The following is a 288,358-nucleotide window of genomic DNA, read 5'->3' as shown; positions in this document are numbered from 1 at the left end:
GCTGTGACAGGAAGCACAAATGTAATGTAAAAATAAATTAAAGGTAAAATCAATTTAAATAGGTGAATAATATATTTTGCAATGATTTCTATTAAGTATAAGCAACTGCTTTGTGTTTTTTTTTTATTACAACAAGGAAACAGACTGTTTAAACGCCCTTTAAATATAACATACCTATATATTCTTCTGATTCCATAAAGTGAGTTTTTTTTGTTTGTTTTTGCAGGGGCTCTCCCTCCACAAGTTATTTTATATTGCCATTTAATTATTTATTTATTTTTTTATGATTGAGAAGCATTTTCTTCATTGTTCCAGGCTTTTCATTTAATTGTATTTACTTCTTTTTGTTGAGGTAAGACCACAGATCTGGGGCGCGATCCGATATACGGCGCAGGTTTCGGCGCAAGCGTGGAAACCTGCGCTGCCCGTAGTTTCACCTCGCACATTGAGCTATCACATATACGGCGCAGACAGTTGCTAAAGTGCCGTAAGTCGGACAAACTAGCGATGTCCAGAAATAAGCGTAAAAACAAATTTTTTGGTCGCCAGTGACTTACGGCACTTAAGAAACTGCTGCCGCCTAAAAAAACTAACTAAAGTCTTAAATCTCCCGTAACTGTCTAACACGCCTCCCAAAAATAGCCCGACACGTATACCCCTCTATCCGCAATCCCCCCTCTCACTCCTAACAATAAATGTATTGACCCCTAAACCGCCACTCCTGGACCCCGCCGCCACCTATATTATATGTATTACCCCCTAATCTGACTCCCCTACACCGCTGCAACCTATCTTATATGTATTACCCCCTAATCTGATCCCCCTACACCGTCACCACCTATCTTAAATTTATTAACCCCGAAACTGACCCCCTACACCGCCGCCACCTATTTTATATGTATTACCCCCTAATCTGATCCCCCTACACTGCCGTCACCTATCTTACATTTATTAACCCCTAATCTGATCCCCCTACACCGCCGCCACCTATCTTACATTTATTAACCCCTATTATGATCCCCCTACACCGCCGCCACCTATTCTATATGTATTAACCCCTAATCTGATCCCCCTACACCGCTGCCACCTATCTTAAATTTTTTAATCCCTAATCTGACGCCCCTACACCGCTGCCACCTATTTTATATGTATCACCCCCTAATCTGATCCCCCTACACCGCCGCCACCTATCTTACATTTATTAACCCCTAATCTGAGCCCCCTACACCGCCGCCACCTATATTAAATATATTACCCCCTAAACCTAAGTCTAACCCTAACACCGCCAATTTAATTATTTAAATAAATCTAAATAATATTAATATTATTAACTAAATTATTCCTATTTAAAACTAAATACTTACCTATAAAATAAACCCTAAGATAGCTACAATATAATCAATAATTACATTGTAGCTATTTTAGGATTTATATTTATTTTACAGGTAACTTTGTATTTATTTTAACCAGGTACAATAGCTATTAAATAGTTAAGAACTATTTAATAGCTAAAATAGTTAAAATAATTACAAAATTACCTGTAAAATAAATCCTAACCTAAGTTACCATTACACCTAACACTACACTATTAATAAATTAATTAATTAATTAAATAAACTACAATTATATAAACTAAAATATAATTCAATAAACTAAACTATATTACAAAAAAACAAACACTAAATTACAAAAAATAAAAAAAGATTACAAGAATTTTAAGATAATTAATCCTAATCTAAGGCCCCTAATAAAATAAAAAAAATAAAAAAATAATAAAATTTCCAAAACCTAAACTAAATTACAAAAGTAATCAGCTCTATTACCAGCCTTTAAAGGGCCTTTTGCGGGGCATTGCCCCAAAGTAATCAGCTCTTTTACCTGTAAAAAAAAAGAACAACTCCCCCATTACAACCCACCACCCACACACCCCTACTCTAAAACCCACCCGATCCCCCCTTAAAAAACCCAAGTCTAACCCCCAAGTGGTCCTTACCTGTCCTGAAGACTGGCGGAGAAGGTACTGTTCCAAGCGGTGAAGTCTTCTTCCAAGCGGCGACCTCTTCTTCCAGGAACCAGCCGGCACAGAGCAGAGGAGTTGAAGACCGATGACCGTGGAGCTGAAGACCGTCCACTCTGGAACTGAAGACCAGCGTTGCTGGAACTGAAGATCAGCGACGCTGGAACTGAAGACCGCGGAGCCATGGAGCGTGGAGGATCCTCTTCATACGATCTCCACCATACACTGAATAGGAATTCAAGGTACGCAATTAAAAATGGCGTCCCTTGAATTCCTATTGGCTGATTTGAGCCTTCAAATTCAAATCAGCCAATCGGATGAGAGCGACTGTAATTCTATTGGCTGATTTGAATAGCCAATAGAATAAGAGCTACTGGCATTCTATTGGCTATTGAAATCAGTAGCTCTCATCCGATTGGCTGATTTGAATTTGAAGGCTCTTCAGCTCCACGGTCATCGGTTTTAAACTCCTCTGCTCCGTGCCGGCTGGTTCCTGGAAGAAGAAGAGGTCGCCGCTTGGAAGAAGACTTCACCGCTTGGAACAGGACCTTCTCCACCGGTCTTCAGGACATGTAAGGACCACTTGGGGGTTAGACTTAGGTTTTTTTAAGGGAGGATTGGGTGGGTTTTAGAGTAGGGGTGTGTGGGTGGTGGTTTGTAATGGGGGGGTTGTTCTTTTTTTTACAGAGCTGATTACTTTGGGGCAATGCCTCGCAAAAGGCCCTTTTAAGGGTTGGTAATAGAGCTGATTACTTTTGTAACTTTGTTTAGGGTAGGGAAATTTTATTATTTTGGGTGGCTTTTTTATTTTATTAGGGGGCTTAGATTCGGAGTAATTAGCTTAAAATTCTTGTAATCTTTTTTTATTTTTTGTAATTTAGTGGGGGTTTTTTAAATATAGTTTAGTTTATTTAATTGTATTTTAGTTTAGATAATTGTAGTTTATTTAATTAATTTATTGATAGTGTAGTGTTAGGTATAATGGTAACTTAGGTAAGGATTTATTTTACAGGTAATTTTGTAATTATTTTATCTAGGTAGCTATTAAAAAGTTATTAACTATTTAATAGCTAAAGTACCTAGTTAAAAAAAATTAAAAGTTACCTTTAAATATAAACCCTAAAATAGCTACAATGTAATTATTAATTATATTGTAGCTATCTTAGGGTTTATTTTATAGGTAAGTATTTAGTTTTAAATAGGAATAATTTAGTTAATAATATTAATATTATTTAGATTTATTTAAATAATTAACGGCTAGATTTGGAGTTTTGTCGGTAACGAGCCGAAAAACTAACGCCCGCGTTTTACTGGCCGCACCATAAAAATAACTCTGGTATCGAGAGTCCACATAAAGGCTGCGTTAGGCTCCAAAAAAGGAGCGTAGAGCATTTTTAACGCAGCTTCAACTCTCGATACCAGAGTTGCTTACGGACGCGGCCAGCCTCAAAAACGTGCTCGTGCACGATTCCCCCATAGGAAACAATGGGGCTGTTTGAGCTGAAAAAAAACCTAACACCTGCAAAAAAGCCGCGTTCAGCTCCTAACGCAGCCCCATTGTTTGCTATGCGGTAACCCTTCCTACGTCTGCACTTAACACTCTAACATGTACCCCGAGTCTAAACACCCCTAACCTTACACTTATTAACCCCTAATCTGTCGCCCCCCGCTATCGCTGACCCCTGCATATTATTATTAACCCCTAATCTGCCGCTCCGTAAACCGCCGCTACTTACATTATCCCTATGTACCCCTAATCTGCTGCCCTAACATCGCCGACCCCTATATTATATTTATTAACCCCTAATCTGCCCCCAACAACGTCGCCTCCACCTGCCTACACTTATTAACCCCTAATCTGCCGAGCGGACCTGAGCGCTACTATAATAAGTTTATTAACCCCTAATCCGCCTCCCTAACCCTATCATAAATAGTATTAACCCCTAATCTGCCCTCCCTAACATCGCCGACACCTAACTTCAATTATTAACCCCTAATCTGCCGACCGGAGCTCACCGCTATTCTAATAAATGGATTAACCCCTAAAGCTAAGTCTAACCCTAATACTAACACCCCCCTAAGTTAAATATAATTTAAATCTAACGAAATAAATAAACTCTTATTAAATAAATTATTCCTATTTAAAGATAAATACTTACCTGTAAAATAAATCCTAATATAGCTACAATATAAATTATATTTATTTTATAAAAATATTTATTTTACAGGTAACTTTGTATTTATTTTAACCAGGTACAATAGCTATTAAATAGTTAATAACTATTTAATAGCTACCTAGTTAAAATAATTACAAAATTACCTGTAAAATAAATCCTAACCTAAGTTACAAATAAACCTAACACTAGACTATCAATAAATTAATTAAATAAACTACCTACAATTAACCTAACACTACACTATCAATAAATTAATTAAATACAATTGCTACAAATAAATACAATTAAATAAACTAGCTAAAGTACAAAAAAAAAAATAACTAAGTTACAAAAAATAAAAAAATATTTACAAACATAAGAAAAATATTACAACAATTTTAAACTAATTACACCTACTCTAAGCCCCCTAATAAAATAACAAAGACCCCCAAAAATAAAAAAAATGCCCTACCCTATTCTAAATTACTACAGTTCAAAGCTCTTTTACCTTACCAGCCCTGAACAGGGCCCTTTGCGGGGCATGCCCCAAAGAATTCAGCTCTTTTGCCTGTAAAAAAAAACATACAATACCCCCCCCCAACATTACAACCCACCACCCACATACCCCTAATCTAACCCAAACCCCCCTTAAATAAACCTAACACTAAGCCCCTGAAGATCTTCCTACCTTATCTTCACCCTGCCAGGTTCACCGATCCGTCCTGAAGAGCTCCTCCGATGTCCTGATCCAAGCCCAAGCGGGGGGCTGAAGAGGTCCATGATCCGGCTGAAGTCTTCATCCAAGCGGGAGCTGAAGAGGTCCATGATCCGGATGAAGTCTTCATCCAAGCGGGAGCTGAAGAGGTCCATGATCCGGATGAAGTCTTCTATCAACGGCATCTTCAATCTTCTTTCTTCCAGATCCATCTTGCAGACCTCCGACGCGGAACATCCTCTTCTCCCGACGCCTACTAGCCGAATGACGGTTCCTTTAAGGGACGTCATCCAAGATGGCGTCCCTCGAATTCCGATTGGCTGATAGGATTCTATCAGCCAATCGGAATTAAGGTAGGAATATTCTGATTGGCTGATGGAATCAGCCAATCAGAATCAAGTTCAATGCGATTGGCTGATCCAATCAGCCAATCAGATTGAGCTCGCATTCTATTGGCTGTTCCGATCAGCCAATAGAATGCAAGCTCAATCTGATTGGCTGATTGGATCAGCCAATCGGATTGAACTTGATTCTGATTGGCTGATTCCATCAGCCAATCAGAATATTCCTACCTTAATTCCGATTGGCTGATAGAATCCTATCAGCCAATCGGAATTCGAGGGACGCCATCTTGGATGACGTCCCTTAAAGGAACCGTCATTCTGCAGTTGGACGTCACAGGAAGAAGATGGGTCCGCGGTGGAGGTCTTCAGGATGGAGCCCGTCGTCATCGGATGAAGATAGAAGATGCCGCTTGGATCAAGATGGTTGCCGGTCCGGATCGCCTCTTCTTCCCGGATAGGATGAAGACTTTGGAGCCTCTTCTGGACCTCTTCAGGCACCGGATGATGGATCGCCAACCCCCGCTTGGGTTGGATGAAGATTTTGGAGCCAGGACGGATCGGTGATACCTGGTGAGGTGAAGACAAGGTAGGATGATCTTCAGGGGCTTAGTGTTAGGTTTATTTAAGGGGGGTTTGGGTTAGATTAGGGGTATGTGGGTGGTGGGTTGTAATGTTGGGGGGGGGGGTATTGTATGTTTTTTTTTTTACAGGCAAAAGAGCTGAACTTCTTGGGGCATGCCCCGCAAAGGGCCCTGTTCAGGGCTGGTAAGGTAAAAGAGCTTTTAACTTTAGTAATTTAGAATAGGGTAGGGCATTTTTTATTTTGGGGGGCTTTGTTGTTTTATTAGGGGGCTTAGAGTAGGTGTAATTAGTTTAAAATTGTTGTAATATTTTTCTTATGTTTGTAGATATTTTTTTATTTTTTGTAACTTAGTTCTTTTTTATTTTTTGTACTTTAGCAAGTTTATTTAATTGTAGTTATTTGTAGGAATTGTATTTAATTAATTTATTGATAGTGTAGTGTTAGGTTAATTGTAGGTAATTGTAGGTAGTTTATTTAATTAATTTATTGATAGTATAGTGTTAGTTTTAATTGTAACTTAGGTTAGGATTTCTTTTACAGGTAAATTTGTAATTATTTTAACTATTTTAGCTATTAAATAGTTCTTAACTATTTAATAGCTATTGTACCTGGTTAAAATAAATACAAAGTTACCTGTAAAATAAATATAAATCCTAAAATAGCTATAATATAAATATAATTTATATTGTAGCTATATTAGGATTTATTTTACAGGTAAGTATTTATCTTTAAATAGGAATAATTTATTTAATAAGAGTTAATTTATTTCGTTAGATTTAAATTATATTTAATTTAGGGGGGTGTTAGTATTAGGGTTAGACTTAGTTTTAGGGGTTAATCCATTTATTAGAATAGCGGTGAGCTCCGGTCGGCAGATTAGGGGTTAATAATTGAAGTTAGGTGTCGGCGATGTTAGGGAGGGCAGATTAGGTCTTAATACTATTTATTATAGGGTTAGTGAGGCGGATTAGGGGTTAATAACTTTATTATAGTAGCGCTCAGGTCCGCTCGGCAGATTAGGGGTTAATAAGTGTAGGCAGGTGGAGGCGACGTTGTGGGGGGCAGATTAGGGGTTAATAAATATAATATAGGGGTCGGCGGTGTTAGGGGCAGCAGATTAGGGGTACATAGCTATAATGTAGCTGGCGGCGGCGTGCGGACGGCAGATTAGGGGTTAATAAGTGTAGGTAGCTGGCGGAGACGTTGTGGGGGGCAGATTAGGGGTTAATAAATATAATACAGGGGTCGGCGGTGTTAGGGGCAGCAGATTAGGGGTACATAAGGATAACGTAGGTGGCGGTCGGCAGATTAGGGGTTAAAAAAATTTAATCGAGTGGCGGCGATGTGGGGGGACCTCGGTTTAGGGGTACATAGGTAGTTTATGGGTGTTAGTGTACTTTAGAGTACAGTAGTTAAGAACTTTAGAAACCGGCGTTAGCCCAGAAAGCTCTTAACTACTGACTTTTTTCCTGCAGCTGGAGTTTTGTCGTTAGATGTCTAACGCTCACTTCAGAAACGACTCTAAATACCGGAGTTAGGAAGATCCCATTGAAAAGATAGGATACGCAATTGACGTAAGGGGATCTGCGGTATGGAAAAGTCGCGGCTGAAAAGTGAGCGTTAGACCCTATTTTGAGTGACTCTAAATACCGGCGGTAGCCTAAAACCAGCGTTAGGAGCCTCTAACGCTGGTTTTCACGGCTACCGCCAAACTCCAAATCTAGGTCTAAGTTAGGGGGTGTTAGGGTTAGACTTAGGTTTAGGGGGTAATATATTTAATATAGGTGACGGCGGTGTAGTGGGCTCAGATTGGGGGTTAATAAATGTAAGATAGGTGGCGGCGGTGTAGGGGGATCAGATTAGGGGTTAAGAAATGTAAGATAGGTGGCGCCGGTGTAGGGGGATCAGATTAGGGGTTAAGAAATGTAAGATAGGTGGCGGCGGTGTAGGGGGATCAGATTAGGGGTTAAGAAATGTAAAATAGGTGGCGGCAGTGTAGGGGGATCAGATTAGGGGTTAAGAAATGTAAAATAGGTGGCGACGGTGTAGGGGGATCAGATTAGGGGTTAATAAATGTAAGATAAGTGGCGGCGGTGTAGGGGGATCAGATTAGGGGTTAATAAATGTAAAATAGGTAGCGGCGGTGTAGGGGGATCAGATTAGGGGTTAATAAATGTAAAATAGGTGGTGGCGGTGTAGGGGGATCAGATTAGGGGGTAATACATATAATATAGGTGGTGGCGGGGTCCGGGAGCGGCGGTTTAGGGGTTAAACACTTTTAGGTATTGCAGTGGGGTATTGCGGTTGACAGGTAGATAAACATTGCACATGCTTTAGGTGTTAGGTTTTATTTTGCAGGCAGTTTAGGGAGTTACGGGGCTCCAATACTCAGCGTAAGGCTTACTATGCCTGCATTTTGTGGTGAGGTGAAAATGGAGTAAGATTTCTCCATTTTCGCCATGTAAGTCCTTACGCTGTATATTGGATACCAAACAGCGCGGGTTTGGTATATCAGTCTATTGGGCAAAAAACTACGGGCGAAGGGTGAAATATACGAGTGTAACTTCTAGGTTACGCCGTATATGTGATACCAAACCTGCGCAAAATTTGACGTCGCCGGCTTCTGCGGGCGACGCTGCATATTGGATCGGGCCCCAAGATGCTGGCAAATACCAAGCCAACATAGTTATGATCCAAACGTATATGTTCTGTTTTCTTGGGTGATAGTGCTGATATCAATGATAAGAAATTAGTTTCATTTCAAGAGATAAAAGTAATCATTATGACTGAACAATGTTTCGGGGTAGAATAGGGTTTTCAAACTCTATATTTCTCCAATGAAAACACATGTCATCATCCAATAAAGTGGATAATAGAGAAACCCTCTTTATGTTGTAGAAGGTTCAAGGGCTATTGCCTTCAAACCTATTACTCATTTAGACTAGCAACTTCTTCTATCAAAAAATCCAGTTGTATAAAAGCACCTTTACTTATTTGCATTGGGTCCATAGACAAAAAAGTAGTAATGTTATATTACTGGAGTACACTATACGCTTGTACTCTTTTCTAAAAAAGTAGTAATGTTTCAAACTCTAATTTAGACCTTAATCATAGTTTGTATGAAATTCTCGGCAAGGCTTTCTCTGTCAGCGTATGGTGAAGTTTAGTGCTTTATACAGCTTTGTACTTTTGAATGTCCCTTATCTTCTATAAGGGTAATAAAAGAGAAAGCATATACCAAATAGGTGAATTTCTAAAGGAGAACGACCCACTACACTTGACCCTTCAAGAATAAGGACCATGCATTTTTGTTCTTAGGTCATTGCAATTTTCAACAGTATAGATGTTTAATGCTTCAATAATATAAATGGTGCGGCTATGTTCAGGAAATACTATAAAATGAATGTAGCAATAAAATATTTCCTACTTTTTGTTCATCCCACTGTTGTGGAAGAAAATAGTGAAAAATATGCAGAAGAAACAAAAAAGGAAAGAGAAGAATGGCGGAGAGAGATTACATAGAAAGTTTACAATATGACCCTCACATAAATATTATTTTAGATTCTATTACTGAATAGCATCATTGCATTTGTTTGAGTTTTAGTTTGCTTTTTTCAATGCAAATAGGTAAATGAATAAGCTGAAAAATAATGTACATTAGACATATACTTATCCTTTTTTTTCTTATTTGTGATATCTTGCTGCTCTTTTTTTCTGTTCATCTAACCCAGCCCACTGTACCAGAATATAATGACAACATTGGCAGACATGTGAATAATGAAGATGTGTTCCGAATCTGAAAAGATTAGCCCTTAAAACTCCATACTGTCAGACGAATCTATTGATCTGGTAGATAAATATGTTTTTTCTAGAATAAGGAGGATGGTCTATAAATATTCATTCCCACTTGAGCAATAATTTTGGTACTATTGATTTATTTATCAAGCTATGAACCCATCATCCAATGCAGTTATTTAGAGGGCAAGTCATATATTTATCCTGCAATTTTATCTTGATAACAGTGGGTCTGCAGTTGTTTTGTTCTCTTAATTTAGACAAAGCTAGGTACACTATACCTTACAAATAAAATTCCTTTTGTTTTACTATTGACTGTGCATACAGAAAGGTTACGTTATATACTGGTGACAGACTGCTTTATGTTGTACATTTTGAAAATAATAAGGGCCAGATTATGAGTGGAGCGCAAATTAACGCTCTTGCTTAAGCGTTAATTGCGCTAGAAGTAATATTTTTGTGCTCGTCAGGTTGTGCTCGTATTATGAGTTGAAAGTAAACTGTTTTCGCTCGAGCGGTAACCCGTCAAGAGCAATATCCGAAGTTAGTATATCACATGCACATTCACGTATTCCCCTATAGAAGTCAATAGTGAAAAAAAAGTGGAAAAAAATCCCACTCTCGCTTAAACAAGATCGCATATTCTAATTCTAACCCAACATGAAAATATGAATATTTCACATTCCATATATTAATAAATATATATATATATATATATATATATATATATATATATATATATATATATACATGATTATATATGAGTATAGATATATACACTTTTATGTTTTGTGAAACAGTTAACCCGAGCTCTGAAGTCGTAGAATTATTCTAGCGTAAATCACGATTACATTCACACAATCACGTTTACTTTCAACTCCTAATACGAGCGGTAAGCCCGATGCAAATGGTTAGGCTCCACTCGTAATCTAGCCCTAAATGTTTAAATACGTTTCAGTCTTGCTAACTTTGAAATATAATTTATAGTGTACATTCATTTTCATATCTAATGATGTAAAAAACAAAAATCAGCAAAGAAAGAAATCTATACAAAATTATAAACACACAGTTCCCGAAGGCGGCAATGTATAAGGACTTTTCAGTGCCATTTTTTTCTTTCTCACACCCCACACCCCATCAACTTTTAGCCCTCATAATTGCTTCTTGCAGTTATTTTATTATAAAATAAAAATGCTATTTTTTTTAATAAACTACACACCACTGTATTTTGGCGTCAATTGGGGGGAATTTATAAAATTAACCAAAAATCTGATCTCTTGTTAGTTTTATGAGTGCGAGCTCGCTGTAGCAATAACCGGCCACTTGTAATGCCTGTTTACTTATCGCTCCCACCGTAAACGGGCAAATTTGCCCATTTACAGGTGCGCAATAAATTAGTGCTCCACTTGTAATCTGACCTTGTATGTGTTCTTAGATGTTACAAAGACAATATTTATTTATTATAATTTACTTTTTGTATGTTAAAATTGTATCATTTTAGAAAATGTAGCAACTCTGATTTTTGATGGATTGGAACACAGCTGTCAAATGTGAGGTATGAGAAAGGGACATGATACTTGAATTTTTTATGTATGTAAAAGAATAACAGTTGAACATGCTTAAAATATTTCTGCACGAATAAAGGTTGTTTAATAGCTGTTTCAATTTGTTATGAAACTAAAAGGAAGCAAATGACTCACACACAAGTTGTTTCTATTCAGCAAAGGAACATCTATATTTCAGTAAACAAATTACTGTAATACATTTTGAAACTTTCTGTTTTAAATGGTTCAGAGAAAATGTTGGTGTGGTGTATTATGTTACTTTAACACAGGGCAAAGCAAGTTGATATCTGTCTATACACTGTGTTCCCAATTTAATTAGAATGACCCTTCATTTAAAAACCCATAAACAGTCATGTGAAACACTTTGTATCGGCCTTTTAATGCATAAGAATAGGTACTTTTGGTTGGTAATCTCCCATGAATTATAATTCTACTAGTCCTAAAGCCCGTTCACACGGGCCATTTTTTGCATTACAGTGGTCCCACCCCTGGCGTTCTCTCCCTCCCACTCTCTTTTTCTTTCTCTCTCTCCCCCTCTCTTTTGCGCTCTCTCCCCCTCTCTCTCTCCATCTCCCCCTCTCTCTCTCTCCCCTCTCTCTCTCGCTCCCCTCTCTCTCTCCCCCCCTCTCTCTCTTTCTCTCTCTCCCCCCTTTCTCTCTTTCTCTCTCTCCCCCCTTTCTCTCTCTCTCCCCTCTCTCTCTCTCCCCTCTCTCTCTCCCCCCCCTCTCTCTCCCCTCTCTCTCTCTCTCCCCTCTATCTCTCTCTCTCTCGCGCCTCCTCTCTCTCTCTTTCTCTCTGTCTCTCTCCCCTCTATCTCTCTCCCCTCTATCTCTCTCTCTCCCCCCCCCCTCTCTCTCTCTCCTCTCTCCCCTCTCTCCCCCCCTCTCTCCCTCCCCTCCTCTTTCCCTCCCCCTCTCTCCCTCCCTCTCTCCCCCCCCTCTCTCCCCTCTCTCTCTCCCCCCCCTCCTCTCTCTCTCCCTCTCTCTCTCTCCCCCTCTCTCTCCCCTCTCTCTCTCTCCCCCCCCTCTCTCTCTCCCCTCTCTCTCTTTCTCCCCCCTCTCTCTCTCTCTCTCTCTCTCTCTCTCTCCTCTCTCTCTCCCCCCTCTGTCTCTCCTCTCTCTCTCTCTTGCCCCTCTATCTCTCCCCCCTCTCTCTCCCCCCCTCTCTCTCTCTCCCCTCTCTCTGTGTCTCTCCTCTCTCTCTCTCTCTCTCCCCCCCTCTCTCTCCCTCTCCCCCCCCCTCTCTCTCTCCCCCTCTCTCTCTCTCCCTCTCTCTCTCTCATTCTCTCTCTCCTCTCTTTCTCTCTCCCTCTCCCCCCTCTCTCTCTGTCTCTCTCTCCCCCTCTCTCTTTCCCCTCTCTCTCTCCCCCCTCTCTCTCTCCCCACATCTCCCCCCTCTCTCCACATCTCCCCCCTCTCCCCCACATCTCTCCCCATCTCCCCCCCTCTCCACATCTCCCCCCTCTCTCCACATCTCCCCCACATTGCTCCCCTCTCTCCACATCTCCCCCCTCACTCCACATCTCCCCCCTCTCTCCACATCTCCCCCCTCTCTCCACATCTCCCCCCTCTCTCCACATCTCCCCCCTCACTCCACAATCTCCCCCCTCTCCCCACATCTCTCCCCTCTCTCCACATCTCCCCCCTCTCTCCACATCTCCCCCCTATCTCCACATCTCCCCCCTCTCACCACATCTCCCCCCTCACTCCACATCTCCCCCCTCTCCCCACATCTCTCCCCTCTCTCCACATCTCCCCCCTCTCTCCACATCTCCCCCCTCTCTCCACATCTCCCCCACATCTCTCCCCTCTCTCCACATCTCCCCCCTCTCTCCACATCTCCCCACATCTCCCCCCTCACTCCACATCTCCCCCCTCACTGCACATCTCCCCCCCTCTCCCCACATCTCCCCACATCCCTCCACCCTCTCTTGAGCTGTTTGAGCTCTCTCCACGGCCCTTCACGCTAGGCTCCGCCCCTTTCACGGGCTTTCACGTTAGGCCCCGCCCCTTCACGATCGGCCACGCCCACTTCTGCTCGGCGCAGTCAGCAGAACAGGTAGGGACTTAGGCCAGTGTGTTTGTCCGCGTGCTGTCTCTACTGCGCATGACAGCTTCGGACAAACACACTTGGCCTTTTATAGTATAGGATGACTCTGATAACTGTTAGTACAATGTTGAACATTCAGACATATTAGCTGGCAAATCTATGCTATATGACATGTGGCATAAGGATTAGTACTATGCAATGTTTGTCTATACCATATGAAACAGAAATCTCTGAGTACACTGTGACTCAGAGTTAATTATTTTACTTCATTGTACATATCAGCACCCCATCTTTTAATTAATTACTGTGTGACAGAATGCTATGACACTGGTAAGTATTATATAACATACTTTATACTTTAGATAATGTTCTATAATGTGTGAGTTAGTCCTCTTTAGTCCAGTGTTCAGGTCAGGGCTGGCTCTGTAATAGGCGCTGGTGGGACCCAGACAGAATTTGACAGGGGCAGCACATGGGGAAGTAGAATTGCCTTAATTAATAAAATTAAGTCAAATCAATATTTATGTCTATATTATGCCTTTAATATTATCCAGTACAGTGCTATGGTTGGGTTTAGATTGTTCTCAGACCCAGGCAGCACACTATTAACTCAATGGGGCCGATTTACCATTGTGCGGGCGCATATGATCCGCTGTAGCGCAGCCACCACCTGTAATACATAACATTTACTTTGTTCATCTGATCAAACTGACTGCGCTCATTCTCCCACAGGGACTTAGAGGACAGAATAAAGGCACCACCCTCTTTGCCTGTGCACCAGTCTAACAGACGGTCCCATTCTCAAAAGCTCTCGGGGCTTGTGAGATTTTATAAGAGATCTTTCCAGTACTATAAAGCCCCTGTTCTAATTCTAGAAAGGCGTTTAACTTTGAGAAGAGTGCATCTCACAAAGGGGTTTTCCCTGCTTTTAAGTATGTGAAGGAGGTGCATGCATTATAACAGGACTCACAAAAAAAACACAAATTAAAAATTGTATTTAACGAATAAATGAATTATTAAACTAAAATTACACAGTAAAAATATATATTCTTTAATCGCATTAAAAATCATCATTAATTTGTTTCACGAAGTTTTTTTATTTTACGCTAAAAACATTGTTAAATTTGTACTTATATAATACAAAATTCAAAGCGTATTATTTTCCTTTATGCAAAATTAGTTTCCCCACCTCTGCTAGTTGTGTATTCTGTAAACAGTTTTTCCCTTGTAGATCTCTCTGTTTTTCTTTCAAGCTAAAAGGTGGCTAGATTGTGTCAAAATGCTCAAAACACTTGGGCTAGATTACAAGTGGCGCGGTTACTGTTATGCGTGAGCAATATAGACATATATAAATATATATATACTTGTTTGTGTGCATATGTATTTATGTATTTTACTGTATATTTACTGTACATATTTCACATTCCAATGTTCTTCACATACAGGAAAATGTTATTTTTATTGTAAATATATATATATATATATATATATATATATATATAAAAACATATATATGTTTATATACCTATACCTGTATATCTATTCCTATAAATATATAGGTATAGATATCTATTTTAAATTAACTTTATCAGATATATACATAAAAAATATATTTAATGATAAATATGCTTTGTGTTTCACGCTTTAGGTCTAACGCGGTGCCGGTTTACTAATCGGGTTACAAAGAAATACTAATCTTAAAGTGTGTTCTTGAAATATTCAATATAAAATATTAAAAATGATTAAAAAAGACACAAGAAAAGAGTTGCACACTAATAAGTTAATTCACTAGAGAAACAGGTGCTTCCTAGAAAAATACATATGAAACAACATAGAAAAGGAAGTGGGGATTTCACAATAAGAAATTCCCAAAAGTCTAGGTAAATCCAGCACAACTGTAAAATTAAATAAATACACAACAAAAGCTGTATGTCAAAAACGATATCAATATTTATTAACTAAATGCACAATACACACATTCACATTCATACAGTGGATCCCACACAAAACAGTGTTATAAGGTACTGGCCAAAAAGTTATTATCTGGTGCACCAGGGGAAATAAACCAAAAACAGTCCGTTTAAGACTTGCAGATATTTGTAATCCAATAGGTGCAGCGTAAATGCAAAAAGTGGATGCAGTTATACAGTCCCCGGTGTATAGAGACCAGTTACTTCAGACTTGAACCCCAATTGTTACTGAGTCAAATAGTGCTTTAAAGGCATAGCATAGGAGGAGCAATAGAAACACGCGTCATTATTCACAGGTGCTGTTTTCTTTTAAGACAGTAGCATTCGGTGTACAGATGCATATAACATATTCTACCTGTATTTGTTCACGCGGTCGCCCCTCCTAGCTGCCTCGTTCTTAGAGCGTCCAAACATCAGGGGTAAGTCAGGATGAGCAGGGGATCTGCTGTAAGGGCTGCCAAGCACGACGAGTCCAAACGCTCGTTTCGCTCCTTCAGTCAATGCAGCATGGAGCTTCTTCCAGGTGCTAACGACACATTGATTACCAGCCTTTTTATTGGATGCCGGTTTCCAGAATCTTTTTCATTTGATGAAGTTCATGTCAATCACAATTAGCCGCTGTTACAATGTCTTTGCAATTGTTACTTTTAAGTACAGCTAAATGCAGGGCTTCTCAAGTGACCAAGGTGAAGTATTCCATAGCAGAAATTGATTAGATACACTTCAATGTTTCAGATACTCACTGAAACATTGAAGTGTATCTAATCAATTTCTGCTATGGAACACTTCACAGGGGTTTGGTTAAGCACACCTGAAAAAACCCCACAAAAAAAACATTTGTATATTGGCACTCATACTGTGAGAGTGCTGCCAAAATGACCAAAATACATATAAGACAAACAAAAGGTTTTGGCACACATCCAAGCACTTAAGTCCACATATATTCTTATTACATATTAATTGCATATTTAATTTTGCTACTAAATATTCTTTGGGATCTTAGTCACACAATATGGCCATATTCTGCTCAGCAGGTCACCACTTACAAGGTGTCCCAAGATTGACTGGTCCTAACACTAAGCTTTGCTGGGCTGAATCATTTGATTCTAATATTAAATACAGAATTCCAACACTGCAGTTCTATGCCTCAAATCATGGCTGCACACAATGAAACTCCCTAGCTTTATATATATATATACCATATACAGATTAGCCTACTGGGCTGAAACATTCGATTCTAATATACCAATAAAGAATTCCCACATTGCAGTACTATGCCTCAAATCATGTCTGCACAGATAGATATATAGATAAAGTATAGGTATATACAGATATATATATATATATATATATATATATATATATATATATATAAAATATATATTTAAAATAAAATAAATTCTGTATGTGAAGAACATTGGAATGTGAAATATTAATAACTCCAGTCGGGTTAGCGCACAAGCGATAAGTGTTAAAATGTTTCTTCTGTGCTCTCAATTAAAGTCTTTGGGGAAAATAAGTTAACTCAATCTCAATATTTGGAGACCTTTTTACTTTTAACGTAATACTCGTTCAACCTGATGTTTGCAAAAAGCTTACTTCTAGTGGTTTACACTCAAATGAAAGAGCTAAATAGCACGCTACTTGTAATCTCCCCCTTTTACCCTAATACAAGAACACCTGCCTACAAAAAAGAGGCAATTGTAAGGTACTGTATGCTGCAAGTAACCTGAATTGTATTGGCTGCAGGATTTAATTTAAGAGTGTTGCCTGCACCTTGCTACCTTTACTTTTCCAGGGAAGTCTCCCTTTCTAGGGAGCACCATTACTTTCTATAGAAGACATCTCACTGCTCGCAGGGACAGCCCCCTTTTATAGAAAGTCATGAGGGCTGCCCTGTCTATATGAAAAAACACATCTGACCCAGCAAAGTTTAAGAATCAGGCCCAGAGAGAGGTAGGATTGTGTTGTGAAAAGACTATTAAATGGCAAACAAGATCATATAACAAATAATAATGTCAGATGCGCCTATATAGATAACAATAAAACTATAGTGATGTCAATAAAAATACCTACTGTGTTAGAAGGTACAGATACAATGTGCAAATAACATGTGATACCACACAAACAAGGTAAAATGTGATTAGCCCACAGGGCTGGTTGACAAACAAATATATTAATCAAACCAAATGTCCAGGTGTGGATACTCAAAAGTTCAAGGTTGAAATGATTTTCATATGGCTGCAAAAAACTTCTTCCAAAAGTTGAAGGCAATTCAAAAGAAACAGATCTGTATAGAATACATAAAAAAAGAAGGCGCCAACATAGTGTGAATCAGTATTGATAGATGTTCACTCCCCACGCATTAATCGTACTTACAAGGAGTAGGGCACTTGAGAAGTGCTACAACGGCTTTCTGGAACATTAACAGCTGTCCAGGTAGCTGCTCACTCGTAATAGAGGTGATTCCCTTAATGAAGTTAGAGATGTGCAAAGTCCCTGCACGTTTTTCTCTTGCAGTGCTACTCTCTCTCGTGATGTCTGCTCTCAGGAGAAATGCCCAACCAGGTGGGCTGACTGCGGGGCTCCGTAAGCTTCACAGTAATCTATATATATCGGGCATAAAATATCACTCCAGCCGTGACAAAGATATAGTTAAAAACAAATGTTTATTAATAAACATATAAAATCACAACGCGTTTCCCGGTCTATATCGACTGCTTCCTCAGGTGAATGATCTATATCTAAAATACACGGCTTATATTCGCCTTGCTCGGCGTCTATAACCGAACAAGGCGCATGCGTGGAGGAGTATACACCATCCAATCAAAAAGTGGGTATGTATCTGCGTTCTTGTAATTGGTTCTCATCAATAAAACATAGACCAATTTGACGGATTTCAAAACACAAACATCGGCTCCGTGTATAGAAAAAAACGAATGCTCTAAAATGTACACAGAAAAAGCCGACAAACTACTCAGTGGGCTATAATGCAAGGTTTCCATAAAGGATAACAAGTACCAATACGTATTAAGTGTTGCCAAACGATAGTAACAATAGAGCTATAAATAACAATGTTACTATATAAAAGATCCGCCAACATTTTGAGAAAGAACGTATATACAACCCCAGATTGGGATGCTTCTCCTACAGGCATTTACACAATGATAGCATGTTATAACATATAACAATCAAACTCATATTGTTGATTCATCTGTTAACAATGTTACTATATAAAAGATCCGCGAACAATTAAAGAAAGAACGTATAAACAACCCCAGATTGGGATGCTTCTCCTACAGGCATTTACACAATGATAGCACGTTATAACATATAACAATCAAACTCATATTGTTGATTCATCTGTAAACCAATAAAATAGATATATATACCCCAAAAAATAACTAAAACAATCTTTATATATTAAAAAATGTTAAAAATGATATATATATGTATATGGTTAATACATACACATAAGGCTAGTCGAACCTTAATAGATTCTCCAAAACAGATCTACACAAATATCCCCCTCATACTCCAAATTCACCAAATATGATGGCTCATAGAATATGTCTCTATTAAATATATAGAGATAGAATAAAATGAGGAGGCAATATGTCCCCCCCCCCAAAAAAAAAAAAAAAATATTTATAGTAATAATACAAACCTAACAGTGATAGATGATGAAACATAGATGAACTAAACTAACTCCAATACAAGTGAGATAACTCCCTACAGTAACTTCTCCTATAAAGTACTCAAATCTAATTAAATGCCGCCATGTCTAAATTCTCATTCAGGCCATATGGATTCAAGGTTTTCATTTTCCAAATCCAGTATGTCTCCCTTTGTCTTAGGTCAATTAATCTATTTCTTCCCCATTTAGGAGTAATTTGCTCAATGGGAAAAATGCTGTATATATCTGTCTGTCCATCATGACAGCATACTCCATGTCTAGAGACACTGTGCTTAATACAGGAATTTCTCACATTTCTCATGTGTTCCCCCCATCTTTTTTTCAGGGGTCTTGAAGTTCTCCCTATATATTGTAGGCCACATTTGCACTCCAGTAGATATATTATGAAAGAGGAATCACATGAAAATCGAGTATTTATCTCAAACTCCTCCTTTGTTGAAAAAGACACAAATTTTGATTTCTCCCCCTTAGTGAACTCACACAAACCGCAATTTGCTCTATTACATTTATAAAAACCTTTCTTTCCAGACAGCCAATTTTTCGTCATTGAGCAAATTACTCCTAAATGGGGAAGAAATAGATTAATTGACCTAAGACAAAGGGAGACATACTGGATTTGGAAAATGAAAACCTTGAATCCATATGGCCTGAATGAGAATTTAGACATGGCGGCATTTAATTAGATTTGATTACTTTATAGGAGAAGTTACTGTAGGGAGTTATCTCACTTGTATTGGAGTTAGTTTAGTTCATCTATGTTTCGTCATCTATCACTGTTAGGTTTGTATTATTACTATAAATATTTTTTTTTTTTTTGGGGGGGGACATATTGCCTCCTCATTTTATTCTATCTCTATATATTTAATAGAGACATATTCTATGAGCCATCATATTTGGTGAATTTGGAGTATGAGGGGGATATTTGTGTAGATCTGTTTTGGAGAATCTATTAAGGTTCGACTAGCCTTATGTGTATGTATTAACCATATATATATATATCATTTTTAACATTTTTTAATATATAAAGATTGTTTTAGTTATTTTTTGGGGTATATATATCTATTTTATTGGTTTACAGATGAATCAACAATATGAGTTTGATTGTTATATGTTATAACGTGCTATCATTGTGTAAATGCCTGTAGGAGAAGCATCCCAATCTGGGGTTGTTTATACGTTCTTTCTTTAATTGTTGGCGGATCTTTTATATAGTAAAATTGTTAACAGATGAATCAACAATATGAGTTTGATTGTTACAGTAGGGAAAAAAAGTATTTAGTCAGCCACCAATTGTGCAAGTTCTCCCACTTAAGAAGAGGAGAGAGGCCTGTAATTTTCATCATAGGTATACCTCAACTATGAGAGACAAAATGTGGAAACAAATCCAGACAATCACATTGTCTGATTTGGAAAGAATTTATTTGCAAATTATGGTGGAAAATAAGTATTTGGTCAATATCAAAAGTTAATCTCAATACTTTGTTATATATCCTTTGTTGGCAATGACAGAGGTCAAACGTTTTCTGTAAGTCTTCACAAGGTTGTCACACACTGTTGCTGGTATGTTGGCCCATTCCTGCATGCAGATCTCCTCTAAAGCAGTGATGTTTTGGGGCTGTCGCTGGGCAACACGGACTTTCAACTCCCTCCAAAGGTTTTCTATGGGGTTGAGATCTGGAGACTTGCTAGGCCACTCCAGGACCTTGAAATGCTTCTTACGAAGCCACTCCTTCATTGCCCAGGCGGTGTGTTTGGGATCATTGTCATGCTGAAAGACCCAGCCATGTTTCATCTTCAATGCCCTTGCTGATGGAAGGAGGTTTGCACTCAAAATCTCACGATACATGGCCCCATTCATTCTTTCATGTACACGGATCAGTCATCCTGTTCCCTATGCAGAGAAACAGCCCCAAAGCATGATGCTTCACAGTAGGTATGGTGTTCTTTGGTTGCAACTCAGCATTCTCTCTCCTCCAAACACGACAAGTTGTGTTTCTACCAAACAGTTCTACTTTGGTTTCATCTGACCATATGACATTCTCCCAATCCGCTTCTGGATCATCCAAATGCTCTCTAGCATACTTCAGACGGGCCCGGACATGTACTGGCTTAAGCAGGGGAACACGTCTGGCACTGCAGGATCTGAGTCCCTGGCGGCATAGTGTGTTACTAATGGTAGCCTTTGTTATGTTGGTCCCAGCTCTCTGTAGGTCATTTACTAGGTCCCCCCGTGTGGTTCTGGGATGTTTGCTCACCATTCTTGTGATCATTTTGACCCCACAGGGTGAGATCTTGAGTGGAGCCCCAGATCGAGAGAGATTATCAGTGGTCTTGTATGTCTTCCATTTTCTAATTATTGCTCCCACAGTTGATTTCTTCACACCAAGCTGCTTGGCTATTGCAGATTCAGTCTTCCCAGCCTGGTGCAGGTCTACAATTTTTTTTCTGGTGTCCTTCGACAGCTCTTTGGTCTTCACCATTGTGGAGTTTGGAGTGTGACTGTTTGAGGTTGTGGACAGGTGTCTTTTATACTGATAACAAGTTCAAACAGGTGCAATTAATACAGGTAATGAGTGGAGGACAGATGAGCCTCTTAAAAAAGAATATACAGGTCTGTGAGAGCCAGAAATCTTGCTTGTTTGTAGGTGACCAAATACTTATTTTCCACCATAATTTGCAAATAAATTCTTTCCAAATCAGACAATGTGATTGTCTGGATTTGTTTCCACATTTTGTCTCTCATAGTTGAGGTATACCTATGATGAAAATTACAGGCCTCTCTCATCTTCTTAAGTGGGAGAACTTGCACAATTGGTGGCTGACTAAATACTTTTTTTCCCCACTGTATATGTTATAACGTGCTATCATTGTGTAAATGCCTGTAGGAGAAGCATCCCAATCTGGGGTTGTATATACGTTCTTCATCAAAATGTTGGCGGATCTTTTATATAGTAACATTGTTATTTATAGCTCTATTGTTACTATCGTTTGGCAACACTTAATACGTATTGGTACTTGTTATCCTTTATAGAAACCTTGCATTATAGCCCACTGAGTAGTTTGTCGGCTTTTTCTGTGTACATTTTAGAGCATTCATTTTTTTCTATACACGGAGCCGATGTTTGTGTTTTGAAATCCGTCAAATTGGTCTATGTTTTATTGATGAGGACCAATTACAAGAACGCAGATACATACCCACTTTTTGATTGGATGGTGCATACTCCTCCACGCATGCGCCTTGTTCGGTTATAGACGCCGAGCAAGGCGAATATAAGCCGTGTATTTTAGATATAGATCATTCACCTGAGGAAGCGGTCGATATAGACCGGGAAACGCGTTGTGATTTTATATGTTTATTAATAAACATTTGTTTTTAACTATATCTTATTATCACGGCTGGAGTGATATTTTATGCCAGATATATATAGATTACTGTGAAGCTTACGGAGCCCCGCAGTCAGCCCACCTGGTTGGGCATTTCTCCTGAGAGCAGACATCATGAGAGAGAGTAGCACTGCAAGAGAAAAACGTGCAGGGACTTTGCACATCTCTAACTGCATTAAGGGAATCACCTCTATTACGAGTGAGCAGCTACCTGGACAGCTGTTAATGTTCCAGAAAGCCGTTGTAGCACTTCTCAAGTGCCCTACTCCTTGTAAGTACTATTAATGCGTGGGGAGTGAACATCTATCATTACTGATTCACACTATGTTGGCGTCTTCTTCTTTTTTTATGTATTCTATAAAGATCATATAATGAGGCTGTTCTGCCCCACCCACATTACTGACTCCAGTCATGACTGCTTGTTCATGTGCCTTAGTCCTCTCTCATTTCTAATTTGAACAAAGAAATTATCTCATACTCACATAAACCACACACCATTGTTTTCCAAATCCTGTTTAAGGGGACTTTAAATTCAAAATATAACCCCCCATAATTCTTAAATAACAAGCAGAATGGAGCTATAATAATGCTTGTGTAAAATCCATATCACTTTTACTATTTGCTGTAAGTAATTGGTAACATTTTTGAGTATGCTAATAAGGTAGTTTAATTATTAACAAAACTAAAAGAAAGAAAGAAATATATCCCTAACTATTATCCACTATTAACCCCCTAACCGTAAAAAACCCAAACACAAAAAAACACTAAACTTTATTCCCTTCAACTCTATTAACTGCTGAAATCCCAATGCATAAAACCCTAAACGCTATTAACCCCAAACCGCTAAACCTCCCAACGCAAAAAATACTTCCTGTTTCCAGTATAGACCCCAACCTATACTGTCCCATGTGTGAACCAGCCCAAGTTTAGAAGGAATAAATGCCAAAATAGAGGCAATTGTAAGATACTAAAAACAAATTAACTTGATTTGCATTGTCTGCCGTATATCATTTTTGTACTGCCTGGTCATTTAGTTTAAACCTTTGTGTCATGTGGATTATTGCTCCAAGACTTATCAATGAATACCGTTGTACTCAGGGATTATTACTCTTTTACAAATTAATGAGTGCTCTGTGTGACACATGAACACTTTCTCCCAATCAGATCAGCACTCCTTGATCAGCACAGTTGTTCTCCTTTAGTTTAGTATAAATGGGTCTGTGTTGTGGACTCTGCAGGAATTCTCTGCCTGATCTGCGAAGTTGATGAGTTTTTACTTATTGCAGTTAATGCACCATCACAAGCAGCCAGTCCAACCTCATTAGCACTGCATCAGCGTTCTCCTGAGCAGTTTATTGAACGGAAGGCTTGATGAAAGCTAGATGGATATAATTATATCAGACTGAAGCTTTAGCACACTCTCATATTGCTGTAACTTGGCAGGTCATTTTCTGCCATATTCACTTCCCCTGTCTCTGCGTTGAGAAATGTTAATTGGCATCCAAAGCAGTTGTGGCTCATAAGCATTCATGTATTGTGTCCAAAGGGAAAAAAAAGCTCAAAAAAGAAACAACAAAAAAAAGATCTTTTATATCAGCTAATAGCAATCAGCTTGGGCAATATCCAAAAATAAGAGTTTATCTGTGCATTTTCTGTGGCTAATGTTTATTAGTAAGAAAATCTGACTCAGTACTATACATGGGATTTTTTAACCTGACGTTAAAGTTCTGAACTTCTTTTGAAGCATCAAAAAGGTAATTTTAAGGGGTATTGACAACTCACTGCACAACAGGAGGATAATAAAGGTAAAAATGTATCTGTATTCAGCACATCCTCAAAAGGAAACAAAAAGACATATAGAGCCAGACTGCAAGTGGCGCTCTAAATAACGTTTTCTCTCGTGCTAACTGCGCTCAAAGTAAAAATGTACTGCAGCTGGGTTAGCATGTGTATTACAAGTTGAAAGTAAAAAGTTAGCACGAGAGCGAAAGACCAATGTGTACTAGCTTCAGGACTTCGGATACCGCAACCGCACTAACGTCTTCTCCCCATAGACTTATATGTATATTAGTTAATAATACTTTAAAATCCTATGTTCTTCACATACTGTAGAAGTAAATGTTCTTTTCATTTTTAAAAATTATATATATCATTATATAGAATATATATTTTCATATGTATATAAACAATTTTTTTGTAATACATATATACAGTATATCCTGAATATTTGAATAAGAATTTTGTTCCACACAAATATGTGTTACATTGCGTTAAAACCTATTGGTAGCATTCAAACATTGCTTTTATCCACACAATTACACTTCTAGGAAATGCAAACAATTCATTGCTAACTGGGACACACAAAAAAAATACTTTTAAGCAAATATTCTATAGTTGTGGGTTCTGGGTTTGGTGTAGTCTTGCAATATCGGTGTATTGCTGAAGAAACTTGCAGGTATTTTGGTACCAGCGTAACAACTCCGGGATCAGCATCTTACAAAGAGAATTCAAACAATACATTTAAATTAAAATCACCTCTGCAACTACCTCTCCGTACAATATGTTGTTGTTTTTTTTTATTCAAATTTCATTTTTTTTTCAAATCCCTCATGCTACTTACATTCCTCACTTTCTTACACACCTGCTCCATAACAAGTTTGTGGTTTCACTCGTTAGCTTGGAGACTCAATTCAAAGAAGGGCAGGAACAGGAGAGTCGGCAGCAGCAGAGTTACTTAACTAGTTAGGACTGACAGGAAGTAAACCTCAAAAATACATCTCTAAAGAAGGAGGACAAGGTCGTGCTTAAAAACCCTTGGACACAGCGGGTAACAGTTTACTATGATTTTTTACTTTAAATGATGATGACCACCACAGAGCAGAAAGGGCAGGAGCTGGAGTGGCAGAAGCAGCAGCAGGCAGCAGAGTTACTGAACTAGGTAGACTTGACAGTACATGAAAATAAAAAAATGCACCTCCAGGGAAAGAAGAGGGCAAAGTTGTGCCTAGAACCCTTTGAACATAGGGGCCAGCAGTTCCCTGAGGATTTGGCATTGACAGATAATGACCATCACAAATCAGAAAGGGCAGAAGCATGAGTATAAAACATTTAATACAAATAAATGGTGTCAAAGCTAAGGGCAGGGTAACCTAATTTTGGAATGTTAAATTTGAGAAATGCCTTTTGCTCTATGAGCTGTGAAGACATTTCAGAGCACTGAGGGTATATATATATATATATATATATATATATATATATATATATATATATATATATATATATATATACTAAATAACTAAAGAAAACAAACAAAAAAAAATGCTCCAACAGCAAAATCATAAACTAAAAAAGCAGTTTTAAATGAACTGTAGGAAAATAGAAATGTTTCTGCACACAAAGCATTAAACTTTAATTAAAAATAGTTTTAGGCCCCCCCAAAAAGCCATCAGGCCTCTACTATCAGTCACATGCTATGCCCCCACAGCAATATAATTTGTATATAAACTAAACATGCAAGAAAATAGAGATGTTTCTGCATACAAAGGGTTAAACTTTAATGACATTTCTTTAACCCCCCCAAAAAGGCAGCAGACCTACCTATCAAGCATGGATATGCCCCCACAGAAAAATTAATAAACAGAAACATAATTTATGTAAGAACTTACCTGATAAATCCATTTCTTTCATATTGGCAAGAGTCCATGAGCTAGTGATGTATGGGCTATACAATCCTACCAGGAGGGGCAAAGTTTCCCAAACCTCAAAATGCCTATAAATACACCCCTCACCACACCCACAATTCAGTTTAACGAATAGCCAAGTAGTGGCCTGAAAAAAGAAAGGAGTAAAAAGCATCAACAAAGGAATTTGGAAATAATTGTGCTTTATACAAAAAAATCATAACCATCATAAAAAGGGTGGGTCTCATGGACTCTTGCCAATATGAAAGAAATGTATTTATCAGATAAGTTCTTACATAAATTATGTTTTATTTCATGTAATTGGCAAGTCCATGAGCTAGTGACGTATGAGAATAGAAATACCCAAGATGTGGAACTCCACACAAGAGTCACTTGAGAGGAAGGGATAAAATAATAACAGCCATTTTCCGCTGAGAAAATTAAATCCACAACCAAAATTTTTTCTCATAAATGAAAAGAAAAAACTTAAAACATAAGCAGAGGAATCAAACTGAAACAGCTATCTGAAGAACTTTTCTACCAAAAACAGCTTCCAAAGAAGCAAATACATCAAAACGGTAGAATTTTGTAAATGTATGCAAAGAAGACCAAGTTGCTGCTTTGCAAATCTGATCAACTGAAGCTTCATTCTTAAAAGCCCACGACGTGGAGACTGATCTAGTAGAATGAGCTGTAATTCTCTGAGGCGATGCCTGACCTGACTTCAAATAAGCCTGACGAATAAAAAGCTTTAACCAAGATGCCAAGGAAATGGCAGAAGCATTCTGACCTTTCCTAGAACCAGAAAAGATAACAAATAGACTAGAAGTCTTCCTGAAATTTTTTAGTAGCTTCAACATAATATTTAAAAGCTCTTACCACATCCAAAGAATGTAAGGATTTCTCCAAATAATTCTTAGGATTAGGACACAAAGAAGGGACAACAATTTCTCTATTAATGTTGTTAGAATTCACAACTTTAGGTAAGAATTTAAATGAAGTCCACAAAACTGCCTTATCCTGATATAAAATCAGAAAAGGAGATTTACAAGAAAGAGCAGATAATTCAGAAACTCTTCTAGCAGAAGAGATGGCCAAAAGGAACAACACTTTCCAAGAAAGTAGTTTAATGCATAGGCTCAAAAGGAGGAGCCTGTAAGGCCTTCAAAATCAAATTAAGACTCCATGGAGAAGAGATTGATTTAATAATGACAGGCTTGATATGGACCAAAGCCTGTACAAAACAGTGAATATCAGGAAGCTTATCAATCTTTCTGTGAAATAAAACAGAAAGAGCAGAGAGCAGAGGTTTGTCCCTTTAAGGAACTTGCAAACAAACCTTTATCCAAACCATCCTGAAGAAACTGTAAAATTCTAGGAATTCTAAAAGAATGCAAGGAGAATTTATGAGAAGAACACCATGAAATATACGTCTTCCAAACTCGATCATAAATCTTTCTAGAAACAGATTTACGAGAAACCTCTATGACTATTTCCATACCTGTAAATTTAATGATTTGAGATCCTGATGGAAAAACGGACATTGAGACAGAAAGTCTGGTCTTAAAGTGTAATAATCAAACCTGCTTAGTTTGATTACTAGTATAGGTATGTAGCACAATATCAATTGAGAGTACTATTACTTAGTAAACCCATATGGATATATGTGCAGTTAATATAGATTAATGTTTCCCTACAAAAAGTACACACTAAAGTATTATCTGTATTATAGGAATCAAAATCAAATGCAATCTTAGAAATAAGCAGGCTTGTAATAATACAAAAGGATATAGGAATAGGTGAAACTTTCTTAAGAATAAGTAAGGAATAATTATAATATATTGGGTAACATGAGATATTGAACACACAGCAAGTAAGTCTTATCCAATGTAGTATAGATAGATTGTTATAATGGAGAACTTCTGCAGATATGATTATAGTTGCAAACGTAGTAATGTACCTTGAAAACTGTGAGTGCGGTAAGTAAGGACAAACACTTCCGGGTTCTGTGGGCTGCGGCTGCAGCAGCAGCAGGGACACGCTGAAGCCAGCTAACAGTCAGCGTGTGACGTCACGATTCTCCGGTGCAACAGAAATCAACATAAGGGTAATATAACAGAACAAATAAGATTAACAGATGAGAGCTTCAATAACCGGTTATTCTTTATGGCAGCCAAAGACTTGGTTGATAAATAATATGAGCTGATAAGTTGAAACAGGTAACGTAACTTCCAAAAAATAAAGACAGTCTTGAATAAATGAAAAGTACTTGCCAAAGTAGATTTCCAAAAGATGTTGCAACAGGCTGGAAATAAATATTAAATCCGTAGTAGGTAGATCTTGAATGAGGTAACTTGAGTTGCAGATAAGTTTAGATACAATATTAACCTTCCAGAGGTATCAGAGGCTCAGTGTTACTCTGAGGAAAATAACAAAATACTAAGCAAGGTGTGTTCAGTGAACAGGTGTTTTATGAGAGTAAGTAAGATATGATTGGTTGAATTCTAATTAAGGAAACAGTACTCCCAAAAGCCTGACATGACTCCCCCCTCAAACAAGCTGATCCTCAGCTTGAAGTCTGGGGCGATCTGGATATCTCCTGTGGAATTGGGAAACCAGTCGAGGAGCATTAAGATTAGATGCGGGTTCCCAAGAGTCATCTTCCTCCGAGTACCCCTTCCACCTAATTAAATATTCCAGAATACCCTTGGAAAACCTTGAGTCAAGTACTTCTTTAACTTCATAGATTTCTGAGTCTTGGATGGAAGTGGTTGGTAGTAATTGGGGTGTGTTATTTCTAGTAGGAACGTATGGTTTGAGGAGGGAAACATGGAAAGTCGGATGTATTCTCATAGATGAAGGTAAATCCAGAGTGACTGCATTCTGATTTATTACCCTAGTGATAGGGAATGGTCCACATAATTTTTGTGTCATTTTCCTACTAGGAAGATGTAGCTTTAGGTTTTTAGTTGACAACCATACCTGGTCTCCAATTTGATATGAAGGTGGTTGTCTGTGTCTCAAATCATAATAGTGCTTTTGGGAAGTCTGAGCTTTTGAAATGTTTTCCTTGATAACCCGAAAATTGTCTAGAAGTGCATTATTCCATTCATCTACAAGAGGAGAATTGGAAGGAGAAGTACTAACTGAAGTGATGGTTGGATGGTACCCATAATTTGCGAAGAATGGAGATAATTTTGTGGATGAATTGGTTCGATTATTGTAGGAAAATTCAGCGAAAGGTAAGTATGTTATCCAATTGTCTTGCTGGTAGGAACAAAAACATCGTAGGTACTCGTCTAACCATTGATTGATTCTCTCAACCTGTCCGTTTGCTTGTGGATGAAATGCAGTGGTGTATTGATGGGTTATGTTAAGAGATTGACAGAGACTTTTCCAGAATTTAGATGTGAACTGGGAACCCCTGTCAGATATCAAAACTGTTGGTACCCCATGAAGCCGAATCACATGTTGTATAAATAAGTTAGCTGTTTCTGCTGAAGTGGGAAGCTTATGAAATGGAATAAAATGCGACATTTTTGTGAAACTATCAACAACTACCATGATGGTGGTATAATTCTTTGATGGAGGTAAATCCACAATGAAGTCAACTCCTACTTGTTTCCAAGGTCTGTCAGATGTTGGAATTGATATTAAAAGTCCATAAGGTAATTTCCGCTCAGTTTTGCATACTTGACAAGTAACACAAGTCTTAATATAATCTGAAACAGTTTCCTTCAAATGAGGCCACCAATATGTCCTTGTTATAAGTTCGATGGTGCGTGATTCCCCTGGATGTCCCGCTAAGGGTGAATCATGGTGATGTTGTAAAATTTGTTGTCTCAATTTTAGGAATATAAATCATATTCTTGTAGAAGTATAATCCGTCCTTCAATTCCAAAGGAACCTTAGTGTCAGTAGGTGAATTTTTTGAAGAGTTCTTTATATCAGTTAGAAAGTCTGAAGTTAATCCGATGAAGCTTTCAGGAGGAATTATAGCAGTAGGATTTTCGTTAGGAATAGGTTCAGATAGTTGTCGAGAGAGTGCATCCGCTTTTCCATTTTTGTTTGCTGGGCGGTATTGGATTTGAAAGTCGAATCTTGCAAAGTAGAGACTCCACCGTACCTGTCTAGCTGATAGAGTCTTGTTATTTTGCAGGTATTGGAGGTTTTTGTGGTCAGTGTAAATTATGAAGGGCATTTTTGCACCTTCTAGTAGGTGTCTCCAAAATTCTAAAGATTTACGGATGGCGAGTAATTCTTTGTCTCCTATTGCGTAATTCCTCTCTGCTGATGTCATACTTTTTGAAAAGTAGGAGATTGGATGTAGAGGATCTTTAGGTGTTTTCTGTTGTGAAAGTACTGCCCCAATCGCATAGTCTGAGGAATCAACTTCCAATACGTATTGTAAATCAACATTAGGAAATTTGAGTATGGGTGCTTCTGTGAAAGTTTGTTTCAAGAAGTCAAATACTTTGGAATGACTTTGATTCCAATGAAATTGTTGGGTTGAACCAGTAAGTTGTGTGAGTGGTCTCACTATTGATGAAAAATTCTTTATAAATTTTCTGTAATAATTGGCAAACCCCAAAAACCTTTGGAGAGACTTCTTATCTTTAGGAGTTGGCCAATTTTTTACTGAATCAACCTTCTCGGTTTGCATTTGGATACCAGCAGGAGATATAGTGTAACCTAAGAATGAGATAGTGGTATTGTGGAATGAACACTTTTCTAATTTGGCATATAGTTTATGTGTTTGTAACCGAGCTAATACCCAACGTACATGTTTTATATGTTCTGGCAAATTGTTGGAGTAAATTAGGATGTCGTCTAAGTATACTACTAGACATATGTCTAATAAATCCCGGAAGATATCATTAATAAAGTGTTGGAACGTTGCGGGGGCATTACAGAGACCGAATGGCATCACTAGGTACTCGTAGAGTCCATAGCGAGTTCTGAATGCTGTGAGCCATTCGTCTCCTTCTCTTATACGTATGAGATTGTATGCCCCACGCAAGTCCAACTTAGTAAAGATGGTAGCATTACTTAATCTTTCAATTAATTCTGGTATGAGAGGTAACGGATATCGGTTTTTTACCGTCCGTTTATTAAGCTCTCGGTAATCTATTATCGGCCTGAGGGAAGTGTCTTTGTTGGTTACAAAGAACATTCCAGCTGCTGTGGGTGAAGAAGAGGGTCTGATGAAACCCTTTCTAAGATTATCTTGTAAGTATTGTTTAAGATGTAATAACTCAGGGTGACTTAATGGATACTAATGACCAACCGGTAATGTTGCACCTGGAATTAATTCAATTGGGCAATCATAAACCCGATGAGGTGGAAGAGTTTCTGCCTCAACTTTACTAAAGACCTCTATGAAGTCCTGGTATGGTTCCGGTATTTGAATCTGTTCTAATTCTGTGTGTAGTATTTTATGATGTGGGAAGCATGTATTTTCACAGAATTTTGATTGGAAGGCAACAGTTAAAGTAGACCAATCAATATAGGGATTGTGTGTCTGAAGCCAGTATAACCCTAATACAATAGGGAAATGAGGTGATGGAATTACATCGAATGTTATATATTCGGTGTGGCCATCTTCTGTAATAACTAATATAGGTACTGTGTTGTGAGTTATAGGACTATTTGCAATTACAGAGCCATCAATAACTTTGATTGAAACTGGTGTTTTCTTTAATACAATAGGTATTTTATTTTTCAATACAGTAGATTTGTCTATAAAGTTTCCAAAGGCTCCAGAGTCAACGATGGCAGAAGTAGCCAATCTATTAAGGTCCCACTGCAAAAGGAGAGATAGTTTGCAATAAGAAATTTGTTTATCTAGACTTTGAGTATTGTTAATATGAACAAACTTACTCTTTTTATTTTTTTGTAATGTTGGACAATTCATAACTGTATGACTGGGATTTGCACAATACATACAGAGGTGATTAGTTCTTCTTCTTATCCTTTCTTCAGGGGTTAATGGTCCACGAATAACTCCTATTTCCATGGGGGTGACATGCTCCATTGAAGGTGATTTTATGTGTGCAGAGGTGGACATAGTGGCTTTAAATGTTGGATCTGAATAACCACGTTCAGCTTTGCGTTCCCTGAGCCTCCGGTCAATTTGGGTTGAGACTTTTATTAATGCATCCAGGGTACTTGGAAGCTCTATACGTGCTAGCTCATCCTTGACAGGATCAGACAGTCCCAATCTAAATTGGTTTCTGAGCGAAACCAAACTCCATGCTGAGTCTGATGCGTACAGCTTAAATTCAGTGGTATATTCCTCCACTGTCTTTTTTCCTTGTTTTAAGCTCCTCATCTTTTGTTCAGCCGTTAGTTGAATATCAGTATCTCTATATAGCTCATCCATGGCTTGGAAAAAATTTGTTAGTGAATCTAGTAGAGGGTCATTTGTTTCACACAAATGATCTGCCCAAATTCTGGGTTCAGATCTTAGAAAAGATATTGTAGACAAAACCCTTACCCTGTCAGTGGGGTAAGTTTTTGGTTTTAAATTGAAGAGCAGGTAGCAGGCATTTTTAAACTGCCTATAGGTTTTCCTATTACCATTATTTAATTCTGGCAAGCTTATCTGTGGTTCAGAACTGGGGGTTTGTTGTTCTTTTACCTCCTTTATAAGCTCTCTGAGAACCTGATTTTCTAGTTGTAAGTCCAAGATAGCCTGTCCCATTTTGTCTACCTTTTGACTCAGGTTATAGACTACTTGGGGAATTTCAGCAGGTTGCATTTTCTTTTAGGGCTTAGTATTATGTAATAATCAAACCTGCTTAGTTTGATTACTAGTATAGGTATGTAGCACAATATCAATTGAGAGTACTATTACTTAGTAAACCCATATGGATATATGTGCAGTTAATATAGATTAATGTTTCCCTACAAAAAGTACACACTAAAGTATTATCTGTATTATAGGAATCAAAATCAAATGCAATCTTAGAAATAAGCAGGCTTGTAATAATACAAAAGGATATAGGAATAGGTGAAACTTTCTTAAGAATAAGTAAGGAATAATTATAATATATTGGGTAACATGAGATATTGAACACACAGCAAGTAAGTCTTATCCAATGTAGTATAGATAGATTGTTATAATGGAGAACTTCTGCAGATATGATTATAGTTGCAAACGTAGTAATGTACCTTGAAAACTGTGAGTGCGGTAAGTAAGGACAAACACTTCCGGGTTCTGTGGGCTGCGGCTGCAGCAGCAGCAGGGACACGCTGAAGCCAGCTAACAGTCAGCGTGTGACGTCACGATTCTCCGGTGCAACAGAAATCAACATAAGGGTAATATAACAGAACAAATAAGATTAACAGATGAGAGCTTCAATAACCGGTTATTCTTTATGGCAGCCAAAGACTTGGTTGATAAATAATATGAGCTGATAAGTTGAAACAGGTAACGTAACTTCCAAAAAATAAAGACAGTCTTGAATAAATGAAAAGTACTTGCCAAAGTAGATTTCCAAAAGATGTTGCAACAGGCTGGAAATAAATATTAAATCCGTAGTAGGTAGATCTTGAATGAGGTAACTTGAGTTGCAGATAAGTTTAGATACAATATTAACCTTCCAGAGGTATCAGAGGCTCAGTGTTACTCTGAGGAAAATAACAAAATACTAAGCAAGGTGTGTTCAGTGAACAGGTGTTTTATGAGAGTAAGTAAGATATGATTGGTTGAATTCTAATTAAGGAAACAGTACTCCCAAAAGCCTGACATAAAGGAAGTGGCCAAGGTTGGCAACTGGACATCCGGACAAGATCCGCATACCAAAACCTGTGAGGCCATGCTGGAGCTACCAGAAACACAAATGATTGTTCCATGATGATCTTGGAGATCACTCTTGGAAGAAGAACTAGAGGCAGGAAGATATAAACAGGTTGGTAACACCAAGGAACTGCTAACGCATCCACTGCTTCCACCTGAGGATCCCTGGACCTGGAAAGGTACCTGGGAAGTTTCTTGTTTAGATGGGAAGCAATAAAATCTATTTCTGGAAGACCCCACATCTGAACAATCTGAGAAAACACATCTGGATGGAGCGACCACTCCCCCGGATGTAAAGTCTGACGGCTGAGATAATCCGCTTCCCGATTGTCTATACCTGGCATATGAACTGCAAAAATTAGACAGGAGCTGGATTCCACCCAAGCAAGTATCCGAGATACTTCTTTCATAACTTGGGGACTGCGAGTCCCACCCTGATGATTGACATATGCCACAGTTGTGATATTGTCTGTCTGAAAACAAATGAACGGCTCTCTCTTCAACAAAGGCCACACCTGAAGGGCCCTGAAGATAGCATGGAGTTCTAAAATATTGATTGGTAACCTTGCCTCTTGAGGTTTCCAAACCCCTTGTGCTGTCAGAGATCCCCAGATGGCTCCCCAACCTGAAAGACTTGCATCTGTTGTGATCACAGTCCAAGTTGGACACACAAAAGAAGCCCCTTGAATTATACAATGGTGATCTAACCACCAAGTCAGAGAAAGTCGAACGTTGGGATTTAAGGATATTAATTGTGATATCGTTGTTTAATCCCTGCACCATTGGTTCAGCATACAAAACTGGAGAGGTCTCATATGAAAACGAGCAAAGGAGATTGCGTCCGATGCTGCAGTCATGAGACCTAAAACTTCCATGCACATAGCCACTGAAGGGAATGACTGAGACTGAAGGTTCCGACAAGCTGAAACCAATTTTAAACGTCTCTTGTAAATTGATCCTCCAACCATGTCTCTGAAGAAACAACACTAGTTGATTCGTGTGAGATTCTGCAGAATGTAAAGACTGAGCTAGTACCAAGATATCGTCCAAATAAGGAAATACCACAATACCCAGATACCCAGATATCTTCTAAAAGATTATTGGAGTTGTCGCTAGGCCAAATGGAAGAGCAACAAATTGGTAATGCTTGTCTAGAAAAGAGAATCTCAGAAATTGATAATGGTCTGGATGAATCGGAAAATGAAGATAAGCATCCTGTAAGTCTATTCTGGACATATTATGCCTTTGCAGGACAAAAGAATAGTCCTTATAGTCACCATTTTGAAAGTTGGCACTCTTACATAACGATTCAAAATAATCAGATCCAGAACTGGCCTGAAAGAATTTTCTTTCTTTAAGGACAATGAATATATTTGAATAAAACTCCAGACCCTGTTCCTGAAAAGGAACTGGTATGATTACCCCTGAAAGCTCCAGGTCTGAAACACACTTCAGAAAAGCTTGAGCCTTTACTGGATTTACTGGGATGCGTGAGAGGAAATACCTTCTCACAGGAGGTGTTACTCTGAATCCTATTCGGTAACCTTGAGAGACAATACTCTGAATCCAATGATTTTGGACAGAATCTGCCCAAATGTTTTGGAAGAATCTCAATCTGCCCCCTACCAGATGAGCTGGAATGAGGGACGCACCTTCATGCAGACTTGGGGGCTGGCTTTGATTTCTTAAATGGTTTGGATTTATTCCAACTTGAAGAAGGTTTCCAATTGGAACCCGATTCTTTGGGGGAAGGATTAGGTTTCTGTTCCTTATTTTGTCGAAAGGAACAAAAGCGGTTGGAAGCTTTAAATTTACCCTTAGATTTTTTTATCCTGAGGCAAAAAAACTCCTTTCCCCCCAGTGACAGTTGAAATAATCTAATCCAACTGAGAACCAAATAACTTATTACCTTGGAAAGAAAGAGATAGTAATCTAAACTTAGTTACCATGTCAGCATTCCAATATTTAAGCCACAAAGCTCTTCTAGCTAAAATAGCTAAAGACATAGATTTAACATCAATTTTGATGATATCAAAAATGGCATCACAAATAAAATAATTAGCATGCTGAAGCAAGCAAACAATGCTAGACAAATCAGTATCCGTTTCCTGTTGCGCTAAACTTTCCAACCAAAAAGTTGATGCAACTGCAACATCAGCCACAGAAATGGCAGGCCTGAGGAGATGACCAGAATATAAAAAGCTTTCCTTAGATAATATTCAAGGTTCCTATCTAAACGGTCTTTAAAAGAAGAACTATCTTTCATAGGAATAGTAGTACGTTTAGCAAGAGTAGAAATAGCCCCGTCAACTTTGGGGATCTTTTCCCAAAACTCCAATCTAACTGCTGGCAAAGGATACGATTTTTTAAACCTTGAAGAAGGAATAAAAGAAGTACCAGGCCTATTCCATTCCTTAAAAATCATATCAGAAATAGCATAAGGAACTGGAAAAACCTCTGGAGTAACCACAGGTGGTTTATAAACAGAATTTAAACGTTTACTAGTTTTAATATCAAGAGGACTAGTTTCCTTAATATCCAATGTAATCAACACTTCTTTTAACAAGGAACGAATATACTCCATTTTAAATAAATAAGTAGATTTGTCAGTGTCAATATCTGAGGAAGGATCTTCTGAATCAGATAGATCCTCATCAGAGGAGGATAATTCAGTATGTTGTCGGTCATTTGAAATTTCATCAATTTTATGAGAAGTTTAAAAAGACCTTTTACATTTATTAGAAGGCGGGATGGCAGACAAAGCCTTCTGAATCGCATCAGCAATAAAATCTTTTAAATTTACAGGTATATCTTGTACATTAGATGTTGAAGGAACAACAGGCATAGTACTATTACTGATGGACACATTCTCTGCATGTAAAAGCTTATCATGACAACTATTACATACCACAGCTGGAGATATAATCCCCACAAATTTACAACAAATGCACTTAGCTTTGGTAGAACTGTTATCAGGCAGCAGGATTCCAACAGTGGTTTCTGAGACAGGATCAGATTGAGACATCTTGTAAATGTAAGAGAAACAACAACATATAAAGCAAAATTATCAATTTCCTAATATGGCAGTTTCAGGAATGGGAAAAAAATGCAAACAGCATAGCCCTTTAACATAGAAAAAGGCAAGAGGCACATAGGAATGGGGTTTAAAATAATGAAATTATTTGGCGCTAAGTATGACGCACAACGTAACTGAAAATTTGTTGGCGCTAACAACATCCGGAAATGACACACTCACTTCATTGACGACGCAACCTTGAGCAAGGAAGTCAACGTCAACTAAGATGCCGGAAATGACGAATCTGCATCATCGGACGTAACTTTGCGCCAAAAATATTTTGCATTTTGCACCCTCACAAGCCTAATTTTGCCCGCAAAATTTAATGAGAAAGCAGTCAAATAGAAAAAAGAATATACCCCAGGTAAGAAAAAATATTTTCCTAAATATGCTTTTCCCAAATATGAAACTGACAGTCTGCAAAAGTAAATATACACAAAACCTGACTCATGGCAAATATAAGTACAATACATATATTTAGAACTGTATAATGATACATAAAGTGCCAAACCATAGCTGAGAGTGTCTTAAGTAATGAAGACATGCTTACCAAAAGATACCCATCCACATATAGCAGATAGCCAAACCAGTACTGAAACAGTTATCAGTAGAGGTAATGGAATATGAGAGTATATCGTCGATCTGAATAAGGGAGGTAGGAGATGAATCTCTACGACCAATAACAGAGAACCTATGAAATAGATCTCCCGTGAGGAAAACCATTGCATTCAATAGGTGATACTCCCTTCACAACCCTCTGACATTTGCTGTACTCTGATAGGAATCAGGCTTCAAAATGCTTAGAAGCGCATATCAACGTAGAATCTAAGCACAAACTTACTTCACCACCTCCATAGGAGGCAAAGTTTGTAAAACTGAATTGTGAGTGTGGTGAGGGGTGTATTTATAGGCATTTTGAGGTTTGGGAAACTTTGCCCCTCCTGGTAGGATTGTATATCCCATACGTCTTGCCAATTACATGAATGAAACAAATCTTTTTAAACCCCCCCCAAAAAAATGCCCAACAGCAATATAATTAATTACTAATAAACTAAACGTGCAAAAATAATAGAAATGTTTCTGCACAAAAAGGTTTAAACTTAAATGAAAACTCCCCCCCAAATAAAGTCAGCAGGCCAACCTATCAGTCACAGGCTATAACCCCAAGGCAATATATTAAACTAACATCTAGATTACGAGTTGTGCGTTACGGTTTTAATGCTGAAAAAATGGCAATATCAGCCTAAAAACAGTAACGCAGCCATTATGAGTCATATCGGTATAGCTATACCGCAAGCATTTGAGCCTGTAATGCAACGTCAATACCGCACTCATAAAAATTACGTTTTTGTGTGTGATTTCCATAGCACCGGTATTAGAGGTTGTGCGGTGAGGCTAAAATGCTTGTGTTACAGCTTATACCAACACGATCCATACCGCCATCTGAGAGCTGTAGTTATGGATTTTGTGTAACAAAAATGTTTCACAAAATTCATAACTAAACTGTTACAAAGTACACTAACACCCAGAAAGTACCTATTAACCCCTAAACCCTCCCGTATCGCAAACACTATATTAAACTTATCAACCCCTAATCTGCTGCCCACCCACATCCCCAGGATTTAAATAAAGTTATTAACCCATATTCCGCCACTCCCCGACAACCCCCACCACTAACTTAACCTATTAACCCCTAAACTGCCAGCCCCCCACATCACCACTAATACATTAAACTATTAACCCCTAAACCTATCACTCCCTAACTTTAAATTAAAATTACAATATCCCTATCTTAAAATAAATAAAAACTTACCTGTAAAATAAAAAAAACAACTAAGTTTAAACTAACGATTAACCTAACATAACTATTATACTAAACTATTATACTAAAATAAAAATAACTACCAATTAAAAAAACTAAATTACACATTTAAAAACTTTCAAAAAATAAAAAATACTACATTACGAAAAATAACAAAAACTAAATTACGAAAAATAACAAACAAAATTATCAAAAATAAAAATAATTACACCTAATCTATAAAAATACCCCCCCCAAAAAAAAATGCTTAGCATACAATAAACTACCAATAGCCTTTAAAAGGGCCTTTTGGAAAAAAATACAAAGACCCCCCAACAGTAAAACCCACCACCCAACCAACCCCCAAAATAAAAAACCTAACTCTAACAAAAAACTCTTTTACATTGCCCTGAAAAGGACATTCAGCTCTTTTACCTAAAGCCCAAAACCCTAATCTAAAAAAAAACCAAAACACATTTTTTTAAATAAACCTAACACTAACCCCCGAGGATCCACTCACAGTTTCTGAAGTCCGGACATCTATCCTCATCCAGGAGGCGAGAAGTCTTCATCCAGGCAGCGAGAAGTCTTCATCCAGGCGGTGTCTTCTATCTTCATCCTGGCGGCGCGGAGAGGATCCATCCTTGAAGACATCCGGCGCGGAGCATCACCGCCGAACACTGGATCTTCAATGCAAGGGAGCCTTTTCAAAATGGTGTCCCTTGCATTCCTATTGGCTGATTTGATTCTTGAAATTTAAATCAGCCAATAGGATGAGTGCTACTAAAATCCTTTTGGCTTCTCAAAACAGCCAATAGGAGGAGAGCTAATGAAATTCTATTGGCTATTCCGATCAGCCAATATAATTTCAGTAGCTCTCATCCTATTGGCTGATTTGAACAGCCAATAGGATTTCAGAAGCTCTCATCCTATTGGCTGACACAGAAACTGTGAGTGGATCTTCGGGGGTTAGTGTTAGTTTTTTTAAATTTATTTGGGTGGTTTTTTTTTAGATTAGGGTTTTTGGCTTTAGGTAAAATAGCTGAATGCCCTTTTCAGGGCAATGTAAAAGATCTGAATGCCATTTTAAGGGCAATGCCCATACAAATGCCCTTTTCAGGGCAATGGGTAGCTTAGGTTTTTGTTAGAGTTAGGTTTTTTATTTTGGGGGGTTGGTTGGGCTATTGGTAGTTTATTGTAGGCAAGGGTTTTTTTTTATTTTAGGGGGCTTTTTTATTTTTATAGGGCTATTAGATTAGGTGTAATTGTTTTTATTTTTGATAATTTCGTGGTTTTTTTCTCTCGAAATTTAGTGTTTGTTATGTTTCATAATTTAGTTTTTTTAATTGGTAGTTATTTTTATTTTAGTATAATAGTTTAGTATAATAGTTTTGTTAGGTTAATTGTTAGTTTAAACTTAGGTTTTTTTTAATTTCACAGGTAAGTTTTTATTTATTTTAAGATAGGGATATTGTAATTCTAATTTAAATTTAGCGGGTTGTTAGGTTTAGGGGTTAATAGTTTAATTTTGTTTTTTGTGATGTGGGGGGCTGGCAGTTTAGGGGTTATTAGGTTTATTTAGTGGTGGTGATGTGGAAGGCCCGAGGTTTAGGGGTTAATAAATTTATTATAGTGGCGGCGTTGTCGGGGAGCTGCGGAGTAGGGGTTAATAGCTTTTATTAGTAGCGGTAATGTGGGAAGCAAGAGGTTTAGAGGTTAATAACTTTTATTAGTGGCAGCGATGTCGGGGAGTGGCGGAATAGGGGTTAATAACTTTATTTAGGTGTCAGCTATGTCGGGAGCAGCAGATTAGGGGTTAATAACTTTATTATGGTGTCAGCGATGTCGGGGTAGCAGATTAGGGGTGTTTAGATTGGGGTTTATGTTAGGGTGTTAGGTTTAAACAACTTTTTTTCCCCATAGACATCAATGGGGCTGCGTTACGGCGATCAACATTCCACACTTCAGGTGTTATTTTTTTTCTAACACTCTCTCCCCATTGATGTCTATGGAGGAAAGAGTGCATGAGCACGTCAAAGCAGTCCTTGGCTTTTGTGCAGTATGGAGCTTAATGCCACCATATCGCACGCACAAGGAGGCTTTTCAAAAATTCGTAATTGCAGCGCTATGGAGGGTAAAATAACACAACTTTTGTTGTGTTCGTTTTGCACCCTCTATAGCGCAAAACTCGTAATCTAGGTGTAAATGAGCAGTGAATTGCAAGAAAATTTAATGTTTCTGCACACAAAGAGTTAAACTTAAAATACATTATTTTTACTCCAAATAAAGTCAGCAGGCCTACATAACTATCATCACAGATATGCCCACATTGCAATATTATTATTAAGCTACAACTCTTTAACACTAAAATAAAGAATAAAATATTCCCTGATCCCCAAACTAAAAAATAATAATCCAGTATGTCTGCAGTTTACACTGCCTGGCAAAGGCACACAGCACTGCACTTGTCAAGAGCTGTAGTAAAATTGACTATGTTCACCTAGACTACCACCTCCCTATTCTAGGTGGATTGGACAAGTGTGTTTGGAAGTTAATGCCTGAATTACTGGTCCTCACATCAATCATCTAGTGATGCTTTGTCAGGATTGGACGGGGGAAGTTGCACACATGAATAGTCAAACCCCTGTACATCACTGCAAATAAGGGAGCTGATTTGACCGTTCCTGTGTTCTCTGCCCCTTTTTTTGGCACCAAAATTTCCTAATGAAATAAAAAAAAATGTTATGTTCCTAATTAGGCCCCATTTACATTTGTCCACTGGGTATGCTACCGAATGGATGAATGTGATATTATTCAGATAAATACATATTTGTCCAAAAACAAATCTCTCTCTCTCTCTCTCTCTCTATATATATATATATATATATATATATATATATACATCAGGGACGTGCACTCAGAAGAGGCAGGGGAGGCAGTGCCTACCCTGCCATATGTGGCCAAAGCTTAATTAAATTTTAATTAAAACAAAAAAAAAAAAAGTAAAATAAAAAATATTTTCCCCCATGTAATGCTATGGAAAAGCTGTGCTGCAGCGCCACCTGTGTTCTGCCAATATATTAGCAGCAAAAATTAGGACCAATAGGAGGCACCCCTCTTGATGCCTCCTAGCAAGTGAAGGATATATAGATTAATCAGGAGGATGCAATGAGCAGGGTCATGTGACACAACTGGAAGCTGAGGTAACCTAAGAACAGATGACACCAAGCAGAAGAGTAAAGTAGTATTCTACATCTCTTGTGATTCACAAATTGTGTTCAGATACAGCTCATTAACAGGGGGGGGGGGGGGGGGGCAGTAAGTGAGCATAACCCAATACAGACAGGAAGTCAAAGGGTCAATTCAAATTTAAATCCATAATTTAAAACCCAGAGTTTGAAGTTAAGTGTGCAGTGTCCACATTATTTAAATTGAAGTTTTTGACATTGAATATTGCTAAGCCTCCCTTTTTCATGGTTATTTGATTTAATTAGATACAAACTCCATATATGTTATGTCTGTTCAGTCAGAGGATGCAGTATCTATTTTTATTTTTCTCTGTGTCTCCATTTATTTAATGACTGCTGTTAACTTGTAATTCACAAATTAATTGAAAGCTGTTGCATTGTGTTTTTAATATGTGCTGCTTTTATACAAGTATTAATAAAAGGATATAATGAGTCATTTAAAAAAATATATTGCAGTTAAATGTTTTTAGAAATAATGCCACTGTAAAGTAACTGGTTAAACACATAGTCAAAGGGAGACATTTAAAATTAAACTTTCATGATTGAGGTAGAGCATGCTATTTTAATAGACTTTTCTAGTTATTTATATTTTGAGAATTAGCATCAACTGTTACTGTCCCCATGTCGGCAAATCAAATTAGTTTCTGTAAGGAACATGAAAGTCATAATTACATTTCCATCATTCAGATAGAAATTGCACACAAAAAATAAATAAATAAACATTCTATTTTACTTTTATTATTATGTACTTCATTCTTTTGGTATCCTTTGGTGTCCTTTGTTGAAGAGCATACCTAAGTGGGATGTGCACATGCGTTTCTTGAACACCATATTGCAACAGCAGCTGTGTTGGTAGTATTGATAACTTGTCCTTTGTGTAAAACTTGTAAATTATTTCTATTTTTACACTAAAGTAGTGAGTAGAGAAGAGATTGTGTATCATTCTAATTGCTTAGTAACTGGCACTGTGCCACAGAATTGTGTGAGTGTGTATGTGAGCAGAATGTGTCTGGGTGTCAGTGAGCAGAGTATGTGTGCTTTATTCTCCAGGTAATCAATACATTTCCGATGAGCTGGTGCTTTAGTGCAGTGTTTCTCAACAATGATACTCAAATACCCCCAACAGGCCAGGTTTTCATTATAGCTGAATCAGTGCACAGGTGAAGTAATCAGCTGATCAGTAACTCAGTGGTTACTAACTTGCTCTCACCCATCACCTGATTATGTCACCTGTGCACTGGTTCAGCTATCATTTAAACCTGCCCTGTTGGGGGTACTTGCGGCCCTCTGTATATGTGTTTCTCTGTCGTATCATATCTAGTGCCTCACCAGCCTCTGACCTCACTGCACGTCACTGATATACATACTTAAACATCTATCTATCTTTAATACATATAAAACTGGCTAGTATATATCAACAACCCTACATATTTAGTAGAGCACCCAACTATCCAAATTACGATCATCAAAGTTTGAAAAGTCAGCATGCTGTCCATCCAGCATTGTTCCATTTGCTATTAAAAGGACATTAAAGGGTCTATAAAGTCTGAATTAAACATTTGGGGCTCTATATATCAAGCAGCGTAAGCTGCTCCGGAGCCCTTGCGGTTCACATATGGAAGCCTGCTTCCGGCAATGTATGTGGGACAGTGCTATTGTACCCTCCCACCACCCTTCTGATAACCAGAAATAGCTATTAGTAATGCAATCCCCAATAATTCCCCATTAAAAGATCAGTGACGTGCAGGGTACGTTGCTGGTCCTTAAGGGGTTAACAGTGCACAATCTGGTATTACTAATGAAATGTAAAAAAGATTTACCAGAGTATTTTAATGCAGATGACATTTTATTAAAGGGATAGGAAAATCAAAATTAATTTTGCATGATTCAGATAGAGCATGTCATTTTAAGACACTTTTAAATTAAGTTCTATTTTTAAAATGTGCTTCGTTCTCTTTGTACTGCTTGTTGAAAAAGAATACACACATATCCTACATTAGTGAAGATAGCTGCTAATTGGTGCCTGCACACATGTGTCTCTTGTGATTGGCTAACTACATGTTTTTAGCTGGCTGCCAGTAGTGCAATTAAAAATATATAAGCATTAAAGTGCGCTTCACAGCATGTATCACAGAATGGAACTGATGAAATGTTATCATGTAACAACTTAACTAAATACAACACACCTATAAACATATAAAATGTATAAAAAACCACCTGTGGTAATGGTAACTGTTAATTTATTGTGCAAAGATTGTTCAAGTTACTGAGTTATTCATTTATTTCAGGTAGTTTCTCCACTTTACGAACTCTTTAGTTTTTGTCTTTTTTCTTACATTAGAATTACTCGGTACACCTCCCAACTTGACACGGTCTATACTTAGTGCATCTCCTGCACCTAAAACCATCAGTACCGGTCTTTTCAGCATTCCAATCTGAGAGCAATAGTTTTGGTGTCTACCTCTAGATCTATGCACAAACAATTTCAGTCAAGTGAGGAGCTTAATTAAATAGACATTATCAATTGGATGTCTTTTTACAAATATACATATATATTATTGTGTTTATGTAAGAAGATAATGAACAGGCTGTGATTAACATCTCAAATGACCACTGGTTGTTTTACATACATTTTGTAGGTTTATATGTGTGTTTTATTTTGTAAAGTTGTTACATAATAACTTTTCATCGTGCTGTAAAGCGCACTTTAATGCTTATATATTTTTAATTTTATAGTAGATTGGTCAAACCTTTATTATCGTGCTAGTATCACTACTTTGAATATTTTAAGGAGTTTTTTTCTTGTAATGTTTGCCAGTAGTGCATTACTGTTCCTTCAGCACAGGATAACAAGATCATGAAGCAAATTTGATAATAGAAGTAAACTGGAATGTTGTTTAAAATTGTATGTTCTACCTAAATCATTAAATACAATGTTGGTGTTTTCTGTCCCTTTAAGCAGCCTATACTTTCAATGGATAGTACTGGGTGTGCTATTACATTACAAGTGATAAGTGTTGCGCACAAACGCAACCCATAATAGTGCTGGAAGAGTTAGCGCTCTTACAGCTAGATTTAGAGTTTGGCGGGCCAAAGGGGTGCGTTAGCTACGCGTGCTTTTTTTCTCCCGCACCTTTTAAATACCGCTGGTATTTAGAGTTCACAGAATGGCTGGGTTTTCAGTGCGTTAGGCTCCAAAAAGGGAGCGTAGAGCATAATTTAACGCCACTGCAACTCTAGATACCAGCGGTGCTTACGGACGCGGCCAGCTTAAAAAACGTGCTCGTGCACGATATACCCATAGAAAACAATGGGGCTGTTTGAGCTGAAAAAAAAACCTAACACCTGCAAAAAAGCAGCGTTCAGCTCTTAACGCAGCCCCATTGTTTCCTTTGGGGAAACACTTCCTACGTCTGCACCTAACACTCTAACATGTACCCCGAGTCTAAACACCCCTAACCTTACACTTATTAACCCCTAATCTGCCGCCCCCGCTATCGCTGACACCTGCATATTATTATTAACCCCTAATCTGCCGCTCCCTACACCGCCGCAACATACATTATAGTTATGTACCCCTAATCTGCTGCCCCTAACACCGCCGACCCCTATATTATATTTATTAACCCCTAATCTGCCCCCCACAACGTCGCCGCCAGCTACCTACAATAATTAACCCCTAATCTGCCAATCGGAGCTCACCGCTACTATAATAAATGTATTAACCCCTAAAGCTAAGTCTAACCCTAACACTAACACCCCCCTAAGTTAAATATAATTTTTATCTAACGAAATAAATTAACTCTTATTAAATAAATTATTCCTATTTAAATCTAAATACTTACCTGTAAAATAAACCCTAATATAGCTACAATATAAATTATAATTATATTGTAGCTATTTTAGGATTAACATTTATTTTACAGGCAACTTTGTATTTATTTTAACCAGGTACAATAGCTATTAAATAGTTAATAACTATTTAATAGCTACCTAGTTAAAATAATTACAAAATTACCTGTAAAATAAATCCTAACCTAAGTTACAATTAAACCTAAAACTACACTATCAATAAATTAGTTAAATAAACTACCTACAATTATCTACAATTAAACCTAACACTACACTATCAATAAATAAATTAAATACAATTCCTACAAATAAATACAATTAAATAAACTAACTAAAGTACAAAAAATAAAAAAGAACTAAGTTACAAAAAATAAAAAAATATTTACAAACATTAGAAAAAAATGACAATTTTAAACTAATTACACCTACTCTAAGCCCCCTAATAAAATAACAAAGACCCCCAAAATAAAAAAATGCCCTACCCTATTCTAAATTACAAAAGTTCAAAGCTCTTTTACCTTACCAGCCCTTAAAAGGGCCCTTTGCGGGGCATGCCCCAAAGAATTCAGCTCTTTTGCCTGTAAAAAAAACATACAATACCCCCCCCAACATTAAAACCCACCACCCACATACCCCTCCCCTAATCTAACCCAAACCCCCTTAAATAAACCTAACACTAAGCCCCTGAAGATCTTCCTACCTTGTCTTCACCATGCCAGGTATCACCGATCGTTCCAGGCTCCGAAATTTTCATCCAAACCCAAGCGGGGGCTAGACATCCATCATCCAGCTGAAGTCTTCTATCAAGCGACGGCTGAAGAAGTCCAGAAGAGGCTCCAAAGTCTTCATCCTATCCGGGAAGAAGAGTAGATCCAGACCGGCAACCATCTTCTTCCAAGCGGCATCTTCTATCTTCATCCAATGACGACCGGCTCCATCTCGAAGACCTCCACCACGGACCCATCTTCTTCTTCCGACGACTTCCCGACGAATGACGGTTTCTTTAAGGGACATCATCCAAGATGGCGTCCCTCGAATTCCGATTGGCTGATAGGATTCTAAAGTTAGGATTCTTAAGGTAAGGTAGGAAAATTCTGATTGGCTGATTCCATCAGCCAATCAGAATCAAGTTCAATCCGATTGGCTGATCCGATCAGCCAATCAGATTGAGCTTGCATTCTATTGGCTGATCGGAACAGCCAATAGAATGCAAGCTCAATCTGATTGGCTGATTGAATCAGCCAATCGGATTGAACTTGATTCTGATTGGCTGATTCCATCAGCCAATCAGAATTTTCCTACCTTAATTCCGATTGGCTGATAGAATCCTATCAGCCAATCGGAATTCGAGGGACGCCATCTTGGATGACGTCCCTTAAAGGAACCGTCATTCGTCGGGAAGTCGTCGGAAGAAGAAGATGGGTCCGCGGTGGAGGTCTTCAAGATGGAGCCGGTCGTCATTGGATGAAGATAGAAGATGCCGCTTGGAAGAAGATGGTTGCCGGTCCGGATATACTCTTCTTCCCGGATAGGATGAAGACTTTGGAGCCTCTTCTGGACTTCTTCAGCCGTCGCTTGATAGAAGACTTCAGCCGGATGATGGATGTCTAGCCCCCGCTTGGGCTTGGATGAAGATTTTGGAGCCTGGAACGATCGGTGATACCTGGCATGGTGAAGACAAGGTAGGAAGATCTTCAGGGGCTTAGTGTTAGGTTTATTTAAGGGGGGTTTTGGTTAGATTAGGGGTATGTGGGTGGTGGGTTGTAATGTTGGGGGGGGGGTATTGTATGTTTTTTTTTACAGGCAAAAGAGCTGAATTCTTTGGGGCATGCCCCGCAAAGGGCCCTTTTAAGGGCTGGTAAGGTAAAAGAGCTTTGAACTTTTGTAATTTAGAATAGGGTAGGGCATTTTTTTATTTTGGGGGTCTTTGTTATTTTATTAGGGGGCTTAGAGTAGGTGTAATTAGTTTAAAATTGTTTTCTAATGTTTGTAAATATTTTTTTATTTTTTGTAACTTAGTTCTTTTTTATTTTTTGTACTTTAGTTAGTTTATTTAATTGTATTTATTTGTAGGAATTGTATTTAATTTATTTATTGATAGTGTAGTGTTAGGTTTAATTGTAGATAATTGTAGGTAGTTTATTTAATTAATTTATTGATAGTGTAGTGTTAGGTTTAATTGTAACTTAGGTTAGGATTTATTTTACAGGTAATTTTATAATTATTTTAACTAGGTAGCTATTAAATAGTTATTAACTATTTAATAGCTATTGTACCTGGTTAAAAAAATTACAAAGTTGCCTGTAAAATAAATATTAATCCTAAAATAGCTAATATATAATTATAATTTATATTGTAGCTATATTAGGATTTATTTTACAGGTAAGTATTTAGATTTAAATAGGAATAATTTATTTAATAAAACAATTTATTTTGTTAGATAAAAATTATATTTAACTTAGGGGGGTGTTAGTGTTAGGGTTAGAATTAGCTTAAGGGGTTAAACAATTTATTAGAGTAGCTGTGAGTTCCGATCGGCAGATTAGGGGTTAATACTTGAAGTTAGCTGTCTGCGATGTTAGGGAGGGCAGATTAGGGGTTAATACATTTATTATACTAGCGGTGAGCTCCGGTCAGCAGATTAGGGGTTAATTATTGTAGGTAGCTGGCGGCGACGTTGTGGGGGGCAGATTAGGGGTTAATAAATATAAAATAGATGTCGGCGGTGTTAGGGGCAGCAGATTAGGGGTACATAGGGATAACGTAGTTGGCGGCGGTGTACGGAGCGGCAGATTAGGGGTTAAAAAATTTAAATATAGTGGCAGCGATGTGGGGGGACCTCGGTTTAGGGGTACATAGGTAGTTTATGGGTGTTAGTGTACTTTAGAGCACAGTAGTTAAGAGCTTTATAAACCGGCGTTAGCCCAGAAAGCTCTTATCTACTGACTTTTTTCTGCGGCTGGAGTTTTGTCGTTAGATTTCTAACGCTCACTTCAGCCACGACTCTAAATACCAGCGTTAGAAAGATCCCATTGAAAAGATAGGATACGCAATTGACGTAAGGGGATCTGCAGTATGGAAAAGTCGCGGCTGGAAAGTGAGCGTTAGACCCTTTAATGACTGGCTCCAAATACCAGAGGGCGGTAAAAACCAGCATTAGGAGCCTCTAACGCTGGTTTTGACGGCTACCGCCCAACTCTAAATCTAGGCCTTAGAGACTTGAAGTTAAGTGTTTTTAAGGCTTGAATATATTTACATAACAGAACACGTATAATATATTAAAATGAAATATTTCATACACATACACATATATACAGTATATATATATATATATATATATATATATATATTAAATGTAAAATATTCTTTTAATTAAAATATAATTTAAATAAATATATTAACACTTATTTAAACCCTTAAAGGGACAGTATACAATAAAATAGTTTTTTCCTTAATGTGTTTCCAATTACTTTTTTTACTAGCTCCAGAGAATAAAATGTATGAGATTTGCTTTTTTAAGGCTTATTTGTGCATATGAATTAGCTGATTTTGTGTTTTAAAGCCACAACCTAATAAAATGGGTTGAGTTTGTAGGTATAATCAGATCTCATTAGTTTATCACATTGTGTACATACACCTGCTTCTTTATCTTATATCTGTCCATAAACCAATCACCAATACTTGGAGAGAACAATGGAAAATTAACATTTTATTTCCTTATTTCTTCTATAGCCCACTGGGAGTGTTTTTTCTTCTACTAGCTGTGTTGAGGCCAAAAACTTTCAGGATGGGTGGGGATACCACAGGCTAAATCAACTATTTCAAATGCCATTATAAGGGAAATGGAAATACTTGTAAACAATTTAATACACTCCAGCAGGAAAAGTGGATTATTGGGAACAAATAAAAGGGGAGAACATTTTTGAGTAAACTGTCCCTTTTATGACACAGAAAAACACTGTAAGTCGCTTGACCTTAAAGGGACATGAAACCCCAAATTTTTCTTTGATGATTCAGAAAGAGCATACAGTTTTAAACAACTTTCCAATTAACTTCTATTATCATTTTTGCTTCATTTTTGGTATCTTTTGTTGAAGGAGCAACAATTCACTGCTGGGAGCAAGCTGAACACATCGGGTGAGCCAATGACAAGATGCATATATGTGCAGAAATCTATCAGCAACTTGCTCCCAGTAGTGAATTACTGCTCCTGAGTCTGTCTAGGTGTGCTTTTCAACAAACTATAACAAGAGAACTAAGCAAATGAGATAATTGAAGTAAATTAGAAAGTTATTTAAAATGGCATTCTGTATCTGAATCATAAAAGAGAAAAAGTAAAGGTTTCATATCCCTTTAACTCCTTAACTGCTGAGCCATTTCCACCCTTGTGCTGAGCTGCTTTGGAGTCTTTAGATGCATCTCATATTTAAGCCCCACTTTAGGCCAATTTTCAGTGAGAAACCCATACATATTATATATTGTTGTTTTCAGCAGACTCAGGAGATTCAAATGTTACCATTATTTTATGTATATATCATGACGTACAAACTCAACAACAAAGTGTTTTGATTTTTTTTTATATTTTCAGTAAAATTGTAATACATGTTGTAAACAATTGTGTATGTGTTTTTCTTTTATCTAAACAGTCTAGTTAAATGAAGAAGGTACAATAAAAACAGTGTCTCCTTTTGGTCTTAATGAAAGGTTAGATTTTACGCCTTTTCTTTGCTATATAAACAAACCCCTGTTTAATATGTTTCTTGTATTTATGATAGAGCGTTGAGTGAAGACCTCAATATTTAATATTTTATATCAAGAGTTCAATTGTGGTGTGTGTTTAACTTTAAACATTTTTAAACCTGCAACCGAGTAAAGAGGAAGGGACTCTCCTATAAAAAGAAACACAAAAAATTGATTGACATACCTAATGAGGCCTTGGAGTCGCTAAGCATTATGGGGCAAAAAACTACTTCAGCTGGTTTGGCTGGAATGCTGTCTCTATGTGAGAGTATGCCACACTGTCTTTTTATAGAAACTGAGTTTGGATCGTAATGCCCATAATATCCCAGACTACTTGGCGGTTGGAGACCTTGAGTGCAACTAATTGCTGTGGTCGAAATTGCTACAATTGTGATATGGAAACTAGGCTTTGTGACCTAAGGTAAAGGCACATACAGGGTCAGGCAGATGTAACACCCCTTTTTCATGAGCTTATAGAAGTAACACCCTTTTTTTCATTGTTCCAGTTTCCCTGAAATAAAATTGCCCATTGACTAATAACGGAACAACGAGTAAGGGCAGTGAAACTGTATTATGAAAACCATTGCAACGGAGCAGTAACTACTTGTTTGTTAAGCAAAGAATTTGGCATACAACAGGTGCTGAGTAGCAACATCACAGATCAGAAAGTTTGAGTAAACACGGGAGTGTGTATGATGACTAAAAGATCTGGAAGAAGAGTTTCAGCAATGACAGAAGAAAATGTTGCGTAAATTATTTGCATCGATTTGAACATGAAGTTGGAGTTTACTTTCAACAGGACAGGGCACCACCATATTATGCGTTGTGTGTCAGAGAATGGTTGGACATGCTTTTCGAAGGGAGATGGATAGGACCACGTGGGCCACTGGAGTGGCAGGCTTGATCTCCGGACCTAATGCCACCCAATTTTTTTTTGTGGGGTGTCCATAAAGATCTTGTGCACAAGAACAAACCAAGAACCATTCATGAATTGAAAAACACAATTCAGGACAAATTTGCCGACATAACTGTAGAATTATGCTGTAAGACTTGCTTGAGTGTGGTTGGTAAAGTACGTGAATGTTTTGCATGAGATGGACAGCATTTTGAACATTACACATAAAATGTTGTAAGAGTGTGATTGTGTTATGTTACATAATTATATGCTTATTTATTTTATGTAAGAACTCTGTAAGATTAAAGATTTGATATGGATTACAAGCTCACGAAAAAGGGATGTTACTTCTGCCTGACCCGATATATGGTGACAATTGTATGTAAATTAACCTTGAGTGCAGCGAAAGCTGGAGTATTTCACTTTGCATTTAAACTAAGACTGTATATGCTTGACGGAATTTTTGCCTAGTACGCAAAGACTGACTGTGATCTATTGCCTGAACGATTGCATAACTTTTAGGCTCTAAACACTCTTGAACTGGCGAGAGAAATAAAATGATCTTTAAAGGAGGTAACAAAGGAGTTTGGATATATGCAATTAAGTATATAACTTATGAATGAAAATCGTTCTCACTATGTTTGCATAGATAACTTTGTCTTGCCTATTTTATAGCATTGATAGTTCATGCTCTACTGCTACAAAGTGTAAGTGGAGATTTGCTATTTTGATACCAATAATGGGATGGCTTGTATTTGAAACAATGTTGAAACAGCACAATGGCGTAACCCAATTTTTACCTTCAATCGTTACTTTTAATAGAATCTGTTATCAAATTGTGTTGTGGATTTAAATTTACAAATATTTTTTTATTGTCTTAAAAAGAGCGCTAAATTCCCATAATTTATAAGAATTATAATGGTGTATCCTGATTTCTTTCTTTTTTTGCCTAGTTTAATATACACATACTGTATAAACACATACACACACATATATATTTATATATATTTTCGTTTTGGATATTCAAGGAAATTTGTTTCCTCCGAATATTCGTTGTCTGTACTACTCGATTTTTGTTTAGTTTAAAAAATCGTTAAACGAATGTAAATGTTTCAAAGCTAAAAGGGAAAAGTTCACCTCTATCTACAAATACTTATCTTAAAAGAGACATTATATACTAGATTTTTCTTTGCATAAATGTTTTATAGATGATCCATTTATATAGCCCATACTTTTTTTTTTTTTTTTAAATGGATAGTTTTGCTTATTTTTTAAATAACTTTATGGTGATTTTCAGACTCCTAGTCAAGCCCAAAAGTTTTAGGAGAATATCAACCTACACCAGCTTGCTCCTGTTTGTGTAAAGCATTTATATCAGTATCTGTGCATATTCTTATTATAGTAGTGTCTGTTACATGAAGTTAAATGAAAATTGGTGTATACTGTCCCTTTAAAGCTCTCTGGAGAGCGAGCTAACCCAATCCTCTTCTTGCCAGAGCCCAGGCCCTACTTCCACCTGGCTTAGCGCTCTTGGTTCCCAGGACCTGCACTAACTTTAGTACAGGTCCTGGTAGCCGAGCCGAGGATCAGGTTAGTGTGCTCTACAGCAATATCATTATTTAAAATTTTCAATATGTTTTAAAGTGTTTTGAATAGAAATACTTTAAATTCCTTTCTTTTTCATGTAGAAGAAAATTTTCTTTTAATTTTTAAATGAATATATATTAATATTAATATATATTAATAGATTTATATATATACACACACTCACCGGTCACATTATTAGGTACACCTGTTCAATTGCTTGGTAACACAAATTGCTAATCAGCCAATCACATGGCAGCAACTCAATGCATTTAGACATCTAGATGTGGTGAAGACGACTTGCTGCAGTTCAAACTGAGCGTCAAATTGGGGAAGAAATGGGATTTAAGTGACTTTTTTTTTTTAAATAATTTTTTATTGAGGTTGTATAAGATGTTACAGATAAAGACACCCACAGACAAAAATACCAGTAAGACATACATTCTTAACATACAGGTATAGTAGAAAGGTGAGTCTATTATAATTCTAGGCAGACATTCTGAAAAACTTTGAAACAGTGTGGACATTGTGCCTATAGAGCTTATGACATAGTCATCTATTCTACCAGTCTGTGATAGGATATACTAGTCTACCATAAAGAACTAGTAGGTGGGATTAATAGTTTAAAATAAATTGAACAGGTTTGTCCAGAAGACTTTTATATAGGGTGGAATAGAACCTCTATTTTATATTATAAGAAGAGTAAGAATGGTCCCTGCTTTGCAGTGGGAAATATAAACTAGTTTATCTAATCAAAAAAAATTGAGACAAAAGGGGGAGTTAGCAGTATGGATTTTTGGGGGATGGAATTTCAGCGGGCATGAGCCGCTCTAAATGAGACAAGAGGGAAGGGGGGAGGCGGAGCTAGTTAAGATGTTAGACTGGAAAACAATTAAAGGGTACCGATGTTATGAGTAGTACCATGCTCAACCCTTGAGATAGTATAGAAATAAATATCCAGAGATAGACACTATATAATATACCAATGCCCTCACGATTATGGTACACAGAGGGTGAAAATAATCTGACATACATAAACATAAATTAGCCCTATAAATATAAAGTACTCTCCTGGGTTCTTCATTAGGCAGGTGAGGGGTAAGATAACAGGGAAAACAGGTATGTAGCAAAATTCCCCTCTTTAAACGTAGAATTACAAAGAATATATACAACCATCTATTATGAATCCCAATATGCAATAGATAAAACATTCTGTATTATTGCCCAGTGTATACGAGGCCAGTTGACATTATGTACCAGAATATGTAAGAAGTCACGTAATAAATAAATAGACTCAACATATTTGTGCAACAATGAAACACTGTGATATGTAGTATAGAAGGGGTTACATATTTATATAAGACATAGAAGTCCAGCAAACCCTAAAGCTGCATACAAGGAGAGGGTGAACTATGCTATATCTAGAGCAAGATAATAAATTCAGACATATGAAAAATCTCATATAACTTGTGTCCCAATACTTGCAGCATAAATAAATAGTTGTTATACTGAGATATTAAACTAGGGCATCTCTAATAAAGCGATGGCTGCATTTCTCTTTTTAGGGAAGGGCATAATAACCTATTGTTATAATAGTATAGGCCCAGAAAGACCTTAGCTTTAATCAAAAATAGGCTATAATAGTATAGTTTTGAACATAACATCCTGTACTAAAACATCATGCTTATTCCACTAGAGAGCTATATATTGTAAATTGTTAACATTTCTGAGAAGTCTCCGTCTTCTAGGTTATAACTGCTACCGGAGAGGTAAGAACCTGCCCTATCCAGAAAAGAACCATCAGTGACATTTTATTTAGCCAATACCACTTCTGTGTAGCTGATCTAGTCCGGAGGTATCTTATACATTAACATAATGGGGAGTCCTAATATATGGGCAGCTAAAATGCAATAAGCCTGTAAAGAGCAATATGAAAAACTACTGGCATTAAAAACCAGCTAGCACCTCTCCCTGTCATATGTTATACAGAGTTGAATACTATTAGTAAATGATTGTAGTAAATAAGCTTAGGCATTTAGGATGGATTGGAGGGGAGAGAGGTGGGAGAGAGGGAGGCCAGTTAGTAAGTTGTTACAGTAGTCAAGTTGGGAAATTACCAGGGAGTGGATGAGCTGTTTGGTAGTTTCAGCACTCAGAAACGGACACATTTTGGAGATATTGCGTAGGTGGTTGCGGCAGGATGAAGAGAGCAGTTGGATGTCGGGAATGAAGGACAGATTTGAGTCAAGCGTGACTCTGAGGCAGCGGACTTAGGGTGATGGGGAGATAGTGGTGCCGCCAACAGTGATAGAAAAATTAGAGACTGGAATGGAGCTAGAGGGGGGAATTAGAAGTAGTTCGGTCTTGGACATATTTATTTTTAGGTGGTGAGAGGCCATCCAGGAGGAAATGCCAGATAAGCAGTCGCTGATGTGAGAGTTGACAGAAGGAGAGAGTGCAGGGGTGGAAAGGTAGATCTGGGTATCATCAGCATAGAGGTGATAGCTGAAGCCATAGCTGTTGATATGTTTACCCAGTAAAGAAGTGTAAATAGAGAAGAGTAGAGGACCCAGGACAGAGCCTTGAGGTACTCCAACAGACAGGGGCAATAGAGAGGAGGAGTCACCAGCAAAAGAGACGGAGAAGGATCTGTTAGAGAGATAAGAGTGAATCCAGGAGAGGGCAGTGTCACAGAGACCAAGAGAACTGAGAGACCATAGGAGAAGGGAATGGTCAACAGTGTCAAAGGCAGCAGATAGGTCAAGTAAGATGAGTATAGAGTAGTAGCCTTTGTTTTTAGCAGAAAGGAGATTGTTAGTAACCTTGGTGAGGGCAGTCTCAGTAGAGTGTTGGGGATGGAAGCCAGATTGCAGAGGGTTGAGCAATGAGTTGGAGGACAGGAAGTGGGTTAGGCGATTGAAAACTAGTTTTTCAAGGAGTTTTGAAGCTAGTGGGAGCAGTGATATGGGGCGGTAGTTTGCAGGGGAGTTAGGGTCGAGGGAGGGTTTTTGAGGATGGGGGTGACCTTCGCATGTTTGAAGGAGGCAGGGAATGAGCCGGTAGAAAGGTATAGGTTACATTTCTGAGTAAGAGCTGGTGTGAGGGTGGTAGACAGAGGAGGAATTAGATGTGAAGGAATAGGGTCAAGTGGGCAGGTAGTGAGGTGTGAGGAAAACAAAAGGGAAGCCACTTCACTCTCAGTGGTTGGGAGGAGGGTGCAGAGCATGGCAGAGGGGTGACTGGGAGCGGAGTTGGGAGATTGCGGGTTTGTGTTGGGATTTTTCTTCAGATTGCAAGTGTTTTATTGAGAAAATAGTCAGCAAGGTTTTGAGCACTGAATGCAGATGAGGGTGGTGGTGCAGGTGGGTGGAGGAGAGAGTTGAAAATGGAAAATAGTCTTTTAGGGTTTGAGGAGTGAGTGGATATAAGAGAAGAGAAGTAGGTTTGCTTAGCTAAGCGAAGGGCAGAGGTGTAAGAGTAGAGAATGAACTTATAGTGCATGAAATCAGGTTCAGAGCAGGATTTCCTCCAGACACGTTCAGCAGTGCGGGAGCATTTTTGTAGGTGACACGTTTGTTGGAAGTGCCAGGGTTGGAGCTGGTGACGTGGGGCTTTGCGAGGTTGGGGTGGAGTGAGAGTGTCAAGTGCACCAGAGAGAGTATTGTTATAGTGGGTTATAGCAAGGTCAGGGTAGGATATCGTGGAAGTGTGGGGGAGGCATAGTTGAATAAGATTGGAGAGTTGGGGAGCATCCACAGTGTGCAGATTTCTACTGGTGCGGGGGCGAGAGGTTTAGTATCTATATTAGGATTAAAGGTGAGCAGATGGTGGCCTGAGATGGGAAATGGGCGACATGCAACATTAGAGAGAGAGCAGAGATAGGAGAATACCAGATCAATCGAGTGTCCATTGTGCTGGGTAGGGAATAGGGTGGATTGTGAGAGGCCGAAGGAGTTAGTGAGTGAGAGAAGTTTAGAGGTAGCAGGGGCAGATGGGTTGTCAATGGGGATGTTGAAGTCCCCTAGGATTAGAGCAGGTGTATTTGTGGAGAGAAAGTAAGGAAGCCAGGCAGCAAAGTTGTCAAGGAATTGGGAAGTTGGTCCAGGGGGGCGATAGATAACTGCCACTCTGAGAGAGAGAGGGGAGAACAGGCAAATGCAGTGGAAGAAAAGGAGAGAGATGGAAATGGGGATAGGTACTGATAGGAGCAGGAGGGGGAGAGTAAGATGCCAACACCGCCACCGTGTATCTCACCTGGCCTAGGTGTGTGGTTAAAGTGAAGACCACGTGTGTGAGAGCAGCAATGGAAGCAGTGTCAGAGGAAGATAGCCAAGTTTCAGTAATAGCTAAAAGGTTGAAAGCATTGGAAACAAACAGGTCGTGAACAGTTGTAAGCTTGTTACATACGGAGTGAGCATTCCAGAGGGCAAAAGAAAAGAGAGGGGTTAGGCACTGTGTGTTAATGGAGATGAGATTGTTGGTATTGCGTGACCTAGAATTTTTGCAGTGGGAGATGGAGCGAGAGTGTAAAAGTGTGGTGATTGCTGCAGGGCCAGGGTTAGGAGAGACATCACCAGCAAGCAGCAAGCAGTAGTAGCAGTGAGAGTGACAGAAGGTGAGAGTGAGATTTGTAGGAGTGGGAATGGTTAGACACAGGAGAGTTAGAGGGGGAAGTGTTTTTAAGGAAACAAAGTAGTTCATGAGAGGACAGCATAGGGGATGAGAGAAGGGAGGGGGAGATATGGATAGTGTGGGGATTGTTGTTATAGGGACATGCAATGATTTTTAGGAGAAGGGAAGACAGAGAGAGCAGAAAAGTCATAGAGAGCATTGTGTAGAAGTATAGTTATTAAGTTTACCTGTTAGTTGGTCTGCAGTTTCAACCTCCAGTTTCTAACTCCGGTGTGTAACTCGGCTACTTGTAACAGAGAGCTACTTAGAATCAGAGAGCAACGGCTCAAAAATGAGCATTAAGCCTTCTCTATATGTAGTAGTGAGAAGTAATGAAGTGATTCTAGGCAGCTGTTACAGGAAGTCTTAGCTAGCAGGAGTTACACACTTGCAAATTAGAGGGGGGGGGGGGGCGGGGTGGCAGGATGAGTAAGTTTTAGACAATGTCTGATAAAATGATTACAGGTAGACAAAATGGAGACAGAGGAAATGGTTACCAGGGGAGTCTAGCTCAAATTAAAGTGGTGTTTAAAAGCAATCAGTTAGGCAGAAGCAGGAAGACATATCAGGGGAGTCTAGCACAAATTAAAGGGGCATTTAAAAGCAATCAGTTAGGCATGCACTGAATATAAACATCAGTTAGACATGCAAGATGAACAAATGCATCAATTGTTGGATTGCAAACTGGTACGGTATAAAAAGGTAATGAAATATTTAATAACTGAATAATAACACTGAATGTTGATATTTGTATTTATCCTTTGAATATGTATACAGATAGTAATATGCAGCATTATTGTGTAGTGTTGCCGAGTATTCTCATTATGAGTCATTGAGAAAGTTATGTGATCCCTAACGAAACGCGTTTGACTCTACATTTTTCACCTTTGTACCTTGTTTATGGATTATAAATAAAGTAGTGGTTTTACTTTTTTACCCTTTTGCCTCAAGTTGTCATCTGGAGTGCAAGGAACTCTGTGGACTGTTGCTGTATTGATTTAGGGAGCGGTGGTGAGGCTTCCAATTCCTGAGCACCGGATGATAGGAGCTTTTTTTTCCCCAGAGGAACAGTGTTATGGAGTAGATATGTGTGGCATGAAGAACTCTGAACTCAGGTTAGGACTAATGTATACTTGGAGCGCATACCATTCAAACGCTATGGATTTATTTTCTACCTCCCTCTAGTCATGTTGAAATCTAGATCATACTACATTCCAATGTTGATTTGTTTGCACATGTGCAGCAACTTTCCTTCAAATATTCAGGAAATGCTGGGTGGTATGTAATCAAGCACAAACACATTTAACCATAACCAGAATCATTAAAGGGACACTGAACCCAATTTTTTTCTTTAGTGATTCAGATAGAGCATGACACTTTAAGCAAATTTCTAATTTACTCCTATTATCAAATTTTCTTCATTCTCTTGGTATCTTTATTTGAAATGCAAGAATGTAAGTTTAGATGCCGGCCCATTTTTGGTGAACAACCTGAGTTGTTCTTGCTGATTGGTGGATAAATTCATCCACCAATAAAAAAGTGCTGTTCTGAGTTTTGAACCAAAAAAAAGCTTAGATGCCTTATTTTTAAAATAAAGATAGCAAGAGAACGAAGAAAAATTAATAATAGGAGTAAATTAGAAAGTTTCTTAAAATTGCATGCTCTATCTGAATCACAAAATAAAGAAATTGGGTTCAGTGTCCCTTTAATACAAATACTGTAAGCTGCTAAGATAGCCTTCACTAGCACACTATCTCAATCATACAATAACATTTAATAGAGCTGCAGCATGATTATAGTCTATTGTCCTACAATTTGTGTCTATGCAGGTCAAGCCATCATATCTGCATTTTTATGCTTTTTCAAAAACATATGTTACAAAATCCATGATCCGTAATTTACACAAAATTGCCATATCTCCTGATTGTCCTGGATCTTGTGGAATTGTAACCAGTGGGTTGGTCGGATCCCTGTCCCTTTCACAGCTTCTGCTGACATGGCATACATTCCGGTTTCCACGGACTGCTCAAACTCTTCCCATGACATCCCACCCACGGTATGCCCAACTTCACTCACAACACTTTCACTCCCTCATGCTGCTGTGACTCTGCACCACTAAACACAGGTGGGCTACCACCTAAAAGACCCCCTCATCCCCCTGTCTCATAAAGTCTCCAGGAAATGTTGATGGGTAGGTAGTGCACTGTTATAGAAAAATAGCGCTGCATGTGAAAGGCAAACACAACCTTGAGCATGTGCTTGAAAACCATACACATGCTTGTATCTTTGTATTGAAACCACATGGAATTTAGCTATTTGTAATCTTTTTATAATCTGGTTAAAAATATGTGAATTTGCTTTAATGCCTTAGTTCCACATAATTGTTGCAGGGTGCTCAGATGAAGAATCAGTACTTTTAAACACATGTAAATACCAGTGGAGGCTTTTTGATAAGTGCAACATCGGATCTACCCCTTAAAAACAAAACAAAAAAACTAATTGATAAACAAGATGATATTTGTGACTGTGTGTTATTAGATATACTATTTAATGCCTATAATAAGCCTTTAGCTGGCCATCCGATTGGATGTTTACTGCAGACTGAAAAGTGCACCACTCATAGGGAGAGACTAGTGCCCTTGTTTGTCGGAATGGCAATGTGTTTTTCCTACAATAATCTATGTATCAGCATACACCTGCTGTGCTGTATAATTTCTACTAGCGGGTGACCATATTACATATAGGTTTCAAGCACATTTTCCTTTACACTTGAGTTTTAATAAGTCCATGTTTACATAATAATAAAGCTTACCCCACCTATCTGATGTTATAACTCTATAAATCTGAGACTCACAAAGTAAAAGGGATGAATGGGAACCCTAGCATAGGGTCCCCTAGAAATGAATGGTTCTTGTAATTTTTATACTTTAAGGAATTAATGCATCTGTTTCTAAACCTCTTTGTAGCTGCAACCAACAGAAATAAAATCAATTTAAAAAAAAATTTGGACTCTAAAGTAAGAAAAATGTAACCAATTTTTATTTTTTATTTTTTTTTAAATGACTTTTATTTGTTTATATTTAAAATGCTTACAAATAGCTACATACGCCATTTGTTTAACGGTAAGGCTAAAACACAAGTTTTTTCTTAGGCAGAAGAGCAATGGAGCATTGCTACATTTCACTCAGACCTGCAAGATGTTATACAGTACATGTTCAGGGAATTGCTTGTTCATCCTACTCCCTGTAAGATCTATTTAATACAAGATTACATACTACTAAAATGTGGCATATAAAGTTTAAAATGAAAAAAAGAAAATTCAGTATCTATGAGTTCATTTTAACATTCAATTAAATGAGTGTTGCATTCACTTTAGACTTCATATTTATGTATTTTTAAAAAATATATTAGTCGATATAGTAATAGTCATTTAATTAGCTACAGTTTAAATGAGGAAACGTCTTCATTGCACATAGAAACTGGGGAATAACTCTTAGGTATGTTCCAGGCCCCCAAGGAGCCTTTCATTAGCAGCCTTAATACAAAAGTGACCAAAAGTTTTCGGAATTGCGTGCTTATAAAGATCTGAGCACATGTTAAAGGGACATGAAACCCAAAGTTTTTTTTTTCATGATTTAGAAGGAGCATGCAGTTTTACTTTCTAATATACTTCTGTTATCAAACTTGCTTCGTTCTCTTGATATACTTTGCTGAAAAGCATATCTAGATAGGCTCAGTAGCTGCTGTTTTGGCATGAAAGTCTAAATTCAGCTTTCAAGATTTAGGGCCAGATTACAAGTAGAGCGCTAATTAACGCTCCCACTTCAGCATTAATTGCGCTAGAAGTAAGCTTTTTGCGCTGGTCGGGTTGTGCTCATATAATGACTTGAAAGTAAACTGTTTTTGTTTACATGCTAACCCAACGAGCTCAAAAAGTCAAACTTACTTATTGTACGCATGTTTACGTATTCCCCAATAGAAGTCAATGGAGAAAAAAAAAACACTCCACTCTCACAGAAACCCGATCACATATTCTCATGTGCGCTAACTCAACATGAAAATATGAATATTTCACATTCCAGTGTTCTTCACATAACAAAATATGTTCTATTAATTCATAAATAAATATTTCTATTTATATATGATAGTATTTTTGTACAATATATATCTATACCTATACAGCTATATGATTATATATATATTTATTTACTTCCCCATGTTTTTAATGTTGTACCAATAAAAGGATATTTTATTCTGATGAAAATCCGGTGAGTGAAGTGTTCTGTTCTCGATGAATGGTTTTCAAGTCTGCTATTTTGATTCTCTACACAGCACTCCGGTACTACACAGCTTGGATTGGTGAGTGCATTTGTTTGGACATTGTTTTATATATATATATATATATATATATATATATATACACATATATATACAAAGTCACAAAAGAAAGTTTTCACTTAAAATGTTGGTGAGTGGTGAAAGGTGAGTATCGCTTGTATGAGAAATAAACAAATATATACAAACTGTCACAATCATCATGTAAAGGAGCAACCAGGCGCTCAAACAGCCTATGGCTGTTATCCCTTACCGCTCAGTGGTGTGTCCAGATCCCGAACCTCGCTTCCTCTGTTACCGGAGACTCTGCTCCAACCTTCCGCTGTATAAGACAGCGTCGCTGTAGTACAAGGCGTGCAAACGTGCAAAGGGGCATGTCCAATCAATCCCACAGTTACCGGAGTACTCTCAAACAGCTTGGTCACTTGCCATACAGGTATATCACCCAGCTCTCCTTGCTTCTGGATTTATTCTGGCACTGTGTATAAACTTGAAAAAGTAACAAAGGCAATCCAGTGCAAGTAAAAACAAGTCCTTAATTGAAAAAGTTAAAAGGTTCCAGGAGTGTCCAGAGACAAGTTTAGAAAGGCATCACAGGCAAACTGAAGGCTAACATGTTTCGGCTAGATAGCCATAATCATAGCTAATTCAGTGTACCTGTTGTGCCTATTTAAAAGCAAACCTAAAGATAATTGGTCTACAAATTTACCAATGCCTGTTCAGCCTAACACACTCATGTGGGATTAACCCTTTGTAGGTATTCCCTCAAATGTCAATATACACAACAATATAAGATTGGGACAAATACATGGAAAGGGTTAAACAGTGTATACAAAATGAAAGCCATATTATACAAATGTGCTAAAAATGCATATTTGTCAGATTGTTAATACATATTAGCTCAAGAATGACAACTCATAAGAGAGATAACAGTTTTTAACATATGTTAATCACCAGATATATATGAAAGAGGCTCATATATTTATACTTAAATATATGTGTATATATATGCACACGCTGTATGAGCTAGTTATAAGAGAGATAGATAGAGTGTTTATACTCTTGAGCAGTTTGATGTATAGCTTTCATTATAAGTTAATATATATGTATCCCCTAAGGATCCATTTAATCTCTTTGTTAATGAAGTGATTTAATCTATATATTTGAATTATTTTTGTTTTTGAATATATCAAAAGAGAACTAGATGGAGGTATGTTTCTGAACTTTAATTTTTAATTTTTAAGTCTATGTACTTACGGTAAATCTGTCAAATTACACAAATTTTAAACATTTATATGTTTATTTGTAACACTCTATCTATCTCTCTTATAACTAGCTCATACAGCGTGTGCATATATATACATATATTTAAGTATAAATATATGAGACTCTTTCATATATATCTGGTGATTAACATGTGTTAAAAACTGTTATCTATCTTATGAGTTGTCATTCTTGAGCTAATATGTATTAACAATCTGATAAATATGCATTTTTAGCACATTTGTATAATATGGCTTTCATTTTGTATATACTCTTTAACCCTTTCCATGTATTTGTCCCAATCTTGTATTGTTGTGTATATTGACATTTGAGGGAATACCTACTAAGGGTTAATCCCACATGAGTGTGTTAGGCTGAACAGGCATTGGTAAATTTGTAGACCAATTATCTTTAGGTTTGCTTTTAAATAGGCACCCCAGGTACACTGAGTTAGCTATGATTATGGCTATCTAGCCGAAACATGTTAGCCTTCAGTTTGCCTGTGATGCCTTTCTAAACTTGTCTCTGGACACTCCTGGAACCTTTTAACTTTTTCAATAAAGGACTTGTTTTTACTTGCACTGGATTGCCTTCATTACTTTTTCAAGTTTATAAATATATAACTGAATATCTATTTAAAAATACATAACACATATTTTGCTACGTGAAGAACATTGGAATGTAAAATATTTACAGTAAATACACAGTATAATAGTTTATTAAATATGAATATTGCATACATATTCTTTTACATGTTTTCATCTACTTAACTCCAAAAGGTTCTAATGCACGCCGGAATTCTGCAGCGTAATTGTTACGAGCTTGATCTGACCTAGTTATCAAAGCCTACAAACCGGCAAAAGTTTTGCATTTGTGACGTAACATACGATCCGCCGGTCTCAATCCGACACAGATCGATGCTTATGTCATTACAGATGTTCCGAATACACAACCGAATACGGTTTTCAATCCTTCACCCTGGAGAGTCTGAAAGCACCAAAAGCTTATGTTCAATACTGCCAGATATCCCATTGATTTATATAGTGGAAAACAATCAGCCAATAGGATGAGAGCTTAATCCTATTGGCTGATTGGAACAGCCAATACGATGAGAGCTGCCCAAATCCTATTGGCTGATTGGATCCTTTCAGCCAATAGGAATGCAAGGTACGCCATCTTTGAAGACATCACTTGCATTGAAGTTCCAGTTTACGGCGGCGACCGTATGAATAGGAGCTCTGGATGTCTTCAGGATGGACCCGCTCCGTGCCGGATGGATGAAGATAGAAGATGCCGTCTAGCTGAAGACTTCTTGCCGCCTGGATGAGGACTTCGCCGTATGCAGCGTATGCTGTTGGCATTCAGCGATGTCTGGCGGACATTATAGTCTACAGTGCATCATGTCTGCCAGACATTGGTAAATTGACCCCTTTGAATGGCTTGGGTGGGGCAGTGTGTGTGCTTACTAAGCATCCTAGCCTGAATACGACAATGTCCGTTGGGAGCCCTGGACTTCTTCTGACATAGATCCAAACAGAGCTTTTGACCTAACAAGCGTTACCACAGCCTGCTGCAAAGACATGACAGGCAGATGCTGTTAGCCACTAAAGCCCCTACAGACCTTCTTTTTGAGTGACTGAAGTGCAGGGAGGGCCAGATGGTAATGCAGGAGTTGTTCACTGGCCAGCGTTTAAGTAACACAGATAATATTTAACACCTAGGATTGGAGTCTTGATAAGGTACTACAGAATACATTATACTACTGCAATAGTGCAGTGTACAATATAATGTACTCTATAATTACACAAACACAGTGTGTCCTTCAGCTCTTACTGGCCCTAGGAGTGGCTGCTGCCTTCCATACTTGTGTGTTACTGTGGGATGTGCTTAGGAGTATCCCTGTATTTTCACTGCTTTAAGTCCTGTAATGGGGGAAGTGCCAGAGAACATGAGCTTGTGTTGCTCCTCTGTAGTTCTACCCCCACACTCTGCCCTGTGTCTGCTGAATGATTAGGTTCAGTAACAGAGCAGGGCAGAGGTTGCACTCTTTCCTCCAGTTTCTCCCCTCTGCCCCTCTCACAAATGCCGTGCTGTCAGGGTCTGTGAGACAAGAGTAGACAGAAGTCAGAGGTAACAGGGACAGAGGGGCTTTAGTCTTCACTTACCACCTTTGTTGCTATGCAAGTTAGCTAGCATAAGGTGTGAGACAGGGAATTCAGCACCTAGTCATATACCTGGAAACTCCTGATGCAATTAACCCATAAGAGACATATACAGTATTGATTTTGTGTTTATCTGTATATGTGTGTACGTAAATCTGTGTATACATATATGTGGGTGTGTATGTGTATTTATATGTGTGTATGTATACACATATAAATACACATCCCCGAAACGTCACGTCTTATCTTTTGTGCACATTAAAGCATTCTAAAAAACTTCCAAAGAGTGCACGCCTATTCTTGGATTATATATATGTGTATGTATATATATATATATATATATATATTTGTGTGTGTATCTGTATATGTCTGTATGTGTATGTGTAAATATATATGTGTGTGTGTGTATCTGGTATGTATCTGTATATGTCTGTGCCTGAATCTGTGTATACATATATGTGTGTGTATGTGAATTTATATGTGAATGTATTTGAATATGTCTGTGTGTTTGTGTGTATGTGTATAAATGGAATACAAAGTGTAGAAAAGGTGCTCTGTTAGAAAGGAGAGTTATGATGTAGGCGCAATGATAAGCGCTGTAAACACAATGAGAAATTCCAGGCAGCAGGGTAAAAAGTAAAAAACGAACTTTATTCCAAAAACTTAAAAAGGACAAAACCAGGATGTCCTATGAAGAGCCAGCAGTGATTCTAGCAATCAGGCAATGAGCAGATCCCCATACAGACATGTTTCGTGCACCAGGTGCACTTGTTCACTGCTTACCTGGGGATCAGCTCATCCGCCCCTTTAAGGCTGAGCTAAATCATGACATCACAGTAATTAAGTACCTGATTGGATACCTATATCCACAAGACAGGCAAACAAGTTTTTCAACATATTCAAACATTTTCAAAAGAACATATTAACAGTGGATAAAATCCTATAGTCATTTAAATATTTATTCTCTCCCTATTTTACTAGGGGAAACATTTACAACCTAATAAAACCATAGGATTTCTACATATTGAGAAGTATTCATACATGAAACATAAAAAGAGCGCAACTTATCATACAATCACTAAAAGAGAAACAAAATAGATTCTAAGTGAAAGCAGTATATAAATGCAGCTTCTTAATGCCAATTATAATTTATGCATTTTGGGTTGATGTTTTGAAGCAAACACAATTCTCAGTGGCCTATGTTCACAATATAGATTTAAGTAAATACATCTAGATCACGTCTGATATTTAGACCATCAGGCTCACTAGTTTGTAATCTAAACATCCAAAAAATATCCTCCTTGTTTAACTGTGTTTCCCTATTACCTCCTCTTTTCCATTTAGTGACATGATCAATTGCCTGTATTTTAAGAGAAGAAACATCTGAATTGTGTTTTGTTTTAAAATGTCTTGACACAGATATAAAACCTACAAAAAACAAATGTTGATTGAAACAGAAGAAGGGTTGCTTCAAATGTCGTCCCCCCATATGCAAGACATGTAGTTTTGTACATGAGGGTGATAAATTTGTATCCAGTATAACTAAAATGGAGTATGATATCAGATTTTTCATCAATTGTGCTACAACACATGTCGTCTATCTTCTTACCTGTGATCTTTGTAAAATTCAATACACAGGAAAGACCAAAAGGTCCCTAAAAGATAGGTTTTTGCAACACCTTAGGTCAATTGAGGATGAAGATAGCGACACACCTGTGTCAAGACATTTTAAAACAAAACACAATTCAGATGTTTCTTCTATTTTAGTGATTGTATGATAAGTTGCGCTCTTTTTATGTTTCATGTATGAATACTTCTCAATATGTAGAAATCCTATGGTTTTATTAGGTTGTAAATGTTTCCCCTAGTAAAATAGGGAGAGAATAAATATTTAAATGACTATAGGATTTTATCCACTGTTAATATGTTCTTTTGAAAATGTTTGAATATGTTGAAAAACTTGCTTGCCTGTCTTGTGGATATACGTATCCAATCAGGTACTTAATTACTGTGATGTCATGATTTAGCTTAGCCTTAAAGGGGCGGATGAGCTGATCCCCAGGTAAGCAGTGAGCAAGTGCACCTGATGCACGAAACATGTCTGCATGGGGATCTGTTCACTTGCCTGATTGCTAGAGTCACTGCTGGCTCTTCATAGGACATCCTGGTTTTGTCCTTTTTAAGTTTTTGGAATAAAGTTCGTTTTTTACTTTTTACCCTGCTGCCTGGAATTTTTCATTGTGTTTACAGCGCTTATCATTGCGCCTACATCATAACTCTCCTTTCTAACAGAGCGCCTTTTCTACACTTTGTATTCTACTAATGTTTGGAGCGTGTGGTGCTGACACGCCTGAAGTGGCTGCCTATTTGATTGGATTACAATAGGGGTGTGTCCCCTGCCCACTCTCCATTGTGCCGGTCTCTCTTCACTACACTGGACAGCGGGAGGAGCGCAGACAACACAGTGAATCGTGTATACTATGTGTATAAATGTGTGGATATTTCTGTATGTGTGTGTGTATATACAGTATATATATATATATATATATATAAATATATATATATATATATATATATATATATATATATGTCCAATTAAAAGTAGAGCCCTCACACTGCAGGGAAAGCCTATCCTATCTATCACTAGCCCATGGAAACCATAATACTGATCACCAGAAATAAACCAGGCAAAAATCAGAGAAAAGGTGAAAATAATTTTTATATTGTTTGCTAGAAGAAAAACAAGTTTTCAAAATAAATGAACTCTCTCTCTATATATATATATTTGTTTGTATCTGTATATGCCTGTGTGTATGTGTATAAACGTGTGGGAAAAGGGGGAATCCAGACGTGGACTCCTTGCTCAGTGTGCTTAGAGGAATATGGCTACATATCACTGACGAGGCCCAATGAAGGCCGAAACGATCGTCTGAGGTTGTGTGTTCCTTGTTCAGAGAGGAATTGCCTGGTATTTCGGAGCTGGACTGACCGTAATAGGCGGGATCAGACTGATATACTACAGGAAACTTTTACTCTGTGAAAAGCATTGCTGGGCTAAAAGAAGCTGTTCCCAGGTGGTAAATCTCCTTAGAACAGGCTAACAATGTTATTGAGCTGTTTGCTCGTTCCTGTGAGTGTGCTGTGCTCTGTGTGTATTAAGTCTCCCTATGGAAAAAAAGGGAATCCATACGTGGACTCCTTGCTCAGTGTGCTTAGAGCAATATGGTTACACCTCACTGACGAGGCCCAATGAAGGTCAAAACGATTGTCTGGGGTTGATGTGTTCCTTGTTCAGAGAGGAATTGCCTGGTATTTCGGTGCTGGACTGACCGTAATTGGGGGGGATCAGACTGATATACTACAGGAAATCGCCATAGAACAGGCAAACAATGGTATTGAGCCGGTTGTTCGTTCCTGTGAGTGTGCTTCTCATATATATATGTGTGTATGTGTCTGTATGTATGTGTGTGTGTAAGTATATATATATATATATATATATATATATATATATATATTTAAAAGAAATAATGCTGTGAATGGAAAATTTGCTATATATGGTGTTGTTGATAGCGCACCTAATTAGGGGGCACTAAAAATTTCCAACTCTAATGTAATAATATGAGAAGGATAAGAGCGTATGGTGCAGACCCATATAATTTTATATATTCAACGAAAGAAGAAACACAAGAGATTTATAATAAAATCTCATGAAAGACTAGGAATTCAGCACTCTTTTATAATAAATCCGAACAACACAAGATTGCAATTCAAAGTGGTAGTGCTTTATTCACGCACCTCGCCGGGTGCAGGTTCAGCAAGATTGACAGCTAAGTTGCAACAATATAGAATATAAATAGTTACATAAAACCAGTGCCTAAATACACTGTACAAATAATGGACCGGTCCATGTGACCTAATACAGCCTCATTGTGGAGGAACCAATAAGTATATACATGAAGTAGCCACCTTAAGAGACAAAATAATGCTTGTTCATAGAAATATATAACATATATGGAAAAAACTCTACATATCAATTTTGTACTACACAGACCATAGGTTTTAGTAAACTGTGTTAGCCGAGTATTCCCATGTATGCATATCGAACATCTAATACATATAAAGTACAATGCAATATATATCATAAAGATAGCTGGGTTTAAACAGTAAAAATTGCTGCTTCATATGAGCTGAAAATATTAGATTCACTGTAACACTTAGCATTTGTCCCAATAATAAACTGTCATAGCTTGAACAAGTGGTATGCATATTCTGTCCAATGTTGGATATATTCACATAATATGTGAGGACCTTAGATGGTAGGCAATAAAGTGTTAACAGAAGATAGCATATGAGCCAGTAGATGGAGAAACAAACAGAGTCATGCGGCATATAGAGCAAAAGATGTTATAAAGCAGCGAAGAAAAGTTAATAAGCAAGCAAGGTACAGGATGATATCATATTAGTAACTGAATCCCTCTGTCGACTGCATCCAGAACTTGAACAGATAGCTGCATTCATCAATCACAAACATACGCTGTAAGAAAGGCACAATCAAAGATGCAGGAGGATGCCGGGTATGTGCATCCGGATCCCTCTGCCAACTACACCTGATACCGCACTCTTGTTCTTTGTTAGTTGCGTTGTGACTTCAACTCTCCATATCAATGCAGACCACCCCGCAGATGGACTCCAGATAACTTATGCCATTCTTAATAGAGGCTTCGGTCTCCTATGATCTCCCGGCTCCAAAGTTAGTTGCTCACACAAATAATGCCGCTTTGTTCCGCCAAACAATCCAGCGTGTCAGGTCACATGTGAACGGTCAGCCAATGCGGACGCGTGTTTCACCCCCTCGTCACAAGAGACACGGGGCTTCCTCAGGGCTGTGTAAACTAACGTGTGTTAGGTCCTACCTTTAAAAATACTTTACTCCGCCCAAGTGGGAGGTGAACATTACCTAAACATTAAAATTATACGTTACAAATGCGAAATACATAGTTACCTTAACATACTTTACTACTTAGATGATATATACAAATTGTCGCAATTAGCAATTCTAATAAATGGCTTTTAACATGGAACATAGTCCTGTGCAGATTGTTACAAATTCACAACCTTACAAAAAACAGGCCATATCCAATCTTTCATTCATACCTTTTGGGCCAATGGTAGAGAGGTTGCATATCCATTTACATTCTTTCTGCAAAAGAACCTTATCATTATCTCCCCCTCTACCATTGGTTATGCCCTTGTCAATACACAGCACTCTCATGCTGTCTGGACTGCTATTGAGGAAGATCTCAAAATGTCTAGCCACACTACTACTTTGTACTTTGTTCTTTATATCGTCTCTGTGTTCAAGGATTCTGTCTTTTATTAATCTCTTAGTTTTAACAACGTAAAACATTGGACAATTGCAGTTTAACAAGTAAACCACTCCTTCAGTGCTACAGTTAAAGAAGAATTTCAGTTTAAAAACTTTCTCTGTACAAGCTGAAAATACCTTAGTTTTTAACATAAATTTACATGTCACACATTTTTTTGCAGGGAAAATGTCCTACCAATTTTTGTCTAGACAGCCAATTCCTTTGTGGAGTTACATACCTGCTCTGCACAGGTTTGCCTCTTAAGTTTGGGACTCTTTTTGCCGTTAATGATGGGAAGTGCCCTACTTTTTTGGCCACATTCTCATCATTAAGCAAAATTTTCCAGTTGTTTCTCAGGATTTGTTTGATTCCATTCCAGTGGCAATTATACTTAGTCACTAGTCTAATGGAACTCAGATCCTCTTTTGCCTTGAGATATAGGAGGGATTCTCTATTAGTTTTTCTTGCCACAGTATAAGCATTTTTTAATATTTGCTTGGGGTAACCTTTTGCCTTGAACCTATCTGTCATGAGGGCTGCATGTTTATCAAATTTCACACCAGAGGAACAGTTATGGCAAAGGCGCAAGAACTGTCCCTTAGGAATTCCCTTAACTAAATGAGAAGGGTGATGTTTTTGCGTTAGTAATATACTGTTAGTAGCAGTATCCTTGCGGTAGTTTTCTGTTGTTAGAACTTCCCTTTCAACCTGTATGTTAATGTCTAAGAAGGAGAGACCGGTTTTACTTGAATTAACTGTAAGGACGATATTTCTGGTGTTATCATTTAATTAATCAACAAATATTTTCAGTTCACCTTGTGTACCATCCCATATGACAAAAATATCGTCCACATAGCGGAGCCACAGGTGAACTTTTTCATTGAACAGATCTTTATGATACACTTCTTCCATCTCCTAAGCTCCTAAATGTAGACATGCATAAGTGGGGGCACACCTGGCCCCCATTGCTATTCCCCAAACTTATTTATAAATGTTGTTGTCAAATGAGAACACATTGTTCTCAAGGACTATTTCCAATAGATCAATAACAAAGTCAGTATGGTTACTATAGGATGGGCCTCTTGAATCTAAGAAGTGTTTTGCTGCTTGTATCCCTACAGAGTGAGGAATAGAAGAGTAAAGTCCCTCCATATCCAGTGATACTAATAGGGCATCTTTAGGTACTGATAGACTGTCAATTTTCCTCAGAAAGTCTGCAGTATCTAGTACGAATGACGGCAGTGTACATAGAAAAGGTTTAAAAAAGAGTCAATATAGTTACCAAGATTTTCTGTCAAGCTGCCTATGCCAGAGATTATGGGACGCCCAGGGGGGTTGTGTAGATTTTTATGAACTTTTGGTATGCAGTAAAAAAACGGCATCAATGGATATTGGTTGAAAAGATATTTAAACTCACTAATTGAAAGGATACCATCACGTTTTGCATCATTTAGTCTCCTAAAGATTAGGGATTGTATATCAAGAAGTGGATTATGCATTTATCGTGAATACTGGTTTTTATTGAGCAGCTGTCTTTTTACCTCTAGCACATAGCTAATATGGTCACACAGGACTACATTTCCCCCCTTATCTGCAGATTTGATCACTATGTTATCTGCTGTCATGAGTTCATTTAGTGCTTTCCTCTCTAACTTTGTTAGATTATCACTGACTATACCATTAAGTGGGAAATTACATATATCCTTTTCTACCTGCTTGACAAAGATATTTACTACAGGAACAGTAGATAATTGCGGCATAAATGTGGATCTCGGTCTAAAACCAGAGGCTAACCTTATCTGAGAACTTGGGGGGCTGTTACTAGAATGTTGACTAGGTTCTAAAGTATCTGAACCTAAAAGATCCTCAAGATCTTGCAAAGCAGATCTGTCATCTGTATCCAAACTCACGTCATCAACCATGTTCTTACTTTTCCCCTTAAACATCTGTGACAGAACTATCCATCTAGCAAAGATGTGTAGGTCCTTTAAGAATTCAAATTTATCCAACCCGTTTGTAGGGCAAAACGATAGGCCTTTTTTAAGAACACTAATATGTGCCTGGTTGAGACGAAAAGAAGACAGATTTATTATTTGTAGATCCTGATCAGGACCCTTTAAAAGCCCCTCCTTCCCCTGTATCTCCGAGTTCGTCCTCTCTGTCCCCTCTCCTGACTGTAGTCCTGTTGTCGGTTCTGCCTGAATGGATACCTCCTTCCTCCAGAGTTTTTACTCCCTCCTCCTGTTTTTTTTTCTGCCCCCTCTTCTCCTATTGTGCCAGTGTGTTTCACTGCCTGCCGGTTTTTTGAAATGTGTGTCTTGTTCAATATCGGAACTGTCTGTTCCAGAATCATATGTCCCCTTAGTAGTTTGATATGTATACACACAGTTTTTTTGATAATCATCATTATCCATAGCTAGTTTTCTGCTTTTACGCAGTTTTATATCTGTTTGAAGTCTAGCCAATTGTTCCTATATCTCGCCATTAAGTTTACCAAAGTTAGGATTGTGTTCAAAAGTATTCACTACTAATAAAGCTTCTTCAGCTAGTTGTTTTGTTTTATCAAACCTCTCTTTATTTCTTGTTACCATTTTTTTTATTAGTATTATTGAACAATCTGAGAGGCTATGGTTCCAATCTTCCATGAAGATGTCACATCCTTCATCTTCCCTAAGGTTTGTACCCGGATCTAACCTCAGTCTCAAGCCTCTAGGTATGATATTATTTTTGATATAATTTTCTAAACTTGCAGTTTCAGCTCGTAATTTAAATTGCTTTACCAAGAGTTTTTTGTATTCCTTGAACGCAGAGAAAACATTCAAAGGATTTGCCTCTGCCTGACTCCCATCAGAAGTGCTAGGCACAGACAAGGAGGCCAATAAATCAGCCTCCCAAGTTTCATCAGAAAGGAAAAATGCCACTATGTCAAAATTACCAAACCAAACATAGTCAGCAAGATGCGTGAAAAAACACCACCTTTTCAAATAATTGCTTAATAAAGTTATAGCAACATCATTCACAAAGAATACCACAATAAGGGAATACCCAAGTCTAGTGGCAAAATAAACAATTAAAAGAAAAAATGCTGTGAATGGAAAATTTGCTATATATGGTGTTGTTGATAGTGCACCTAATTAGGGGGCACTAAAAATTTCCAACTCTAATGTAATAATATGAGAAGGATAAGAGCGTATGGTGCAGACCCATATAATTTTATATATTCAACAAAAGAAGAAAGACAAGAGATTTATAATAAAATCTCATGAAAGACTGGGAATTCAGCACTCTTTTATAATAAATCCAAACAACACAAGATTGCAATTTAAAGTGGTAGTGCTTTATTCACGCACCTCGCCGGGTGCAGGTTCAGCAAGATTGACAGCTAAGTTGCAACAATATAGAATATAAATAGTTACATAAAACCAGTGCCTAAATACACTGTACTAATAATGGACTGGTCCATGTGACCTAATACAGCCTCATTGTGGAGGAACCAATAAGTATATACATGCAGTAGCCATCTTAAGAGACAAAATAATGCTTGTTCATAGAAATATATAACATATATCGAAAAAACTTGACATATCAATTTTGTACTACACAGACCATAGGTTTTAGTAAACTGTGTTAGCCGAGTATTCCCATGTATGCATATAGAACATCTAATACATATAAAGTACAATGCAATATATATAATAAAGATAGCTGGGTTTAAACAGTAAAAATTGCTACTTCATATGAGCTGAAAATATTAGAAGCACTGTAACAGTTAGCATTTGTCCCAATAATAAACTGTCATAGCTTGACCAAGTGGTATGCATATTCTGGCCAGTGTTGAATATATTCACATAATATGTGAGGACCTTAGATGGTAGGCAATAAAGTGTTAACAGAAGATAGCATATGAGCCAGTAGATGGAGAAACAAACAGAGTCATGCGGCATATAGAGCAAAAGATGTTATAAAGCAGCGAAGAAAAGTTAATAAGCAAGCAAGGTACAGGAGGATATCATATTAGTAACTGAATCCCTCTGTCGACTGCATCCAGAACTTGAACAGATAGCTGCATTCATCAATCACAAACATACGCTGTAAGAAAGGCACAATCAAAGATGCAGGTGGACGCCGGGTATGTGCATCCAGATCCCTCTGTCAACTACACCTAATACCACCCTCTTGCTCTTTGTTAGTTGCGTTGTGACTTCAACTCTCCATATCGATGCGGACCACCCCACAGATGGACTCCAGATAACTTATGCCGTTCTTAATAGAGGCTCCGGTCTCCTATGATCTCCCGGCTCCAAAGTTAGTTGCTCACACAAATAATGCCGCTCCGTTCCGCCAAACAATCCAGCGTGTCAGGTCACATGTGAACGGTCAGCCAATGCGGACGCGTGTTTCACCCCCTCGTCACAAGAGAGACGGGGCTTCCTCAGGGCTGTGTAAACTAACGTGTGTTAGGTCCTACCTTTAAACCTACTTTACTCTGCCCAAGTGGGAGGTGAACATTACCTAAACATTAAAATTTTACGTTACAAATGCGAAATATATAGTTACCTTAACATACTTTACTACTTAGATGATATATACAAATTGTCGCAATTAGCAATTCTAATAAATGGCTTTTAACATGGAACATAGTCCTGTGCAAATTGTTACAAATTCACAACCTTAAAAAAAAACAGGCCATATCCAATCTTTCATTCATACCTTTTGGGCCAATGGTAGAGAGGTTGAGTATCCATTTACATTCTTTCTGCAAAAGAACCTTATCATTATCTCCCCCTCTACCATTGGTTATGCCCTTATCAATACCCAGCACTCTCATGCAGTCTGGACTGCTATTGTGGAAGATCTCAAAATGTCTAGCCACACTACTACTTTGTACTTTGTTCTTTATATCGTCTCTGTGTTCAAGGATTCTGTCTTTTATTAATCTCTTAGATTTAACAACGTAAAACATTGGACAATTGCATTTTAACAAGTAAACCACTCCTTCAGTGTTACAGTTAAAGAAGAATTTCAGTTTAAAAACTTTCTCTGTACAAGCTGAAAATACCTTAGTTTTTAACATAAATTTACACGTCACACATTTTTTTGCAGGGAAAATTTCCTACCATTTTTTGGCTAGAAAACCAATTCCTTTGTGGAGTTACATACCTGCTCTGCACAAGTTTGTCTCTTAAGTTTGGGACTCTTTTTGCCGTTAATGATGGGAAGTGCCCTACTTCTTTGGCCACATTCTCATCATTAAGCAAAATTTTCCAGTTGTTTCTCAGGATTTGTTTGATTCCATTCCAGTATCAATTATACTTAGTCACTAGTCTAATGGAACTCAGATCCTCTTTTGCCTTGGGATATAGGAGGGATTCTCTATTAGTTTTTTTTTGCCACAGTATAAGCATTTTTTAATATTCGCTTGGGGTAAGCTCTTGCCTTGAACCTATCTGTCATGAGGGATGCATGTTTATCAAATTTCACACCAGAGGAACAGTTATGGCGAAGGCGCAAGAACTGTCCCTTAGGAATTTCCTTAAATAAAAGAGAAGGGTGATGGCTTTGCGCTAGTAATATACTGTTAGTAGCAGTATCCTTGCGGTAGTTTTCTGTTGTTAGAACCTCCCTTTCAACCTGTATGTTAATGTCTAAGAAGGAAAGACCGGTTTTACTTGAATTAACTGTAAGGGTGATATTTCTGGTGTTATCATTTAATTCATCAACAAAATTTTTCAGTTCACCTTGTGTACCATCCCATATGACAAAAAATATTGTCCACATAGCGGAGCCACAGGTGAACTTTTTCATTGAACAGATCTTTATGATACAGTTCTTCCATCTCCCAAGCTCCTAAATGTAGACATGCATAAGTGGGGGCACGCGTGGCCCCCATTGCTGTCCCCCTAACTTGTTTATAAATTTTGTTGTCAAATGAGAACACATTGTTCTCAAGGACTATTTCCAATAGATCAATAACAAAGTCAGTATGGTTACTATAGGATGGGCCTCTTGAATCTAAGAAGTGTTTTGCTGCTTGTATCCCTACAGAGTGAGAAATAGAAGAGTAAAGTCCCTCCACATCCAGTGATACTAATAGGGCATCTTTAGGTACTGATAGACTGTCAATTTTCCTCAGAAAGTCTGCAGTATCTAGTATGAATGACGGCGGTTTATATAGAAAAGGTTTAAAAAAAGAGTCAATATAGTTACCAAGATTTTCTGTCAAGCTGCCTATCCCAGAGATTATGGGACGCCCAGGGGGTTGTGTAGTTTTTTATGAACTTTTGGTATGCAGTAAAAAACCGGCATCACTGGATATTGGTTGAAAAGATATTTAAACTCACTAATTGAAATTATACCATCACTTTTTGCATCATTTAGTCTCCTTAAGATTAGGGATTGTATATCAAGAAGTGGATTATGCATTAATCGTGAATACTGGTTTTTATTGAGCAGCTGTCTTTTTACCTCTAGCACATAGCTAGTATGGTTCCACAGGACTACATTTCCCCCCTTATCTGCAGATTTAATCACTATAGGCTAGATTTGGAGTTTTGTCGGTAACGACCCGAAAAACTAACGCCGGCTTTTTTCTGGCCGCACCATAAAAATAACTCTGGTATTGAGAGTCCACATAAAGGCTGCGTTAGGCTCCAAAAAAGGAGCGTAGAGCATTTTTAACGCAGCTTCAACTCTCGATACCAGAGTTGCTTACGGACGCGGCCAGCCTCAAAAACGTGCTCGTGCACGATTCTCCCATAGGAAACAATGGGGCTGTTTGAGCTGAAAAAAAACCTAACACCTGCAAAAAAGCAGCGTTCAGCTCCTAACGCAGCCCCATTGTTTGCTATGCGGTAACACTTCCTACGTCTGCACCTAACACCCAAACATGTACCCCGAGTCTAAACACCCCTAACCTTACACTTATTAACCCCTAATCTGCCGCCCCCGCTATCACCGACCCCTGCATATTATTATTAACCCCTAATCTGCCGCTCCGTAAACCGCCGCTACTTACATTATCCCTATGTACCCCTAATCTGCTGCCCCTAACACCGCCGACCACTATATTATATTTATTAACCCCTAATCTGCCCCCCACAACGTCGCCTCCACCTGCCTACACTTATTAACCCCTAATCTGCCGAGCGGACCGCACCACTACTATAATAAAGTTATTAACCCCTAATCCGCCTCACTAACCCTATAATAAATGGTATTAACCCCTAATCTGCCCTCCCTAACATCGCCGACACCTAACTTCAAACATTAACCCCTAATCTGCCGACCGGAGCTCACCGCTATTCTAATAAATGTATTAACCCCTAAAGCTAAGTCTAACCCTAACACCCCCCTAAATTAAAAATAATTTTAATCTAACGAAATTAATTAACTCTTATTAAATAAATTATTCCTAATTAAAGCTAAATACTTACCTGTAAAATAAATCCTAATATAGCTACAATATAAATTATAATTATATTATAGCTATTTTAGGATTAATATTTATTTTACAGGTAACTTTGTATTTATTTTAACCAGGTACAATAGCTAAATTAGTTAAAATAATTACAAATTTACCTGTAAAAGAAATCCTAACCTAAGTTACAATTAAACCTAACACTATACTATCAATAAATTAATTAAATAAACTACCTACAATTAACCTAACACTACACTATCAATAAATTAATTAAATACAATTCCTACAAATAAATACAATTAAATAAACTTGCTAAAGTACAAAAAATAAAAAAGAACTAAGTTACAAAAAATAAAAAATATTTACAAACATAAGAAAAATATTACAACAATTTTAAACTAATTACACCTACTCTAAGCCCCCTAATAAAATAACAAAGCCCCCCAAAATAAAAAAATGCCCTACCCTATTCTAAATAACTAAAGTTCAAAGCTCTTTTACCTTACCAGCCCTGAACAGGGCCCTTTGCGGGGCATGCCCCAAGAAATACAGCTCTTTTGCCTGTAAAAAAAACATACAATACCCCCCCCAACATTACAACCCACCACCCACATACCCCTAATCTAACCCAAACCCCCCCTTAAATAAACCTAACACTAAGCCCCTGAAGATCTTCCTACCTTATCTTCACCATACCAGGTTCACCGATCCGTCCTGAAGAGCTCCTCCGATGTCCTGATCCAAGCCCAAGCGGGGGGCTGAAGAGGTCCATGATCCGGATGAAGTCTTCATCCAAGCGGGAGCTGAAGAGGTCCATGATCCGGATGAAGTCGTCTATCAACGGCATCTTCAATCTTCTTTCTTCCGGATTCTATCAGCCAATCGGAATTAAGGTAGGAATATTCTGATTGGCTGATGGAATCAGCCAATCAGAATCAAGTTCAATCCGATTGGCTAATCCAATCAGCCAATCAGATTGAGCTCGCATTCGATTAGTTGATCGGATCAGCCAATAGATTGCGAGCTCAATCTGATTGGCTGATTGAATCAGCCAATCGGATTGAACTTAAATCTGATTGGCTGATTCCATCAGCCAATCAGAATATTCCTACCTTAATTCCGATTGGCAGATAGAATCCTATCAGCCAATCGGAATTCGAGGGACGCCATCTTGGATGACGTCCCTTAAAGGAACCGTCATTCGTCGTTAGTCCGTCGGGCCAGCAGGATGTTCCGCGTTGGAGGTCTGCAAGATGGATCCGGAAGAAAGAAGATTGAAGATGCCGTTCATAGAAGACTTCATCCGGATCATGGACCTCTTCAACTCCCGCTTGGATGAAGACTTCATCCGGATCATGGACCTCTTCAGCCCCCCGCTTGGGCTTGGATCAGGACATCGGAGGAGCTCTTCAGGACGGATCGGTGAACCTGGTATGGTGAAGATAAGGTAGGAAGATCTTCAGGGGCTTAGTGTTAGGTTTATTTAAGGGGGGTTTGGGTTAGATTAGGGGTATGTGGGTGGTGGGTTGTAATGTTGGGGGGGTATTGTATGTTTTTTTTACAGGCAAAAGAGCTGTATTTCTTGGGGCATGCCCCGCAAAGGGCCCTGTTCAGGGCTGGTAAGGTAAAAGAGCTTTGAACTTTAGTTATTTAGAATAGGGTAGGGCATTTTTTTATTTTGGGGGGCTTTGTTATTTTATTAGGGGGCTTAGAGTAGGTGTAATTAGTTTAAAATTGTTGTAATATTTTTCTTATGTTTGTAAATATTTTTTTATTTTTTGTAACTTAGTTCTTTTTTATTTTTTGTACTTTAGCAAGTTTATTTAATTGTATTTATTTGTAGGAATTGTATTTAATTAATTTATTGATAGTGTAGTGTTAGGTTAATTGTAGGTAGTTTATTTAATTAATTTATTGATAGTATAGTGTTAGGTTTAATTGTAACTTAGGTTAGGATTTCTTTTACAGGTAAATTTGTAATTATTTTAACTAATTTAGCTATTGTACCTGGTTAAAATAAATACAAAGTTACCTGTAAAATAAATATTAATCCTAAAATAGCTATAATATAATTATAATTTATATTGTAGCTATATTAGGATTTATTTTACAGGTAAGTATTTAGCTTTAATTAGTAATAATTTATTTAATAAGAGTTAATTAATTTCGTTAGATTAAAATTATATTTAACTTAGGGGGGTGTTAGTGTTAGGGTTAGACTTATACATTTATTAGAATAGCAGTGAGCTCCGGTCGGCAGATTAGGGGTTAATAATTGAAGTTAGGTGTCGGCGATGTTAGGGAGGGCAGATTAGGGGTTAATACTATTTATTATAGGGTTAGTGAGGCGGATTAGGGGTTAATAACTTTATTATAGTAGCGCTCAGGTCCGGTCGGCAGATTAGGGGTTAATAAGTGTAGGCAGGTGGAGGCGACGTTGAGGGGGGCAGATTAGGGGTTAATAAATATAATACAGGGGTCGGCGGTGTTAGGGGCAGCAGATTAGGGGTACATAAGGATAACGTAGGTGGCGGCGCTTTGTGGTCGGCAGATTAGGGGTTAATAAGTGTAGGTAGGTGGAGGCAACGTTGTGGGGGGCAGGTTAGGGGTTAATAAATATAATACAGGGGTCGGCGGTGTTAGGGGCAGCAGATTAGGGGTACATAAGGATAACGTAGGTGGCGGTCGGCAGATTAGGGGTTAAAAAAAATTATTTGAGTGTCGGCGATGTGGGGGGACCTCGGTTTAGGGGTACATAGGTAGTTTATGGGTGTTAGTGTACTTTAGAGCACAGTAGTTAAGAGCTTTATAAACCGGCGTTAGCCAGAAAGCTCTTAACTACTGACTTTTTTCCTGCGGCTGGAGTTTTGTCGTTAGATGTCTAACGCTCACTTCAGAAACGACTCTAAATACCGGAGTTAGAAAAATCCCATTGAAAAGATAGGATACGCAATTGACGTAAGGGGATCTGCGGTATGGAAAAGTCGCGGCTGAAAAGTGAGCGTTAGACCCTATTTTTAGTGACTCCAAATACCGGCGGTAGCCTAAAACCAGCGTTAGGAGCCTCTAACGCTGGTTTTCACGGCTAACGCCAAACTCTAAATCTAGGCCTATGTTATCTGCTGTCATGAGTTCATTTAGTACTTTCCACTCTAACTTCGTTAGATTATCACTGACTATACCATTTAGTGGGAAATTACATATATCCTTTTCTACCTGCTTGACAAAGATATTTACTACAGGAACAGTAGATAATTGCGGGGAAGAAAAAGACACAGGAGGAGGGAGTACAAACTCTGGAGGAAGGAGGTATCCGTTCAGGCAGAACTGACAACAGGACTACAGTCAGGAGAGGGGACAGAGAGGACGAACTCGGAGATACAGGGGAACGAGGGGCTTTTAAAGGGTCCTGATCAGGATCTACAAATAATAAATCTGTCTTCTTTTCGTCTAAACCAGGCACATATTAGTGTTCTTAATAAAGGCCTATCGTTTTGCCCTACAAACGGGTTAGATAAAATTTAAATTCTTTAAGGTCCTACACATCTTTGCTAGATGGATAGTTCTGTCACAGATGTTTAAGGGGAAAAGTAAGAACATGGTTGATGATGTGAGTTTGGATAGAGATGACAGATCTGCTTTGCAAGATCTTGAGGATCTTTTAGGTTCAGATACTTTAGAACCTAGTCAACATTCTAGTAACAGCCCCCCCAGTTCTCAGATAAGGTTAGCCTCTGGTTTTAGACCAAGATCCACATTTAATGCACAATGATCTACTGTTCCTGTAGTAAATATCTTTGTCAAGCAGGTAGAAAAGGATATATGTAATTTCCCACTAAATGGTATAGTCAGTGATAATCTAACGAAGTTAGAGAGGAAAGCACTAAATGAACTCATGACAGCAGATAACATAGTGATCAAATCTGCAGATAAGGGGGGAAATGTAGTCCTGTGGGACCATACTAGCTATGTGCTAGAGGTAAAAAGACAGCTGCTCAATAAAAACCAGTATTCACGATTAATGCATAATCCACTTCTTGATATACAATCCCTAATCTTTAGGAGACTATATGATGCAAAAAGTGATGGTATCATTTCAATTAGTGAGTTTAAATATCTTTTCAACCAATATCCAGTGATGCTGGTTTTTTACTGCTGTTTTTTTACTGCATACCAAAAGTTCATAAAAATCTACACAACCCCCCTTCGGCTTCCCATAATCTCTGGGATAGACAGCTTGACAGAAAATCTTGGTAACTATATTGACTCTTTTTTAAAACCTTTTCTATGTACACCGCCGTCATTCGTACTAGATACTGCAGACTTTCAGAGGAAAATTGACAGTCTATCATTACCTAAAAATGCCCTATTAGTATCACTGGATGTGGAGGGACTTTACTCTTCTATTTCTCACTCTTTAGGGATACAAGCAGCAAAACACTTCTTAGATTCAAGAGGCCCATCTTATATTAACCATATTGACTTTGTTATTGATCTATTAGAAATAGTCCTTGAGAACAATGTGTTCTCATTTGACAACAAAATTTATAAACAAGTTAGGGGGACAGCAATGGGGGCCACGTGTGCCCCCACTTATGCATGTCTACATTTAGGAGCTTGGGAGATGGAAGAAGTGTATCATAAAGATCTGTTCATTGAAAAAGTTCACCTGTGGCTCCGCTATGTGGACGATATTTTTTGTCATATGGGATGGTACACAAGGTGAACTGAAAATTTTTGTTGATTAATTAAATGATAACACCAGAAATATCGTCCTTACAGTTAATTCAAGTAAAACCGGTCTCTCCTTCTTAGACATTAACATACAGGTTGAAAGGGAAGTTCTAACAACAGAAAACTACCGCAAGGATACTGCTACTAACAGTATATTACTAGCGCAAAGCCATTACCCTTCTCATTTAGTTAAGGGAATTCCTAAGGGACAGTTCTTGCGCCTTTGCCATAACTGTTCCTCTGGTGTGAAATTTGATAAACATGCAGCCCTCATGATAGATAGGTTCAAGGCAAGAGGTTACCCCAAGCGAATATTAAAAAATGCTTATACTGTGGCAAGAAAAACTAATAGAGAATCCCTCCTATATCCCAAGGCAAAAGAGGATCTGAGTTCCATTAGACTAGTGACTAAGTATAATTGCCACTGGAATGGAATCAAACAAATCCTGAGAAACAACTGGAAAATTTCGCTTAATGATGAGAATGTGGCCAAAGAAGTAGGGCACTTCCCATCATTAACGGCAAAAAGAGTCCCAAACTTAAGAGACAAACTTGTGCAGAGCAGGTATGTAACTCCACAAAGGAATTGGCTGTCTAGCCAAAAATTGGTAGGAAATTTTCCCTGCAAAAAAATGTGTGACGTGTAAATTTATGTTAAAAACTAAGGTATTTTCAGCTTGTACAGAGAAAGTTTTTAAACTGAAATTCTTCTTTAACTGTAACACTGAAGGAGTGGTTTACTTGTTAAACTGCAATTGTCCAATGTTTTACGTTGTTAAAACTAAGAGATTAATAAAAGACAGAATCCTTGAACACAGAGACGATATAAAGAACAAAGTACAAAGTAGTAGTGTGGCTAGACATTTTGAGATCTTCTTCAATAGCAGTCCAGACTGCATGAGATTGCTGTGTATTGACAAGGGCATAACCAATGGTAGAGGGGGAGATAATGATAAGGTTCTTTTGCAGAAAGAATGTAAATGGATATGCAACCTCTCTACCATTGGCCCAAAAGGTATGAATGAAAGATTGGATATGGCCTGTTTTTTGTAAGGTTGTGAATTTGTAACAATCTGCACAGGACTATGTTCCATGTTAAAAGCCATTTATTACATAAAGTATGTTAAGGTAACTATGTATTTCGCATTTGTAACATATAATTTTAATGTTTAGGTAATGTTCACCTCCCACTTGGGCGGAGTAAAGTAGGTTTAAAGGTAGGACCTAACACACATTAGTTTACACAGCCCTGAGGAAACCCTGTCTCTCTTGTGACGAGGGGGTGAAACTTGCATCGGCATTGGCTGACCGTTCACATGTGACCTGACACGCGGGATTGTTTGGTGGAATGGAGCGGCATTATTTGTGTGAGCAACTAACTTTGGAGTCGGGAGATCATAGGAGACCGGAGCCTCTATTAAGAATGGCATAAGTTATCTGGAGTCCATCTGTGGGGTGGTCCGCATCGATATGGAGAGTTGAAGTCACAACGCAACTAACAAAGAACAAGAGGGCGGTATCAGGTGTAGCTGACAGAGGGATCCGGATGCACATACCCGGTGTCCTTCTTCATCTTTGATTGTGCCTTTCTTACAGCGTATTTTTGTGATTGATGAATGCAGCTATCTGTTCAAGTTCTGGATGGAGTCGACAGAGGGATTCAGTTACTAATATGATATCCTCCTGCACTTTGCTTGCTTATTAACTTTTCTTTGCTGCTTTATAACATCTTTTGCTCTATATGCTGCATGACTCGGTTTGTTTCTCCATCTACTGGCTCATATGCTATCTTCCATTAACACTTTATTGCCTACCATCTAAGGTCCTCACATATTATGTGAATATATCCAACACTGGACAGAATATGCATACCACTTGGTCAAGCTATGTGTGTGTCAGTGTCTTTGTCAGTGTCTTTGTCAGTGTCTTTGTGGGTATGTGTGTGTATATGTACAGTATCTGTTCAGTTTGTGTTTTTTGTTTGTTCTGTTAATTAATGTTTGTGTGTATGTGTAGATGTGTTTATGTGATTGTATGTTTGTGTTTTTTTATGTTTATGTGTGCTATGTTATATTACTTGTGTATTTGTTTGTGCTTTTGGGTGCACTCCCTACTGTAATAGGCTGTGCAATCCTATGTATGAACTCTTAAACATATATATTTTAAACAAATAACATATTTCTTTAGCTGTCACACACATAAGTTACAGTGGGTGGTGTCGCCTTCTGTCCTTACATGACAATGCCAATTCCTCACTTCTAATCGTACAAAGGGAAGTCAGAAACATATTGCAAGTGACAGGGATAGTTCCATCTATTGCAGCTCCCTTAGTACAGTCCTTCCCTACTGACTTTATGCCTATCATCATGTTTTTCAACCTCAGTAGATGGCAGCTGCAGTCACACATGGGCCTACACATACTCTCAACTTGTGTCCCAGGTAATATGGGACAGGTTATCTTTTGCTCTGAACAATTTTTTTTTCCTACAACAAACATAAATGCTATCTTCATAAAGAATTTGAAAAAGGGGTCTTTTCTAAGGAAAAGTAATATTCTTTAACTATATAATGTAGAGATAGGGCTGATTTTTTGGATTATTTTGTTTGATGTTTATTTTGTTTGCTGAGAGTGATGACTTGGCTTTGCAGGATGGCTTTTGTTTTATGGTACAGGTTAATGCAGGGAGTAGAGTACAGTAGATCAATTGGGCTGAACCATCCGTGGCCGGACTGTTATCTGATGGACATTTGTCCGACTGACATTTGTGTGACAGATAATATTCTGACAGACAAATGCCGTTGGATAACAGTCCGGCCACGTGATAGATAGATTAGATAGATAGATTAGATAGATAGATTAGACAGATAGATTAGATAGATGCACAGACAGAGAACTAAAAGACGTGCGGGGTGGGACCCATGGTTAGGTTCCCAGAGGCAGTTGCGGCGCCCGAGGCTCTAAATAGAACAGAGCACTCTGGACCATATCTGCCCTCAGCCAAACTGGGAACATAGTCTCTTGGACATATGTCTGACGGAAAAATGTCCGTCGGCATTTTGTCTGTCGGTATTCTGTCTGTCGGCATTATGTCCGATAACCGAGCCATCAATTGGTAGAGCTTCATGTAAAGATGTGCTATCTAGCGCCCCACAGTCTTCAAAATTCACCAACTGCCACTGTATATATCTATATAAACTTACATTAAGTGATTTAAAATATCATGTTGTTATAACACAGGGCAATATTCCTATCATTTCAAGAGCCTTTAAATTGGATTTTTTTTTTTAAATTGCAAGCAACATCTTGATCTTGAAAGTTTCGATCTCTGTTCCTCTAAGCAGGGGACTTTGAAATTGTTAATTAAAGTTATCTATGAAACAAAATAAAAATAGACTTTTTAATGTATCTCTTTGTACACATCCCTCTACTTTACTATAATAAAAACAGGTGTAATCTAAAAATTAACTTGTAACCAAGAACAGGCTGCATTCATGACAAAGTAAAAAATAACAGCAACAGACATGAAGACAATAGGGTGAAATAAAGGTTGAGCTACAAAAAAATATACTACAACCATCATTTTAGTAACATAATGACAGTAATGAATATCATGGCTTACAAATACCATTATAAATACCAAGCTGGTGTGTATACAACTAATGGGATTTCTCGCTCTGCAATTATACAAGGAGAGTCCTCGCCAAAATTCCTCAGCACAGGCAATAAAGCAAAATGACACTGGGCAGGAGAAAATTGGAACACCATCTACGGATAACAAGATTCTGATTACATCTGATCTTCATTTCCACTTTATTAATTGAAAAATCTTTCCGACATGTGGCAGGGAGAGACAGAGAAGACGGATGCATTAAAAGATTGTTTCCAGAGCCAATATGTCATTGACCTATCCATATCCAGGACAGCATAGAGATATCTAACAGAGAAATCTGGTACTGGAAATACAGACAATTAATGTAACATGACAGACAGTTGTAGCATCTGATATATGACAGTGCACCAGATGTGTTTGCTTTGTCCTATGCTGTGACAGCATATCAATGTTTTAGAGCAAACTTGTATTGAGTAGCATCTTTCTGGATCTGAATATGCATGGTTAAACTAATCAAACTGTGTTTTTCCCTTTCAGTACTGATACATTATTCTAATAAATTTGGACTTGCAGACCAGTGTCATTCATGAGAATACAAGGTCTGTAATTAATGACCAGCATGAAAGCCTGTTGTTCGTTTTATTACTTAGAAGCTTGTGGTGTAATCTAATTAATAATTCTGGCAAGAATTTTTTTTTCGTCGCAGGTACACATACCTCATTTACACCAAATAGTTCGTGTTTTTAATTACATTACATCAGAAGGGTGGGATGTTGCTCTGGTTTATTGTTACGTGAGACAAAAAAGTTGCACAAAACATCAAAAATACATTGCACAGTACAGTTACACTCACAATAACACTGTCTGATAAAAAAAAACAAATATTGCATAAAGTTATAAGGGCTCAAAGATATAAGGTCTTAGGTGTTAGAAAAAAAAAGGCAGGCAATGGGATTTTGAGATACATACATACTGTATACATGTCTATATATATATATATATATATATATTTGTATGTGTGTCTGATGATATGTATTTATATGTTTATTTATGTTTTTGCATTCACACATAAATACATTTGTACACACATACAGTATATACATAAGTGCATTGGAGCCAAATCATATTTATGCAATATTCATATTTAATAATGTGTTTAACTATCTATTTACTGTAACTATTTCACATTCATGTTCTTCACATAGGGGAATATGTTCTAAGTATTTTTAAATAGATATTCCTATATATATATATATATATATATATATATATATATATATATATATATATATATATATATATATATATCTATATAGGTACATAGACATATATTTTAGCAAAAAATCATCAGTTATATATACAAATATATATTTAAGAATAAATAGAAGATATTCTGCTGTGTGAAGAACATTGGAATTTGAAATATTAATATTTCATTTTGGGTTAGCGCACTTGAGTAAACACGATTGGGTTGGTGTCTGAGTAAGAGTGTTATTTTTTTTTTTACATTTTTCGTGCTACATTAAAGTCTATGGGGGAATACGTTAAGGCGTTCGCAATATTCGGAGTTTGGCCTTTTACTTTCAACTTGTAATACAATGCAACCCAACATGTGCAAAAAGCCTCCGTTTAGCAAAATTAACGCGAGTGGGAGCGCTTTATTTGCACTCCACTTGTAATCTAGCCCTTTGTGGGGTTCCCTTTCTCTGGGATTCAGATAGCTTTCATGTAGGATTTAAATGCCCCTTGTTAGAACTCCTTAGAGGGCCATGAAATTATATTGAAAGGATGTTAAAGGGATAGTAAACTCCAAAAACAGTCATCTGTATAATCCGCGCCTTTGTACCAAACACAAGCACCATAGCTGTATATAATTATTGCATGTGTAATAGCAGTAGGCAGCCCCTTACAAAACCATGTCAAATAAAAAAAAAGTGTATGCATGCGTACAAAATAAATGCTTTGACTGTGGTGCACAGCTTAGTAGGCCCCTATGTCTCAAGTAGGGGGACATTGGAGATGAAGTAACCAGATTCATAGTGACCTTGCACAGGATCTGTGTGTGCTCACAAACTTTTACATTGGAAATACGGTGAAGGGCTTGGAAAGGGCTGCAATTTCCCAAAATATATATAAAAACTGAGACATAATTAAAAATAAAAGGAATTAAATTTTAGTAGTTTGCATTTCAATAAAACAATATAAATTAGTTAAGACCTTAATCAATTTCAGACTCACATCTAGTAATTTTCTATGTAAAAATATTAGCCTTGCAATAATCTTATGTGAATTTATGTATGTATGTATGTATGTAATGTATGTATGTATACACACTCACATACAGTATATATATATATATATATATATATATATATATATATATATATATATACATATATATACATATATATATACATATGAAAATAATTTCTTAAGCACTACAAGGGCAGATAATGGAGCCAAGCAAGCAGTATGGCAATAGCCATGAGGTTGATTGCCAGAAAATGTATTATAAGTGCCACTTTGGGCCATAGGTTCACCATCCCTGCCATAGGTTATTCATTTTCATTTAGAAAATTATGACTATGTAATTCATATCTAAATTAACTTAAATCACAAAATAAAGAAGAATTAAAAAAATTATATATATATTGCAGAAGGGAGCTGCTCAGCTGCTGTATTGTATTAATTTTAAAAGCCCTTGAAAGATAACATTTAAAAATGTCTCTACCCTTTAAAGACTGTGTTTTTCGCTGCATCAATAAAGTCAATATTTTTTCCTCGTCTATGTCATTCCTTTTTACCTCACTTCTCTATATATAAATCTCTGTGGTCAGTATATATTTAACTCGCTAGCAAGTTAAGGGCCAATTAGGAAAACAAGAAATAGGTATGAAGCAAAAGAAAAAGGTGAGGTTGCTTTGAGGAGCATAAAATAAAATAAATCAGAATCCAAAGGACAATATCTGACTCCAAATGTGTCTGACAGGATTTGTGTTCCTCCTGAGGCGAATTGTCCATTTTCATATTGATGAAATGTCAGGTATAAAACTGACACAGACTACTGAAACACCTTCCAGTCATTAAAACCCAGCTTAACTCTTATCTACCAAGTAGCCCAGCTTGGAAAATAGCATAAATTAGCAGTTACATTTTTTTCTCAAAAGCATGCATATTTATTAGTTAGGTTATTAAAAGGCTTGAATAATTTTAGTCTATAAAGATTTTTCTGTGGGGTCTAAACTGTGATTTACAAATCATATTTTTATTTTTAAATTAAATTAGTTTATTACATTTACCACATTGTGCTTTTAAATGGACATTAAACAATAAATACATGTTATAAGCATAGTATTGAGGTTACTCCCTGCCTTTCTGCCACCATGTTGAAATTTAGGTTTCAACGTATTCTGGTGATGATGTGTTTGCACATCTGCTGCAACTAGTGTTGCCACCTCGGCCATGCTGCACGGTAAGCAGGGCAGGACATGTATTGTGCCTCTGGACATCACATGAATAGAGCTGATAAACAGCACAATACATGTTCCCCTCTGCACACCCTACAGGATGTGTAACTCATAAGTGTCCAGGAAAACATGGCCGAGTTGGCAACCCTAGCTGCAACTCTTATTTAGATACCTGCAGTGTAACCAAAGTCCCAAATTGTGGGACCTATAACTAGAAGGAGGTGCATGAAATATGATCCTTGTAATAGGTTACAGTACCTCTTTTTTCCCTTGTTGAATTACACATTTTTGAAGCATAATTTTTTTTCAGCTTTTCTTCTATGGATAAGAAGTTGATCTGCACAAAGCCGCTGAGCTCCTACGACGAAGCACAAACAAGTGTGGAATTATCCATACCTATTACCTTGCCATATTAGGAAGGCACAGAAGCTAACATGACCCCTGTGAGGTCATGTGTTTTCGGTTTGTTCATCGCAGGAGCTTAGTGGTTTTGTGTGGATCAAGTTCTTATCCGGATAAAGAGAGGTGGAAAAAAATGATGCTTCAAAAAAAACTTGCAACTCATCAATGGAATAAGAATTACTGTAACCTATTATAATGAACAGACTTTGCCAGCTGTATTAAAACGGCATTAAAACGAAGTTAACTACCACAAAGCTAATTTCTACAGTTGTAATCACAAAAATACACTCAGACATCTTTATACTTAAAGTCCATATATTTATTCAGGTCTCAATAGTAATGTAGCTAATGAACTTTTAATCTCAAGATACCTCACCAGCCTAGCTGGGTTTGTGGAACTCAAGTTGCACTTGAAGTTTCCCCCATTCCCCCAAACAAGTGGTATCCATAGGTGCCTCATCAAATTGCCGACAACATACTAAAAGGGCAACTTGATCCCCTGCACCCTACTCGATCCAGTACTGAGTTCCATGAGCCTGGTGAGCTTTTCCCTTATCTATGTTATCACTAATAAACACATTTTTTATTTTTATTTATAAAATCTTTTATTGATGTTTTGCGCGAGAAAAGATATACAAACAATGCCTTAGCATAAATGACAACATTTTCATGGGATACTTTACAACAATATACATAAAAATAAAATGAATTCTGAGTCATAAACTTCTGAAACCTCCATTTAAAATTATAAATATTATTATGAGTGACTAATGAGTCAGTCACTTAAGGGCCTCTTGATATTAGTAACACTGGTTAGGAATGTTAGTCAAGTTGAAGACCCCATTGGGTCTAAAGCCACTTATTAAACAAGTATGTAGGGATGTATAAAAATAATAATAATCTAAGAGAAATAAACAGCAGGTAAGCACTGCTCGGTATTTAAACTATGTGAACTTAGCATACGTAAGAGTAATACTATAAAGTATCATAGAATGTCACTGATGGTGGGGAGGGGTGTAAGTTGAAGCAAGACCTCAGTGTCTATTAGTTTCAGGTGATAATGGTATAACAGGATGCTATTGGGCCACTTTGTTTAGCAAATATACACTTGAGCTAACTAGGTTAAAATGCAGATGATACTGATTGTATCTTCTAAGTCTAGTAAGGGAGGGGAGGAGGGACGGATCACAGAACCCAAAAGCCCATACAGAGTTATTGAAGTAAAAGCATCTTACTTTGGTGTACAGGCCTAAAATTGAAGGATAACATATATGGTATAGCAAACTTGGATAACCACATAGTGGATAAGTGTAGCTGTAGATGATATTTAGCGGGTAATCACCGCTTATAGAATTGTGATGTAATTAAATCGAATTCTGCATGAGATATAGAATAGCTCTCCGTCAACTTACATAAGCAGAGTTTAGAGCGTAAGGAAATAAGGAGAGGGTGGAGGGGCAGAGCCTTCCAATATAACAGGGCAAAACAATGGGGGAAGTGAGAGGGGGACACGCATAAATGTTAGAGAAATGGGTATGTCTGGGACTAGTCATCTGTAAATAGGCAAGGACACAGAAAATCATCTACACCAGAGCTCTACAATGTGTTGTCTGGACTATAACCTCAGTAAGAGCAAGGGTATTGCAAGTAGTTATATGTTATAATATAGGATGATATAAAAAGGAGAAGGCTCACCAATGGCGTATTATCTCAAGGATATGAGATCTCCAACCACATGAAATGGCCCAAATAGGAGTTATACTCACAAGCTCCAAGCACTTATTGCAAAGTGCTCAATAATGCAGCCTGGAAGATTAGGAGCTTCCCAGCTAGCTCTCAAAAGATCTAGTGATGTCGAAGGTTCCCACCGTGCCAAATAACACACTCCAGGAACCCAGTTAAAACACTTCAAAGTTTGAAAGTGTCAAATACAATTTATTAAAATGTGCAATAAAACACATTAAAAATAAGCTGAACACATTTCGCAAGGGATTCTTGCTTCATCAGTTTAGATACTATGTATATGATGTTCATGGATAGACTCTGTTGTGTTTACTCCGGTCGTCTAGGAGATAAGCACCAGTGATGTAGGGATAACCACGTGTTTGGTCTTTGGACTCTCAAATCATTGCGAGATGTACTACGTCATGAGTGGACCGGCAATCGGGAGTACACACGCCGCAGCCTATATGTTTAATTTATTGTCGATTTCAAATATCTGTTAATGTGGCTGAAGTTATGCATTATGACTATGATTATGTTCAGGTGATACTTGTTTATATGCCAATTGGATGGAACCTTGTAACCAATGAATGTTTATTGTATGGTGTATATATATGCGATCTATTGTGATGTTGTTTATGCTGCTTGAGGAAGCAAGAATCCCTTGCGAAACGCATTCGGCTTGTTTTTAATGTGTTTTATTGCACATTTTAATAAATTGTATTTGACACTTTAAAACTTTGAAGTGTATTAACTGGGTTCCTGGAGGGTGTTATTTGGCACTGTGGGAACCTTCAACATCACTAGATTGTTTGAGAGCTAGCTGGGAAGCTCCTAATCTTCCAGACTGCATTATTGAGCACTTTGCAATAAGTGCTTGGATCTTGTGAGTATAATTCCTATTTGGGCCATTTCATGTGGTTGGAGGGCTCATATCCTTGAGATAATACGCCATTAGAGCGCCTTCTACTTTTTATATCATCCTATATTATCCAGATTCATTGTTCCAGTGAAGAGCTGCCCTTTGGTGGAATACCTGAATCATCAATTAGACTTTGGTGGCGTCTCTATGATTCTTATTAACACTGTGTTCACAGTGTGAACTGAGTATCCATCTTCTCTATATGTTATAATAGGTTAGAACTCATGATAAGAAATCGTAGAGTCAATGATTGTGACATTTAGAGCATGGCACATGTAGCGGGGAGGCAGTAGGATTGGCAATATCTTTTAGTTAAGCAGAGACATCCTCATCTTAAAAATGTTGTCTAAATAATTCAGTCCAAGTTTAAGTCTAAATCAGCTACTTATTTTGCTTATAGCCACAGCTTCAAACTGGTGCAACAACTACAACTGCTAACAAAAACAACTGTCTCAGACAATACAGTTAGACAATACAGTTAGACAATACAGTTACTCAAAACTTAATTTAACCCCTCCAGTACTGTTGGATTTGCACCCTGTAGCCATAATGGGCACAGGGTGACTTAACATAATGCAAAAATCCATCATCTGTAGGGAGGTTGACAGAGGGGTCTGTCACATGGCCCCCTCCTAGTGGGACACTCCGACAGACCCGGCTTGACCCTTTGGCGGGTCAACTTGGGGATGACCGGACTAGGAGGTGGTAGGAATGTCAGTTTGCCGGGACAATCCATCTGCATTCCCGTTATGAGAGAGAATTCCTGTGCGTATAAATAAGGGTTCAACTTCTTCAGTGCCCAGACCAGGGCTAAACCTTCCTTCAAATTTTTGTTTTCAGAGACGCTTCTTTCCAGTTTTAGACAAATCTCATCGGCTTCCTTACGAGTTTTTGTACCTGCTCTTTATAGGTATCCACAAGCCCTTCATACTGACGTAGGGTGCCCTTGAGTTGCTGCACCTCACTATGAGCCAGCATCAGCTTCTCCTCCAGTGTCGCTAAGTTTGTCTTTAATGTTTCATGTTCCACTCTGAAGCTGGTGTTTTCTGCAGTCTGTCGGTGCAGCTTGTCTAGCAGAGATTCCCGTTCTAAAAGCGCTTTTTCCTCTGCGCTCGTCTTCTCTCCCGCTAGCACCGTTACGTGATTGTTTAACGTGACCATTTCATCCTCTACTTGACTCTTCTCCTTCATCAGCGTGTTGTAACGGGACTTCCACATATCAATAGCGGATAGAGATTTACTGTACTCAGCGTCCTGGGGCTTAGCAGCAGGTGGGTTGGTCTTAGCAGCATGGATCTGGGCACGGGTAGTCACAGGTTAACATCAGCAGTACCCATGGGAGCATAGGCAGAAAGAAGGGGGGCGAAGTCATTTCCAAGGAGAACATCAGCTGGTAAGTCCTTCTCGACCCCCACATTCACATGTCTAGCGCCCACTCCCCAATCCAAATGTACCCGGGCAACAGGTAGGCGGAACACAGCGCCCCCTGCTACCCTCACAGCCACAGTGTCTCCGGTGTGCTGGTTCTCGGACACCAAGTTCTTTTGGAGCAAGGTCATGGTAGCACCAGTATCTCGTAGACCACTGACCTCCTTCCCATTCACTTTAACCAGTTGCCGGTGCTGTTGTCGGTTATCCCGATGGGCAGCTTGCACGGGGTCTGTTTCATGTAGGATGCCCCAGCATTCTTCCTTCTTTACGCAGTGGGCAGCAGGCTGAGGGTTACGTGGGTTTCCGCCGGTGGGTCTCCTCCAGGACTGTGCTTGGTTCACTGTGTGTAGGGGACACTCTGGTCATTTGTGCCCTATTTGCTTACATCCAAAGCACCGAATAGGTTGTGAGTAGTCCCGTGAGTTGAACCGGGCTGTCTGAGGATAATTTGTGGCTGAAGGCTGTGTGGTAGAGCGGTGCACAGGGGGTTGGTAACTGGTAGCTGCTGGGGTGACTGTGGGTTGGTGCTCCACTCTGGCAGGGGGCTTAGTGGTAGTGTCCAGTTTGTGGGCATCCATATACTCATCTGCCAGGTGAGCAGCTTCATGCAGTGTGGAGGGTTTACGGTCCCTAACCCACTCTCTAACTCCTGCTGATAACTTGTTAAAGCAATGTTCCTACAGGAATAGCTGCAGCACCTCTTCCCCGGATACGGCTTGGCACCCCACCATCCAGTGAGCTGCTGTGCGGTGCACCTTACATGCCCACTCAACTTAGGAATCACCAGCTAATTTAACAGTGTCTCTGAACCGCCTCCTGTATGCCTCCGGTGTAATCGCATACCTGGAGAGCAGAGCCTCTTTTAGAGCATTATAATCCCTGACTTCCTCATCTGGAATGGCCTGAAAAGCCTCATTGGCCCGGCCGGATAATTTTCCGGATAATATTGTGACCCAGTCCTCTGCGGGTAACTTGTGTAGTGCACATTCCCTCTCAAAATCCGCAAGGTACCCATCAATCTCTCCATCTGTTTCCATGAAGTTTTTAAAAGCTGCAAAATGTACCTTTCTCTTTTTCACTGGGGTTGTTGTGACTTGGGCTGCTGCAGCGCTGCTTTGGCAAAGTAGATTGGCATCCACAGCTGCTATGACCCGGTCGATAATTTCGGCAGTTGGGTTGGGGCCATAATGTGCCAGTCTTATTTTAACTGCCCGGTCAACGCTTGCTTCTTCTGATATGCTGGGCTCATTGGTTCCCTCGGGCCCTGGTACTCTGTCCATCTCGGTCAGTATTGTAATAATCTCCCTCTTCCTGAGGTTACTGGCTTGTCTGCCCCGTTGTTCTAGCAGGTGTTTAAGGGTGGCTCTTTTCAGCCTTTCATACTGTATTCCCATTAGGTCCGGATGTGTAGTTGCCCTTCTGGGCTATGAGGACTACCCCGTTGCTTGCCACCAATTGTAGCGGGGAGGCAGTAGGATTGGCAATATCTTTTAGTTAACCATCCTCAGACATCCTCATCTTAAAAATGTTGTCTAAATAATTCAGTCCAAGTTTAAGTCTAAATCAGCTATTTATTTTGCTTATAGCCACAGCTTCAAACTGGTGCAACAACTACAACTGCTAACAAAAACAACTGTCTCAGACAATACAGTTAGACAATACAGTTAGACAATACAGTTAGACAATACAGTTACTCAAAACTTAAGTTAACCCCTCCAGTACTGTTGGATTTGCACCCTGTAGCCATAATGGGCACAGGGTGACTTAACATAATGCCCAAATCCATAATCTGTAGGGAGGTTGACAGAGGGGTCTGTCACAGCACATATCTAAATATAACAAATTTCATCATATGGAAAGTTGGCTCTTAGGGCTTGAGTTTGCAATGTGAGATGTAGATGGCAGGTAACTATTCGTTACACTAAGGAGATAGTGTAGTATATCAGTAGTTTTACTAAATTGATTTTTCAAGGCTATTAGGATGTCTCTTTATGTGGGTACAAGTTTCAATGTTTCATAAGGAATGGATTTACATGAGTATTTAAAGGAGCCTTAAAGTTCCTGACCAAAGTAGCAATATAGAACATATATGTGCTAAGACTGTCTAGTCCATCTCGGACGAAGGCAGCCAGACAGCTACTTCACATGTCACATATAGTATGCTAAAGCCCCCAGGTAAATTATTGAAGTAATCCAATGAGGATATGTCCCATTGTACCCTGTTAAGATATCTGTAGCAGCTGTCTTAAAGGGACAGTCAAGTCCAAAAAAACCTTTCATGTTTCAAATAGGGCATGTCATTTTAAACAACACTCCAATTTACTTTTATCACCAATTTTGCTTTGTTATTTTGGTATTCTTAGTTGAAAGCTAAACCTAGGAGGTTCACATGCTAATTTCTTAGACCTCGAAGGCCGCCTCTAATCTAAATGCATTTTGATAGTTTTTCATCACTAGAAAGCATTAGTTCACATGTTTTATATAGATAACATTGAGCTCATGCACGTGACTATACCATGGAGACAGCTCTGATTGGCTAAATTGTATGTATGTCAAAAGAACTGAAATAAGGGGGCAGTCTGCTGAGGCTTAGATTCAAGGTAATTACAGGGGCAAAACATGTATGATTATAACTGTGTTGGATATGCAAAACTGGGGAATTGGTAATTAAGGGATTATCTATCTTTTAAAACAACAAAAATTCTGGTGTTGACTGTCCCTTTAAGTTAAGAAGCCCTATCTGAGAGAGACTATTTACACATACAAATCATCTAAAGTGCCTTAGTTACAAATATACAGAGACGCATATCAAATGCCAAATTTTGATAGGAGGACCATATGAAACCTTGTCCTAAAACTATTTAGCGACACGGCACATAAAAGTAAGTAACAATAACCAATACATCTATAACAGTAATAGTGTGCTAAAAATCTCCTGAGGTGAAGCGCAGGCAAGTATAGTGAGAACACAACATAAACAAATAATATGACAAATGCTACTTAATGCTATTCTTATGATCTTTTATACAACCAGTAATAAAGTCCTGACTTATCCGTTGTAGATTCTATTTCTGGTTTTATTTGCAAATAATTATTGGAAAGGTTGGCTAACAAACAATGAAGGGGAAGTAGATTCATACATCAAGCCCCATTCCAGCTAGAGCTGAAATAATACTCTCTCACAAATGAAATAATGATATGTATGAAAACATTAGTGACCCCTGATTGATTATATATATATATATATATATATATATATATATATATATACAGCCAAGGAAAGGATTATGCAGACAACGGTCAATGTAGATTAAAACTTCATCTTTATTGTGCAAAACATAAAAGCATTCCAGGGGTCAGCACAGGCACACAACAACACGAAAGTCCGCTAACATGTTTCGGCCCTCAGGCCGTAATCATAGCTAAAGGACTGTGCACCTGTGTTTCTTAAAAAGCAACAGGATCTCACTGATTGGTTAAAATAAAGAGCATGTTGTGTGGAGGTTAACCCTATGGGAACCTACATTCATTTACAAACATATATATGTGCATTGCCCATCTAAGTATCTAAATAGTTGAGTACTAAATAAATGGCATTAACTGCAGTATATATAAAAATATAAAAATACATTATTTTCGCCGGGAAAAGTGGATTCAATATGAGCTTGATCAAAAATCCTAATAATAAAACATATAAACAATGTTCAATATTGATGCATATATAAAAATTTAAATGCAATAAATGATCCACAAGAACCATAGTACATTGCAATCCCTTATATAATTTCATAATTTCATAAGTTTGTCATCAACATAGTTAATCTCACCAGCATACAATTTATGTTATGTAAAAATATACAGCTTAAACACCAGATATTACAAATTTTACAAATCTAGAATATCAGCATATGGGATACTTGAACAGTGTAACATCACTTGCTACAGGAAAATTTTTTTTTTTTATAAAAAGAACAAAAGAGTCAATACCATATATGATGATAATAATACATAGTTTATAATAGCTGAAATGCTGAAGACTTTAAGGTGTCAGCAAAAAAGGACTTTGGAAAGATGTTTAACCATAATTAGGACTTTATAGTAGACCTGGGTTGGAACTAATTATTAACCTACATCAACGTGCATAAGAAGTAACAGTACAGAAAATTAAAAGGCGCATAGTCATATTATATTTGCACCCTTAATAATGCACACTATACAGAGCAAGGAACCAGGGGCACATAGTAGCAATATGTTTATACCCTAAATATTGCACACTATACATATAATCATGACATAGTGGTTTGCAGGGTATCAAAGTAGCAAGAAGTAGGACATGGGAAAGATGTTGATAATTATTATTGTTAAGACTTAATGATACGCCTAGATAAAAGCCAGTTAATAACCTATATTAACCAGTATAAAAGGTTTCAGTAAAGAACACTAAGGGCGCATAGTAATAGTATATTTTCACCCAAAATAGTGCACATTAAGCAAATAGGAGCACTGGGACGCATAATAATAATAGTATATTATATTATATTAGCACCCTAAATAGTGCACACTATGCACCCAATAACAACATGATGAATTGCAGTAAAGGGAGAGGGCAAATGAGAACAGGCCACCACACAAGAGGGGAAGGACACTACTCCCAATAATTAATCAGGTCATATTCTGAATTTTGACCCATGGGTACACGTGTTTGCAATTTGAAAATCCAAAACATTTCCCTCTTCTGTAGTAGCCTGTCTCTATCGCCCCCTCTAGGTGGACAAAATACTCTCTCAATAGCCTGCCACCTTAGTGTTTCCACACTTTTCTGGTGACATTTCGTGAAATGTTGCACCAAAGGTGTTGAAGCAACACCTGCCTGGATTGTGGATAGATGATTCCGAATGCGCACTTTTACCTCAGTGGTCGTGAGCCCAACGTATTGTAAATGGCACATAGTGCAACTTAGAACATAGACTACATATGTTGAGGTACATTTAAGGCACGATTGTATGGAATAAACCTCTCCAGTGACTTCTGATCTGACGCTATCTGATTGTAATACGTATTCACACACCCTACATTTATTCAGGCACTTAAAGATGCCTTTATGAGTCAGCCAGGAGCTCTGTCCTTGGTCAGTCTTGGGTAAAACAGAAGGAGACAATAAATTACCAAGTGTGGTTGTCTTTCTATAAGAACAACGTAAACCTTGTGCAATACAATGCTCAAGTTTGTCGTCAGCCGCCAAGAATGAAAAATGTCTTTTAATAATTTTACAAATGTCTGCGTATTCCTGACTGTACTCCGTGACAAAAGTCACTCCTTTATGCTTATTGATGGCTTTGGACTTATTATTAGTGCCATCATTGCTTAAAACCATAGACCTTTCCAAAGAATCAACCTGGCTCCTGGCCTTCCTAATCACTTTGGCACTGTACCCTCTGTTTTTTAGTCTTTTGGTCAAATCATCTGACTGCTCAGCACATTTTTGTGACAAAGAGCAGTTGGGTTTGACCCGAATAAATTGGCCTTTGGCCACAGCAAACGGTACATGCCTAGGGTGGCAACTCTGTGCGTGTAAAAGGGTATTCCCAGTTATGGGCTTCCTGTAGATCTCTGTCTCTACCTTTCCATCCCTTGTACCTGTAATTGTAATATCCAAAAAATGTATCACATTGTCCTGTAAGTCACTTGTAAACTTAATTCCAATATTATTGGAATTCAAATATGTGATGAAAGACATAAAACGTGACTCACTCCCACTCCACACGAGGAGCAGATCATCTATATAGCGGCCATAAAAATAAATACAACCTCTGAAGGGGTTTCCATCCCCATAGACGTGGGACAGCTCCCACCAACCTATGAATAGGTTGGCATAAGAGGGGGCAAACTTTGCCCCCATAGCTGTCCCACGTCTCTGCAGATAGAAACCATCCTCAAATGAAAAATAATTATGAGTAAGTAAAAACTTAAGAACTCTAAGAATAAATTGTCTGAATTCAAAAGAAAAATCAGAGTAAAACTCCAAAAAGAAATTAACCGCTGCCAGACCCTCCTCGTGCGGAATGGAGGAGTATAGTGCAACCACATCAATTGTGGCCCACTTATAACTGGGCTGCCAACTCAGCTGTTCCACTGTACAGATGATGTATTTAGTGTCTTGAATATAGCTATGCAGCCCTTGGACCAGAGGTTGCAAAAGACTGTCCACCCACTGCGAGACATGTTCCATTAATGACCCTATTCCACTAACAATAGGGCGCCCCCGGACTTCCTCAAGTGATTTATGTACCTTTGGCAGATGGTGGAAGATGGGCACTACCGGATGGTCGACCACTAAAAACTCAAACGTTTTTCGGTCATAGTGCCCATCCTCCAACCCATCATCCAATATATCCAAAAGTTCCCTTTTGAACTCAACCGTCGGGTCCCTAGGAAGTGGAATGTAGTCATCAATGTTATTTAGCTGGCGCAAAGCTTCATTTACATAATCCAATCTGTCCAGGACCACGACAGAGCCCCCTTATCAGCTGAACGTATGACTATGTCATGATTATCTTGAAGCTCTTTAAGGGCGGCCCTCTCTGGACTGGACAGATTGGGAGCTTGATACCTAGTAGAATTTTTGAGTTTAACTAGGTCACGCTCTACACGCTTGAAAAAAGTCTCCAGGGTGTTACCCCTTGACTGAATAGGGTAAAACATAGATTTATTTTGAAAACTACTAGATGCATTAATACTTTCTTTGCTAGTATCAATCAAAGCCTCCCTAGACAAACTCTCCATATTAATTACATCACAGGTCTCATTAAATGTCAATTTACTGGTACGCAGACCTTGAGTAGATACATTCAAATCGGAGTCCACTCTATTGCCTGCATACTCATGCGATTCAGTAAAAAAATGTTTCTGCAAAGTCATATTACGTATTAGTTTATTTACATCAAGGATGGTATTAAAAATATTAAAGTGATTTGTAGGTGCAAAATTAAGGCCTCGGCTCAGAAGAGAAATTTGGGAATCTGTAAGTGTAAATTTAGACAGATTTATAACATTATTTATTTGTACTTCTGTTTCCCTCTCCGGCCCCTCAACTGGTAATGCCCCTGGTTCACCTGTCCTATCCCGGTGCGTTGGGGAGGAAGAGAAAAAACCTGTTCCATTTTCCTCTGATCATCTACAGATACCTGTGCTTGAATTGCCACCGTGCCAATACTTTCTTCTACGTAATTAGAGGCAGAGTTCTTAGACTCAGCATATTGTGTTCTATTAGTGGCCACTTGCAAATGGTGTTGGTCTAAGGAAATTGGAACATTTGTATTTTGTACTACAGATGAATGACCATTTTTGAGAATACTTCTAGGAAGCTCATCTCCACTAGATGCACCAGTTTCCTCCCCTGATTCAAAGTCAGTATCAGAGTAAGTTACCCTTTTAATCTCTGTATTATGTGTGGATGTCTGACCTTTAACCTTGTTGTTACTGTTATTCCGTCTATTTCTAGACCTTCCCCTGCCCTGTCTTCTGAATGTAGCCTTATCTGAGCGTTTCCATATATAAACTGAATTATTACTGTAGTCATTTTGGTCCCTTACAAATTTTGTGTGCTTGATCTCAAGAACTGAATTTTTCACTTTAGCTACCACAGTTTTAAGTATAGCATCAAATTTAGCAAAACTAGCTTCTAGCTGTCGAAAATTCATCTAAGTTTGCAATTCCCCTATCTCCTCTCTGATATTTTTGAGGAGATTTGATTTGTAAGATATCAATAACAACATTAAACGTGTTGAACAGTCAGAGAGAATATCATTCCAGGCATTAATAAATATATATATATATATATATATATATATATATAGACATTGGCAAAATATCCTGAGTCATAGACAGCCGCTATGAGGCTATTAAATTGTGAAGCTTCAAACACACTGTGACAAACCATTAAGGAAACTGTAGTTCATTGTCTAACATACTGAGAAAAAAACATTAAAGGAACAGCAGTACTAAATGATGAAATAGTTCAATATAGGATTTAGTTATCCCATGTGAAGTGAGAAGTTATACTGTTCATTTACCCTATGCCACGAACTAGGAAGTAAGGTGTATTTTCAAGCTCTGTATCCCGTCTGGCCTCCTCTGTGATGGTCTGAGGTGGTAAAGAGCAATAGCCTATAGTCAAGACAAGGGTGTAGGGAATGTCTGGGAGATACCGGGCTGACCGCATATTAAATGCGGCTCTGATAACTCTCGTGAAAATGCTGGTATCCTGTGCTTCTAAGGAAGAGGTGTGGAATCTAACCCAAACCCCCCTTAAAATAACCTAACACTACCCCCCTGACGATCATCCTACCTTGAGTCGTCTTCACTCAGCTGAGCCACCAATGGAACAGATTGAGCCCGCATTCTATTGGCTGATCGGAATAGCCAATAGAATGCAAGCTCAATCTGATTGGCTGATTGGATCAGCCAATCGGATTGAACTTCAATCTGATTGGTTGATTCAATCAGCCAATCAGATTTTTCCTACCTTAATTCCGATTGGCTGATAGAATCCTATCAGCCAATTGGAATTGAAGGGACGCCATCTTGGATGACTTCCCTTAAAGGAGCCTTCATTCATCGGTAGTCCGTTGGGAAAGAAGGATGTTCCGCGTCGGCCTGATGAAGATGGATCCTGAAGAAAGAAGATTGAAAACCCCTCTTGGAAGATGACATCGCCCGGATGGAAGACTTCTTCAGCGCCGCTTGGAAGATGACATCGCCCGGATGGAAGACTTCTTCAGCGCCGCCTGGAGGATCACTTCATCGGATGGAAGACTTCTTCAGCACCCCTTGGAGGATCACTTCTGCCACTCCGGATCTCCTCTTTAGTTCCATCGACGACTCAAGGTAGGATGATCTTCAGGGGGGTAGTGTTAGGTTATTTTAAGGGGGGTTTGGGTTAGTTTAGGGGTATGTGGGTGGTGGGTTTTAATGTTGGGGGGTTGTATTTTTCTTTTACAGGCAAAAGAGCAGTTTTCTTTGGGGCATGCCCCACAAAAGGCCCTTTTAAGGGCTGGTAAGGTAAAAGAGCTTTGAACTTTTTTAATGTTTATAACTATTTGTTTTATTTTTTGTAACTTAGCTTGTTTTATTTGTTGTACTTTAGTTAGTTTATGAAATTGTATTTAATTGTAGTTATTTGTAGTTAATTTATTTAATTAATGTAATGATAGTGTAGTGTTAGGTTTAATTGTAACTTAGGTTAGGATATATTTTACAGGTAATTTTGTATTTCTTTTAGCTAGGTAGTTATTAAATAGTTAATAACTATTTAATAACTATTCTAACTAGCTAAAATAAATACAAAGTTACCTGTAAAATAAATATAAATCCTAAAATAGCTACAATGTAATTATTAATTACATTGTAGCTATCTTAGGGTTTATTTTACAGGTAAGTATTTAGTTTTAAATAGGAATAATTTATTTAATGATAGTGTAGTGTTAGGTGTAATTGTAACTTAGGTTCATTTTTATTTTACAGGTAAATTTCTCTTTATTTTAGCTAGGTAGCTATTAAATAGTTAATAACTATTTAATAGCTATTGTACCTAGTTAAAATAAATTGAAAGTTACCTGTAAAATAAAAATAAATCCTAAGATAGCTACAATATAATTATTATTTATATTGTACCTATATTAGGGTTTATTTTAAAGGTAAGTATTTAGTTTTAAATAGGATTAATTTAGTTAATAAGAGAAATATTATTTAGATTTATTTAATTAATATTTAAGTTAGGGGGGTGTTAGACTTAGGTTTAGGGGTTAATAAATTTATTACAGTGGCAGCAGTGTAGGGGGGGCAGGATAGGGGTTAATAAATGTATTATAGGTGGCGACAGTGTAGGGGGGGCAGATTAGGGGTTAATAAGTTTAATATAGGTTGCGGCGGGGTCCGGGAGCGGCGGTTTAGGGGATAAACTATTTATTTAGTTGCGGCGATGTGCGGGATCAGCAGGATAGGGGTTAATAACTTAATTATAGAGGGCGGCGGTATAGAGGGGGGACAGGATAGGGGTTACTAGGTATAATGTAGGTTGCGGCGGTGTCCGGGAGCGGCGGTTTAGGGGTTAATACATTTATAAGAGTTGCGGCGTGGTCTAGGAGCAGCGGTTTAGGGGTTAATAACTTTATTTAGTTGCGGGGGGCTCTGGGGGCACCAGTATAGGGGGTAGAACAGTGTAGTTTATGGTGGGTGCTTAGTGACAGGCTAGCAATAAAGCTGTAGAAAAGCCGAAGAGCAGCAAGATCGGATGAGTGATAACTATCACAGTCCGCTGCTCATCGCCGTGTACTTGGTGCGCGGCTTTTTGACAGATTTATTGATAACTTAGGTAAATTTTTTCAGGTCCGCCGCGGCGATGGTAGGCGAGCTTAGGCGGGCGTATTGGTCCGGCGAAGGCAGGAAAGTTGACACGTTGATAACTACCCCCCTATGGCTCCACACAGTACCTCCTTATTAGGATGTCTTCTTTTTTTAATACTAGTAATATGTACCCAATTCTACCTCTACCTCTCCTCCTACTAGGCTGAAAAAAGATTTTATGGTAATCAGTTATCTCCCTCTCCCTTGGCATTTTTAATGTATGAATTCTATATCACAATAGTATTGTACTGTAACTCACTTCCCATGCTCACAATGTATACACTCTGCACTTGTGAATTACATATAATATGTATCTTTTTGACACACAGGTGCGGTTCGAACACTGCCGATACTTGCGAGGTGATGTCACAGGCTGCACCTCTGGGTTCCTCTCTGGCGCCGCAGTACGATGGTCGGTGGCGTACCTCCAGCCCTCTGACACTCTACTTAAACACAATATGGTAAGCATTTTGTTCACTTTCGGCTAGATTGAGAGTTTGGCGTTAGCCGTCAAAACCAGCGTTAGAGGCTCCTAACGCTGGTTTTGGGCTACCGCTGGTATTTAGAGTCGTGTAGGTAAGGGTCTAATGCTCACTTTCCAGCCGCGACTTTTCCATACCGCAGATCCCCTTACGTTAATTGCGTATCCTATCTTTTCAATGGGATCTTTATAACGCTGGTATTTAGAGTCGTGGCTGAAGTGAGCGTTAGAAATCTAACGAGAAAACTCCAGCCGCAGAAAAAAGTCAGTAGTTAAGAGCTTTCTGGGCTAATGCCGGTTTATAAAGCTCTTAACTACTGTGCTCTAAAGTACACTAACACCCATAAACTACCTATGTACCCCTAAACCGAGGCCCCCCCACATCGCCGCCACTCTATTATCTCTATGTACCCCTAATCTGCTGCCCCTAACACCGCCGACCCCTATATTATATTTATTAACCCCTAATCTGCCGCCCCCAACGTCGCCTCCACCTACCTACAATTATTAACCCCTAATCTGCCGACCGGACCTCACCGCCACTATAATAAATGTATTAACCCCTAATCCGCCTCACTCCAGCCTCAATAACCCTATAATAAATAGTATTAACCCCTAATCTGCCCTCCCTAACATCGCCGACACCTAATTCAAGTATTAACCCCTAATCTGCCGACCGGACCTCACCGCTACTCTAATAAATTTTTTAACCCCTAAAGCTAATTCTAACCCTAACCCTAACACCCCCCTAAATTAAATATAATTTAAATCTAACTAAATAAATTAACTCTTATTAAATAAATTATTCCTATTTAAAGCTAAATACTTACCTGTAAAATAAACCCTAATATAGCTACAATATAAATTATAATTATATTGTAGCTATTTTAGGATTAATATTTATTTTACAGGCAACTTTGTAATTATTTTAACCAGGTACAATAGCTATTAAATAGTTAATAACTATGTAATAGCTACCTAGTTAAAATAATTACAAAATTACCTGTAAAATAAATCCTAACTTAAGTTACAATTAAACCTAACACTACACTATCAATAAATTAATTAAATATAATACCTACAAATAAATACAATTAAATAAACTAACTAAAGTACAAAAAATAAAAAAGAACTAAGATACAAAAAATAAAAAAATATTTACAAACATTAGAAAAATATTACAACAATTTTAAACTAATTACACCTACTCTAAGCCCCCTAATAAAATAACAAAGCCCCCCAAAATAAAAAAAATGCCCTACCCTATTCTAAAATTAAAATAGAAAAGCTCTTTTACCTTACCAGCCCTTAAAAGGGCCCTTTGCGGGGCATGCCCCAAAGAATTCAGCTCTTTTGCCTGTAAAAAAAAAAAATACAATACCCCCCAACATTACAACCCACCACCCACATACCCCTAATCTAACCCAAACCTCCCTTAAATAAACCTAACACTAAGCCCCTGAAGATCTCCCTACTTGTCTTCACCACACCGGGTCCCGATCCGTCCAGAAGAGCCTCCGAAGTCTTGATCCAAGCCCAAGCGGAGGCTGAAGAGTGACGTCCATCCTCCGGCTGAAGTCTTGATCCAAGCGGCAGCTGAAGAATTCCATCTTCGGGCAGAAGAGTAGATCCGGACTGGCAAACATCTTCATCCAAGCCGCATCTTCTATGTTCTTCCATCCGATGACGAGCGGCTCCATCTTGAAGACCTCCAAAGTGGATCCATCCCCTTCTTCTGACGACTAGACGACAAATGAAGGTTCCTTTAATCGACGTCATCCAAGATGGCGTCCCTCGAATTCCGATTGGCTTATAGGATTCTATCAGCCAATCGGAATTAAGGTAGGAAAATTCTGATTGGCTGATGGAATCAGCCAATCAGATTCAAGTTCAATCCGATTGGCTGATCCAATCAGCCAATCAGATTGAGCTTGCATTCTATTGGCTGTTCCGATCAGCCAATAGAATGCGAGCTCAATCTGATTGGATCAGCCAATCGGATTGAACTTGAATCTGATTGGCTGATTACATCAGCCAATCAGAATTTTCCTATCTTAATTCTGATTGGTTAATAGAATCCTATCAGCCAATCGGAATTCGAGGGATGCCATCTTGGATGACGTCCCTTAAAGGAACCTTCATTCGTCTAGTCGTCGGAAGAAGAGGATAGATCCGTGCTGGAGGTCTTCAAGATGGAGCCGCTCGTCATCGGATGAAAGAACATAGAAGATGTGGCTTGGATGAAGATGTTTGCCGGTCCGGATCTACTCTTCTGCCCGAAGATGGAATTCTTCAGCCGCCGCTTGGATCAAGACTTCAGCCGGAGGATGGACGGCACTCTTCAGCCCCCGCTTGGGATTGGATCAAGACTTCGGAGGCTCTTCTGCACGGATCGGGACCTGGTGTGGTGAAGACAAGGTAGGGAGATCTTCAGGGGCTTAGTGTTAGGTTTATTTAACTGGGGTTTGGGTTAGATTAGGGGTATGTGGGTGGTGGGTTGTAATGTTGGGGGGGGGTATTGTATGGTTTTTTTTTACAGGCAAAAGAGCTGAATTCTTTGGGGCATGCCCCGCAAAGGGCCCTTTTAAGGGCTGGTAAGGTAAAAGAGCTTTTCTATTTTAATTTTAGAATAGGGTAGGGCATTTTTTTATTTTGGGTGGCTTTGTTATTTTATTAGGGGGCTTAGAGTAGGTGTAATTAGTTAAAAATTGTTGTAATATTTTTCTAATGTTTGCAAATATTTTTTTATTTTTTGTAACTTAGTTCTTTTTTATTTTTTGTACTTTAGTTAGTTTATTTAATTGTATTTATTTGTAGGTATTGTATTTAATTAATTTATTGATAGTGTAGTATTAGGTTTAATTGTAGGTAATTGTAGGTATTTTATTTAATTAATGTAATGATAGTGTAGTGTTAGGTTTAATTGTAACTTAGGTTAGGATTTATTTTACAGGTAATTTTGTAATTATTTTAACTAGGTAACTATTAAATAGTTATTAACTATTTAATAGCTATTGTACCTGGTTAAAATAATTACAAAGTTGCCTGTAAAATAAATATTAATCCTAAAATAGCTACAATATAATTATAATTTATATTGTAGCTATATTAGGGTTTATTTTACAGGTAAGTATTTAGCTTTAAATAGGAATAATTTATTTAATAAGAGTTAATTTATTTTGTTAGATTTAAATTATATTTAACTTAGGGGGGTGTTAGTGTTAGGGTTAGACTTAGCTTTAGGGGTTAATAAATTTATTAGAGTAGCGGCAAGGTCCGGTCGGCAGATTAGGGGTTAATACTTGAAGTTAGGTGTCAGCGATGTTAGGGAGGGCAACACAGCAATGTTGCCTGTTCACTCATACATCTTGGTGACCAAATTCAATCCCATTAGTGTACAATTCTTAGTTCACTGATTCAACTTGAAGTGTTATTGTTTTTATCACCAGTTTCCACAATTTACCACATTAATGGAAACTAGGACATAGTTGTGGATCACACATAAACAAGCATAGTTTCTCTCATAGGCCTAGTTTTGATTGAGGTAGAAACGTTTGGAAACTGGTGGTAAGATAAAACTTCTCCATAGTCATTTATGGAGGTAAATGTTTTTATCACCAGTTTCCAAACTTTACCACCTCAATGGAAACTAGGCCTTATTTTTCTCAATTACTTTCCCATTTCTAACAAAAAAAAGCAGATTTGCATCCTATGGTGCAGCTTATCTCCAGCACCCTCTACAAGATAAAAATGAACACACTTCTCTGTGTAATAATGAGTATCTCTACTGCACTTGAACAAAATGAAGTATGCCTTTATATTAATAATTAACATACTGCTCTGTATAATAACTCATGACAATAGAGGACCTCACTGTAGCATTCACTGTGGTTTGTGAATGTATTTTATGGGTTCACTTTTAAAGCAGTAGTGTAGGTAATGATAGAGTTATAGTCAGCCTGATTTATGATGTCTCCCAGAGCACAATAACAAAACACCTGTCAAAATCAATCCCATGGTGAACATTTTTAAATATTAAAATGTATTTGTAGAAACGTGTGATGCATGTTCTTCTGTTTCCTACAAATATTTTCTTGTTGTTATCATTACTTATAGGTATAAACTTTTTGAGTTAGTCAAATATGTTGTACCTAACGTAGACCAATAAATAACCAAACAACTAAATTAAAAACATGGATAATTATATTTATTTACCATAATATAATAACTAATAAATGTCCAATAATAGGTTCCTAAGCTACCATCCCCACTAAAGGGAAAAGATAAAAATTACCCTTTTTTAATGAGCCAATGGGACGCTGATGATGGATACAGTGGGGCCTATTTATCAAGCTCCGTATGGAGTTTGAAGGCCCGTGTTTCTGGCGAGCCTTCAGGCTCACCAGAAACACCAGTTATGAAGCAGCAGTCTAAAGACCGCTGCTCCATAACCTGTCAGCCTGCTCTGAGGAGGCAGACAGACATCGCAGGAAATCAACCCGATCATATATGATCGGGTTGATTGACACCCCCTGCTAAGCTGACGATTGTCCACAAATCTGCAGGGGCTGGCGTTGCACCAGCAGTTCACAAGAGCTGCTGGTGCAATGCTGAATGCAGAGAGCGTATTGCTCTCCGCACTCAGCAATGTCTGTCGGACATGATCCGCTGATCAGATCATGTCATCCAGACATTTGTTAAATAGGCCCCAGTATGTCAATGAACAAATTTGCACTTTGGAGAAGCTTCACAGCTGCAACCTTTGCTTGATCAAGTTGTCTCTTTCCTATGTTCATTATAGCCAGTTAATAATCTAATCTCTTTTTACTAACACCCAATAGGCTATGCACTACCACGCACCCACCAATGTCTGCTAAAATTGAGAGTCTTCAGGCTAAATAAATCTACTGGTCACTGAAATAAGAGAACATATAGGTTTCAATGGGAGACCCTATGCCACAAATGATAACAGGCCTATGTTGCCGGGTGAAACGCGAAGATGACTATTGTATCTTTCACCTGGAATGAAAGACTTTCAAAATATCAGAGCACTCTGTGTTGATTCTCAAAGAATTCCATTCTGTGGCTGACAGCGTGAGAAACTAAATCTGATTGGTCCAACTAACCACGTGACCACTACACGTGGAAGTAAGAGTAACCGCTACACGCCAAGTAAAGCCGTTGGATATTGCAGCAGACTCACATTAGGATGGCCGGACACCTAAGAGGTAGACCCTTAACCCGGCCTTGAAGGTTGACTGTAGACTGCAAGAGGCGAATTACGGGGGAAGGTCATAGCTGAACGGATGAAGTTATGCTGCTTATCCCACATTGGTAACATAGTAGCGTATTAGCCTGAACATGTGCTGTTTAAACTATATGTGCAGTTCCTTTTTGCCTGCCCATTAAATCCACACTTACCTAAGCTTGTGTTTTGTACGACTTGGACATCAACCACCTTCCTGGATAGTTCATTGCACTTTTTTGGAGGGTTCATTGCCTCTTCTAGGCTATTGTCTGGATTATATATATACATTTTTTAGATTTTTTTTTCTTTTTGTATTTTAATATTATACCACCGGTGGTTATTTAATTATATTGCACAGCATTAATTATATTGCATTGTTTTTATGGAGATATTAAATTGAATATTGTAACTTTTGTAATTCTTGTATCTATAAGTTGCTATATAAACATATACCCATATTTAAAAACTATTTACCTAGCTTTTTAGCGCAACATCCGTGTTTCACTATATTTGTACTTTTATGAATCGCCGTCAGAGGGCTTTTCATTTGGATGTTTGCTGGTATTTGAAGTGTCTAAGGGAGTTTACATTTTCTGTGTGTTCTCACAGGGAAAAATATAAATGAATAAAGGGATTTAAAGACAGCCATAATGCACAGATTTCCCAATCTGAAACAATGTGCACACAGACAAGAGACAAGGGTAGGATGGCTGGGGAACATAAAAAGGGTTAGTAATAAAACCCCACCCAGTCAAATGTGCACTGTAGGCTAAACCCTTTAAAAAGGAGCTGTAGCAACCCATACTCTGGATTCAGCTATTCAGCTGCCTTAAATGGACAGTCATCACCAGAATTTTTGTTGTTTTAAAAGATAGATAATCCCTTTATTACCCATTCCCCAGTTTTGCATAAACAACACAGTTATATTAATATACTTTTAACCTCTGTGATTACCTTGTATCTAAGCATCTTCTGACAGCCCCCTGATCACATGACATTTTATTTATCTATTGACTTTCATTTTAGCCAATTAGTGCAGTGTCTGCCACAATCTACGGGCGTGCTCACAATGTTATCTATAGGGTTTACCTGAACTAGCCCTGCTGTGAAAAGCAAATACAAAATCATGTGATTAGAGGTGGCCTTCAAGGGCTTAGAAATTATCATATGAGCCTTCCTAGGTCTAGCTTTCAACTAAGAATACCAAAAGAACAAAGCAAAATTGGTGATAAAAGTAAATTGGAAAGTTGTTTAAAATTACATGCCCTATTTGAAACTTGAAAGTTTTTTTTGGACTTGACTGTCCCTTTAACGGGAGATTTTAACCCTTAATGGGTTACAGTTCTATGTAGTTTTTCCACCTTCCTTAGTTCACCTAATCCTTTTAATTAGATTTGTTTATGAATATATTCTTGTTCCGTTTTGTATGCAAAATGCTCATAGTCGAATAATATCCCTGATAAATAATAAAACAAAATCCAGTTTTTGCCTTGGCAGTTTTTTATTCACCAAAAACAAACAGCATTCATCTCTCGGGTGACATTTGAAAGAATACTTTGGCTGGTATGTAAGGTAGGAAATGCCATAACATATAAATCTATCCTCAGAAGAAGATGAAATTGTAGTGAAAGGAAACAGAATTAAAGGAAAGAAAGTGTATATCTGAATAATAAACATGTCATCTGAAGCCTGTAAGAGAACGTAGTCAAAGTCTCATGCTTTGGAGCAAATACAAAATCAAATATTTTAAATAGAATTTTGGATGTGGAAAATTGTTTATTTTAAAAGACATTGATTTAAACTGTTTAAACAGCCATCCACACCATTTTTTTTTTACAGGGAATGTAGTGCACACTGTGGGTTTGTTTTAACCATTGCAGCTAGATTTGAGCTTATGAATCTAATATAAACATACACCTGAAGTATTGCTTGTTCTTAGGGTAACTATTCTAGCGTAATTTGGACAATGTTTACAGGGATGTGTAGACAATTTATAGTTTTACTTAAATCATTTAAGAATAAGAAAACATTTCAAAGATTTTAAAGTCAGGGTTTTATTTTTTTAAAAGCACTGTCAGGGTACATAACTACTCACACTGAAAGACACAGTAAGAAATGTATTTTATAAAATACTCACAAATTTATATTACTTTTTGCACATTAGGGAAAACAAACTGTGTGTTATTTTTGTTAAGTAAGGGATATATCTACAGTGCAAAAACTGAGTTCTCTAGGGTAGTATGAATATATGGGTATATAATACCTCCCTAGGTGGTATATACTGCTTAGGTGAGTCACTTAAAATCTAATTGTGTTAATTTAGTGCAGGAATGGCTCTGGTGCACATGGTATTTTTCTTTATTTCTGTGGACCCTTAAACTATTTTTTTTTAATATATTCTTTTATGTATCTTTTATATATCAACAGTTAAATCGTAACTGTTCTATAGCATATGTTTAAAAGAAAAATAACATACAGTACTTCCATTAACGTCTTCTCACCATAGACTTCAATGGAGTGCACTGTTAAAAAATAACATAACACGTATAGCTCTCGCGCTAACCTGACTTGTGCAATGATTTTAATCATATTCAGTATATTATTCTATTGTATACGTTATTGCTAGCTAAAAAAAATTATTAACTTCTGCAAAGAAATATTTAACTGTAAGTATCCAAAGTAACTTGGCAATACAGAAACTAGGAACCATTTTTACAAGTATTCCAATAAACTATATAGAATTTGGTCTATTCTTGATACACTAGTAATTATAAAGCTCTAAAACATATATGCATCAATTTGTATCTCAAAATAGAGATGCTTTCTTTTGTAGAAATTGACCTGGTGCTCATATTGTAAGTGTTCTTAAGCATAGAAAGGGTTATCTTATGATGATCGTAATCACTGGATTCCAACCTACAAACCTCTACAGACAGAATATTTCACTAGAGGTCATTGGTACCTGCCAACCTTTGTCCTATTCAGCTCTCATCTCTAGAATAACCTGTCTCATGTGCATGGCATCTGCATCCAAGCCCATAGCTTCCAGCTCAGGTTAAGCAATAATGTCTGTGTCTGGGGGGACGATCAATGTCACAGAGCCAGGCTGGGAAGATTGATAACTTGTATATTTGGCTCTCAGAGAAAGTTACAGGGGCAAAGGGCGCAGGAAATTCAATTGTCAGTACCCACTTAGTTTTGATATGACTTGACTTGAGCCAAGGCAATACAATTTACTATGTAATCAGAATAAATGCTAGCTATAGTGGCTAAGATCCAGGCGTAAAAAAAGTAAACAACTAGATCAAAAGTTCCCTTGTACTAAACATTCTTTTTTTATGTTGTTTAATTCTGGCTGTAATCTCTTTGGTGCAAGAGGTATCATCTATTTTAATTCTTTTTTTACTGACCTTTATTATCATAAATTTGACACTGCATTTTACTGTCAAAGTGATAATATATGATAAAATTAATAATATTATACACTGCGCAGAGTATTAAAATAAGAAAATTTATATCACAAGCAAATGTTCTTGTATGAATGTAATTAAAAGGACATACAGTAACAGTCAAAAATAAAATCTCATGGTTCATATAAAGTATGTAATTATAAAAAGCAAAACATTTACTTCATTATCAAACATTCACGTTCATTGTCAAATTATGCACAGTCTTTTAATGTGTACACTTTCTGAAGTACCAGGTGATACAAAGCATATGCAAAAGTTCACAATATATAAATATATAACTCTTTGATTGAATGATGGCTGTTACATGATACAGAGGACAGGGTAATGAAAGAAAACTTGGAAATTTGTCAGGAAACAATATACTTTTATGAAATTTAATTAGTGTTATTGCATTGTCTTTTTTTATATATTTGTTGATTAAGCTTTCAACTTTATTAAATAATCCTTTTTATACCCCAGTGCTCAGACAATTTTCTGCTTTTTTGCTATCTAGATTTAAACCCTGTTTCCGATTGAGCCTTAAAGGGACACTAAACCCAAAAATGTTATTTCATGATTCAGGTAGAGAATACAATTTTAAACAACATTCCAATTTACTTCTATTTTTTCTAATTTGCTTCATTCTTTAGATATCCTTTGCTGAAGAAATAGCAATGAACATGGATGAGCCAATTACACGAGGCATCTATGTGCAGCCACCAATCAGCAACTACTAAGCCTATACAGATATACTTTTCAGCAAAGGATATCAAGAGAATGATGCAACATAGATAATAGAAGTAAATTAGAAAGTTGTTTAAAATTGCATTCTTTTTCTAAATCATGAAAGAAACAAATTGGTTTTAATGTCCCTTTAAGGCTTGCCGGAAACAGGAATTAAGAAGCAGCAGTTTTAAGACCACTGCTCCTTAACTCATCCGCCAACTCTGAGGTGGCGGATAGCAATCAGCCCGATCGGATACGATCAGGTTGATTGACAGCCCCTGCTAGCAGCCGATTGGCCGTGAATCTGCAGGGGGCAGCATTGCACAAGCATTTCACTAGAAATGCTTGTGCAATGATAAATGTTGACAGAGTATGCTGTCAGCATTTATCTATGTGTGGCGGACATGATCTGCTACAGCAGATCATGTCCGCTGCACTTTGATAAATCGGCCCCCTATTGTAAGTGAAATTTTAATGAGTGACCCAACATTATCATATTTATATTTCATGGCATGTGAGATAACTGCAAAAAAAAAGTAAATTAAGTAAATTATAATGAAAATGGCTAAGTGATCAATTTGGAGGTTATAGTATATATTAGAGATGCCCCATTGTGCAGTAAAGAAATACAATCACCTTTTTAATTGCAAGGTGTTCACTGTTACCCCAGTGATCACCTGACTAAACACACACAATTCATATATTTTTTAAGAGAGGGACTTGCCTAGTAGAAGATTTTTTTTTTTATTGTGCATAAAATGTAACATTTCCAAGCAAATCCAATTGTTTGTTTTTTAACTTTATTTTTTAAAACATCTGCTTTGAATGAGAAAGAACAGACTATTCTCTTTCTTGGAGGTTTGTAGCTGCTAAGGGAACTGAGATCAAGGAATTTAAAGAACCTCCCCCTATCCAGGTTCTTTGCAGCTGCCTAAGCTTCCCCATTCTGCCCCTTTTGCATGTGATGACATTACTGGCACTCCCATGAAGCCTGGGAGTGCCACCGACTTGGCCACCAACGATTCCTGGCCTGTAGTGCAGGGGATTGCTGAAAACAGCATTTTCGCTTGTGCGTAACTATTAGCGCACCACTCGTAATCTGGCCCTATATTGGCTACAGGGTCGGATTTATATATTTATATATAAGTGTGTGTGTTTATATGTGTGTACATATGTGTGTACATATGTATTTTCTGTGTGTATTTATATGTGTATATATCTATTTACAGGCATATACAGTATACACATGTAAACACATAAATACAAATGTATACATATATAGACATTTATATAAGTGTATTGGAGCCCTTTGCAGTTAAGTAGATGAAAACATGAATAAGCATATTTATGCAATATTCATGTTTAATAAATGTTTTAACTAGGTATTGACTGTAAATATTTCACATTACAATGTTCTGAATACATATGCTCTATGTATTTCAAAATAGATATTCCTGTATACTGTATATGGGTTTACATAGAATTATGTACAATTCTTCCTATGATTATTTTTTTTACTGTGTGTGCACTTGTGTTACATTGTAGGCTATATAGCCATATAGGCTTAATAAACATGTAGGAGCCACTAATTGTAAAGCGTGTGGCAAAACAATTCCAGTCAGACACAACACAAAAGGTATATGATATCTCAAGTTGTATAAACTGTAGGACAAAATATGTAGTTTACTTGGTCCAGTGTACAGAGTGTAGGATGCAATATGTAGGAATGACCACCAGGGAGGTGAGGGTGAGAATAAGATAACATCTGAATGATGTCTCTACTCCTAAACCTTTTTCAGCTTTGGCAGCACACTTTATAGAAAGACACAATGGCAAAGTAGAATCTTTCAAATGGCTCGTAATTAATAAACAAAAACGATAGAGAGTGACAGCATAACACATTTATTGTTTAAAACAACAGGGTAACAACAGCAACGTTTCCGGACTTCTGTCCCTTTCTCAAGCTTGAGAAAGGGACAGAAGTCCCAAAACGTTGCTGTTGTTACTCTGTTGTTTTAAACAATAAATGTGTTATGTTGTCACTCTCTATCGTTTTTGGATCTCTGCTGTTACTATTGGAAGTTGGTCACTGTGACCTGCAAAACATACCTGTGTGCGGGACTGTATTCCTGTTTTTGTACTCGTAATTAATAAAGTAAGGACTCCAGAAAGAGGGAGGGATATCGACAACCTTCTGTCCAGAAGGGAAGCATTCTAGATTTTTATGTTACAAATCAGATTGCGACAGGGATTTAATACAGAGGCAGATATAATTAATGTCTGAAGATAGCAGAATGAGATGTCAGAGTCACTAGCTTAAGGGCCCTTCTTCTATATAGATAAGCTAATAGTAATAGTATGTATTGTGTATCTGGTATAGGGCAAGGGAGTAAAATGGGGGGATTAAATGTTATTTAAATTGTTGTATAAATTATAGCACTTTAATGTTCATCCCTCAGCCACAATCTTTAAGAAGTAAATGTCCAGATCTAGCAATACAAAGATACATAGAATGAGATTCTTATTATAAACTATTAAAAATGCTAGCCTATATAAGGCTAATTAAGCAGTTGTTATTGTTTAACATGTGACCTGTTTTGTGAACCTATCAGAACAGTTGACTACCTTTAAAGAGTTGCAGGTGTGCAACAAACTTTAGGCTTCTGATGACGGCATAAGCCTAAATGCGTCAAGCCCCTTATCCTCACTTGCAAGTGTTTTTTTTTTAATGTTATTTTATGTCCATGCTGCAATAAATAATTTTTGAGCGCTTGCAGCAGCCAGAAAGCGGGGCACAACAAGGAAGGTCTGATACTGATGACGTCATCCAGAGTGCCAAGTACAGGTGTCGGAGAGTGGAAACATTAAAGAGGACAGATCACTCACGGGCTGTGATGATAGCTGAAGGATAGACTCGGGACAAAGTTTTACTGCTCTAATAAGAATTGCCTCACAAACTTCTTTAGTAACAAACTATTTGACTAACTAAGAGTGTATAGAAACAAGGGAAGTGTGATTTAACAGCTGGGAAATTATTCAGGGAAAGTTAGCAGACAGTGGTTTGACAGCAGCTCCAGTATTTTATGACTGACAGTCTGAAATTTGTCCTTCATTTTAGCTGTACCCACTCTGCAGCTTCCATAAGCTTGTATCCAAATTAGCTACCATACTATTATTACTCATGCACCAAAGTGTCTTAATATAACTCTTTGCGCAATAAGTATTACATTTACAAGTATACAGTAATATACCGAGCAGCATGGATAGTGTTCCTTTCTCTTAAAGAGCAGTTTCTGAAATAGAACACATGAGACCATTTCTAGATGATCTGTTTTCAGACAAAACTAAAAAAAATAACAATCTCTGATTTTTTTTTTAAAAATTGAGTCCTTACTATTAAAATAATATAAGGCTTAGTGGGACATTACCTAATGGAAAAGTATGTTTCTTTAAACATGATTCAAAGGAGGCTTAGAGTTTACAAGTTCCCCACCTTTCCTGTAACAGATCCAGATTTTATAAGGGACTGGAGCTCAATCTTGTCTAAGGGTTCAACAAGGCTGATACTGATACTGGTTTCACTCAAAAAGCAGCACTTGGAGCAGCTGCGATCTGAGATAACTGAGCTGCAGAAGGATTTAAACTTGTTTATAAATCATAAGGAATATAAAAGGCTAGATGAAGTACTGAGTGACTCTGTTACTGCAATCAAAGGGGACATTGACTCTGAAAATAAGGAAATTTGACAGGGATCAAAAGGACTATAAAATTAATAGTGTAAATCTATGGCCTAACAACCAATTTAAGAGGAATAAGGCTAAAAGTTCCAATAGGAAGAAGGGTGTTAGAAGTGGAAACAAACATGTTTCCTTTTCTCTTTCAGATACAGACCTCTACAGACGAAGATGAAAAGGTTTCTGTCATATGAAATCATATTAAATCAGGCAAATGAAGATCCTCTACAGCCCCAAGGAATTCCTGAAGTAGGAGTTTCAAATAGTATCAGCCAGGAGCAAGGAGTGTCTAATATAATGTCAGGTCAGAGAAGTAAAGAAGGTAACAAGGAGGTTCAGTCTCATAACATAACAGGATAAATAGTAGTCAGGAAGAAAGTATCAAGAATGTTTAGACAAGGTCTGGTACAAGAGAACAGGGTTGACCAAGGAGATTAGGATTTTCAGAAAACTGTAATAAAACAAGGAATAGGGGTAGGAAAAGGAAAAGAAAAAGAAGAGGCAGACGCACATGTAACAAAATGGTACAGCCTGAGAGCAGTAAAGCCCAAGAACAAGTACAGTTGGCCCTCGGTTTACGCCGGTTCAATTTGCGCCGTTTCAGAATAACAACCTTTTTTTTCAATCATGTGACTGCTATTGAAAAGCTTTTGGAAAGCAATGCACTAATTAAAATAGCCAGTAGGTGGAGCTGTCCGCTTGTTTTGCAGCAAAGTTATGCAACTGAACAGCCTTTGTGTACACAGATCAGACAAGATCTATCGAGCAAAATTTAGCAGGCACTTCCCTATTATCTTCCTGTCCAGCAGCTTGAGGTGAGGTTAACTGCTTACTCACTGCAGATTGAAATGCATAGAATATGTGCAGACCCAATATTATCTAACATGCTAACAATGCAGAGAACTACTTGCAGAAAAATGCAAGTAAAAAAACGTTTTTGTTCATTAAACTTAGTTTTATGATGATGCAGTCTGTTGTGTGATTATTTTATTAGGTGATGTTTAGCAAATGTTTTTGTTCATTAAATTTAGTTTGATGAATATACAATCTATATTATTAGGTTTATAATGCTGTTTAGGATTTAAAGTCTTCATTTCAAAGCTTTAAAAATAATGTATTAGGTGTTACTTATGACAATTTTGAGAGCGGTCTGGAACCTAACTCCTTCACTTCCCATTGACTTACATTATAAACTGGGTTTCAATTTACAATGGTTTCAATTTACAACCATTCCTCCTGGAACCTAACCCCGGCGTAAACTGAGGGCTACCTGCACAAAGTTTCACAATAAATAACTTGACTACAGAAAGTTTTAACAAAACAGAGACAGAGGTTCTGAGCTTAGGTTTGGAATTTGTTCCTAGCAGTAACTTTAACCTTTTTGAAACCGTTGTTTTGTAAGGAAACTAAAAAAGTTTTTTACTAAATAGTCAGATGTCAGAGTTGAGGAAACAAACTGTATTTCCCCCCTTAGTATGGGAACTCAATGTGAAGTTGCCTTCAATGAAGCTAGAGACTATGGGGCAGATTTATCATGGCCCGAATGGGTCCAAAAACCCCTGTTTCCGCGCGAGCCTTCAGGCTCGCCGGAAACAGGAGTTAAGAAGCAGAGCGGTCTTAAGACTGCTGCTCCTTAACTCAGCCGCTGCCTCTGAGGCTGCGGACATCAATCTGCCCGATCTCATATGATCGGGTTGATTAACACCCCCTGCTAGTGTCTGATTGGCCGTGAATCTACAGAGGGCGGCATTGCACAAGCAGTTCACCAGAACTGCTTATGCAATGATAAATGCCGTCAGCATATGCTGTCGGCATTTATCAATGTCTGGCGAACATGATCGCTACAGTGGATCATGTCCTCCAGACAAATGATAAATCGGCCCCTATATGTCACTTTTGGAATTGGAAATGGAAACATACAAAGACAATTTTGGTCTGGTAAGAGGCATTGGGGGATATGTATCAAGACGTCATCCGCAAATACGCCGGAATTCCGCAGCGTAATTGTTGCAAGCTTGATCAGACCTAGTTATCAAAGCCTACAGGCCAGAAAATGTTGAAATTTGTGACGTAGCATACGATCCGCCGGTCTCAATCTGACGCAGATCAATAATTACGTCATTACAGTTGTTCCGAATACACATTCGGCTCTATTTGACACCTTTTCACAGTTAGCAAATTTCTAACAGGTACGCTTGCGACTATTCTAGCCCAGCGTACCTGGTTTTCAATCTGCCACCCTGGAGGCCGCAGATGCCATAGGAATCAATGGGAGTCTGAAAGCAGCAAAAGCTTATGTTCGATGCTGCCAGATATCCCATTGATTTCTATGGTTGAAAGCAAGTTACATTTACACCTAACACCCTAACATAAGCCCCGGGTCTAAACACCCCTAATCTGTTACCCCCGAAATTGCCGCCACCTAAATAAAAGTTATTAACCTCTATCCCGCCGCTCCCCGACCCCGCCACAACCTAAATAAATGTATTAACCCCTATTCCGCTGCTTCCCAACCCTGCCACAACCTAAATAAAAGTATTAACCCCTAAACCTCTGACCTCCCACATCCCTACCACTAACTAAACATATTAACCCCTAAACTGCCAGCCCCCCACATCGCCATAAACTAAATTAAGCTATAAACCCCTAAAACTAACAACCTGCTAACTTTAAATTAAAATTACCACATCCCTATCTTAATATAAATTAAAACTTAGCTGCAGAATTAAATTAAACTCATTTTAAACTATTAATTAACCTACCCTAACAATTATACTACAATTAAATTAAACTAGCAATTAAATAAACTAAATTACATATTATAAAAACCTAACTCTGGGGCGGAGCCAACACCGGGAGAAGCTGGTCGCACTTCTGCAGAGCTCCTGCTTTTATTTTATAATTCCCACAAGTATCTTTAAATTTTGGCTTTTTTTACTTATTTATTTATTTTTTCCCTTCAATTGTCCTTCATTTTCTTTTTTATCCTGACCCTTCTGTACCTACCTTACCATCTATCATCCCAATTGGCCCTGAATGAGTAGACTGCAAAGCAGGGCAACGATCGCACAACCCTTCCTGTGGGAGCCCTTACACCGGACACTCAGTGTTGCATAATTTACCTATTGGGTCATCCAGCACTACGGAACCAGTCTCCTTTGTGGTGCTGCAGCTTTCAGTACATCCCTGGGCTGATCGCTCACCTCCCTCACAGCTGAGTCAGCTTGTAGTACCGGCTCCTTCAGCCGCACAGAGGCGGCGCCATTTTGACACACTCGTCAGTGAGCCACGTGGGGAGTGAGTACTTACAGCTCCTGGATAACGGCTCCCTTTTTGCCCACAGCTGCAGCTACCAGAGCGATTGCAACACACAGGAGTGTCCCTCACAGAGCTTGCAAGTGGGGAGAAAAAAAAAAAAGTTAGAATCCTGCTAACCGTGAGTACCATAGTACTCAACATACCTGATAACCCAACTACACTAAGCCCCTATACACTTGCATCAACAGGCGTGGGGGCCTGCAAATACACTAATTGCACTTAGTGAAATCTACATCTAAGCTTCTGGGGAATACAATGAAATAGAAGTACTGCACGCAATCACAGAAACTACTACTTTTTCTACATTCCTCACACATTAGGGCCTGGGAACAAGCTGACGCAGCAATAATTATTAAAAAGCTAAAAGGTCAGGCCTTTTGATATTGACCTACAGTTCCCTCTCTAAACTTAACCCCACAACTAGATCTGCAGCTTCTTACTGACAGACCTTATTACAGCCCTGTGCATAACTCCAGCACCCAGTAGCAGAGAATTGGAGTGGGCCCACTGTACTTTCCTCTCAGCTGCTTTTAGGGGATAGAAAGGTGAGAGATCAACAACAATCTACAGTCATAATCAACTATTTGCTGCTAACTCAGGATATTTCACCTACATCACTATCCAGGCTACCTGCATATACAAGCTCCTGGGCAGAGCTAACACATTTGACTCATTCTAACTTTTTGGATTGGTATTTACCATATTCTCTTTGCAAGTACTGTGACCTGTTATATATGCCTCATCATTGCAAGTGGTGCCTATATCTCCATATGCAGGCTCCTAGACAAAGTTAACACATTTGACTCATTGTCACTTTTTGGATTGGTATTTACCGTATTCTTATTACAAGTACTGTGACCTGTTGTATATGCCTCATCATTACAAGTGGTGCCTGCTGCTTTAATTGGGACTTTACTACAACACCTCTCCATAAGGAATAATCTCATTTGATAAGATACCCTGATCACCTATATGGTCCCAGCTTCTGTACAACACACCATCTACAACAGGATTTATGTTTAACATTAGCCTAAAATTCCTTGATATGGAATTAGATTAGTGTCTCCTCTGGCCGTAGAGATAGGCCCACCACACAACTGGTGTTTTCTGCATTCTTAACCATATTGCCTCTCTATGTTTTTATGAGGGGCTCCGTAAAGAGAGAATAACTTTTTGCTACGAATCTCAATTGGTGTAGACGCTGTGAATTGTAATTAACATTACTCATACCGACAGTATTATGTCGCAATCGCAGAGAAAAAAAAATAAGCCACAATACCCCCCTAAGAAAACGGTGATGGACCACTTTAATCCTCCTCCGCCAGATTCTCACTCTCTGATAGAACCTCCTGACTCTCCTGGGTCTGACTCAGCTGAATTCTCTCTCACAGCATTGAAAGCCCTGCAGCAGAGTCAGGGGGATCCAGTGACACCTACCTTTGTTCTAGAATCTCTGAAGAGTATGCTGGATGATCATCACTCATGCGGCTAAGCTACCTGCCTCTATTGCTGAACTTAAGAGAGAAATTTCCTCCACTAATGAACGCATTGACAGTCTTGAAAGGCGCTGTGATGATCTAGCCACAGAACAATCTAACTGTATAACATACACTCAACATCTCTCAGAGTACATGGACTCTGTAGAGGATAAAATTGCAGACCTTGAAGACAGATCAACAGAACAACCTAAGGATCCAGGGGCATAAAGGCCTCTCTGAAGAGCAACCACAAGATGTAATAGTGTGATTGCACAACTATACTTACAAGGAAAGGGTTCAGAGAGCCCACTTTCAAAAGCCCATAATGCCAGAAAAATTCCGGAACCTGCAAATATTCCCAGATCTATCTGCAAGAACCCTCCAACAAAGAAGGACTTATGCTGACGTCACCTCTATGTTAAGGAAGAATAATATCCGCTACCGCTGGGGCTACCCAATCAAATTACTAATATTTAAGGTCAATCAAACATTCAACATACACAGCGTCACCCAAGGCTTGGCTCTACTTAAGGCTTGGAACTTGTCCACTAACTCTGACACTGGTGCTTCCAATACACAACACCAGTCTCGGCAATTGAATGCCAAGGCCCCTGAATGGTCCTCTCCTCCTATAAGGAAGCCTACTTTTACTAACTCTTGACCCACCTGTGGACTGACCTTTCCAGAATGTCTTCTTTAATTATCCAACCCCTGATGGACTTTGATCAGGGTACCGTTATGCTTTTTTCATTTATGTCTCTCCCTCTTAGGTCCATATAAACCGTCGGAGACGAGACCTTGTTGAACGTATTGATAAGTATATGTTGAAATGTACAATTTTACTGCCTATGATGTTACGTTTTCCTAAATGTTTGGATTAGTTAGGTTTATTGCTTGCGACTCCACCCCTGACCTCCTACCTTATATTACTCTCTCACACACTCACACTATAGTCAAGTCTCAATCATATCCAGTGTCAATACCATAAGTATATAGCCCTTCTGCTATCGTGAGACCACATATATTGGTTACCAAGTCACAGTATCACCTGTCACTTCGGCCGGGAGCTTACTCATCTTATACCACATCACCTCTTACATTGCTAGCAGAGGTGGGGTCGCATTACTCTTACTGCTATATGGTTTCTGAAAGTTTCTTTTTTTAAGTTACACTAGTCTGGAGTATTTCGAAATATACCATAATGCTATTTTATATGTGTAATCTGATTTATTTTAGGTGAAACCACTTCAGATCTCTTCCCTCTAATACCCCCATATGCACATACCCACAACTTTAGTTCCACCCATAGGTCTGGTAAATGTTGAATAGGCCTGTTCTTCCCTCATACAAAGACGTACATGAGCCCCAGTTTGCTTCATAGTTTTACTTGTTACCTTTATTCAATGCCTGTATCCTTAATTTCATCATGTACCATAATAACATCTGAAGTGGGTTAGCTTTTGCTCTGTTACCATACATCCCTTGACATTCTCTCATAGTTCATGTGTTAATTTAAAATGCCTCAAATACGTAAATATTTTCATAACTACTAGTATTCACTATAGTTAATATCTGCAATGTAATGCTGTCTTGCATATCTAGATTTATAAGGTTTAATGTTCTGTGAGGCCGTCTCTGGCTTTCTGTCTCCAATATTCTACCACGCACATATCCTACAGTCAAGCTTCCATCACATGTTCATAGATAATATTGCCTGGCGTTATTGTTGGGGATTCATATTACCAACATTGCGCCATTTTCCACAACACTAACAGTGGTGACTTCACTTTATTTTTATATGGTTTTTGATGTTCCAGTCTGAAATGTTTAGAATGTGCAGATATTTATATAACTTCTATAGCTCCCTATAGCTCCCTTTATCCTACTATTTATTACATTATATTTATCGTTCAGGTATCCAAGGTCCTGTGCTCACTCTCAATCCATAAAAAAGTGCATTTGAATTTAATCCATCTCTGTATGTAGCTCTCCACCACTAGTACCAACATTAACAGCCTTACACTAGAACCCTTCTTTCGCATACTGATACTAATTCCCTACACCACAAGCTTCCCCCACGCATACATAGTCTACAGGCGAGTCAACCTCCTGTCATCTCTCGACAAAAAACACTGCACAATTTTTCCAATATTGACCTCACACCTCACACTGATCATAGGTGGGCGACCTCATGCGGCTGTCTCTTCACTTTCTCCTAAGTCACTTATACTGACACTCAGAGCTTTGGCTCTTTTCTGCGACCACCCCCCCGGGAAAATTTGCATTACAGGCACATAGTGCCTTTACTTAGCTTACACACATCCCCCCCCATTTTATAAAGTGCTCCTCTTTTAGAGAAGACTACCTACGCAGTTTATCTTGCCTATACCGCAACCTTTTTAACTCAATATCAAAACTACACCTTTGGTTGGGTGAGCGCCGAGTATGTCATACCCCACTTTTTTTTTTTCTTCTTTTTCTTTCCCTCTCTCCCCCTTTCTGCTTTAATCTTCTTCCCTTCTTCTTTTTTTTTTTTTTACTCTTTTGACTACATTGCAAAACTCTAGAAGATATGGCTCTGTCAATCACTTCCCATAACGTTAGAGGCCTGAATACCCCTAGTAAAAGAAGCAGACTTTTGAGTTTCCTAAACCACACAAAGTCTAAGGTTGCATTCTTACAGGAGACACACTGGGTGGAGGGCGATAGGGTTCCTCTTAAGTTTAAACACTTTCCTGTGGTTGAAACCGCATCGTTTTCCAGCAAATCCAGAGGGGTTGCGATATTAATACATAAAAGCGTTCTTTATGAGAAGCTTGATAGCCTTGCAGATCCCCAAGGGCGATTCCTAATTTTGAAATGCAAACTTGAGGGCACCATCTACACATGGCATCGTACTACGGCCCGAATACCGGTCAAGAACACTCCCTTAGAAAATTCTTGCGCATCCTAGACCAATATAAGACGGGAAATCTATTACTTGCAGGGGATTTCAATATGGTCCTAGACACTCTCCTTGATAGACGGCCCTCGTCTTCAAAAAACAGAGCATACGATCCCTCCCTGCTAAAAATCACAAAACAATTTAATACTTTGATCGCTCATTACAATCTGTATGATATTTGGCAATCTCTACACCCGACTGCTAGGGATTACTCATATTTCTCTACAGTGCATAGCTCATACTCGCGCATTGACTTCATTTTCTGTAATCCTCAACTACTAGATTTTGTTCAGTTAGCACAAATTCCAGACTGTACCTGGTCAGACCATTCTCCCATACACATAACACTATGAAATCCTACCTCCCCTACCTCCAGACCCCCTTGGAAGCTGCCCGAATATCTGTTTGCTGAGATCAATAATGTCACAGCAATACAGGAAGAAATCAAACAATTTCTGTCCATTAATGATAATGGGACGATGGATGATCACTGCCTCTGGAGCTCTCTTAAGGCCTATATCAGAGGCATTTTCATCAAGTTAGCTTCCAAGCACAAGAGGCAACAGGGAGAAGCTCTAGCACATCTACATGTAAGACTGCGCTCTTTATCCCTCCAGCATAAAGACATACTTGACCCTCAGCTCCTGCTACAAATAGACAACATAAAGACCCAAATCACCAATATTGAAAATGCCAGAATCCAATGGCAGGTACAGAAATTCAAACAACTGTACTACACGAAGGGAAATAAGGCGGATCGGTTACTGGCCAATAAATTAAAACAGAGAACTGCAGAGGCTAGAATCCCATATTTAAAGACACAACACGGCCCAATCCGTTTGCCGGCAGATATTGGCAAAGCCTTTGCTAAATATTACCAAGAGCTTTATAATTTAAAAGATTCCTCTGACAGCACGCTCCCAACATCCGAAAGGATTAACGCCTTCCTAGATCCATTGTCCCTTCCAACACTAACGGAGGAACAGAAAACCTATATGGATGCAACTCTCTCTATACGTGAAATAGAGCTGGCTATTAAGTCATTAAAGAATCACAAAGCTCCTGGGCCTATTTGCCGACGACCTTACCGTGCTGTTGAGTGATCCCACACACTCACTTCCAGTTCTATTCGACCTCCTGAAGACCTTTGGAACGGTTAGCTATTACAAACTTAATGTACATAAGACAGATGCCTACGTAATTAACGTGCCTGACGTGGAATATTCTACTCTTAAACAGAGATATAACTTCAATTGGTCAAAGCAGCGTCTTAAGCATCAAGGAGTTTTTCTTTCTGCAGATATCTCGACTATTGTCGAGGCTAACTTCTATCCCCTCCTTCAACATTTCCAAAAAGCTGTGGACCGCTGGGATGTTCCTAGCATCTCATGGTTGGGCAGAGTTGCAGCTTTCAAGATGACCCTACTGCCCAAACTCACTTACCTGTTTAGGACATTGCCGATTCCTATTCCCAATTCCCTGATAGGAAAGCTCCAACTCCTTTGTAATACATTTATCTGGAGGCATAAACACCCGAGAGTGGCAACCAGAGTCTTACAACAACCTCTGCTAAGTGGGGGAGCCGGCGCCCCTAATTTGGCATACTACCATAAAGCCTCTAGGTTAGCCCATATTCTCCTGTGGAATTTTGAATCTTCTGAGAGCAAGTGGTGGATACTTGAGCAGGCCACTCTCCCCCACCTCCTTACACTCTCTGATCTGCTATGGATTCCTAAACATACCAGGGCTCTTCTAGACATCCAAAACTTTAACATTCTCTCAGCCCTAAAGTTCTGGGATAAAACTCGCTCACTACCCCAGATAGCCCCTCATACGTCCCCAATACACACGCTGTCAGGTCTACTCTCCGCTCTTCAGGACTCACACCCCTCAATTTGGCACTCCCACGGAATATTTAGTATACAAGATTTATTCCCTGATAGGCAGTTAATGAACCTGGCAGACTTCCGTTCCAAGTTCCAGCCCTCCCAATTACTGCAGTTTGAATATTGGAGGTTGAAAAGCTTGTTACAATCATGGGGCTTCACATCTCTACCTCTTCAAGCTTCTACGAAATGGGAATCGAGATGGCACGCAGCTAAAACACTGTCTATCTCATACCAGGACATCCTGAACCCTCCCATATATCTCAAATATATATACATTATTACTTGGGAAAGAGACTTACAATTCCAAGCCTCTCAGGAGGAATGGTCTAAAGCCATGAGCGTAACTAGGCGGGCTATCCACTGCGTCACGATGCTGGAGCTATATCTCAAGATATGTATGCAATGGCATATGACCCCACTCCGACTTTTTAAAATCTCCCATGCAAACTCCCCGTTTTGTTGGAGAGGTTGTGGCCAGCTAGGATCATCGGCACACATATGGTGGGAATGCCCTGCTTTGCGGCCTCTCTGGGTTATGCTTTCTCATAGATGCTCTGAGGTGGACCCGAATCTATGGTTAGACCCACGGAAAGTACTGTTTCATTTGGATGTGGGGCTCCCCCTGTCCCCGGTGGGTCTCCTCAGTATCTACCTATTTAGGGCTGCCAAACTGAGTATAACGCGTAAGTGGAAACAATCCTCTATCCCCAACTGGCGAGATTTGACCAAAATCATGGACTATCTAGAAGTGATGGAGAGTCCTGTGTTTGCCATTAATAATAGGATCTCCCTACACTGTCAATCCTGGGAAATATGGAAAAAAATTAGGGATTCTACTACTTAAGTGAAACAAGAAAAATCACCAGCACTCTAGAAGGGACACTGGTACGAAACGCCCAACACAAATAGGTAAAGAATATATATATACTTCTGTGCAGTTGGTGTGATAGGTCCCAAATATCAGTGAGAAAGCTAATAATCACAACAACAGCAGGTATTGGTGTACCCAAATGTGTGAGAGTGCAGCAAGAAGTGGAGATGATCAGTGTACCCCTGACACTGTAATGAATAGCAATGAAAGAGAACAAAAAATCTAGATACTTCTGCGCAGCTTCAAACAGTTTAAGTCCTGTATTATTAAATCCTGTATTATAAAGGATGTTAATATAGTCTTTAACAATAAGTCTTTAGGAAAAATATATAAATGGTATATGTTCTGAGTTCATATGCAGTATATCCAAGTCAGAAAAGAGTAAAGATGTCCTCTTACCGTAGATTACCCCAATCATATGAGGAAATGTATAGTCATGTAGTTAAAGATGTAGGTCTATGGTCTGCCGCTGTCGGTGCTTGTTCTTTCCATGCAGCCTTGTGTATGGTAGTCCTGTGTCTGGAACTTCCTAAATCTTGTGCCTCTCCAGGTGTGGCAGTACTGTTTCCCCACTTGTATCTTCAGTGTGCACCGGCCTCTCTCTCCCCATGACTAACTTTTGAGCGGAGCTCGATCCGCTATTACCTGGCAGAACACTTTCCACTGGGATTATACTCCGACCTGCTGCAGACGGTCGAGAGCGCTTCCCGCATCCAGGTTCATTTTTAGCCACATTGGGGCAGCATGCCTCATTGTCTATCTTTGCACTGGGTTCTCCTTTCATGACAAGGAGCTAGCAAGACTGTCTTTTATGATACTCTACCCCAGATTCATCATATTTATGTTGATACAAGGGCAGCATATGATTATAAGATTGCTCTCTATGTATTATTAGAAGTATTCCTTCCTAATCTATATTTCGAAAGCATCACCTACCTGTGTACTCCTTATATTATATGTGCCTACACTTACCTCATACCTGATTGAGGTTATTCCATGTGAGTGTGATTCCTATTGTTTTATTGTAAATAAATTTATGATCTTGTTTTACTGGATTATGCTATGTCTGCTTTGTTTTCTTCTCTCCACTCCTGCCTTTGAGACATCTGGGAAAGACCCCGGGACGAAAAACTACCATATTGCCAAGAGTTGTCCAATCACAAGATTTAGGAAGTTCCAGACACAGGACTACCATACACAAGGCTGCACGGAAAGAACAAGCACTGACAGCGGCAGACCATAGACCTACATCTTTAACTACATGACTATACATTACCTCATATGATTGGGGTAATCTCCGGTAAGAGGACATCTTTACTCTTTTCTGACTTGGATATACTGCATATGAACTCAGAACATATACCATTTATATATTTTTCCTAAAGACTTATTGTTAAAGACTATATTAACATCCTTTATAATACAGGATTTAATAATACAGGACTTAAACTGTTTGAAGCTGCGCAGAAGTATCTAGATTTTTTGTTCTCTTTCATTGCAATTCTACTACTTAAACCTGACAAGGACTTATGTAAGTCCTAGAGATCTCTTATTCCCTTTTTTTTTTTTTTATTCTCCCCATCTCTCCTCCCTTCTTCTTACCTCCCTATCTCTCTCCCTTTTAAAGCATGATCCCTCTCATTATGTTGTGCTCGGTGCTCCCTTTTCTGAAGTTGCTTAAAAGCAAAATTTAAGGTTCTATTTCATCCTAACCAAACGCTCCCACACGTAGTTAGCGCCATTATTGGCTCACTTTAGGCATACTTTTCTCGCATAATCTGCCATACCTCTACAAACACTCCTAGCTAACTTCTGTCTATCAACAGATACTCAACTTGTGTGTTAAGTGTTTGGAAACAGTTTATATGTTAATAAGAAAATTAATATTCTAGAGGTTACAGTCTAATATTATCTTAAGTTTTCTGGTGATTATTTGCTCATGGATGGCTAATGCAACATTGACATTTGCGTTTATCCTGTAACACTTAAATCCTGTATTGCTATTTCACCTGCATAACTTCAATAAAAAAAATATTATAAAAAAAAAAAAAACCTAACTCTACTAAAATTATTTAAATCTACTATTAAACCTTATTACAAATTACTAAATTACAATAAAAAAATAAGCTCTAAGTTACACAAAATAAAAAACTTAACTAAATTACGAAAAAAAACACATTATCAAAAATAAAAAAGAATTACACCTAATCTAATAGCCCTATCAAAATAAAAAATCCCCCCCCAAATAAAAAAAAACCCTAGCTTACAATAAACTACCAATGGCCCTTTAAAGGGCCTTTTGTGGGGCATTGCCCCAAAGAAATCAGATCTTTTACCTGTAAAAAAAATACAAACACCCCCAAACAGTAAAACCCACCACCCAAACAAACAACCCTTCCAAATAAAAAACTAAAATAACCTAAGCTCCCCATTGCCCTGAAAAGGGCATTTGTATGGGCATTGCCCTTAAAAGGGCATTTAGCTCTTTTACATGCCCAGACCCTAATCTAAAAATAAAACCCACCGAAAAAACAATTAAAAAACCTAACACTAACCCACTTACAGTTATTGAAGTCCCGCTTGAAGGATCCATTCAGCCGGCGAAGTCATCATCCAGGCAGCAAGAAGTCTTCATCCCGGCGGCCTCTTCCATGTTCATCCAGCCAGAGAAGTCTTCATCCAGATGGCATCTTCTATCTTCATCCATCCGGCATGGAGTGGGTCCATCCAGAAGACAGAGTGAAAGCTGCTCAAATCCTATTGGCTGATTGAAATATTTCAGCCAATAGGAATGCAACTGACACCATCTTGGATGATGTAACTTGCATTGAAGTTCCAGTTTACGGCGGTGACTATATGAAGCAGATGCTCCACACCGGATGTCTTCAGAATGGACCCGCTCCACGTCGGATGGATGAAGATAGAAGATGCTGTCTGGATTAAGACTTCTCCGGCTGGATGAAGATCAAAGAGGCCGCCAGGATGAAGACTTCTTGCCGCCTGGATGATGACTGCTTGTCGCCTGGATGATGACTTTGCCGGCTGAATGGATCCTTCAAGCGGGACTTCAATAACTGTATGTGGATCGTCGGGGGTTAGTGTTAGGTTTTTTTAAGTGTTTTTGGGTGGGTTTTATTTTTAGATTAGGGTCTGGGCATGTAAAAGAGCTAAATGCCATTTTTTAGGGCAATGGGGAGCTTAGGTTAGGGTTGGTTGGTTGGGTGGTGGGTTTTACTGTTGGGGTGTTTGTATTTTTTTTTTACAGGTAAAAGAGCTGATTTCTTTGGGATAATGCCCCACAAAAGGCCCTTTTAAGGGCCATTGGTAGTTTATTGTAGGCTAGGTTTTTTTTTATTTTGGGGGGGCTTTTTTATTTTGATAGGGCTATTAGATTAGGTGTGATTCTTTTTTATTTTTGATAATGTGGTTTGCTTGTTTTCGTAATTTAGTGTTTTTTTATTTTTTGTAACTTATTGTTTATTTTTATTTGTAATTTAGTAATTTGTAATAAGGTTTAATAGTAGATTTAAATAATTTTATTATGAATAAGTTTTTTTAATATGTAATTTAGTTTATTTAATTGCTAGTTTCATTTAATTGTAGTATAATAGTTAGGGTAGGTTAATTAATAATTTAAAAATAGTATATTTTAATTCTACAGGTAAGTTTAAATTTATTTTAAGATAGGGATGTTGTAATTTTCATTTAAAGTTAGAGGGTTGTTAGGTGTAGGGGTTAATAGCTTAATTTAGTTTATGGTGATGTGAGGGGCTGGTGGTTTAGGCGTTAATAGGTTTAGCTAGTGGTAGTGATAGGAGGCCAGAGTTTTAGGAGTTAATACGTTTATTTAGTGGTGGCGGGGTCGGGGAGCGGCGGGATAGGGGTTAATAATGTTATTTATGTTGCGGCGGGGTCGGGGTGCAGCAAGATATGGGTTAATAACTTTATTTATGTTGCGGCGGGGTCGGGGAGAGACAGGATAGGGGTTAAACATTTAAGTATAGTGGCGGCGTTTAATGACAGGTTATAAATAAAGTTGGTAAAAAGCCGAATAGACGCAAGATTGATGACTGCTAGTTAACAACAGTCCGATGCTCATCGCCCCGTACTTGGTGCGTGTCTTTTTGCCAGCTTTTTTTAAATAAATATGGAGAGCGTATTGAGATAATTGCCATGATGTTAGGCGATGTTAGGTGAGCGTATTGGTGCTGGCGAATGCAACAAAGTTGATGGCTTGAGAGATATCCCCCATTGTGAGTTTCAAACCTTCATTTATTTTCTACCCGACAATGGTTTGGGGAACGTTGTTGGAAGCATTCCATAACCGGTTAGAATTGGATCTCATGAAACTGCACAGCCTCTCACCAACCCAAAGCAGCCAACATAATGTCACCTTTTGCAAAGAGAAGCCTTCAAATATTTACATGACAGAGAGCATTTGGTATATAGACAGGCTGATAAAGGTGGGAAAATCGTGGTGATGTGGAAAAGAGATTATACCAAAGAAGTGTTGAGGCAGTTGGCAGACAGTGAAGTCTATTGCAAATTGCCAAGTAACCCAACACATGCTTTCCAGGGACTTGTGTATCATGAGTTGGACAATGGTAGAGAGGAGGGTTTCATAGATGAGACCACTTTTGACTTTTTGTTTGTATCAGATCCAGTGGTACCAGTTTTTCACTATCTGCCTAAGGTGCACAAGTCCCTGGAGAATGTAAAGGGGAGGCCCATAGTTTCGGGAATTGGGTCACTGTTCAAGAATCTCTCAACTTGAGTTGACTCAATCCTACAGCCAATCTTCAGGTTAATCCCAAGTTATCTAAGGGAAACAAAGCACCTTTTAAGATTATTGGAGGAGGAAGTTTGGCTGGAGAATTTTATCTGGGTGACTGTGGATGTAGTGGGGCTATATTCCACAATTCCCCATGATAAAGGAATAATAGCAGTGAGGTTCTTTTTGTTTTGAGGACCAGTTCAAGGATTATATTATTAGATGGCTTGTAATTGAGAAAGTAAGGACACCAGAAAGAGGGGGGGATATCGACAACCTTCTGTCCAGAAGGGAAACATTCTGATTTTTTATGTTACAAACCAGATTGCCCCAGGGATTTATTACAGAGGCAGATATAATTAATGTCTAGCGATATCAGAATGAGATGTCAGAGTCACTAGCTTAAGGGCCCTTCTTCTATATACATAAGCTAATAGCAATAGTGTGTATTGTGTATCTGGTATAGGGCAAGTGAGTAAAATGGGGGGGATTAAATGCTATTTAAATTGTTGTATAAATTATAGCACTTTAATGTGTATCCCTCAGCCACAATGTTTAAGAAGTTAATGTCCAGATCTAGTAATACAAAGATACATAGAATGAGATTCTTATTATGATGAACTATTAAAAAGACTAGCCTATATAAGGTTAATTAAGCAGTTATTAGTGTTTAACATATGACAAGTTTTGTTAACCTATCGGAACAGTTGAGTGCCTTTAAAGAGTTGCAGGTGTGCAACAAACTTTAGGCTTCTGATGACGGCATAAGCCCCTTATCCTCACTTGCAAGGGTTTTTTGATGTTATTTTATATCCATGCTGCAATAAATAATTTTTGAGCGCAACTACCTGAGCACTGCTTAATTTTTGTTTAGCCAAAAAAAGTAGCTCCTAGAATTTATTTAATCAGATTCTTTATTAAACATAAATGTTTAGAGTATACAAAACAAAACCGAATGCTATACTATGGGGAGAATCTAGATGTAGACAGCAGTGCAAGCCTGACAAAACATTTCAAATGTATTACTTATTATAAATTTATATAGCTCAGACAAGAATCTCTATATATTTATATCTATAACTTAATTTAAATATATAAACATATTATAGCAGCCTTAACTCCCATGATGACATTGTCTGAAATCCTTTACATGTAGTAGAGCAGTGTTTCTCAACCATGATCCTCAAAGACCCCCCAAAGGCCAGGTTTTCATTATAGCTGAACCAGTGCTCAGGTGAAGTAATCAGCTAATCAGTAACACCATGGTTACTAACCTGCTCTCAACCCATCAGCTGATTATTTCACCTGTGCACTAGCTCAGCTATAAGGAAAACCTGGTCTGTTGTAGGTACCTGAGGACCGCGGTTTTGAAACAATGTGGTAGAGAACAATTAATATATATTTAAATGTACAAATGTTAACCCAGTTTTATTAAAAAATGAGAACATTTTATAGTTTAAACCATATACTCTTGTATTAAATGATTCACAAGGACAGACAAATCAAAAAGGTGACATGCTCTAGGGCTGGACAATTGATGTCTTTTGTTATATGTTTCAGCAGTTGCATTTTTGGGATTTTGTTGCTTTACCTAAGCTTCTAAAATGTTATTTAGAAGGCATGAGAATAAAAGGTCTCTGCTAATGGCTAGCCTTGTAGGGTAATTGTAAACTGAATTACCTAAGAGTTTTCACCTTGACACTGCATATTAGGAGAGATTTGTAGAAAATGAGAGCATATAGTTTTAGTGTTGTAGAGATAACAAAAATGCACTGTTTTTGTTGAAATACTAGCTTAGAAATTATTCGCCATAGCTTTAACTGCTTCACTCCCATTGGTTTTCTACTTAAGTGTACCTTAAAGCCTGTGCATCTTCTAGTGCAAAAGGGGGAAAAAATCAAATCTATGCATGTCATTAATATATATAAAAAATATCATGAAAACCAAAATGTTTAGTATTTCTCTTGTAAGGTGTATCCAGTCCACGGATTCATCCATTACTTGTGGGATATTCTCCTTCCCAACAGGAAGCTGCAAGAGGATCACCCACAGCAGAGCTGTCTATATAGCTCCTCCCCTAACTGCCACTCCCAGTCATTCTCTTGCAGCTCTCAACAAGCGAAGTAGCTAGAGAGATGTGGTGAATTAATGTAGTTTATCTTCAATCAAAAGTTTGTTATTTTTAAACGGTGCCGGCGTTGTACTGTTTTTTTACCTCAGGCAGAAATTAGAAGAAGAATTTGCCTGAGGTTTTTGATGATCTTAGCAGGTTGTAACTAAGGTCCATTGCTGTTCTCACACATAACTGAAGAGTATGGGAGACTTCAGCTGGGAGAACGGCCTGCAGAATTAACTGCCCTGAGGTATGTTCAGTATATTTTTTTCTAGAGGATGATAAGAACTAGAAAATGCTACCAGGCAGGCTTCATCCCGAACAGGAACTCGGTTCAGAACATGAGAAGAGTACTGACAGCTGTGGACCATTTTTACCAGATCGGCCAACAGTGCAGAAGGGATTTTCATAACACCAAGAAAAAAGATTTTGCTTTAATCACCATTGATGCTGAAAAAGCTTTTGACTCCATTGAATGGAATCATCTCATAACCTATCTTGAAAACTTTGGTTTCTCGGGCCGGTTGGTTGATCTGGTGAGAATGGTCTACAAGGAACCAAGGTCACAGCTTCTAGTGAATGGGGAATTAACGCAACACATTATCCTAGAGAAAGGAACCCGTCAGGGCTGTCCATTATCCCCACTCCTATTTGACCTCGCCTTAGAACCCTTGGCAGTATATCTGCGGCAAACAATACAACCAGTCAAGATTGGTAGGGAGACTTTACTCATTTCTTTATATACTGACGATATACTCCTATTTCTGCAAGATACAGTAAACTCTATCCCATGTGTCCTGAAAATTATTAAATTATTCTCTGGTTACAAAATTAACCCTAAAAAATCAGAGCTATTATGGGTCAATAAAACAAGGCAAAGTTGCAATTATATCTTCAGAGAAGTGAAGGCCATCAACTACCTAGGGATCAAGATTACTAGGAACCCTAGGGAATGGTATCAATTAAACTTCAAGGAATTCTTTGATAAAATTCAAGCCAATCTTAATAAATGGAATCTACTTTTTCTGTCAATTTCGGCCAGGTGCATGATAATTAAGACAATTATATTTCCTAAAATCTTATTTTTGTTGCAAAACCTACCCCTCCTCGTTACAAGGAAAGATATAACTAGATATAATAAAGCCTGCTCTTCCTTTATTTGGGGGAAAAAGAGACCAAGAATCTCTATAGATAAAATGAGCAACTCCAAAGTATATGCAAGGTTCTCTATTCCAAACAATAGACATTATAATCTAATAGCCCTGGCCAAATTTGGATTAGATTGGTTTACCAAATCAGAATACGTAACATACTATAAGTTAGACGTGGAGCTGATCAGACCTTTCAGCCCTCTAGCCATGTTACATTGTCCATATAGGAAGCTGCCCCAGAATGTAGATGGAATGTTAACATTTGCTAATATTATTAAAGGGTGGCAGCTATACTGCTCTCTAGTGGGACAGGAATTTCGTGTGTCCCCATATTTACCGATTATCGGGTGTGTGGATTTCCCATCAGGTCTTAACCATAAAGTATTTTTTGACTGGAGGGAGAAAGGCCTAAGTTATTTTGGACAGCTAAAAAATGATAGGGATGGCCAGACTTGTACCTTTCAGAGTCTTGTAGAACAATATCACCTCCCAACCAATAACTTCTATGCATACTTGCAGGTACGCCATTATATTGAAAGATCTAATAGAGAAGTGGCAACTGAATGGGGATTGTTTCAAATAGCTCCGGGCCTAAAACTCTATCAAGCAGGGAAACGTTCAATTTCCTGGTGGTATCAAAAAATTCTGACAAATAAGGGATTGGAACATATTAACCTGGCCAAGGAAAAATTCAATAAATATTTTGAAAGGTTACAAGGAGAGGATATATTAGAAAGTATTAAACTTGCGGCAGAGGCGACTTCAAGTATTAGCTGGAGAGAGTCACAGTGTAAAATCATAAATAACTTCTATTTGACCCCAGCTAGAATGGCCAAATGGACGGAGTCAAAGGCAGGGAGCTGTTTTAAATGTACACGGGCAGGGGCAGACCTTTTACATTGTATTTGGAGTTGCCCAAAAGTAAGGCAATACTGGGCAAAGGCTCAGTATTGGTTGAACTGTTATCTCCAGAGTAAAATTGAGTTACAGGCAGAAGATATATTTTTCTTAAAAAAGTCGGCCATTATGGGGGATAGACAGTTGGTCAATTTAGTTATACTGGTAACACGTAGTCTGCTTTTTAAAAAATGGAGACAAAGAGAAACTCCCTGTATGAGGGAAGTTACCAATATCATTAAAACACAGATGTTTGTAGAAAGGCAGAACCTCAAGGCTGATTCAGAAAAGCAGTTTAAGAATTATTTTAAAAAATGGGGAAGCCTGATTAGTTCTTGGACACCAGAGCAGCAGGGTTATTTTTTAAAGCCTTTTCAGAACGCAGTACCATTCTTAAATCTGATTGTATCCGGCGTATTGCCTAGGTCTTGGCTAACAGAGAGGGCCAGTTGATACAGGTTAATGTAAGTAGGGGTGCGATTATATAAGAATATTTTTTTTTTCTTTTTTTCTCTTTCTTCTTTTTCTTTTCTCTCTCCGCCCTGCCCCCCGCCCCCCTCTCCCTCACGCTTCAGCGTTATGTGCTTCTCTGCTGTTTTTTGATGTTGAGGTACATAGATTTTTAATTTAGTAAAAATTAAATGTATGTAAATCAGATTTTTTCCTTTCTTCTCGGAAGGACCATTTTAAGTTTGGAAAAAGTGAGGTCAAGAACAAGTGTTTTGTTTCTCGTTTTTTTGTATATATTCAATCCCGGTATGGGAGAAATCTAAGACATGTATGATATAAGATATGTTATGTTAATTTATATGTGTGTATACACAAAGATTTAATTTTCTGAGTTGAATATGTTGTATCATATGATGAACCTCAATAAAAAGATAAAATTAAAAAAAAAAAAAAAAAAAAGAACTAGAAAATGCTGACAGTGCCTGGTATAGTTAAGGTAAGCCTGATTGCAGTGATTTAATAATGACTGGCATCATGCTTGCAGTAAAGGGTAATTTTCATATTACTTTCTATTATGGCTTAGTATGTTAAACGTTATATATATATAAGAAATGTTTTTTACTGAGGTGATAACTCTTTATTTGGGGCCTAGATTTCCACATGGCTGTTATTTTACTCCTAGGAATAGTTTTTTAAGGCCCTCTGACTTTGAGTGTATGGTGGGAGGGGCCTATTTTCGCGCTCTAATTGCGCAGTTGTTTATTACATCCTGAGACATCCAGCTTCCCTGAAGGAGTCCCCTGATATATTGGACCTCTGTAAAGGGTCTTTGTGCCTAAAAAAAGTTGTTTTATGGGAAGGTAGAGCTGTGGCAGTTTACTTGTGACTGTTATAACGGTTTTTGCCGTTTTTTTGCTTCGTTTTTGAACCTGAGGGGGTTAATCATCCATTTGCAAGTGGGTGCAATGCTATTTTAGTCTATTATATACACTGTAAAAATTTCATAGAGTTAACTGCTTTTTTCACTGTTTTGCAGCTTTTGTGTTTGTTTTTTTCCCTTAAAGGCACAGTATCGTTTTTTATATTTTGCTTTTTCACATTAATTAAAGTGTTTTCAAAGCTTGCTGGTCTCATTACTAGTCTGTTAAACATGTCTGACATAGAGGAAACTCCTTGTTCATTATTTTAGAAGCCATTGTGGAACCCCCTCTTAGAATGTGTACCAAATGCACTGATCTTACTATAAGTTATAAAGACCATATTCTGGCTTTAAAAGATTTATCACCAGAAGAAATTGACAAGGGGGAAGTTATGCCGACTAACTCTCCCCACGTGTCAGAGCCTTTAACTCCCGCTCAAGAGGCGCCAAGTACATCTAGCGCGCCCATTGCATATACTTTACAAGATATGGCGGCAGTTATGAATCATACTCTTACAGAAGTATTGTCCAAACTGCCAGGGTTACAAGGAAAGCGAGACAGCTCTGGGACTAGAAAAAATACAGAGCTCTCTGACGCTTTAGTAGCTATGTCCGATATACCCTCACAATGTGCAGAAGCCGAAGAAGGAGAGCTTCTATCTGTGGGTGATTTTTCTGACTCAGGGAAGACACTTCAACCTGATTCTGATATGTCTACATTTAAATTTAAGCTTGGACACCTCCGCAGGGAGGTTTTAGCAACTCTGGATGACTGTGACGCCATTGAAGTCCCAGAGATATTGTGTAAATAGGATAAATACTATGCAGTGCATGTTTACACTGATGTTTTTCCAATACCTAAGAGGTTTTCAGAAATCATTACTAAGGAATGGGATAGACCAGGTGTACTGTTCTCTCCCCCTCCTATTTTTAAAAAGATGTTTCCCATAGATGCCGCTACACGGGACTTGTGGCAAACCGTCCCTAAGGTGGAGGGAGCAGTCTCTACTCTTGCGAAGCGTACAACTATCCCTGTCGAGGACAGTTGTGCTTTTCTAGACCCAATGGACAAAAAATTAGAGGGTTACCTTAAGAAAAATTTTATTCAACAAGGTTTTATTCTCCAGCCCCTTGCATGCATTGCCCCTGTCACTGCTGCTGCGGCCTTCTGGTTTGAGTCTTTAGAAGAGGCTCTACAGGTAGAAACCCCATTGGATGATATTCTTGACAAGCTTAAAGCCCTTAAGCTAGCCAATTCATTTGTTTCTGACGCCATTGTTCATTTAAATCCTGGTCAGCTGACGTTACTTCAAAGTCTAAGCTTCTCAACATTACCTTCAAAGGGCAAACCCTATTCGGGCCTGGACTGAAGGAGATCATTTCTGATATTACTAGAGGAAAAGGTCACGCTCTTCCTCAGGATAATACAAAACAAGAGGGAAATTTTGCCCAGTCCAAACCGGTCTGGAGACCTAACCAGACTTGGAACAAAGCAAAGCAGGCCAAAAAACCTGCTGCTGCCTCTAAGACAGCATGAAAGATCAGCCCCCTATCCGGTAACGGATCTAGTAGGGGGCAGACTTTCTCTCTTCGCCCAGGCTTGGGCAAGAGATGTCCAGGATCCCTGGGCATTGGAAATTGTGTCCCAGGGATATCTTCTGGTCTTCAAAGCTTCTTCCCCAAAAGGAAGATTTCATCTCTCACAATTATCTGCAAACCAGATAAAGAGAGAGGCATTCTTACATTGTGTTCAAGACCTCCTAGTTATGGGAGTGATCCACCCAGTTCCAAAGGAGGAACAGGGGCAAGGCCTCTATTCAAATCTGTTTGTGATTCCCAAGAAAGAGGGAACCTTCAGACCAATCTTAGATCTCAAGATCCTAAACAAATTTCTCAGGGTCCCATCCTTCAAGATGGAGACTATTCGAACCATCCTACCTATGATCCGGGAGGGTTAATATATGACTACCGTGGACTTAAAGGATGCTTATCTGCACATTCCGATACACAGAGATCATTATTGGTTTCTCAGGTTCGCCTTCCTAGACAGCCATTACCAGTTTGTGGCTCTTCCCTTTGGGTTAGCTACGGCAACAAGAATCTTTACGAAGGTTCTGGGGTCACTCCTAGCAGTCCTAAGGCTGCGGGGTATAGCAGTAGCCCCTTACCTAGACGACATTCTAATACAGGCGTCGAATTTTCAAATCGCCAGGTCCCATACAGACATTGTTCTGGCATTTCTGAGGTCACATGGGTGGAAAGTGAATGAAGAAAAAAGTTCTCTATCCCCTCTCACAAGAGTTTCCTTCCTAGGAACTCTGATAGATTCTGTAGAAATGAAGATTTACCTGACAATTCCTGCCGTGTTCTTTATTCTACTTCTCGCCCTTCAGTGGCTCAGTGTATGGAAGTAATCGACTTAATGGTAGCGGCAATGGACAAAGTGCCGTTTGCCCGCCTACATCTCAGACCGCTGCAACTCTGCATGCTCAGTCAGTGGAATGGGGATTACACAGATTTGTCCCCTCTACTAAATCTGGATCAAGAGACCAGGGATTCTCTTCTCTGGTGGTTATCTCGGGTCCATCTGTCCAAGGGTATGACCTTCCGCAGGCCAGATTAGACAATAGTAACGATAGATGCCAGCCTTCTGGGCTGGGGTGCAGTCTGGAACTCCCTGAAAGCTCAGGGCTTGTGGACTCAGGAGGAGACACTCCTTCCGATAAACATTCTGGAACTAAGAGCGATATTCAATGCTCTTCAGGCTTGGCCTCAGCTACCTGCGGTCAGGTTCATCAGATTTCAGTCGGACAACATCACGACTGTAGCCTACATCAACCATCAAGGGGGAACAAAGAGTTCCCTAGCAATGTTGGAGGTTTCAAAAATAATTCTATGGGCAGAGGTTCACTCTTGCCATCTATCAGCTATCCATATCCCAGGAGTAGAGAACTGGGAGGCGGATTTTCTAAGTCGACAGACTTTTCATCCGGGGGAGTGGGAACTCCATCCGGAGGTGTTTGCACAGTTGATTCAACTTTGGGGCAAACCAGAACTGGATCTCATGGCATCTCGCCAAGCTTCCTTGTTACGGATCCAGGTCCAGGGATCCCAAGGCAGCGCTGATAGATGCTCTAGCAGTGCCTTGGTCTTTCAACCTGGCTTATGTGTTTCCACCATTTCCTCTGCTCCCTCGTCTGATTGCCAAGATCAAGCAGGAGAGAGCTTCAGTGATTTTGATAGCACCTGCGTGGCCACGCAGGACTTGGTATGCAGATCTGGTGGACATGTCATCCCTTCCACCATGGACTCTACTGCTGAGGCAGGACCTTCTACTTCAGGGTCCTTTCAACCATTCAAATCTAATTTCTCTGCGTCTGACTGCTTGGAGATTGAACGCTTGATTTTATCAAAACGTGGTTTCTCCGAATCGGTCATTGATACCTTAATTCAGACTCAAAAGCCTGTCACCAGGAAAATCTATCATAAGATATGGTGTAAATATCTTCATTGGTGTGAATCCAAGGGTTACTCATGGAGTAAAGTCAGGATTCCCAGGATATTATCTTTTCTCCAAGAAGGATTGGAGAAGGGATTGTCAGCTAGTTCCTTAAAGGGACAGATTTCTGCTCTGTCTATTCTTTTGCACAAGCGTCTGGCGGATGTTCCAGACGTTCAGGCGTTTTGTCAGGCGTTAGTTAGAATCAAGCCTGTGTTTAAACCTGTTGCTCCGCCATGGAGTTTAAATTTAGTTCTTAAAGTTCTTCAAGGGGTTCCGTTTGAACCTCTGCATTCCATAGATATCAAGCTTTTATCTTGGAAAGTTCTGTTTTTGGTAGCTATCTCTTCGGCTCGAAGAGTTTCAGAGTTATCTGCCTTGCAGTGTGATTCCCCTTATATGATCTTCCATGCAGATAAGGTAGTTTTGCGTACCAAACCTGGGTTTCTTCCTAAGGTGGTATCTAATAAGAATATCAATCAGGAGATTGTTGTTCCGTCACTGTGTCCTAATCCTTCTCCAAAAAAGGAATGTCTATTACACAATCTTGACATGGTTCGTGCTTTAAAGTTTTATTTACAAGCTACTAAAGATTTTCGTCAAACATCTGCATTGTTTGTTGTCTACTCTGGACAGAGGAAAGGCCAAAAGGCTTCAGCAACTTCTATTTCCTTTTGGTTAAGAAGTATAATCCCCTTAGCTTATGAGACTGCTGGCCAGCAGCCTCCTGAAAGAATTACAGCTCATTCCACTAGAGTGGTGGCTTCCACATGGGCTTTTAAAAATGAGGCTTCTGTTGAACAGATTTGTAAGGCGGCGACTTGGTCTTCGCTTCATACTTTTTCTAAATTCTACAAATTTGATACTTTTGCTTCTTCGGAGGCTATTTTTGGGAGAAAGGTCTTACAGGCAGTGGTGCCTTCCTTTTAAGCTCCTGCCTTGTCCCTCCCTTCATCCGTGTCCTATAGCTTTGGTATTGGTATCCCACAAGTAATGGATGAATCCGTGGACTGGATACACCTTACAAGAGAAAACAAAATTTATGCTTACCTGATAAATTTATTTCTCTTGTGGTGTATCCAGTCCACGGCCCGCCCTGTCATTTTAAGGCAGGTGTTTTTTATTTTTAAACTACAGTCACCACTGCACCCTATACTTTCTCCTTTCTCTTGCTTGTCTTCGGTTGAATGACTGGGAGTGGCAGTTAGGGGAGGAGCTATATAGACAGCTCTGCTGTGGGTGATCCTCTTGCAGCTTCCTGTTGGGAAGGAGAATATCCCACAAGTAATGGATGAATCCGTGGACTGGATACACCACAAGAGAAATAAATTTATCAGGTAAGCATAATTTTTTTTTTTCCAGTTTCTCTCATATGTTTTGTATTCAGTCCTAATCTTTTATGTTACCTTCAATAAGGTGGAGACAATTATAGCATGATTTCAAACTTTATAGTTTATAATGGTAAAACACAAATTTAAAATATTTTTTTTTCTGTTAAGTGGTTTGTCCTGTAGCGAATTGATAAACTGGGGCCTTAAATTCCAGTCCTCAGGACCACTAATAGAACAGATTTCAGGATTATGGGCTAGGTTACGAGTGGCGCACTAGCTGTTGTGCACCAGCGATAGAGGGTTTTTCTCGTCTTTTTACTGGCTACTGAAATAGCATGCATAATACGAGTTGAAAGTAAACGTGTTCGCTCAAATGCAATTGCAATATTTATATATATTTAAATTATTTTTAACAGAATTTGTATAGGAGGATAATTACTTCTTCCCAAAAAAAGAAAGGGAATTCAGCACTCTTTTTATATTTTTCAAGCAAAGTCAATTTTATTTATAATCAAGTCTAAATCCAAGAAATCTCTGTGTTACACCACCATTAAAATATACAAATTGAATCTATGTTGCACATTCCTTAAATGTGTGTAGCCATACAGTTAAAACTAGCTCCCATCTTAGGCCACATATTACACAAATATACATGAGTTACATACCACAGACATATTATTATAGCACATAAATTCATACAGAGTTGGTTTGCTATATATTGCTCAAATTAGTGACAATTTGATACAAAGTCCAGATTAAACTTTCCGGTATAGCTTATTGCACATATCCTGAGTTTAGTTTGAAAAGTCAGCAATTGAGTGCAACATCCAGAATACACCTTCCGGTATATGACCACGACTCTCACTGCACTCTAGGTTAGACCGGACTGAAAAGTTAGTCGTTAATGAAGAAATGCAAAATCAATGCCAACAAGTTATTGTACTTACGTGATAATGTGTGAGAAGCGGCTTACATTCCCCTCCTGGGAGTCCCTTTTGCGAGAGCTTGTGTACAAACGAGTAGCATCATTGCGTGTGTTAAGTCCCCCTGCTCCTCTGACGTCAATGGGTTCACTTTGATAACACAGGTATAGTATTTGCAAAACCTGTAACTTATCGCTATTTTATGGGGTGCTTTGTTTCAGGGAAAGAGCGGCTGTCTCCTTACCCCCAGACTTTTCCTCCCCAGACACTTTTAAAGCGATATTCAACAAACTCTAAACACAGCTGTATATTTCAGATACCAGAGCCAATTTAGGATCACAAACTCTGTACCTATAACTTATGGATGTCAAGTGCAGCATAGATAATGCATTAAAATGTCCAGACTGCGTCTGTTTTGTAGAGCATAACAAAAAAAGAGCCTTAGCATATATATATATATATATATATATATATATATATATATATATATATATATATATATATATATATATATATGTTTGTATATGTATTTATGTGTTTTACTGCATATTTACTAATATTGAATAATGTTTTTTACTTACATGATAAGGTACTATATATATATGTATATATATACACAGTCTATTCCAATAGATATACAGGTATAGATATGTATTTTACATTAACAGTATTCAACATATATAGAAATATATATATATAGAAAAAAATATAAAATATATATATAGAAATATATATTTTATAAGAAAAGGTCTAATATTTTGTATGTGGAGAACATAGGAATGTAAAATATGTCTTATGCGCATCGGGGTTCGCAATTTAGGAATTTTGTATGTTGAGAACATAGGAATGTAAAATATGTGATATGCGCATCGGGGTTCACAATTTCGGGCTAACACGGTTGGGTTAGCGCTTGTGAAGAATTGCTATCTTTAATATGCAGAAGTATTAAGGTAACAGCTTCAATAAATATTGCATGATCAGTGATTATTTTCTCATCCTAACAATAGGTGAATATTTGCATAATTATACTTTTGATCACCTCCCAATAAGTAAGTTATATACAATTGAATATATTGTTTTACTTCCTCTGATCACTGTAATATTTTTCCAAAGGAAGCATTTCTTCATGTTGTTTCATCCCATAAAAGGAGATGCTCAAAGATTCACTACTTAGCTGGGTTTGCACCAAAATAGAGGCAGAATACGCTGTCTCATTCTCAAGGGAACAACGTATGTTCTTCCTATGGGACTCTGTGATTGGGAGAAATGAAGGGCAATACCCTATTCAAGTGTTATCTATGACAGTGATGGGTGACCAATGAACCATTTATGTAGCTCATTGGCCTTTAAAAGGTCTTCTTAGTACTTTTCACAATTATACTGGACCCAGGATAGAAGTGTTTAAATCCACTGAGGACATTGGTAACATGAAATTAAAAAGAATAGTAGTAGAGATGGTTCAGCTACTTTGGGCTACATTACAGTTGGAGCATAAAATAGTGTTTACGCAAAGCCGTAAATTGCAATGATGAGATTTTGCTATCTCGAACCTTGAGCATGGTGTTTTGGTGTGGGATTACATTGAAAGTAGAAACAGCGCTCACTTGTGCCATTTAAGGGTTAGCATATATTATTGCAAGAGGATTTTCTATGACATTGTGTTATCGCTACATCACTTATGCGTTGAATGTCCTGCTTGTTACGTGACATCGTTATTGAGGGGTTAGAAACATGTTTTTTCATCGAACACAGACTAATTAATTTTAAAAAAGTGCTGGAAAAAAAACTGCATATTAACACATCTGCCATGTGCATATGCATGTACAAAATGTAATTATAGGGTCAGCACAAAAAAGGGCAAAGGTCACTTTAATTCGATTTTCATCTTTAGCCCAGTTTATAATGATCGCTGGAGTGAGCCTAGGGTTGACACCTTGGACATGTTTGTATAGACACTTATGACTCATGCTGCAGTGTATGCAGAGGGAGATAGGAATAGTGATCTCCAGCCTCAATATATATGTGCTGTCCTGGGGAGCAATGCATGTTACTAGATGTACACCCTTAAACATAGGTAATTCAGAACACTGCTACTGAAACTAGTACACTGAATAAACGTCATGTTACAGATTACTATATAAACGTGTGCGCATATTATGATTACGTGCTAAACATGGCACAGGCATTATGTAGTTTGCAAACAAACAACTGTTTAGACAGATATTACATGGACAATACTTTAGAATAATTTGATTAAATTGCAGATGCAAATATTACAAAATTAACATCAATAAAATGCAGTAACAGAATCATGCATGCATGAAAAAAATATTACAGCAGATTAATAGAAATTTCTTTCGAGTGTGTGATCAATGTTATCAAATATAATCACATTGAGCGCACACAAATACATTTATGTAATCAACATGCTAATCTTAAATGGAGTTTTTATTCTTATATAATTTATTTAAATTGCAAGATATAGCCAAATATCTTTCTTTTATTAAGAAATAGATATACACTGCAGCTGCTAAAAAATAAACTGCAGACACATAAAGGATGTACACTACAATGTACCTTAAGTTGTTGTCTTTAAAAATGTACCATTATGAAAAACACTTAAAGACACATATAACAATAGATGTATTATCATTTGTAACATTTATTTAAATATTTGTAGCACTGACATATTTCAATTAATACTTAAGAAAATTAGGTTGCACAACAGTGTTCACTTAGGTGTCCAAATGAAGTTTGTGAGTTCCACCACCACTAAAACCAAGGCATAAGTGCTGTGTCCATTCAGTTCTGCAATATGCCATACTTTCTCTGTTAACATCAACTTGGCCTCTGCTAGAATCATTGGATGTAATGATATCTCAATACAGTCCCAATAATGCTACTGATCATGATTTCATTATGCATATTTTTTCCCCTGACGTTTGATATGTTTGGTAATTGTCTGGAGTTCTTATTTTGTGGTTTTATAATCAATAAGTGACATTTGTATGGAGTCTTTTGTTGTCTTCACTAATAAAGTATATGATCAGTCTAAAGGTAACTGATATAAGCATAATGTAAGTAATACAAAAATAGAGTTTTGTGCTGATCTGTGAAAGATTAAAGAAACTCCTCCTGGGGAAGTAAGTACAAACAAGGATCAATGCACAGAAAATAAACTACTCATAAGATGTAAAAAGGCATAAGGCAGTGGAATCCTAAAGCACAATGGGAAAAGTTCTACCGCTGTGAAACAAAGAGGCTCTCTTGTTTCTTTATAGGAGTAGCCGATCTGCGTGCTGATTCTGTGATGTGACGTAAGATAGAAGTCCTGGACTAGCAGTATTAAAACTACAGCAGAGTCTCACCGTAACAAGATCACAAGCGTCAGAGTGACCAAATGCGATCTAAAGGCACAGACCTGTTGAATTAATCACACCCAATATATGCAATTTAAAGTGCAGAGCAACCTCCTAGTGGCCTTTCTCAAGCTTTGTGTAGAGAATAAATGTTTTAACACTTTGATGATTACATGTACCTCTGTTAGTTTATTCCAATAAGCCATTTTGGGGGTGCGGTGGTTGTGAGTAATTACCATTTTTGATAATTATTTATTGTAACTGCATACGCATAATGTAATACAATGTATTTGCAATTCTAACCGAGCAACACTTTTTAACCAATCAAAATGTTTTTAACAAAAGACATGTCAACCATAATTCAATGCAAAGTTTATTTCCACACAAATACAATTATCATCCGCATTACCAGTCAATGAGAATTTATAACACATTTTACTAATTGGATAAAAAAATAAAAAATAAATTGGACCAGTTTTTTAAATCCCATTAGTCTTAAAAATGATTGCCTTGGTGGCATCCCTCTTTACCCTGGAAGAAAATGAAGTGCTTGTGGCCCTCTTAGGCCCACAATATATCTACCTAATGAGATCATGGAGGAGGGAGAACCCACATGAAAGGGATGTTATATGAAGTGACATTGCAGATATTGTATACTTGACTTTGCAGAATGAAAAATCTGTTCTGACATTTTCAACATCAAAACGTAGGTTTTAAAGAAGAAAAATTTAAAAAACTACAAACTAAGAACATAATTGGAAACATTTGGTGACCAAAATTTAAACAGAATGTAAAAAGATTTCCTGAACCTTTTGTAGTAGAAAAATCCAGTTTCCAACATTTCACAACAGATTAATATTTGTTCTGAGGACCCATCACATCCCTTTCATGTGGGTTCTGTGTCCCCCTCCCATTCCACAAATATTGAAAAAAATGTATGCTGCGAAGATGAGCATTCAACAAGTAAGAACCTTTTTTTTAAATGTCCATTGTCAAATTATGTACAAATCATTCGGCTACAAACAATGTTTAATTTGTATTTCAGACACTCTGGATTATGACAATATTTTTTAGGACTCATTTGTGCCAGAAATGCCAGATTTCACTATACTGATATCTGATTCCTCAGGTAACTTGATATTTAATTAACTATTCGCATTGTAAAATGTTAAACATTAACAACTAAAAATATACATTTATTTACAGATATAGGCAAATATTTTTATTTTTATTTGTGAAAGGGAATTTTTGGTAATTAACACTTTTCTTAAAAAATTATATTTACATAGATGAAAACATATCTGAGCAGAAAAAAGGATGAAGGTAAGCAAAATATTAACTATTAACAACTATATTCTACTACCTATGAACTACTTACTATGAACTTTTTATAAACCTAGCCTAATAATTATTTACTATTTCATATTAACTATGAAATACTTACTTTTAACTCTTAAATTTGTACTAATATCTATAAACTACTACCTAATCTATACTACCTTTATCCTTCTACTAAAAAATTATGTATGGTACTTTTCCATTATCGGACTGCCACTGCCAGCAAAACGTGCTACAGATTTTTTGTCCCTTGTTTCCAAAGTACAGCAGAAGTTGAAATTCTCTCATCTCCACTCTCTGGGGGATTCAAGGGGGACAAAGCGTGAATTCACGAGTTTCACTTGGGGTAGATGCCAGAGGATTGGTGGAGACCACCGCCGATTCACCAGCATCTACCACAAGTGAAACTCGTTGATTAATGCTTCGCCCCCCTTGAATCCCCCAAGCGGAGGCAACAAAGAGAGTGGAGATAGGGGAACTTTAACTTCTACTATACTTTGTCAAAAACAGAACAAAACTCTATTGCTCCATTAATGAAAAAGTACCCTAATATTTCTAAATGCATGTCATTCATTTGCAAAACAAATATACATGAGGATATTATTAACCCTTTTAAAGAAAGTCAAAACTGCAATATATAATAAGGAGGAATATTGTTTGGGTTTGTATTAGAAGGACTTAAGACAACTTCTTCAACTGGATTTTAGCAGTACGGAAACTGTAAAACATGAAAGCTCTCCATTGCAATATTGTATCTGCAGTGAATATGTTCAAATGAGATTGTGCCTTTGTGAACATGCTTTTAAAAGGAAACACGTCTTGGTGATTGGGCTTTCAAAATAGATTGCCGTTTTTTGAATGCAAAGTTCAAACATGTTTATGACAGTGTGCTTTACAGTGCTTGCGCCTTCATTATTGAACTCCCATTCATGAAAGCATGAAACCTTTTAAAAGTTCAATAATGTTGGCGCAAGCACTGTAAAGAACACTGTCATCAACATGTTTGGACTTTGCATTCACAAAGGTGCTCATTTACTTTTAAACAAACATTTTGCTTGCAGCTATGATATTGCAATGGGGCAGTTTTACATTTTACATTTTCAGAACTGTTTAAATCCAGTTTAAGAAGATGTCATTATTAATTTAAATAAATAAATAAAATATTAAAAGTGACAATATAGTCATAGATCAGACATGCCAGTATACCCATCATGTCTACATACAAATTCAGATGGCTTAGCAGTGATGAGGATGGATTCAAATTGCTATAAGTTAATCTCACACATGTATTTCCAATACTCCTATTATCACATTTTCTTTGTTCTCTTGGTATCTTTATTTGAAAAAGCAGGAATGTAAGTTTATGAGCTGGCCCATCTTTGTTCAGCACTTGGGTAGCACTTGCTGATTGTTGGCTAAATGTAGCCACCAATCAGCAAGCACTATCCAGGGTGCTGAATCAAAAATGGGCCGGTTCCTATACTTTGCTGCTTTTTCAAATAAAAATATGAAGAGAACGAAAAGTTGCGTAAAATATCATGCTCTATCTGAATTATGAAAGAAAAAAATGTGGGTTCAGTATCCCTTTAAGAGGTGTGAAAAAGCTACTCTATATGTCAGTTTCTGGGGACTTCCCAGTTTCTATACTGATAATCAGTACTTAACACGTGAAAAGACCTTTATGGAATTTTTCTATGGAAAACACTTTCATGGCTGCAGGGTTTTGCACAGATCCATTATGGATTGTGATCATTTGCAAAACATGCTGAGCAGTTCAACAGAAAGGGAAAAGCAGTTTTGGGGAGAAATAGCTTAATTGTAATCAATCCCAGAGTTTGTGATATAGTAGAATAATGATATATTACCTAGAGATCTAGAGATTGATGGGACAGTAGGATGTTCTGCCTACTTTCTAACTGCAGTGTTAGCACTTGCCCAGAAGGAGCAAATGACACATTAATAAGAGTTTGAAATATACAAATAGGGAGCCAGCACACAGCAGCTGTAGGAATGGAGTCCTGGAACCTCCAATTCAAATACTGTCTACAAATGAGATAGTGGAATCCAGCCTATGTTGTAATAATGCAAATATTTATTGTCACCATCATTGTCAAAAAGTTTGCATTGCTATACTGATAGGTCAGTCAGTCTAATTGCCAAAATGGGCATGTGTATCAATTGAAGTAGTAGAAGAAATATTGCAGTTAGGACTCTTTTGAATATAGAAATTAACAAGCTGGCACCAGCACAATATGACCTAGCGCGGTATTGTTGTCTGTCTGCAGTGTTGGTGCTTGGACAGAGGACACAGTCAGACAAGTCACTCATATAAAACTGTGTAAAAAGTACTAGAAAAATGATAAAGTTACAAGTGGAAAATGGAATCTAGACACAGTAGGGTCTACTGTGATAGTGTTGTTGATCGCTGCAGTGTTGGCAATACACTTGGACACTAGCCATTGAGCACAGTCATATAGATTAGTCAGTGTCACACTCCTTTAACAAACTGTATAAACTTAAAAGATGTAAAAAAATCCCTCCCACTGCACCACATAAATTCTTAATAAAATTCTTCTTCTTTAATTATATACATATTAAAAACATCATGCAACGTTTCGGCCTGACCGGCCTTAATCGCGCATGTAAAGGTAAGCAGTGACACTCTCTACGTACAAAGTGAACTGAGTGTTTACCCTATATTGCTGTGCCCATTTTGGACTACAAATTTAAAAGTAAATAATAGCTAGCTAGTGCTAATGCTACAATCAGTATATATATATATATATATATATATATATATATATACAGTATATATATATATATATATATATATATTTCTTTCATGAAATTGGCAAGAGTCCATGAGCTAGTGACGTATGGGATATACAATCCTACCAGGAGGGGCAAAGTTTCCCAAACCTCAAAATGCCTATAAATACACCCCCTACCACACCCACAATTCAGTTCAGTTTTACAAACTTTGCCTCCTATGGAGGTGGTGAAGTAAGTTTGTGCTAGATTTCTACGTTGATATGCGCCTCTCAGCAATTTGAAGCCCGGTTCCTCTCAGAGTGCAGTGAATGGCAGAGGGATGTGAAGGGAGTATTACCTATTAAATACAATGGTCATCCTAACCGGGATCTATTTCATAGGTTCTCTGTTATCGGTCGTAGAGATTCATCTCCTACCTCCCTTTTCAGATCGACGATATACTCTTATATACCATTACCTCTGCTGATTCTCGTTTCAGTACTCGTTTGGCTATCTGTCTCATCTATGTAGATGAGTGTCTTTTGGTAAGTATGTTTCTTTTATTTAAGACACTCTCAGCTATCGTTTGGCACTTTATATTTAAAGTTCTAAATATATGTTTATTCTTATATTTGCCATGATTCAGGTTCATCAGTATATTTCCTTTTTGCAGACTGTCAGTTTCATATCTGGGAAATGCATATAAAAAAAAAAAATTCTTACCCGAAGTTTTCAAATTGACTCTCTTTTCTAAATTGTGGGCTGTTAGGCTCGCGAGAGCGCAAAATGCTATATTTTATTGCGTCATTCTTGGCGCAAGACTTTTTTGGCGCGAGAATTACGTTTGTTGTAATTTCGTCATTTCTGACGTCTTAGTTGGCAGCAAGTTTTTTTCACGAGCTTGCGTCATCTATGACGCTCGTGTTTGTTGCAGACGTTTTTGGCGCCAAAACATATTTTGTCAGTTGCAGGCGTCATACGTGGAGCAAAACTTTTTGACATTATTTAAGTCTTCATTTCTTTTTGCTTCTGGTTTCCAGAGGGCTATTTTGTTTGTATTTCTTTCCCATTGCTGAAACTGTCATACAAGGAAATTGATAATTTAGCTTTATATGTTATTTTTTCTCTTACATATTGCAAGATGTTTCAATCTGACCCTGTCTCAGAATCTACTCCTGGAATCCTGCTGCCTGATGTCGGTTCTACCAAAGCTAAGTGCATTTGTTGTAAACTTGTGGTAACTGTTCCTCTGGCTATAGTTTGTGATAGTTGTCATGACAAACTTTTACATGCAGACAATATTTCCATTAGTAGTAGTTCATTACCTGTTGCTGGTCCTTCAACATCTAATGCTCAGGATATTCCTGTTAATTTGAGAGAATTTGTTTCTAATTCCATTCAGAAGGCTTTGTCTGCCATACCGCCCTCTAATAAACATAAAAGGTCTTTTAAAACTTCTCATAAAATTAATGAATTTTTAAATGACCGACAACATTCTGATTTATCTATCTCTGATGAGGATCTATCTGGTTCAGGAGATTCTGCCTCCGATATTGACACTGACAAATCTTCATACTTATTTAAAATGGAGTATATTCATTCCTTATTAAAAGAGGTGTTGATTGCATTAGATATGGAGGAGACTAGTCCTCTTGATATTTAAACTAGTAAACGTTTAAATTCGGTTTTTAGACCTCATGTAGTTATTCCTGAGGTTTTTCCAGTTCCTGATGCTATTTCAGATGTGATTTCTAGGGAATGGAATAAATTGGGTACTTCTTTTACTCCTTCTTCAAGGTTTAAAAAACTGTATCCTTTGCCGACTGATAGATTGGAGTTTTGGGAAAAGATCAGCAAAGTTGATGGGGCCATCTCTACTCTTGCTAAGCGTACTACTATTCCTACGGCACATAGTACTTCTTTTAAAGATCCTTTAGATAGGAAACTTGAATCTTATCTAAGGAAGGCTTATTTATGTTCAGGTCATCTTCTTAGGCCTGCTATTTCTTTGGCTGATGTTGCAGCTGCTTCAACTTTTTGGTTGGAAACCTTAGTGCAACAAGTACCAGATCATAATGTGTATAGCATTGTTAAGTTAATTCAACATGCTAATAATTTCATTTGTGATGCCATTTTTTATATCATCAGAATTGATGTTAGATATATGTCTTTAGCTATATTAGCTAGAAGAGCTTTATGGCTTAAATCTTGGAATGCTGATATGACTTCTAAATCTACGTTGCTATCTCTCTCTTTCCAAGGTGATAAATTATTTGGTTCTCAGTTGGATTCGATTATGACAACTGTCACTGGGGGGAAGGGAGCTTTTTTGCCTCAGGATAAAAAATCTAAGGGTAAATTTAAGGCTGCTAATCGTTTTTGTTCCTTTCGTCAAAATAAGGAACAGAAACCGAATCCTTCCCCTAAGGGAACGGTTTCCAATTGGAAGCCTTCTTCAGTCTGGAATAAATCCAAGCCATTTAAAAGCTCTAAATCAGCCCCCAAGTCTGCATGAAGGTGCGGCCCTCATTCCAGCTCAGCTGGTAGGGGCAGACTAAGATTTTTCAAGGATGTTTGGATCAATTCAGTCCAAAATCATTGGATTCAGAACATTGTGTCTCAGGGGTACAGAATAGGTTTCAAAGTAAGACCGCTTGTGAGAAGTTTCTTTCTCTCATGCATTCCAGTGAACCCAGAGAAAGCTCAGGCTTTCCTGAAGTATGTTTCAGACCTGAAGTTATCTTGGGTAATTGTGCCAGTTCCTTTTCAGGAACGGGGTCTGGGGTTTTATTCAAATCTGTTCATTGTTCCAAAGAAGGAGAATTATTTCATACCAGTTCTGGATCTAAAAATTTTGAATCATTATGTAAGAATACCAACATTCAAAATGGTGATTATAAGGACTATTCTGCCTTTTGTTCAGCAAGGGCATTATATGTCCACAATAGACTTACAGGATGCATATCTTCATATTCCGATTCATCCAGATCACTATCAGTTCCTGAGATTCTCTTTTCTAGACAAGCATTACCAATTTGTTGCTCTTCCTTTTGGCCTAGCAACAGCTCCAAGGATCTTTTCAAAGGTTCTCAGTGCCCTACTTTCTGTAATCAGAGAGCGGGGTATTGCGGTGTTTCCTTATTTCGACGATATTGTGGTACTTGCTCAGTCTTTACGTTCTGCAGAATCTCACATGAATCAACTAGTGTTGTTTCTTCAAAGACATGGTTGGAGGATCAATTTACCAAAAAGTTCTTTGATTCCTCAGACAAGGGTACCCTTTTTAGGTTTCCAAATAGATTCAGTATCCATGACTTTGTCTCTAACAGACAAGAGACGTCTGAAATTGGTTGCAGCTTGTCAGAACCTTCAGTTTCAATTATTCCCTTCAGTAGCTATGTGCATGGAGGTTTTAGGTCTCATGACTGCAGCATCGGACGCGATCCCCTTTGCTCATTTTCACATGAGACCTCTTCAGCTTTGTATGCTGAACCAATGGTGCAGGGATTATACAAAGATATCACAATTAATATCCTTAAATCCCAATGTTCGACTATCTCTGACTTGGTGGTTAGATCACCATCGTATAGTTCAAGGGGCCTCTTTTGTTCGTCCAACCTGGACTGTGATCACAACAGATGCGAGTCTTTCAGGTTGGGGAGCTGTCTGGGGATCTCTGACAGTGCAGGGTGTTTGGAAATCCCAAGAGGTGAGATTACCAATCAATATTTTGGAACTCTGTGCGATTCTCAGAGCTCTTCAGTTTTGGCCTCTACTAAAGAGAGAACCGTTTATTTGTTTTCAGACAGACAATGTCCCAATCGTGGCGTATGTCAATCATCCGGGTGGGACTCACAGTCCTCAAGCTATGAAAGAAGTATCTTGGATATTTGCTTGGGCGGAATCCAGCTCCTGTATAATTTCTGTGGTCCATATCCCAGGTATAGACAATTGGGAAGCGGATTTTACATCCGGGAGAATGGTCTCTTCACCCAGATGTGTTTTTTCACATCAGATGTGGGGGCTTCCAGAAATAGATCTGATGGCTTCTCATCTAAACAGCAAACTTCCCAGGTACCTGTCCAGGTCCAGGGATCCTCAGGCGGAAGCAGTGGATGCGTTGACACTTCCTTGGAGTTATCAACCTGCCTATATTTTTCCGCCTCTAGTTCTTCTTCCAAGAGTGATTTCCAAAACCATAATGGAGCGTTCGTTTGTACTGCTGGTGGCTCCAGCATGGCCACACAGGTTTTGGTATGCGGATCTTATTCGGATGTCCAGTTGCCAACCTTGGCCACTTCTGTTAAGGCCAGACCTTCTATCTCAAGGTCCGTTTTTCCATCAGGATCTCAAATCATTAAATTTGAAGGTATGGAAATTCAACGCTTAGTGCTTAGTCATAGAGGTTTCTCTGACTCCGTGATTAATACTATGTTGCAGGCTCGTAAATCTGTGTCTAGAAAGATTTATTATCGAGTTTGGAAGACTTACATTTCATGGTGCTCTTCTCATAAATTCTCTTGGCATTCTTTTAGAATTCCTAGAATTTTACAGTTTCTTCAGGATGGTTTAGATAAGGGTTTGTCTGCAAGTTCCTTGAAAGGACAAATCTCTGCTCTTTCTGTTCTGTTCCACAGAAAAATTGCTAAACTCCCTGATATTCATCGTTTTGTACAGGCTTTGGTTCATATCAAGCCTGTCATTAAATCAATTTCTCCTCCTTGGAGTCTTAATTTGGTTTTGAAGGCTTTACAGGCTCCTCCGTTTGAGCCTATGCATTCTCTGGACATTAAATTACTTTCTTGGAAAGTGTTGTTCCTTTTGGCCATCTCTTTTGCTAGAAGAGTTTCTGAATTATCTGCTCTTTCTTGTGAGTCTCCTTTTCTGATTTTTCATCAGGATAAGGCGGTTTTGCGGACTTCATTTAAATTTTTATCTAAAGTTGTGAACTCCAACATCATTAGTACAGAAATTGTTGTCCCTTCTTTGTGTCCTAATCCTAAGAATTATCTGTAGAGATCTTTACATTCTTTGGATGTGGTAAGAGCTTTGAAATATTATGTTGAAGCTACTAAAGATTTCAGGAAGACTTCTAGTCTATTTGTTATCTTTTCTGGTTCTAGGAAAGGTCAGAAGGCTTCTGCCATTTCTTTGGCATCTTGGTTAAAGCTTTTGATTCATCATGCTTATTTGGAGACAGGTAAATCCCCGTCTCAGAGGATTACGACTCATTCTACTAGGTCAGTTTCCACTTCCTGGGCTTTTAAGAATGAAGCTTCTGTTGATCAGATTTGCAAAGCAGCAACTTGGTCTTCTTTGCATACTTTTACTAAATTCTACCATTTTGATGTTTTTTTCTTCTTCAGAAGCAGTTTTTGGTAGAAAAGTACTTCAGGCAGCTGTTTCAGTTTGATTCTTCTGCTTATAATTTCAGTTTTTTTCATTATAAAGATTAAAACTTTTGATTTGGGTTGTGGATTAATTTTTCAGCGGAATTGGTTGTCTTTATTTTTATCCCTCCCTCTCTAGTGACTCTTGCGTGGAGTTCCACATCTTGGGTATTTGCTATCCCATACGTCACTAGCTCATGGACTCTTGCCAATTTCATGAAAGAAAACATAATTTATGTAAGAATTTACCTGATAAATTCATTTCTTTCATATTGGCAAGAGTCCATGAGACCCACCCTTTTTATGGTGGTTATGATTTTTTTTGTATAAAGCACAATTATTCCAATTCCTTTGTTTATGCTTTTTGCTCCTTTCTTATCACCCCACTTCTTGGCTATTTGTTAAACTGAATTGTGGGTGTGGTGAGGGGTGTATTTATAGGCATTTTGAGGTTTGGGAAACTTTGCCCCTCCTGGTAGGATTGTATATCCCATACGTCACTAGCTCATGCACTCTTGCCAATATGATAGAAATGACTTTATCAGGTAAATTCTTACATAAATTATGTTTTTTTTATCTGTCACTTTTTCCCTTAATACTATTCTTTACCTCACTATCCTGTTTCCTTTCTCTTCTCTTTTGCCAAGAACAATAATGAAGCTTACATACTTATGCATTATTGCTAGGTAACAAACAAAATACAAAGCATAAAAGGAATAAAGCTTTCATTTCAGTGACAACTATATTACACTCGATTTGTCTTGCCCAGTCATCTAGAAACCTAGTGAATGCCCCTAAGCGAGTTACAAAGCTTTTATAAGAAGTTTTTTGTTTAATGAATTCCACAGGTAATTGCACAGATGTGATGGATCTTACACTAGATGCTTATTTTAACAACACGTTTATTGCCTTTAGTATTTATTCTTACATAGCTTTCCATAATCGCTCACTATTATTATAAACTAACCAGCCGTTCTGATAAAATAGTGTCTGGGAATCAGCCCTAGTTAAAGGGACATAAAACCCAAGTTAAACAACTTTCCAATTTACTTCTATTATCAATTTTTATTTGTTTACTTGTTATCTGTTATTGAAAAGCAGGCAGGTAAGCTCAGGAGTTTGCACGAGTCTGCAGTACTATATGGCAGCAGTTTCGCAACAATGTTATACATTAGCGAAAGCACTAGATGGTAGCACTGTCATGTAGGGCTCCATACGTGTGCACACTACCTATCAACATATCTCTTCAACAAAGAATAACAAGAGAATAAAACAAATTTGATTATAAAAGTAAATTGCGAACTTTTTAAAATTGTATTCTCTACCTGAATCATAAAAGAAAAATGTTGGGTTTCGTGTCCCTTTAAACTGGTAAATATAAAGATCTTTATGAAAATAAGATGAAAAGGTCACATGACACATATGTAACCCTATCTCTTTCAAGTTCTAGCCATTCAATTAATCTCAGATTTTCTTGACTTGCCAGGTTCAAGAAAGTGCTTGCTTACTTTGACATGGACATCGCAACGTGTTTTGGAAAAGGACAAAATAAACTGTCCTAAAGCAATCAAATAGATTCTTTTCACTTAACAAAAACATAAAATTACTTTATGAAGGAGTAGAGTTTGTATATTAACACATGTTTGATAGTCATTTGCAGAGTATATATATATATATATATATATAGCCACATACATGTAATAGCTTGTGTACATAAGGCTGTATAGATGGTGCTAATGTAGTGAAGGGGTGAAAGCAAGTATAATATATCATTTTCTGCCAAAAGTTATAAATGATCAAACTACTAAATAAGCACTTATTATTTCATTCCACTTGTGCAGTAAATGTATTACTTGTTTCACTGTATTATCATTAACTAAATAACAGGATGGATTCCTACAAGGTAAAGGTTAGATTATTTATTTGAATGTTTTCTTTATCATTTGTTTTGCAACTGGAATGTTTTTATAGAATTAGCATTAACATTCAAACATGCCAGCATTTCAATAGCGACTGTAAATTTCAAATATTACACTTTTGCAAAAGACTTGAAAGTTACATTCAATACATGGAAAATTATAATTTGTTTACAAAAACAAATATATACTTTTTTCAAACACTCATTAAGAACAAACAAATATAGCCAGCATCCTTAGTTTATTTTATAAACAAATATGCTTAAACAATTTTTTTTTTTAAATTTAGTTTTTACTTGCAATGACATTTACTGCTAAAGAGATTTCCCTGGTTTTGAAACTACATATATTGAATAGTCTTCTCTCCACTGTTTTACACCTTTACCAAAACAAAAAGGCTCTCTTAAGCTCACACAAACACTCTGGGGCTGATTTAACATGCTGCGAATGCAGCTGTTTCCGTGCGAGCCTTCAGGCTCGCCAGAAACATAAGTTAAGCAGCAGCGGTCATAAGACCGCTGCTCCTTAACTTGTCCGCCACCTCTGAGGTGGCAGACAGCAATCATCTCAATTGTATCTGATATGATTGACACACCTTGCTAGCGGCTGATTGGCCACAAATGTGCAGGTGGCGGCATTGCACAAGTATTTCACCAGAAATACTTGTGCAATCTTAAATGCCGACAGAGTACGCTGTCGGCATTTAGAAATGTCGAGCGGACATAATCCGCTACAGCGGATCATGTCTGCCCAACAGTTAATAAATCTATCCCTCTGCCTCAACTACTCACTTTTGCCATAGCATTAATGGTATAATAACACCTATCCTTTCAGTTCTTTTTTTTTTGAGTGCGTATTGGACGTTGTGTTACAGGCTAAAATACTTGTGTTACAGCTATACCGACATGACTCGTAATATGCGTTCCTGGCCATTACGCTGAAATTGCCATTTTCAGCATTAAAAGTCGTACCTCAACACTTGTAATCTAGCTGTTTGTTAGATGTTAACAGATTTATTAGAAGTCTAACATTAAGAAAGTATTTATCTGGGGACGATGTGTCACATCACTCTAATGAAATTGTGCAGGACTTGTTGTTTGAGGGGTCTTTATCCAAGGACCCTCTATCATTCAGAGAGTGTAATCTAAACTCCATTGAATCTTTATTACAGGAAGGCTGTACTACAGATTCCCCACATAACAGGGCATTTCCAACTTTTAAGAATGCATCTACATTTTATCCCATTCAATGTAGAGGGTCTGTTTTGGAAACTCTCCAAAAGAGAGTAGAACAAGACTTAATTACCATACATAGTTCCCCCACGTTATGAAATTATAATCTCAATAGTGAGGAGAGAGCTGCTTTACAGGCACTACAAGACAACAAAGAGTTGGTAATTAGATCGGCCGACAAGGGCGGATCGGTAGTCATAATATCCAGAACACAATTCATAATGGAAGCAGAGAGACAACTTTACAATGAAACACAGTATGAAGTGTTACATGTAGATCAGTCACAGGTAGACCCATAGTGAGTGGTATAGTATCTCTTCTTGAACACCTCTCCCAATGCATAGACGTGATTCTACAACCTCTAGTTTCAAACTTAACGAGTTTTGTCCAGGACATCACGCATGTATTGAATTTAATGGAAACATTCTCTTCAGAAAAGGATAATGATTGGTTAACCATGCTAAGGGAATAGAGACCTTGGTTAACCCCCATGCTAAGGGAATAGAGATCTTGGATTTTTTCCTAAGGAGTAACACAGATTTTTAAGATAATTTACGGAAATTCATACTTAGAGTAGCACAGTTCTCTTGACGCATAATCATTTTTCTTTTGAGGGGGTTTTCTATCTGCAGAGATGTGGAACTGCTATGGGGGCAAAGTTTGCCACTTCCTATGTCAACCTCTTTATGGGGTGGTGGGAGATATCCCACATCTATGGAGAGGGGAACCCCTTCAGTAAGTATATCCACTTCTATAAGCGGTACATGGATGATCTGCTCCTGGTATAGAGTGGAGGTGTTACTAAGGCCAGAAAGTTCATTGATTGGTTAATTTTGAATGCGATTGGTCTGGAATTTACTTATGAGTTTGACTTCAACAAAATCAATTTTCTTGATCTTACTCTAAATGGCATATTCGAGAGTGATGTCCATACTGAGGTTTACAGAAAACCAATTGCAGGCAACACCTTGTTCCATGCCAGGAGCTGTCACCCTAAGAAAGTGTTCTATTCTGTAGTGAAGGGGCAATTCAATAGATTAAAAATAAATTGTACCAAACAAAAACATTATGAAACACATGCTAATCTGTTGATTGATGAGCGTTTAAGAGAAAGAGGCTACAGAGGTGATGTGATAAAGAGAGCAAGGAAAGAGGGGGAACATAGAGAGAGAAAGGATCTCCTAAATAAAAAAAGATCAGTTTTTGGTAACAACAAGAAAGTAGTGTTTGTCACTGATTATAGTGAACAGTGCTATAAGATATGTGGAATTGTACAGAGACATTTCCGGTTGCTGGCAGCAGATGATACTTTGGTTGATACAATACAGAAAGATTGCAAGTGCTCTTTTAGGAGAGGAGATACCATAGGAAACACAATAGCACCCACTCAGTTGAAACCTAATATAAGAGATGAAGGAAGTTTGTGGTTGAGATTTAAAGGTGTCTACAAATGTAGTAATCCTAAGTGCAAAGCATCTTGTGCTCGGTGATACTTTTTGGAGTATGGTAACACACCGGATATATCAACACAAATCTTGCATCAATTGCAGGTCTACTTATGCAGTATATCTGGTGATGTACAGCGTTTGCAAAATACAGTATGTAGGTTTAACCACTAGGGAGGTTCGTTCGCAAATCAGAGAACACCTCTCAAATATAAATATTGGTACCCTATCTACACCACTTGTACAACATTTCAATAGAGTCCATGGAAAGGATGTATCTTTGGATGTATTATAATTGAAATAGTTAATTCAGGTAAAAGGGGTGGCGATAGAGACCAACTTTTAGTGAAAAGAGAGGTGTTTTTTATTTTTCAGCTAAAAAACAGGTACACAAAATGGTAAACTCCGAATATGTCATGATGAATTTTTGGAGCTAAGAGATAAGTACTTTGTATCCTTTTGACCCTTAAAGTATAAGGTTAGGTGTATATATATATATATATATATATATATATATATATATATATATATATATATATATATACTTGCGAACATTAATTCTGGATTCGATAGTAATAAAATTGGGTAGATTTCATAAATCTAAGATGAGGCTATTATTAATCCTAAGAAAGTGGCAGGCGTGTATTTATGAGTAGCAATATGGATCTGAAACTAACAGAATGAGATGGATTGATTAAGATTGTAACAGACCCAGGATTGAGATAAATATTACAATATCATGCTTTTATAAAGGATTTACCATTGCATCACAGAATCATTATATATATATATATATATATATATATATATATATATATATATATATATATATATATATATATGCGCACTAAATGTAGGTGAAGTAAGGCTAAAACAAGAAAAAGCAATTTGTTATTAAGTCAAGCAACACAAGCAAACCACTTGGTACATATATCAGCAATAAGCTGGCAACATAACCCAGATGACTGGGAGGGTGCCAAGGTCTTGCGAATAGGCTGCTGCCTATGGCCGCAGCTGCCCCTACCTGAGATGATTCATTAATAGGGCTTCTGGTTCAGCAAGAACTCATACAGATATTGAAAATAACAGAGGGCACAGATTATGTCCTGAATTCTTGATATGCAGCTGCGGGTATTGCATCCTAACATGGCCGCTGCCCGGACACACACCTTTTTCATTCATTTTAATTAAGAGAGTGCTGAGTGGTAGCCCTTCTAAGCAATACAAAATATCCATAAAGTCAAAAAACAATGTCCACTTTCTCCAAATGGTTTAAGGAAATGCACAAAGACCAAAATCAGTGTGAACTCAATTGTTTATTGCAGCCAAATGATTAGAGGCAGCACAATGGGAACCTTGTCTGATATGTTATATGCATCGGAAGGAATTTTATTTGAGACAATAGGCTTTTTGCTTGTATCCACATTTAAATCAGTAACAACCAATAGTGCAAAAGTTATTAAACTTATAACATGCCCTTTCAATTTATTTATTTTATAGCAAACAAGTCCTGTTTTTGCCTAAAAGAAATTTAAGGTAGATTACCTAAAATTGTTTTGGACTTATTATAAATTACCATTATTCAGTTTAAGGTGTTGTCCCTGTATATTATTATCTTCTGAGTAGGGCTAAAATAAATGCCATATATACCATATAACAGCTATAACATGATAAGCTATTTATATGGGAATAAAAGTGTGAATGATCTATATCATAAAGTACACTTTTTAAACAAAAGTAATATATTTTTATATTATACTATGGATTCACTTTCAAGTTACTTAATCATTGTCAATTCATACATGTGTAAATATTATTATTTGTGAGAAACTGTTGTAAAAATAAAAAAATAAATCTCGTTAGTTACATAATTATAAGTGTAATTACAGTTTTTTTTTAAGGCAAATCACAAAGCCAGCTGTAGTGCAATCTAAATGACAAAACTATGTAAGTGATTGTGATAACAATTTAATAAAACCCCATTTATCAAGGCATCAATTTGTTTGCTTCCCTGTAAGCAAATGTAGCAGCTGTTGCTTGCGCCTTGCAGAAGTGCCATGAATACTCAAAGTTCTAAAAATAAATAGTTAAACCTTATTGCATCAAGTCTGACATAAAGAGCATTGCATAAATGATAACTTCTATATATGAGTACCTATACTGCTGTCGTGTAAAACAGATCCCAACAGCTAGAAAAGTGCCCTGTGGCAGAAAATCTGAGACAATTCAGCAGCCGGGGTCTATTTAGAAAGGACACAGAGTACTGCAAAAAAAGCATTTCAATAATATTAAGCAGATAACAAGGCAAAACTTTCCAGGGAACAACATTGCCCCCGGGGACTACTGAAGATTGTTATAGCTACAACATTGTAGGTAAATAAAGTTGTTTGATGTCAATTTGTTGCACAAAAGTACTGTTAGCGTTGTAATAGACTTAATAAATGTAACAATCCTTTTGCTCTGTTCATTTCTTCTAGCTATGATAAAGAATACATGATATCTAAATGCATAAAATAATCAAATAAAGTAAGGCAGGTAACTGTTATGTTGGTCTTTTATACAACTAAGGAAGAATCAGTTTGTTGGTTTTCAAGATGTCAGTGCGGATGCCTTATTGATTCCTTTTGTGCCCAGCACGTAAAAGCTGTCAAATGTGAATTGTGAACCTAGACGCGGGTATATACATACATCTATTGATTGAGTTAATGATAACTTAGAAAAACATGGCGCATTAAGACTCATTTGTGGTAAAAAAGGCTGCAAGCAGTCTAATATGAAGGATGACCGCCTGCATATTCAATACTATGAATGTCCTATGATTTTTTTTATAGTAATCGCTGATTACTTCATCCTATAAGGCTTCCTTGTATTATTAAAAATTCAGTGTTTATTAAATACATTCAATATAATCATCAGATGGTTTTGTTCTATTTTCTTTATTTTTATTAGTAATATTATTTTATTACATTATTTTTATCATAAATTATTTCTTATTACCCTAATATTTAATATACTGCAAAATAATGATATGTACTGTAATATGTATCAAAATAAATTCTGCTTATGGGGAGGGGTCTATTTCAAATATCAAGTAGGCTTTATTATCCACATGGATCTGTTCTAGCACTGATAAAACAAGATCAACTTATTTTTTTATTCCTTCTCAATGTGAATTTAAATATTTTGCTATCAGTGTTCCTGCTTCTGGGCATTCAATTACGAATATATGTTCTGTTGTACTTTATTTTATGCTACAAACCATTTTACTTACATATTATTTAAAGTTTATATTATTTTAAATATACACAAAACTCTGAATCATAAGTCAGTCTTTTCTTAATTAAATAGTCAATTTTTAAAATTCTTTGGATAGAGTTGAAATGTTCTCTGTTTGTAGCATATTGGCAAGACTTGTGCTCGTTCATATATAATTTGTCTACCTTATCTGTGCCTGATGATCAAAAGCTCTCCGCTCAAATTTTCAAAAGGCAGATTTTGTTATACTTCTCAAAGGGGCGCCCCCTGCATTTCTGTATGTGAAGGAGAGATAATCCCAGTGCAATATAGCACTGCATGACATAACAATTCTGCTGCATTTACACGTTGGGGTAGATTAATTAACTGTCAGATGGACATGATCTGATGTAGCGGATCATGTCCGCCTGACATTGCTAAATGCCGACAGCATACGCTGTCAGCATTAACCATTGCACAAACATTTCTAGTGAAATGCTTGTGCAATTCCACCCCCTGCAGATTCACGGCCAATCGTCCACTAGCAGGGGTGTCAATCATCCCGATCGTATCTGATCGTGATGATTGCTGTCCGCCGCCTCAGAGGTGGTGTATAAGTTAAGGAGCAGCGGCCTTAAGGCCGCTGTTTCTTAACTTATGTTTCCGGTGAACCTTACGGCTCATGCGGAAACTGCTGCATTCGCAGCTTGATAATTCGGTCTCTTTGTGTTTTGTATTCTATATTACTTTACACTTCAAATTAAATTTTATTACATTTAAACTTTGCACTTTTTTATTTTGTATTCAGCAGTGTATTAAGGCTTGTGATTTTACAAATTCTGATTATGCTTTCACAGTGTATGTGTAACTTTAAAAAATTCGGATCATGCTTTGTTTATTTAGGTGTATATTTAAAGGGACTGTCTAGTATAAATTAAACTTTCATTATTCAGATAGGACTTTTAATTTTATTACACTTTCCAATTTACTTTTATCATCAAATTTGCTTTTTTCTCTTGGTATTCTTAGTTTAAATTAAACATAGGTAGGCTCATATGCTAATTTCTAAGCCTTTGAGGGCTGCCTCTTATCACATGCTTTTAAAATCTCTTTTCAACACAAAGAGACAGAAAGTACACGTGGGCCATATAGGCACAGGGGGTTATTTAAGATTTAGCACAATACAATGCTAAATTTAAGACAATAGATAATAAACAGTCACAGTCATGTGATCAGAGGGCTGGAAGAAGGTTCCTAGATACAAGATAATCACAGAGGTAAAAAGTATATTAATATAACTGTGTTGGTTATGCAAAACTGGGTAATGGGTAATAAGGGGATTATCTATCTTTTAAAACAATAACAATTCTATGGTAGACTGTCCCTTTAACAAATTATTTCTTCTATTTAAAAATAAAACTGAAAAACTGTCAGCTTCAATTTCCCAGAGAGCGTCATTACTTTCTATGGGCTAGTTAATCAAATATTCTCTAGCTTGGAGAGAAATTATCCTGCAGACTTCACAGGGGCTGAACTTTTTAAGAAAAAGGGAAACTGGAAGTCCCAGAGAGATGGGAGATGCCTTCCATAGAAAAAAAGGAAGCTCTCTGGGATACAAAATTTCCCATAGGAGAGAAAATATAACTCGAGAACACATGGGCTCAGTTTGCATCAATTACAAATAAAATTGTGTTTTCACTACAAACTTCCCTTGCATACAATTGGCAAGATAAAATAGTGAGACCAGCTTATTTAAAATGCTTACATCATGTCACAGGAATTGTGAGAAAGCTTCAGACATAGAGGCCAATTTAACAAATGTCTGTCGGACCTGATCCGACAGTGTGGATCAGGTTCGACAGTCATCACTGAAAGCGGAGAGCAATACGCTCTCCATATTCAGCATTGCATCAGCAGCTCACAAGAGCTGCTGGTGCAATGCCGCCCCCTGCAGACTCGCAGCCAATCGGCCACCAACAGGGAGGTGTCAATCAACCCGATCGTACTCGATCGGGTTGAATTGTGGCGATTCCTGTCCGCCTGCTCACAGCAGGCGGACAGGGTTATGGAGCAGCGATCTTTGTGACCATTGTTCCATAACTTGTGTTTCTGGCGAGTCTGAAGACTCGCCAGAAACACGGGCCATCAAGCTCCATTCGGTGCTTGATAGATAGGCCCCATACCCTGGGAACTCACCATGTTCAGCCCAGGGAACTGCCCTGTCCCTCCCACTTTCTGAAACTGCCAATTTTGGTTTACAATAGAACAAGTGCAAAGCAATTTGTAAAAGATACACAGACGTATGATCCTAATTTGTTTAAGTAACACAGACACTTTCAAAACATAATCAGAATTTGTGAAATCACTGCTAGATCTAAATCTAAATGTATAAATATATAAAATAGAAAGTGCAAAGCTTAAATGTAATAATACTGAAAAGACCTAATTTGACATATGTAAAGATAAAATACAATGGGCAATGTGTAAGTGTAACAAAACTCTCTGAGAAAATGTGCCTGATGGTACAGGAAATGTGTTAGATCTTACATGTTGGTATGATATAGAATTTGATATGATGATTATATTCTGTCTACAATAAACTTTAGAATTTTTACTTGCTCCAAGGTGATGTACTTTTTCTTATATTTGAAATATTATTAACAAAACTCTCATACAATGTAGTGCAATATTGCACTGTGCTTGTCTCTCCTTCACATTCAGAAATTAGAGAGATCTTACAGTGCTGGAGAGTCCCGTGACCCCAAATTGTCTAATCATTTCGTACCACCCATAACTACACCCAAATGAAACACATACACCAAAGTTGGATAAAAAGGCTGCAGCTTATTTTATTAATTTTCACAACATAAATAACTTTTTTAAAACACAAAACCAGAAACCAGAGCTTGCCCCACCAAATTCATTTTTTCCTGTGCCTGCACCCATAAGGCACGCCTCCCCATGAAAGCCACATCTCCTGTCTATCCCAACAGGAGGTACCAGGAACCCCAACCATGGCGTAAGCCAGCACCCAGGGCAAGCACCCCGCCACTGCTGCGACAAAGAAAATTTAAGTTAATATATATATATATATATATATATATATATATATATGTATATATATATATATATTATTTTTTTTTTAAATAAGGGGAGGGAGGGAGGGTGGGCAATATTGCACTGTGCTTGTCTCTCCTTCACATTCAGAAATTAGAGAGATCTTACAGTGCTGGAGAGTCCCGTGACCCCAAATTGTCTAATAATTTCGTACCACCCATAACTACACCCAAATGAAACACATACACCAAAGTGGGATAAAAAAGGCTTCAGCTTATTTTATTAATTTTCACAACATAAATAACTTTTTTAAAACACAAAACCAGAAACCAGAGCTTGCCCCACCAAATTCATTTTTTCCTGTGCCTGCACCCTTAAGGCACGCCTCCCCATGAAAGCCACCTCTCCTGTCTATCCCAACAGGAGGTACCAGGAACCCCAACTATGGCATAAGCCAGCACCCAGGGCAAGCAACCCGCCACAGCTCGACCTACCAGTGAGCACCGCCCAAAACAGCTGCGGCCAACTCAATACCCTCTTTTAAAGTGAAGTTAAATAAATGCAAACCCACCTCATTTAGTTGGACCCCATCCCGCAAGAAAAAAACATTTTCCAGATTCCCCCTCAAACTCAGAGTGCCTCAAGGCGAGGCCCCCCAATTTCTTAACATGGCTGCTTACCATTCGATTCACCTTCCACCGTGAGTTTTCAAACTTAACACAATCCCAGGCAGACCGCCAAACCAACCGGCATTCTATGTCGGACCAAACATACACCAAACCCGGGAATAATGCACACAGCCGATCCAAATCCCACTTGATCCTATCAACTAGGAACTTCTGTGCCATGAAACCCAGATCATTACCACCCAGGTGAACAACCAAAATATGAGGAGGAGAAAAAAGCCTAGCATAATTCACAACTGTCTCTAACAGCTGGGACCACCTCATACCCCTGATCCCAAACCACCTCAAAATAACCTTCTCTCTACTGAAACCCAACTGAGCCCCGTTTTCTTTTACTGCTGCTGCCTTCCTTGCCCAATAAACGAAAGAATGGCCAACCAGCCAGCACCTCAAGGGACCTGCGAAAAGAAAAACAATTTAGCAAAACCTCTAAATCACTAACCCTGGCCTCACATACACCCTGAAACGATCAGACCCCCACCTTCCAATCTTTTTAATTAATGAAGGCTCCCAACCCAAAAGCTGAGCTTCCGTCGTGGCCCCAATGCAGAAAGAGTGCGAACCGAATTCGATAGCATTTAAACCTAACAAAACAAGAGACTTCCTAAGAACCGAGACAAACTGGAAAACTGAAAGAACAGTACCGTCCTGATGAATGAAGAAAGCCTCATTCGCACCCGTCCTAACCTTCAGAAATTCAGCAATCGCCCCAACAGGGCAACAACGACCACCGACCGCACTCAAACTAATCAATCTACCCTTACCCAACTGGTCAGTCTTGGACTTCTGCAACCATATCTCAAGCGACCCTTTATTCAAACAAATATCACTATAATGAAGGCCACTGGCACATTTCTTGGTTCTACCCACCAGTTTGGAGATCCTAAAGGCCCTGAAAAAAGCCAAGACAAAAGCAGCCCGGAACAATAGAACTTCAAATTCAGAAAAACAAACTTGAGGAAGAATTGCCACCAACCTCTTCAACAAAAAAAACCCCACCGGCCTTCTTCCGTCCCTAACAGACTTCCTTCTGCACAAACCCCGAACAGCCATCCTGACCACAAAATTCTTAGTAACATCCTCCAACCCACCCAATTGAAACAAAAAAGCCAGAGCAGCCATTCTCTTTTGAATCTCAGCTACAGAGAATTGCTCCATCCCCCATTGTTTTACCCATTCCAACAGGACCTCCAGACAAATATCCCCCAAAGCCATCCAATCCCGGCTTCCCACCACTGAAACCCACAACTGGCATACCCGGATGTAAGCCCTCCAGGTAGACTGAGCAAGAGCCCCTTTTACAAGGTCCCATTCTACTGGTAGCCCAGTAGCCACAATTCCCTCGGGCAAGTCACACCCTCCGTTTCCGCTTCCGGAGCCTCCAGCCTGAAATGCTTCCACTGAAAACGGGACAAGGCATCAGCAATTGAATTAACTTTACCCAGTACATGCACCGCTCTAAAAGTCACATTAAGCCTCAAGCATTCCAATACAAACTCTCTCAGCAAGCGGATAACCGGGGGGGGGGTGGAATTGTCAGTCAAGTTATTAATTGAATATACCACCTCCATATTATCAGAATGAAAACACACCCGCTTATCTCGAAGCTCAGAGGCCCACACTTTCATAGCCACCACCAAAGGGAAGAGGTCCAGAAACATCAAGATTTTTGTCAGACCCTTAACTTCCCAATCCTCCGGCCAAGCCTCCGCACACCATTTTCCATTCAAGTATGCACCGAAACCACAAGAACTAGATGCATCCGTGAACAGGCACAGACGTTCATCGGACCAACCAACCTCTTGAATCAACAACCGGCCATTGAAGTGCTTCAAAAAAACTTTGGTCAGACGAATATGATGATGAGGTGCTGTAACCCCCACCGTTGCCAATAACAATCTTCTACAAAAAACTCTACCAACTGGAATAATTCAGCATGCGAAATTGAGCTTACCCAACAAGGACAGCAGAAGCCTAAGCTTAATCTTCTCAGCAAACAAAGCCCCATGAATACATTGATTCAAGTCCACTGAGGTTTGCCAGAGGCAATTCCATAGATACCGAATCTATTTCAATACCCAAGAAACATATTGAAGTAACCGGACCTTCTGACTTTTCCTCAGTTAACAAAATCCCCAAATCAGAAGCTACTAGATCAAAAGTAGCCAACAGCCTCTGGCAAACCTCCGAATCCTTTGGGCCCACAAACAAAAAATCATCCAAGTAATGAACTAAAAACAACAGCCCAGATTGTTGTTTTATGACCCATTCAATGAACGTGCTAAACCTCTCAAAATAAGAGCAAGAAATCGAGCACCCCATAGGAAGACACAGATCAACAAAAAAGGCTCCATCAAATTTACAACCCAACAAGTGGTGACAACGAGGGTGAACCGGCAATAACCTGAACGCCGCCTCAATATCAACCTTATCCAAAAGGGCCCCAGGACCAGCAACCCTAACCAGATTAACTGCCTTATCAAATGATGCATAATTAACCAAAACTAAATCCGGATCAATGCCATCACTAACCGAAAAGCCATTTGGGTTTGAAAGGTGATGAATCAACCGAAACTGAACCTCAACCCTCTTAGGCACCACCCCCAAAGGAGAAATTCTCAAATTAGAAACCGGAGGAGATACAAAGGGGCCCGCCATCCTCCCCAAGGACACTTCCTTTTGCAATTTACCCCGAGCCACCACAGGAAACTCCCTAGCTGACTTTAAGTTCCCAGCAAATTTCCCTCCCTTATGCTCCTTGAATGGAATCACAAACCCTGAACTAAAACCTGACAATAGCAGTTCTGCATCCTCCTCTTTACCACGCCTACTGGCGTAAGCCTCTAACCACCCCACCATACTTTCTACCTTCACTGGGGTCCAAGCTCGAAGGAGCAGTCTCCCCCAGTTTCCCTCCAAACTTTCCCTTTTTGAAACATCTGGAGAACCCGTGACTACCACCACACCCTGAGCACTCATGTTTGAATTTGCAGCTCGCTCCGAATCGGCACACCCCATCATTGAATTGGAAACACAACCCTTTTCGCATAGCGACCACGGACACGGAACCGGGCATGGGGCCAGGCGACCCGACCCCAGACCCACGAAACGGCTGACCCCTCAAAGGTGTCATAATTTCGAGCCAAATGCCCATATCATGATCATCCCAGCGCATTTACGGTCTGACCGCCAATCTCTGATGAAACTTCTCATCATACCTCCACCAAGCCATGCCACCATAGGTCCTATAAGCACTCGCAATCTCGTTGAAGTAACAAAAAAGAGGGCTACTTGATCAGGAGACCTTTCCGATACCCCACTAGCAAGTATACAAAATGCTTTGGACCAATTTCCAAGAGTCTTAGGAAGCTTCCTGTGCCTCTTCTTCCTTTCTTCCTCTTTTTTTGCCCTTATCTGACTTCTCATCCTCTTTAATTTCAACAACCTGGTCCAGTGGTAATAAAGAAAAAATTTCCAGAAACTCATGCTTCCAGATCTTCTCTTTTACCTCCAACGTGAGATGGATCCCCAATGGCCCTATGGAGCATAAACACGGCCGTCTCAACGCCTCTTCTACCACCTTCAGAGAACTACCTGCCGCCGAAACACCCGAGACTGTCACGACCGAAACCGCCCCACTAACCGGCGTTACCGACACTGCAGAATCCACACTGTCTGCTGACACCCACGCCTTCTCTACCGATTCCACCCCTTTTGGAGCCTCCAAACTTGCCAACAATGCCTTCAATCCATTCAACAGCTTCTCACGTTCACCACTCAGTAAGCCAGATCATTCCACCACAGCACCCCCAGCCAACTCACCTGAAGACTGGGGGGCCATCCTAGAACTCTCCTGACTAGCTTCTCCAACACTAGGAACGATTTGGTTCGCTACGACATCCTCGCGCCTCCTTTCACTTTTGCCCGGCCTGTGACTCACACTCAATTTCCTAGAAGGTGACTGTCCGCTCTCCCTTCTTGCGCTACCTTTAGATCTTTCCACCCTCGCCCAAGTAGGTGAATGGACTTCAACAGCCTTCCTTATAGGGGAACGTTATCTGCGTCGGCCGTGACCCGACCCTGATCTTCTCCTTTGTTGCCTGCTGGGCACCGTGATATCTCCAGTACCTGTGAACTGCAAAGCACGGAGGGTGTGAGTGCCTGACACCCGCCCCCTGTAGCTCTACCCTGCTGGACCCCAAGCCTATCTCTCTCGCTACTAACCCTACCATAACTCAACCTACTCCCCCCTGAAACCCTAACCCCCCTTTGAGGAGAGATTAAACATAAAAGCTGCACCAGGGTGGACACATTGGGGGCTAGTTATCAAGCCGTCTACTTTTCTGGCTTCGCCGGCCCAATACGTCCGCCTAAGCTCGCCTACCTTCGCCGCCGCGGACCTGAAAAAATACGCCTAAGTTATCAAATAAAGCTGTCAAAAAGCCGTGGGGCGATGAGCAGCGGACTGTGACAGTTATCACTCATCCGATCTCGCTGCCCTTCGGCTTTTTCCCAGCTTTATTGCTAGCCTGTCACTAAGCACTCACACTAAACTGCACTGTTCTACCCCCTATACCGGCACCCCCGGAGCCCCCCGCAACTCAATAAAGTTACTAACCCCTAAACCGCCGCTCCTAGACCCTGCCGCAACTCTGATAAATGTATTAACCCCTAAACCGCCGCTCCCGGACACCGCTGCCACCTACATTATACCTAGTAACCCCTATCCTGCCCCCCCTATACCGTCGCCCTCTATTATAAAATTATTAACCCCTATCCTGCTGATCCCGCACCTCTCCGCAACTAAATAAATAGTTTAACCCCTAAACCGCCGCTCCATGAACCCGCCGCAACCTATAATAAATTTATTAACCCCTATCCTGCCCCCCACTACGCCGCCGCCACTGTAATAAAATGATTAACCCCTAAACCTAAGTCTAACCCTAACCATAACGCCCCCCTAACTTAAATATTAATTAAATAAATCTAAATAAATTAACTCTTATTAACTAAATGAATCCTATTTAAAACTAAATACTTACCTTTAAAATAAACCCTAATATAGCTACAATATAAATAATAATTATATTCTAGCTATCTTAGGATTTATTTTTATTTTACAGGTACCTTTCAATTTATTTTAACCAGGTACAATAACTATTAAATAGTTATTAACTATTTAATAGCTTACCTAGCTAAAATAAAGAGAAATGTACCTGTGAAATAAATCCTAACCTAAGTTACAATTACACCTAACACTACACTATACTTTAATAAATTATTCCTATTTAAACTAAATACTTACCTGTAAAATAAACCCTAAGATAGCTACAATATAATTAATAATTATATTCTAGCTATCTTAGGATTTATATTTATTTTACAGGTAACTTTGTATTTATTTTAGCTAGTTAGAATAGTTATTAAATAGTTATTAACTATTTAATAACTACCTAGCTAAAAGAAATATAAAATTACCTGTAAAATAAATCCTAACTTAAGTTACAATTAAACCTAATACTACACTATCATTAAATTAACTAAATAAACTACCTACAAAGAACTACAATGAAATACAATTACATAAACTAACTAAAGTACAAAAAATAAAAAAAGCTAAGTTACAAAAAATAAAAAATTAAGTTACAAACATGTTAAAAATATTACAACAATTTTAAGCTACTTACACCTAATCTAAGCCCCCTAATAAAATAACAAACCCCCCCAAAATAAAAAAAATCCCTACCCTATTCTAAATTACATAAATTTCAAAGCTCTTTTACCTTACCAGCCCTTAAAAGGGCCATTTGTGGGGGCATGCCCCAAAAAGTTCAGCTCTTTTGCCTGTAAAATAAAAATACAACCCCCCCCCAACATTAAAACCCACCACCCACATACCCCTAATCTAACCCAAACCCCCCTTACAAAAACCTAACACTAATCCCCTGAAGATCATCCTACCTTGAGTCGTCTTCACTCAGCCGAGCCACCGATGGAACTGAAGAGGACATCCGGAGCGGAAGAAGTTAATCCTCCAAGCGGCGCTGAAGAAATCTTCCATCCGATGAAGTCATCATCCAGGCGGCGCTGAAGAAGTCTTCGATCCGGCCGATGTCATCTTCAAAGAGGCGCTGAAGAGGTCTTCTATCCGGGCGAAGTCATCTTCCAAGCCGGGTCTTGAATCTTCCTTCCGCCGACGCGGAACCACCTTCTTCACCGACGGACTACGACGAATGACGGCTCCTTTAAGGGACGTCATCCAAGATGGCGTCCCCTCAATTCCGATTGGCTGATAGGATTCTATCAGCCAATCGGAATTAAGGTAGGAAAATCTGATTGGCTGATGGAATCAGCCAATCAGATTGAGCTCGCATTCTATTGGCTGTTCCGATCAGCCAATAGAATGCGAGCTCAATCTGATTGGCTGATTGGATCAGCCAATCGGATTGAACTTGAATCTGATTGGCTGATTCCATCAGCCAATCAGATTTTCCTACCTTAATTCCGATTGGCTGATAGAATCCTATCAGTCAATCGGAATTGAGGGGACGCCATCTTGGATGACGTCCCTTAAAGGAGCCGTCATTCGTCGTAGTCCGTCGGTGAAGAAGGTGGTTCCGCGTCGGCGGAAGGAAGATTCAAGACCCGGCTTGGAAGATGACTTCGCCCGGATAGAAGACCTCTTCAGCGCCTCTTTGAAGATGACATCGGCCGGATCGAAGACTTCTTCAGCGCCGCCTGGATGATGACTTCATCGGATGGAAGATTTCTTCAGCGCCGCTTGGAGGATTAACTTCTTCCGCTCCGGATGTCCTCTTCAGTTCCATCGGTGGCTCAGCTGAGTGAAGACGACTCAAGGTAGGATGATCTTCAGGGGATTAGTGTTAGGTTTTTGTAAGGGGGGTTTGGGTTAGATTAGGGGTATGTGGGTGGTGGGTTTTAATGTTGGGGGGGGGGTTGTATTTTTATTTTACAGGCAAAAGAGCTGAACTTTTTGCCTGTAACTTTTCCAGTCGATGCCTCTACCTCTGGCCAACGCCGTCAACTCATTCAGTAAAGCCTCCATGACAGGTAAGACACTTAAGCCGTGCTGCTCCCGATCAGGTAAGTATAGAAAAGGGCGCAAATCCACTGACCCACCACTGATTTGAAACCTCGGCAAAACCATGCCCCCTTTTCCCTTACCTGACCCTCAATTTATGAAATAGGGGTCAATTACCCCTACCTCAATGGTTTCGTCCTGGGGTGCTCCTTTCTTTTTCCTTTGCACATTCAGTGAGTTCAGCTCATGTAGTGTCTGAACTACAATTTCTCTCCAAACTGGAGAATCTTTTGAATGTTGCATACCTCTATTTCTAGATAAGCTATGCTATGAGAACAGAAAGGCAGAATGAGTGTAAATTAATTCTTGAAGGCAATACTCTTAAAGGCATTATGTGTTAAAGGCATATGATATATATATATATATATATATATATATATATATATATATATATATATATATATATATATATATATATATATATGTTTTATTAATTATTTTTGCATGGAATCATGAAATGTTTCCTATCCCTTATACCAGATAACTTTAGTAGCTACCAAGGTTTCTGTTTGGAGAAAGGGAAACAAATGAGATCAACAGAAACAGCATCAAGAATCTAATAAGGGTCAGCGAGGAATAAAGATTATGAGAAATCAAAAAAGAGATTGTGAAGAAGAATTAGGGTTAAAAGAAAAAAGACAGAGAGCTTGCCCATAGGCTTGCTGCAATTAATAACAACAGGATTGCTTCATAGTAACAGCCTTGTTGCTACCTGTTATTACTTGAGCACTTTTGTTGGTAAATAACTACCTGCCAGTCATATTGTTAAAGTCCCATTATGTGTCAAATCTGCCATCTAAGCTCAAAGTTCCGCTGAAATATTAACACCCAAGGCAAGGCCCCCATTTTAACCAGACCTCTTATAACTCTTCTTATACCCATGTACCTCCAAACATCAAGCCCCTCTCTCACAACAACCATGGTCTCCTAACTCCCACAACACCACACAATACTCTCTGCTAATACATTATAAAAAATATAATCCATTGGGGTTCTCTTTATTATCATCCCTCTAGGCCTAGTCCAAATAGAATTGTGTTGGGAGGACTCCTCATCAAAACTGACCCCTCACAGTTTTCAAATTGTCAAAACACTAGGACTAAACTAAGAGAGATCCTCGTCCTGCTGTCTATAAATGGCTTATATAGATGAAGCTAGAATAGGGATTACAGTGGTTAAGGTCTGGATTGATTAGGATTTATTGGGAGAACACTGTTAAGATAATTGGTGTGTTAAAAGTTGTATAGAGGACAAGTACTACTAATGGGGTTGGTGTGGGTACTTTATCGGAGAGGTTGGAAGTTACGGTGAGGATTACTGGACAGAAAAATCATATACCATTACAGAACATTAAAAATGAAATTAAAAATATAATTTAAAACATTAATTGATGCACATTATTTTCCTGTCACAGTGATTTATTTACTTCATACCAGTAGATGAATCTGTAACTTAAAGATGCAAAATTATTACAGAATATTGCTTTACTTACAATGGGTATTACAACAACAAAAAAAAAGGTTGTTCTTAGGAACCAATACAAGTTTTAAGAATAAAAAATGTTGGTGTTACCCAAGCACTCAAAAACAGAAACACATTGCCATACCAGATACTGCATATAAATATAAACATTCTCAGCATCTTTATAACTGCAGAAATAAATCATTTCACCAAGCCATCTGTTTAAGAATGATACGCAGATGTTCTAATTGTAGTAATTTCCATCAACTGGGACATTTGTTTAATTAAAGGGACACTATCAGCTACTAATGATTAGGCATTTAATGTAAGAGCACAGCAATATAAATAATACAGTATAGATAAATTACATACATAATACTTCAAAGCAATCTAAAACATTTCCTTTTACAGCTCACTAATTGTTTAAGATTACTGTTAAATCACATTATATAACTAGGCATTCATCTAGGATCTAGGATTAAGTTATATCACTATGTTAGTGAAAAACAAAATGTATGCTTACCTGATTAATTATTTTCTTTCAGAATGATTATAGTCCACAGTGGGCTATATCTCTTGCCACTAGGAGAAGGTCAAGAACCCATAAAAGAGTTTTAAAACCCTCCGACCTTCCATCTCTCTCTTAGTTTTACATATAGCCGAGTAGAGTATAGGAAAGAATAGTAGGAAAGGAAAAAGCAGGGTCTATAGAGGTGTCATTAGAACTATCACCCACAAATTTAAATGGGTGGGCCCTATGGCCCATCCTCATTCCAAAAGAAAATAATTTATCAGGTAAGCATACATTTTGTTTTCTTTCGTATAATGATGGTCCACAGTCCTTCATAACATATGGGGTTAATACCCAAGCTAATGGTCTATATTACGTAAAGGGTGGGACAATTTTTCTGTCAGTTCTTATTTAGCTGACACTCTAGCCTGAAGGACTTTCTTGCCAAAAGCTGCTTGCAATAAACTCTGAAAAAGTACGCAGATAAGACATGTTGCAGCTTTGCAAATCTGCTCCAAAGAAACATAATCTTTCAAAACCACACAATTTTGCAATTACTCTTGAAGAAAGAGCTGTAATACTGTTAGAAAGGTGACCTTCCACCATAAATAATGTCTTGAATCCCTTTTATGAGTTAAGAGGCAAACACTACCTTAGTAGCTTTGTGCCTCTTACTAGATTTAGTAGTGAAAAAACAAACTAGAAGTTTGTCTGAAATTTTTAAGTTGTTTGTAGATAGTTCAAAGCATTTACTACAATCATATTATGAAATGTCCACTACCTAGAGCTAGTAGGATCTGAACACAATGATGGAACAACCATCTCTTGATTGATATTTTCCTTAGGAAGAAAATCATATTTATTACAAAGTATAGCCTTCACTTTGTGATTAGTGAGAAATGCTGTATCAAAAGACAAGGTTGATTTAGTAACTCTTTATGCTAAAGATATTGCTAATAGAAAGAGTGCTTTCCCAGATAATAGTCAATATAAATTGAAGGCAATGGTTCAAGAGAAGAACCTTCTAATATAGAGAAAAGTTAGTCCAGATTCCAGGGTGAAGAAATAGGTTCCATGAGTGGCCTAATTCTAATTAACCTCTGGAAGTTTAGCCAACTTCCTATAAAAAAAAAGAGATAAGGCAGAAAATAGTGGACAAACCATTGTCAAGGGAATACTGGCAAAAATGAAGGATCCTAGGAATTTTAAACAATACCAAGAAAACCTTCTGGAAGAACACCACTTAAAATATGTCTTCCACTTTTGTGTTAAATCTCTTGTGTTACAGGCTTTTTGGCCTGCATCAAAGATGCAATGACCAAATCAAAAGAATCACTATGGTGTTGAAATGCCATATTATTAAAATAGAAATTTGAGATCTTGATAGAAAAAAGAACCTTGAGAGAACAGATTCTGTCTCAGAGGAAAAAAGCCAAGAAAAGCAAAAAAGGACATCTGCACTATTCTCGCTGCGCCAGACTGGAGCAAATGATCATACTGACTTTGACTCCTGTTTGATCCAAGAAATGACTCTTGGAATAAAAACAAACAAAGGAAATAGGTATGCTTGATGAAAGTCCCATGGTCATACCAAGGTGACTAATATGTGATCCTTTGGATCTTTAGATTTTGCACAATAGCTTGAAAGTATGAGATTTTAGTGAGAGGCCATTAGATCTATGTCCTGTAAGCCCAATGGATAAATAAGCAATCAAAAATTTCCCATGGAGAGACCACTCTCTGGAATGGACCGATCGACTGCTGGAATGATCCACCTCAAAGTTGTTAACACATGGTATTGTGAATTGCCAATAGGAATGGATAATTCCTCTCTGCCCAAGACAGAGTAATAGACACTTCCTGCATGGTCACTGGACTGCGGTTAACTCCCGTGATAATTTATGTAGGCCACCGCTAAGATGCTGTCCGACTTGGAGATGGATAAACTTTACCTCCTTCAATAGAGGCCAGGGCTGAATAGCTCGAAGATCGCTTGAAGATCCAGAATGTTGATTGGTAACCTTGCCCCAAGGTGATACTAAACTTCTTGCAATCTTCAAGAAACCCAGACTGCCCCCCAGTCTGAGAGACTAAGGCTCGTCGGTACAATAGATCAAGACTGATGAAGGAAGGATGTCCCAAGGGACAAAGACAGAAACGTTGTCCTTAAGAAAAAGATTGAATGATGGAGAAATGGAAAGCAATCTATGTGTCAAATGTAGATAATTAATTGACCACTGAGGTAACATAGCCATTATAGGGGTCTCGAGAGAAGAGGGGGCTAAAGAAACTGCGACTGAAGCAGCTACCATAAGACCAACCACCTTTAGGCACTGAGCTACCAATAGATGTAGATCATTGTAGGAAGAGACACACCCTCTGAATCTTAATAATGCAACATTCCAACAGGAAACAAATGCATAAGGAATAAGTCTATTATAACTGCTGTAAATGCTACCCTCATAGCAGGATATAAGGAGCTTTAGGTACATTGATACTCCAACTATTGGTTTGAAAGACAGATGTTTGCAGATATACAAACCTCAGGAACTGAAAATAATCCCTATGTATAGGTATGTGCAGAAAAGAATCATTGAGGTCTATAATAGTCATAAAGTGACCCTTTGATTAAGGAAAAAAAATGGAAGGGATGCTCCCATTATACAAGTGAGAATCCTAACCAATATGTTTAGAAATATTAAATTCAGGACAGGACTGTAAATTTCTTTGGATAATAAAGAGATCAGGGTAAAATCTCTTGACCCTGAGGTTACACAGATGCTATGATTAATTATGCCCCTATCCCCCAAATCCTTTTGTAAATGTAGCTGCTCTTAAAGATCATAGACAAAATTTAGATAAGGGGACTCTACTTTAAAGAGAACAAAAACACTTGATCTCTTGAAGAACAAAGAGAATCATCTGAATAGCTGAACTATTTTTGGGGTAGAACCTGAAATGTAGAAACTTATAGAAAAGTTTATACAAAGTTTAAAAAAAAATCTGTACATGACATTAGCATCAGATGTAGTTATGTGGCCTTCCTGACTAAAGGAGCAGCACATATAGACCAACAGGTACACATTAAATGCTTGTAAGAGTAAGCAGAGACAGCATATTGAACTTGGCTGATTAAATCAGCCAATACGATTTTTCCTACCTTAATTCCGATTGGCTGATAGAATCCTATCAGCCAATCGGAATTCGAGGGACGCCATCTTGGATGACATCATTTAAAGGAACCGTCATTCGGCGAGTAGTCGTCGTGCTGGAAGGATGCTCCGCGTCGAATGTCTTCAAGATGGAGCCGCTCCTCGTCGGATGGAAGAAGATAGAAGATGCCGCTTGGTTGAAGACTTCTGCCGGTCTGGATGTCCTCTTCTGCCCAGATAGGATGAAGACTTCTGCTGGTCCGGATGTCCTCTTCTGCCCCGATCGGATGAAGACTTCTGCCCGGGATTGGATGACCACTTGTGCCCGGCTGGGTGAAGATGGCTCAAGGTAGGGTGATCTTCAATGGGGTAGTATTAGGTTTTTTTAAGGGGGGATTGGGTGGGTTTTAGAGTAAGGTTGGGTGTGGGTGGTGGGTTGTAATGTTGGCGGGGTGTATTTCTTTTTTTATAGGTAAAAGAGCTGATTACTTTGATGCAATGCCCCGCAAAAAGCCATTTTAAGGGCTATTTGTAATTTAGTATAGGGTAGGGCATTTTATTATTTTGGGGGGATTTTTTATTTTATTAGGGGGCTTAGATTAGGTGTAATTAGTTTAAACTTCTTGTAATTTTTTTTATTTTCTGTAATTTAGTGTGTTTTTCTTTTTTATTGCACTATAGTTTATTTTATTTAATTGTATTTAATTTTAGCTAAATGTAGTTAATTTATTTTATTAATTTAATGATATTGTAGTGTTAGGTGTAATTGTAACTTAGGCCTAGATTTAGAGCTCCTAACGCTGGTTTTAGGCTACCTCCGGTATTTGGAGTCACTCAAAAAAGGGTCTAACGCTCACTTTTCAGCCGCAACTTTTCCATACCGCAGATCCCCTTACGTAAATTGCGTATCCTATCTTTTCAATGGGATTTTTCTAATTCCGGTATTTAGAGTCGTGTCTGAAGTGAGCATTAGAAATCTAACGACAAAACTCCAGCCGCAGAAAAAAGTCAGTAGTTGAGAGCTTTCTGGGCTAACGCCGGTTCATAAAGCTCTTAACTACTGTGCTCTAAAGTACACTAACACCCATAAACTACCTATGTACCCCTAAACCAAGGCCCCCCCACATCGCCGCAACTCGATTAATTTTTTTAACCCCTAATCTGCCGACCGCCACCTACGTTATCCTTATGTACCCCTAATCTGCTGCCCCTAACACCGCCAACCCCTATATTATATTTATTAACCCCTAATCTGCCCCCCACAACGTCGCCGCCAGCTACCTACACTTATTAACCCCTAATCTGCCGTCCGCACGCCGCCGCCAGCTACATTATCCCTATGTACCCCTAATCTGATGCCCTAACATCACCGACCCCTATATTATATTTATTAACCCCTAACCTGCCCCCCACAACGTCGCCGCCACCTACCTACAATAATTAACCCCTAATCTGCCGACCGCAAAGAGCCGCCAGCTACATTATAGCTATGTACCCCTAATCTGCTGCCCCTAACACCGCCGACCCCTATATTATATTTATTAACCCCTAACCTGCCCTCCCTAACATCGCCGACACCTAACTTCAATTATTAACCCCTAATCTGCCGACCGAATCTCGCCGCTATTCTAATAAATGTATTAACCCCTAAAGCTAAGTCTAACCCTAACACTAACACCCCCTAAGTTAAATATAATTTACATCTAACGAAATTAATTAACTCTTATTAAATAAATTATTCCTATTTAAAGCTAAATACTTACCTGTAAAATAAATCCTAATATAGCTACAACATAAATTATAATTATATTATAGCTATTTTAGGATTAATATTTATTTTACAGGTAACTTTGTATTTATTTTAACCAGGTACAATAGCTATTAAATAGTTAAGAACTATTTAATAGCTAAAATAGTTAAAATAATTACAAATTTACCTGTAAAATAAATCCTAACCTAAGTTACAATTAAACCTAACACTACACTATCAATAAATAAATTAAATACAATACCTACAAATAACTACAATGAAATAAACTAACTAAAGTACAAAAAATAAAAAAGAACTAAGTTACAAAAAATAAAAAATATTTACAAACATAAGAAAAATATTAAAACAATTTTAAACTAATTACACCTACTCTAAGCCCCCTAATAAAATAACAAAGCCCCCCAAAATAAAAAAATGCCCTACCCTATTCTAAATTACTAAAGTTCAAAGCTCTTTTACCTTACCAGCCCTGAACAGGGCCCTTTGCGGGGCATGCCCCAAGAAGTTCAGCTCTTTTGCCTGTAAAAAAAAACATACAATACCCCCCCAACATTACAACCCACCACCCACATACCCCTAATCTAACCCAAACCCCCCTTAAATAAACCTAACACTAAGCCCCTGAAGATCATCCTACCTTGTCTTCACCTCACCGGGTATCCGTCCTGGCTCCGATATCTTCATCCAACCCAAGCGGGGGCTAGACATCCACTGAAGAAGTCCAGAAGAGGGTCCAAAGTCTTCATCCTATCCGGGAAGAAGAGTAGATCCAGACCGGCAACCATCTTCTTCCAAGCGGCATCTTCTATCTTCATCCGATGAGGACCGGCTCCATCCTGAAGACCTCCACCGCGGACCCATCTTCATCCAGCGACGTCCAACTGAAGAATGATGGTTCCTTTAAGGGACGTCATCCAAGATGGCGTCCCTCGAATTCCGATTGGCTGATAGGATTCTATCAGCCAATCGGAATTAAGGTAGGAATATTCTGATTGGCTGATGGAATCAGCCAATCAGAATCAAGATCAATCCGATTGGCTGATCCAATCAGCCAATCAGATTGAGCTCGCATTCTATTGGCTGATCGGAACAGCCAATAGAATGCAAGCTCAATCTGATTGGCTGATTGGATCAGCCAATCGGATTGAACTTGATTCTGATTGGCTGATTCCATCAGCCAATCAGAATATTCCTACCTTAATTCCGATTGGCTGATAGAATCCTATCAGCCAATCGGAATTCGAGGGACGCCATCTTGGATGACGTCCCTTAAAGGAACCGTCATTCTTCAGTTGGACGTCGCCGGATGAAGATGGGTCCGCGGTGGAGGTCTTCAGGATGGAGCCGGTCCTCATCGGATGAAGATAGAAGATGCCGCTTGGAAGATGATGGTTGCCGGTCCGGATCTACTCTTCTTCCCGGATAGGATGAAGACTTTGGAGCCTCTTCTGGACCTCTTCAGCCGCCGGAAGATGGATGTCTAGCCCCCGCTTGGGTTGGATGAAGATTTTGGAGCCAGGACGGATCGGTGAACCTGGTATGGTAAAGACAAGGTAGGATGATCTTCAGGGGCTTAGTGTTAGGTTTGTTTAAGGGGGGTTTGGGTTAGATTAGGGGTATGTGGGTGGTGGGTTGTAATGTTGGGGGGGGGTATTGTATGTTTTTTTTTTACAGGCAAAAGAGCTGAACTTCTTGGGGCATGCCCCGCAAAGGGCCCTGTTCAGGGCTGGTAAGGTAAAAGAGCTTTGAACTTTAGTAATTTAGAATAGGGTAGGGCATTTTTTTATTTTGGGGGTCTTTGTTATTTTATTAGGGGGCTTAGAGTAGGTGTAATTAGTTTAAAATTGTTGTAAGATTTTCCTTATGTTTGTAAATATTTTTTTATTTTTTGTAACTTAGTTCTTTTTTATTTTTTGTACTTTAGTTAGTTTATTTCATTGTAGTTATTTGTAGATATTGTATTTAATTAATGTATTGATAGTGTAGTGTTAGGTTTAATTGTAGGTAATTGTAGATATTTTATTTAATTAATTTAATGATAGTGTAGTGTTAGGTTTAATTGTAACTTAGGTTAGGATTTATTTTACAGGTAATTTTGTCATTATTTTAACTAGGTAACTATTAAATAGTTATTAACTATTTAATAGCTATTGTACCTGGTTAAAATAATTACAAAGTTACCTGTAAAATAAATATTAATCCTAAAATAGCTATAATATAATTATAATTTATAGTGTAGCTATATTAGGATTTATTTTACAGGTAAGTATTTAGCTTTAAATAGGAATAATTTATTTAATAAGAGATAATTAATTTCGTTAGATGTAAATTATATTTAACTTAGGGGGGTGTTAGTGTTAGGGTTAGACTTAGCTTTAGGGGTTAATACATTTATTAGAATAGTGGTGAGCTCCAGTCGGCAGATTAGGGGTTAATAATTGAAGTTAGGTGTCGGCGATGTTAGTGAGGGCAGATTAGGGGTTAATACTATTTATTATAGGGTTAGTGAGGCGGATTAGGGGTTAATAACTTTATTATAGTAGCGCTCAGGTCCGCTCGGCAGATTAGGGGTTAATAAGTGTAAGCAGGTGGAGGCGACGTTGTGGGGGGCAGATTAGGGGTTAATAAATATAATATAGGGGTTGGCGGTGTTAGGGGCAGCAGATTAGGGGTACATAGGGATAATGTAAGTAGCTGCGGTTTACGGAGCGGCAGATTAGGGGTTAATAATAATATGCAGGGGTCAGCGATAGCGGGGGCGGCAGATTAGGGGTTAATAAGTTTAAGGTTAGGGGTGTTTAGACTCGGGGTACATGTTAGAGTGTTAGGTGCAGACGTAGAAAGTGTTTCCACATAGGAAACAATGGGGCTGCGTTAGGAGCTGAACGCGGCTTTTTTGCAGGTGTTAGTTTTTTTTTCAGCTCAAACAGCCCCATTGTTTCCTATGGGGGAATCGTGCACGAGCACGTTTTTGAGGCTGGCCGCGTCCGTAAGCAACTCTGGTATCGAGAGTTGAAGCTGCGTTAAATATGCTCTACGCTCCTTTTTTGGAGCCTAACGCAGCCTTTATGTGGACTCTCAATACCAGAGTTATTTTTATGGTGCGGCCAGAAAAAAGCCGGCGTTAGCTTTTCGGGTCCTTACCGACAAAACTCTAAATCTAGCCGTTAGGTTAGGGTTTATTTTACAGGTAATTTTGTAATTATTTTAACTAGGTAGCTATTAAATAGTTATTAACTATTTAATAGCTATTGTACCTAGTTAAAATAAATACAAAGTTGCCTGTAAAATAAAAATAAATCCTAAAATAGCTACAATATAACTATTAGTTAGATTGTAGCTATATTAGGGTTTATTTTATAGGTAAGTATTTCGTTTTAAATAGGAATACTTTAGTTAATAATAGTAATATTATTTAGATTTATTTAAATATTAATTAAGTTAGGGGGGTGTTAGGTTAGGTTTAGGGGTTAATAGCTTTATTATAGTGGCGGCGGCAGATTAGGGGTTAATAGATTTAATAGGCTATGTGGGCTATAGCGGTTTAGGGGTTAATAATTAGTTATTACTTGCGGTGTGGGCTATGGCGGTTTAGGGGTTAATAATTAGGCTTATTGCGTTGTGGGGGATTGTCGGTCTAGGGGTTAATACATTTATTATTAGGAGTGAGAGGGGGGATTGCGGATATAGGGGTATACGTGTCGGGCTTATTTTTGGAAGGCAGGTTAGACAGTTACGGGAGATTTAAAATTTTTGTTACTTTTATTAGGCGCCGGCAGTTTCTAAAGTGCTGTAAGTCACTGGCGACTCCAGAAATTTGGATTTACGCTCATTTCTGGACATCGCTAGTTTATCAGACTTACGGCACTTAGGAAATGCCGGCGCCATATATACCCCGATGTGCGAGGTGAAATTACGGGCAAAGCAGATTTCCACGCTTGCGCCGAAACCTATGCCGTGTATCGGATCGCGCCCTAAGATTACAGAAAATAATAAATGAAACTATCCAAAATTTTTTTTAATCTAATACCCCTTTAAAAACAAAAAAAACACCCCAAAATAAAAACACTCCCTAATCTAACACTAAACTACCAATAGCTATTAAAATGGCCTTTCATAGGGCATTGCCCTAAGTTTTACAGCTCTTTAACTTAAAAAAAAAAAATACAAATTACACCGTAACAGTACAACCCAAAATAGGCACTCACCATTCCTGAAGTCCGGCGGTGAAGGTCTTCTTCCAGGCGACTTCATCTTAAATCTTCATCCAGGGGTCACAGAGCTGAGGCGGTGTGGAGCGGAACAGGATCGGCGGTAGCGCAGACATTCAACGTGGAGGCTCCTCTTCATGTGATCATCTGCTGCACACTGACGTGTGAATGCAAGGTACCTCTTTTATATTGGGGTACCTTGCATTCTATTGACTGAAAATTTCAAATCAGCCAATAGGATGAGAGCTATTTAAATCCTATTGGCTGTTCAAATCAGGGGGATAATCGCATGAAGAGGAGCCCCCGCGGCGTCGCTGATCCTGCTCTGCTCCGCGCCGCCTCAGCTCTGAAACCTCTGGATGAAGATTGAATATGGCTCTGCGACACCGGGATGAAGATTGAAGATGGAACGCCTGGAAGAAGACCTTGACCACTGGACTTCAGGAATGGTGAGTTTTTTTGGTATTTTTTTTTTTTTAGATTAGGCCTTTTTTTATAGGCAGTAAAAGAGCTGATTGTCATTTTAAGGGCAATGCTTAGTTTTTTTTTTATAGTTGGGTCTTTTTTATTTTTGAGGTTTGAGTGGGTGTGGGGTTGTACTGTTAAGGGGTAATTTGTATTTTTTTAAAACTAAAAAAGCTGTTAAATGTCCTTTTAAGGGCTATTGGTAGTTTAGTGTTAGATTAGGGGTTGTTTTTATTTTGGGGTGTCTTTTTTGTTTTTAAAGAGGTATTAGATTAGGTTACATTTTTTTGGATAATTTTGTTTATTATTTTCTGTAATCTTATATTTTTATTTTTTTGTAGTTTTAGAGTTTGTTATTTTGTGTAATGTTAGGTTTTGTTATTTTGTTTAATTTTAGATTTTATTTTTTTTGCAATTTTAGGTTGTTTTCCATAGTGTTAGGATTTTTTAATTTTTTAATTTTGTTTTTTTATTTTTGGTATCTAATATTTTTTTTAAATAGTAGACGGCTAGATTACGAGTTGTGCGTTAAGGTAAAAAAGCAGCGTTAACATGTCCTAACGCTGCTTTTTCACTACCGCTGCTATTACGAGTCTTGCAGGTTTTGGGGCACCGCACACTTTTTTCGCCTTACCGCAAACCGACTTACATAAAGTTCGTAAACCCTTTTTTCTATGGGACTTCCATAGCACCGGTATTATGAGTTTGTCCTGGGAGGCCAAAAAGTGAGCGGTACACCCTCTACCTCCAAGATTCCTTACGCATTCTAAAGTCAGTAGTTATGAGTTTTACACTACAACGCCGTAGCATAAAACTCATAATTAAAGTGCTAAAAAGTACACTAACACCTATAAACTACCTATTAACCCCTAAACCGAGGTCCTCCCACATCGCAAACACTATAATAAAAATGTTAACCCCCAATTTGCCGCTCCGGACATTGCCGCCACTAGAATAAACATATTAACCCCTAAACCGTCACACTCCCGCCTCGCAAACACTAGTTAAATATTATTAACCCCTAATCTGCTGCCCCTAACATCGCCGCCACCTACATTATACTTATTAACCCCTAATCTTCCGCTTTGGACATCGCCGCAACCTACATTATATTTATTAACCCCTAATCTCCCTCCCCCAATGTCGCCGCAACCTACCGACATTTATTAACCCATAATCTGCTGCCCCCAAGGTCACTGTGACTATTCTAAATTTATTAACCCCTAAACCTAAGTCTAACCCTAACCCTAACACCCCCTAACTTAAATATAATTTAAATAAATCTAAATAAAACCTACAATTATTACCTAAATAATTCCTATTTAAAACTAAATACTTACCTATAAAAATATAATTTATGTAAGAACTTACCTGATAAATTCATTTCTTTCATATTGGCAAGAGTCCATGAGTTAGTGACAAATGGGATATACAATCCTACCAGGAGGGGCAAAGTTTCCCAAACCTCAAAATGCCTATAAATACACCCCTCGCCACACCCACAATTCAGTTTAACGAATAGCCAAGCAGTGGGGTGATAAAGAAAGGAGTAGAAAGCATCAACAAAGGAAATTTGGAAAGAATTGTGCTTTATACAAAAAATCATAACCACCATAAAAAGGGTGGGCCTCATGGACTCTTGCCAATATGAAAGAAATTAATTTATCAGGTAAATTCTTACATAAATTATGTTTTCTTTCATGTAATTGGCAAGAGTCCATGAGCTAGTGACATATGGGATATCAATACCCAAGATGTGGATCTCCACTCAAGAGTCACTAGAGAGGGAGGGAATAAAATAAAAACAGCCATATACATCTGAAAAAATTAGTCCACAACCCAAAAAAAAAAAAAAAGTTTATTTCCATTTGAAAGAAAAAAACTTAAATCAAAAGCATAAGAATCAAACTGAAACAGCTGCCTGAAGTACTTTTCTATCAAAAACTGCTTCCGAAGAAGCAAATACATCAAAACGGTAGAATTTAGTAAATGTATGCAAAGAGGACCAAGTCGCTGCTTTGCAAATCTGATCAACCGAAGCTTCATTCTTAAAAGCCCACGAAGTGGAGACTGATCTAGTAGAATGAGCTGTAATTCTCTGAGGCGGGGCTTGACCCGACTCCAAATAAGCTTGATGAATCAAAAGCTTAAACCAAGAGGCCAAGGAAATAGCAGAGGCCTTCTGACCTTTCCTAGGACCAGAAAATATAACAAATAGACTAGAAGTCTTCCTGAACTCTTTAGTAGCTTCAACATAATATTTCAAAGCTCTCACCACATCCAAAGAATGTAAGGATCTTTCCAAAGGATTGTTAGGATTAGGACACAAGGAAAGGACAACAATTTATCTACTAATGTTGTTAGAATTCACAACCTTAGGTAACAATTCAAATGAAGTCCACACAACCGCCTTATCCTGATAAAAAATCAGAAAAGGAGATTCACAAGAAAGAGCAGATAGCTCAGAAACTCTTCTAGCAGAAGAGATGGCCAAAAGGAACAACACTTTCCAAGAAAGTAGTTTAATGTCCAAAGAATGCATAGGCTCAAATGGAGGAGCCTGTAAAGCCTTCAGAACCAAATTAAGACTCCAAGGAGGAGAAATTAATTTAATGACAGGCTTAATACGAACTAAGCCTGTACAAAACAGTGTATATCAGGAAGTATAGCAATCGTTCTGTGAAATAAAACAGAAAGAGCGGAGATTTGTCCTTTCAAGGAACTTGCAGACAAACCCTTATCCAAACCATCCTGAAGAAACTGTAAAATTCTAGGAATTCTAAGAGAATGCCAAGAAAATTTATGAGAAGAACACAATGAAATGTAAGTCTTCCAAACTCTATAATAAATCTTTCTAGAGACAGATTTACGAGCTTGTAACATAGTATTAATCACTGAGTCAGAGAAACCTCTATGACTTAGTACTAAGCGTTCAATTTCCATACCTTCAAATTTAATGATTTGAGATCCTGATGGAAAAACGGACCTTGAGATAGTAGATCTGGCCGTAACGGAAGTGGCCAAGGCGGGCAACTGGACATCCGAACCAGATCTGCATACCAAAACCTGTGTGGCCATGCTGGCGCCACCAGCAACACAAATGATTGTTCCATGATGATTTTGGAAATCACTCTTGGAAGGAGAACTAGAGGCGGAAAGATGTAAGCAGGATGATAACACCAAGGAAGTGTCAGCACATCCACTGCTTCCGCCTGAACATCCCTGGACCTGGACAGGTATCTGGGAAGTTTCTTTTTTAGATGAGAGGTCACGAAATCTATCTCTGGAAGACCCAACATCTGAACAATCTGAGAAAACACATCTGGATGGAGAGACCACTCCCCTGGATGTAAAGTCTAGCGGCTGAGATAATCCGCTTCCCAATTGTCTACACCTGGGATATGCACCGCAGAGATTAGACAGGAGCTGGATTCTGCCCAAACAAGTATTCAAGAAACTTCTTTCATAGCTTGGGGACTGCGAGTTCCACCCTGATGATTGACATATGCCACTGTTGTGATATTGTCTGTCTGAAAACAAATGAACGGTTCTCTCTTTAACAGAGGCCAAAACTGAAGAGCTCTGAGAATTACACGGAGTTCTAAAATATTTATTGGTAATCTTGCCTCTTGAGATTTCCAAACCCCTTGTGCTGTCAGAGATCCCCAAACAGCTCCCCAACCTGAAAGACTCGCATCTGTTGTGATCACTGTCCAGGTTGGCCAAACAAAAGAAGCCCCTTGAACTAAACGATGGCGATCTATCCACCATGTCAGAGAGTGTCATACATTGGGATTTAAGGAAATTAATTGTGATATCTTTGTATAATCCCTGCACCATTGATTCAGCATACAAAGCTGAAGAGGTCTCATGTGAAAACGAGCAAAGGGGATCGCGTCCGATGCTGCAGTCATGAGACCTAAAACTTCCATGCACATAGCCACTGAAGGGAATGACCGAGACTGAAGGTGCCGGCAGGCTGCAACCAATTTCAAACGTCTCTTGTCTGTTAGAGACAGAGTCATGGACACTGAATCTATCTGGAAGCCTAAAAAGGTGACCCTTGTCTGAGGAATCAAGAAACTCTTTGGTAAATTGATCCTCCAACCATGTTTCCGAAGAAACAACACTAGTTTATTTGTGTGAGATTCTGCAGAACGTAAAGACTGAGCTAGTACCAAGATATCATCCAAACAAGGAAACACTGCAATACTCTGTTCTCTGATTATAGAGAGTAGGGCACCCAGAACCTTTGAAAAGATTATTGGAGCTGTTGCTAGGCCAAATGGAAGAGAACAAATTGGTAATGCTTGTCTAGAAAAGAGAATCTCAGAAACTGATAATGTTCTGGATGAATCGGAATATGAAGGTATGCATCCTGCAAGTCTATTGTGGACATATAATGTACTTGCTGAACAAAAGGCAGAATAGTCCTTAAAGTCACCATCTTGAAAGTTGGTACTCTTACATAATGATTCAAAATTTTTAGATCCAGAACTGGAATGAATAAATTTTCCTTCTTTGGGACAATGAATAGATTTGAACAAAACCCCAAACCTTGTTCCAGAAGAGGAACTGGCATGATTACCCCTGAAGACTCCAGGTCTGAAACACACTTCAGGAAAGCCTGAGCTTTTACTGGATTTACTGGGATACGTGAGAGAAAAAATCTTCTCACAGGAGGTCTTACTCTGAATCCTATTCGATACCCTTGAGAGACAATGCTCTGAATCCATTGATTTTGAACAGATTTTATCCAAATATCCTTGAAAAACCTTAATCTGCCCCCTACCAGCTGAGCTGGAATGAGGGCCGCACCTTCATGCGGACTTAGGGGCTGACTTTGGTTTTTTAAAATGCTTGGATTTATTCCAATTTGAGGAAGGCTTCCAATTGGAGGTAGATTCCTTGGGGGAAGGATTGAGTTTTTTGTTCCTTATTCTGATGAAAGGAACGAAAACGGTTAGAAGCCTTAGATTTACCCTTAGGTTTGAAATAAAAGAATCCAACTGGGAACCAAATAAATTATTACCTTGGAAAGAAAGAGATAGTAATCTAGATTTAGATGTCATATCAGCATTCCAGGATTTAAGCCACAAAACTCTTCTAGCTAAAATAGCTAAAGACATGGATCTAACATCAATTTTGATAATATCAAAAATAGCATCACAAATAAAATGATTAGCATATTGCAGTAAGCGAATAATGCTAGATAAGGTAGAATCCAATTCCTGTTGCCCTAAATTCTCCAACCAGAAAGTTGATGCAGCCGCAACATCAGCCAAAGAAATTGCAGGTCTGAGAAGATGACCTGAATATAAATAGGCCTTCCTTAGATTCAAGATTCAAGCTTCCTATCTAAAGGATCCTTAAAGGAAGTACTATCTTCCATAGGAATAGTGGTACGTTTAGCAAGAGTAGAAATAGCCCCATCAACTTTGGGGATCTTTCCCAAAACTCTATAGATTTTGCTGGTAAAGGATACAATTTTTTAAACCTTGAAGAAGAAATAAAAGAAGTACCTGGCTTATTCCATTCCTTAGAAATCATATCAGAAATAGCCTCAGGAATAGGAAAAAAAACCTGGAGAAACCACAGGAGGTTTAAAAACAGCATTTAAACGTTTATTAGACTGAACGTCAAGAGGACTGGTTACCTCATTATCCAAAGTAATTAACACTTCTTTTAATAAAGAACGCATATACTCAATTTTAAATAAATAAGTAGATTTGTCAGTGTCAATGTCTGAGGAAGGATCTTCTGAATCAGATAGATCCTCATCAGAAGAGGATAAATTATTATGTTGTTGGTCATTTGAAATTTCATCAACTAAATGAGAAGTTTTAAAAGACCTTTTACTTTTATTTGAAGGTGGAAATGCAGACAAAGCCTTCAGAATAGAATCAGAAACAAATTCTTTAAAATTTACAGGTATATCATGCACATTAGAAGTTGAAGGAACTGCAACTGGCAATGTACTATTACTAATGGATACACTATCTGCATGTAAAAGTTTATCATGACAACTATTACAAATGACATTCGGCGAGATCATTTCTACAATTTTACAACAAATGCACTTAGCTTTGGTAGAACCGATGTCAGGCAGCAATGTTCCAGTAGAAATTTCCGAGGCAGGATCAGGTTGAGACATCTTGCAAAATGTAAGATAAAAAACAACATATAAAGAAAAATTATCTTATTTCCTTATATGACAGTTTCAGGAATGGGAAAAAATGCAAATAGCATAGCCCTCTGATAGAGAAAAAAGCAAGAGGCAAACATCAATGGGGTATTAAAATAATGAAAAAAATTTGGCGCCAAGTATGACGCACAACGTAACTAAACTTTTTTGGCGCCAAAAATAACCGGAAATGACACACTCGCGTCACTAATAACGCAACCGTGTGAAAGGTCTCGGCATCAAATATGATGCCAGAAATGACGAACTTGCGTCATAGACGTACTTTTTCACGCCAAAAAAGTTTTCGCGCCAAGAATGACGCAATAAAGTTTAGAATTTGTCGCACCCGCGGGCCTAATACCACCCGCAATTTGAAAGAAGTAGTCAATTGAAAAAAAGACTAAACCCCAGGTAAGAAATAAATTTCATTTTTAAAAGATGTTTATATTCCCCAAATATGAAACTGACAGTCTGCAGAAGGAAATACATGAACCTAACTCATGGCAAATATAAGTACAATACATATATTTAGAACTTTATATAATTGCATAAAGTGCCAAACCATAGCTGAGGTGTCTTAAAAAATAAAAAAACATACTTACCAAAAGACACCCATCCACATATAGCAGATAGCCAAACCAGTACTAAAACAGTTATTAGTAGAGGTAATGGTAAATTGAGAGTATATCGTTGATCTGAAAAGGGAGGTAGGAGATGAATCTCTACGACCGATAACAGAGAACCTATGAAAAAGACCCCCATTAGGGAAATCATCGTATTCAATAAGTGATACTCCCTTCACGTCCCTCTGACATTCGCTGTACTCTGAGAGGAATCGGGCTTCAACAATGCTGAGAAGCGCATATCAACGTAGAAATCTTAGCACAAACTTACTTCACCACCTCCATAGGAGGCAAAGTTGGTAAAAACTGAATTGTGGGTGTGGTGAGGGGTGTATTTATAGGCATTTTGAGGTTTGGGAAACTTTGCCCCTCCTGGTAGGATTGTATATCCCATGTCACTAGTTCATGGACTCTTGCCAATTACATGAAAGAAATAAACCCTAAGCTAGCTACAATATAACTAATAGTTACATTGTAGCTAGTTTAGGATTTATATTTATTTTACAGGCAACTTTGTATTTATTTTAACTATGTAGAATAGTTATTAAATAGTTATTAACTATTTAATAACTACCTTGCTAAAATAAATACAAATTGACCTGTAAAATAAAACCTAACCTAAGTTACACTAACACTTAACACTACACTACAATTAAATCAATTCCCTACATTAAATACAATTAAATAAATTAAATTAGCTAAATGACAAAAACAAACACTAAATTACAGAAAATAAAAAACAAATTACAAGATATTTAAACTAATTACACCTAATCTAAGAGCCCTATCAAAATAAAAAGCCCCCCCAAAATAAAAAAAAACCCTAGCCTAAACTAAACTATCAATAGCCCTTAAAAAGGCCTTTTGCTGGGCATTGCCCCCAAGAAATCAGCTCTTTCACCTGTAAAAAAAATACAAACAACCACCCCAACAGTAAAACCCACCACCCACACAACCAACCACCCAAATAAAAGCCTAACTAAAAAAAACTAAGCTCCCCATTGCCCTGAAAAGGGCATTTGGATAGGCATTGCCATTTAGCTCTATTGCAGGCCCAAAGCTCTAACCTAAAAAATAAACCCACCCAATACACCCTTAAAAAAATCCTAACACTAACCCCTGAAGATTCACTTACCGGGAGAAGTCTTCAGCCAAGCGGCAAGATGTCCTCAACGAAGCCGGCAGAAGTGGTCCTCCAGTGGAATGCGAGCTCAATCCTATTGGCTGATCCAATTAGCCAATAGGATTTTTTTCTACCTTAATTCTGATTGGCTGATAGAATTCTATCAGTCAATCGGAATCTAAGGGACGCCATCTTGGATGATGTCATTTAATGGTACCTTCATTCGTCGTTAGTCCGTCGGATGAAGAGGATGCTCCACGTCGGATGTCTTGAAGATGGACCCGCTCCGTGCCGGATGGATGAAGATAGAAGATACTGTCTGGATGAAGACTTCTGCCCGTCTGGAGGACCACTTCTGCCGTCTGGAGGACCACTTTTGCCGGCTTCGTTGTGAACATCTTGCCACTTGGATGAAGACTTCTCCTGGTAAGTGAATCTTCGGGGGTTAGTGTTAGGATTTTTTTAAGGGTGTATTGGGTGGGTTTTATTTGTAGGTTAGGGCTTTGGGCCTGCTGCAATAGAGCTAAATGCCCTTTTAAGGGCAATGCCCATCCAAATGCCCTTTTCAGGGCAATGGGGGGTTTATTTTTTTTTAGTTAGGCTTTTATTTGGGGGGTTGGTTGTGTGGGTGGTGGGTTCTACTGTTGGGGGGGTTGTTTGTATTTTTTTTACAGGTAAAAGAGCTGATTTCTTTGGGGCAATTCCCTGCAAAAGACCCTTTTAAGGGCTATTGAGAGTTTAGTTTATTTTGATAGGGCTATTAGATTAGGTGTAATTAGTTTAAATATCTTGTAATTTGTTTTTTATTTTCTGTAATTTAGTGGGGTTTTTTGTGATTTAGCTAATTTATTTAATTGTATTTAATTTAGGGAATTGATTAAATTGTAGTGTAGTGATAGGTGTTAGTGTAACTTAGGTTAGGTTTTATTTTACAGGTCAGTTTGTATTTATTTTAGCTAGGTAGTTATTAAATAGTTAATAACTATTTAATAACTATTCTACATAGGTTAGATTTTATTTTACAGGTAAATTTGTATTTATTTTAGCTAGATAGCTATTAAATAGTTAATAACTATTTAGTAACTATTCTACCTAGTTAAAATAAATACAAACTTGCCTGTAAAGTAAAAATAAACCATAAGCTAGCTACAATGTAACTATTAGTTATATTGTAGCTAGCTTAGGTTTATTTTATAGGTAAGTATTTAGTTTTAAATAGGAATTATTTAGGTAATAATAGTAATTTTTATTTAGATTTATTTAAATTATATTTAAGTTAAGGGGTGTTAGGGTTAGGGTTAGACTTAGGTTTAGGGGTTAATAAATTTAGAATAGTGGCTGCGACGTTGGTGGCGGCAGATTAGGGGTTAATAAGTATAGGTAGGTTGCGGCGACATTGGGGGCGGCAGATTAGGGGTTAATAAATATAATGTAGGTGTCGGCGATGTTGGGGGCAGCAGATTATAGGTCAATAAATATAATGTAAGTGGCGGCGATGTCCGGAGCGGCAGATTAGGGGTTAATAAGTATAATGCAGGTGTCAGCGATGTCGGGGGAGGCAGATTAGGGGTTAATAAGTGTAAGATTAGGGGTGTTTAGACTCGGGGGTTCATGTTAGGGTGTTAGGTGTAAACATAACTTTAGTTTCCCCATAGGAATCAATGGGGCTGCGTTACTGAGATTTACGCTGCTTTTTGGCAGGTGTTAGACTTTTTCTCAGCCGGTTCTCCCCATTGATGTCTATGGGGAAATCGTGCACGAGCACGTACGACCAGCTCACCTCTGACTTAAGCAGCGCTGGTATTGAAGTGCGGTATGGAGCTCAATTTTGCTCTACGCTCACTTCTTCTCTTTTAACACCGGCTTTTGTAAAAACCTGTAATACCAGCTCTGCAGGTAAGTGAGCGGTGAGAATAAACTGCATGTTAGCACTGCACAGCTCATAACGCAAAACTCGTAATCTGGCTGAAAGTTAGGTTTATTTATAGTATAAGCTTAGGTTTTTATTATTTCACAGGTAAGTTTTATTTATTTTAAGAAAGTTATATTGTAACTTTAATTTAAAGTTAGCGGGTGCTACATTTAGGGGTTAATAGTTTAGTTTGTCGCGATGTGGAGAAAGCAGCATTTTATAGGTTGATAAGTTTATTTAGGGAGTCGCGATGTGGGGTACGGTGGTTTAGAGGCTAAAAGGTTTATTTAGTGTTGGCGATGTGGGGGGGATGGTGGTTTAGGGGTTAATAGGTTTATTTTAGTATTTGCGATGCGGGGGGATGGTGGTTTAGGGGTAAATAGGTAGTTTATGGGTGTTAGTGCACTTCGTAACATATTTTTTTATGAATTTTGTGAAACATTACTGATCTTTGATTGCAGAATGGATTGTTGCGGTATAGGCCACAACGATCACGTTAAAGCCATAACGCAAGACTTATAACACTGGTGAGCTGACCATTCTGCTCTCAAAGGCCATTATTTTAGCGGTATAACCGTACCGCACAACTTGTAATCTCCCTCATATGATTAAAACTTTTCGAATTTGAATATTGCATAATTCAAATCGAATTCTAAGACATTTTTTAATTGAATATTACATTTAAAGAAAGCATTAGAAATACTATTACATTAAACGAATGTTAGAATGTTGTACAAACATTCAAAACTCTAAACAAACAAACAAATTTGTTAAAATTGGTTTCATTTTTCAAAAGTTGCAAAACATTCGCCCATACCTAGCAGTATGTGTTAGAGTGCATGCCTTTGTTTATTGAACTACACGGAATCCAAACATTTGTCTGTTACTCTAAATAAACACCAGTGGTGGTTTTTATGTAGTTGCTGGGGGCACACATGAAGCTGCAAAGGGTTTCATATATTATGTGTGCTGTGTCTTTTAACTTTTTCATTACCTTTTCTTGCTCTCCCAATAAGCAGCCCCAAAAATTCTAATATTAAAAATTATGGAACAGCCAATGATTAATATGTATCACCAAATCTGAAGATCTTCTGAACTCCTGTAATTTCTTAAAATTAGTTTATTGTATATTCATTGTATCTGTATTAGTGAATTAGCTAAATGCTATGTAAGTTCTACATGAAATAACAATTAAAGAGACACTCAGGTCAAATTAAATTTTCATGATTCAGATACAGCATGTCATTTAAAACAACTTTCCAATTTACTTCCATTAAAAAAAATGTGCACATTCTTTTATATTTATACTTGTGGAGTCATCAGCTCCTACTGAGCATGTGCAAGAATTCACAGACTATACGTATATGCATTTGTGATTGGCTGATGGCTGTCACATGGTACAGGGGGAGTGGAAATATACATAACTTTGAAATTTGTTAGAACAAAATCTACTAACGATGAAATTCAGAGTAAATGCTATTGCATTGTCTTGTTATCTTGCATTTGTTGATTATGCAAATCTACTGTGTTTACTGGTCCTTTAATAGAACGTGTTCTTCCCTTGAACAGGGCTCAAAATTTCCACTCGCCCACAAGCCATTGGCGACTGGAAATTTAAAGGTGGCAAGTAAAAATTAGTGAGTGAATGTTGAATCAATATTCATTCACTATCCGAAGTCTGGTGGCATCTTGTGAGTAGAAAAGTTAGCACTTTGTATTTCCAAAATGTACACTCCTATTGCAGCACTGACAAACACAAATTTTGGGCTATGTGCTAAAATTATTATCTAAAGGGATATTATATATCCATCAAAGGGAAATGATATGTTATTACTCTAGGGCTGTAGGGACCCCATTAGTGCTTAGACTGTTACTTCTGAGAGGGTAAACAGGGGGCAGAAATAGAGAAAGATTGGAGAGAAAAAGTAAATGTGAAGATGGAGATATAGTTAAGAGAGAGTGGAGAAAAAAAGAAAGGAACGTTATATGACAAAAGGGACAGAAAGAGGGTAAAGAGAAGATATGGGCTGAGAGAGGAGGGAGAGTTTAAAAAAGAGAGACTCAAGAGAGGAGGGAGAGGAGAGTTAATAGAAAAGGGAGAGATGACAATTATTAAAAACATAAATCAATCCAGGTCTGCTATGACCTTACATGACTGTCAGCACTCTCTGTACTCTCTCAGTTCAACAAATTCCTTTTTCTATCCAGCTGTTGTCTTTCCCAGAACCCTGACTCATTTTTTTGAATGTATTATTGTATGTAGGATTATTTAATTTGTTGTGGTATAAAACAATATTAAAAATGACTGCACAATAAAGTGTTTCACAATGGCTAAACATATGCAAAGAGGATGTGGAGTAGTGGGTGTGGTGTGGGTGAGATCAGAAGAGACGAGTACCATTTTGGCCTGACTTAGGACTTCAAATTTTGAGCCCTGTCATGAATAATACCTTTTTCTTTCCATAAATAATTAACATCATTTTACAGTTGTTTTACAATCTATTGGGATTGTTAGTTGTGAAAAAATCAATTCATCCATAATCTCTAAAAGTCTTCTCTTCCCCTGTAACATTTTTCATGTGACATTATGGAACACTTATCACTTTCCTTAGTTGTCCTTGCTACACAATAAACATATGAAGCTTTTATGTTCAAATCTAAAGCAGGTCAGACAATAGTAGATTTAAGATGGACAGATGAATTAACCTTTCATACTTTATAATACGCTACTTTCCAGTTGTGCACATTTAGGATTTGCAATCACTCTGTTTATCAATGGGAGCAGTTTTTCCATTCATGGACCCAGTGGAAAGTTTATTAAGTTCAATTTCCTTTCTGAGACGAAATCTTGGCTAGATAATTACTTGTCTTTTGCCTGTCAGTTTATCAGAGCTTCCTTGACAGAACTGATGCCAATTATATTGGCAGTACTCGGGTCTTGGGTCCTTTGTGGCTGGTATTGAATGCATCCTCCCCCACACCCAACACACAGCCGTCACCTGCTGAGCATCTCATTAAAGGGCAGGTGTAATAGGAAGGATTGATAAGGAGTGATTTATTGTATATTAGTAAAATAAAGTAGCAACACAATTTAAAGAGGATAAAGTCCCCATTATCTCTAGGAATGCTTAGTTTATGCTGTGCAAATTTACCATAGTACTTTTATCAGTTATTTTATTTAGTTGCCATTTTTTCTGATTATTAAGTTCTAGGAGAGTCAAAATATTTTCAATTTGCTCCTGCCGAAACACTGAACGTCTCTAACTCCTATGCACAAGATGGCTGCATTACACCATAAAAATACTTAACTAATGCTGTGTCACTGTAACAGCTCTAGCCAAAATAATTACGTAGAAACAAACAAACTGATCAGTTTCTGTGGTCCACAGAAAAGTTTTAGTTTTACTATTATAAACTTCAAAACAAGATTTTTCACCTTTTTTTAAAGAAATAAAATGTAAACGTTTAAATTATTAGAAATTTTGTTAAAGCAAATATGTTTCCTTTAATAACAATTATAAGCACAATGGTGTACAGTAATAGAATAAGATGTAAGTAAACAAACGCACTGCTACACTCTTTTTTATATAAAAAAGCCACCCGTTCTCTTGTATACCACCTTTTATACAGTCTGGCTAGATAAGGTGACAGCTCACAGAAGGGACCTATACCTCGATATCCTTTTTGTAGTTGTTTTTTGTAAACAATACACCTATGTTAAAGCACTGCAGAATATGTTAGTACAAATAAATGACACATTATCGTTATTATTACCATTATCCTTATTTTATATTGGATCTATACAGACAACATCTTTATTAAATTGCTGGGGAGAACCAACCAGTGGCGTCACTAGGGTTGGTGTCACTCGGTGCGGTAAGTTATGGTGTCACCCCCCCTGAAAGCAGACACACACAAAAACACAGGCACACACACAAACAATCAGACAGACACCCACTCAGACACACTTAAACAAACACTCAGATGCACACACAAACTCTTGGAAACACATTCAGACACACAAACAAAAACACTCAGAAACACAAAAACACACAAAAACACTCAGACACACACACAAAAACACTCAGGCACACACAGAAACACTTAGACACACACACACAAAAACACTCAGACATACACACAGAAACACTCAGACACACACAAAAACTCGGACACAAACACATACAAAATATGTAAACTGCACTGCATTCATTATAAAGCTCATGCCTAGAGCTGATCCCTGGCTCAGCAGAGCATCAAATGAAAGATAAACAGTGCACTCAAAAAATAAATCACTAAAGAAAAGGTTTAGGCGCGCAAACTATGAAAATTCTGCTCTCTGACTCTGTTCCAAGTCTGTCAGTGTCCGCTTGCCTATCATTTCTTATGGCCAATCACCTCTGCACTCTGCCCAAGGTGCAAAAAAATTAAGTGTCTACAACTTCCCCAGTCCCACTAATGTTCACAAATACTAGCCCCTCTAATAAAAAAATCTATGCATCTTTACATTGTATTTCTTTGAATTTCAATAAAAAAAATTTAAAAAAATTCTGGTGGTGTCACCCCCTGGAGGGTGTCACCCGGGTGCGGCCCCCACCCCTCGCACCCCCTTAATGATGCCACTGGAATCAACAGCCTGCGGCTCAGTACTATCGCCATTACTAATCCAATTCCTATATCCAACACAATATTATTATTATTATCAGTTATTTGTAGAGTGGCAACATATTCCGCTGCGCTAGACCATAATCACAATAATGACTTTAAAGACCATTAAATACAATAGAATTGCATAATTGCATAATCAACAAATGCATAACAAAAAGACAATACAAAAGCACTTAGTCTAAAATGAATAGCAGATTATTTTCTGACATATTTTAGTTACCTTTTCCTTCCCTTTACATATATACTGTGATTTCTTGCACATGTTCAGTAGTAGCTGGTGCCTCAGAAAGTGTGCATTTTAAGAAAAAAATTGTGTGCTCTATGTGTGTGCCTTTCCTCCAGTGTACACCATAATTTAGAAAAGCTTATCAAATGATTTATCTACAAAAATCCACATGTACTTTAATGGGGAAATTTGTAGAAAAATCATTACATAAACTTTATATTACATAAATTTCACACAAACTATCTTGGGTAAAGATTAAGCTCTATGGACTCATTCAATAAAAACATATTTTCTCAATCATATTAATTTATATGCCTGTTAATTTCTATTATGATAGTCATATGATTATAATTACCTGACAATGCTAATTATAATTTAATTACGAGCACGGTTTTATTGTTACTGCGTATTTTATGTACAACGAGACTACTTTTCTAGACAAAATAAACTCGTCACTCCAAAGGTTAAAGCACAAACCAAATGTCTTTTGCCAGAAGCAAATTGTAAAAAGTACCCTAAACTTTAATATATGAGTACTTTTTTTTTTTAATCTACTCCAAGCTCATACTTCAATGTCCAAGTCTACCTCCAAGAGCTGCAACATATTAAAGGGGATATTTCCTTTTCCTTCTTCAAAACGTAGACTGCAAAATGAAAATACAACAAGCCAAACCCTAAATTTTGGTTAAAACCAAAAGCAAAGAACATAGCAAAGTTAGTGATCTTTTGATCTGTCTGACAACAAATGAACGCCTCTAGTATTAACCCTTTTTGACTCAGTAAGACACACATACATATCATGCAGTGATTTTACCTGTTTTGAGCCAGTAATATAGAGCATTAATTTACCTAACATATAATACACCATTATTGTTCTGCCGATAGTAGTATTTACTTTTTCTATCATCATTTTTCTTCTTTCATTCTTTCTGCTGAATGAATTTCTTTAACAAAAATGGCTGTAACTTTTTAAGATTTAGTAGCACTGTGCAAGTGTTAAATAATCTCAATGTGCTTAAAGGGACACTTAACCCCATATTTTTCTTTCATGATTCAGATAGAGCATGCAATTTTAAGCAACTTTCTAATTTATTCCTATTATCAATTTTTCTTCGTTCTCTTGCTATCTTTATTTTAAAAAGAAGACATCTAAGCTTTTTTTTTTTATTCAGGACTCTGGACAGCACTTTTTTATTGGTGGATGAGTTTATCCACCAATCAGCATGAACAACCCAGGTTGATCACCAAAAATGGGCCGGTATCTAAACTTACTTTCTTGCATTTCAAATAAAGATACCAAGAGAATTAAGAAAATTTGATAATAGGAGTAAATTGGAAAGTTGCTTAAAATGTCATGCTCTATCTGAATCACGAAAGAAAAAATTTGGGTACAGTGTCTCTTTAATGGTGGTAATTTTTAAAAGGTATATAATATATTTTCTATGACTGAAAAATTCAACTTTTCCTTTAAAAAGGGATTCTACCCTCTTGTTCATTCCCAGTAGTCTAGTCTAAACATCTGCCTTGTGCCTAGCCAACTTTTTTTGACATGGGAGGCTGCAATATTTTGGTGGGGCCTAGTGTTGCCTGAAAGCTAAATACAATACTGATTTTAAGAATGATTTGATGCAAATAAATACATAAATAAATGTATAAAGCCTGACCACTGTCATATAGAGAACTTTTCTAATGTTCATTTTAAAATACATTTAACCCTTTGTCTTCAAGGTAATAACTTTGGAGTGTAATCCAGAATATTGATTTTCAGCTTTGAAATGTTATACTCACAATCTCATTATCAATATTTTTCTGAACATAAACTGACTTATTTTTGTATTTTTTAATGACATGCATTGCATGATATTTCCAATACATACACACAAAACAGTTTTGTCATTTTGTTTCATTGGTGTGTCACATGCATGTAGAAAAATCAATGTATACCAAATTAATTTGTAAAGAATGCTAATGATGCTAAAAAGTAAATAAGGTTGGCAAACACTGGTATTCAAGCTCCCTTAGGAAAATCTCCTGATACAGTGCCAGACGTTGGAGCGTTTGGGTCAGCAAAAATATTCTTAATAGATTTGATTGTACATTGCGCTGGACATGGCATAGAACAGTGATGCAAAAATAAAAGTCCCACCCAAGTAAATATTTTACAATTCAAAAAGGATTTCCAATTTTTTTTTTTTTTACTCTTCCATGTCAGAACATGAATTGTGCAACAAGATATTATAAGATGTAATAAAGACAAAACATAATATTGCCTTTTTTATCTCTCAGTAAATCAAATCCGATCTGTTTGACACACTAATAAATTACTAGATATTTTAAATCTCTGCTTAACCATTTTATTGTGTTACATTCTAACCAGGGAAAAACAGGAAAAGAAAGCACGAATAAACAAGACCACAGCATTTTTTCAATACACTAGTGCTTTTATAGAAAAAAAAAGCACACAGTTCACTCAGACAAAACTGCATGAAATGTCAAGAGGTTGCTTAAAGCGAACAGAATGACTCCACAGAGAGACAGTTAGAACAGGATCTTATAGAATCTGACAGTCACACCATCCAAAATTGAATTAATAAATCATTCAATGGCTTGGCTGGAATTGCAATGCTCTTCCTAGCTACTGTCCAGGTCAAAAAAGACGGGGTTTCACTGCTTGAAGAGTTTCCTTTGCTGGGTTTTCAATGATAAAGTTGATAACAATGAAGTTTCTCAAGAAAAATTCTACTCATAAGATAAGAATAGGTTTGTACATATTGACGGATGAATTGAAAATGCGATGCAACATTATAAAGGGATATTGTTGGTGGTGCCGTGGATTTATTGACAAAGGACTAGTTTGTCTTTGCAAGCGAATAATGTATCAATTTGAGAAGAGTCAATAAATTTGAAAACAGTTGTTATAATTCACTAATATTATGCAGTTAAAGAATAAACATATGAAATAACATCAATTTATTGGTGCACATTTCACCTGGACCCCAAGTCAAATTATTTTGTTGCATCTATTGTTTTTCTACTGCATTTGTATTTAACTGCCAAAAATTTGTTTTGCCATGATTGCATTTAATTAACCAGTCTGTTATAGTTCAGATAATTAAAAATGTTAGATAGACACAATGGCAAGCAAAAATTATTTTGTTTCTATGCATCTACATTGTAACCAATGTTATCTTGCTCCATGAAAATCCACTGTACTTTTAGTCATTGTTAGGAAGATTCATTTTTAGTAAGATTCATGGCTGCTTTCATTATGCCTAAGTACACTCTGTGACCAATACTCACCCTTACTGTTGTATGTAGTCAACACATGCTCTGGAACTTTTAAAGAGTAATAAGAGGAGGCAGGCACCCTGCTGACTAATACAGTTAACATTTCAATGTGCTGTGCATTTTCTCTGAAAAGATAACAAAATTCTTGTGCACCCAAACACCCACAACACTTTGCTAAGCCCTGGTGAGTGACATCCATCGCTCTAATGAGGCTGATCACAAAAACCTGATATCCCTTGCCTGCAAACATTTGCACTCCATTCATAATCTGGCCCTGTATTTTTGAGATTTACTGGATTCAGTATAAATAGACGAGACTTTACGTAATAGGTTCATAATTGCCAGGTAAATAAAAAATGACAGGGATTTAACAAGCAGCGGTTGCTGCAATCTACCCCTGAAATTTCCGGCTCACCTGTAAAGTTAAGAATCAACTGTCGCAAGACCGCTACTTCTTAACTTGTCTGCTACCTTTCAGGTGGTGGACTGCAATCATCCCGATCTGATCCGATTGGGATGACTGACACCCCCTGCTAGTGACCGATTGGCTGCGAGTGTGCAGGGGGCGGCATTGCACAAGCGTTTCACAAGAAATGCTTGTGCAATGTTAAATGCCAACAGTGTATGCTGTCTGCATTTAGAGATGCTGGCTGGACATGATTTTCTACAGCGAATCATGTTCGCCCTGCATTTAAGAAATTTACCCCTACGTATCTGAGTGATGTTGAATCTCAAAAGGTTTATTAAGATAAAGATCTGAATGTTGAAAGGAAATGATTATAAGATTATCACAAAGGTATCACACAAAAGACATTTAGTCACCTTGGTATGTCCATGGGTGTCAGGGTGCCAGAAATCAGACTGAGCCGAGAAGTGCAAAAATCATCACACCTTTATTAATAGCAAAAAATAATAAAAAGTCCACAAGTCAAATAACAAGCCAGGAGTCAAAACCAGAGCTGGTAGTCAGACGAGCCGAGTCAGGAGCCAAAGCGAATAGTCCGACAAGCCGGTATCAAGAACAAGGAAAACAGCAGAGTCAGGAACAAGCCAGGGATCAGGAACCAGGAAGGACGTCAGGCAGCCAGGTAATATACAGGAACTGATAAGGAGTGATTTATTGTATATTAGTAAAATAAAGTAGCAACACAATTTAAAGAGGATAAAGTCCCCATTATCTCTAGGAATGCTTAGTTTATGCTGTGCAAATTTACCATAGTACTTTTATCAGTTATTTTATTTAGTTGCCATTTTTTCTGATTATTAAGTTCTAGGAGAGTCAAAATATTTTCAATTTGCTCCTGCCGAAACACTGAACGTCTCTAACTCCTATGCACAAGATGGCTGCATTACACCATAAAAATACTTAACTAATGCTGTGTCACTGTAACAGCTCTAGCCAAAATAATTACGTAGAAACAAACAAACTGATCAGTTTCTGTGGTCCACAGAAAAGTTTTAGTTTTACTATTATAAACTTCAAAACAAGATTTTTCACCTTTTTTTAAAGAAATAAAATGTAAACGTTTAAATTATTAGAAATTTTGTTAAAGCAAATATGTTTCCTTTAATAACAATTATAAGCACAATGGTGTACAGTAATAGAATAAGATGTAAGTAAACAAACGCACTGCTACACTCTTTTTTATATAAAAAAGCCACCCGTTCTCTTGTATACCACCTTTTATACAGTCTGGCTAGATAAGGTGACAGCTCACAGAAGGGACCTATACCTCGATATCCTTTTTGTAGTTGTTTTTTGTAAACAATACACCTATGTTAAAGCACTGCAGAATATGTTAGTACAAATAAATGACACATTATCGTTATTATTACCATTATCCTTATTTTATATTGGATCTATACAGACAACATCTTTATTAAATTGCTGGGGAGAACCAACCAGTGGCGTCACTAGGGTTGGTGTCACTCGGTGCGGTAAGTTATGGTGTCACCCCCCCTGAAAGCAGACACACACAAAAACACAGGCACACACACAAACAATCAGACAGACACCCACTCAGACACACTTAAACAAACACTCAGATGCACACACAAACTCTTGGAAACACATTCAGACACACAAACAAAAACACTCAGAAACACAAAAACACACAAAAAACACTCAGACACACACACAAAAACACTCAGGCACACACAGAAACACTTAGACACACACACACAAAAACACTCAGACATACACACAGAAACACTCAGACACACACAAAAACTCGGACACAAACACATACAAAATATGTAAACTGCACTGCATTCATTATAAAGCTCATGCCTAGAGCTGATCCCTGGCTCAGCAGAGCATCAAATGAAAGATAAACAGTGCACTCAAAAAATAAATCACTAAAGAAAAGGTTTAGGCGCGCAAACTATGAAAATTCTGCTCTCTGACTCTGTTCCAAGTCTGTCAGTGTCCGCTTGCCTATCATTTCTTATGGCCAATCACCTCTGCACTCTGCCCAAGGTGCAAAAAAATTAAGTGTCTACAACTTCCCCAGTCCCACTAATGTTCACAAATACTAGCCCCTCTAATAAAAAAATCTATGCATCTTTACATTGTATTTCTTTGAATTTCAATAAAAAAAATTTAAAAAAATTCTGGTGGTGTCACCCCCTGGAGGGTGTCACCCGGGTGCGGCCCCCACCCCTCGCACCCCCTTAATGATGCCACTGGAATCAACAGCCTGCGGCTCAGTACTATCGCCATTACTAATCCAATTCCTATATCCAACACAATATTATTATTATTATCAGTTATTTGTAGAGTGGCAACATATTCCGCTGCGCTAGACCATAATCACAATAATGACTTTAAAGACCATTAAATACAATAGAATTGCATAATTGCATAATCAACAAATGCATAACAAAAAGACAATACAAAAGCACTTAGTCTAAAATGAATAGCAGATTATTTTCTGACATATTTTAGTTACCTTTTCCTTCCCTTTACATATATACTGTGATTTCTTGCACATGTTCAGTAGTAGCTGGTGCCTCAGAAAGTGTGCATTTTAAGAAAAAAATTGTGTGCTCTATGTGTGTGCCTTTCCTCCAGTGTACACCATAATTTAGAAAAGCTTATCAAATGATTTATCTACAAAAATCCACATGTACTTTAATGGGGAAATTTGTAGAAAAATCATTACATAAACTTTATATTACATAAATTTCACACAAACTATCTTGGGTAAAGATTAAGCTCTATGGACTCATTCAATAAAAACATATTTTCTCAATCATATTAATTTATATGCCTGTTAATTTCTATTATGATAGTCATATGATTATAATTACCTGACAATGCTAATTATAATTTAATTACGAGCACGGTTTTATTGTTACTGCGTATTTTATGTACAACGAGACTACTTTTCTAGACAAAATAAACTCGTCACTCCAAAGGTTAAAGCACAAACCAAATGTCTTTTGCCAGAAGCAAATTGTAAAAAGTACCCTAAACTTTAATATATGAGTACTTTTTTTTTTTAATCTACTCCAAGCTCATACTTCAATGTCCAAGTCTACCTCCAAGAGCTGCAACATATTAAAGGGGATATTTCCTTTTCCTTCTTCAAAACGTAGACTGCAAAATGAAAATACAACAAGCCAAACCCTAAATTTTGGTTAAAACCAAAAGCAAAGAACATAGCAAAGTTAGTGATCTTTTGATCTGTCTGACAACAAATGAACGCCTCTAGTATTAACCCTTTTTGACTCAGTAAGACACACATACATATCATGCAGTGATTTTACCTGTTTTGAGCCAGTAATATAGAGCATTAATTTACCTAACATATAATACACCATTATTGTTCTGCCGATAGTAGTATTTACTTTTTCTATCATCATTTTTCTTCTTTCATTCTTTCTGCTGAATGAATTTCTTTAACAAAAATGGCTGTAACTTTTTAAGATTTAGTAGCACTGTGCAAGTGTTAAATAATCTCAATGTGCTTAAAGGGACACTTAACCCCATATTTTTCTTTCATGATTCAGATAGAGCATGCAATTTTAAGCAACTTTCTAATTTATTCCTATTATCAATTTTTCTTCGTTCTCTTGCTATCTTTATTTTAAAAAGAAGACATCTAAGCTTTTTTTTTTTATTCAGGACTCTGGACAGCACTTTTTTATTGGTGGATGAGTTTATCCACCAATCAGCATGAACAACCCAGGTTGATCACCAAAAATGGGCCGGTATCTAAACTTACTTTCTTGCATTTCAAATAAAGATACCAAGAGAATTAAGAAAATTTGATAATAGGAGTAAATTGGAAAGTTGCTTAAAATGTCATGCTCTATCTGAATCACGAAAGAAAAAATTTGGGTACAGTGTCTCTTTAATGGTGGTAATTTTTAAAAGGTATATAATATATTTTCTATGACTGAAAAATTCAACTTTTCCTTTAAAAAGGGATTCTACCCTCTTGTTCATTCCCAGTAGTCTAGTCTAAACATCTGCCTTGTGCCTAGCCAACTTTTTTTGACATGGGAGGCTGCAATATTTTGGTGGGGCCTAGTGTTGCCTGAAAGCTAAATACAATACTGATTTTAAGAATGATTTGATGCAAATAAATACATAAATAAATGTATAAAGCCTGACCACTGTCATATAGAGAACTTTTCTAATGTTCATTTTAAAATACATTTAACCCTTTGTCTTCAAGGTAATAACTTTGGAGTGTAATCCAGAATATTGATTTTCAGCTTTGAAATGTTATACTCACAATCTCATTATCAATATTTTTCTGAACATAAACTGACTTATTTTTGTATTTTTTAATGACATGCATTGCATGATATTTCCAATACATACACACAAAACAGTTTTGTCATTTTGTTTCATTGGTGTGTCACATGCATGTAGAAAAATCAATGTATACCAAATTAATTTGTAAAGAATGCTAATGATGCTAAAAAGTAAATAAGGTTGGCAAACACTGGTATTCAAGCTCCCTTAGGAAAATCTCCTGATACAGTGCCAGACGTTGGAGCGTTTGGGTCAGCAAAAATATTCTTAATAGATTTGATTGTACATTGCGCTGGACATGGCATAGAACAGTGATGCAAAAATAAAAGTCCCACCCAAGTAAATATTTTACAATTCAAAAAGGATTTCCAATTTTTTTTTTTTTTACTCTTCCATGTCAGAACATGAATTGTGCAACAAGATATTATAAGATGTAATAAAGACAAAACATAATATTGCCTTTTTTATCTCTCAGTAAATCAAATCCGATCTGTTTGACACACTAATAAATTACTAGATATTTTAAATCTCTGCTTAACCATTTTATTGTGTTACATTCTAACCAGGGAAAAACAGGAAAAGAAAGCACGAATAAACAAGACCACAGCATTTTTTCAATACACTAGTGCTTTTATAGAAAAAAAAAGCACACAGTTCACTCAGACAAAACTGCATGAAATGTCAAGAGGTTGCTTAAAGCGAACAGAATGACTCCACAGAGAGACAGTTAGAACAGGATCTTATAGAATCTGACAGTCACACCATCCAAAATTGAATTAATAAATCATTCAATGGCTTGGCTGGAATTGCAATGCTCTTCCTAGCTACTGTCCAGGTCAAAAAAGACGGGGTTTCACTGCTTGAAGAGTTTCCTTTGCTGGGTTTTCAATGATAAAGTTGATAACAATGAAGTTTCTCAAGAAAAATTCTACTCATAAGATAAGAATAGGTTTGTACATATTGACGGATGAATTGAAAATGCGATGCAACATTATAAAGGGATATTGTTGGTGGTGCCGTGGATTTATTGACAAAGGACTAGTTTGTCTTTGCAAGCGAATAATGTATCAATTTGAGAAGAGTCAATAAATTTGAAAACAGTTGTTATAATTCACTAATATTATGCAGTTAAAGAATAAACATATGAAATAACATCAATTTATTGGTGCACATTTCACCTGGACCCCAAGTCAAATTATTTTGTTGCATCTATTGTTTTTCTACTGCATTTGTATTTAACTGCCAAAAATTTGTTTTGCCATGATTGCATTTAATTAACCAGTCTGTTATAGTTCAGATAATTAAAAATGTTAGATAGACACAATGGCAAGCAAAAATTATTTTGTTTCTATGCATCTACATTGTAACCAATGTTATCTTGCTCCATGAAAATCCACTGTACTTTTAGTCATTGTTAGGAAGATTCATTTTTAGTAAGATTCATGGCTGCTTTCATTATGCCTAAGTACACTCTGTGACCAATACTCACCCTTACTGTTGTATGTAGTCAACACATGCTCTGGAACTTTTAAAGAGTAATAAGAGGAGGCAGGCACCCTGCTGACTAATACAGTTAACATTTCAATGTGCTGTGCATTTTCTCTGAAAAGATAACAAAATTCTTGTGCACCCAAACACCCACAACACTTTGCTCAGCCCTGGTGAGTGACATCCATCGCTCTAATGAGGCTGATCACAAAAACCCAATATCCCTTGCCTGCAAACATTTGAACTCCATTCATAATCTGGCCCTGTATTTTTGAGATTTACTGGATTCAGTATAAATAGACGAGACTTTACGTAATAGGTTCATAATTGCCAGGTAAATAAAAAATGACAGGGATTTAACAAGCAGCGGTTGCTGCAATCTACCCCTGAAATTTCCGGCTCACCTGAAACTTATGTTAAGAATCAACTGTCGCAAGACCGCTACTTCTTAACTTGTCTGCTACCTTTCAGGTGGTGGACTGCAATCATCCCGATCTGATCCGATCGGGATGACTGACACCCCCTGCTAGTGACCGATTGGCTGCGAGTGTGCAGGGGGCGGCATTGCACAAGCGTTTCACAAGAAATGCTTGTGCAATGTTAAATGCCAACAGTGTATGCTGTCTGCATTTAGAGATGCTGGCTGGACATGATTTTCTACAGCGAATCATGTTCGCCCTGCATTTAAGAAATTTACCCCTACGTATCTGAGTGATGTTGAATCTCAAAAGGTTTATTAAGATAAAGATCTGAATGTTGAAAGGAAATGATTATAAGATTATCACAAAGGTATCACACAAAAGACATTTAGTCACCTTGGTATGTCCATGGGTGTCAGGGTGCCAGAAATCAGACTGAGCCGAGAAGTGCAAAAATCATCACACCTTTATTAATAGCAAAAAATAATAAAAAGTCCACAAGTCAAATAACAAGCCAGGAGTCAAAACCAGAGCTGGTAGTCAGACGAGCCGAGTCAGGAGCCAAAGCGAATAGTCCGACAAGCCGGTATCAAGAACAAGGAAAACAGCAGAGTCAGGAACAAGCCAGGGATCAGGAACCAGGAAGGACGTCAGGCAGCCAGGTAATATACAGGAACTCTCACAAACAGGTCTGAGACAATGCAAAGGCAAAGCATACTGAACAGAAGCCATTTAAATAGTAAGTGATGACATCACAATTCTGAGACTGCATCCTGTCTCACACGGATGATGCACACCAGTCTGGCCATAAAAGGAAGTGCAGGAAATGAGCAGCATCCCCCACAATGCACCATAGTCAAGAAGAGAGGTGAGTAAAATGGCTGCCAGCAGCACATGGCAAAAAAAACAGGGAAAAAAAACCCTGACAGTACCCTCCCCTCAACGACCCCTCCCCCACAGGAGGACAAAAGGCTTATTGGGGAAACGGGCATGGAAGGCACGGAGGAGGGCGAGAGCATGAACATCAGAGGAGGGAACCCAGGAACGCTCCTCCAGACCGTTGCCCCTCCAGTGAACCAAATACTGTACACGGCCCCTGGACATACAAGAGTCAATAATGCTGATGACCTCATATTCCTCATGGTTGTCAATAAAGATAGGATGGGGACGAGGCAACACAGTGGTAAACCGATTACAAACCAATGGATTCAAGAGGGAGACATGAAAAACATTGGAGATGCGCATAGCAAGAGGAAGGTCAAGAGCGTAGGCCACAGGATTAACCCGTCAGAGTATTCGAAAAGGACCAACATAACGGGAAGTCAATTTATTGGAAGGCACACGAAGGTTCAAGTTGCGGGAGGACAGCCAAACTCTCTCACCATCCTGGTAGGAAGGTGCGGGCAGACGCCTACGATCAGCCTGGAACTTTTGGCGCTGCAAAGAACGATGAAGGCAATCCTGAATCTGCACCCACATGGAACGAAGTTGCCGGAGATGCTCCTCCAAAGCCAGAATACCCTGAGACATAAATGAATCGGGCAACAAGGATGGTTGAAACCCATAATTTGCCATGAACGGGGATAACTTGAAGGAAGCATTAATAGCACTATTAGGAGCAAACTCTGCCCAAGGTAACAGTTCAGACTAATTATTGTGGTGATCTGAGACATAGCAATGGAGAAACTGTTCCAGAGCTTGATTAGACCGTTCCGCAGCCCCATTGGATTGAGGGTGATATGCAGAGGAGAAGGAAAGCTGGATCCCCATTTGAGCACAAAATGAACACTAAAATCTGGAGACAAACTGGCTACCCAAGTCCGACACTATCTCCTTGGGTAACCCATGTAAATGGAAGACCTCCCGGGCAAAAATTGAAGCAAGCTCCTGAGTGGTAGGCAGCTTCATCAAGGGAATGCAATGTGACATTTTAGAAAAACGGTCAACCACCATAAGGATAACTGTATTGCCATTGGAAACAGGGAGCTTGACAATGAAGTCCATGGAAAGATGTGTCCATGGATGCTCACCATTAGCAATAGGTTGAAGAAGACCCACAGGAAGACGTCGAGGAGTCTTATTCTGTGCACAAACTGAGCAGGAGGCAACATAGGCAGCAACATCAGAACGAAGACCTGGCCACCAGAATTGTCGAGTGACAGACCAAATCATTTGGTTCTTGCCTGGGTGACCTGCGGCTTTAGGATAGTGGTAAGTGTGCAAAAGTTTAGTTCGAAGATTCTCAGGAACAAAACACTTTCCACTAGGTTTCTCAGGAGGTGCATTGGTTTGTGCAGCCAGGATCTCCTCCCCCAAAAGGAGAAGTCAAATTAGTACGTATGGTAGCAAATATATGGTCAGGAAGTATAACAGGAGTAAGTACAGACTCCTCCTTGGACAGAGGCGAAATTGTCGAGAGAGGGCATCAGCCCTAACATTCTTACTACCAGGCAGGTAGGAGACCACATAATTAAACCAAGACAAAAATAGCCCCATCTGGCCTGACGGGGCAACAAACGTTTTGCTTCAGATATATAAGTTAAATTCTTGTGGTCAGTAAGAATGAGCACTGGCACGCTAGTACCCTCGAGAAGATGCCTCCATTCCTTGAGTGCCAAAATTATGGCCAGTAATTCCCTGTCGCCAATTTCATAATTGCACTCCGCTGGAGACAATTTCTTAGAGAAGAAACCACACGGATGCAAGGAACCATCAGGCATAGGACGTTGAGACAAGAGGGCACCTACTCCAGTCTCAGATGCATCAACCTCAAGAACCAAAGGCAGGACAGGGTTAGGATGAGCCAGAACTGGAGCGGCAGCAAAGGCAGTCTTAAGACTATCAAAGGCCTTAATGGCAGTAGGTGACCAATGGAGTGGATCATTCTCTTTACGGTTCATGTCTGTGATAGGTTTGACCAAGGAAGAAAAGTTTTTAATAAACTTTCTATAGTAATTGGCGAACCCCAAAAAACGTTGAATAGACCGAAGACCAACTGGGCGAGGCCACTGCAGAACTGCAGATAACTTGTCAGGATCCATGGAGAACCCTGCAACAGAGATAACATAACCTAGGAAGGTTACTTGAGTCTGATGGAACTCACATTTCACGAGTTTACAAAACAGGCCGTTCTCACGTAGTCTCTGAAGAACTGTGTAACATCAGAACGATGAGCCTCAAGTGTGGGTGAGTGTATGAGGATGTTGTCTAAGTACACCACAACACACTGTTGCAACATATCTCGTAGGATATCATTAATAAATTCCTGAAAAACAGCAGGAGCATTACATAGACCAAAGGGCATTACAAGATACTCATAATGCCTGCTTCCGGTGTTAAATGCTGTTTTTCATTTGTGGCCCTCCTTAATCCTAACGAGATTGTACGCTCCTCTCAAATCAAGTTTAGTAAAGACCGTAGCTCCCTTGAGGCAGTCAAAGAGTTCCGTAATGAGTGGAATAGGGTAAGCATTCTTAATGGTAAAATGATTAAGACCCCTATAATTGATGCATGGTCTTAACTCGCCACCCTTTTTCTTCACAAAAAAGAAGCGAGCCCCTGCAGGAGAGTAGGACTTGTGGATGATCCCCCGCAACAGTGCATCGGCAACATACACCTCCATAGCACAATTCTCTGCAACAGACAGAGGGTACACTCGGCCCCGAGGAGGAATGGCTCCGGGTTGCAAATCTATGGCACAATCGTAAGACCGGTGAGGAGGCAACGTACCGGCACGCACCTTATCAAAAACGTCTAGGAACTCTTGGTACTTCTCTGGCAATTGAGATACCGAAGAAGTGCACAAGACTTTAACTGGTTTCCGAAGACAAGTGGAAATACATTGCAGGGACCACGACAAAATTTCGGACCTGCGCCAGTCGAGACTGGGATTGTGCTTTTGGAGCCAGGGATTACCCAGAACAACTGGAAAATGCGTAGAGTTTATCACCTGGAACTGGAGGGTTTCAAAATGGAGAGCCCCAACAGCCATGTACAATGGAGCAGTTTTGTGAGTAACGAGTGTGGGCTGAAGGGGCCTGCCATCAATGGCCTCAATAGCAAGTGGAATGGACCGAGGCAAAACAGGAATGGAGTGCTTTGATACAAAAGCACTGTCAATGAAATAGCCCGCAGCACCGGAGTCAACAAGAGCCTGAGTGACTATGGAGGAGTCCACCCAGGAAAGGACAACCGTGACCAAAGGTTTCTCCTTAAGCAGTTCCGGGGTCGAGGATAAACCACCCAAGGTCTGCCTCCAACAGGACCTTAGATGTGAGCGTTTCCCGGCTGTGTAGGTCAAGACTTCAAAAGGTGGCCCTGTAACCCACAATAGAGGCAGAACCCCTTCCTCCTTCTAAAGGCCCTCTCCGCCGCGGAGAGACGTGTGAATCCCAACTGCATCAGCTCAGCAGTACCTGGTGACTCGGGACCAGGAGGCATGGGAGGAGAGGGAGGCATGGGTGGGAACGAACATGTAGGAGACAACGGAACAGGAAGCTTCCGCAAGCGCTCCTTGAAAGAGGGCCTCTCTCTGAGTCTGATGTCAATTAGGATCAAAAAAGACACCAATGCCTCGAGATCCTCTGGTAAATCTTTGGCAGCAACTTCGTCTTTAATCGCATCAGAGAGCCCATGAAAGAAGGTGGCAACAAGGGCTTCATTGTTCCAACCTACCTCTTTGGCAAGCGTATGGAACTCAATAGCATACTGAGCAACAGATCTTGTACCTTGCTGAATGGACATGAGTCATTTAGCAGCAGAGGAGGAGCGAGATGGAACATCAAATACCCTTTGAAAGGAGGCCACAAATTCAGGGTAATTTGAAATCACAGGTTTATTAGTCTCTCACAAGGGATTAGCCCAGGCAAGAGCTGTGTCAGAGAGTAACGAGATGAGAAATCCCACCTTAGCTCTGTCAGAGGGAAATGCCTGAGGTAACATCTCAAAGTAAATGCCCACCTGGTTAAAAAACCTCTGCACTGAATAGGATCGTCTCCATATCGCTAAGGTAGAGGTGCAGAACCGGACATGCTACTGGTAGGCATAGGTGCAGCAGCGGAAACAGGAGCAGCCCTAACTTGCGGGACACTTTGGTCCAAATGTGCAGTGCGAGTCAGCAGGGTTTGCAGGGCTAGTGCAAATTGATCCAAGCAGTGATCCTGTACATCCATCCTGGAAATGATGGCAGGTAAAGGTGGATTATTAGCACCATCATTATTCATGGCCTTTGCGTATTGTCAGGGTGGCAGAAATCAGACTGAGACAAGAACTGCAAAAATAATCACACCTTTATTAATAGCAAAAAATAATACAAAGTCCACAAGTCAAATAACAAGCCAGGAGTCAAAACCAGAGCTGGTAGTCAGACGAGCCGAGTCAGGAGCCAAAGTTAATAGTCAGACGAGCCGGGATCAGGAACAAGGACAACAGCAGAGTCAGGAACAAGCCAGGGATCAGGAACAGAGAAGGACATCAGGCAGCCAGGTAATACACAGGAACTCTCACAAACAGGTCTGAGACAACGCAAAGGCAAAGCATACTGAACAGAGGCCCTTTAAATAATAAGTGATGACATCACAATTCTGAGACTGCATCCTGTCTCACACGGATGATGCACACCAGTCTGGCCATAAAAGGAAGTGCAGGAAATGAGCAGCATCCCCCACAATGCACCATAGTCAGGAAGAGGGGTGAGTAAAATGGCTGCCAGCAGCACATGGCAAACAAAACAGGGAAAAAACCCTGACAATGGGACTTTCATCAAGCATACCTGTTTCCTTTGTTTTTTTTTATTCCAAGAGTCATTTCTTGGATCAAACAGGAGTCATGGGGGCCTATTTATCAAGCTCCGTATGGAGCTTGATGCCCCGTGTTTCTGGCGATCCTTCAGGTTGAAGACCGCTGCTCCATAACTTGTGTGCCTGCTCTGAGGAGACGGACAGAAATCAACCCGATCGAGTTGATTGACACCCCCTGATAGCTGCAATGATAAATGCCGACAGCGTATGCTGTCGGCATTTATCAATGTGCAGCGGACATGATACGCTACATTGTATCATGTCCACTCGCACTTTGATAAATATGCCCCTATGTAGGTAATTAGGTACTTTTTTTTTTTAAAAAAACAATGCAGGAAAGTCCAGGCTAAGATAAACAAAAAGTAAAAGAATCCAGAAGCTGATAAAAACTGAAAAATATTTATTTAAAATCCTTTAAAAATAGACAGACTCCATATTACATGAATGAGCAATAAAAATATAAATTCTGAACGGATTTGGTCAAGCAGAGCATAGTCATAGACATAAAATAACAGGTGTGTGCAATTTAAAGCCACATCTCGCCTCCAATTGGAGGTTCCTAAATATTACTCACAACGTGTAACCCTTAAAGACCCAGAATAAATATATCAAATGTTAACCCCTTGTAACCATGCAGAAATGCAATAAGTACATTTGTATACCTGGTTAGTGTTAAGATTACTGCAGCTTTTACTGTATCTTTGCACTAACCTTGTTTTATCATTATATGTTAGAAGTGCTGCAGCTTTAAGCTCAGCTCACCACACCCTCTGGGTGTGTTTGGGTCTCTGTGACATCATCAGAAGCCATGTTAGTTTTACTGATGGAACCTGCTAGTAAATAGCCATGTGGCTGTAGCTGAATAAAAGTTATCTAAAGTTCCTGCTGCAGAGTCTCAGTGATATGTGCAAGAGACATCAGACACAAGGTAACAGCACACAACTGAATGTTCTAATCCTGACTACACACAGAACATAACAGTTAGAACATTTACATCCAAATACAGAATCCTATTGTTTGCATGTTATTTAAAGAAATTTATATATATTATTTTAATATTCGGACGAACTTCATCCAGTAATCATTATATATGTACCTATTGGGTTGTTTATATTTAACAAATCAGTTATACACTTATGATACTTAAACATACAACATATATGGTTCCGTCTACAAATAGAATGACAGCTTCTCTAAGATAAATTAGGACTCTGTTAAAGCAAATAAATGTATGTGCTAAAAAGTTATGCCTTAAGTGTGTCTGAAATAGAGATGCACAGGATAATATTAGGTATGGGTCCTACATAGCTAAGGAGATAAGGGAATGCCCCAGCTCTTCTAGGAGGACTGACAAAAAATTAGCCTATGCTCATTTACTCTTACATAGGTATCCCTGACATAAAACTCCAGGTACCATTTCCATAGATACATAGTATGATTATGAGTGTGGATCTCAAATTAATATAGAGATAAGAGAGTGCACTTCCCATAAGGGCTATAAGGCAATAAGTACATGATCATTTACCCCTAAAGCTGAGTCTCTGACATAAAACTACAAATATCATTAAGCCTATCTGTGTCAGTAGTTAATGATGTCGAACTCTGAGTTGAATCCTCTAAGTAGCAGGCTACCGAGTTTATAGATCCAATATATCTCCTACCTGGACAAAATATGGAATTTGTCCCCCCCTCGTGGGGGTTTAACTATCTGCTTGATATCCTGCCACCTAAAGGACCATAGATCTCCACCATGAACTTCCAGAAAATTTTTCAATAGAGCTGAAACAACCTGGTCATTAGTAATATAGGAAAGGTTCTTTGATGCATGTCTTCACCTCCCTTGTTATTCTCCCTACATACTGTCAGGAACATGCTGTACTTTCGACCAGGTACACAACATATTTATTGCCACATTTAACAAACTCTTTAGTTTCAAAAACCTGTGAAGTAGTTGCTGAAACAAATGTAGTGGAAATGTTAATGTGGTCACAAGATCTACATGACTTTTTGCCACTCTTAAATGTTCCCTTAAAGTGTAGCCATGAGCTCTTACATCCCTCTTCCCTAATCATGCTAGGAGCCAGCATATTACCTAGAGCAGAGCTTTCTAAACTTTTCATGTTGGTGACACAAGCTGATTGAGGAGACAACACGTGCAGTCAGGAGCCAATATGCCGTCAATGGGAATAGTTTCAGTTCCCGCTGAACAGCACCTATAGGTTAAGATGATCTGTGACCCACTAGGTATCAATCATGTGTCAATCACGTGATATGCATAGCAGGCAGACGGAAACAAAAAAAAAATTAAATTAAAAAAAATGTGTGCTGTAGCAGGGACACACCTACATACTGCTGCCGACACACTAATGTGTCACGACACACAGTTTGGAAAGCACTGACCTAGAGTTAAATTTATTTTGTATAAAAAATTGCATCCATCATTAATGACATTGCGCAACAGTGTATCACCTCTCAAAATTGGTATATTCTTTCTAATGACATTACACACTTGATGGTATTAATTAGAATAAGCTGTAAACAGAGTAGGTTAAGCCTTGGCTCTCGAGCCTCTTGTTTCATTTCTGATCTTGGACTTAAACAGCTGAGTCCTGTCCATTTGACTCACTTCTCTATATGCTCTCTTCACCAATTTATTAGGATAGTCCCTAGCTTTTAAGCACTTACTGAGATCCTCACTCTCTCTATGGAAGGTACTATTTACTTTGGATTTTAAAGAAATACTTTATATTAGTCATAACAGTTAAACAATTGCATTATTTAATCTGTTAGCGCATGCAATTTTATGACTATTGAACCTGATCTACCACAGATGGGTTAAACACACAGTAAAAGTGCCGCTCTGGATAAAAAAGGTGCACTGCTTATTGAATCAGCAGTGGTTCCACTAGGGACCAGCAGTCCACTGCAGTTCCCGAGAGACACTTCTACTGTGTGTTTAACTTGTTGTGGGAGTTAAATAGACGGTAGAGCAGGGTCAACAGTTGTAAAATTGCATGCTCTAACCGGATTGGAGCATGTCATTTTTCAACTATTATGGCCCTTTAAGTACTTGCGGTTCATGCTTTCTACTGTCATAAAAGGTGGTGTGCTATAAGACTTTCCGTTGTTCAAGAGTGAAGTCAAATACAGGTGTTTATAGATTGGTTTTATGTTTGAGTTTACTATTTAAATGTTATAAGACAAATTATATCCATATCTGATGAAGTGTGAAGATGTTGCCTATTTTAATGTCAATAGAATTATAGAATTATAGATAATATAATATTACTATAATCTTGTATGTGATACACTATATGATACACTATATGATACACTAAGGATACACAAATGTATCCATTTTTGATGATGCAGTCACTTCCCATTGCCTGTTTATAGTTTTGTACAATAACGTTCTGCAAAAGGTCTACAAAAACACTATGGGCTCCATTTATTAAGCAGCAATTGCTGCTTCGGTGGTCCATCGTTTCAGGCGAGCCTAAAATGAAAGTTAAGAATCAGCGGTCGAAAAATACGTTCAGGGTGATTGACAGCCCCTGGTAGCGGCTGATTGGCCACCAGTGAGCAGTAGGTGACATTGTACAAGCCTGCAGCGATATCCAGCTTGACATTTGATAAAAGGAGCCCTAAGACTGTCAATGTATGGCTCACATTTGTGAGTTTAGCCAACACAGTAAACTAAAATATGTTGGTGAACTAGAAATACTGTAAATGCAAATTCAATGGCTTTACAAATTCAGACTTTAGCTTTTGAAATGAACTGGAGTGGCACAGAAATGAAGCTGCGCTACAAAACAATATTTTTGTGTGGTAACATTAATTAACTTGATTGGGGGGGGGGGGCAAGGAAAACCGTTTTAAATGCTGGATATTTCTAAATCTAGAGCGTATTTTCTGAAAAAAAGGTCAAAATTATTTTTTTACTGCATTAGAATAAACCCATCAATGTATCTCAATGCAAAGTATTGGTGTAATCTCCAAGGTGTAAAACCACTAACCAATATATCTAAAAGTGACAGTAGTCAGGTAACAAAGTACAATATTAAAAAAAGAATGACTTCATTAACATTTCTGCTATATATATGTATTCAAAATGTTGCCTCTAAATTTGTTAAAACTGAGAGAGAATTTGCCTGTTTTGTCATTTCCTGTTATGAGCTGTATGATACTATAGTATCATACAGCTATTTTTTTTTACGTTCCCTAACCAGCTATAGTACAACCATAGAGCCACCTACTCAGCTACCACTGGCTTCAATAATAATACTAGCTGTGTAGAGTTGACTGCACACAGCACAGAAGGAAACAGTGTTCTGAATAAATTACCAGAAATAAAGTGTAGGGACACAAAACAATGAATCAGAAGCTGCCCCTGACCTGATAGATGTGCTTTAAAGTTTATTACAATTCCTGCCCATGGGTTATTTAGGCAACAAACTAGACTAAACAATGAGGGCAACTGAAACTTATATTACTTAACCTGCTCCATTACAAGTTGTTTCAGCTGCCTGAACTAACTTTACTTAACAAGTTTCCTTATGTCTGCTAAGGTAAGACAGAACACTGCTGCTTTCTATGGTGCATACAATATACTAAGCACAGCTAGTACTTCAACAGCCAGTGGTGCCTGGTAGCTGAGTAGTTTACTCTATACATGAAACACAGCTGGTTAGAGAGTGTGGTTAAGAAACAATACTGTACTATAGTACCATACAGTTCTTAACAGGAAATCCAGCATTGCCAATTTCCCTCTCAATTTTAACAGCTCCAAAAAAAATAAAAAATAATATATATATACTACAAAAACACTACTTAAAGTGAGTGCTATATAGTCGCACCCACTAATGGGCAAATGCGATAATTATCCAGCCAATACAAGTGGCTGGTTATTACTACCGTGAGCTTGAGGTAGCAATTAGTGCTTATAAAATTAAACAGAAATCAGATCTCTGGTTAATTTTATAAATGTGCCCCAAATGTCTCCCAAAATACAGGCTAGTGTAGTTTATTAAAAAAATAAAGATAGCAGCATCTTTATTTTTTAATTAAATAACTGCACTAGGCAGTATTTTGTGGTTAAATTGAGCGGGAGTGGGGTGTTAGAAAAAAACGGCACAGAAAAGTGCCTTTATCTTGGGGTCAATGGGAACTGTGAGTTCCCAGTAAATATATATGTATATGCTTATATAGATATATAAGTATGTGTTGCTGCCATCGCTGCTTTATTTACCCCCTTCGCTGTGCAATGTTCTGTTGCAGTCTCTAATGACATCAGAATGAGGCTTCCATAGGAGCATATGGAAGCGTGCTCTGATGAACGTAATGCTTCCCAGCAATGCGAACGCGAGCTCGCGATAGCATTGCTGAAAACTTGTAATTACACAATGGAGCACTAATATCGCTTTTATGAAAGCGATAGTTAGTGCCCCACTTGCAATCTGGCCCTAAATAAATGCTAGATAGAATTAAGCATTCCAAGAAAAGATTAGTCTGTGAATAACCTGTAGATGTATTATTTTAAAGATTCATTAACTGTTAAATAATAACAAAATAAGTGTAAAGGGCTAGAGTAGAGGGCTATATCATCGTGCAAGATTATTAACCAGCCATTACAAGTCGCTGGCTATTGCTACCCCAAGCTGGCGGTAGCAATTAGCGCTTAAAAAATTAACCAGAGATCGTATCTCTGGTTAATTTTATAAATCTGCACCAAAAGTCCCAAAATACTGTCTAGTGTAGTTTATTAAAAAAAATAAAGATGGCAGCATCTTATTTTTTAATAAAATTACTGCATTAGGCAGTATTTTGGGGTTAAAATTGGTGGGAGTGGGGTGTTAGAAAAAAAACGGCGCTGAAAAGTGCCTTTGCATTGTGGTATATGGGAAATGTGTGTTCTCTGTAAATATATATGTATATGCTTATATACATATATAAGTATGTGTTAATATGTGTGTATACACATATTAATACATATTATATACAGTATGTATATCAACATCTTTCTATTCTAGCGGGCGGTTTGGATTTTGGATTATTCCAGATCAACTGTAAAGGCTTATGATCTGTGATCAGTGTGAATGGACAACCATATAAATATAAATGAAAGTATTCACAACTCCAAACTATTGCGAGAGCTTCACGTTCTGTTTGAGAATAAAGTTTTTCCACATCATTTAAAGAACGGCTACCATAAGCAATTATATAATGCTTGCCTTTGTCTCTCTGCGCCAGAATAGCACCTAAACCAACAGGGCTAGCATCTACTAAAAGAATAGTTTGCCGTTGAGGGTTAAAATAGGACATTGTCTTGTCACTGGTCAAACTCTGTTTCAGTTGTTGAAAAGCTTGTTGTTCAGTTTCAGTCCAACGCCATGGCACACTTTTCTTTGTTAACTCTCTTAAAGGTGTGGCAATAGTAGAGAAATTAGGGATAAATCGAGAACAGTAGTTTACCATCCCTAGGAAACTTCTGACTTCACTGGCGTCTATTGGAGGATTTGCATTCTGAATTGGTTCCACTTTCTTTGGGTCTGCTGATATGCCTTCAGCTGAAAAAACAAATCCATAACATTCTAGTTTAGTTTTGTTAAATTCACACTTACTACAATTTAAGTTAAGTCCTTTCTCATGAAGTCGCTCAAAAACTGCTGTGAGATTTTTATCATGGTCCTCTTGAGTAGCTCCAAACACAATGATATCATCGCTGAAGTTTTTAACTCCTGGAATTCCAGATAATGTTTGCTGTATTGCATTTTGAAATACTTCAGCAGCAGAAGAAACACCAAAACTTAGGCGCTTGTATCTCCACAATCCTGTGTGTGCTGAGAATGTAGTTATATATCTACTTGTTGGATCCAATTCCAGTTGATGATAGCCTGATTTTAAATCAAGTTTGGAGAAAACTTTTGCCTGGTCGAGATCATGAATTATATCATCTAATGTTGGAGTAACGTGGCGCTCCCTGATAATGGCAGTGTTGGCTTGCCTCATGTCTATGCAAATTCTTACACTATTTGGGTCTTTGGGTTTTGGCATTGATACTATTGGGGAGACCCATGGAGTTGGCCCCTGCACTCTTTCAATGATTCCTTGTGTTTCAAGGTTCCTGAGTTCAGCATCAACCTTGTGCCTTAGATGAAATTGAATTTTTCTGTGTGGTTGTATTACAGGTTTTATATGTGGATTAATATGCAGCTGTACTTGAAAATTTTTCAATTTACCAATGTCATTAAACAAATGGGAATACTGCTGTACTAACCGATCTGCTACAGATCCTGTGTCCTTTCTAGGTGAAATTGCATTCATAAGCTTTATAAGTCCCAAACTGGATTAAGTTTCAAAACTCAGAAGAGAAGCATTTTGACCCTTTACAACATAAAACATAGTTGCTGTTTTGTTGTGTTTAAATGCACATGTGGCTGTAAATTTACCAATGACATTAAGGGGTTTAGTTGATCCATATGCATATATATATTTATTTTACTCTGTAATAACTGTGGTTGTGGTTTTAACATGTGAAATGTTTGTTCACCCACTAAATTGACAGCAGATTCTGAATCAATCAATGCAGTGATTTTAGTGTCATTAATGAGTACATCAACTTGTGGCTGAGTTAGGTTACACATGTTGTTTACTACAAATACATATTTGTCATCATTGTTTGAATATTGTCCTTTTTGATCAGGAGATCTGACTAGATTTACTTTCCACTGTTCTGATGTATGTGGCTCAGTATGTGATTGAGGTATTTGATACAGTTTTGTTCTACATTGCTTTGCAAAGTGATTAAATTTCCCACATGCCCTGCATTGCTTATTCCTTGCAGGACAAGTCCCATTATGTGGATAGAAACCCCCACAGTTCCTACATAACACACATGAGGTGTCTTTCTTTCTTGTGGGCTGTACTGTTGAACTGTCTTTTTGAACTCTATTTGTAATAAACTGATCTTCAGTAGATCTATTTTCTATGCTTGCAGCTTGCCTGTCAGCAATTTCTAATGTTCTGCCATAATCAAGCAAATCTTTTAAAGATAGTTCAGATTGTCTCAGTGCATATTTCCTAAGTTTTGAAGAAGTGCAGCTTTGTATTATCTGTGCTTTAATCTCATTTTCAACATTAGAAAACTCACAATTCTTTGCTAGTAAATGTAACCTGGTTTGAAATGCATCTAAAGGTTCATCACCCTGGTGTGTTGCCTGTCTGAATGTGTATATTTCATGCTGAGTGTTCTTTTTAGGGAGAAAATATGTTGTCAGTTTATCTTTAACATCATTGTATGAGTCAGTGGTTGCAGACAAGGTATCATAAATGTCATACACTTTTTCTCCAGCTAAATGAAGCAGTAAAGCCTTTTTTCTGTTTGCATCAGTAACATCCAAAGCAATGAGATAATTTTCAAATCTCTGAATCCATTTTAGCCATCTTGGGCCTACTGTACGGTGTCCATTTTAGGACATCCTTAGTTTTTGAGGAGGGAGCAAGGATGTCCTAAAATGGACACCGTACTACTGAGCTTAGTTCTGCATCAGAATCAAACACAGGGAAGTTGTATTCATTACATGCAGCCATTCTTGTGTATTGCAGCAGGTTACTCACTGTTCGCTGAGACAAAGCAATAGGGTTCAAACATAATCCTCATCGCCAAAATGTAGTGTTTGTAAATCCAGGTGGTTTAGAAATATATCTGACACAGAGTCCATTTATACAGCAACTAACTACACACTTTATTTCCTGGTTCCTCACTCCAACAACACTGTCCCCGCCCCTGCTTCTTTGCAACAATTATATACATTTAAAAGTCAGAGCACAAACTAGGAAGAAAGCATTATATATTATAATATCACAACAAACACCATACATATATACTTGATTGCTGCCCATCGCTGCACAACTTACCCTCTTCCATGGCGCTTAAGTTCTGATGCTGTCTCTGACGGCATCAAATTAAGGCTCTCATAGGATCCATTAATGTGCACTGGTATTACAAAGTGGAGCCCTAATATCGATTTCATGAAAGCAATATATAGTGCTCCCCTTGTAATCTAGCCCTTAGTGTCAATAAAACAATGGGAGTTGCTATGTTGTAACTTAGGTTACCTTCTCTGCTGTGGCCAATTAGGGACAGTTATAAATAGGTCACTAGAGTGTGCAGCCAATGGCTGTGTGGAATATAACAGTGTACTGTACACTTCTAACAGGAACTGAAAAGCTTACAATTTCAGAATGGAATAACAGTAAAAGGGGACAAAATACATAATTAAAGTATATTGCAGACCTTTTTTATATATATATAATTTATTATTTTATATTACCATCTCAAAGTGTTTAATGCCTCATTTAGTCATTCTTTTATCAAAGATTCTGCAAGATTAAGAGTGGAACGCTATCATTTGCACAGGACTGATATCGGGTTTTCACCTACACTTGCACTCAAGTTAAATTGCGCTTATATTACAAGTTGAAAGTAAATGCAAACAAGTGAGCGCAATCACGATTTGTGCTAGAATGATTACTGTGACCTCAGAGCTTTGGTTTAATGTTTTGCGAAAAACGCAAAATACATAAAAATATTCGACTAGATTACGAGTTTTGCGGTAAGAGCGGCTCGGTACTAACTTGCAAGTTATTTCCACCGCTCACCTTCCTATAGCGATGCTATTACAGGTTTTCATAAACCCGGCGTTAGCAGGCAATATGTGAGCGTAGAGCAAAATTGAGCTCCATACCGCACTCAAATACCAGCACTGCTTGAGCTGGTTTTACGTGCTCGTGCACGATTTCCCCATAGACATCAATGGGGAGAGCCGGCTAAAAAAAAGCCTAACACCTGCAATAAAGGAGCATAAATCTCCGTAACGCAGCCCCATTGATTCCTATGGGGAAAGAAAAGTTATGTTTACACCTAACACCCTAACATAAACCCTGAGTCTAAACACCCCTAATCTGCCGCCCCCGACATCGCCGCCACCTACATTATACTTATTAACCCCTAATCTGCCGCCCCGCCACTGCCGCCACCTACACTACATTTATTAACCCCTAATTTGCCGCCCCCAATCTCGCCACCACCCACCTACACTTATAAACCCCTAATCTGCTGCCCCCAACGTCGCCGCCACTATACTAAAGTTATTAACCCCTAAACCTAACCCTAAGTCTAAGTCTAACACCCCTAACTTTAATATGATTAAAATCAATCTAAATAAAAATTACTATCATTAACTAAATAATTCCTATTTAAAACTAAATACTTACCTATAAAATTAACCCTAAGCTAGCTACAATATAACTAATAGTTACATTGTATCTAGCTTAGGTTTTATTATTATTTCACAGGCAAGTTTGTATTTATTTTAACTAAGTAGACTAGTTAGTAAATAGTTATTAACTATTTACTAGCTACCTAGCTAAAATAAATACAAATTTACCTGCAAAATAAAACCTAACATGAGTTACACTAACACCTAACCTAACAATACAATTAAATATATTACATTAATTAAATACAATTAACTAAATTACAAACAAATAAAACACTAAATTACACAAAATAAAACAATAAATTATCAAATGTTTAAACTAATTAAACCTAATCTAATAGCCCTATCAAAATAAAAAAGCCCCCCTAAAATAAAAAAACCTAGCCTACACTAAACTACCAATAGCCCTTAAAAGGGCCTTTTGCGGGGCATTGCCCCAAAGAAATCAGCTCTTTAACCTGTAAAAAATAATACAAACAACCCCCCAACAGTAAAGCCCACTACCCACACAACCAAACCCCCCAAATAAAAACCGATCTAAAAAACCTAAGCTCTTAAAAGGGCATTTAGTTCTTTTTCTGCCCAAACCCTATGCTAAAAATAAAACCCACCCAATAAAACCTTAAAAAAACCTAACACTAACCCCCAAAGATCCACTTACAGTTTTCGATGACTCAACATCCATCCTCAAGGAAGCAGCAGAAGTCCTAAGCGAAGCCGGCAGAAGTCTTCATCCAAGCGGGCCGAAGTCCTCATCCAACTGGGCAGAAGTCTTCATCCAGATGGCATCTTCTATCTTCATCTATCCGGCACAGAGCGGCTCCATCTTCAAGACATCCGGCGCGGAGCATCCTCTTCTTCCCGACGGCTAACGAAGAATGAAGGTTCCTTTAAGTGACATCATCCAACATGGCTTCCTTGAATTCCGATTGGCTGATAGAATTCTAATTGGAACAGCCAATAGAATGCAAGCTCAATCCTATTTGCTGATTGGATCAGCCAATAGGATTGAAGCTCAATCCTATTGACTGATTGCATCAGCCAATAGGATTTTTTCACCTTTAATTCCGATTGACTGATAGAATTCTATCAGCCAATCAGAATTCAAGGGATGCCATCTTGGATGATGTCACTTAAAGGAACCTTCATTCTTTTTTAGCTGTCGGAAGAAGAGGATGCTCCGCGCCGAATGTCTTGAAGATGGAGCCGCTCCGCGCCGGATGGATGAACATAGAAGATGCCGTCTGGATGAAGACCTCTGCCCAATTGGGTGAAGACTTCGGCCTGCTTGGTTGAAGACTTCTTCCGGCTTCGCTGAGGACTTCTGACGCTTCGTTGAGGATGGATGTCAGGTCTTCAAAAACTGTAAGTGGATCTTCGGGGGTTAGTGTTAGGTTTTCTTAAGGGTTTATTGGGTGGGTATTATTTTTAGCTTAGGTATTTGGCGGAAAAAGAGCTAAATGCCCTTTTAAGGGCAATGCCCATACAATGCCCTTTTCAGGGCAATGGGGAGCTTAGGTTTTTTAGATAGGTTTTTATTTGGGGGGTTTGGTTGTGTGGGTGGTGGGTTTTACTGTTGGGGGGTTGTTTGTATTATGTTTTTACAGGTAAAAGAGCTGATTTCTTTGGGTCAATGCCCCACAAAAGGCCCTTTTAAGGGCTATTGGCAGTTTAGTGTAGGCTAGGGTTTTTTAATTTTGAGGGGGCTTTTTTATTTTGATAGGGCTATTAGATTAGGTTTAATTAGTTTAAATATTTGATAATTTATTTTTTTATTTTGTGTAATTTAGTGGGTTTTTTTTAATTTAGTTAATTGTATTTAATTAATGTAATGTATTTAATTGTATTGTTAGGTTAGGTGTTAGTATAACTCAGGTTAGGTTTTATTTTACAGGTAAATTTGTATTTATTTTAGCTAGGTAGCTAGTAAATAGTTAATAACTATTTACTAACTACCTAGTTAAAATAAATACAAACTTGCCTGTGAAATAAAAAAAAAAACCTAATATAGTTACAATGCAACCTTAGGGTTTATTTTATAGCTAAGTATTTAGTTTTAAATAGGAATAATTTAGTTAATGATAGTAATTTTTATTTAGATTGATTTTAATTATATTAAAGTTAGGGGTGTTAGGGTTAGACTTAGGGTTAGGTTTAGGGGTTTATAACTTTAGTATAGTGGCGGCTATGTTAGGGACAGCAGATTAGGGCTTAATAAAAGTAATGTAGGTTGCGGCGATGTTATGGACAGCAGATTAGGGGTTAATAATATTTAATATTTAGTGTTTACGATGCGGGAGTGCGGCAGGTTAGGGGCTAATATGTTTATTCTAGTGGCAGCGATGTCCGGAGCGGCATATTAGGGGTTAATAATTGTATTTTAGTGTTTGCGATTCAGGAGGGCCTCGGTTTAGGAGTTAATAGGTAGTTTATGGGTGTTAGTGTACTTTTTAGCACTTTAGTTATGAGTTTTATGTTATGGTGTTGTAACATAAAACCCATAACTACTGACTTTCAGTTTACGATATGGATCTTGACGGTATTGGCTGTACCGCTCACTTTTTGGCCTCCCAGGCAAACTCGTAATACCGGTGCAAAGGAAGTCCCATTGAAAAAGGACTTTTTGAAAGCTGCAGTAGTTATGTTGCGTTATGGCCAAAAAAGTGTGCGGTGCAGCTAAACCTGCAAGACTCGTAATACCAGCGGTAGTGAAAAAGAGCCATAATGCTGCTTTTTCACCCATACCGCAAAACTCGTAATCTAGCCGATTGTATCAAAATACCATCTGATATATTTAGAAATATGTATTTACGAATACATAAAACATATTCTGCTACGTTAGCGCACTTGAGAATATGCAATTGGGTTTGCGCGAGAGAGGGGCGTTAGTTTTTTTATTTGCATATGACTGCAAATTTTTTAAACTCAATGAATGGAGGATGTCAAAACAAGAGCACTGAATCAATGATGGTTAAAAAAAAATGTGTCATTCTGATAGAAGCCTTGCATCAATAAATAGCAAATAAGTTAAATGTATGTTGTATGCTTGAGAGACTTTCTAGCACCTATATGTATGTATGGACATAAGGTGCTGTTGCAGAACCAATTGATATTTTCAGAGGCAAAACTTTGCCACAAGGGATGTTCTTTTTTAAAATTTGGGATGCTTCTAACTTTAATGCATATCTTTTCAAACAGAGTAAAGCTGCATATCTCAAAGAATGGTATTAAAGTAACTATAGAGGAATATATCTGGAAAAAAAAATCTTGTTTCAAAACCTTTCTTTATATCCTTACAAAAGGTAGATAGAATATATCTATCACTAAAACATTGTAATGGCGTGTTCCTTAAGCTTTTCCAAAAGGTCAAGAATAGGTGGCAGATGACTGCTAAGAATATCTATGGTGATACGGTGCCTTATTACTTTGAAACTAATTTTTTATAGCAAGTGTGTCTAGTGTGTAATACAGGTACTCATGCCTCTTTCAACACCCATTTAAGAAAACTGACAAGTACATTTTATAAATATTTCTGCTATTGCAGAGCTGGGAACATTTCCAAGATTATGTTCTATTAGAGTCTCAACTGTTTTGTCATTTCCATTAAATAAAAAATAAGTACAAATAGAATATACAATTTATTTATTAATACATTTGTAATATTTATATTGAAACTTACTCACTTATCTTTTTCTACCCTCTTATCATGCTGTGACATTGCATCCATGGACACAGCTGGGACACTTCAGCAGGTTGAAACAACCTTTATTGACAATTAATAAAACATAAATGGTAGGGAGATGCAGTGAAAATTAAATTAGCAGCCAATTACCCCTAGTGAAACGCGAATGCTTGTTTCCTCCTTCCCTGTAATCTATTTAAATGTAAATAAATTAAATACATATACAAATGCCATACTATCCGTGTTTCTCCTGTTAAACACTCCCTGTAACTCCCATATTCTGTTATGATAACAAGCCTGATGTTGAGAACTCTATTAACTATGGGCCAGATTACAAGTGGGTTGTGGCGTGCTATTTTTTTTTACTTGCATGCAATCTTCACTCGAGGTAATATTTTAACTCCGACGGGTTAGCATGCGTCTAATACATTGAAAGTAAAAGGTTTGCGTGCAAGTGATACCTGATGCACACTAACTTTAGGACTTCGGGTATTAAGACCGCGTTAACTTCTTCTCCCCATAGACTTTAATGGAGCATGTTGTAAAAAAACACTTATTGCTCAAGCACTAACTTCATACGCATTATACCAACTATATGTATATGTATATATATATATATATATATATCCTATATTATAAAAGGCCAAGTGTGTTTGTCCGAAGCTGTCATGCGCAGTAGGACAAACACACCTGGCCTTAGATTGACAGCTGGCACCAGATCTGGACCCTTACAGTGGTGCGTGGCAAACCCTGTTCTCGCGGTGGACACAGTTGATGCAGAGAGATGCTTCTAACTGATCCTCATGCACCACTGTAAGGGTCCAGGTCTGGTGCCAGCTGTCAATATACCTCACGTGCTGCTGCCTAAACTATGAAGCCACATTTGAATGTAAGCTGATCCTGCGCGCCAGTAGTGAGGATCAGCTTAGTAGGATAGTTAGTGGCGTGTGAGGATCAGCTTACATTCACATGTGGCTCCGTAGTTTAGGCAGCAGTACGTGAGTTATATTGACAGCTGGCACCAGACCTGGACCCTTACAGTGGTGCGTGAGGATCAGTTAGAAGCATCTCTCTGCATCAACTGTGTTCACCGAGAACAGGGTTAGCCGGGGATGATGTGGGCGTGTCAGGGGCGGGGGCTGGCGTGTCGGGGTGTGGCCGGGCATGTCAGGGCTGGGGCCGGGCGTGGCCACACGTGGCCATGTGTACAGGAGAGATAGCTCAAAAGAGGAGGGGGGAGAGATAGCTCAAAGAGGAGGGGGAAGGGGGGAGAGATAGCTCAAAAGAGGAGGGGGAAGGGGGGAGAGATAGCTCAAAAGAGGAGGGGGGAAGGGGGAGAGATAGTTCAAAAGAGGAGGGGGAGGGGAGAGATAGCTCAAAAGAGAAGGGGGTAGAGAGAGCTCAAAAGAGGAGGGGGGGAGGGGGAGAGATAGCTCAAAAGAGGAGGGGGGAGGGGGGAAAGATATCTCAAATGGGGAGGGGGGAGAGATAGCTCAAAAGAGGAGGGGGGAGGGGGGGAGAGATAGCTCAAAAGAGGAGGGGGAAGGGGGGAGAGATAGCTCAAAAGAGGAGGGGGGGAAGGGGGAGAGATAGCTCAAAAGAGGAGGGGGAGGGGGGAGATATAGCTCAAAAGGGGAGGGGGGAGAGATAGCTCAAAAGAGGAGGGGGAGAGGGGAGAGAGATAGCTCAAAAGGGGAGGGGGAGAGATAGCTCAAAAGAGGAGGGGGAGGGGGGAGAGATAGCTCAAAAGAGGAGGGGGGAGGGGGAGAGATAGCTCAAAAGAGGAGGGGGAGAGATAGCTCAAAAGAGGAGGGGGAGAGATAGCTCAAAAGAGGAAGGGGGAGAGATAGCTCAAAAGAGGATGGGGAGAGATAGCTCAAAAGAGGAGGGGGGGAGGGGGAGAGAGAGCTCAAAAGAGGAGGGGAGAGGGGGGAGACAGAGCTCAAAAGAGGAGGGGGGAGGGGGGAGCGATAGCTCAAAAGAGGAGGGGAGAGATAGCTCATAAGAGGAGGGGGGAGGGGGGAGAGATAGCTCAAAAGAGGAGGGGGAGAGATAGCTCAGAAGAGGAGGGGGAGGGGGGAGAAATAGCTCAAAAGAGGAGGGGGAGAGGGGGAGAGATAGCTCAAAAGAGGAGGGGGGAGAGATAGCTCAAAAGAGGAGGGGGGAGGGGGGAGAGATAGCTCAAAAGGGGAGGGGGAGAGAAATAGAGGGGGGAGAGCAAAAGAGAGGGGGGAGGGAGACGGCAAAAGAGAGGGGGGAGGGAGACGGCAAAAGAGAGGGGAGGAGAGAGACGGCAAAAGAGAGGGGGGAGGGAGACGGCAAAAGAGAGGGGGAGGGAGACGGCAAAAGAGTAGGGGAGACAGCAAAAGAGAGGGGGGAGGGAGAACAAAAGAGAGGGGAGGGAGACAGCAAAATATAAGGGAGGGAGACAGCAAAAGAAAAGAGAGAGAGAGAGCAAAAGAAAGGGGGGAGAGAGAGAGCAAAAGAAAGGGGAGAGAGCGAGAACAAAATAAAGGGGAAAGAGTGAGAGCAAAAGAAAGGGGAGAGAGAGAGAGCAAAAGAAAGGGGGGAGAGAGAGAGAGCAAAAGAAAGGGGAGAGAGAGAGAGAGAGAGCAAAAGAAATGGGGGAGAGAAAGAGAACAAAAGAAAGGGGGAGAAAGAGAGAGCAAAAGAAAGGGGGGAGAGAGAGAGCAAAAGAAAGGGGGGAGAGAGAGCAAGAGAGGGGGGGGGAGAGCAAGAGAGAGAGGGGAGAGAGCAAGAGAGAGAGGGGAGACAGCAAGGGGTGGAACCACTGTACTGCAAAAAATGGCCCGTGTACACTTTAGGACTAGTATATATATAAACCTCTATTAAGAAAAACAAAGAATATTTTCTGCTAAGTGAAGAACATTGGAATGTAAAATATTTAGAGTAAAAACACAGTAAAACTATTTTACAAATATTAAAATTGATTAAAAATTATTTTTCATGTTTAAATATATTTGAGTGGGAAGGGCTCCAAAGTGTATATACCTATATGTGCACATATGTATGTATATACATATATACGTGTGAAAGTCAAGAAAAATCACCAGCGCTAAACCTATGTAGTGGTTTTTTATATTGTATTATTTATGTAGTTGAATAAGGCTATAGACTGCCTTAAAGATTATAAATCTCCATGTGGGTGAGATTCTCTATTGTATATAGTGTGCGTATTACATTAACGGATTTGGCTAATAAATATGTCTTAATCCATATATGCGAGATATCCAAACACCCAAAATAAATAGCGTGCTGCCTTAGTATTGACACAGTGTACCCTTGTCACTGTTGGAATTATAATTATACATACATTTATACACTTATAAACACATAAATACACATGTATATTCATATATACACACACACACATATATACAGTATATACAGTGTGTATATATATATATATATATATATATTTACACACACACACACATATATACAGTATATATATATATATATATATATATATACACACACACACATATATACAGTATATACAGTATATATATACATATATATATATACATACACACACACACATATATATAGTATATACTGTATATATATATATATATATACACACACACATACTTAGACACATACATTATAGCCCTTTAAAGTCGAATATTTTGTCATATTCCATATCCCTTTTAACCCTTATAAAAAAAAATATTAATATTTAAATTTATTTTTTATTAGTCACTTGTAATCTAGCCTTATGTTAGCTACTAAGTACTGTTTAGTGCCATACACCTAGATTACGAGTTTTGCGCCATACCGGGTGCGTAAAGAACGCAATAAAATGAGTGGTGCACTTTCCATAGCCCTGCCATTATGAGTTACTGAAAAACCTCCTTGTGCTGTGCATTATGGTGCGTTAAGCTCGATACCACACAAAAGCCAAGGGCTGAGTTTACGTGCTCGTGCAAGCTTTCCCGCATAGACATTAATGGGGAGAGAGTGTTAGAAAAAAACTAACACCTGCGATAGTGGAATGGCAAATCGACGTAACACAACCCCATTGATGTCTATGGGGAAAAGAAAGTTACGTTTAAAACTAACATTGCAACACTAAATAAAGTTATTAAACCCTAATCCGCCGCCCCCCGACATTGCGACACTAAATAAACCTATTAACCCCTAATCCGCTGCTCCCCGACATCGCTGATGCTATATAAAGTTATTAACCCCTAATCCGCCACCCCCCACATCGCAGATACTTAAATAAAGTTATTAACCCCTGATCTGCTGCTCCCCAACATCGCAAACACTACATAAACCTATTGACCCCTAAACTGCGGCCCCCCACATAGCAAATAATAAATAAACCTATTAACCCCTAAACCGCCAGCAACCCAAACTGCCGGACCTCCACATCGCAAAACACTAAATTAAACTATTAACCCCTAAACCAAACACCCCCTAACTTTAAATTAAAATTTATAATATAACTATCTTAAAATAAATAAAAACTTACCTATGAAATAAAAAAAACTAAGATTAACCCCTTAATGACAACTGACGTACCAGGTACGTCCTGCAAAAACTTGCAGTTAGTGACAATGGACGTACCTGGTACGTCAGTTGTCTTAGAGAGTGCTGGAAGCGATCGCAATCGCTTCCAGCAGCTCTCAGGGTATTGCAGTGATGCCTCGATATTGAGGCATCCTGCAATACCCTTTAGAAAGCATCCGATGCAGAGAGAGCCACTCTGTGGCCCTCTCTGCACCGGTAGCGATGCGGCCGTTCGTTGGTGGGTGGGAGCTTACAGGGAGGAGGGTGGGCGGCCCATCGCTACCCGGCATCCGGTTCCTTCAAGTGTATTGTGCACGCCGGATGCCGGGAGCGTGCGGGGGCTGCGTGCACGCACGCGCGTGTGTGTGCGCGTGCGCGCGCGCAGCAATCACTGGCACTGCCACCAATGAATTTAGGTAAGAGGGAGGGGGGCAGAATTTTTTTAAAAAATGATCAGGATCAGGATCTGGATCTGGGGGGGGGGGGCTGGTTGGGGCAGCTACACTACAGAAAAAATAAAAATAAAACATGTAACAAAACAACAAAACACTTTATTTTTTGGGGAAAACTGGGTACTGGCAGACAGCTGCCAGTACCCAAGATGGTGGCAATTAGGTAGGTGGGGAGGGTTAGAGAGGTGTTTGGGGGGATCAGGGAGGTTGGGGGTTAAGGCAGGGGTCCATCACAGCTGAATAATTAAAAAAAACAAAAAACAAAAAAAAAACACCTTTTATTTTAGTACTGGCAGACTTTCTGCCAGTACTTAAGATGGCGGGGACAATTGTGGGGTGGGGGAGGGAAGAGAGCTGTCTGGGAGGGATCAGGGGGTGGGATGTGTCAGGTGGGAGGCTAATCTCTACACTAAAGCTAAAATTAACCCTGCAAGCTCTCTACAAGCTACCTAATTAACCCCTTCACTGCTGGGCTTAATACAAGTGTGGTGCGCAGCAGCATTTAGCGGCCTCCTAATTGCCAAAAAGCAACGCCAAAGCCATATATGTCTGCTATTTATGAACAAAGGAGATCCCAGAGAAGCATTTACAACCATTTGTGCCATAATTGCACAAGCTGTTTGTAAATAATTTAAGTGAGAAACCTAAAATTGTGAAAAATGTCACTTTTTTTTTTATTTGCTCGCATTTGTCGGTGAAATGGTGGCATGAAATATACCAAAATGGGCCTAGATCAATACTTTGGGTTGTCTACTACACTACACTAAAGCTAAAATTAACCCTTCAAGGTCCCTACAAGATCCCTAATTAACCCCTTCACTGCTGGGCATAATACACGTGTGGTGCGCAGCTGCATTTAGCGGCCTTCTAATTACCAAAAAGCAACGCCAAAGCCATATATGTCTGCTATTTCTGAACAAAGGGGATCCCAGAGAAGCATTTACAACCATTTGTGCCATAATTGCACAAACTGTTTGTAAATAATTTCAGTGAGAAACCTAAAGTTTGTGACAAAATTTGTGAAAAAGTGAACAATTTTTTTTATTTGCTCGCATTTGGCAGTGAAATGGTGGCATGAAATATACCAAAATGGGCATAAATCAATACTTTGGGTTGTCTTCTAAAAAAAAATATATACATGTCAAGGGATATTCAGGGATTCCGGACAGATATTAGTGTTCCAATGTAACTAGCGCTAATTTTGAAAAAAAGTGGTTTGGAAATAGCAAAGTTCTACTTGTACTTATTGCCCTATAACTTGCAAAAAAAGCAAACAACATGTAACCATTGCGTATTTCTAAACTCAGGACAAAATTTAGAAACTATTTAGCATGGGTGTTTTTTGGTGGTTGTAGATGTGTAACATATTTTGGAGGTCAAAGTTAGAAAAAGTGTGTTTTTTTCCATTTTTTCCTCATATTTTATATATTTTTTATATTAAATTATAAGATGTGATGAAAAAAATGGTATCTTTAGAAAGTCCATTTAATGGCGAGAAAAACGGTATATAATATGTGTGGGTACAGTAAATGAGTAAGAGGAAAATTACAGCTAAACACAAACACTGCAGAAATGTAAAAATAGCCATTGTCATTAAGGGTAAGAAAACTGAAAAATGGTCCGGTCATTAAGGGGTTAAACTATAAATTAACCTAACATTCTAATAAAAAAAAACAAATACAATTCCTAAATTACATGATTAAAAAACCTAACACTACGAAAAAATAAAAAACCTATATTACAAATATAAATCCTAATAATACGAAAAAATATAAAAAATCTAACATTTCAAAAAATAATAAACACTAAAAATCTGAAAAATAAAAAAAAACTGTAAGATTACAAAAATAATAAACGAAATTATCAAAAATAAAAACAATTACACCTAATCTAATAGCCCTATAAAAATAAAAAAGCCCTGAGAGCTACTGAAGTCCTATTTGCTGATTTGAACTGCCAATAGATTTCAGTAGCTCTCATCCTACTGGCTGATTTGTATTTGAAGAATCAAATCAGCCAATAGGAATGCAAGGTATGCCATTTTTAAATAGGTACCTTGCATTCAACTTCAGTGTACGGCGGTGATCCTATGAAGAGGACGCTCCACGCAGGATGTCAGCGCCGGTCCTGGATATCTCCTCTCCGCGCGCCGGGAGGAAGATAGAAGACGCCCCCGCGATGGATGAAGACTTTTCGCCGCCTGGATAAAGACTTCTCTCTGCCTGGATGAAGACTTCTCGTTGCCTGGCTGGAGATGGATGTCCGGACTTCAGAAACCGTGAGTAGATATTCTGGGGTTAGTGTTAGTTTTTTTGGGTGTTTTTTTTTTTTTAAAGATTAGGATTTTGGGCACTGTAAAAGAGCTGAATGCCCTTTTAAGGGCAATGCCCATACAAATGGCCCTTTAGGGGCAATGGGTAACTTAGGTTTTTTTAGACTTAGGTATTTTATTCTGGAGGGTTGGTTGTGTGGGGTTTTTTACTGTTGGTGGGACTTTGTAATTTTTTTCTATGTTAAAGAGCTGTTTAATTTAGGGCAATGCCCTACAAAAGGCCCTTTTAAGGGCTATTGGTAGTTTATTGTAGGTTGGGGGGTGTTTTTATTTTGGGGGGCTTTTTATTTTTATAGGGCTATTAGATTAGGTGTAATTGTTTTTATTTTTGATAATTTGTCTATTATTTTTTTAATTTTAAATTTTTCGTATTTTTAGTTTTTATTATTTTTTGTAATGTTTGATTTTAAAAATTTTTTCGTATTAGGATTTTTTAAATTTGTAACTTCGTTTTTTTATTTTTTCGTAGTTTTAAGTTTTTTTAATCATGTAATTTAGGAATTTTTTTTTATTATTATTTTATTAGAATAGTTATGTTAGGTTGATTTATAGTTTAATCTTAGTTTTTTTTATTTCACAGTTAAGTTTTTATTTATTTTAAGATAGTTATATTTTAACTTTTAATTTAAAATTAGGGGGTGTTAGGTTTAGGGGTTAATAGTTTAATTTAGTGTTTTGTGATGTGGGGGCTGGCAGTTAAGAGGTTAATAGGTTTAGTTTATTAGTTACGATGTGGGGGCTGGCGGTTTATGGGTTAATAGGTTTATTTAGTGTCAGTGAAATCAGGGGGCGGCCGAATAGGGGTTACTAGATTTATTTAGTGTCGGTGATGTGGGCGGCGGATTAGGGGTTAATAGGTTTATTTAATAGTTGTAATGTGGGTGGGTGACAGATTAGGGGTTAATAGGTTTAATATAGTGTTTGCGATGTTGGAGGGTGGTGTTTTAGGGGTTAATAGGTATTTTATGGGTGTTAGTGTACTTTGTAACATTTTAGTTATGAGTTTTGTGAAACATTTTTGTTTTGCAAAATCCATAACTACTGGTCTCAGGTGGCGGAATGGATCTTGTTGATATAGGCTGTAACACAAGCATTTTAGGCGGACCGCACAACCTGTAATATGGCGCTATGGAAAATCCTGCATTCAAACGTCATTTTTGAGTGCGGAATGGAGGGTTGTGTTAAGGCTAATATGCTTGTGTTACATCCTATACCGCCATGACCCGTAATATGCATTACCGGCCATTACATCTGCAAATGGCCAATTTTACAACGTTATAGCCGTACTGCACCGTAACACAAAACTCGTAATCTAGGCCATAGTCTTTTCTTGTTGGTATAGGCTGTAACACAAGCATTTTAGGCGGACCGCACAACCTGTAATATGACTCTATGGAAAATCCTGCATTCAAACGTCATTTTTGAGTGCGGAATGGAGGGTTGTGTTAAGGCTAATATGCTTGTGTTACAGCCTATACCGCCGTGACCCGTAATATGCATTACCGGCCATTACATCTGCAAATGGCCAATTTTTCAACGTTATAGCCGTACTGCACCGTAACACAAAACTCGTAATCTAGGCCATAGTCTTTTCTGCCTCCTATTACGTTTCATTCTTCCCCATGGGAAAAATGTTCAACACTCGGGGGGTGATTTATTATACCCCAAATGCACCTGCTTCCACACGAGCCTTCAGTTTAGCTCTGTTAAAAAGGTAGCTAGAACAACCACTTTAAGTGGGAAATAACAGACATTCCCCCTTCCTCTGGATATGAAAAGACTCTTTACACAAACAGGAACCAGCTGGAGTAGGTATACATCAGTATTCTCCTAAAACTTTGGGGCTTGGTTAGGAGTCTGAAGATCAGAGCAATGTTATTTAAAAATAAGCAAAACTATACATTTAAAAAAAAAAACCTGTATGGACTATATAAATGGATCATCTACAAAACATTTATGCAAAGAATAATCGAGTGTATAATGTCACTTTAACTCGTTCGCCACCTCTGATTTGACGGAGCGCAATCAGCCCAATCAGATACGATCGGCTAGATTGACACACCCTGCTAGCGGCTGATTGGCAGCGAATGTGCAGGGGGCTTCATTGCACAAGCATTTAACTAGAAATGCTTGTGCAATGATAAGTGCTGTCTGCATTTATCGATGTGTGGTGGACATGATCCGCTACAGCGGATCATGTCCGTTTGCACATTGGTAAATCGGCCCCTCCATCTATAAATCAGGAGTTTCCTGGTATATACAGTATATGGAACAGCATCTTCATATTTTTTTAGGTGCACATACAGAAGGATGAGTGTTCTTCCCATGGTGAATACTCTTGGCAGTCATAATAAATAAGATAAAAGTGCAAGAAGACATGTGCAACAATTTAGCTATCATAAAATGCTATTAGGTGCATAAAACTCATTGGGTATAAAAAATAAATGATCCTCCACTTGAGTTAATTCCTCAGTGCAACCTCCCCCCTCAACTGCCATGTCTTCAATGCTCTTTTCAATGTTGTTAGCATTCTGCTGTACCAAGATCCCTAACCACATTGTCCTGCCCTGCAACACACCTTAACCTTTATCTCAGTTGTCCATATTCCTCCCTCTTCATTAAAAGCTAAAGCAATGTCCACATTCAACATAGTAGCGCTGTCCTGATTTACCAATTTTATTAACACTTACCACTCCAAACTAACAACACAATTAATGCAGGTTAGGGTGCATTTTGTAATGGGGGTTGTGGTGATTAGGGGGTTAATAGGTTAAGGGGTATTTTGCAATGAGGGTTTGTGATGGTTTAGGGGCTACTAGTGCAGGGAGTTTAAAGCAGTGGGCTATGTGGCAGTTTAGTGGTTAAATGCGTAGGGAGTTTATAGTGGTGGGCTATGTGGTAGTTTAGGGGTTACTAGTTTATGGGGTTAATTTGTGGTGGGCTATATAGGGATTATTAGTGTAGCGGGGTAATTTGCGATGGGCTATTTGGCAGTTTAGGGTTGCTTAATGCAATGTTTTTCTCAGCCCAAACTCTTTGAGCTGTGAGTTCAGGTAAAAAAGTGTGAGCATAAAATGTGATTGCATTTGAGCAATCACAACTTGTAATATGAACACACATTGACGCTTAACGCTGACCATAGAAAATACAGGGAGCATAGATTACTGTGATTTTGTGCCACTTGTAATATGGAGATGAGAGCAACAAATACATTTATCTCTTGATCATGTTTGTTCTTCTTGAACTGTATCCTGCATAGGTAGTTGCATCACTCCACCATGCATCATAACTCTGTGTGCTCCTCCTGCAAAACAGGAAAGTGTATGTATTTGCCTTTATGAAATGGTGGCATAATTTCCAAGATGTCTGCCACAGTGTTACTGTTGTAAAGAAAAGCTGCACATATCATCTAGCACAGACTAACTAATGGAAAGGATGACAGACATTCATAGATATACAGATCCTCGGCTTTTGCTGATTGCAAACAGCCTGAAAGGGCACTTTTAAAATGGGTGACCCCTCCACAGCCTTTTGTCCAAGGGCCCAGTAAGATCTAGTTACATCACTGACCACAAGTATGAGCATATAAGACCTTTAGTTCAATCCTAGCAGGAGAATAAGGCAGATAAGTGTGAAATAGCCTTTTATATTAACGAATCCTTGGTGTCTGGATACATACCCAAACTTTAGAAGACTGCAAGAGTATTGCCTATCCATAAAAGTGGTGATATTACTTTGGTTTTTAACTATCGCCCAATATCACTGCTCCCAGTATTGTCAAAAATCTTAGAAAAATTTGCCCATACACAACTATGTGAGTATTACCAACAGTCTAACTACCTGACCCCTGTTCGCCCGAATTACTCCACTACAACTGCCCTTCAAAAAGTTTGTTATGACATTCAAACTGGCATTGATTTTGCAAAAGCCTTTGACACAGTAGACCACGACATTCTATTGCACAAACTAAAAAACTCAGGTATTGGTGATAGTCCACTAACCTGGTTTTGATCATATGTATCGGATCGATCACAATATGTCTCCATTTCTGACAGCTACTCCCTCCCTCTCCTAGTCACGTGTGGTGTTCTCCAAGGTTCTATTCTCAGCCCCCTACTTTTCAGATAATGTATAAATGATCTAACTAATGTCTGCAAATCTGGTCACATGTACGCAGATTACGCAGTAATCTTTACAAGCAAATCTGATCTACCTCCACTTGAGGCTGTTTTCCAAGACCAGTTCACAGAGGTATAAAAGTGGATCACAAAAAACAAATTCTTCCTACTAACAAAACTGTCACAATGATCTTTGGAACTGTTCCTAAATTACACAAATTACAAAATTCCCATCTATGCATTAAAACAAAATCATTTAACACACTGACCACAGTCCACTCTGTCAAATACTTGGGTATTTTGTTAGACCCCAATCTATCTTTTGGCCTCCACATAGAAAAACTTGCATCTAAACTTTATCCAAAACTAGGTGCCCTGTACAGAAACAAATCCTGCCTCAGCCCTATAGTAAAAGAACAGATTGTACAGCAAATGCGGGACGTAGTATATGCACCTGCACCGCAAACTCACCTTATTAAACTTAATACATTGTATAACTCATTCTGCCGCTTTGTGCTACAATGTAACTACAGGACCCACCATTATGACATGCTAAAATAACTAAACTGACTGTCGCTGGAATCCAGATGCACCCTCCATCTTTCCTGCCTTGTGTTTAAGAGTTTTTATGGGAAGCTCCCACCCTGCCTGAGCAGAATGCTCTCTCCAGCTGTTCCCAACTCCTATAACCTCCGATCCAGTAGCTGCACTTTATTTAATCTGCCTCAATATAAAAAGAAATCAGCTCGATCCTCCTTTTCCTACAGAGCACCAAAAATATGGAATGACCTCCCGCACACTTTCAAATCTTCCCCTAGCCTAAAATCTTTTAAGAGATCCTTCTCTACATATCTCAAAACAGAATGCACCTGTCATGGTTGATTATATATTTCCTACCTGTTCTATGTAAAATGTTGTAATATTGTTTATTAATATTCGGCTAGATTTAGAGTTTTGTCGGTAACGACCCGCGTAGCTAACGCTGGCTTTTCTTTCCCAACACCTTTTAAATACCGCTGGTATTTAGAGTTCACAGAATGGCTGTGTTAGGCTCCAAAAAAGGAGCGTAGAGCATAATTTACTGCCACTGCAACTCTCAATACCAGCAGTGCTTACGAACGCGGCCAGCTTCAAAAACGTGCTCGTGCACGATTCCCCCATAGGAAACAATGGGGCAGTTTGAGCTGAAAAAAACCTAACACCTGCAAAACAGCAGCGTTCAGCTCCTAACGCAGCCCCATTGTTTCCTATGGGGAAACACTTCCTAAGTCTGCACCTAACACCCTAACATGTACCCCGAGTCTAAACACCCCTAACCTTACACTTATTAACCCCTAATCTGCCGCCCCCGCTATCGCTGACCCCTGCATATTATTATTAACCCCTAATCTGCCGCTCCGTACACCGCCGCAACCTATATTATACCTATGTACCCCTAATCTGCTGCCCCTAACACCGCCGACCCCTATATTATATTTATTAACCCCTAATCTGCCCCCCACAACGTCGCCGCCAGCTACCTACAATAATTAACCCCTAATCTGCCGACCGGACCTCACCGCTACTATAATAAATGTATTAACCCCTAATCCCCCCCCACGCCTCAAAAACCCTATAATAAATAGTATTAACCCCTAATATGCCCTCCCTAACATCGCCGACACCTAACTTTAATTATTAACCCCTAATCTGCCGACCGGACCTCGCCGAAATCTAACGAAATAAATTAACTCGTATTAAATAAATTAATCCTATTTAAAGCAAAATACTTACCTGTAAAATAAACCCTAATATAGCTACAATATAAATAATAATTATATTGTAGCTATTTTAGGATTAATATTTATTTTACAGGCAACTTTGTATTTATTTTAACCAGGTACAATAGCTATTAAATAGTTAATAACTATTTTAATAGCTACCTAGTTAAAATAATTAGCAAATTACCTGTAAAATAAATCCTAACCTAAGTTACAATTAAACCTAACACTACACTATCAATAAATTAATTAAATAAATTACCTACAATTATCTACAATTAAACCAAACACTACACTATCATTAAATTAATTAAATAAATTACCTACAAATACCTACAAATAAATACAATTAAATAAACTAACTAAAGTACAAAAAATAAAAAAAGCTAAGTTACAAAAAATAAAAAAATAATTTACAAACATAATAAAAATATTACAACAATTTTAAACTAATTACATCTACTCTAAGCCCCCTAATAAAATAACAAAGTCCCTCAAAATAAAAAAATTCCCTACCCTATTCTAAAATTAAACTTGAAAAGCTCTTTTACCTTACCAGCCCTTAAAAGGGCCTTTTGCGGGGCATGCCCCAAAGAAATAAGCTCTTTTTTTCCTGTAAAAAAACACACAATACCACCCCCCAACATTACAACCCACCACCCACATACCCCTAATCTAACCCAAACCCCCCTTAAATAAACCTAACACTAAGCCCCTGAAGATCTCCCTACCTTATCTTCACCACGCCGGGTATCACCGATCGGTCCTCCAGAGGGTCCTGAAGTCTTTATCCTATCCGGCAAGAAGAAGTCCAGAAGAGGCTCCAAAGTCTTCATCCTATCCGGGCAGAAGAGGAGATCCGGACCGGCAAACATCTTCATCCAAGCGGCATCTTCTATCTTCATCCATCCGACGACGAGCGGCTCCATCTTCAAGACCTCCGGCGCGGATACATCCTCTTCTTCCGACGTCCTAACACAGAATGAAGGCTCCTTTAAGGGACGTCACCCAAGATGGCGTCCCTCAAATTCCGATTGGCTGATAGGATTCTATCAGCCAATCGGAATTAAGGTAGGAAAAATCTGATTGGCTGATGGAATCAGCCAATCAGATTAAAGTTCAATCCGATTGGCTGATCCAATCAGCCAATCAGATTGAGCTCGCATTCTATTGGCTGATCGGAACAGGGTAGGGCATTTTTTTATTTTGGGGGGATTTGTTATTTTATTAGGGGGCTTAGAGTAGGTGTAATTAGTTTAAAATTGTTGTAATATTTTTATTATGTTTGTAAATTATTTTTTTATTTTTTGTAACTTAGCTTTTTTTAATTTTTGTACTTTAGTTAGTTTATTTAATTGTATTTATTTGTAGGTATTTGTAGGTAATTTATTTAATTAATTTAATGATAGTGCAGTGTTAGGTTTAATTGTAGATAATTGTAGGTAATTTATTTAATTAATTTATTGATAGTGTAGTGTTAGGTTTAATTGTAACTTAGGTTAGGATTTATTTTACAGGTAATTTGGTAATTATTTTAACTAGGTAGCAATTTAATAGTTATTAACTATTTAATAGCTATTGTACCTGGTTAAAATAAATACAAAGTTGCCTGTAAAATAAATATAAATCCTAAAATAGCTACAATATAATTATAATTTATATTGTAGCTATATTAGGGTTTATTTTACAGATAAGTATTTAGCTTTAAATAGGAATAATTTATTTAATAAGATTTATTTTATTAGGGGTTAATAAATATAATATAGGGGTCGGCGGTGTTAGGGGCAGCAGATTAGGGGTACATAGGGATAAGGTAGGTGGCGGCGGTGTGCGGTCGGCAGATTAGGGGTTAAAAAAATTTAATAGAGTGGCGGCAATGTGGGGGGGGCCTCGGTTTAGATGTACATAGGTAGTTTATGGGTGTTAGTGTACTTTAGAGCACAGTAGTTAAGAGCTTTATGAACCGGCGTTAGCCCAGAAAGCTCTTAACTCCTGGCTTTTCTCTGCGGCTGGAGTTTTGTCGTTAGATTTCTAACGCTCACTTCAGCCAAGACTCTAAATACCGGCATTAGAAAGATTCCATTGAAAAGATAGGATACGCAAATGGCGTAGGGGGATCTGCGGTATGGAAAAGTCGCGGCTGGAAAGTGAGCGTTACACCCTTCCCTACACGACTCTAAATACCAGCGGTAGCCCAAAACCAGCGTTATGAGCCTCTAACGCTGGTTTTGACGGCTAATGCCAAACTCTAAATCTAGGCAATTGTTTTTGTATTTTATTGTACCCTATTGTATCAATGCAATGTTTTGTGGACCCAGGACATACTTGAAAATGAGAAAAATCTCAATGAATCCTTCCTGGTAAAATATTTTATAAATAAATAATATTGGAGTGGGCAGTTGAAAAAAAAAAAAACAACGAACAAAAGTTTGACTGGTATGGGCAGCCTGAGCTATTACTTGGGGGACAATTTATCAAGACTGCAAAGAATCTGTCCGCCTGATATCACAATGGGAAAAAAAAACAGCCAATAGAATGCGAGCTCTATCCTATTGGCTGATTGCATCAGCCAATAGGATTGAACTTCAATCCTATTGGCTGATTACATCAACCAATAGGATTTTTCCTACCTTAATTCCGATTGGCTGATAGAATTCTATCAGCCAATCAGAATTGAAGGGATGCCATCTTGGATGACGTCACTTAAAGGACCCGTCATTGTTCAAGAAGACTCCGGATGAAGAGGATGCTCCGCATCGGATGTCTAGAAGATGCCGTCTGGATGAAGACTTCTGCCCGTCTGGAGGACTTCTTCTGCCCAGCTTGGATGAAGACTTCTGCCCGTCTGGAGGACCACTTCGCCCGGCTTCGTGGAGGACTTCGGCCCGGTTGGGTGAAGACTTCTCACAGTAAGGTGATCTTCAAGGGGTTAGTGTTAGGTTTTTTTAAGGGGGTATTGGGTGGGTTTTAGAGTAGGGTTGTTGTGTGGGTGGTGGGTTTTAATGTTGGGGGGATTTGTACTTTTTTTTACAGGTAAAAGAGCTGATTACTTTGGGGCAATGCCCTACAAAAGGCCCTTTTAAGGGCTATTTGTAATTTAGTGTAGGGTAGGGCTTTTTTATTTGGGGGGACTTTTTTATTTTGTTAGGGGGATTAGATTAGGTGTAATTAGTTTAAAAATCTTGTAATTATTTTATTATTTTCTGTAATTTAGTGTTTGTTTGTTTTTTGTACTTTAGATAATTTTATTTAATTTTATTTAATTGTAGTTAATTTAGGGAATTAATTTAATTATAGTGTAGTGTTAGGTGTAATTGTAACTTAGGTTAGGTTTTATTTTACAGGTAAATTTGTATTTATTTTAGCTAGGTACTTAGTCAATAGTTAACTATTTAGTAACTATTGCACCTAGTTAAAATAAATACAAACTTGCCTGTAAAATAAAAATAAATCCTAAGCTAGCTACAATGTAACTATTAGTTATATTGTAGCTATCATAGGTTTTTTTTTTATAGGTAAGTATTTAGTTTTAAATAGGAATAATTTATTTAATGATAGAAATATTTATTAAGATTTATTTAAATTATATTTAAGTTAGGGGGTGTTAGGGTTAGACTTAGGTTTAGGGGTTAATACATTTAATATAGTGGTGGCAGTGTAGGGGGACAGATTAGGGGTTAATAGATATAATGTAGGTGGCGGCGGTGTGGGGGGGCAGATTAGGGGTTAATAAATATAATGTAGGTGGTGGCGGTGTAGGGGGGGCAGATTAGGGGTTAATAAATATAATGTAGGTGGCGGCGGTGTAGGGGGGGCAGATTAGGGGTTAATAAATATAATGTAGGTGGCGGTGGGATCCGTCAACGGCGGTTTAGGGGTTAAACACTTTATTTAGTTGCGGCGGGGTCTGTGAGTGGCGGTTTAGGGGTTAATACATTTATTAGAGTGGCGGTGGGCTCCGGGAGCGGCGGTATAGGGGGTAAACAGTATAGTGTGGGTGTTTAGTGACAGGGTACCAATAAAGCTGTGAAAAAGCCGAATAGCAGCGAGATTGTTGACTGTTAGTTAATAACTGTCCGCTGCTCATCGCTGCGTACTTGTGTGGCTTTTTGACAGCTTTTTTGATAATTTTGGAGAATGTATTAAGGTCTGCAGCAGCGATGTTAGGCAATCTTAGGGAAGCATATTGGTGCCATCGAATGCAGGTTAGTTGACAGCTTGATAAATAGATGCCAATGGCCTAAACAACGACGAATGACGGTTCCTTTAAATGATGTCATCCAAGATGGCGTCCCTTGAATTCCGATTGGCTGATAGAATTCTATCAGCCAATCAGAATTAAGGTAGGAAAAATCCTATTGGCTGATGCTATCAGCCAATTGGATTGAAGTTCAATCCGATTGGCTGATCCAATCAGCCAATAGGATTTACCTCCCATTCTATTGGCTGTTCCGATCAGACAATAGAATGCGAGGTCAATCCTATTGGCTGATTGGATCAGCTAATCGGATTGAACTTCAATCCAATTGGCTGATTGCATCAGCCAATAGAATTTTTTCTACCTTAATTCTGATTGGCTGATAGAATTCTATCAGCCAATCGGAATTCAAGAGACGCCATCTTGAATGATGTCATTTAAAGGAACCGTCATTCGTCGTTTAGTCGTCGGGATCGATGGATGCTCCGCGACGGATGTCTTCAAGATGTAGCCGCTCCTCGCCGGATGGAAGAAGATAGAAGATGCCGCCTGAATTAAGCCTTCTGCCAGTCTGGAGGTCCACTTGTGCCCGGCTGGGTGAAGACGTCTCAAGGTAGGGTGATCTTCAGGGGGTTAGTGTTAGTTTTTTTAAGGGGGGTTTGGGTGGGTTTAGAGTAGGGTTGGGTGTGTGGATGGTGGGTTTTAATGTTGGGGGGCGGGTATTATTTTTTTTTACAGGTAAAATAGCTGATTACTTTGGGGGGGATTATTTTTATTTTATTAGGGGGCTTAGATTAGGTGTAATTAGTTTAAAATTCTTGTAATTTTTTATTTTCTGTAATTTTTTTTTTTTTGTACTTTAGTTAATTTTAGTTAATTGTAATTAGTTTTATTTAATTGTAGTTAATTTATGTAATTAATTTAATGATAGTGTAGTGTTAGGTGTAATTGTAACTTAGGTTAGGTTTTATTTTACAGGTAATTTTGTATTTATTTTAGCTAGGTAGTTATTAAATAGTTAATAACTATTTAATAACTATTCTACCTAGTTAAAATAAATACAAACTTGCCTGTAAAATAAATATAAATCCTAAAATAGATACAATGTAATTATTAGTTAAATTGTAGCTATCTTATGGTTTATTTTATAGGTAAGTATTTAGTTTTAAATAGGAATAATTTAGTTAATAATAGTAATATTTATTTAGATTTATTTTAATTATATTTAAGTTAGGGGGTGTTAGGGTTAGACTTAGGTTTAGGGGTTAATTACTTTATTATAGTGGCGGCGGTGTAGGGGTGCAGGATAGGGGTTAATTTGTATAATGTAGGTGGCTGTGGGCTCCGGGAGGGGTTAAAAAATCTATTTAGTTGCGTCGGGGTCCGGGATCGGCAGGATAGGGGTTAATAACTTTATGTAGGTGGCGGCGGTATAGGGGGAGGGAGATTAGGGGTTAATATGTATAATGTAGGTGGCGGCAGGGTCCGGGAGCGGGGGTTTAGGGGTTAATATATTTATTATAGTTGCGGCAGGGTCCGGGAGCAGAGGTTTAGGGGTTAATATATTTATTATAGTTGCGGCGGGGTCTGGGAGCGGCGGTTTAGGGGTTATTATATTTATTTAGGTGCGTGGGGCTCCGGGAGCGGTGGTTTAGGGGGTAAAACAGTATAGTATAGTGTGGGTGCTTAGTGACAGGCTAGCAAGAAAGCTGCAAATAAGCCGATGAGCAACGAGATCGATGACTGTTAGTTAACAACAGTCCGCTGCTCATCGCACCGTACTTTGTGCGTGGTTTTTTGACAGCTTTCTTGATAAATATGGCGAACGTATTCAGGTCTGTGGCGGCGATGTTAGGTGAGCTTAGGTGAGTGTATTGGGGCCGTCGAATGCAGGTAAGTAGACAGCTTGATAAATAGAGGCCAATGTATTTAGCTAGCTTCCAGTAAAGCAATACTGCACCTTTAACAAAGGATACTAACAGAATGAAGCAAATTTGATAATAGAAGTCAATTGGAAAGTTACTTAGAAATGTATGTTCTATCCAAATCATAATAGAGAAATCTTTTTAGGATTGATTGTTTACTGTTCTATAAGCAGAACCCCCCTGTTCTACTGGCGGACAATAACACACCTCACAATCGTAGAAACAAATGTTTGTTTGCTTTTTTTTTTCCTTTTGAATACTGAAACAAAAATGCCTTCTAAAAGTATTCTAAACCAAAAATGTGAGTTAAAGTAAATGTATTGCGTTAAATTTAGATGATCTTAACACACTGCAAAAGCTGAATCAAATTGCAAACTCTTAAAGGTAGATTTGTAGCTCTTACACACGGCAAGATATAAATGAGATGCCCTTTGCTTCCCTCATTACTTTTTTTACCATTATATATACTGGTAAGTACTGGCTGAACAAGAAAATCCCTGTTAAATGTTATACGAGAAATAAAAATGATGGGCTTTTGTAAGTTTGATTTTAGGTTTAATGATTAATGAACTGTGATAGAAGCCAGACAATACTGACGCTTTATCACAAGCTTGTATTTCTGACTCCTGTATTCAGAGCTGTTAGAATGTGGTAGAAGCTTCAAGTCTCCCTTTCCTGAGGTTACTGTAATTACACTTTTACTGTATTTTATAACAATAAAGTTCAATTTACATGAATTTGTCTCTCCCACAAGAGAGAGAAAATGAACCCACTGCCAGTTCCCATAAGTTGTGATTGATTTACTGAGATAGCTTTTTATGTAATCCCAAAGAGCAATGAAAAAAAAGTGCCTTGGGTATTTGAAAAGGGGGTGCGAATCAATACCGCAGGACAGACATTTTAATAGGTTGTGTATTTTAAATAAGAATTACAATTTACTTTGTTTACAGGAACAGAAACATAGCATAATAGATAGGTTGAAAAGGTACAAGGTTGAAGGTCTTTGTTTTCATTGCTTGCTTTACATATAAAAGACAAATGCATTGTTAAAATTGCTGCTTTCAATTAATGCTTGGTTTATTGTTCTATTCTGACAAATGCAACTTTATGTGTTTTCACGTGGACCATTTTTGCTAAGCAGCTTTATTTGCCTCAAAATACCTTATAATTTTTAATTATACGTAGCTTATAAAGAAATAGTCATAGATATGGCATAGGGCAAAGTGTTTGACTAGAAAGGCTCCAATGTGTGTGTGTGTGTGTGTATATATATATAATTTCCTCTTTCTTTGAATACATGTGCACTTATATTCAGGTAATAATGGCGGGATTACAAGTAAGATGCTAGTTAGCGCTTTTCTCTCAAGTGTAATCTTCGCTAGAAGTAAGTTTTTTGCATGTGTCGGGTAGCGCTAGTATAACAAGATGAAAGTAAAAAGTTTATACATATAAACACATAAATAAACATGAATATACTTATATATATATATATGTGTGTGTTTGTAAAGAGAAGTGTATGAAATCAGCGCTAAGTGAAAACCCTGAGGCTAGTAAATAATATTTTTTTAATATTAACTGCAAACGCTGTCTAAAATCCGAACAGGAGATATCTAGGGTCCCCACCCCAGATAACCCACTGTCCAATATAAAACAAGTAATAGAATAGAAGAGTGATAGAAGGCGCACAGACAGTCAAATAAATTATCCAGATTCTAAATTTTGATATGGTCGTGGCTGCAAAAGTTGTGGTAAGTAGAAGTAAAGATCAGTCTGTAAATGATCTGTTATTCCAAAAATTAGCTTAATATTGCATAATCAAGAAAATACATCAAATAGAAAATAGCAACAAAAACACCCAACAGTGTCCGCAATATAATAAAATGAAATAATATAATAATATAATATACCAATATAAAAAACAATTGATCTTAAATGTTCAGGTATAAATCCCAAAAGAATATATTGGCCAATGAAAATATAGTTCAATGTAAATAGATAAAGTTCCAAGTGAAAGCTGCGTAAATAGAATATGTGACAGCTTGTAGCTCTCGGCTAAATGATAAAATTGCCCACTTACTGGAAACTCCCTCAATCAAATGAGGTAAGTACTGCGCATTGATAGAATAAGAGGTCCTGGATTCATCGGTCAATCAGTGCTTCGGTGTTGCTTGGGTATGGTAGGTCCCTTTCTCACTCTTTTCTCTCTTTCCCTCCACGTCACCGGAGGCAGAATCTGCAGAATGGTTGAGTAACAAGTGAAATCTTATTATATTCTTATTATAAACAGAGAATATAATAATATTTGGATATATAGAAGTAAACAAACACTTATATAGTGAAGTACGTTCTATTTATTCAAACATAAAACTCAAACAATATTAAGTTTGCACTCACAAACCAGATCTCAGTCATTATGAGGTAAGTTAAAGCATATACAATAATCCACATAGGGAACCAGGATGCGTGTACCAAGAGGCAAGGTACAGTTAACCAGAATCAAACCACAAATAAATATTACAGAAGGTGCTCTACTACTAATATTGCAAATACTGGGACTATTCCTAAAAATAAACCAAATAATAACTACTATACTAACTCTAATAACTATGGTAAGAACAAAAATAAAAATAAAACTAGAGCTCAGGGAAATAATATTTATTATATAAATCCCTCTGGATCAGAGAACATTTACCAATCGAAACAAGTACATAAAGAGTATAAACCACACGGTATAAAAAATGTACATAATTAGCACCATTTTTTAGATGTGGCTCCAAGAAGAGTATTAAATCATACGAATTACAAAAAATTTAGACAAATAGACCGATTACAACCACAGACACCTGTATTGACACCTCAATGGAGAAGAATCCACCAAAAAAGGAGACTAGAAGAAGGAGAGGATGTAGGTCAGGAAAGAGAGTACAACTAAAAAAAACAAAGTCAATAATGTACTAAAGCAATAAAAGTCAACCAAAATATGTACTCTTTCTTCAAAATCCTTTACAGATAAAGAATTAGCCCTTTTTAAAAAGGGACTATCATTTGCACCCACCAGAGGCCCACATTCTCTTAATTTGTTTGAGGATTTACATAAATTCATTAGGAAGTTAACCCTAAAAAGGCACTTCGAAACAGCATAAAAAGAAAGCATTGGCATTAAAAGAAGTGAATATATCAAGTCTAAATGATGGTGATCTTGAAGCTATTATAACACTAGAAGAATTGGCTACTTCTAACTGCGTAACACCAAATGATATGGGAATGGGAGACAATATAGTACTAACATAGGATACACATACTCTATTTAAACCTTCCTCAACATTCTTCCCTGTCCCGTCTAAAGGGGATTTCATTCCAGTTTTTGTAAATTTGGTAGATGAAGATATAAATAAATTATGCAAAAATTATAAGATCAAAAAGGACAACCTTTCAAAAAAGGACAAAGACATTTTAAAAATGGATATAATAATAAGAGAGGCTGACAAAGTTGGTGGTATTATCATACAGAATAGAAACGATTACATGGCGGAAGCCAATAGACTCCTCAGTGATACACCCACATACACTAAACTTAATTCGGATCCAACAAGTGTATTCTTAAGGGAGTATAAATCCCTTCTGGACACTGCTAGGTACCATAACATTCTCAATGAAAATGAATGGACGTTTCTATATCACAATATTCCTAAAGTGGCAACTTTTTATCCTCTGCCCATAATACACAAGCATGCTACTTGTCCTCCCGGCAGATCTATTGTGTTTGGCATTGGTTCACAGACTACTAAATTATCAGAATATGTTGATACTTATCTACAACCAATTCTCCCCACCCTTAGGTCTTATCTAAGGGATACTCCAGACACCATAAACAATGTATCTGGTATCAGAAACACTGGATGTGAGCTCTCTATACACTAATATACCTCATACATTAGGCCTAGAAGCCATTAAATTCTGTCTTAATTTTCATACTTCTCTTCCCCACCCCCAGAAAGATTTCTTATTGGAATCTATTAAGTTTATTTTAGAAAGAAATTACTTCCATTTCAATAATGAATTTTATTTGCAGGTTAGCAGAACTGTGATGGGCACTAAATTTGCCCTTAGTTTCGCTAACCTGTATATGGGCTTCTGGGAAGAGCATCACATCTGGACAAATAATCCTTTTGCAGAAAATATTGTTACTTGGATGAGATTCATTGATGACATCCTATTAATTTGGAAAGGGGACGAGGAATCTCTTAAAAGCTTCATAATTTTTATCAATAATAATGAATATAATCTAAATTTTACTGATAAAATGAACACAAGTGACATAGAATTTCTAGATCTAATTTTCTTGAATGGAAATGGAAACATTGGTACGAATTTGTATACAAAACCAACGGACAGCAATGGATATTTAAATGCAAAGAGCTGCCATCATCCAGGCTAGATAAAAAAATATTCTGTTTGGACAATTTCAGCATCTGAGAAGAAATCATAGCAAGCTAAATGATTTTAAAATTAAATCTTTAATATTAAAAGAAAAAAATCATTACCAAAAGTTATAATATAAAAACAATAGACAGTGCCTATGAGAAGACAATTAATTTAGATAGAAAATCTCTACTGGGAAACACCAAGGTAAGCAGCAAGGATAGGAATAAAAACATCACTACATGTGTCACCATGATAATCCCATACAATGAGGGAGCCAAAGAAATTAGAACAATTAATATCTTAAAAAAAGGATGATCTTTTAAAAGATGTTACCTCTGTGGGCCCTAGTATAATATTTAAGAAAAATAGAAATTTAAAAACAGTCTTGGCTTCCAGTAAGTTGAAAAGCGACCAATATGACACTAAATCGAGCAAACTGTGTATCATGTTGTCATCATTACTCAGGTAACAGAGCAATGAAAACCATAACCTCCAGCGCTAATAATAAATGGCCAGATTACGAGTTTTGCGTTATGAGTGGCTCGGTACTAACTTGCAAGTTATTGTCACCTATAGCGCTGCTATTACAGGTTTGCAAAAACCCGGCGTTAGCAGGCAATATTGCAGCGTTGAGCTCCATACCGCACTCAGATACCAGCGCTGCTTTAAGCTGGTTTTACATGCTTGTGCATGATTTCCCCATAGACATCAATGGGGAGAGCCGGCTGAAAAAAAAGCCTACCACCTGCAATAAAGGAGCGTAAAGCTCCGTAATGCAGCCCCATTGATTCCTATGGGGAAAGAAAAGTTATGTTTACACCTAACACCCTAACATAAACCCCGAGTCTAAACACCCCTAATCTGCCGCCCCCGACCCCGCCAACACCTACATTAAACTTATTAACCCCTAATCTGCCGTCCCCGACACTGCCGCCACCTACAATACAGTTATTAACCCCTAATCTGCTGCCCCCAAAGTGGCCGCCACTATACTAAAGTAATTAACCCCTAACCCTAAGTCTAAGTCTAACCCTGACACCCACTAACTTTAATATAATTAAAATAAATCTAAATAAAACTTACTATCATTAACTAAATAATTCCTATTTAAAACTAAATACTTACCTGTAAAATAAACCCTAAGCTAGCTACAATATAACTAATAGTTACATTGTATCTAGATTAGGTTTTATTTTTATTTCACAGGCAAGTTTGTATTTATTTTAAATAGGTAGAATAGTTACTAAATAGTTATGAACTATTTACTAACTACCTAGCTAAAATAAATACAAATTTACCTGTAAAATAAAACCTAACCTGAGTTACACTAACACCTAACCTTACACTACAATTAAATAAATTACATAACCTTACACTACAATTAAATAAATTACATTACAGCCAATAGAATGCAATCTCAATCCTACTGGCTGATGGAATCAACCAACAGGATTGAAACTCAATCCTATTGGCTGATTGCATCAGCCAATAGGATTTTTTCACCTTTAATTCCGATTGGCTGATAGAATCTTGGTTGATGTCCCTTAAAGGAACCTTCATTCTTCGTTAGCTGTCAACAGAAGAGGATGCTCCACACCGGATGTCTTGAACATGGAGCCGCTCCGTGCAGGATGGCTGAAGATAGAAGATGCCGTCTGGATGAAGACTTCTGCCGGCTTGGATGAAGACTTCGGCCCGCTTGGATGAAGACTTCTGCCGGCTTCGATGAGGACTTCTGCCGCTTCGTTGAGGATGGATGTCCGGTCTTCAAAAACTGTAAGTGGATCTTCGGGGGTTAGTGTTAGGTTTATTTAAGGGTTTATTGGGTGGGTTTTATTTTTAGCTTTGGGTTTGGGCGGAAAAAGAGCTAAATGCCCTTTTCAGGGCAATGGGGAGCTTAGGTTTTTTAGATAGGATTTTATTTGGGGGGTTTGGTTGTGTGGGTGGTAGGTTTTACTGTTGAGGGGTTCTTTGTATTTTTTTTACAGGTAAAAGAGCTGATTTCTTTCGGGCAATGCCCCGCAAAAGGCCCTTTTAAGGGCCATTGGTAGTTTAGTTTAGGCTAGGGTTTTTTTATTTTGGGGGGCTTTTTTATTTTGATAGGGCTATTAGATTAGGTGTAATTAGTTTAAATAGTTGATAATTTATTTTTTATTTTGTGTAATTTAGTGTTTTTTTTTTTTAATTTAGTTCATTGTATTTAATTAATGTAATTTATTTAATTGTAGTGTAAGATAAGGTGTTAGTGTAACTCAGGTTAGGTTTTATTTTACAGGTAAATTTTTATTTATTTTAGCTAGGTAGTTAGCAAATAGTTCATAAATATTTAGTAACTATTCTACCTAGTTAAAATAAATACAAACTTAGCTGTGAAATAAAAATAAAACCTAAGCTAGATAGAATGTAACTATTAGTTATATTGTAGCTATCTTAGGGTTTATTTTACAGGTAAGTATTTAGTTTTAAATATTAATTATTTAGTTAATGATAGTAATTTGTATTTAGATTTATATTAATTATATTAAACTTAGTGGGTGTTAGGGTTAGGGTTAGATTTAGGGTTAGGTTTAGGGGTTTAAAACTTTAGTATAGTGGCGGCAATTTTGGGGCAGCAGATTAGGGGTTAATAACAGTAATGTAGGTTGCGGCGGATTAGGGGTAATAAATTTATGTAGGTGGCGGCGACATTGGGGGCAACATATTAGAGGTTAATAATGTTTGCTAGTGTTTGCGATATGGGAGTGTGGCGGTTTAGGGGTTAATATGTTTCATCTAGTGGCGGCGATATCCGGAGCAGCAGATTAGGGGTTAATAAATTTATTTTAGTGTTTGCGATGCGGGGGGGGGCTCAGTTTAGGGGTTAATAGGTAGTTTATGGGTGTTAGTGTACTTTTTAGCACTTTAGTTATGAGCCTTATGTCACGGCGTTGTAACATAAAAGCCATAACTACTGACTTTCAGTTTACGGTATGGATCTTGACGGTATAGGCTGTACCGCTCACTTTTTTGCCGGACAGTCAAACTCGTAATACCGGCGCTATGGAAGTGCCATTGAAAAATAACTTTTTGAAAGCTACGGTAGTTACGTTGCGTTATGGCCAAAAAGTGTGCGGTGCAGCTAAACCTGCAAGACTCGTAATACCAGCGGTAGTGAAAAAGAGCCATAACGCTGCTTATTCGCCCATAACGCAAAACTTGTAATCTAGCCGATAGTAAACTGCAAAACTGACTTTGTTGTATATTTGCTTGAATGTGGCCTCCAATATGTAGGCCGTACCACTAGACCCTACAAAAAGTGGCTCCTAGAACATATAACGAACATTAAAAATGGGGAACAATCTCACAATTTATCAGCTCATTATAAATGTCAACATAATAAAGATTCTTCCTGTCTAAAGGGCACGATTGTGGAATTCATTAAAGCAGTTCCAAATGTAGACAGAGAATTGACCCTTAAAAAACAAGAGACCTTCTGGATACATACTCTTGAAACAAAATACCAAAAGGGCTCAATAAGGATATAGATTTGAAGGCTTTTTAAATTTAAAATATAGCTACCAATATACTATATTTTAATGTCCCCTGTTGCTTGTTTTAGGAGTACCATTCACTATGCCCATCTATACCCTATGTCATTTGAGTCTACAGTACATAAGGATGTTTATGGTTTCAGTCCCTCTTATGTATGTGCAACTCTATTTACACATATGAAGTGCGTCTTCTCAATAGAGGCTATACACGTTATTTGTATTTCTGTATTTACTTTTAGTTGCATCTTACCTATAATGTATAGACCTTGTGGTTTTTCTAAATAGTATATATATATTTATGATTTAATAGTGGGCTAGTCCTTTTAATTCATTACTATCAGCATATATATTTTTATATATTTTTTATATATGCTCACATTTTTCATTGTTTTTATTCATTTTATTTATTCATATATATATTAATGTCCTTTCTAAATATATTTTGTAGATGGCTTCATTCTATCCAGTTTTAAAATAATTCATATTAGTGTTATATTATTAGTATCTCTATTCCTGCATTTTAGTATTATTGCAACGTTAACACTATTGTGCCACAAACAATTTGTATTTCATGAATGCATTTAGGTATATTCAGGCACATAATGCAATTAATGTCCCCTATCTTGTTTTATTAATTGTATGTTAGCTATACATCTGCATTTTTAATTCGATGAAGTGTTTGAATTTCTAAGGATATTTGATGTCTTATCTGCTCAATAATGATCCACCTTAAATTATTGTAACTAAATTACCTTATACCCTGATATAAATTGGTTTCTGTGAAAGATCTATTTTAATATACATATTCCTGCTCGTTTTTTTTGATTAATTACTATAAATGCTATTAGGTTGTATTGATATACAGTATTTACAGATAGTTGCTGGAATTCTGTGTTTAGAATACCCATTTTTTTTGTTGTTCCTCTAATGTTCTTATGTAAGTCCACCTTAAATTCTCTAATACTCTGTGTTTCTCCGGTCACATGATAACTCACATGACCGTTTCTGCCCAATCAATATGCAGAAGCAAAAACCTATCAGATACTTAGAATTTCAGACCTGTTTTTATTCAACTAATTTAAACACTCAACCATTCACATAAGCTTCATATCCCTCTGATGAAGAAGGTAACTTTGAAACGTGTCAGGGACTACTGACAGCTTTGTATTTGAGTTTATTTTTCATTCCTGGACTTGGTTACTCAGTCAGTACACGCATCCTGTATTCCCTATGTGGATTATTGTATATGCTTTTACTTACCTCTTAACGAATGAGATCTGGTTTGTGAGTGCAAACTTTATATTGTTTGAGTTTTATGTTTGAATAAATAGAACGTACTTCACTATATAAGTGTTTGTTTACTTCCATATACCTATTCCACTACCTGGGAGACCAAAGTGCGGACGTACAGTGAGCAAAGGATACTACGATAATTCAAGAGAAGCACAGCAGATCTGAACCCCTGGATTCCCTGTTCCCATATTTAGAGAGCAGTTTTTGTACCGGAGGGAGCTGTGCTCCACTTTCTCTACTACGGCTACTTACCTCATACTGATTGAGGTATTTTAAGGTAAGTGACTTGCTATAGGGGCTAATACCCCATACTTGCATTCTCTTCCATTTGTTTGTGGCGCAGTTACCCAGACCTTGTTCTTATATATATATATTTAAACATAAAAAGAATATTTTGTTCTATGTGAAGAACATTGGGATGTAAGGTATTCCTAACTCACTTCGGGATTAGCGCAGTCGGTCTAACGCAGTGTCGGGTTAACGTACAAGCCATGGGGCATATTTATCAAGCTCCATATGGAGCTTGAAGCCCCGTGTTTCTGGTGAGCCTTCAGGGTCGCCAGAAACACAAGTTATGAAGCAGCAGTCTAAAGACCGCTACTCCATAACCTCTCTGCCTGCTCTGAGGCGGCGGACAGACATCACTCAAAATCAACCCAATCCAATATGATCGGGTTGATTGACACCCCCTGTAGGGGGCAGCATTGCACCAGCAATTCACAAGAACTGCTGGTGCAATGATAAATGCCGACAGCGTATGCTGTTGTCATTTATAGATGTGCGGCGGACATGATCCGCAATATCGGATCATGTTCGCTCGCACCTTATTAAATATGCCCCACTATCTGTTATTATTTTTTTTCAGCGCTCCCATAGAAGTCTATAGGGGAGAAGAAGTTAGCGTGGTCGCAGTATCTGAAGTTAGCGTACATCGGAATTTCACTCCCACGCTAACTTTTTACTTTCAATTTGTAATACGCGAAAAAGTTGTTTAGTGCACCACTTGTAATCTGGCCCTTTTTTAAATTATGTTATAATAAAAAAAATGTTTTGCCATACTTGAAGCTCTGTACATCATTCATAACTACGGGGAGTGGCAACATATGAGTCCTTCATTCATACGAACTGCACAATAATTTAGCAAGTTGTTTGCTAAATTATTGTTATTTAATGATTCAATTACAATAGTAGTTTATAACTGCACAAAATAATTATTTGAAAGTATTTTATTTAATTATTTCCTTGAGTAATTATACATTTAAAGCTGTAAAGTTTGTGCATTGTTTAAATACAATGTGCATTGGTAAATTATTCTGTTAGTCAATAGAACCTTTTCTGCCTTTTTAGTTTTTATCTTGTTGGCCTGTAAATCTTTTTTCATTGGCTTTACACGGCACACAATGTTACAATTGGTGATATTTTACATCTTGTTTCCATTTAATCCTGTGAGGAGCAAAGGAAAATATAGTTTAGCAACCTTTTGCCATCCTCTGTAAACAATTACAGGAATACTTAGCTACAATGTCTTCACATCTGTGCATGTCACTGTGCATCAAATAGCACAACCGCAGCTATGTAGTTCCATCCAGCATGCTGCAAATAGAATAAAGCTGTAATTCTGACTGAGAAGAGTAGTTCAAGCAGCAGTGACACAGAGATCTAGATTCAATAAAGCTGGCAGCTCTGTGAGACTGAAGCTCACTGAACCTCACAGAACTTGTGACTTGGTATTTATTTGAGATTTGTGGGAAAAAAGGGTTGAATCTTGGAGTAAAATTAGTCACACAGGCCTCTAGTTATCAACGTGTCTACTTACCTGCCATCGCCGGCCCCAAGACACTCACCTAAGCTCGCCTCACATCACCGCCGCGGACCTGAATACGCTCGCCAAAGTTATCAAAAAAGCTGTAAAAAAGCCGCGCACCAAGTACGGGGCGATGAGCAGCGGACTGTGATAGTTATCACTCATCCGATCTCGCTGCTCTTCGGCTTTTCTACAGCTTTATTGATAAGCTGTCACTAAGCACCCACACTATACTATACTGTTCTACCCCCTATACCGCCGCCCCGGAGCCCCCCGCAACTAAATAAAGTTATTAACCCCTAAACTGCCGCTCCTAGACCCCACCGCAACTATAATAAATGTATTAACCCCTAAACCGCTGCTCCCTGAGCCCACTGCCACTCTAATAAACTGATTAACCCCTAATCTGCCGCTCCCTGACCCCACCGCCACATACATAATACCTATTCACCCCTATCCTGCCCCCCCTATACCTCCGCCACCTATAATAAATTTATTAACCCCTATCCTGCTGATCCCGTACCCCGCCGCAACTAAATAGATTGTTTAACCCCTAAACTGCCACTCCCGGACCCTGCCGCAACCTATATTAAACTTATTAACCCCTAATCTGCCCCCCCTACACCGTCGCCACCTATAATAAATTTATTAACCCCTATCCTGCCCCCCTATACCGCCGCAACCTATAATAAAATTATTAACCCCTAAACCTAAGTCTAACCCTAACCCTAACACCCCTATCCTGCCCTCCTACACCGCCGCCACTATAATAAAGCAATTAAACCCTAAACCTAAGTCTAACCCTAACCCTAATACCCCCCTAACTTAAATATTAATTAAATAAATCTAAATAAATATCACTCTTATTAAATTAATTATTCCTATTTAAAACTAAATACTTACCTATAAAATAAACCATAAGATAGCTACAATGTAATTAATAATTACATTGTATCTATTTTAGGATTTATTTATTTTACAGGTAACTTTGTATTTATTTTAACTAGGTAGAATAGTTATTAAATAGTTATTAACAATTTAATAACTACCTAGCTAAAAGAAATACAATATTACCTATAAAATAAACCCTAACCTAAGTTACAATTAAACCTAACACTACACTATCATTAAATAAATTAAATTAATTATCTACAAATACCTACAATTAAATACAATTAAATAAACTAACTAAAGTATAAAAAATAAAAAAAACTAAGTTACAAAAAAAAAAATATTACAAGATTTTTAAGCTAATTGCACCTAATCTAAGTCCCCTAATAAAATAACAAAGCCCCCCAAAATAAAAAATGCCCTACCCTATTCTAAATTACGAAAGTTAACAGCTCTATTACCTTACCAGCCCTTAAAAGGGCCTTTTGTGGGGCATGCCCCAAAGAAATCAGCTCTTTTGCATGTTAAAAACAAAATACAACCCCCCCAACATTAAAACCCACCACCCACATACCCCTACTCTAACCCACCCAATCCCCCCTTAAAAAAACCTAACACTACCCCCCTGAAGATCATCCTACTTTTAGCCGTCTTCAGTCAGCCGAGCACCGATGGAAAAGAAGAGGACATCCGCAGCGGCCGAAGTCTTCATCCAAGGGGTGCTGAAGAGGTCTTCCATCCGATAGAAGTCTTCATCCAGGCGGCGTCTTCAATCTTCATCCCAAATTCTACTTTTGCCGGGCAGCAGGGCTTGATAACTTAGGCGAATCAGCCTCGCCACAAATACGCTGCGGAATTCCAGCGTATTTGAGGTTGACGGCTTGATAACTAGAAGCCACAGACTCTAAAGACTAGTGAAATGATTTATTAGAAATAAAGCTGTGTAAGGGCTGTAATTTCTCTATATATTGTACAGGGTTTGAATAGACCAATCTGACTGGCCTGCTTCAACTCTGATGGAAACAGCTTAAAGGGACAGGAAAGCCCAAAATTTTCTTTCATGATTCGGATAGAACATACAATTTCAAACAACTTTCCGATTTACTTCTATTATCAGATTTGCTTCATTCTCTTGGTATTCATTGCTGAAGGAGCAGCAGTGCACTACTGGCAGCTAACTGAACACATCTTGTCAATCACACAAATGTGTGCAGGCACCAATGAGCAGCTCGCTCCCACTAGTGTAGGATATATGTGTATTCTTTTTCAACAAGGAATACCAAAAGAACAAAGCACATTTGAAAATAGAAGTGAATTTAAAAGTGTCCTAAAATTACATGCTCTATCTGAATCATGCAAGTTTAAGTTTGACTTTCCTATCCCTTTAAAGGGCCACTGTAAGTAAATATTTTCTATGCCTGTTACTAACTAACTACCCCAAATACGCTTTTTATCAATAGCATTTCATTAACATATCTCTACCGTATATAAGAAATCTTGTCTGCAAATTTAATTGTTTTCCAAACCCATTCCGTGGGTATCCTTTGCTCTGTACCAATCCGTTTACAATACCTAGGTTTCAAAATGGCGCTTTAAACACAAAGTGGGCAGGATAACGTGACATCATCGGCGAATAAAAGATATAACTTTTAGAACGTTATGAAACTTTGTTTTGGAGAAAATATAGGTCAGTAGGTTTTAATTAATGTTTATTAACTTTAATATGTTAGTTGTTTAGCTTAAAAATTATAACAGAAAGTAATCCTTTAATCTATTTAAGTAAATGTAGATGCAAGCGTTACCCCTTTCTCCATTTGCAATTTTTTTTTTTTTTTTAATTGCAGTTGGTCCAATTACTAGACAATGGCTGTGTTGGAGATATATGTTAGCACTGAAATAGACTGGTCAGTTGGAAACTTATTATTTAGTGGATCCTTCTATAAACACTTTATTTTTAATTAATAGGTAAAAATAGATACAGTTTAAATTTGTGTTCCTTGCAATATTAAATATAAAATTACTTTGTCTTGCCTTGTAAGCCAGACATGTAGAGAATACCCCAAAATGAGCTACAGGGGCCAATTTAACAAATGTCTGTCCAACATGATCCGATCAGCGGATTATGTCCGACAGACATCGCTGAATGCGGAGAGCAATACTCTCTCCGCATTCAGCATTGCACCCCCTGCAGATTTGCAGCCAATTGGCTGCAAGCAGGGGATTTTAATGTTTATGAATTCTACATGGGAATTTTCTGAACCAAGGTTTTTGATTAATCTATCTCATTGACGATAAATTGGTGGTAAATCCAAGATGACAGCAATCACAGAAAAAAAATGAAATTCCCTTAGTAGTCTTTTTATTTTTTTTATTTTCCACAAAACTGCTTTATTTGAATGTGCATAAAACACTGTACCATAATGCTGCTTTTGGACATTTAGAAGCATAAAGAATGTTTTGGCACGTGAAAATATGTGGCACACTCCATTTAGAGTCATATTTTTCTTACTCACTGAAAAATCTCACAGCGTATTTAGTTCTTTTATATTATTGATATCCTTATGGGACTATTAAACATTATAATTGTCATAAGCTTCAATTAAATGGTGATAATGTAAAAGCAGATAAGCAGTGAATCAAACCTTCCTTACTTAATGCAAGAAACGAATATAAGCTCTAATACTTCATGTCAAATACTTTGAATGCAATAAGAAATCTCAAATACACAGTTAAAGGAACATTAAACCCCAAATTTTTCTTTCCTTATTAAAGTAGAGAATACAATTTTAAACAACATTCAAATTTGCTTCTATTGTTTAATTTGCTTAATTCTTTAGATATCCTTTGTTGAAGAAATAGCAATTCACATGGGTTAGCCAATCACACAAGGCATCTATGTGCAGCCACCAATCAGCAGCTCTGAGCCTATCTAGATATGCTTTTCAGCAAAGGATATCAAGAGAAGGGAGCAATTTAGATATAAGAAGTAAATTAGAAAGTTGTTTAAAATTGCATTCTCTTTCTAAATCATGAAAGAAAAAAATGTGGGTTTCCTGTCCCTTTAAAGTGACATTTAAAGGAACATTGTACACTAGATTTTTCTTTGCATAAATATTTTGTAGATTATATATGATGATATAGCCCTTATGGGAGTGTTTTTGTAACAATGTATAGTTTTGCTTATTCTTTAATAGCATTGTGCTAATTTTCAGACTCCTAACCAAGCCCCACAGTGTCAGATGTATACACTTGTTTACAGACTACTGCTGGCTTCTGTTTGTGGGGGGCAGTGTCTGGTCCCAGCCCCTTTCACTGGGTTTTCCAGGTAACCTCATCAATAGTGCTAAACTTAGAGCTTCTAAGTAAGTTTTAAAAAGATTTTATACTGGATTTTTAGATCAGCATCTATGCAGTGTCTATTACATACAGTCCCTTTAATGTTCTAATTCCTTAATTTTACATGATTAATCCTGTGTAACCTCTGCAAGCAGGACATGGCTGGTCAGCCAATCAAAAGCAGTAGTAGCACAGCTCTGCCACTCATTAGTTGTGCCTGTCTCTCACATTATTGCCTTGCAGTTCCTGGCGCACTAGAATGGTGTCCTCTTCTGGAAACATTCTGAATTTTGAGATACGCTGTATGTTTAATTAACATGCACACAAAAATCCATAAACATGTACTCTTGAGAGCAAGGGTTTGAAGTTCAGGGTTTAAAGGGAAACTAAACCCACATTTTTTCTTTCATGATTCAGATAGAGCATTCAATTCTAAGCAACTTTCTATTTTACTCCTATTATCAATTTTTCTTCATTCTCTTGCTATCTTTATTTAAAAAGCAGACATGTGATGCATAGGAGCCGGCCCATTTTTGGTTGAGAACCTGTGTTATGCTTGCTTATTGGTGGGTAAATGTAAGCCTCCAATAAGCAAGCGCTATCCATCGTGCTGAACCTAAAATGGGCTGGCTGCTAAGATTTACATTCCTGCTTTAAAAATAAAGATAGCAAGAGAACGAAGAAAAATGAATAATAGGAGTAAATTAGAAAGATGCTTACAATTTCATGCTCTAACTAAATCATGAAAGAATAAAATTTGGTTCAGTGTCCCTTTAAGTAGACGTAATATTCAGGATTTGCTCAGTGGCTCAGAGTAATTGGAACACCTCAGAGGTGCTGGACCTAAACCTTCTCAGTCTGATTTGTCCAGGATGATTGACAAGCCATAAAGGGGGTGGGGCTACACACGATTTTGCTTGTGCAATAATAAATTTGGGTGGAAATGCCACCGTGCTAGTTCCGATTACAGACAGACAGGTTCCCTGGATTGGGACTGTATCCACTTGCACATCAATAAATGGGTGGTTTGCTTTTTCACAGATTCATAAAAAAAAATGTATACATGAAAACAAAGAAATGATTGATAGCGTTTTGCTTGGGACTGGGATTTTCTATTAATTGATGATAGTCTTAAAGAAAAGAGGGACACATAGGATGAACAGGGGGATTTTCCCTTACAGAGGACTTATAATACATTCAAAATCAGTGCTTCTTAAAGGGTTAGGTGCATGGGTGCATTTAAATTTGAAAATATAAGCATTATGCAATATAATTCCATTAGCAAAAAATGCTTCTAGTAAAAGTTATTAGTTTTTCTGCAGCATACACACACATCCTGTGAGCGCCTGTGCACCAGCATTAAGACACTACACCTTCTCAGACACCTGGCAGTGGTGTGTATTGCTTCTGAAGATGTCATTTGTGTCATACAAGCCACTGCTGACTCTCTGAGGAGGTGTGAAGTTTGAATACTGGTGCCCAGGCCCTCATAGGATATGTGTACATGCCGCAGAAATAACTTTTAGTAGAAGCATTTTTGCTAATAGAAGTATAATGCAAAAATGCTTATATTTTAAAGGGCAACCATGCATATTTTATTTTTTTTTTGTTATTGCTTAAACCAAAATGCATACAAGACTAAATATATATATATACCTTGACTTCCAAAAAATAGAGAGAAACTAGTGAGGACACGATAGTGTCCCCTACAAAAAGCCACTGATTTCAGCACTCCAAAAAATATATATAATAATTTAGTCAATGACACAATATGAATAGTTTATATATAATATAATTTATTAAGGTCAGGTGATCTCTGCTCCGGTGCAAATCAAACAACGGCTGGGTCCCCTAAGCGAAGACCACACACACAATAAGTATCTATAACATTTATTACTATGTGCAAATAAATAGATACATTTTATCAATCAGCAATGTGTAAACTAAATAAATAGAAAAAGCTATAAGTTAACTCGATACAAGCAAGGTCCTTATAAAGCTAAAGTGGTTAATAAGCAACACCCCTACCAGTGGGTAGCCCTGTATGCCCACAGGAATCTGCTACCATGGATAACAATGGGGATCCATGCAAAGTAACTCATCACACAGTAATAGATTTAAATGGCAACACCTCTCTCAGAGGATAACCCAATCCAAATTGGAAATCTGTTATCTTGAGAAATCATTCCTGAGGATCTATGCCAATAACTATATGACACTGTATTGTGTAGCAATATAACGGAATATTGAAGACAAATACATGCTTGACAATTTACACACTAAGTTCAATAAACAACTCCCCAACAAGAGGGTAGCACCAATTTGTCAAAAGGTAACCGCTACCATAGTAGTTTATAGGGATCTATGTTTATATGACACTAAGTGCGTAATAGCAGCCATATTAGGAACCACATAATCATAGCAAACAAAGTAAGTTTTGTGCAATATGTTGCTATGTAATTGAAAGACACTCCGGCATTATTGAAACTGCAGTGTGCAATGTTCATTACAACTCGTTACATTCCTTTTTCAAGTGTCTAGACTCGTAAGTCCATTTATACGTTACAATAACTTGTTTGTATTGGGAATCCTCCTCCTTTGAGTGCCTTTTAAAGTTGTTTAATCCGGAGACAGAACCTGCTTTCTTCTGTGGCTGTTAGGCTTTGTTTGCAGCGTGCATCGAGTAAATTCAGGACCCGGTTCTCAACTGTGAAAATTAACGTCACACGCCGTACCTTCTGGGGATATCGAGTTGTAATGAACATTGCACACTGCAGTTTCAATAATGCCGGAGTGGAACTGAAATGTCTTTCAATTACATAGAAACATATTGCACAAAATTTTCTTTGTTTGCTATGATTATGTGGTTCCTAATATGGCTGCTATTACGCACTTAGTGTCATATAAACATAGATCCCTATAAACTACTATGGTAGCGGTTACCTTTTGACAAATTGGTGCTACCTTCTTGTTGGGGAGTTGTTTATTGAACTTAGTGTGTAAATTGTCAAGCATGTATTTGTCTTCAATATTCCGTTATATTGCTACACAATACATTGTCATATAGTTATTGGCATAGATCCTCAGGAATGATTTCTCAAGATAACAGATTTCCAATTTCGATTGGGTTATCCTCTGAGAGAGGTGTTGCCATTTAAATCTATTACTGTGTGATGAGTTACTTTGCATGGATCCCCATTGTTATCCATGGTAGCAGATTCCTGTGGGCATACAGGGCTACCCACTGGTAGGGGTGTTGCTTATTAACCACTTTAGCTTTATAAGGACCTTGCTTGTATCTAGTTAACTTCTAGCTTTTTCTATTTATTTAGTTTACACATTGCTGATTGATAAAATGTATCTATTTATTTGCACATAGTAATAAATGTTATTGATACTTATTGTGTGTGTGGTCTTCGCTTAGGGGACCCAGCCGTTGTTTGATTTGCACCGGAGCAGAGATCACCTGACCTTAATAAATTATATTATATAAACTATTCATATTGTGTCATTGACTAAATTATTATATATATTTTTTGGAGTGCTGAAATCCCTGGCTTTTTGTAGGGGACACTATCGTGTGCTCACTAGTTTCTCTCTATTTTTTGGAAGTAAAGTTAAGTGTGTAACAGGGTCTGCACCCGAGTAATAAACTAAAAGTAATAAATATCATTGAATCCACTCCCCAAAAAAATTGTGTATGTATATATATATATATATATATATATATATATATATATATATATATATATATATATATATATATAGGATATTCATAACTCAGCTATGTTCTATCTAAGTAGAATAGTCCATGTTGTAGATTATTTATGACTCTCGTCCAGTATTTATTAAACATGCCTGTTTGTATAATAAAGTACTTAAATGGAAATTCTGTCAGACAATTGTTTCTTTCAATAACATTTTTTAACTTTTATAGAAGAATGTAGCTTCAATACTATGGCAAAATAAATTTGGTTAAAGGCCAAAAGGTGCAGATTACACTAAGCAAGATAAGAATGTAACAAAATGTAACACAAGTAAAGGGGATAACAAAATCCACATATTATTAGATGGTTTGGGTAGTAACAATGAATAAAAAGAGCTTTGATTATCTGGTACGCAGAAACCTGTCCCTTCTACAAACCTGCCTTGTTTGAAATGTACAAAAAAATGTCCAAAATCAAAGCAGTTTTTCTAGGTAAGTACATATATCAAAGCTATTTCAATATTCTCTTACATAGCTTAGCTTAACGGTAGTAAAAACAAATGACTGTTGTATACTTCTGTGATAATTTCCAGAGTGAAACAAGTGGGCTGAAAAGCTTGTGACAGAAAACAAACTGTGGAAATTGAAATTCTATCAGTTATAATCTTATTTCTATCTGATGCACAGAAGGAATAATCATACTGTCATAAGATGTCTCACGAGGGGTTGTTGGTATCCATAAAATCACCTATCTTTTTTCCCAGCTTTTTTCATCTGTTACATTATGTATCATCTGCCAATAATAAGAAACTTTTAACTGCCATTTTTGTGACAGTTTTTCAATAAAATACTATGAGTCTGGATCATGTCTCAATTATAAATTGTTGATCTGGCCCCCTGCACCCGCCCCTCTGAGCCGTAACATGACACTGGAAGACATTATTGACATTATTGACCTGTGTGGGATGGATGTTTGCTGGAAGGAAGAGCCGGTCACAGAAAGCATCAGGTGTGATGTGTATCATTTAGGGACAAGCTGATGATGCAGAGCACATTATTTTTACTCAACACTCACCCAGATTGTATGTTTTTTTCTCTCATATTTCAATGGCGCTATCAATACTCAAAGACAATGCCAACCTTAATATTTTAAGTTAATTTAACATTCCAAACCTGTTTTTGATCCTTTTTTGTAATTGCTAAAGAAAAACAAAAGATGTAATATTGAAGTCATTTCCAGTCTGTTAAAAGACCCATGCAGATCGGTATGTTTTAATTCAAAGCCATTCCAATCTATTAGAAAACTGATATTTTTCAGTTTTTCAGTAGCTTCATCTTGTGTTATTTTCACCATTGCTTATGAAAGAATTCAACCCGCTTGCATTAATTTCTATCAGGAAACATATTTCTGTTGCACTTCTAGTTTTAACCTCTGAAGGACTCATGTTGTCTTATTTCAAGCAACACTTCCTACCTTAACGTGGCTGTTTTTTATGTTATAGCTATTGTACATGTTTATTTCACATGTCAGTAAACAAAAGTGTTTTGTGGTTTAATAAAAAGTATAGCAAGTATGAAACTTTTAAACCACAAAGCATATCCATAACTTAAATATGGATGACATGTTTACTTTATATAAGTATTTGCATTGCCCATATACAGAGATGGGGAAGCTATGTTTATTCCAAGAAATTTTTTTGTGACAAGAGGTTACAATTTAAGGCCAGAGGAAAGGATATTTAATCTCCAGCAGCATAAACTTTTTTTTTTCACTGTAAGAGCAATGCAGTTGTGGAACTCATTGCCCAAGGAGGTAGCAAATGCCAATACCTTACATACAGTACATTTAAAAATGGTTTAGATACATTTATAGCTAAAAACTAAATGCAGGGATATTATTGCTGGTGTTAAATAGGTCACCTTTTTAATTGGATTAATTTAAGATTAACTGGTACTTTTATTGTAGATAAATGAACTCAACGGACTTCTGTCTTTTTTCAACATCATCTACACTGTCAGAAAAAAATTGCAAAAATTATACCTTTAGGGATACAGCAGCTTGTCACTGGGGCTGTACCCTCAAAAGTACACCAGCTGTACCCTTTAATATGGGTACATATTGGTACCCTTGTAGATTGTACCTTTCAAAGGCAAATATTTACCTTTGGTGACTAAATGGGACTTTAATGCTATGGTACCAAAATGTACCCTTAAAATGGTGCAAATTTGGCCTTTCAAGGGTACTGCCCCAGTGACAAGCCCTTTGTACCTCATGATGGCAAATTTGTACTCAACACAGCATATTAAACATGCTGTTCCATCACTTTTATTATTAAACATTCAAAACATTGATTCCATTCACCTACTGTGTTCTTGTTCAGAAATTATAACAATAGCAACATTGAAGTTTTCATAATTTGGGAAAGTGTAGCCTAAAAGCAGGGCCTGCCACTGGAATTCCTGAAAAAACAGGCAAACAAACAGTTCCAAAATGAGCTACTCAGAATGTTTTATTTCACTCTGTACTAGACTCTAACAACACACCATTTAACTAAACGTGGTAACATAATAATAAAATATAACTCTGACAAAACGAAGGGGAGGAATAAATGATAAAACTCAAACCAAACATTGAATTTTCACCCTATGCAAAATATATGCAAATTAGTCTATTTCCCCAGTACACATTTTTGTGATGAATCTTCTACAAATAGATGGAGCTGTCTTACACTATGTCAAGAAACTTTCAACCAATAGATGGTGCTATGGCGTGTTACACAATGTCCTGGGGAACTGTTACAATTTTTTGTTTTTAAACTGGTTCTTAAACAGCTCTTGTTTATTATATAGAATTTAAAATGAAATGTTTTCTTTGTTACTTAAGTTAATATATTTGCTTTGTGTGTAAGAGCAACTGTTTCATAAATTGACCCCCATTGTATGTACATGTATCAACGTTGCTCCTATAGTTATAATAGGAAGACTTTTTTTTTTCTTTATTAGTAAGGTAGATTGCAGACATGACATAGAGATAGGTATTCTGTGGGAGTTAGCTGGGCATTCCAGGGGAGTAACCTGCCTTTTAATGGACTAACATCACCAGTACTGAGCTATATTCAAAGTGTTGCCTTGCAGGTTAGGTACAAATGTTTTTATAAAGGATCATGCTGCTTCCAACCCACTCCACTTCAGGTCCGCCTGAAGCAGAAGTTAAGAAGCAGTATTCATAAGATCGCTGCTCCTTAACTCGTCCACCACCTCTGAGGTGGGGGACAGCAATCAGTCAGATCGGATACGATCAAGTTGATTGACACCCCCTGCTAGCGGCGGATTGGCCGCAAATGTGCAGGGGGCGGCATAGCACAAGCATTTTTAATGAGAAATGCTTGTGCAATGATAAATGCCAACAGCGTATGCTGTCTGCATTTATCGATGTCCGCCTGCACATTAGTAAATCGGCCCCAATGTATCATTTATATGTATCCTGTTGTACAAAGTAAAACTATGTACTTAAGTATTGTATTGATTTTAAACAGCTGTTTTTTTCCATGTTCTTTTTTAATTTGAAACATTAATATTTACTTTTCTAAATCAAATTATGTTATAAAACTTTATAGTGTTACATAACTGCATAATCTTTAACATTTCAAAGTTAAACAAATGCCATTATGTAGTTGTGGCTACTGACTTAACTGACTTAACATAATTATATTTAGAAAAATAAATATTAATGTTTAAAATAAAAAAACTGCTTTTTAAAATCTAAACAATATTTAATAAATAATATGCATTATACGAGAAAATGCATTTGCATATCATTTAAAGGGATAGTCTGGTCAAAATTAAATGTTCATAATTCTGATAGGGCATGCAATTTTAAGCAACTTTCTAAATGACTTCTATTATTCATTTTCTTCGTTCTCTTGGTATCTTTATTTGAAAAAGCAGTAATGTAAGCTTTAGAGCTGACCCATTTTTGGTTCAGCACCTGAGTAGCACTTGCTGATTGGTGTCTAAATGTAGCCACCAATCAGCAAGCAATACCAAGGGTGCTAAACTAAAAATGGGCCAGCACCTAAGCTTACATTTCAGCTTTTTCAAATAAAGATACCAAGAGAATGAAGAAAAATTGATAAGTAAAGTAAATTAGAGTAAATTAGAAAGTTGCTTTAAATTGCATGCCCTATCAGAATCATGAAACTTTAATTTTGACTATACTATCCCTTTAAACATTGTGTGTATATATATATATCAACATTTTAAATTAGGGGGATATAAAAGGTGAGTTTAAAATCCTCCACTACGCACAAAATATAGAAAAAATAACTCATTGTGTAGTTCATTAACAAATCTAGACAGGCCCAGAGGCTTGTCTACCCACAGAAAACCTCAGAATTACATTGTTTCCAAAGCAGCAAAGGATTCTGGGTAAGATATGCAAATTAAGTACACAATGACACACCTTTTTACTTCTGTCTGCTTTTCAGCAGGTTCCCTTTACGCCAAAGTATCGCTGTTCACACAGCTTATAAACTTAGCTAGGGTTAGTGCAGTGATTCATAACCATCCCGGGACAGCTGTTTCGTGGTTTTTGCCACTCATCAGCTGGGAGTAAGTTAGAATCACTGCTGGGTGAAGTTGATTCCGGGCAGAAAACAACAACATTTTAAATTAGGGGGAGATAAAAGGTGAGTTTAAAATCCTCCACTACGCACAAAATATAGAAAAAATAACTCATTGTGTAGTTCATTAACAAATCTAGACAGGCCCAGAGGCTTGTCTACCCACAGAAAACCTCAGAATTACATTGTTTCCAATGCAGCAAAGGATTCTGGGTAAGATATGCAAATTAAGTACACTGAAGTAAAAAGGTGTGTCATTGTGTACTTAATTTGCATATCTTACCCAGAATCCTTTGCTGCATTGGAAACAATGTAATTCTGAGGTTTTCTGTGGGTAGACAAGCCTCTGGGCCTGTCTAGATTTGTTAATGAACTACACAATGAGTTATTTTTTCTATATATATATATATATATATATATATATATATATATATATATATATATATATATATATATATATATATATATATATATATATATATATATGTCAAAGATGCAACAAGTAGGAGCGCTGCATAACAATAGTAAAACAGTTAAAACAACATTTATTTGAAAGCACTGTTTGAAAAGGATATAGTTTATTTTGAAGCAATCCAGGCAAGAGAGTACCAATATGGGGTTGCTGCCGCTTCACAAAACACAGCACTGGGGGCTGGATACAGCTAAATGTAAAGAACACAGAAAAAGAAAGGCGCAAACCCCTCTAAGTGAAGTACATCAAAAACAGCATACATTTATTAAGACACAATTGCACACTCACACTTAGAACCCTCAAACATATGAGGTATGTAAAGACACGTAAAAGATGGTGGCCTGTCTATAAACGTCTCAATAGGATCAGATGAAACTTGAAAACTGGACCTCTTTCAATCATATATGATTGCCCCATGTAAAAGTTCCGTATGAGATAAGAGTCACTGATATCCATTAACAAATAATCCCCAGTCACATATATGAAGTATATAAAAAGATTAAAAAGTGCATAAAAATGCCAACCAAACAACCAACTGTTTAGTGAAGTGCCGGCTCCAATACAGCTGATGTGCGTGGCGTAAGGACGGGGGTGTGGCCTAATGCATTTCGTAGGACGTCTTCCTACTTCGTCAGAGGCTGTCCACACTACAGATGAACTGTCTATTTATGCAATGGATACAGGATTTATTTAGTACTGTTGACCACTGATATCTTTCATCTCTTTAAGGAAAAGAACAATATTTTGCGCAGTCTGGTCTCTATTATGCGACCAATAAAACCTATTACTGTTATTATTTGATACATGGGCCTCTAGTTATCAAGGTCTGTTGGACCTGATCCGACAGTGAGGATCAGGTCCGACAGACCTCCTTGAATACGGCGAGCAATACGCTCGCCGTATTCAGCATTGCCCCAGCAGCTCACAAGAGCTGCTGGTGCAACGCCGCTCCCTACAGATTTGTGGCCAATAGGCCACCAGTAGGGGGGTGTCAATCAACCCGATTGTACTCGATCGGGTTGATTTCCGATGATGTCTGTCCGCCTGCTCAGAGCAGACGGACAGGTTATGGAGCAGCGGTCTTTGTGACCGCTGCTTTATAACTGCTGTTTCTGGCAAGCCTGCAGGCTCGCCAGGAACACGGGCCCTCAAGCTCCATTCGGAGCTTGATACATATGCCCCATGGTATGAGTGTAACAATAACAATAGAAATAGATGTGCCTGTGGTTTTTGGTATCATTGTTACAAATAAAAATAGAAACATAGCATTTGTGGCAATTTTGTACTTTAAATTTGATATTGAATATTAGCCATATTTAAACTCTTATATACTTAATTGCTATGTGTAAATGCCAGCTGATTAGATAGTTCATATATGCAGCTAGAATTGCTAATCTCATACAGCTAATGAATCTAATTGTAACTCTAATGATTTTGCTTAGAATAGAACATGCGCTTATCTAAAGTGAATTAAATGCAATGCTTATTCGCAGACCAAGTACTACCTAAAACAACTAAAGTATAATAAAAATTACAATAAGTGTGTTCATTTGACGTGGGGGTATTTGTGAGAAAGGCCGGTGTGGGATAAAGCACTGGGACAAGTAAAATGGCGAACACAGACTGAGCAAGCCACCTTTGCCCTGACTTTTGCTGCCTAGAAATGCCTAAATTTTCTTTATGGATAATATGTTTAGTTTGTTGTTCTTTGGCACTACTAGGTTAAAGGTTTGTGGTGCTTAGAGCGAATGGTTCATCATTGTTCACTACTGTTCCTGCTTTCATTCTATTGGGCATTAGAGCTTTTGTCTAAATTAAGAACAGACTTAAGATTGGGTTTTTATTAGCACATATATCTAGGGATATATCTTACTATATGTTGAATTGTCTGGATTGGTGATAAACTATATTAGACGTTTTAAGGAAATTTATAAAGTTCACAAGATGGATCCATATCTATATTTCATGTTACTTAACTGTTTAGTGTGAAACTGGTTATCTAAGACCTTTTACATATAATCCTTCATGTATTGGTTAACCCCTTATCCTGTCCTTACTAGACATATTTTTATATTGTTTCTTAGACATAGGTCTAGACACTGCATTGTCCTTATATGTAATTATTTTGCTCCTTATAAGATGTGTAATGGGATGTGCCTAATATTGCTGTTAATGCCTACTTTGGGACTAACTCGGTGGGTTATGGCCGCAAATCAAATGTATATCTGTTAACCCCTTATCCTTTTTTACTAGACATGTTTTAATATTGTCCATCAGGTAGCTGCTCATTTTGCATTGACCTAGGAGCATAGGGCCCATGCTTCTGGGTAGGAGGTATAATGCATTAAATTGCTACTACTTATTATGTTTTAGCTGCCAGTTATCTACTAATAGCTCTCTATATCTAACACCATTTGAAATGTGAAAGATGTTATTTGATTGTATAGCTCATATTTTACCAAGTTATAGATAAACTTTGTACCTAGCTGAGTGTTTCCACTTAATACCACTCTGTTACAACTTGGGTCTTTACATATTGGTCATTTTCCATATGACCGCTGTTAAATTACCCCCCCCCATGTATATATAGCTTACTGGTTAAGCTGAGGGGCACAGAGCCCATCAAAACCCCCTAACTTTGCTTAATTGTGAACATTTGAAATATGATATTAATAGATTCCCTTTACCCCTAAATTGAGGTGCTGATTTTATATGTCCCACAGATAAGTTCATATGGGCTGATGTTTTGTTTACTCATTGATACGCAGTATATGTATTCATGCTTGATAACAAATTCTTTGTATATCTTTCAAATGTCATATTTTATTTGTATGCCCTTCCTTCTTGAACCTCAATAAAAAAAAAAAAAAAAAAAAAAAAATTACAATAAGTGGTGATAAATTCATAGTTTAAACATATATACATACAACTGAGGATACTAATATCTAGAGTATGTTATGTCATAATATTGCATATATATATATATATATATATATATATATATATATATATATGCACACATGACTGAGGAAAAATCCCCACACCTAAAAATCCATATATAGGTAATTAATCATCTATCAAGAAAGCAGCAAAATCTATTTCTCTATTCATCCCTTCTGGCTCCATTGAGCCCAAAGTTCTAATCCAGAAGGTTTCTCTGCGCCTGAGTGTGGTTATTCTATTGCCACCCCTAGTATCTAATATACTATACTAGTATCTCGTTCAATTGCTTTTACTTTTAAACTATTGGTATCTTGATTATGAAATTCAAAGAAGTGGATTGAGACCCCATGTGTAAGGATTCCTTTATCAAAATTAACTAAATGTTCCCTGAAGCGTGTTTGCAGACTACGTTTTGTTCTCCCTATATAGATTTTTACACACGAACAGGACAATTGATATACCACATGAGTACTTTTACAATTAATTGATTCTTTAATCTCGGATTTTTTCTGGTCCCTTAGTGAAATGAAGTGTGATGTATAGGGGCCACAGTGGGTACAGCTGAAACACCCTTTCCTCCCACTTTTAAAGAAACCTTTTGATCTTTTCTGTAGCCAGTTGGTATGTTTTTCACTGTCCCTCAATCTACTGGGAGCCAGAATATTCTTTAAACTTTGATTTTTCTTAAAAACAACATGTGGTCTCTAAGATAAAACATTTCTTAGGATCGGATCTTGTAAAAGAACAGGCCAATGTTTCATAAACCTTGTTTCTATCTGACGTAAAGCTCTATTAATCTTGGTGATAAAGAGGGGTTGATCCTTTATCGGTTTCTTTCTCTGTTTCTTGCTTATTAGATCACTTCTATCTAGGTTTTTAGCCCTAGCATAGGCATTGTGTACTAATGAAGCATCATACAATTGATTTAAAAATCTATTTTTAAGGACCTGTGACTCTTTTTCATATGTATCCACGTCTCTGCAGTTCCTCCTGACTCTTTGGAACTGCCCAAATGGGATATTACGAATCCATTTGTGATGGTGGCCACTTTTAGCATGCAAATAGGCATTAGTGTCCATCTTTTTCCTATAAAGGCTAGTTATAATCGTATGATCTCTGTGTGAAAGACTTAAATTTAAAAAGGTAATGAGATTTAATACATTTTGATTCACATAAGTAACCAAATCTGTTATATGTGTTTCGGGTCCCTGCCAAATAATTAAAACGACACCATTTGACTATATGGGATAAAAAGGGGTTATCTCTAAAGATATACATCTCCTCCCACCCACCATACCATATACAAATTAGCGAAATTTGGTGCAAATTTGGTACCCATTGCGGTGCCTGTTATTTGTAAATAAAATTTGCTTTCGAACCATAAGTAATTTTTCTTTAAAATAAATTTGATACCTTTTTTGATAAATTCTCTTTTCTCTAGATCAATATAGTTAGTTTTCTTAAATAGTGTTCTATTGCCTGTAGTCCTAGACCATGTGGAATGGATGTATAAAGAGAAGAGATGTCTAAAGTAATCCACATATATCCCTCTTTCCATTCAATTTTGGATAGTTGTGTAATAACATCTGTGGTGTCTCTGATGTAAGATTGTAGACAAGGCACCATAGGTTTAAGTATGCTATCTACATACTAAGACAGTTTAGTAGTAAGAGACCCAATTCCCGAAACTATGGGTCTACCGGGAGGGTCTATAAGCTGCTTATGAATTTTGGGCAGGTGGTAGAAAACGGCTAGGCGTGGTTCCACCACCTGAAAAAAACTCAAACTCAGATTTTTCAAGTATATTAAGTTCTCTTGCTCTCTTAATAAGAAGGTTATATTGTTCAAAACATTCTTTGGTAGTATTAGACTTGAGTTTACTATATGTCTCTTTATCATTAAGTAAGCGGTATGCTTTTTAAGGTAATTTACTTTGTTCTGGAGGACAATCCCTCCTCCCTTATCCGCCTCACGGATAACAAGCTTCTGGTCTTTTTTGAGACTTTCCAATGCTTCTTTATAATTATATTTATTTTTACAAATCTTTTCCAAATCTTGTAAAGCAAGACTATTGAAAACTGGAATATAATTCCCTTGAGCTTGTAGGGGAAAGAACGTAGAATTAGGTTTCAATCCCGTATGGTTCACCTTTAAATCTAGAGCTTCCAATTCCAGTTCCTCTAGTATTACTAAGGGATTTTGTAGCTCCCTTTCATTGTGTGGCTCTGTATCAATTCCTTCTAGTTCGAATAGTATATCCAGAGTCCTGGACTCTTCAAATGGGTTATTTTCCTCTTCTAGTCTCAAGAGTTCCTCTCTTTCCTTATTTTTGCTTTCATGGAATCTCCTGAGAGGTAATTTTCTTGAGAACTTTTTGGAGGTCAATAAACAATTCAAAATCTCTGGGGATATTGGTTGGGGCAAAGGAGAGACCTTTCTTCAATACCTCCTCTTCACATCTATTAAGTGTTCTAGAAGAGATATTGAATATTTTTTGATTGAATTCTCTTTTTATTGCCATTCTTTCCCTTTTCTCCTTTTTGAGTCAGAGTTACACCCCTCCCCTACATCCTCTTCTCTTTCTCTTACCCCTCTTTTTGAGTTTCTCCCAGCAGGGGAGTTCCCCATCCCTAAAAAAGACTGATTATCAGAGTTTTGATAGGTTCTGAAATATTGACCTATTTTATTTTATTTTCCTCCATACCCTTCTTTGTTTTTATTATTATAGTTATCAAACATAAGGCCCATCTTCATCTTGTTTTTTATTTGGATGTTGGTAGGCTTTATAGTGATGTGTATTTTGTTCCCTAAATTTATTGGGACTATGTATATTCAAATTATCTCTAAGGGATCCTTTCCTTTTGAAGTTCGTGTTGGTGTTCACATTAATTTTGTTCTTAGTTTTATTTATATCTCCTGAACTATTTAATGCATAGTCAGTATTATCCCTCCAATTATTTGGATTTTTATTTTGGTCTTTATTTCTATTTTTATTTTTATTTTATTTTTGGGATTAAACCTAGGTTGACCATTAATATAGAACCTGTTAGGTCCCTCTTCCACTCTATTCTCTTCCCTAACCTCTTGTGCAGTATCTGTATTAGTGTTGCATGTATTTGAGGATTCAAAAGCATTTCTAAGTTTTTTCTTTTTAGTTTTGTTTACTTCTTTTTCAAATAGAATAATTGACTGTCTATTTCTATCATCCAATTCTTCAAATTGTTCATCTTCTCCACATTTTTCTAATTCTCCTTCAATTTCTTTAATCTGTTCAGTTATTACTTTCACTTTTTTTGTCTCTATATTTAATAGCAACATTCATAAGTTTGATAGAGCACTGATCTAGAGTCTCTTCCCACTCTGTATGTATGTATAATGATCCTCTAAACTATTAACCCCTTATGCGCGCCTACCCCAGCACATCCTACCACCGCTGCACTATTTACTCCTTATCTGCTATAAAATATTAACATAATCACTCCTAACCTATTAACCCCTAAATCGCAAAAAAAAAACCATAACAATAACCCCCCTAACCTATTAACCCCCAAACCGCCACAACTCCATTGCATTAAACCGTCTAATCTATTATACTATAAACCGCCAATCACAAACTAACCCTACTTTACTTTACTCCCTAAGAAAAAAAAATCCCACCCCAAAATAAAAAACCCTATACTAACACTAAAACCTACTCTAAAAATGTCCCTTAAAAGGGTATTTGTCAAAGAGAGCCTTAGTTGAAGTGAATAGCTCTTTTGTATTAAAACCACCTATACTAAAAACATAGTAACCCCCCCAAAAAAAGCCTATCTTTTAAATAACCTGCACTAAAAATTGCCCTAAGAAGAGAATTTTCTAGAGCATTGCTTTAATTTATCATCTTTTTTGCATTTAATTTTTTTTTTATATATATAAAAAACCCTATCCTAAAAAAGATGTCCTGAAAACGGCACCAGTGATTAGCTATTTTGCTAACTCTAATCTAAAAAAAAAATAAATAAATAAATAAAAAAAAGCCTAATGCTAAACCCCATAGTTTCTACTTGAATCTGTCTCAGAGGTGGGCTGCTACTTCTACAAGGCTGCACTCCTCCTATCTTCAACCATGGCAGTGTTCTGCTGGGGCATTTCTATTCCATCTGACACATCGTCCAATGCTTCTTTTCTTCTTATCTCCTATCTGACGTCCTCTTCATATGCTCACCACCACACACTGAAGTTTTAATGCAAGGTTTCCCCTTATATATTTTTGGATTCTTAGTCGGACTATCATTTCAAGAAACAGCCAATAGAAATGCAAGGGCACCCCTATATAAGGAGAACCTAACATTCAAACCTCTGTGTATGACGGTGACCACATGAACAGGACTTAGGACAGAAGATAAGAAAAAACAAGAAAAGAAGCATCATATGAAAGATGGGAAAAGACAGGTAGGAAGGAATAAGAAAGCCCCAGTGGAGTGCCACCATGGATGAAGATGGAAGAAAAGCGCAACCTAGGAGGAAGCAGCCCAACAAGGAGCCGGACTCAAATTTGCTGGGTACAAACTTTGGCATTAGGCGTTATTATTTTCGGGGGGGGGGAGGGGGTTAGATTAGGGTTAGCAAAAGAGCTTAATAGCTTATGCCCTTTTCAGGGCACCTTTTTAGGATAGAGTTTTTTTATTTTTTAAAGCAAAAAAATCTGATCAATATATGGCAATGTCCTATAAAAATGCCCTTCTTAGGGCAATTGTTTTAGGATAGGAGTTTTTTTTAATAAGGTGTTTTTAAAAAAAAAATTAAAGGCAAAAGAGCTGATCACTTTAGGCCAATGCCCTACAAAATGCTATTCTTAGGGCACATTTTAGTGTAGGTTTTTAAAGAGATAGACTTTTTGGGGGGTTACTTTGCTTACAGCATAGGTGCTTTTAATGCAAAAGATCTATTTACTTCAACTAGGCCACAGCCAAACAAATGCCCCAATTTTTAGAGTAGGTTTTAGTTTTAGTATAGGGTTTAGTATTTTAGGGTTGGCTTTTTTAAAGTGGACTTAAGTTTCAGGGTAAGCCTTACTGTTTTTTTTTTTGGGGGGGGGGGGTTCTAGTGTTTTTTTATCTGGTAATTCATTTATTAATGCTATTAAAACTTTTTTGTAACTTAGGGGGTGTTATTTTAGGTATCTTGGGAGGGGTTAGCTGTTTGGGATTTAAGTAGTGTAGTTTTCGGTGGGGCTTTGGTGGTTAGGGGTTAATAGGTTAGGAGTAGCTTGCAGGGGGGTATTGGTGGTTAAGGGGTTAATAGGTTAGGGATAGTTTGTGGTGAAGTTATCTCATTATATTTCTTCCCTGTTATTACTAATGTGTGTGTTGTAATATGTATTGGCTATTCTTTTTATTCTTTATTTTAAATGCATATTGGAGCACATTGATGGACCATATATCTTGCTTGTTTAATGGTTTTATTTTCCTCAATGGATGTCTCTCTTATCTCTTTAATTTGTGAACTTTCCCTGTGTTTTTTGCCTGTATGACCCCTAGCTCAAATGTCCATAGATATCCACCCTTAACTTTTTTTGCAGGCCAATCTAACACTAATATATCTCTCTCCCCCAGCTGAATTTTAAAGTATATTTGCAACAGTCTTTAAAGAACATTCACAGACCCACCTCAGCTGACACAGCCCTCTGCTAAACGTAGCCTTTGGAAGATAGTTACCCTCTCACCCTGCCCCTCACCCCACCTACCCCAGGTTCATTCCCCCATTTATAGATAGTCTCCCACACAACTTTCATTCTCCTAAACTGACAGCTGCAAACACTGATCAGCACATCCTTCAATTCACTTAACCCTTTAGAATACATACCCTCTCTCCCTACAAATAGCTATATATCCCACATCGATAGTGTATATATATATATATATATATATATATATATATATATATATATATATATACATATATATATATATTTCTTTTTTATATTGTACTATTTTTGTTTTATTTTCATCTACACACCTCATAGCACTAACATGTATCAAAATATGACCATACTGATATTCGTGACAACCCTTTTCTCACTCCAATTTTGTTCACTTCATTACCGCCATAAGCACCCACCTCAAACTGGAAAACAAATTATCATACACCATGGCCTGCTCTGTTGCTGTAACTTATCTGCTGAGTGCTGGTGGAGAGTTATAAAAAATAATCCTCCTACCCCCACCTCACAAAATTATAAAGTATGCCATTCACTATATAGCCAAACAAAAACTATGTCAAAATTCCTATTCCTTATGTTACTTGCCCTTGCAAATGATGTAGAGTCTAACCCTGGTCCCCCAGCAAATTCCATTCCTATCCTTCCAACTAAAAAAGGCCTCTCCTTTGTGCACTGTAATATCCGCAGCTTACTACCAAAAATTGATGCACTGCAAGCTTGGTGTTTACAATACAAGCCAAAAATCATTGTGATCTCTGAATCCTGATTAACTGCAAAAATACCTGACTCTGCCATTGCAATACATGGGTATTCATGCCATAGAATTGAAAGAGCAAAGAGAGGAGGCGGCATTGTAATTTATGTTGACAATTCCACAAAGTTCACCCCATACAAAAAATCTAGCTCTCCTGCCACCTTTGATTTCCTTTCTGGCAAAATTGAGATCCCTTGCAGTAAATCAATCATTGTTGCAGGAATCTACCACCCACCTAGCTCCCCTGTGCATTCCATTTTGGACACAGCACAGCTCCTTAGTGAATCCATAGTTCAAAACCCAAAAAGTGAAATTTTGGTGTTTGGAGATTTTAACATTGATTGACTGAATCCAAAAAATAACAGTTGTCGCTCGCTGTTTAAATCTTTGCAGCTAACGCAATTTATCTCCTCCCCAACTCACATAAACATCAAAAGCCATAATCATACCCTGCTCAACTGGATTCTCTCTCCACTTCTCCCGACCAAATCCAGGAGGCAGGTGTTCTCCCTAACAATTTCAGTGACCACTGCTTAGTGTACCGTGTGCTCAAAATAAATGCTACTAAATCCTCTCCCAAGGTTAAAATCACCAGGTCCTTCAAAAAATGTAATATTCAATCATTTCTAAATGACATCAAGAACCTCCCCTGGCACAGATTAAACCTAATCCCAGATCTAGACTCTGCAGTTGAATTCTTTCAGTCTGAACTCCTACAAGTTTGGAATTTACATGCCCCGCTGCGTAAGGTGAGAGTAAAAGGAGCACACTTGAATTGGATCACAGCTGACCTCATTCAAATGTACCAATTTTGGGATTCATTGTGGTCAAAGTTCAAGCATACTGGCTCTATGAATGATCACTGTGTATATAGATTATGGCGAAATATATGCACTAAACAAACAAAATTGGCTAAGGCCCAATATTTTTCTGAAAATCTGAACAATAACATATCTAACCCTAGAAAGTTTTGGAAACTCATAAATAACTTACAAAATCCACCAATCCACTCCCAACCCTCCACTGTCAATGTGGATAACCAAAACCTGCAACTCCCCTTAGAAGTAGCAAATGCCTTTAACAATTATTTTGTCGGATGCTCCACCACCCTGATTGACAAACTAATTAATGGCACGCATCCTGAAGCTACAAATGTGGATCAGGCCCCACTAAAACAGCAAAGACCCAATATAAAGAAGACCTGTACCCATCAATGTCGTTAAGAAACACCTTAATAATTTAAAAATGAAAAACCAGTCTGGACCAGATCAAATCCCAGCAATGCTGTTGAAGCTCAGTGCGCCGGCAATTGGTAAGCCTGTCACAACCCTAATGAACTAATCCTTGGTGTCTGGATACATACCCAAACTCTGGAAAACTGCAAGAGTAGTGCCTATTCATAAAAGTGGGGAGTTAACCTTGGTTTCTAACTATCGCCCTATATCATTGCTCCCAGTATTGTAAAAAATCTTAGAAAAATGCGTCCATACGCAATTATGCGAATATTACCAACTTTCTAACTATCTGACCCCTGATCAATCAGGTTTTCGACCGAATCACTCCACTACAACTGCCCTGCTAAATGTTTGCAACAACATTCAAACTGACATGGAACAAGGAGACCTAACTGGATCTATTTTCCTTGATTTTGCTAAGGCTTTTGACACAGTGGACCACGACATACTACTGCTCAATCTAAAAAACTCTGGTATTGCTGATCGTCCGTTAACCTGGTTTAGATCATATGTATCGGATCGATCACAATATGTCTCTGTTTCTAAGAGTGACTCCCTCCCTCTCCCAGTCACGTGTGGTGTTCCCCAAGGTTCCATTCACGCCCCCCTACTATTCACATTATTTATAAATGATTTGCCGAATGTCTGCAAATCCTCAACTGTACACATGTATGCAGACAACACAGTAATCTATGCAAACAAATCTGATCTGCCGCAGCTTGAAGCAGTGCTCCAAGACCAGTTCACAGAGGTAGAAAAGTGGATTTCAAAAAACAAAGTCTTCCTAAACACTGACAAAACTGCCACAATGATCTTTGGAACTGGGCCTAAATTACACAAATTACAAAATTCCCATCTACGCATCAAAACAAAATCCAATTGCACGCTTACTGCAGTCCACGCTTTCAAATACTTGGGTATGTTCTTAGACAATAATCTATCTTTTGGCCTCCACATAGAAAAACTTGCATCTAAACTTTATCCAAAATTAGGTGCCCTGTACAGAAACAAAACTTGCCTCAGCCCTAAAGTAAAGGAAAAGATTGTACAGCAAATGTTGATGCCTATCATGGATTATGGGGACGCAGTATACGCACCTGCACCGCAAACTCACCATATTAAACTTAATATATTGTATAACTATTTCTGCCTCTTTGTGCTACAATGTAACTACAAGACCCACCATTGTGACATGCTAAAAGAACTAAACTGGCTGACGCTGGAATCCAGATGCACCCTCCATCTTTCCTGCCTTGTGTTTAAGAGCTTTTCTGGGAAGCTCCCACCCTACCTGAGCAGAATGTTCTCCCCGGCTATTCCCACCTCCTATAACCTCCGATCCAGTACCAGCACATTATTTAGCTTGCCTCAATACAAAAAGAAAGCAGCTCGATCCTCCTTTTCCTACTGAGCGCCACAGTATGGAATGACCTCCCGCACACTTTCAAACCTTCCCTAAGCCTAATATCCTTTAAGAGATCCCTCTCTACTTATCTCAAAACAGAATGCACCTGTCATGGTTGATTATATATTTCTTACCTGTTCTATGTAAAATGTTTGCATCTATTGTGTATTATTATTGTTTTTGAATTTTATTGCACCCTATTATATCAATGCAATGTTTTGTGGACCCAGGACATACTTGAAAACGAGAGAAATCTCAATGTAGCCATCCTGGTAAAATATTTTATAAATAAATAAATAAGTATTGGCCATTAGGTGTAG

Source organism: Bombina bombina, chromosome 6 (assembly GCF_027579735.1).
Source record: "Bombina bombina isolate aBomBom1 chromosome 6, aBomBom1.pri, whole genome shotgun sequence".
In the NCBI taxonomy this organism is placed as follows: Eukaryota; Metazoa; Chordata; class Amphibia; order Anura; family Bombinatoridae; genus Bombina; species Bombina bombina.
This window is presented reverse-complemented; position numbering follows the sequence as displayed.